At 46.1% G+C, this 242,121-nt stretch overlaps 7 protein-coding genes and 1 non-coding gene across 11 annotated transcripts; 3 read left to right on the top strand and 5 right to left on the bottom strand.

The window, feature by feature from the left end:
- Positions 1–12,054: 12,054 nt before the first annotated feature.
- Positions 12,055–136,977, bottom strand: LOC142557140 (prolyl 4-hydroxylase subunit alpha-2-like). The gene is made up of 14 exons (XM_075668788.1): positions 136,894–136,977; positions 55,358–55,578; positions 50,593–50,768; positions 47,020–47,184; positions 46,130–46,290; positions 42,466–42,505; positions 37,336–37,424; positions 34,121–34,291; positions 23,032–23,208; positions 22,198–22,272; positions 19,433–19,495; positions 18,019–18,087; positions 13,080–13,176; positions 12,055–12,289 (listed from the first exon to the last, which is right to left on the bottom strand). Exons 2-14 carry the CDS (start codon positions 55,552–55,554, stop codon positions 12,222–12,224), a joined length of 1,548 nt encoding a protein of 515 aa, XP_075524903.1. The 5' UTR covers positions 55,555–55,578; positions 136,894–136,977; the 3' UTR covers positions 12,055–12,221.
- On the top strand, positions 74,901–139,810 carry LOC142557141 (uncharacterized). Its single transcript, XM_075668789.1, has 6 exons — positions 74,901–75,221; positions 117,245–117,383; positions 120,163–120,305; positions 131,428–131,545; positions 133,047–133,172; positions 139,223–139,810. The coding sequence occupies exons 1-6, from the start codon at positions 75,173–75,175 to the stop codon at positions 139,536–139,538; spliced, it is 891 nt and encodes a 296-aa protein (XP_075524904.1). The 5' UTR covers positions 74,901–75,172; the 3' UTR covers positions 139,539–139,810.
- A 4,554-nt stretch (positions 139,811–144,364) lies between these two features.
- LOC142558096 (carbohydrate sulfotransferase 1-like) lies at positions 144,365–146,384 on the bottom strand. The gene has a single exon (XM_075670257.1). It carries the CDS (start codon positions 146,329–146,331, stop codon positions 144,757–144,759), a length of 1,575 nt encoding a protein of 524 aa, XP_075526372.1. The 5' UTR covers positions 146,332–146,384; the 3' UTR covers positions 144,365–144,756.
- A 9,701-nt stretch (positions 146,385–156,085) lies between these two features.
- Positions 156,086–171,541, bottom strand: LOC142558458 (galactosylceramide sulfotransferase-like). The gene is made up of 6 exons (XM_075670589.1): positions 171,530–171,541; positions 170,806–171,086; positions 169,525–169,735; positions 163,893–164,138; positions 161,344–161,517; positions 156,086–156,478 (listed from the first exon to the last, which is right to left on the bottom strand). The coding sequence occupies exons 1-6, from the start codon at positions 171,539–171,541 to the stop codon at positions 156,128–156,130; spliced, it is 1,275 nt and encodes a 424-aa protein (XP_075526704.1). The 3' UTR covers positions 156,086–156,127.
- A 2,298-nt stretch (positions 171,542–173,839) lies between these two features.
- On the bottom strand, positions 173,840–173,912 carry TRNAS-CGA (transfer RNA serine (anticodon CGA)). Its single transcript has one exon. It is a non-coding gene; the product is annotated as a tRNA-Ser (tRNA).
- Positions 173,913–176,747: 2,835 nt separating this feature from the next.
- Positions 176,748–222,914, top strand: BicD (Microtubule-associated protein Bicaudal D). Its single transcript, XM_075668781.1, has 11 exons — positions 176,748–177,330; positions 181,019–181,159; positions 185,465–185,689; positions 188,103–188,352; positions 199,582–199,689; positions 200,886–200,986; positions 206,031–206,207; positions 209,091–209,276; positions 212,050–212,148; positions 213,841–213,976; positions 219,165–222,914. Exons 1-11 carry the CDS (start codon positions 177,100–177,102, stop codon positions 219,974–219,976), a joined length of 2,466 nt encoding a protein of 821 aa, XP_075524896.1. The 5' UTR covers positions 176,748–177,099; the 3' UTR covers positions 219,977–222,914.
- A 485-nt stretch (positions 222,915–223,399) lies between these two features.
- Positions 223,400–224,033, bottom strand: LSm7 (U6 snRNA-associated Sm-like protein LSm7). The gene has a single exon (XM_075668787.1). The coding sequence runs from the start codon at positions 223,846–223,848 to the stop codon at positions 223,522–223,524; it is 327 nt and encodes a 108-aa protein (XP_075524902.1). The 5' UTR covers positions 223,849–224,033; the 3' UTR covers positions 223,400–223,521.
- Positions 224,034–224,464: 431 nt separating this feature from the next.
- LOC142557138 (uncharacterized) lies at positions 224,465–229,281 on the top strand. Of its 4 annotated transcripts, XM_075668785.1 has the most exons (3): positions 224,465–226,125; positions 226,223–226,309; positions 229,039–229,280. In XM_075668785.1, the coding sequence occupies exon 1, from the start codon at positions 224,593–224,595 to the stop codon at positions 225,646–225,648; it is 1,056 nt and encodes a 351-aa protein (XP_075524900.1). In that variant the 5' UTR covers positions 224,465–224,592; the 3' UTR covers positions 225,649–226,125; positions 226,223–226,309; positions 229,039–229,280. The 4 variants fall into 4 exon arrangements, with proteins under 4 accessions (XP_075524900.1, XP_075524897.1, XP_075524901.1 ...); XM_075668782.1 differs by having other exon boundaries at positions 224,465–226,309; positions 229,039–229,281; XM_075668786.1 differs by lacking the exon at positions 226,223–226,309.
- Positions 229,282–242,121: the final 12,840 nt, after the last annotated feature.

Below are 242,121 nucleotides of genomic sequence, written 5' to 3'. Positions count from 1 at the left end.
ACGTAGAGAAGGCTGGATGAATGGATAGATGATAAGCCCGTCTTCGTTTAAACCGGGCGGTGAGCTGTGCCACTAGGCTCTTGTTCCAGATGTCATTCGCATGTTTTTCTTTAACAGACGAAAAATTCCCGTCATCAAACATTCTGACAACATTGGGAGCTTTGTTTTCGTAGGGCGCAGTTGTTTGCGATGTCCCTACTTTTCTGCTGCCAAGGCTGGATATATGGATGGATGCCATGAGCGTCCCATTTGGGACGGTTTGGTGCGGTCTGCCACCAAGCTGTCTTATGTTTGGGGAAAACATAAAAACATTAAGAATTCCTGACATCATACTTTTACTGCCATTACTGGGAAATGTGTTTTTGCACAACTCCGTTCTTTTGGTGCCCCTGCTTTTAAGCCACCGAATATCCAATCCTCACTTACTAATCTCTATTGCGGACATGTTTACTTTTCCCCTGCTGTCTCTGAACCCGAGGAAGTCAAAGAGGCCAGAGCAGCCTGAACCGGCGGCTGGGTAGGTATCACCACATTGCAATAAACATGTTCCATCGTTTTCCTAACTCTACTGCAGCAGGCACGTGCTTCTTCCTCCTGGGTGTACCTCACTTTCTCACTGTCCCTCAACTACGCCTTCTAAGGCATCCTGATCCTGCTTCAAAAAGTAAGGAGGTTCCCTTTGAATCATCATAAATCGTTGTTTTCCTGATTTCATTTTTTTCCTTTGAGGTTGTTACTCAAAGCAGGTTTCTTTTCCATTGCTGCCACCGATGAAATTGTCTTAGCCTCTTCGTTTGACGTTCCTTGTTGCCAAGTTGTGATCATACTGGTCACATACCTCTGTGTAAGCTTCCTGGCTATTTTCCTCCACTGTGAATCAATGTTTTTCCTGCACAAATATCTGAACACTCTCGTAACACGGTTACTTTCTGTCATATCCCTCAGACTTTCTTTAAAATCAACTTACTCTGAGCTTCCCTCTCTTCTAAACTTTTGCATCCCATATGACATTGCACAGCTTCTTTAGGACCCTTCCTGTGAGCTCCGAGTGCAAAGCTTGCCAGTGACCTTTGGTTGCCACCCATTCCTGATTGCACCACTGAGCAAACAAACAACTGCATTTCCAATGGCAAGTCCCGCAACCTGCTTACCCGAGGTATTTCTTGACCCTGTATTAACACTGCCTGCTCTCCTTTTTCGTTGAATACCGTAATATCTTAATGTTTCACACTTAATTTTCATCCTAAATTCTCACGTTGTCCACAGATATGAGCCATGCATTGTGCTTGCGAGCAAGCAACACACTGTCGTCTGCTTAAAATAAACGTGGGAGCTTCTGCTCAACTATTGTGCCCTCTTGTTTGTAGGAGAGATTAAATGCGATGTGCATTCCTTGTAGCGCCCTTTCCATACTTACCGCGTACATCATAAACTGCTAGGTTGCGCCACGTTGCCGGCTGGATGGATGGATGTTATGAGCGTCCCCTTTGAAAGGGGTGGTGGGTTGCGCCACTAAGCTCTTGCTATTACACTGCCTAATGTCCTACCTTGGTTAAACAAGAAAAAAAGAAAAAGAAAGAAAAAAAACGCTATGAACTCCCACAACTAAATTTTCGGATCCCCTGTTGCAAATTGTGCTTTTGTATGTCTCCGTTGTTTGTTGTTTCCCTACTTTTCTTCCACCAATCCTCCAGTCGTCTCTTACCTTTTCTTATTGCGGACATGTTTACTTTTCCACTGCTCTCGCTGAGCCCAAGGGCTTCAAGGGGGCCAGTGGTGCCTAAATTGACCGCTGGGCACACGTCTTCACATTCTTATAAAACATGCTCCATAGATTGCGTAGCCTTACCGCAGCAAGCACATGCGTCTTCTTCCTTCTTATATCTCGCTTTAAGGGTGCGTATTCTAAGGCCTCCCGATCTCGCTTCGAAAAGTAATGAGCTTCCCTTTGAGTTATCAATTGTTTCTTTCCTGATTTCGTTTTAATCTCTTCAGTAGTTACTCATGACAGGTTTCTTTTCCACTGCCGCCACCCATGAGATTATTTCAGCCTCTTTGACTTTCCGCTTGACGTTCTTTGTTGCTGTGTTGCCCACCCTACAGGCCGCGTACTTGCTGGTAAGCTTCCTAGTTCTCTTCCTCCACTGTGAATCAATGTTTTTTTTCTGTACAGATACCTCAACACTCTCCTAGTCCATTTACTTTCTTCCATATTCCTCAGTCGTACTTCATATTCAATTTTACTGCGAGCTTCTCTCACTTCAAAACTAGTCCAGCCCATATCACCCTGCAAAGCTCAATTTGTAGTAGTCTTCCCGTGAGCGTCCAATGCGAAGCGTCCCACTGACCTTTGAGTCTCATCGAGTCCTGATTATACCACTGATTTAATGCAAACAACCGCAATTCCAAAAGTAAGTCCTGGAACCATTACACCTTTCCCCATACCTCGGAGCACCTCGTACCTATTGTATCCCCATAACGCTCTGTGCTTCATTATGGCTGCCATTTCTCTTCCCCTTCACTCTCATTGTTTTTTCCTGCGTTTCCATATACATATTGCATTCGTTTATCCATATACCTAGGTATTTATATTCTGTTACCCGAGGTATTTCCAGGCCCTGTATTGCCACTTTCTGTTCACTGTTTTCATTTCCATATATTTATTTATTTATTTATTTATTTATTTATTCATTTATTATTACCTCAAAGGCCCCAGTGTAGAGTATTACATGAGGGATGGGTGACCAATTCAGTGGAATATGGACTCAATGGCAGCCTTGAAATGATGTGGATTGGAGTGGTGCACGGCGTCGGCGGAAAGGTCATTCCAGTCCCGGGCAGTCGTCACAAATAAAGAATGTAGGTGCGCAGTGGTCCGGGCAGGCGGAGGATACACAGATTTTTCGTGGCGTAATCGGCAAGACTGACGCTGTGCTGGAATGATGGCTGAAGTACTAGGAGCAGAATGATAAAATTTGTGATAAAGACACAGTCTGAAAACATGACGCCTTATATCTAGATTGGAAATTCCTACTTTTAATTTTAGCTGGGAGACACTAGTGTGGTAAGAATAATCAGAATAAATATAACGGGCTGCACGATTCTGACATGCTTCTAGAGTGTTAGAAAGGGTGGTTTGGTGTGGGTCCCAAACAGAGCATGCGCATTCTTGCTTAGGTCTGACAAAAGTTAGATAAGTTAGTATCTTTAGGGATTCGTGGTACGAAGCGCAAGTTGCGGCGGAAGTAACCAAGCGTGCGATTGGCTTCGTTAGTGACGTTCGCAATATGAGAGGACCAAGAAAGGTTATTTGAGAGTGTAAGGCCAAGGTACTTGTTTATCCATATACTAAGGTATTTATATACTGTTACCCGAGGTATTACCAGGCCCTGTATTGCCACTGTCTGTTCACTGATTTCATTGAATACCATAATACCTGATTTTCAAACACTAAATTTCAAACCTAAATTGTTGCCTTCCTAGCCGCAGATATTAGCCACACGTTGCAAATCAGTTTGCTTGTTAGCTAGCAACACAATGTCGTCCGCATAAAATAAACGTAGAAGCTGCTGCTCTACTACGGTACCCGCCTGTTTGTATGAGAGATTCAACCCGATACTGATTCCGTCTAGCGCCCTCTTCATCTTCACCATGTAGATCACAAACAGCAATAGGGATAAAGGGCACCCCTGCCTCAGTCTGTTGTTGATATCAACTTTCTTCTCGCTCCTCATCCCTTCCCGTTCAACGCAAACGGTATTTTCTAGATAAATCTCTCTCAAAAGCTATAGGCAATCGTCACCTAAACTTTCCATTTCTAGAATATTCCACAGAATGTTTGCGGCCTACGTCGTCATAGGCTCCTGTAATGTCTAAAAACGCGACATATAGCGGTCTGCTTTCTACTTTTGATATTTCAATGCACTGAGTAAGAACAAATAAGTAATCATCTAAACATCTGCCTATTCTGAAGCCATTGTGAAGTTCTCCCAAAATGCCATTATTCTCTCCCATGCTTGCTGCTTTGATTGCCTGCATTGCTAGCCTGTATTATACCGATGTAATGGTCAACGGCCTATACGAATGAATTCTATCTTTCTCCCCCTTACCTTTATAAATTAAATTCATTCTACTTTGTCGCTAACTGTCTGGCATTCGTCTAGCCTTTAAAGTTTTTTCCACTGCTTTCACCAGAGCTTCCTTACTTTTTGGTCCTAGTTCATTAATCAGCCTAACGGGAACCTCATCAAGCCCTGTGGCTGTGCGCTTAGGCATTTTCTCTTCAGCTTTCTTCCAGTTGAAATTTGTCAGCACCAGCTCCTCTTCCACCTGGGTCTCTTTCGTGCTCTTTCTTTCTTCAAATACAACCTCGCCAGTGCCTTGGAAAGATTCGGCTGTTGTTTTTCGAAAGTAATTTATTGCTGCTTTTCCTTCCAGTCTGTTTCCATCTTCGTCTAGGACATGTTGTATTGTTGTAGACTTCCTGCCTGATAACCTTACGGGGTTCCAAAATATTCTGGGTGCGGCCTTCTTTTTCTCACGTATTTCTGACAACCAACGTTGACTTTTACCGTTTATCTTTGCTTGCATCAGTATTTGAACCATAGAATTTTTCTTCCGGTATATTCCCCATTTACTGGCTACTTCATCCCGCTGCAACTGCGCCTTCTTTACCTGCCTGTGCTCTCGGGATGCTTTCTGTCGTTCGGCGATCGCTTCTCGTATCTCCCTGTTCCACCAGCTTTTCGGTTTCTATTTTTCCTTTGCAACGAACGTGTTGTTTCTCTTTCCCTATTTCAGTCGTTATTACACCTAGAAGCTCACTATATTCCCACCTTTTATTTGGCCACTTGTCAAGTTCTTCCTTGACTCTAGTGACTATATTTGTTATTTGTTCAGCGTTCAAATTTGGACTGGCCGTTTTGCACTGCTTTCTCTATTTTCTAACTACATATTCCAGTTTCAAAATGTTGCGTTTATGGGCACCCCTATGCTGCTATACCCTTCCTCATCAATGACCATTTCTCTCAACATATTATGAATTCTTTATGTCATCAGACAGTGATCAATTGTTGATTGACGGTTTCCCACTTCCCACGTGATCTGCCCTTCACACTTAGGCCCTCTACTGACGATAATGAGGTTATGTTTCTCAAAAAAGGTCTAGCATTGACTTCCCGTTGTTGTCGGTATAGCCATCTAAATCCTGTATGTATGCATTCATGTCACCTAATAGGATGATTTCAGCACTGTTCCCGAAACCGTTAATATCAGCGCTTATGCATTCCACTAACTGTGTAATCTCCCCTGCGCGGTTATTTCGGGTCCACAAATACGTAACGCCCAGCCAAGTTTTCTTCCCACTCATTGTACCTGATAACCAAAGATGCTCTTGACATTTTGAATTTACTCTTTTTCCATTTGGCTCCCTGATGGATGGGCATTCCGACTCCCCCTCCCTTTCTTTCCGACTTCGTTCTGTTGCACCCTTCCCAAACATACTTATCAATCACTGGCGGCTCTTCCGATTCTGTAAGGTGCGTTTCCTTAACCGCATACACCCCTATTTGTTCTCTGTTTAACTGTTCCTCAATCTATGCCCACTTTTCCTTTCTTCGGCCGCCCTGCATGTTTATGTAGCCTATTGCATGGCGAGCTCACTTTCTTGCTTTCAACCTTTTTCTGTTACTGATCGCGATGCTATACTGAGGTTCCCTTAGGGGACCTTCTTCATTACTATCTACTCTGGCCTCCTGAGCACCCGTGGGCCCCCTAAGAAAGCAACAGCGCTACCAGCTAGTCACCAGCCCAATTCCCGTGCAAGCCTGTAATTGCAGTGGATCCCGTTTCGTTCAAAACAACCATACCTTCTCATTCCCCGGTTTACTCCGAAAACCTCGAAGCCTTTCTCTCGGCTCGTTTTCTATATCGCCTCGTTAGCAGCCACTACGGCTCTATGTATGTGACTGTCACGTACAGGCACCTCCGGCACCGTGCACACCACGATCTGCGCCTGAGGGGACAGCTCGCACAAGTTGTCCATCCGCGTCGCCAAGCGCTGGGCTAGTCCTGTCCCTTTCCTGTTTAGGACGTCATTTAGCCCACCTACTAGTATGACAATGTTGCGCATGTGGGCATTTTCCGCGAGTTTTGCTTTTGCTCGCTCCATGACAGAACCCAGCATCCGCCCCGGAAATGTCCCTACCGCCACTCTTTTATCGCCGTTCAGCCTCTCCGCAATTGCTTCATAATTACACATGCGTGCTTTACACATGCGTGCTTACACGTGCGACCTCTAAGCATGTGCGAGTGGCGGCAAATTTTAGTTAGGCATTCTGTGAACTTTGACGATTACAGTGAACATAACTGAAATGTAACTGCCACACTGATCTTCATTTCCACGCTTGTTAGAGAACGTAACAGTCGAACATCCTGGATAAATTATTACAAGCTTTGAATATATACCTGTGACCTGGGCAATATGTAGAACTACAATGATTTTACTGACCCTCATTCGCAACCATTTAACACTGAACACAGCAAAACTTTTCACGAACTAGGCTGAGAACTAACCTTTTAAAAAAAACTTATTCGAGTTCTTGATTATCTAGTCACTCAATCATTCCTACATGGATATTTTCGTGGCCATGGTGACCAGCTCGTGCACTGGAGTTCAAAAGTAACCCCAACCCTCTCACCTGATCCCTGTGTTGACAGACGCCAAGATGGTGAGCATGAGCACCGCGTTCCAGACGAGCACCAGAAAGGAGAAGGCCAATTCAAGGAAGTGCACCTCCTTGAAGACGTCGAGCAGGGCAGCGCCGAACTCCCTGGCTTCATGCGCGGTGACGGTTCCCACCCGTCGCGAGTTGATAGCCAGACTGCGCATGGCCCCCTTAATGTTTTCCACTAACCGCACGCAATTCAGCATGACCGCCAGCATGAGGAGCCCGGTGACGTAGAAGCAGGCGAGGTCTCCCAGCTGTCGACTCGGCAGGGACAACATTCTGCCCGAGTACATGGACCGCCTGGCCGCGAGCACGAACACGTCCACCAAACCGTTGTCGCCGCTGCCGCCTGGACTCGGGCTCCTGGAACGCGCGTCGCTCCCATACTTGAAAGCTTGAAGGATTGGGCGTAAACGTCGATGATGGTGAAGACAAGGAACGAAAAAAATCAGGAGTGCTCTGCTGAGACAGGGCGTTCGGAACTGATGCCTAGCGGCTGGTTCTAGATCGGCGTGATTTTTCAGCCGGCGTGGCCGGAGCTTGCCCAGCAATGAGATGAAGATGTGGCCGCGCTGCGCACCCACCAGTGGGCTGGTGTAACGCTGAACGGGAGTGTAGGAAAGATTTACGTAGGCGCTCTCGGAAAAAAATTTTGTCGATTGCCAGAAGGATCAACTGGTACGCTGCCATGACGTCAATGATTATACAGAATAAAGAGCGTGGCCATGTTACGTTTACTGAGCGCTCTTGAGGATCATCCATTGAACTCTGTAGTCGACTGTGTCTTGGTGATTTCAGGAAAAACTCACATGGTTTTATGAGAAACTTGTCCTAGTGACAGTTGCTGGAGTGATGCGTCTTTTGAGCTACTCAAGGACTTTTACTTGCCGTGTGATTTTAAATTGAAGCGCACGACCTTAGAATTCACACCTTAAGAATGTCAGTCAGTTGCGACCCTGTGTCCACCGTACAAAGGCTTTATTTGTGTCCTTTGAAAAGTGTTGTTAGGGGCAACTGGGAGATTTAAGAACGATGCTGAACCAAGGGGCACAATAATATCAACCAACCATACCCGAGAATCACTTAGAGCTGGCAGTCAGTGTCATGTAGAGGAGGTGTGGACAATATGCGATAAAATTGTGGAATCATCTATCACTCGTAATACATACTGCGGATATGCCTCAGTCTCGTTGTTATCTTTATTTTAGTTCGGCGTATCGGAGCCAGGTTTCACGCCATTGTCTAACCTCTATGTACTGAAGCTACTCCCGCTCATCGCTTTTATGCGCGCGTTGAGGGGATCGAAGCCACTCGGTCGACTTCGGTGCAAACCATTTGTTTATGACAGGTAGCTGGTAAAGTCTGACATGTGAGCTCTTTCGTCGACTTTTCCATTCGCTAACTAGATGCATTCTTTCCTTTTTTTTTCTTTTTGTTACCGTAATCCGCAAATGTGCCGCATTTTACTGACTCTGGTATATTTGCGCCATATGAATCTTGTTACAAGTCTAAGGTGCCACAAGGCCTTCACACAAGGAATCGAAGGCAACACAAACCGTAAGACTTCATCTACAACATGATATGGACTTTTTATAGCTTGTCACACAACTTGACACACTCATTACAGCTATGGCTTTTTTGTTAGACTTACTTCACCATTCGCGCAGAGTATGACGTCGATTTCATTTCTAGTCTCACCATTCGGGCTCCTCCATGTCCACTTTCTACTAACCCGCTTGCGGAAAAAGGTGTTCATTATCCGCATATTATTCTGTTCTGCAAACTCTACTAATAATGCTCCTCTGATATTCCTAGAGCCTATGCCATATTCCCCCACTGACTTGTCTCCAGCCTGCTTCTTGCCTACCCTGGCATTGAAGTCGCCCATCAGTATAGTGTATTTTGTTTTGACTTTACCCATCGTCGATTCCACGTCTTCATAAAAGCTTTCGACTTCCTGGTCATCATGACTGCATGTAGGGGCATAGACTTGTACCACCTTCAATTTGTACCTCTTATTAAGTTTCACAACAAGACCTGCCACCCTCTCGTTAATGCTATAGAATTCCTGTATGTTACCAGCTATTTCCTTATTAATCAGGAATCCGACTCCTAGTTCTCGGCTCTCCGCTAAGCCCCGGTAACACAGTACATGCGCGCTTTTTAGCTTTGTATATGCTTCTTTTGTCCTCCTAACCTCACTGAGCCCTATTATATCCCATTTAGTACCCTCTAATTCCTCCAATAACACTGCTAGACTCGCCTCACTAGATAGCGTTCTAACGTTAAACGTTGCCAGGTTCAGATTCCAATGGCGGCCTGTCCGGAGCCAGGTATTCTTAGCACCCTCTGCAGCGTCACAGATCTGACCGCCGCCGTGGTCAGTTGCTTCGCGGCTGCTGGGGACTGAGGGCGGGGGTTTGATTGTTGTATTCATATAGGAGGTTGTGGCCAAGTACTGCACCAGGGTGGCCAATCCTGCTCTGGTGAGAGAGTGCGTTGCCGGTTCTGGTCACCGGGATCAGGCCGCACTCCAGGCCTGTTTGTGCAATTTTCTCAACACACGGTTTTTTTTTTGTTGTATTTTCCGGTGGAGAATTGCGCGGCACCGGGATTTGAATCACGAACTGCGCGAACGAATTGCGCGAACCCTGGCATCATACAAGATGTAGACGTGCTCGGCAAGGTACGCTGCAGTGACCATAGGATGGTAAGAACTCGAATTAGCCTAGACTTGAGGAGGGAACGGAAGAAACTGGTACACAAGAAGCCAATCAATGAGTTAGCGGTAAGAGGGAAACTACAGGAATTCCGGATCAAGCTACAGAACAGGTATTCGGCTTTAACTCAGGAAGAGGACCTTAGTGTTGAAGCAATGAACGACTATCTCATGGGCATCATTAAGGAGTGCGCAATAGAAGTCGGTGGTAACGCCGTTAGACAGGAAACCAGTAAGCTATCGCAGGAGACGAAAGATCTGATCAAGAAACGCCAATGTATGAAAGCCTCTAACCCTACAGCTAGAATAGAACTGGCAGAACTTTCCAAGTTAATCAACAAGCGTAAGACAGCGGACATCAGGAACTATAATATGGATAGAATTGAACAGGCTCTCAGGAACGGAGGAAGCCTAAAAACAGTGAAGAAGAAACTAGGAATAGGCAAGAATCAGATGTGTGCGTTAAGAGACAAAGCCGGCAATATCGTTACTAATATGGATGAGATAGTTCAAGTGGCTGAGGAGTTCTATAGAGATTTATACAGTACCAGTGGCACCCACGACGATAGTGGAAGAGAGAATAGCCTAGAGGAATTCGAAATACCACAGGTAACGCCAGAAGAAGTAAAGAAAGCCTTAGGAGCTATGCAAAGGGGGAAGGCAGCTGGGGAGGATCAGGTAACAGCAGATTTGTTGAAGGATGGTGGTCAGATTGTTCTAGAGAAACTGGCCACCCTGTATACGCAATGCCTCATAACCTCGAGCGTACCGGAATCTTGGAAGAACGCTAACATAATCCTAATCCATAAGAAAGGGGACGCCAAAGACTTGAAAAATTATAGACCGATCAGCTTAGTGTCCGTTGCCTACAAAGTATTTACTAAGGTAATCCCAAATAGAATCAGGAACACCTTAGACTTCTGTCAACCAAAGGACCAGGCAGGATTCCGTAAAGGCTACTCAACAATAGACCATATTCACACTATCAATCAAGTGATAGAGAAATGTGCTGAATATAACCAACCATTATATATAGCTTTCATTGACTACGAGAAAGCGTTTGATTCAGTCGAAACCTCAGCAGTCATGGAGGCATTACGGAATCAGGGTGTAGATGAGCCATATGTAAAGATACTGGAAGATATCTATAGCGGCTCCACAGCCACCGTAGTCCTCCACAAAGAAAGCAACAAAATCCCTATAAAGAAAGGCGTCAGACAGGGACATACGATATCTCCAATGCTATTCACAGCATGTTTACAGGAGGTATTCAGAGGCCTGGAGTGGGAAGAATTGCGGATAAAAGTTGATGGAGAATACCTTAGCAACTTGCGATTCGCTGATGATATTGCCTTGCTTAGTAACTCAGGAGACCAATTGCAATGCATGCTCACTGACCTGGAGAGGCAAAGCAGAAGGGTGGGTCTGAAAATTAATCTGCAGAAAACTAAAATAATGTTTAACAGTCTCGGAAGAGAACAGCACTTTACGATAGGTAGCGAAGCATTGGAAGTGGTAAGGGAATACATCTACTTAGGGCAGGTAGTGACCACGGATCCGGATCATGAGACTGAAATAACCAGAAGAATAAGAATGGGCTGGGGTGCGTTTGGCAGGCATTCTCAAATAATGAACAGCAGGTTGCCACTATCCCTCAAAAGGAAAGTGTATAACAGCTGTGTGTTACCAGTACTCACATATGGGGCAGAAACTTGGAGGCTTACGAAAAGGGTTCTGCTGAAATTGAGGACGACGCAACGAGCTATGGAAAGAAGAATGATGGGTGTGACGTTAAGGGATAAGAAAAGAGCAGATTGGGTGAGGCAACAAACGCGGGTAAACGACATCTTAGTTGAAATCAAGAAAAAGAAATGGGCATGGGCCGGACATGTAATGAGGAGGGAAGATAACCGATGGTCACTAAGGGTTACGGACTGGATTCCAAGGGAAGGGATACGTAGCAGGGGGCGGCAGAAAGTTAGGTGGGCGGATGACATTAAGACGTTTGCAGGGACAACATGGCCACAATTAGTACATGACCGGGGTAGTTGGAGAAGTATGGGAGAGGTCTTTGCCCTGCAGTGGGCGTAACTAGGCTGATGATGATGACGATGACTTCACCATTATAGTTCTTAAAGCATGCCATTTATTTTTCTATCGCAGTTGCTCACCTTTCACTAAGCAATGAAGTGTTACGCTACATGTATCGAAGTATTTGTTTCACCTTTGCATCCATACTGCTATAGATTCGGCCATAGTAAACAAAGTCGTCTAGGGGCCAAGCTCCAATTTCCTTGCTTAGGAATAAAAAAAAGATGTGTGAAGAGACTTTTAAGCTGTGTGTACGTGGCGTAGCGTCTCCATTTGCCAAGAAGCTTCCATCGCATCGCAATAAAAGTCATGCTAATTACAGCGCTAGCCATATCAACTGTCAGATGCAGGGCCACCATCCTCGAGGTGGTGTGCTTAAGAATGCACGGACCATCCTTTCGCTCGGCAACATACTCAAAGTCGTGTTTTTTTTTTGGCATGTGCTATGCTTTGCCCTTTCTTTAACGCACTTATACAAACACACACACTTGTAACACACCGTTTTACAAACAATCCTTTGATATTCTTTTCATTTTATTTAAAAATAAAAACAACAGATTCTAACAGGGACGACCAGTCGTTCTCATTGAAGAAAAAGTAGCAATAAAGAAAGATACAAGAAGAAAAATATAAGCAGCAGGACCAAGAAATAAAGTACACAGGTTCGCAGCATCTGGCTTCCGTCATGCTTTTGTCGCCGGGCATGGTCGGTTGAACATCTGGGCATTGGCTCGAATCCACACGTTCGCGACTGCAATAGCAAAGACCGTGCAACAGAGTATGTGAGCTATCATTGACAAGCGGAACCAAATAGTTAAAGGTAGTAAACGGTGCATTTCATTCCGTCAGAAATGTATGCTGCAGGATGTGCTACCATTACCCATTTAGGAGTAATCGTAGTACAGCACGGTACCTAATTAACGAAACATATAAGGGTATCCGAGGGGCTCAGTATATTAAATGCCTTTAGAAGTGAAACACCCCCACTTGATTTGATAACAATGTGGCTGACAGGGCATATTGTGTTGACCTCTATAAATATAAAGTAGTGTACGTGCCTTCATGCTGTATTTAGCTGTAATCGGTAGCGAAATGATAAACGGGGGTCAGCCTTGTGGACTATGTGGTAAACTTGGCATACATGCGCAATCATTTATGGATTCCCCTAGCAAAAATGTTTTCACATTTTGCGTTTGCGATTGAATTTATCTCTTGGCATTTCACTTGTTCACGATAAAGTGCGCAGCTGGTTCTGAAGGCACATATTTGCCGTCGGCGTCAGAAGTTCGGGAACCGCGGGACGTGAGAAAAAGCAAAATTTCCGAGCTTGTTCGCGAGTGTAACTAGTAATACCGTGCAGCACTATGCTGGTTGCATGTACATAATATTACAAGTTGGAAACCCGAGTAACACGCTGGCGTACGTGCCCAGAATGCGGAAATGTAAAGTTTCTTTCTTGAGATACCGTGGACCGTAGGTTTTTGATGAATGGCCGCGGGCCGTACGGCTTCAGAGATGCATTGCGGCACGCGTAGACGTACCTTGCTTTGTGCCGTGTAGCACGGAGCATCCGCCGTGCAAGGTGCGGAAGTCGTAGCTGCCGTCCTCGCGCATGTTGTACCAGAAGGCAGCCGAGCCCTGCAGGAAGGGATGCGCACACATGAGGGGTGATTCGAATGTTCGGTTTGGCTTCATTTCATGCTCATTCAACAAGATTTACTTGGTGAGCAAAGCAAGGCGCAGTAAAACGTTAGTAAAGGTCTAATCTGCTGGTGCATTTTCACTCTGACAGCAAATAGCGACCTCTCAATACTACGAACCAGGCCTGTATCTCAGTGGCCAAGGCGTCGAGCTGCTGAGCGCGAGGTCGCGGGTTCGATCCCAACCACGTAGGCCACATTGCGAGGGGGTCGAGACAAAAGAACGCTCGCGTATAGCGCTGTTGGTTCCTGTTAATGAACCCCAGATTGTCAAATATTATCCGGACTCCCACACTACAACGTCCCTCTACACCCACTGAGCAATTTCGGGACCTTAAATTATACAATTCACCTTTATTTTGACGTGAAACTATTTTGATATTAGTAAGAGAAGGTCGCTTGCTGAATTGGACCGCACTTACTCCTACGAGCTGCAAGATCAGTTAGAAATGTGAGCTTGGTAATGCCTGAATAAATGGAACTTGTGCACTTGATTACGTTGTTTCTGCACCCTCATGCCCATTCGCCATTCTGCTGGACGAACAAGGTATCTCCTGTATTCCACGGCCACTGCGTCCGTGATACAGCCCACGATATTTTTCCCGAGTACTGTGAAATCAGGCAATAAAACGTTCGTGCATTAGGAGCAGTATCATCGAGTACATAGATGCTTCGAAAAACCCGCCACCTGTGTGCCTGATATAATTCACTACGGGTGGTAACACGATATGTAATAGACTTCGACACAGACGCCAGAAAAGAATAACTGTGCTAAATGTAACGGCAGCTCGCGGGAACTTCGGGAAGCCGTGGGTCACCGTGTGAAGTTCCTGACGCAGTGATCGTGATAAGGAAACTGAAAAGGGGAAACCCCAGGAAATGGAAGACCATGAAGGTCAAAGGCCTCGTCACGTTAGCGCCGTCTCACGCGGTGTGTGAAAACGCTTGTCAAGCGAACGACAGGACCCTGTCATTCCTGTTTCTTCCTGGTTCGTCAGCTTTCGGTCAAACGAGCCTTACCGTTCTAAAATCGGTTGTGACTTTGCATAGAGACCAGCTCCTTCAATTTCTGTCTAGTTGGTTCCTCGGTATTATCATCGTCAATCTCTTTTGTTTGTTTAATAGTTCTTATTGATTCAGGACGAGGCATCCACGAGTAGTGTTTCACAGTTTAGACTGCACGCCTTGCCGACTATTTTCGTGTCGCAGGCTCAGGGATATCCGTAGTCGTTTTCTTGACTTCGATCCGACCTCGATAAATTGCGGTCGCACCAATTTGCGTGCTAGCCGATAAAGACGCTGACCTTAGGAATGGGCAGGCTACTTCACACGATGCACAGAGCCATGTCGTCGTATTTGAGTAAAGTTTATTTTGGCCGCTCGGCTTTATACTTAGACATCACAACATAAAGGTAAACGGTTAACATCAGTATGATTATTATCAGTGAAGGGTAGCAATATTACAATCGCTACCACGAATACCAATGAGGACCGCCAGTGTAATACGAAATAAGCACCATGTTACGAGTACCACATGGATTGCAACAGAAACATCAAATATAGATGCCAATTATGAAAATAATGTTATAACCTATAAAACTCATTGTTCCGTAGGAAATGGGTGAATAATTTGTTTGGATATAATACTAATCGGCGTACTAGGCTTTTTCCCGACGTTTACGTAAGCTATATGTAATTGTGAACGGTTGAAGAGTGATAACGTGCTAAGAAATGAACGCATCACAGAAATATAGAACAACTTCGCAAACGTTTGTCGACAGTACTGTAGAACACGAAAAACAAAAATCGCAGCTTCACTTCAAATCGCAGCTGGTCTTGCACTATTTCAATCTGGTGTCGCTTTCGACAGCAGTCGACTGAAAAAAAAAAGCTTTCTTCAATGTCGACCAATCCTCCTGCTTTGTGGCACTTCCTGGGGTTATGTTTGCATATCCTGACATGGTCGATGACTGCATTTTATTCTAAGTGGAGTCAACACCAGCTTTTTCCTTACCTTTCCTGTCCAGCCTTTCGCTTCTAAGCCTTGCCTTCATTTAAATTCTTATCTTTCGCGTTGGTGCTTGTTAGTATATCACATGTACAGGGTGGCGTCTGGAAATCTTTGGCGTTCAGGTAAAATAATCTCTTAGGTTGTAGTATGGATGGAAGGACAATGTTATGCGTAGTAAGTCCTGCAATGTTTTGCGTGGTATCGGTTGGGTATAGGAGTTCGCCCATGCATGCGGAGCAATCTACTGTCAAGAACACTTTAATTGCTTGTGGATGTATATATATACCGGCTGTTTCAGCGAACGCTTTCAAAAAAGTTTGAAACGTTGCCAATGGTTCATAGCAGAATGCTAGTTCATGAGATGGTCTACTCGAAGAGTCGGACATTACTTCCACAATAAATTGAAATGCATCATCGACTGATTCACAAAACTTCACTCATTATGTTCCTAACTAATTACCTTGTGGTCCATATTGGTCTTTAAAAATTCTAGCCATGGAGTTTTAAAGGTGGATCCACTTAGAACGAATTATCTGGAAGACACGAGTTTCGATATATTAATCCCCAACGTGTGCGGAAAAATTCATTGGCGTTCCAGTTTCTTTTGTGCTTTAATGCATAAACCGATGTTTTCCTAATAAAGTAACAGGTATGCCAATATATTTCTCCGCAAAATTCCAGAATTGGGATCTCGTTACTGGTGCCATTCGTTCCTTGTGAACTCCACGGCAAGATTTTGTAAATTGCAATACGCGACATAACGCAACTACTTAAAAACCTGATAAGTGACTTTATGGTGATTAGTCGATTATGCATTTCAGGGTGTTTGATTGTGCAAGTAATGTCCACCAGCTCATGAACTAGACTTTTGCTATCCGCCGCAAGCAACCTTTAAAAAAAATTTGAAAGTTTTCGCTGAGATACCCTGCGTATATCGTTGTAGTGTAGAGACCCGGCTATTTGTTCTTACCCCTCTCACCTCGTGCTACGCATTTTATTCGGGCTTCATTTAAAATTTATTCGCGTCAATGCTGGATTGAAGGTGTAACCTGCAGAACGTGGTCTCGCCCAATCATGGCACCTAGCGGCGAGACCGCTTTACACGTGCGGAGTATTATTTTCTGCTGAAGCATGACGGCGTGGCGCTGACAGGCAAAATCATGCGACTGCCACTCCATCTATGCGATCGACGTTGTACTCAACGCGAGGAACTGCTCCTCTTAAAGCGAAGCTGTCTGAGCGTTGTGTCTGAGATTTTTGTGAGCATGGCTGCTGCTGGATGCTGCTTTCTAGCCTCATACGTCATTCGGAGAAGAGTACACTTCTTGCTTTCTTTTTTTGTTTAGGAAGGATTCGCCGCATGGAATATGGGAAGTGTACAGAACCAGCTTGTCCCAGCTAACCTCAGCCAAGCTGTTAAAAAAAGAAAAGAAAGGTAAAATAAACACGCACACACACGCACACACACGCACACACACACACACACACACACACACACACACACACAAGCACGCACAATTGACACAAAATACGACTTCAACACCTACTGAGCTCAGGTATCCGACCTCTGGCGACCGTATCCTGCAACGTGTTTTCTTAATCTCTCTCTTTTATGCGAAGCATACTAGCCGCACAACCACGCTCTTCCTTGCTGCGCCGCGCGCGGCCGCGTAGCTACCATATGACGTCATAACAGCTGCAAAAGCGGAGGCTCAACTCGTGCGCTCGCTTGCGGCCGCGCAGCTACATAGCCGGGTCTCAGCTCGTGCGCTCGCCTGCATGAGTTGTTTCTTCGTCTAGCCGAACCAAATATAGCCAAGCAACAGCAGTTCACCAGGCTAAACAGTGGTTCAACAACTAAAATAAAGGCTAGTATGCTTCGCATCTTGGGCTTAACCTTAGCTAAGCCACAGCCATTTTTTTTTTTTTTTTTTGCTGTCGTTGAACAGCTTGACTAACGTTACGTGGGACATGGTTTGTAGCCGATGGCCGGCTCTATGTTCTATGAAAAAGCGCAAAGACGGCGTGCCACCATGTCTTCGCTCTTGTGCACATGTGTGCTTTGTGTATCACTGCTCTGGTTAACATCCCTGCCGTCTCTCTTTGTTTACTCCTCCTTCTCCTCCTGTTTTGCAACGAGTGCGCGCGCTACGTACATGAACCGACTCTTTGAATTTTCAGCTTTGTCGTTCTTTACCTCACGGGTGCTTCTTATCTTGCCGTAGGAACCTAGAAAAGGCCACTCATAAACGTCACTTCCGTTTACATCACGATGCGACTTATCTCCTACCAGGTTTCAAGCGATCCTTCCAAGCGATCTTTCTGAGGATAGGTAGGTGGCACATTTATATTGAAGCAATGGTGTTACCTCAAAATTTTACGCTTTGCGGACAAAAGTAAGCGCTAGATGCTGCAATGACTCCATCATTAAAATTGTTTTGAGAGTATGATCGAAAAAATTCAGGTAGCGTTATGAGAGTAACTCGGTGCTGTCACACTACGCAAATGGAAAGGAAAAAAAAACACAAAAACAAAACGAACAATTTGTACAGCCGAGTACAATCTTTACTGATAGCACATGTAATATTACCTTACGCATTTCTTTGAAGAGCATTTTCCAGCTATTCTCTTTTCTATTCATTTAAGGAGGCCTTTGACAAGTTTCCAGGTCCACGAAAGTTCTGTTATATGAGTCCGGGTGTTTTGAAAACATTTTTGTACGAACTTTCTTTTTTGCCACGTAAAATAGACTGATCCATGGACACTTACCATTCGCGGAGGGACAGCCGCCTTGGCGTAGGGGAACGCAGTGGCACCTCCCAAACTCACGTCTGAAAGCTGTCACGGTGAAAGCAAAAGAAAAAGTAAATAGGCCATTTATTACGGCAGAACAGTTATAATCACCATAAGAATGCGACGACCACCTTCGTAAAGAAGTAAAAAGAGAAGAGACAGTGCCAAAATGAAATTAAATATCGTTTACTACTGCATGAAATGGGAGATTATAATTGTTATCACGGAAGGGATTAACAATGGCAGGGTAACGAATGTCGCTGCAGCCAGGAATGCGCAGAGTCATGTCGTTCAAAACACCGATTACCACTTTCATGAGTGGTACTTCGGTGCTTTTTATAAGTAATAGTTTATGCAGCAGAAGCTTGATGGGGGCGAGTTGGTTTCGCATACTTGAAGAAAAGAGCGCTACGAAGACGCGGACTAAAAGAGGAACACGTACGACGGAATTTGTCCGTCGTACATGTTCCTCTTTTAGTCCGCGTCTTCGTAGCGCTCTTTTCTTCAAGTAGTTCATGGCTCGTTCTCATCTATCTCTCCAAAGCTACGTTACAAAGGAAAGCGGGACGGCTTCATTACATACACTCGGCACTGTCGAGAAGCCGAGATTCTTGGGTGTAGCGTAAGACCAAAACATTCTTATGCACTACGAATGCTAAACTCGACGAAGGCGGATAGCAACACTGCCAAGTACGAAATAAATCTCCATGTTTCACATGCACCTGAAATGCATTTTATATTTTAGATCTTGAGCTTGTAAACTTCTTGCCCTAACTTCTTACCGTTAACGGATTAACGGGGTAAAGGAGCCGTGGTCGGCTAGAGAAAATCCGGTAGCGCCATCCCGCGACGCTTTGTCCAACTACAATGCATTTAAATCATGTTTGCGATAGGTGAGTCTACTCATAGAAGAAAAACCATGAAGAGACGGAACGTTGACGACTACGTAGCTATAACCAATGTCTTACACCAGTATTTAGTAGAATACGGCAGGGCAGTGCAGTAGATTAGACGTATGTGCGCCGTAGTGTAAAATTCTACGGCACAAGATGTCACCACCAGAGTTGTCTCCGTCATGCACCTCTCTACGGTAACCAGATATTTCGCGAATGCTAATATGTTTACGGAGAATAAAAAATCCTCCAGTAAATAATGTTGCTCAGAAACATGCCGTAATTAGGTCGTGTTTGAATGGCGCTGTCTAGGCGAGATATTTGAAGTGCCCCGAAGTCACAGAGGGAATGTTGTCTTTTCTCTTTCCAAGCTGTAAAAAAAGGCAAGGAAAAAGAAAACCTTTGAAAAAGACTGCGAGAAAGTGAACCGAACAGCACGCTCTCACGCCTCGAGTCTGGGACGTCGAGCAGTGCGAGGGTGGCTGCCGTAAACTCACGTAGAACATGAAGGTGGCGATGCGGTCTCCGTACTCCTTATCCTTCTCGTCGATTTGTTCTAGCTGTGTGAAGCGGGTGGAAAGAAAAGAAGAGTTAGTAAAAAGGCACACCAAAAGCCGCATTAGCTTCATGCAGACGCAGTATCGCGTGCCGTAATGAAAAAAATTCCCTGGCCTTTGCACGCTGAGACGAAGAACGACCAGCCAAGCTGTTATGCGTTCTTCTAAAATGACAAAGTTATATATATCTATGATCATATATATATATATATATATATATGCACTTAAAGCCCGCGTCTCGCGAGTGCTGTTTGCCGTCGCCGGCGCTGACATCCCCTGTTCTGGTCACGCCGCCGTTTTTGACGGCAACGCCGCCGGTCTTTTTCGGTCGTCGCACACGACGGGCCAGGCTCGTCGATGCTATAGCGGCTTCCCGCCGCCTTTGCACTCATTCTAGCTGTCGCTCCAGTCGTCGTTCTTGACGGACACGTTGCTCCTCTTCCGTGCGCACGATACACGTCCGCCCCATAGAACTGCTCAGTAGTAACAGCCGATAAGGCCGCTAGGCGACACTGACGTCACTCTGTAGACGAACAAACAATGGACAATACATGCGTGTACGTTTCTTACGGCCTTTACATGGACACAGAAAGATGGATGCTACGGGTGTCCCTGTTGGTGGGTTGCGCCACTGGTTGCTATAGCGACGAGCCCCCAAGAGGCGGTGAACGTGTGCCGCGCCGGGAACTATGGGTCATCAAACACTCGAGTTGTCACTTGCGACGAGCGCACTAGAATAAACAATTAGCCATCCATCGTAGGTATTGACACTTATGCTAACGAACCTACAAGGCTGGGCTCTCTTTTACGCTAAGTTTGGAGACGAGAATTTTTCTTAGTCGACGTGGGGCGTGCACACGCACGGACGCAGAAAATTTGCCGAGGTAGCCATATACAGTTTGGCTACAAAACGGAGACCCCAGTCTACTGAACATGCATTGACGTTCGGGACGAAAAATAATCTGCATCAAAAAATGTCAACCACGACGGAGCCATCACTTTCACTACGTGTGTACTCGTGTCTGGGTTGGTTTCTTCGACTTCCCAGTATTAAAACGAAGCTTTCTTTGCCTCTTTCTTCTTCTTTACCACTGCTTTTGCTGCTGCTGTCTGGCAAACCGCGTCTAGAGGTGATTCAAAGCGTGTGTACACATGACAGGAGCGCAGCAGAGAGGAAATCTACGCGAGAAACTCGTTTGGACCTTTGCACCACGTTGAATATGCACAATATCTTCGGGAGGTCCGTGGGCGTCGCCACATTAGCCTCTTGAGAGCGTTAATTATGAGTGACCCCTCCGCAGGTGCATTGCAGAAATTACGCGCCTTTCATTTCTTCTAGCGTGCAAGTCCAGAAGGAAGCTAGACAGAATGGTAGAGAGGAAGGGGAGAGGAGGGAAAAATAATGATTTGAACCGTTTTGCCGCTCTGCACTCGCAGTTCCCATAGAAGGCGCACGGGGGAAAGTCGGAGAGATAGGGAAAGGGTGAAGTGTGAAGGTGAAGGAACGCTACCCCTATTAATCCCGAGAACGAACTACAGAGGTGCTGCGAGCATCGCTCGTGTGACATCAGAGCACGGACTCGCGCCTGTCGTCTGCTGCTGTTGGGGCGGTGTCCGGCGCCTTCTGCAGTGTTTTCGTTTGTTTGCCTCGTGCCGTCTGCTTTTATACTTATGGAGATCGTCTCAAATACATTTTTCCCGACGTCTTCGTTTGCGATAATTTTTGTCTTTGTTGGCGAAAAAACAACTTGCCGCAGGTGGGCAACGATCCCGCAACCTTCCCATGCGAAGATCGTGGGATCGTTCCCCACCTGCGGCAAGTTGTTTTTTCTTCCACTTGCATTTCCATTATTATATCCTTTCTTTATTTTATTCATTAGGCACAAGCAATTTCCCCTATGTTGCCCTTGGCGTCAGTGTTTGTTGGCTTCTTATGATATGAATAATAAAGGTGGCGCCCCTCGGTTAACACCCGGTTCTTCTCCATTAAACGACGTTTCGTATTCGCGCTCAGGTGGGCCCTTTAGTCTTAAATGGTCAACATGTGCCTTCCTTAGTTAATGTATCATGTCTACAATGACGTGAGTGATTATTGTTGGTTACCCACCACTATGTGGCTATGATGTCGTACTGATGAGCTCGAGGTCACGGGTTTGACCCCTGCCGCGACGGCGGCGTTTAGATGGAATCGAGATGCAAAAACGCTCGTGGGATTAGATTTAGGTGCACCTCAGATGCTCAGAATCATTTGTGGTCCCACTACGGCTTGCGTCATGACGAGATCGTGGTTTTGGCGCGCTAGATCCTAAAAGATTAAAAAATTCTTTTTTTGTCACGTTCTCTATCAGAAACACACTAATTGTTTCCCCATTAGTATACTAATGTGGAAACAATTGGAACAATGGACTATCACTCTATAGAGTGATATTGCGTAACGTTGCCGTGCCACTGTTATCGTTACTACGCCCACTTGGTCTCAAATACACACGCAGGGTAAGCACCGTTCATGCTGACCAAACAATGCACATTAATATTTGGTGGCAACCGGTAATGGTAACAATACGCTACTATGATTTAATTTTAAAATTTTTGTTCTGCAGTACGGCAGTTGTGTTTTCTTGTCAATGCTGAGTCACACAACGTTCACTGTGTTCATCATTTCGAAGACTCACATGTGGAGCCAGCCTTTTTGATGCTCAACTTACCTCCTCCTCCGTGAGTCCCCCCATGAAGTAGTCGGCGTGCGCTTCGTAGTGGCCACCCGGTCCGTAGGAGCCGTACTGCTCGTCGCAACCACCATGCAGGAAAAACAAAGGAAAGGCGACATTGCGAACGCTAAGCGAGCGACGCAGAGCGTGGAGCTCGCGAAGTTCGAAGGGATTTAAAGGGTGTCCCAACTGCAATGCGCCAAGATTTAAAAATGAGCAAATGCCGTGTGAGCCCAACCAAGGTAATGTTATTTGCCGTCGCTCTGAGATGCTGAGATTATTTTTGCATTCTGCCTTGGCATATAATTATCTTTACTTCATTGATAAACTTCTGAAATATAATAGATGAAAAGTGTAATTGCAAAATTGTAGAGTAACATGAAAAGCTCCTGATACAGCTTTTTGTTGCCCAGTAAGCTCTACATAAACGTGTTTTTCCGAGCGGGAAAGAAGCGCAGGGAATACGCGCAAAGTATCTCGAGTGGGCAGTCACGCGCCAATATCGGGTGTATTTCCGGGCTTCTAGTTGGGACACCCTGTATACAGCCGCTACAGCACACAGCAACACGCGTCGGATATAAATGAGTGTATATATAGGTACTAAGCTCGGATATAGACATAAGATACCCGGAAAAAGTACCATATATGTTAAGCGTTTCTTTAGGTTTTGGGTATGCATAAACTGCGGCAAACCAGACCTAAATGACTTCCGAACGGTATGAGAACTTTCTTACGCAGTCTGGCTGCCTTTGATGTACGAGTTTGCTGGGATTCGGACATACATATGAAAGTGTTTTTCTTTTTTCATTTTTTATCAATGCATATACCCACCTGTATTATCTCAGAGTCTCCACGCTTGTAGTCTGTGGACAGTCCGGTGAGCATGGCCACCCGTTGGTTGACCCTTTCTAGCAGCGGGTCGGTGTCTGGCTCTAGCCACGCCACTTGACTGATGCGAGCGGGGTCCACCGTTTCTTCGATCGTCTCGACGACTGTGGCACGGGCCAGCTGCGCAGGAAATAATGCGATTTCACAGCGCAGTGAAAAATTGCAAGTCATCGTGCCGTGGTGAAGGCCCTGGGTGAAACGGCATGGCCAGTGTCGAATGCGAGTGCAACAAAAATGCAGGTTGGTGCCTCTGAATTTGCCTTTGCACGCAATAATACAGGATTATATTATAAAATCTACCTTCCGCATAAAAATATACATATAGACAACTTATACAGGCTTTTCAACCAATGAGGAGTCATTTTTTTCTCACATATCACACTGTATGCAGTCTACACATTGGAGGCCGGCTATGGCCTTGTACAGTGGCCGCGAATGTTGATGGTGTTGTCCAGGAAACCCCGCCTGAATGGAGTTCCCAAACTGTCCGTATGACCAGGGGCACTGTTGTGGACTTCATCAAATACAGCTATATTGTCGAATTTTCGGTTCGTTCAGTACTGATTGGGCCAGAGGCATGCCACAGCTTCTCCGATTGGTTCAAAATGCCGCTAGTACAGAATTTGACAATGTCCGCAATGGTTACGTCAGGGCGTCAGTCACGACTAACTGTAAGAACCGTCTACAAGCAGACACTAGTACTGCCGAAGAGTGAGAGAAATCGTAGAGCGGAGTGGTCTTTGATCTAATGTTGCTTCTATTGGCATATCGTACATCTGCGAAGGATTCCCTACTTTCTGGAACATTGCTTTCCTGTATTCAAGAGATTAAGCTAAGACTTGGTGCTTGCTATGTTAGCTACGAAATATATTCTAGCGGAGTCTTATGATACAGAAAGGTTCGTAGGTGAAATTTAGAGCTTGAGAAAAGGTGTAGATGATCCTTGTGCAACTGTCGTTGATGAAACGAATGAGTTCCTCATGCTCATTGGAACGCTTTTTTAACCGCGTCAGTAGGTAAATTCTTACCAACCGCATTTTTTTGCACACGAAGTGTAGTTTTCAGTGATTTAATCTACAAATACGACCGATATACGTGGCGCTGTCCTTCCCACTTTGGTATTCTTGGTCATGTGCGCCGATAAGCGCAAACTGAAGTGGTAGGGGGGTTGGGTTGGTTGCTCTATTTGTTTTTATAAAATATGAAGAATAGTTGCGCTCTGCTTTCTCAATCCGTGCCTTATCGGGGCCTTTCAGCGTGTTTGTCAGCTTGTACTTGCTTGTTGTTATGCGAAGGCAGCACTACCAGGGCTGATGCTGACATCTTACGAAGACATCTTTACTATAACGACATGCGTAGATTGTTTATGCTTTTTCCATTTACCGCTCTTCCACATACTACCAACTTCCACATACTTTCAACTTTACTGCTCGGCGCAAGGCACAGCCGTATTTATCAGAGCATTCTCGAATGTTCACGCCGATTCTATTCTCTGTGTTGCCGCCGAACATTGTGTAATCAGATTACAGGGTCGACGAGAATAGTTTTGTGTATTAGAACCTACGCTGAGTCATGTAAAAAATAGCCGACGTGCCTGGACCAGATTTCGACGATCCACGCGTGCGCTTGTTTCTGTCGTTCTGACCGAGCGCCACTTCTGTTTGGGGGCACAAATTTGGCCTTGTATATAGTTTCGTGGCTCTACTCCATGCCGCGGTCTCGTTCTTCACCTTTACGACAGCGTGACAATGCCATTAAGCAAAAGCTACAGCAAGGGCAGAAGAAGAGGAGGACGAAGCACGCTTGTCTTTGGAGCGGCTTGGTGACGCCGCCGGAAACCCTTCTCCTTTTATCCTCCATTCATCTTTAATTCTTTAACTAAACGCACACCGTCGTAATAGTTTTGGTGAAGGCGCTGGGTGAAAGACCGGCGCCACCAAAAGAACGACGAAGAGCCGGCCACAGAGGCGCAATCCGTTGAGATTCGCCGAAGTCGAAGAATTACCGTTGTTCCATCAGAGATGGCTCCCGACGGCAACAACCCTCAACCTTCTTTCAGCATCTCATGGCAGCCCTACATCGAGCCACGAACCTTCGCCGGAAAAGCTGGTGAAGGCTTGGACGGATCCCTCAGCTTCTACTACTCAGCAAGTCGGTTCAGTAGGTGGAATACCACCGAGCAGCTTAACAATGTTGCCTTCTTCGTCAAGAGAAACTCGTTTCCGTGGCTTGAACACCACGAGGAAAGCTTAACGACGTGGAAGAAGTTCGTAGAGGAAATCAAGAAGTGCTTCGGATATCTGTCTGCTAAAAAGAAGCGTGCAGAGCAAACGCCAATGCAACAAGCTCAAGTTCCAGGCGAAACCTGCACAACATACATCGAGGAAATGTTCAAGTTGCGCAAGGCCCTGAATCCTCACATGACAGAAGAGGTCAAAGTTGGTCATCATGTAAGACGCAACGCCGCGGACGTATACCAGTCCCTCATCGGAAAGGACAGTCTAGAGTTCAAGAGCGACGTCCTTAAGCACTTCCCCATCTTTGAAGCACTGAATGCTCGGCGTTTCACACCAAAGTTCGGCTGCCTGGCGAATGTAACTAACGTCGGCTGTGTTGACGTTTTCTCAACTCCATGCGACCTGGCGTCAGTGATTCGCCTAGTGGTGCGCGAAGAGCTTGGCCGAGGCGACGCGGGTTCCATCGCGACTGCTCGGGTTTGAGAGCAATGTTCTTCCGGCGCCTTTTGTGAGACATCCATCACAGCCACCTTCGTAGATGCCTACGACTTCGCGCCGCGTCCAACAGGGCCAAATCCTTCCATGAACGCGCATTCCAGTTACCAGTTCTACGGCAATTACTAACGGAGACCGCCTGCAGTTTCTTAAGAGTGGAACGGCCGTGCCAGTTATTCTTCTGACCATTTCAGTGCACCCAGTACGCGCCCCATCTCGCTCCAATGTGGCATTCGCGGACACGTTATCTGATTTTGTCCTCATCATCGTCGCACGTCACCACTGTCCTATGAGTGACCGCCTGCTCGTTATTGGCGTAGCAATGGGCGCAGTGACGGGACACGTTGGGCTTGTGATCGACTCTGAAAGTGGACAAACCACCAAGTGAATTACCGTGGCGAATCACCAGCTTTTGTGCGCAGCTTGACGCCGGTGCCTTCGGGCCAGCGCAGGTCTCTATCTCCGCGACTACGTCTCACGTCACCGCCGCTGGGAAACTAGGCTGCGTGACCAAGGGAGGAAAGCTCGTCAGTCATCTTCAGCTACAAGCGCCTATGCCTCCTCCAGTCGCCATGTGTCATCATAATATCCGTGTTTTAGTTTACAATGTTGCTACTTTGGCCTTATTGGACACAGTAGTGAGTGTCACCGTTATGAGGCCGAATTTAAAAATGCGACTAGGAAGTAAAGTGATGTTTCCATGGGCTAACGTTAATACATTTCGTGCTGTGAGTGGAGATTTAATTTACCCGTCATGTTGGTGTGTGCACCGTGAACGTTCATTTTTCCATTAACGTATATCAAAGTGAATTCGCAGTGCTTGCTAAATCTGCACCCAGCGTATTTCTTGGCCTCGATTTCCTACATGAGTGCTTTGCCACTGTTAACTGCCGTACCGTCGAGCTTTTCGTCGTGTCTCCTCCTGCCAGCCCAGCTGCTGCCTTTTCGCACGCTGTCGCTGTCATTGAAGATGCCGTCTTGCCTACACGTTCCTTATTCAGTGTTCGCGTTGCTGCTTATGGTGTTGTCGTCCCACACATATGATTGTAATGTTGACCCTGTGCCTTTGAGCGTTATGAAGAAAAGTGTACTCGTACCTCGATGTGTCCTGTCTCTGGCCTGCGGAACAACAGCACTATGGGGAACAAATTTATCCTGGGAGCCTGTTGTGCAATCCATCGGTATGCGGCTTGCCACTTTTGAAGGGGATGCTAGTCTCAACATAGACTCTTTAACTGATGACACGTCGCACGAAGCCAGAGCGCACGGGGCTGGCCCCGGTGTCCCTCAAGACTTATTGTCGTTTCTAAACATGATCAATAAGTCAGTGTCTTCAGAGAAGTGTTAAGCCCTGGTCAGCGTCCTAAGCAAGCATGCTTCATTGTTCGATTTGTTCACGTTTCAACTACACGGCCTCGCCACAGGATCGACTCGGGGTCCGTGCATTTCATGAGGCCATACCGCGTGTGCGCGTTGGAGTGCGAGATCATCGCTCTACAAGTCGACGACATTCTAGCCAAGGCCGCCATCCAAGATTCCTCTAGCACTATGGCTGCGCCGGTCATCAAGGTGAAAAATAACGGTGGGTCCTGGACGTTTTCTGTCGATTGCCGGCTTCTGTATTATATGACGAAAAAAAGATTGTACTTCCTTCAACGTATCGATGACGTTATCGACTGTCTTCATTCCGTATCCTACTTATTATCTGTGGACCTCCGATCGGACTACTTGTAGATAGCCATGCATTTAGCCGACAAAGAGAAAAGCGCTTTTGTGAAACAAGACGGCTTGTTCGAATACAGCATTATGCCTTTTGATTTGTGCAACGCGCCTGCGACATTTGAAGCGCTTATGGGCACGGTACTTCGCAGCCTTAAATGGGAGAAGAGTTGCCGCGCCGACACCGAGCCTCTCCGAAGACAAGCGCATTTCGTCCTCCTCTTCGTCCGTCCTTGCTTTCGCTTTAGCGTAACACTCCTCCCTTCACAGAAGAAGCCCGCTGGCCGAGTAACTGTTACGTGCACTCCGAGACACGGGGATATCAGCGCTTCTGGAGGGCGACATGAGCAAGCTGCGTCTTCTTAGCAATGAGATACGAGACGAGCAAATAAGTAGGCTACATCATTTAGGCGATCGGTGATGACGAAAGCCGCGGTGTAATGAGCCAGTAACTCCTGGCAGAACTCACCGGAAGCCATTCTTAAGCCGCGAATCATAGCTGATCTTGGAGCGGCCGCCTTGCTTGATGGGCGCTATGTTTGCAGGTACTTGACTGCAAGCCGTTACAAAAGTAGCCGCCATCATGCGGACACCGCTACCCTTCGGGGTTACCTCAACCAACAGCTACATGTGACGCCGACAATTTCCGTGAGCTTCTGGCTGCCACGGCATTTTTTCCCGAACTGGTCACCTACCGGGAAGAGCAGTGCAACGACCGATGCTTGGATGCCCTCGTCGCCTGAGCTGCTCAGCTGACAGGTAACACTGCCATTCGTATACAAGATGGCCTGCTCTACAGAAAGAATTACGCGTCTGATGGTGTCCGCCTCTTCCTAGTTGTTCCTAAGGATTTGAGAACAAAGGTGACCCATGCTATGCACGATGACGCGACCGCTGGGCACGTGGATTTCACCACACCATACCATCGCATACAGTGCCTATTCTACTGGCCTTGTATGCGACCGAATATAGAAAAATATGTGGCCAGTTGTGACAAGTGCCAGCAATTCAAGCACCCCACTACTGCTCCGGTCGGGCTCTTTTACCCTATGCACCACCATAATCTGCTTTCGAAATATTTGGAGTAGATCTGCTTGGCTGCTTCCTGGGCTCATCAAACGACAACCGTTGGATTGTACTCAGCGTCGACCATCTGACCATCTGAAACCGCAATGATGGCGACGGCCACAGCTATCGACGTTTAGAGCTTCCTCCTGTCCTCCGTTGTACTGCGTCATAGGCTCCTTCGCATTATTGTGAGCTATCTGGGTCGCCAGTTTGTTGCCGACGTATTCGAATAGCTGTTGCGTCTCTGTGCTTGCCAGCTTCGCCACGCGACCCCTTATAACCCGCATACAATGGTCTTGTCGAGGGCACCAACAGAACTTTGAACAACATGATTCCCAATTTTCTAAATTACAGGCAGAAAACTGGGTTGACATCTTGCCTTTTGTCACATACGCCTGAAACACTGCAAAGCATGAAAGCACCAGCTAAAGTCCCTTCTATCTTCTTTATGCTAGACCACCCCACAGCTTCGATGGCACCATTCTCCCTTTTACTGCTCACTCCTCCTCTTCTATCAGACACCTTCTATGAAGCGTATCTATGTCAACATAGATACGCTACGCCCTTCAACGACGACAGTTAGTAATTATTTGAATGTCATTTCCAAATGGGGGGGGGGGGGAGGGGCTTGCAAAACACTGTCTGTGAAACTACGCGCGAAGAATTCCGGCCCGCGTCACGGCGCTATTTAGTCATGGTGTCGTTCTGCAGGGGCGCATGGGGCGCCTGGGACATGGGACATGGGGCGCAACCGCAATGTTGCTGGTTGTGGTCAGAAAAGCACAAAATGCATCCGCAGGCCTGTTATGTAGCCACGGAGTATCTGTAATGTCTGTAAACTTGCCAATCTCTCTCTCTCTCTCTTGCTGGTCATCTCTTCACATCTTGCATAGATCATATAAATATACGTGCACATAACTTGAGTGTCAAATCTGCCGTTATTGCAGCGAAACTTTTTGATCATTACATGGTCTGCTGCTCTCTAAATGATGACACTACTCGCTTGGTCGCTCCAAACGAAGTCAAACAATTCTCAATTGTTTTCCCCTTGGCTTTCGACAAATTTGTAATGAATCACGACTGGTATAACTTCTTGATGAATTTTCCTCCAGGCGACGCCTATGGCAACTTTGTAACACTGTTCACCGATTTCCGGCTTGCAGCTACACGGGTCTGTAAAATTAAACAACGTAATTTGTATCAAAAATGGATGTCGACAGAAATACTCGCGACAATAAAAGCAAAAAAAATAAACTTGTTATGGGTTCAAACAAAAAGAAGTCCTAATTGTACTGCTTTGCGGCTTCGGTTCAAAGAGCTTCGAAATAAGGTCAATTCGATGATACGTCTAGCAAAACGTAATCAGATACGAGAAAAATTCACGGACGCTCGTTGGGACAGCAGGAAAACATGGTCCCTGTTTAACAATCTTAGAGGTGGTGATGTAAATGCTAATCGCCATGTTGATCTGATGTCTCGCTTTTGTTCAAATGATACTGCCACCGCTAATGATTTTAACTCATTGTTTTCCAAAGTGTCTGGTGTAGCGAGACCTCATCCAGACATTTGCACATTGCAAACTACTATTTCAGAATCCGTCTTTCTTTGCATGTTTTCGGAACATGATCTGAAATGAATCCTTTTCAGTCTAAAACCAGAGAAGTCTCCAGCAATTGATGGTATTTCAATATTAGAGCTGCGCAGAACTTTCGAAGCAATAAAAGGTGTGATACTACTCATTTTAAACAATATTATTTCCACTGGCATCATTCCCGATAATGTGAGAAATGCGCTGGTCATTCCTCTTTTTAAAAGCGGTGCACGCAACAATATCGAAAACTACCGGCCTATTTCAATCCTTTCATGCATTGGGCAGATATTGGAAAAACATCTGCTCAAGACAATGAGCAGCTTTTTAAACAATCATGGCGTGTTGTCTCCTAGCCAGTATGGCTTTGTGCCAAATCGAGGTACGCAGTTGCTGCTTGATGATTTTCTGATACACTAAAATCTGCGTTTGAACACAATCAGATTGCTTGTGCACTGTTTCTCGACGTCCGCAAAGCGTTTGACAGCGTCTGTCATAGCATACTACTAACTAAACTTTCTTTGCTAGGCTTTCGGGGTGCGTTTTTGCGGATACTGACGAACTTCTTATCTCACAGGCACCAACTTGCGTCTATTGGAAAATTTCGTAGCAACCTGACCGAAATTAAAGCTGGCGTCCCCCAAGGTTCAATCTTAAGTCAGTTATTATTTAATTTATGTTTTAACGATTTATCTAATGTTCTGAATGTCAAATTATATCAGCATGCTGATGACACTGTCCTTGTTTCACACGCTCGAAGTTACACTGACGCCATCTCTTCTTTACAAATGGCAACAACAAAAGTGATGGACTGGTTTCGGAATAATGTAGTCCATGTCAATGCGTCCAAAACTCATCTAATCTGTTTCCACAACCCTGTCAAGCAAGTTACCCTATCGCCCCCATTATATTTGCACACATCACATTGCAATCCCTGTTCGTGTGACCCTGTGCAATACGCTTCTTCAAATAAATACCTTGGTGTTTTTTTATGACAGTGATTTATGCTGGAACTCTCATTTCGCATATATTTGTCAAAAACTATCGCAGTGTGTTGTGTTTTGTATAATATTAAATTTTACATGCCATTGTCTGTCCGAAAGCTTGAAATACATGCCTTATGTTACAGTGTAATCCGGTATGGGATATCTACTTATGGTCATGGCGCTCTACATTTGGTAAACCGGGTCAACTCCGTCATTCGCGGCATTCTGAAGCATGTTGCTTATGATGTCCCCTCAAAATCTGATGTGTTCAAAACTTTGTGTTTACCTGATTTCAGTTCTTTGCTGCTAGAAACTGTTGTCTTAAAGCATATTGGGATAAGCCAGTATAAAATTCCTTATGTGCCTGTTCGTTGCCTGAGACCAAAGAATCTTTATGTTACACCCCGCTGTAAGACGAGATATGGTCGAAGACTGCGTAACTATTATGTCCCAGCAATGTTTAATTTACTTCCCCAAAGCATACAAGATATGAAGAAGAAATATGGTCTCAGAAAGGCTCTTAGACACATTAATGCGTGATCGGAAGCCTGTCATGTGTGTATGTGTTTATTTTTTCTCACTCTTGTCTACAAGCTAATGACGTGTTACCGATGGCCCTGTCGCTGTCTGCCAGGCACTGCCGTTCAAGCCCACTGCGGCTTTGACAGGCCCGATTCTTCCATTGTATGATTCTCAAGTCATCAATGAAGTATCATTATTATTATTATCATTATTATTATCGACCATACTCTCTGCCGCGCGGAGGAAGCACGTCGCAAAGGTCAGCTCCACACGTTGGCGTCCCAGGACCGCTCCAAGATCACCTAATCCGCTCCCCAGGATCAGCTCCAAGATCATAATCTTGAACTAAACAGTGGAAGAAAGAACACTGCCGAACAAAACTGCAAACGTCTGTGGACGACCTCGGAACCGGGAAGTCCCGTACCGCACGAATTTTGTCTGCATCAGGGTTTACTACTAAAGCGTCGAGAAGATAGCCTAGAGCCGCAATTTGGCGGTGCCCGTATCGGCATATTGATAAGTTGAAGCCTGGCTTTAAGAAAAGCGTGAAGTATGGTGCAAACACGTTCAATTTGTGTGTGAAATGTTGCTGAAAAGACATTAACGTCGTCAAGGTGGCACAGGCATGTGGACAATTTGAAACCTCTAAGCAAGGTGTCCATCATACGCCCAAAATTGGCCGGCGCGTTACATAATTTAAAGGGTGTAACTTTTACCTGGAAAACATCAGTATTTTCTCTGGCCATATCGTCGACGGCGATTTGCCAGTGTCCAGATAGAAGGTCAAGAGAGCATAAGTAGCTCGCACTGTAGAGGCAGCCAAGGATGTCATCGAATCGCGGCAGCGCATACACTTCTTTGTCACTTTATTAATACGGCGGTAATCCAAACACACACAAATTGCAGAAGTAAGGGAGAGGCTTCTGCCCTGCAGTGGCCAGGATGATGATGACGATGATGATTAATCCACACAGAGGCGCCATGGCCCGTCCTTTTTCTTGGCCAATACTACCGGTGACGCCCATGTGCACGGACTCGAACACGACTCAGTGATGATCTCATCGAGCATTGAGACACAGCCGATTTCACGAGCAGGCCAGTTACGATTGTGCATAAAATTTGGAGGACGCTTAAGCTTCGCCTTTAAGAGTGGAACGCAATAGCATTGAAATATCCCCGACCGCTTCTCATGCTTCCCGGCAACTGACGCTTATGTGAACGTAATGTTTACCATGTAACGCTGGCGGCGAACCCTATGCATGAAGGGGAGCTTCCTAATAAAAATGCAGAGTCTTGCGTTGGGCGATCTTTTCTTATTTTTTCGCACTTTTAATATTTCAGTCTGAGAAGATTTGACATAAAAGGCTTACGCTGTCGGTGGTCTGAGTCATGAGATTTGTTAAGGGCTGTCATTCTCAGAATTCCAAGGAATAACTTTGTAAAGAATGTAAGACAATGTATGAGGAACTATAGGCACAGAAGAACTTCAGTGGCATATAGAATATCTACAGCTTTCGCTCACAGGACGTCCGACGCCGGACCACGACACCGGATTTTCTGTGACACTGGCCCCTAACGCTATCGCGGTAAATTGCGACTGCGCTGCGATCCTATGTGTCTATCGGGATTGGTTGGATTATGGGAACAGCAAGATGGATCGATTTGGCACAGACGAGCAACAGGGAGCTGATTTTTTTCATTTGCAGAGGAGAGGAAATCCGGGAAATTGTTTCCTAAATATTCACTCACGAATAATGCCGGAGTGATGCTTGACTACACGTTCTGCTTGCTTCTGCTAGTTTGAGAATGACAGTATACAACCCGTCCCTTTGGTTTGCGAGTTTACTTGAATCATGCGCTTGAGTTGAACAGCTGGAAGCCGTCCCGACGAATATTAGTTTCCGAGAACTACAAAAGCAAGCAGAGAGTAGGACTAGCTATGCCGGCTCGCATCACTGATGTATCAGCAGGGTCGCCTGCTACGCTTTCTAGTCCTTTCTATCAAGGGTTGCAGAGACGAAGTATTAGCCTCGGCGAAGAACTTTGCAACGTATCCTTTCTTTAGGATTCAGGAACACTGCGCAATGCAATACATTGACTAGTTAGGTTTGCCAGGTTAGTCTTACACATTGGGCGATGCAAGCATGGGCAACTGGCGACTTTTGATAGAGACTGACAATGATGCGAGTGCACGAGTAGAAGTTTTCTCTTCTGCTTGTACCGATAAAACTATGTGCATGGCACTTCAATGATGAAGTTTCTTTCAGTAATGCGGCGAACAGAAGGTCGATGCCATGGCATGGTGAGGCCGCCTAGTGGCAAAAATGTTGCCTCCGCTGGTCTTTATTGAGAAAACTACCCACTTAGCCGCCAGAAAGTGCGACGCTATCTCCACGGAATATCACAAAGTGACTCACCATGGGGTCCCCAATCCTGCGGATTGCTTGTATCTCCTTGGGCGAGATGACGTCGTAGAATTGGACGATGTAGGGTTCTAGGCTCATGACCTCCATTTTGACCGGGCCTATTCGGTAGTACGGGTGCGGAACGCTCAGATAACAGCGCAGGTCCTTCTCTTCTGTAGCATTCTGCGCACAGGGCCGGGGTGACGTGTATACAATACACAATAAGTATAAGCTCTGTTGCATGCATTCATGGAACGCAAGCAGTTAGTGATCGATGGGCTCTGGCTGTAAGTAGGCTGTGGAATTTTGCTTATCATGTTTCGATAGCTTACGACAAGACACCTTTTTAAAAATTACACACGGTATTCATTTGCAGCGCAAACAGAAACTCTAGTGAAGGCTACGAAATGTAACCAGAATGGCAACGAAATTTCTCAAATGACTTTTGTAAGGGAAGGATTAGGTTCGTCTAATCCTATAATATGCATCTGCTACATAAGACACAGAAAAAACACTTGTCATGCGTGGTCCTATGCTCGTTGCGTCTTGCGCTTTCTTTTGTACCACAATGAACGGACTATGGCCCTCCTGGTGCAGCACATCAATATAGTGCTGGGCCAAGAGTCGTGACTCTACCAGGAGGCCCAGACTCGGGCCTTATAGTTTCTTTGGGAATAGTATATGGTATTCCTCCCTATCCCTCTTCAATGAACGGACACTAATTCGATCGCTCGACTCTCAATAAATATAGTAGGCTTTACCATAGTTGGCTGCAGAAAATTGGCAAGAACATTCTGTGTGGCTTTGTTCACTGTCGCGGTATCCCACTCAGGTAGGAGACTTCCTGGTAAACTTATTTACTACACGTCACGGCGTATCCACTAAAATAAAACATTAGTAAACGCCGAAACAAGACAAAAGGCTCCCATTAGTAATGGAGACGAAGTACGTATTGTTCCGCTCTGCAGAAATTTACTAACTGCGGCCTAACGATGAAAACCTCGGCGTAGAACCAGCGGTTGCAAAACGACAGTTGTATTCGTTTGAGCAGCAATTTATTGGAATGTTGGCTAAGTGGCTAAAGCTTCGTTTGTTCAGCCGCCGCTTAAATCAGTACAAGTTAGCCGCATTAATTGCTTGATCTTCATTACCGCTAGGAACCATAATTAGCGAAGCTAATGAAGGAAATATATGGTGAACGGAGAGAGCTAGACAGCCAAAATCTTGTTTTCCGTTTTAGCAACACACACTTTTAGTGGTTAAGCAGGAGCGCTCGGAGTTGCTCGAGAGCTGCCCTCAAGAGGGCATACGCACCGGTGTCTGTTACGTATACACTTGCGCAATAGGCTCACCTGCATGGTGTTAGCCGAGGCCAGCACAAGGTCCTGGCACTCTCAGTACACCGAGGCGGGCTACTGCTCACACTTGGGAGTGGCTATAATTTGTTCCCCACCATTAAATGTACCCTAGAAACCACGAGGCGTTCAAACAGACGGCCTCTAGTAGCCCAGATTTATATTCGCATACATTACTCTATTTAAACTGTGCATTTGAGTAGTTGTATAAGAGACTGTTGCCGACATTGTTGCTTTGAAAGTATATAATTTGCATCGAACCCTGTACCATTGCAGTGGTCATTAAGAACCTTTCAGAAAACCGGAGCAGCTTTTGAGAAACATTTACTACCTTTGTACAAGTGCCACCAAACATTTTAAAAGTGTTCTCCCACATTTTGAGCAATCGCCATACCTAGTTAATTTCTCTACGTTTCTAGTTTTCGTCATTTGCGTCCACAACGCACTGTCGCTTGTTAAAGCGCGCTTATTCCGAAGAAATTTTGTCCAGGCTTTCTTATTGGCTGGTGCGAATTCTTTAAGGTCGTTTTGCTTCGCGAAATAATGATACAGCTCCGGTCGGAGTGCGTTCAATGGGGATATGACACTGGGCTGATCACACTGAAAGAAAGATGCAGGAAAGATTAATGCTGTGGAAACCATGAAAACAATTATGCGGATCTCACGCACTTTGACAATTGATGTAAGTGAAGCTTTCTGTGCTATTTTCTTGGATTGTCGATAATTTGCGCTGATATTCACTGCGAATGTTTAATTTGTTCCACGTTTAACCAAACACGAGAGTTGTGAGTTGATGGTAAACGTTACTTTGAGTGCCCCACTGCTGTTTTACGCGTAGTATACAGAACACACAGATAGAGGTATTTGCTTGAGGCGTCGCTGTTGGCCACGCTTCATAACTTCTGAGAGGGCTGAGCATTGTTATTGCTTCACATAGCTCATCGCGTAGTGGCTGAAATATTAAACTTTTATTGAAGTATGGAGCTGTACTTTCCAAAAAAACAATGGCTTATGAGGCGCGCCTTAGTGGCGGGCTCTGGATAAATTCGCTACCGTGTTGTCCTTCAACGAGTCCCTAAATCTAAGTGCACGAGCATTTTCTTATTTCACCCCTGTCGAAATGGTGCTGCCGCGGTCGTGATCAAGTGCGCGACCTCGAGCAACACCTTGGCCGCAGAGGTACCGCGGTGGGCGCAGGAATGTTGATTTGAGGTGCGACCGCTTCCGTAGTGTCGCCTGGACCCAACGGTGTCGTTTAATTAACGCGGCTCTGCTTCTGCATGCCCTGCGCTAGTTGTCGGCTTGACATATTTGCATGCCGTTTATTTTTCAGAACTAGCAGAGACATTCCTTGCCGTACTTTGAACTTAAGTTTCTGGAGTTTGCCCTTAGCCGCTGTCCTGCATGTCTATAGCAGTCGGGTTTCCTTGCCTTCTGACGTTACATACACCCCTGCCCCTTCCCTCCCCCCCCCCCCGTCCCACTCCTTGCATGGGAACTGCCAGCGAAAAGTGGAAAGGCTGTTATTCACTCGTTTCGCGATTGCGTCGGTTCCACCCGTTCTCTGTCCCTTCTCTCATTCTGTCGAGCTTTCCTGTGGACTTGCACGTTGGAAGAAAGGTAAGCGCTGCTGTTTTAGGGGTGCCTGTGCGGGGAGTCATGTGTAACTATAGCGTTTCTTATTGGCTGGCACGATATCTTTAGTGATGTTTACTTCCCGAATTGATTATACAGCTCCGGCCGGAGTGCGTTCAATGGGGTAGTGACACATTGCTGATCACATTGAACGAAAGACACAGAAACCGCAATACCGAGGAAACCATGAAAAAAAGAAAAATACGCACGCAAGAAGAAGGCTTTCAAGTGACTCACCCGGAGTTTGACTCCCCGGCAGAGATCGTTGAACGCCTCGAGGTATCCTTCGGCGTAGAGCATTTCAACGCTGGGCTCCTCCGGCAGGTCTGCAGCGTGAGGTTGTTAAGTACGGAAATACAGGAGTGCACAACAGAAGCAACACGAACGGAATAAGTTCAAAGCACAACAAGACAATTCATTGGGAGCGCGTAGCACTCACTTTCCGCTTCCATTTTCACGATTTACCGCGGTTCTTATTTTTTACTTTCGCATAGTCACTCAGTAAATCGCTGTTTATTACTTTCCACTGCACTCTATGATAGTCAATCTGTTGGGAACCACAATTATTTTTCGCAGTTTTGTATTGCCTGTAGGGGACATATGTTAGTTTGGACCATTTCGTTACACAATTTCGATGGTTTTTCATTGTCGAACTAAATTTTTTGAAGGTTAGCCTGCTTGCCCATTGCTTTATAATTGGGCTGACGTCTCTAATGTGTTCTAAACCACGTGTTCTGGCTTGTGCATGCAACCTATATTGTTATTTGTGTAACTCTTCTATGTGATAACTTCTATCACTGTTCCTCCCTGCCCCTTCCGCTACGTCGCATCGTGAAGTGAGAGTCTAGGAAGTTATATCTTAGTACACGAAGAACAAGTAGTACGTTTGATGCAGCGCACTCACTGGTGTGAATAAATTAATGAGTGGATTTGTCAGTGAGTGACACTATGAATAGGGCTGATATTGTACGAACCTCCACTTTGAAGTAGGTACGAACCTCCACTTTGAAGCTCTTTCGATCCACTAGAGACGACGCATTGAACATTTTTGGAACTAAAGGTAAACCAGAATCGCAAGCACAGTTATCGAAAGCGAAACCAAAACGGAGTTAAACCGCGCGTCTAAATTCTCTGAAGACAAAATTATCGGTCTGACCAGCCGTGCGGTGAGCTGGCGGCAGCGCAGTAGCTCGGCCGCAAAGCCTTACGGAAGCGCCCGCTCTTTACCAATATGTTTCTCTGCGGCACTGCGTAATCAGTTATAGCTTGACGCGCCCACTCTCGCATTGTAGGCCTACCGTCCCTGCGTTCTTCTAGAAGTGCGCATGCTGACTTCAGCAGGGATGCCCATGGGGCTTGCTTCGCCGTAACCGGTGAATTCATCCGTGTAACAACGAGTGATGTCGCCGTTGAAGAAACGGTCGAAACCACAATCAGTGAAGCGGTGCACATTGAATATCTCAACTGATGTGCACCGCTCAGAGAATCAAGCGTGATACTCTCAGCGCATGGCTGATGGCGGCTGTCGCGCCATCTATGGGCGAAGAGGACATCGAACGGATGCATTATGGTATGCGATAAAAAAGAGAGCTTTGCGATGCGACGTGACTGTATTAGGCCGCACAGCGATTACCCAGAGTTCACCGGTGGCTCAGTAAGCGCCGGCAGCCGCGCGGTCCGGGTATCGCGCTTGCATATTTGAGCACTGCACGTATATATTATAGCACATATTCTAACAATGTGAAATTGAAACATTGTAAATATCGTCATCTCTAACAATGATATGATATATCAGTATTTGATCTTCCCAAACTGCGCCTTGTTTAGTTTCAGAATGTTTTAATTGCGTTTTTTTTTCTTTATTTACAGACACTGCAATCTCGAAAAGGCATTACCAGGGTTTAGTAAGTACGGTTTTCTACTACCAAACAACGATGCTTCGCATTATGGTACACCACGACTTCGATACCTAGACAGCGTTGGTCCGTCTTCAGTCAAAATAAAGATCTTCCATTCAAATAGCTGCGTAACCAGCGAAAGGCGTGTCCACCAATCCCTACAGCTTCTGAGGCGTGAATTTCATAATGATCTACATTGTCGGACGCACCTTTATCATCAAGGTATAAGGCCGCAGTGATTCGTTTGAAATGTTTCTGGTGCTGTACATATTACGTATGCTACATCGTCTGTGGCTTGGCATTGCATTTACGAACTCATATGCCTTGTAGTTGTTCCTTGTTGAAATGGCCAACAGCCCCGGCTTCGTGCGACACATGCAGCAGCCATGATACGCTCGCGCACATTATCTGTGTCGGCCTGTCATATAGTGCCCAGAGACAAGTGATGCGCAGAGACTGGACCATTTGGGCAATCGCCCACTATCAGAACTAAAAGCTTTAGTTTAGTGCTCCCAAAGAACATCCCCGGTAAAGACCTTACTCGTGTTATTAAAGTTCCTGCGGTCTACGGGGCATCACGACAGAATATAAGAGCGCCGCCCCCTACCGCTCTATAGTGTACGCGGTTTGTTCGTGCTCGTCTCTCTTCCTCTCTATCTCCCCCTTCTACTCTCTTTCTCATTTTATGCCCCTTAACCCTTCATGCCTTGCAGGGTAGCCAACTGGAACTACCTCTGGTTAACCTCCCTGCCTTTCTATGCATCCTTCTCTCTCTCTCATTACGTAACGCTCAACTAGACTTGCGGCAGTCAATCTTTTCACTGAGCACAATCTTAGTCTTTTTCATCCATTTTGTGTAAACAAGGCAATGGAGGTCGAACTTAAGGCATACACAGAGGGCATTAACAGGTTTTAAGAATGCAGAGTTGAGTTGTTCGCGAGTTTTCGTGTGCGCATTTCACTCCGCGTCACCTGCAGACGCCTTTTCGAAGATAGGAGCTACCGTATGCATAGATAAGTTTTGCCACTCTGTAACGCAAGTGGTGGACGAAGTGGTGGTGGAGGGGGTGGGGGAGGACTATGGAGGCGATAAGAACATCTTCGGAAGAGCGAGGACAAAAGCATTAAAATCTGAGGAGTTAGCGTGGTATGGTAGTTAGTTGGCGTTAGCTGGGAGCATTACTATGAAAAAGAAAACTTCTTTCGCTTCCCCGAACGACTACGCCAGTGCTCTTATTTACATTCTGTGCTAGTGGATTCATTAAAGGAGAGATTTGTTATAATATAAATGGGAATCTCTTCTGAATTCTTCAATTCTCTTGTTTTTTAATATCGAATTCGGGTTGAAAGATATGTCAGCTATTCTCTCCCTCTCTCTCTTCTACAGCAGCATAACTATATATATATATATATATATATATATATATATATATATATATATATATATATATATATATATATATATATCATCATCATCAGCCTGGTTACGCCCACTGCAGGGCAAAGGCCTCTCCCATACTTCTCCAACAACCCCGGTCATGTACTAATTGTGGCCATGCCGTCCCTGCAAACTTCTTAATCTCATCCGCCCACCTGACTTTCTGCCGCCCCCTGCTACGCTTCCCTTCCCTTGGGATCTAGTCCGTAACCCTTAATGACCATCGGTTATCTTCCCTCCTCATTACATGTCCTGCCCATGCCCATTTCTTTTTCTTGATTTCAACTAAGATGTCATTAACTCGCGTTTGTTCCCTCACCCAATCTGCTCTTTTCTTATCCCTTAACGTTACACCTATCATTCTTCTTTCCATAGCTCGTTGTGTCGTCCTCAATTTGAGTAGAACCCTTTTCGTAAGCCTCCATGTTTCTGCCCCGTAGGTGAGTACTGGTAAGACACAGCTATTATATACTTTTCTCTTGAGGGATAACGGCAACCTGCTATTCATGATTTGGGAATGCCTGCCAAACGCACTCCAGCCCATTCTTATTCTTCTGATTATTTCCGTCTCATGATCCGGATCCGCCGTCACTACCTGCCCTAAGTAGATGTATTCCCTTACGACTTCCAGTGCCTCGCTGCCTATTGTAAATTGCTGTTCTCTCCCGAGACTGTTAAGCATTACTTTAGTTTTCTGCATATTAATTTTTAGACCCACTCTTCTGCTTTGCCTCTCCAGGTCAGTGAGCATGCATTGCAATTGGTCCCCTGAGTTACTAAGCAAGGCAATATCATCAGCGAATCGCAAGTTACTAAGGTATTCTCCATTAACTTTTATCCCCAATTCTTCCCAATCCAGGTCTCTGAATACCTCCTGTAAACACGCTGTGAATAGCATTGGAGATATCGTATCTCCCTGCCTGACGCCTTTCTTTGTTGGGATTTTGTTGCTTGCTTTATGGAGGACTACGGTGGCTGTGGAGCCGCTATAGATATCTTGCAGTATTTTTACATATGGCTCATCTACACCCTGATTCCGTAATGCCTCCATGACTGCTGAGGTTTCGACTGAATCAAACGCTTTCTCGTAATCAATGAAAGCTATATACAACGGTTGCTTATATTCTGCACATTTCTCTATCACTTGATTGATAGTGTGAATATGGTCTATTGTTGAGTAGCCTTTACGGAATCCTGCCTGGTCCTTTGGTTGACAGAAGTCTAAGGTGTTCCTGATTCTATTTGCAATTACCTTAGTAAATACTTTGTAGGCAACGGACAGTAAGCTGATCGGTCTATAATTTTTCAAGTCTTTGGCGTCCCCTTTCTTATGGATTAGGATTATGTTAGCGTTCTTCCAAGATTCCGGTACGCTCGAGGTCATGAGGCATTGCGTATACAGGGTGGCCAGTTTCTCTAGAACAATCTGTCCACCATTCTTGAACAAATCTGCTGTTACCTGATCCTCCCCAGCTGCCTTCCCCCTTTGCATATCTCCTAAGGCTTTCTTTACTTCTTCCGGCGTTACCTTCGGGATTTCGAATTCCTCTAGACTATTTTCTCTTCCATTATCGTCGTGGGTGCCACTGGTACTGTATAAATCTCTATAGAACTCCTCAGCCACTTGAACTATCTCATCCATATTAGTAATGATATTGCCGGCTTTGTCTCTTAACGCATACATCTGATTCTTGCCAATTCCTAGTTTCTTCTTCACTGTTTTTAGGCTTCCTCCGCTCCTGAGAGCATGTTCAATTCTATCCATATATATATATATATATATATATATATATATATATATATATATATATATATATATATATATATATATATATTATGAAGAATATTATCATAAAGATAAATTTGCTAGGGTGGAGAGTTCAATAACTGTACGTCTGTGTTAGTTCCGGATCGAACGCCTTTAGCACGACTAAACTGGAATGCGAAAACAAATACAGATCTCCGTCAGCGAGAGGCGTTGCAATTACTCCTTTTCACGCGATAAAACGATCACGTAGTGGTGCCACTTACCCATGCTGGACAGCTCTTCGTCGTGCTGTTGTTCCTCCAGCTAGATAATAGTGAAGATATCAGACTCATGGCAGGGTTTAAATAATTACACCGCGAGCAGTTTTACGCGTCAACGAACGAGGCTTATCTACTGCAATGTTTCCGTGTTGCCTTCAAATAATTTCATACAGACATCGCGCAGATTTTTCATGTGATTCTCCACGACTTTCGTACAGCAATGCAGTATACATTTCGTGTGCATGTACGGAAAACGCAAGAAGTAATTCGAGCGCATACAGACCGCCTTAGTGGAGGTAATTTCATATGGGACTTCGTGACGAAAAAAAAAATATGTACCAAAGCCTGGGCTGAGTGATCTAAATAAAGTTTAGTCTTAATCGCACATGTGCTGGTGCTTTAAGTGACGACGACGTATTCTGTCTACTCAGTTGCAAACACGAAAACCACTGAGATCGAGATACGTTCACTACCTTCTTAATTCGTGAATAACCACGACCGTTTCTTTCTTATAACACGTGACCTGACCAGAAAAAAGTTGGTCGCGCTTTTGGTTAGTTCACTTAGGCTCGGAGGCGAAAGCGATAAAAAAAAAAAGAAAATGCTAGTCATGGCGGAGAAAATTGTGGCTAAGTGTTTACATGTTACAATAAGGAGTTTTAGATTTTGCTTACGCAAACGGCGTTTGGGTACCCAGAGAGATCTTTGCGTATGCAAAGCACAACGTCCGGCTTGCGTCCTTTTATAATCATTCGGGATTCTTTTGTATATCTTCCTGCTTTCCTTTTATGCCCAGTGGTTGGCTTCCTTTAACTCTGCTTGCTCAAAATCTAAAACGACCTGATAGAATAAGTGGCAAAAATATTTAGACCATAAACATTTAACTAAAGTGACAGCTCATCGGGAATTAACAGCCTTGCTTCTTTGGTTTTACATGAAATGTTTCCCTCTATTTCATATTACGCCCATGAAATGAGAAACTTCTAAAACGAGGCGTGTTGCTTTGTCATCCAACTAGAGGTCTGTTTCAACCGCAGTGGCGGCTTAGCAGCTTTAGTGTTGCGCTGTTAAGCAAGAGGTCGCTGGATCGAATCCTGGCCGCGGCGGCCGCAATTCGATGGCAGCAAAATGAAAAAGCGCCTGTATCCCGTACCTTGGGGGCACGTTAAGTATGACCAGGTGGTCCAAATTAATCCGAAGTCCCCCAATACTGCGTGCTTCATAATCAAAGCCTGGTTTTGGCACGTAAAACCCGAAATTTCAGGCTCTGTTTCAGCGTTGCGGAGGTGATGAAAGGTTAGTTGAATCAAGCGCGTTATAAATGAACGCAGCTAGGGCTGGCGAACAGGCTATCCCTGTGACAGAACTGTGAAACATGTTTGCTACAGCAGTTTAACAAGGTAATCAAAGTTGAAACACATTCCACGAAAGATTAGCAACAACTCGCATTATCTAGACAAGCGGCTACGGATAGTAGAAAAACATGTCAAACAAACTTCTTTATCAGACACACGCGTCACGCATCATCTAAGATAATAAACGTTTATTTATTTATTTATTTGCAAGATTCCTACGGCGTTGAAGGGGCCCTGAATGACTTTTTATCGACGTAGAGAAAGACATTTGAACTGAGAATGACCTTTTTCTGAAATCCTTTGCAGCAAAAATACTTTAAGACGTTCAGCAGATGCGCAATTGTTGGCAATCAAGCACGGCCTCCGCTGTGCTCCCGTTCCTTCTTCAATGCCTTGCACTGCGAAGGCTACGTCGCAGTGGGGCATGTCCCACAACGCTCCGCCTTCTAAATGTCACCGTGGCGCGCTGTTCAAAATTCATCTTGGATGCTAACGTAGACGCCACGACTTCCGCCCTTGGTGCCCACGACGCGCTAAACTTAAGCCAAACGCGGTTGTTCTGACCGAGCCGCAGTGAGCTTAGCCAGTCGACTGGTGGCGGCACCCCGCGGCGGCCGCGGTATCTACGCCATGTGGCCGTCCGCAGCTTGACATCAGCTATCGGTCGATAGCAGACGTCTAAGGGAATGACGAAATAGTGCGTCCGATGACGAAATAGTGCCTTTACAAGGGAGTGAGGGCAGGGCCCTCTGTTGAAAAGAGAGCGTTTGAGAGAAAGGTGACTTCGCGATCTGCTTGCGAGCTCCAGGCGCCGTGTACGACAGCAAAACTTGGCTGAGATTTTCAAAGCAGCGTACCGTACCCGCGGAGTACGGTATCTTATCAAGCCCAAGAGGTGGTACAGGGTCCCTTTAAACAAATGTTCTAGACATTTTCCAGTCTTAAACAAATGCATATGCGCAATAAGGTCTCAAGAGAGAACAATTCAATGTGAACAAACCAATCCAGTCATAAGGTTCGTACCACTCTCTAATGCGTGATAAGGATCAGTTATGACGTAGCAGAACCCGACGTAATAAGATAAATAAGAAAGTATGTCAGTTGTCCGTTAGCCGTTGCGTGGTGATTACATCCATACTCGAAAGTTAACAGAAGCGTCCACAACCCTGCCAGAAACGGTGTGGGTGGCTCAAAATGCACCTCAATATTACCCAAATGTTTGCACATTCTACACTTTCTCTTGCATTTAATCTTCTCGCACCACATAGGTTGCACTAAGGGAAACATATTTCAAGAAATCTCGAATCTGTGTGTTACGAATGCCCTCAAACATCGGCTCTTGACCCGCCGTGGTTGCTCAGTGGCTATGGTGTTGGGCTGCTGAGCACGAGGTCGCGGGATCGAATCCCGGCCACGGCGGCCGCATCTCGATGGGGGCGAAATGCGAAAACACCCGTGTGCTTAGATTTAGGTGCACGTTAAAGAACCCCAGGTGGTCAAAATTTCCGGAGTCCTCCACTACGGCGTGCCTCATAATCAGAAAGTGGTTTTGGCACGTAAAACCCCAAATATTATTATTATTATCGGCTCTTGGCCGAATTTTTTGCCACTGTTACTGCGTGTCACTTTTAACATCATACACAAAATTTTAAATAAGTGGAACATCTTAATCTCGTTCTACCAGCTTGCACCGACCAAGTGGAACGTATTTCTACAAAACAAAATTTCATAGAACGGAACGAACGATGAAAGTAAAACGATATCATGGGTGTCCTTCTGAGAGCACTGTCCTTCAGGAGCAAATAATAAATGCTTTATCTACGACAGCAGTCTTATGGGAAACGGCGTCATCTTTAAAAAAACAGAGCTTTTCTTGGCGAACTACGCTTTCTGTTCTGTTGAACGCGTTTCAAGTCTCTTTCCTGCACCGATCCCGGAGACTTCACGGGCAGAAATGACCCGAAAATAGACCTGCTAGCGGTGGTACCAGTGGTACCGATTGTAGAGGCACTCCTGATAAGCGGCACTTCTCGCATATTTTTGCTCTCTTGACAGCTATTGTTTTGAGACGCAGTCGTTGAAACGCTGCACCTCTGATGAAACGCGCCCAATTCTCAACCTCAACTCGCTCACGAACACTTCACATTTTGTCGACTTCAACAGCTGGTTGTAGCTCGTTCCAACATTGCTTTCTTTTTTGGTTTGTGTTTATTCCTAAATTTATGATTACTTCATTTTTGCCACGGGTTTCTTCACGAGATAAAGGCGTCTCTTGAGAATGCGAGCTCAGTCACGTGTTGAGTAGGGCCTACCTTCTCCACACTGCTGGCGAGGTAATCATGCACCGTCTTTGGCGAGATTGAGGGCTGCTTCTCGAGGCTCAGTCTTGCGAGTGCCTCTTCGAACCACTTGATGGCGTCCTCGAAGTCATACTTGCTGTACAGCAGCTGGCCGAAGTACACACAGTCTCGCGCTGCACATCGGGGGTAAAAAGGGGAAGGTAATACTTTGGCAAACAGAACCTGCGCGAACACAGTTGAAGCATGTTTATTGCGTCAACTTCCATTGATACTACCCACTCATCTTATTTGGTGTTTTGCATCGGCCTCACATCTCCACATCCTTCCCCTTTAAAACAACATTCTGTAAGAAAGCGCATTTCTTAAATATTCGCTGGAAAAGTATGTTCTGGTCAACAGAAAAATAATATCATAGAGATGCTGGTGAGCTTGAAGCTAGTCGACCCTGTAACCCTGTTTGGCTGCCTATGATGAAGCGTATAAAAATGCAGAGTTGCGTACTCTGGTTTTATTTCCCCTTCTAAGTTCTCTTACTTTCTTTATATCTTGCGTAGGATTATTCCATGAAGCATAGCTAATCAGGCTCAGTCCTAGATATTTTCTTTGCATTTGCTATGCATGTCCTCTCTCCAATGGGACACAAAAGGAATCTAAACTGTGCTGTCAAAACAATTCAAAATTCAATGTACACAAAAGTTGCCAAAAATATCCTGCATAATAGAACTCTGTTAGCTCGGGCACATCTACAATTAGGAGTTTTGTAACTCAACGACAACATTTCATATCTGAAAAGTGATTGACCTATATTGAAGAACAAAATGAGGGAAAACGATCTCATCCACCTCAATTGGAACGCAGAAACTAGTTAGCGATACCAAGAGGCTATATTATGGCACGCGTACCTGTCAACTGCGCCATCGCCTTGTGTCCCATGATGACTCCTTTCGTCATGTCGGTGTGGTTGAGATGGTACGTCTTCTGGAGGAGGATGAGCGCCTCTCCGGCGTCCAGCAGGTCGCTCGGCCGAGGGAAGGTGTCGTTCGACTCCATCATCAGTTTCTCGACCTCTGCCATTTGAGAGCGACGACACCCGACAAGTCAAGTGAACTCTGTGACTTCTTATAGTTCTGCGAAAAGGTGGACATACTTCGGGAAAATTTGGGGAAAAGGAAGAGTAACACAGGCACACCACCAACGTCCTTGAGTCATGAGTCATTATGCGGAACTGTCCAAAAATGCGTCAAAGTTGCATGATGTTATTTTGAGACACTGCCCATTATATTCAAAGAAATTTTAGGTGAAAGGAAGACGCTTGGCGCATAGCCTCTTGGTTCAATAATTAATGATTAATTAAAGATCAGCTTATTGTACAGCCAGACATGTTGCGTTTTTAAAATAGAAATAATTCTCCGCATGCACATGTTGCGCATGCATTGGCTACAGGCGTTACAAGAAAGGAGAAAAAATATTGTTTCGCCATTTCTGATGGAACGGGGTGTGTCAAATCCCTCGTCATCTGTAGTAGTGCCTTCAGCACAGTCGTCGTGTGTAGCAATAATTAAGACATTCAAGTAAAGCCGACTAAAATTCAGTACCGAGAGGGTTCAATTTGCCAGAATCTGAATGTCCGTTCTTTTGTTCTTGTTTCCTTGTCACGACTAGCAACAAATGACGCAGTTCACCCATGATTACGACACTTCCTAATTCGAAATATGGGCGCAGCTCTATACGTTTTTTTTCATTTCGCGATATATTGACTAGTGCGGACAATCTGTCTCGCGCGGAACATTGCAAACGGAGCGAAGTGTGGCACGATTGCCTCGCTAATCGGGAGATCGAGAGACACAGCGCGTGGGAGACGCGTGGGCGTGATACACAGCAGCTACCGCAGACACACCTCCGCTCATTGAGCGCTTTGTTTTATATATGCAATGAGTGCCGTCATCGCTGAGCAGACGACGAACGCTACTCTGGCGCCATCTTGCAGCCGTCGTGGCCGCGGAGCCCGCCTTGCGGGGCATACGCTTTTCTTCTCGTGATTTCATCATACCCTCCTCCTCCGCTTTCCACCTCATGGTACCGCTGCAGCCTAAAACCCCTTAAACTTCGTAAATTAGGGACGCTCTCCTCCTCCGCCTTCACTCCCCCTCGTTTCTCCTCTCCTTCATGCTCCCTCCTGGACCGTGGCGCCCCCTACACCGCTCGATGCTAGCAGACGGCCTTTCGCAGAGTGAACGCACGCATTGCAAGGCGGTACGATTTAAGCGTTTGCATTGGCTTTCTAACTCCGGGTAACTTCGTGTACAGCAAAGATTTTCTAAACGGAGGATTATTCAAATTCAGTGACGGCAGCTCTTTTTTAGTTTTTATAGTTATTTAAAAAAAGTATTTGAGCGCGCGCTAACGCTGTGCCATGAAGACTCCGAATGTATCGCGTGCGCTACAATTGGGTACGTAACATTTGTCAAGTGCATGCGTGTCCCAAGATCTTGTTGCGAACAGTTGTATATAGCATATGTACGATAGAATGCCAAGATACTGACCTCCAGCAAGTCCTCAGTAGCCTAAATAATCCGCGCCGTCCTTACCATGTCAATTCGTCGCGCGTATCAGCTATGACGCGCAAAGGACGACAAAGGGCACGAACGAGCGCTGCTCTGAAGGTTCGAAAGAGCATTACAAGCTGCAGTGCCGCCAACGTGCGTGCTTGCCAATCTTTTAAGCACGCGCAAAGACTCAGAAGTGGAGGCTTGTACTATTATGTTTCTCGTGCCTCAAAGTCGACAGATATACGTACGGCCGATCATCGAGTCGGGATTGTACGTATATAGAAAATGAAATCCGTTTTTGTAATATTCGTTCGCGAATCGGGGATGCTGAAACAGCGCTTCATTCAAGCTCACACAAGTGCATCGTTTTTTTTCAGGTTAGTGACTCATCAAGAATACCGTTTCATCGTGCGTTAGCTCGACCGTTCACGAAGTGACGTACTTTTCGCGAAGAGAGTTGCACTAAGCTGCATGCATTGAGGACGGTTGCGCTCGCTCCAAAATAACATTTGCCAGATATGACTTTTGTGAAGTGATGACTGCGCTATGACGTGGCCGAATTTGCGGTAAGTGAAATGATGCAGTCGTTCATATTGAGGCATCATTTGTTGACTCATTACGTGTATCTCAGAGACATAGTGGTCGAACGAGCCTATAGTTGAACGAACGAGTAAGCAGACGACTAAACGAACCAGCGAACAACGACTAAACCAGACAGTGGACGAGCGAGCAACCACATGTTTTCTTTGCGAGTGCTGCACTGCCGCATCTTAACCTACACACACACTTCAAGCTGATAAGAATCTACACGTATGTCTCAAACACTTATGATGCTATCGTTTGGCGACGACCGCATCTCGGGAAAGCACGCACACTTTTCCTTTGTATCGCAAATCCACCGGGCGAACGCCAATGATGAAGATGAACAAAAGAAGCGAATAAAGCTATTCGCTCTAAAGAAGGCTAGCGAGTAACCCACAAAATGCAGAGTTGCTTTCCTAAGATGTGTTGGCACGCTCGAGCCTCGAATTTTTTCAGAAGGAAAGCGCTGAATTCGAAAGGTTTCGTAATCACGTTTTCACAGGCAGCCCAGCGTGCCCGCGAATTCAAGCCTGCTGCCTACGTACGGTGAGGGCTTAACGCCTGCTTTACCTCCGCCGTCGATCGGGCCGGTATTGCGCAATCTTCGGGATCGACCCACGTATGGGGAGTACTTAACGCCTGCTTCACCTTCGCCGCGGGTCGGACCGGTATTTCACTACCTTCGGGATCGGCCTTCGTATAGGGTGTTTTTTGCTTACGATGTGAAAATTTCCTTGGACCGCAGAGGTCTATAGCTTCGTTGTAAAATTTGGAGGACGCTTAAGCTCCGCCTTTAAGAGTGGAACGCGATAGCATTCAAAGATCCCTGGCTGCTTCTCACGCTTCCCGGTGACTGGAGCGTATGCAACCGCAATGTTTACCGGGAAATGCTGACCGCGAACGCTATGCACGTGAGCGAGCTTTGTGCTAGAAACACGGCGTCTTGCGTGGGCCGCGACGCGGTGGAGGCGAGCGCCAGCTGGAGGTATTGCAAAGAACCGGGCGCGCTGCTCCGTGTCCCCCAAAGGCGCCCATCGCGTCGGCGCGCGCAAATGGCGGACGTCGCTGCCGGTGTGTGTCTGTGAAGGGGTTTCTTTGCGTTTTCGCGTAACGGAATTATGTTTCCTCGTATGGAAAAATTAGGATCCCAGAGCTATCGCATCTGTAGGTTTCGTGTAAGTCGTAATTGACGATTTTGTCTCGTATTTTACCTTGAGAAATTAAATTAGTTCAGTAAATTCCTTGCGTCATATTGAGGGCCTCATTATGGCTGGTTCAGAAAACGCCGGATTTTCTGCGACACCGGTTCTTTAACGTTCTCACGTTGATATATCGAATGCTCACCCATCCAGTCGGGCACCCTGAAGTGGTGCACGATCTCATTCCAGTCGACCGACAGGCGATTCATGGTGTACGGGTCGACGCGGCTGGCCGTTCGGGTGTCGTGCTCATGCTTTGTCGAAGAGGGTGTCAGCTTCCGGTCTTTGAACGCCTTCGTCTCATAGTATTCGTTCAGAAAGCTGCAGTGAATCGAGAATTGTGTAGTACACTCATATCTATAGATTTAACAAATCAGATTTTAAGAAACTTTTGGTTTAACAGTGCCGTTCGAAATACGCCGACAAATATTCGTAGAGAATAATGGCATTGAACGTCAACCTTGTTTAACAAAGTTTCTGGGTAAGAAAGAAGGGTTAAAGAAATCGATTGCGGTAAACGCGTTGTGTTCAAAATACCCTGAAATCGATCCATGTAGTTCTACATGAAAATCATTATCATGGCGGTTTCAGACGGTGCCGTTCTCTTACGACGTTGCCCGTTGCCCGAGGAGCAGGTTTCATAAAGAGAAAGGAGGAGAGGTCTAATGCGAGGGCGTGTCTCTCGCTACCAATCTTTATCGGGGTACGAGGGGCAGACAGGGATGGGAAGAGGTAGATGGCAGGTGACTTTGCTATAATGCAGTAATCTATATACGTGCGCCATGAACGCACGGCGCCCGCAGGAATGTCCACACAAAATGTCAACTTGGAGTACGTGCTTCAGTCCGGCCTTTGTCAACATTGCAAGCTCAGCGTCCGCTCTACCAGATGGCACCAGGTAGCGTGGTATTGTAATTTGAATATACGAGAAAACATAATTTTTCTATATGGAAACTGAAAACGCAAGCACGTTTTCCAGCGTTTCTGCCATCTATGGAGCAGCCATGCCCTATGAGATCTTCACGCGCCGGCGCGCACAAAGCTCAACGGTCATAATGTAGCGCGCCTGGTTCACCTCCAGATGGCGTTCGCCTCCGCAGATCATGGCCTACGCAGGAGGCCGCGTTTCTACCAGAAAGCTCGCCTTCTTGCAGAGCGTTTGCTGCCAGCGTTTGCCGGTAAACGCTACGGTGACATAAGCTGCAGCACCGGGAGGCGTGAGAAGCAGCCTGGCATCATTGAAAGCGACGAAGTGATCCTATTGCTGAGTGTTTGTTCTCCGTCGCCAGTATTTTCTGGTAATTCTCACTTTCTTCCGGGGAACACTGTTCCCTGCTCGACGGAAATGGAAGTGGAGCAACCCGCACTCCCACCTGACGTAGCGGCGCCCACGTCGGCAGCCTCAAGGAAGCGGAACAGCCTTTCGAGCGACAGTGAGGCTACCCTGATAGACTCGACCGAGAGCGACGACAGCTCCGACGACGACTACGTGACTGTCCTGAATGAGAAAGCAAAGCGGCGGATGCTTACGGCCTCTGTGGACACATCTACTATGAGGACTCGGCAGAGTTCGCCGAAGTACACCATTCTTTTCTTACCTGTGCTACCCTCCGACAACATAAGGTTCCTCAACAGGCAAGTTGCATCGGTTGAACTCGAGAGACTATTGCCAAATGGCATTGAGGACGTCCGAGTCAACCCTCGGAAGAATGTTGTCGCAGTAGACGTCGCTGAAGCCTCGGCGTTAGATTCTCTGCGAGCTGTCACTGTCCTCGGGGGTATGAACGTCCGTACCATGATCCCGATGGGAAAAGAGGCTACTACAGGCGTCATATATGACATTGATGCGGCCATCTGAGGCGAGGATTTGCCACTTTTGATAAAGCCTGCCAATCATGGGACCCACATACTGCAGGTGGCCCGTGTCGAAATCTGCAGATGCGTGAAAATTGTCTTTAAAGGTGACTGCCTTCCATCGCATGTGAAGGTAGGTCATTTCCGACATACTCTCCGGCCCTTTGTTCCCAAGCCGCTTCAGTGAAGAAACTGCCAGAACTCCAGTCACGTGAGCGCCGTCTGTGGAATGTCTGCTATATGTTCCCGCTGTGCAGCACAACACTCTGCAGGCAACTGCCAGGCAAAAAACTTATAAGTATCCGAACTGTCAAGGGCCCCACGATGCCTCATCAAAGGAATGTCCTAGAGTTAAGCGAGAACTCTCCATCTTGAAGAAAATAGTGAGGGACCAGTCGGCTCATCGTGAAGCAGCTGCTAACGTCAGGCGACATCGTTCTCGTCGCAGACGCTCATCAAGGAATTCTGCTCTCCGCACAAAAAATACGCGTGCCGCAAAGCCTCTTGCTGTTGAATCTGCTCTAAAGCCAGTGCGGAATGTGTCCAAACCGCGTATAGATAACGGAGCAGCAGGAACGAATGCCGTGGAGGAAGAATGGCCACCACTGCCAAGGATAAGCCCTGTGGAAAAACTCCAACAAGGAGAGGCACGACAATGTTCCACCCCTCACCCAGACTAGCTGACAGAGCACGACCGCACGACCACCGTCAGTGCACCAGACTACTACTGCGACTAATAATAGTGATGTATAGGAGGAAATTACGCTTAAGTCTGCAACCGCTTTAATCACATTGGCAAAGCCTTTAGCGCAATTCAAAAAGACAGGAACGTGACAGAGACACAGAACAGCGCTAGCGTCTCTGTCACGTCCCTGTCCTCTTTAACTGCGCTAAAGGCTTTGCCATTATGAGTAAACCGTACCAACTAGCCCAAGAATCAGCCTGATCGAACCCTTTTATGTCCGTACACAGGTCGACAACGACTCCATCGAAGGGGCGAGAAGGTTACGAAAGTAGCCGAAACCGGTTAGGACGCCAGGTGCTCCGAAGGCTTGCAAAAGCAAGGAGGAAATTTAACATGCCAAAACTACAATTTGATTCTGAGGAACGTCGTCGTGGTGGGGTAGTTCGGATTGATTTTACTGTGTATCTTTACCGCGCCCGCAATACACCGAGCACGGGCGCTTTGCAGCAAAGCAGTCTGTGGATAGGATCTAAAAACAAAAAAAAAGTGTCCCGAGATGTTGACAAAAGCAAATCACCATGTGGGCCGATCCTGGTGAGAGTGCAGGAAGGGACCGAGCTCAATGGCGCGTACTCCTGTGGGCTGGGGGAACTGTAACGTGCCCTTGAACTACCCTTTTCCCACGCGTGACCTAAACAGGTCCCAGGCACAAAGCTGAGAACAGATGTTTTTGAAAAGAATGTTTTGTCCAACGTTTTCGAAAAACACTGTTAAAAAATTCTGGGCGCCAACTGCGCAAACGCCTTTGTGCAACTACACGCGCGTTTGTGGTCGCTGTCTTCTTCCGTAGCTGGCTCCTTCGTGAAAAAAAAAATCATCACCAATGGCTGGAGCATTGTCTTTCGAGCTGGATTCGTTGCCGCTAATCATCCCAGCGTAGAATTTCATTCTCTACAGTCGTCGTAATCGGGAGGCCGCGTTTACGGGTGTATGAGCCATTGCTTATGGGTGTATGAGCTATTCATTGCCTTACGTGACGGACGCATTTAATAACGGGGATGATACACGAATGTGTGTGCGTACCTACATCTCCACGATGACCACAGATAATAGATATGTTCGTACCTTTCACTCTAAAATAATTTGCACCCTAAACAGTGAAAAGGGTGTAAATGTGTCTATAACTCACACCCTTCGGGTGTCCGCTATATAGATAACACCCTAGGGGTGTAAGTTATGGACACATTTACACCCTTTTTCACTTTTTAGGGTGTAAATTATTTTACAGTGTTGTTCAATATTCTAGATCACCTCTTGTGGATGGCCAGCTCTACTGGCTATCCACCTTTACACAGTGGAATAGCTCATGAATTTTTTTTGCATTTCGCCCCCATGGAAGCTTTATATTAGCGAAGGCTGCCAGCCAATCACAAGGACCACTTGCCATCGAAAAGCTTTGTGAATTCTTCGCCACTTGCGGAGAGAGAGAGAGAGAGAGAGAGAGAAACTTTATTTTGGTTCCTTCAAGGATTTAGCGTCTCGAGGTCTCGGTCGTCTTGGGCGCCGGCGACTTGGAGCCTCTTCCAGCAAGGGAGGGCCCCTATTCCAGGGCTCCACTGAGCCTAGCTACCTGACTAGCGTGCTGCACTAAGGCCCTTTGGGCCGTGAGCTCGCAGCTGGTAAGCCGACTCTCCCATTGCTCCGCACTCGGGTTATTGTGTTGGTGGAATGATTTATTGTGTTTACATTTTCATGTGACATGGTATAGTGTGGGTGTGGCCCCGCACCATGGGCAGGTGTCTCTGTATTGTGTTGGGTACATTTTGTTTAGGATGTATAAATTTGGGAAGGAGTTTGTCTGCAATCTGCGCCAACTCGTTGCTTCCTCCTGCGTTAGAGCTTTGTGGGGTGGGGGATATTTGGCTCTCGTCCCTCTGTATAAGTTTAAGATTTCTGTGTATCCTCCCTCACAAGCGTGTGGGTGATACTCCGGGGTGCGCGACTGCTCTGCTCGGAACGTGGTCTCCCGAGCTAGGCTGGCTGCCCTTTCGTTACCCTGTATGCCTGCGTGGGCCGGAATCCAAATTAACTTGTGCCGAGTCAGAGTAGCGATGATGAAGGCAAGCTTTTTTTTGATAAAACGTCAAAAATACGAGCGGAGGTCGACGAGGCGTCGGGTTTCGTTTACGAGTTTCAGCGGTTTCACGTCCTCAATAAACCACGAAATTCGTCACTCTTGTTTGTGGCACCAGCTAGTAGGAAGCGTATATATTCTTTAATTAATGTTCAGTTTCAAGAAAGTAAGTATGAAGCTCACGATTCTGCGTAACTATACAAGTCCACTGTGCGAGGTACACTGACAGTTACTCACCTGCGCAGGTGGTCCAGCTTGGTTTCCATGCGGTGTAGGAAGTCGTCGACCTTGGAAACGAGCCTTCGCTCTAGGGACATCAGGTCCTTCATGTGCGCCACCGACGAGAAGGCGTTGACTGCGCTGACCGCATCGGGGTTGAGCAGGGAAGCGAGCCAGAGCGTCGCAAAAGTCGCGAGCAGTAGCCGGCAGCGCATCGCCGTTGCCGAGGGAAGGTTCAACTAGGAAGCAGTGACAGGGAAGAAATTCCTAGGTGGAAAACAGGTGTCGCTATGTGACAAACAAACCGTATTTTTAGTCTCTCGATAGCCAAGTGCCTAGCGAGGAAGTTACTTTTTATTGTCCGTTGTTATTGCAATCCGTTCCCGTAGGAATCTCAAAAGAACAAAGCCCATTGTTCGAAAAACTGCGACGAGTGAATATGCAGAAGAGAATTTCTATAGAAGTGCATAAGATGACCATCTCTGAAGTTGATTCTTGTTCTACTTATTCGTATCCCATGCGCAATAGGTGACTCAGTTTCAGCGAAGCTTGTTTTCTTTCTGGTGAGAAACGCTGCTCTCATCGATGATGAAATAAAGGCGATGGAATGATGGCGCGACGTCGACGATATGTTTGTCTTGGGGCTCGCGTCCGCGATTACGCGTACTAAATTTGCAGCTTCGAGCTGCCAGGGCAGGGCTTGCAATATTTTCCGATGTCGGCCCATTGGGCAAGACAACATGCTTGCAGACGCAAAGCGAAGGAAGAGAGAAACAAAGCCTCGTCTAAAAACAGATTCCTGCAGAACCAACTTCATGATGACTGTTGACGTCAATGCGGTTAGCCTTCAAGCAATCTAGGAACTCACCGTAATGTTTAAGACAAGATACATTTCTGGAACCTTTATTTAGAGTCTGCTGTGGTCGTCTGGAGGTTGACATTGCTTCGGGTATATGCGACGTACACTTTCTCCGGTTTGAACTCACTTTGCTATGACACTCGCTCGCCAAGGCCGGTCATGATCACGATAGTAAAAACGATGATGGAATCAGGAAGAAATGAAATTCTTTCCCTCCATAAATCGTTCGCGCCGTCGTCGTTGTCTTTTTCAACAGCTGGTTCCGATACCGCTCATAATGGTAGTTTTCCCACACTGCCCCTCTCTTTGCTAAGGCGCTGAAAGCACCGACCCACTGTCAGCGGCTGCGGTGATTTCAGCCTCCAGTTCTTTGCATCAATGTACCTCAACATGAAAAGGCGGATGTATGTAACGGACCTATAAGGCAAATGAACGCGGATGTATAAAAATAAATGTGTGGCGTATCTTTCATCACTATGACCGCCGATCAAGACAATAAATGTGGTCGTAACTTTGTTCAAGATCTTGTGTCACCTCTTTATCGTGTGCTACTCAGCTTCGCTGGTCACCCAGCTGCACAAAGTGGAATGGCTCATGATTTTAAGGAGGTCCATGCAATAACGGTAAAGTAGGAGCACTCTAAATTTGGGTTAGTATGTCAGGAATACTAGTTATTCTAGTATCCAACGAGAGGGCTCGTCTTGCGGCGAATGCCGACGTTTATTCGACACACTACGCAGCAATGTAGCGACACCGCGCATTGTCACCGCATCAAGTGTGTACTGCAGTCGGGTTAATTTGTCACGCTCTACTCTGTACACGCTGCGCCATCTAGCGGTGCCGCCACGAAGCCCGTGCTTGCCTGGCCAGGTATGATATCCGGTGTGCTTTTTTTTCTTTGTCATTGTAGAGCTGCACATACCCAGTGCCTTTGTGGCGCGTAAGTTGATTTGTGTGTGCAACTCGCTAAAACCTCTCGCTGCTATGGTTGAGGAACAGGTGTTACGCAGGTGCGATTTCTGCAGCCGGAGAAATTCGAAGGCATTCTTTTTTATTCAGGAGGTCGGGGAAAATGGGTAGAAACAGGCATAGATCCTGGAAATTACTCGGAGCATCGTAAGAATGCTAAACATAATTGCTTGTTGTTCTGCTAGTGCATCTAGGAAAGCAGCGAAATGTTATAGCATTATTAATGCTTCACAGGCATTCTCCGTCATTGGTAATGACACAGTGCTCTTAAAGAAAGTAGTAAGTTTTCTTAATGATTTACGACTACATTAACATGAGTAAACCATTCATATATGATGGCGCAGGTAGCTGTATTTTTCAAGTATGATCTGTGTCCTTTTATGTCTCTTGTTTATTTTCAAAACAGCAAATTAGAACAGAACTCATCTCATCATGACTGTCGGTGTTAGTGCGATTGGAATTCGAACAATGCATCAACCCGACATGAGTATGCGCTTCGTAAGGGGCGCTTTTGTCTTGGTGTCTCAGTATATATACGCTTGTTTCTCAAAATAAAATCCAGTTGGAAGTCAGCGCTTGTCTTCGCTGTCATTTTTGTCCCTCGTCTATGTATGCGCTGTAAGTGATGATTGATACCATGGAGTGCCAACTAGCCCGTACCCAAACCTTGCATCATTTTAACAGTCACGCGATGGTTACTGAACATAAGAGAACTTACACGATCGATGCTTACATCTTCCCACGAGGTGAAGGGGCATCCTGATCTTGCATCGTCCTTGGGGTCTCCACGGCCCTCCCGAAGGTGCTGGACCCACTCAAAGACAGTACTTTTATTTAGGGCACATTTCTCTTGGGGTTTTAGAGCGCACTTCTCAGGCGCGCGTTCCTGTGTTGGGTGTCGGCGTCCTCGGCGTAACCGAGCGAATGAGCACAGTCGATGGCACAGTAAAGGACGAAAGAGCGAACGCGGAGCGCAGCGGGGGATGAAAGACGGCGAGAGGGAAGAGATTGCGAGAAGGAAAGCGGAGGAGAAGGGTAAAACGGAAGCATGAGGAGGAAAGCGGAGGTGGAAACTATGACAAAAAAAGGTGAGGAGGAAAGCGAAGTGCCGCACTAGACGTGCTTCACGGCGGCAGCTAGGCTTGCGGTGAGCGCGTCTACCGATAACACGTGGAAACAAAGCGCTCGCGTAGGCTTTGGGCCCACTGCGCATGTGCTACTAACCTGCGCCGCCGCCGCTAGAGAATGCGCTCCGCGCAAGCCACGCGTTCCCGTGTTTACATTTTGTTCCTGAACAATGAGCGACGCAACCGGTGGAAATGCTTCGTCTGCCGCTGCTACTAAACGAGCTGCCCTGGCAGAGGCTCAGCTCCGCCGTAGAGTGGACCCTGTCGTTTAGAATCAATTTTCCACAGTATATCGCGAATTGAGAACACTTAGACAACTGTGCTTAAAATTCGCATTAGGGAGTAGTGTAATCATCGGTGGATTTTTTCTGCAACATTTCATTAATTTCCGCCCCAATCTTGCCCAGCTCCCCAAGAAATTTGACATTGATCATTTGTTCCGTCTGTTCGTCGGTCTCCATTTTGACAATGACTAAAATTTTGTTGTACAAAAACAGCTGGCCTGCGCGAAACATGCAGCACAGGCACAGCGTAAGCTGCAGGAACTGCCTCCTCGTAGTTCGTCGTAAACTGTTCGAGGATCCCTACTGCACTGTCCGCCCGGCGCTGGCGGACGAGCTGCGTTTTGTGCTGCTCTCTTCACAGCGATCTATGGAGCCGGACGTTGCCTGGTTGCAGCCGCGCGCGCAGCTCAGCGCTTCGCTTCTTGAGCAGCAGTCCGCACTAGTGCGCACTTTGCGAGGTGAGCCATGTCAGTCTGCGCAGCGCTATCGAGGCTATGAAAGCGCGCAACTACGTAGCTGCACATGTGATACCTCGTGCGATAACACAGTTCTAAAGCGTCTCCTTTCGCAGCTGAGTGGTAAGATGCTCCGCGTGCGGTATACCCGGATGCAGTTCCGGCGGGAACTTCGGAATCTTTATCTTGCATATAGACGATAGCTGCTGCGGACACGGGCGTACATGGAACGGTTTGATAAGTTGACAGCTTCGCCGGTGCCATAGCGTGAGCCATTAGCAACGATTCCAGCTGCATAGTCGCGCGCTCACGTCACACGCGCACCCAATCAAAGCCGTTTCGCTTCCGCCGGGGAAGGAAAGGGCAGAAAAGGGTTTCGCGTGCGCTACGCCGGCTTCGTTAGCATTCGCTTCATACTCAGAAAACGGAAGGGACGGCACGCGTTGTGCTTACCCCGAGGAAAGGGCAGCCTTCGATGAGCGGCGGCGAGAACTCGCCCGTGAAAGGGCTCGCCGATCCAGCCGCTAAGGGCTAAATATATTCCGATAGAGCGTGAGCGCACGCGCACGTTACGTGACGTTGGCGAGAACAGTGTCTGTAGTTCTACTGATGGTTCAACACACTGGCGCAGACAACGTCACCGGACGCTACCAACGCGCCCGGCGTCGAGCGACGCTCGCCCGCACGCCGATAACGTCGGACTATAAACTGCGCCTTTAGAGCCACCCGAGCCCAGGTGCTGGCCCAGGCAATCCGACAGCAACAAGAAGATGCCGAGCTGAGGGAGCGGTGGGCCGAAGCCATCCGGCACCATTACCTGTGGACACGGACGAAGATGCTTGTGGTTTACTTAACCGTGATAAGGGTTACGGACTGGATTCCAAGGGAAGGGATGCGTAGCAGGGGGCGGCAGAAAGTTAGGTGGGCGGATGACATTAAGACGTTTGCAGGGACAACATGGCCACAATTAGTACATGACCGGGGTAGTTGGAGAAGTATGGGAGAGGCCTTTGCCCTGCAGTGGGCGTAACTAGGCTGATGATGATGATGATGATGATGACCAAGGTCACGTGCACACAGGACAAGCTTCGCTCACCCTCATTTTTCGGTACAGGAACAGTTCACGAGGTTGTAGGATTGCTATTTCAATTGGAAGCAAGGACTGGCATGCCTCGATGTTGTGCCCAGCGAACCCCATCCTTTGGCTGCTTTCCTGAATAATATTTTTCAATGTAACTTTCACTATACGGCGCACTCTTGCCAATTAAATAAATGTGTGAACTATTTTGGTAAAAAGAGTAGGTGTTATATCTTATTACACTGAACCCTTATCAATTTATTTCCAGAAAGCTTGGATTTGTAATCAAAATCACCAGTTTTTGCACTTATCACACGGAGGCTGCAAATTGCTTGCTTGCTTGTTCCTTCTTTGTTTCCTTGGTTCCTTACGCAGTTGCGTAGTGGCCACTCCGGAGTTAGAACGATTCCAATATCATTACATATCTTCAGACACCCGGAGTGTAATCGGTATGGAATGAGAACTCGAGATTTCTGAATGGTGTTGGATTGAAATGGACTTATGCTCCAGAATCGTTAAATGTTGATTTTAACTGAGACTGCAGAAGCGGTAAATTTGTGAATTAGACTTGGTCAATTTACTACATGTCTCAATTTTTACTCAATGAGGCTCTTTCAGTATCTACCTACAGGCGACTACTTATGCCGCGGTAATTATAAAACACGTGGTGTTCTACGCATTCTAAATTTCTTATCGGGAAAATTTTCTCTGTTGCACTGTTGAAGTGCATTTAAATACAGATACCTTTATTAGTTAAAGTTAACATTTAACTTTTGGTGAACTCCTTACTTTTAGTCATCTCGTCAACATGAGTCAACATGAGCTAAGTTGCCAAGAATTATTCGATTTAGCAATATAATGGTTGACCTACGACGACGGGATGCCGGTCAGAAGCGGTCACGTCGAGGGCGTTGGCACTCTGCGCAAGCCAATGGTGATCTGGAAAGCGTTCCAGGTATCTTTCGCCCGCTGTTCAGTACACAGAAGACTCGATAACAGACAATCGGAGGGGTGTGCTCGAAAAATTGTGCCCGTTAATATGCCAGTAAATGTGAAACAAACGGCAGCAGACCTCGTCGATTTCATCTGATTTGAGCTCGTTTACTGCGACGTACAGCAGCATTCTCCTTGATGACCACCTTCTGAATTTTGCATGCCTGCTGTTTCTTGGAATAATTGCGCCCACCCATGCGCGGGATACGGTGTAACATCATTTTGTACTTTTTTTCACTTGAACTAGAACTATAGACATTACAGGCAACGACGCCCTGGAGAGATAAGAGGTCCCAAAACATGATTGTGCTAGTGCAAATATATAAACTAACACTATTTCTTACATTGTTAAGAGTTAAATATATGTTGTTTTTTGACTAGAAACGCGAGAGCAAAAGTGAACAATTATAGAGAAAAACTGGCAGTGGCTTAGCTCGCCTATGCCAGGATATACGTAGCGAAAGCTAAGGCATAGCATGGTTAGCCTTGGTTTAATCTTGAATGCAGTTCAGATTAGTCTGGTTGTCTAGCTATGTTGCGGCGTTTAGCTAGTCGTTCGACACGCTGTTCGTCTGTTTCCTGGGCAATTCGTTTCGTCTTCATCGCGTTCCGATGTCGATTCCAGGCTTCCTCCTGCTTATCGTAATTTTCGCCGTCCATACTGCCGCCTCAACTGTGGTTGCGGCGCACGCGAGCTCTCCTTTTCAATCCCCCGACATTTTATCAGGCACGCGACGCAGCTGGCGAATCGTGCGGAGGCGAGCACAACGACGAGGAACGCGGTGTGACGTCATACCAAACGGCGGAGGCTGGCTTAATGAGGAACATTACAAATAATCATTCAACACTCATTTCTGGTTTCCTCTCTGAAATAATCAACGCTGTTTCTTTATGTTTCGTGACAGCAAGAACCAGATAGTGAGTAATGTGTATTCAAAGTGGAAAAGCTTTTTTAAATGCGAAGCATTTCTTGTGAACATTTGCCACTTTGAAAGTATCTATCTAGCCGCATACATCTTGGTGCTCTCATATTTGTTTCGTTAACTTGGTATCTACTAAAGTTGGCATAGTATGAGAACAGTGTATGTATGGCGAAAGTAAATGATTGGTCACGACATCAGTATCACGACATGTGTCTCATGTAGGTCAAAAAACAGCAGCCTACGTCTTGGTGCTCTCATCGTCGTTTCGTTAACTTGGAAGGCTCCTCGCACACTGCTTCGCATAACGCCGATTTGCACAGGGCATGGGACCTGCTGGCATTTTTTACAGCGCTGTTAAGGGCTAGTTCTCCCAGGATCGTGTCCATGTGTAGACACAAAACTCCCCATACTTGGGCCGATACCGAAGTTGCGCAATGCCGGGCTGATCGCGGCGGAGGTGAAACAGGCGATAAGCGTTCCCCATACTTGGCCGACCCCGAAGTTAGTGCAATGCCGGGCCGACCCGCGGCGGAGGTGAAGTAGATGTTAAGCACTCCTTATACGTGGGCCGATCCCGAAGATAGTGCAATGCCGGGCCGAACCGCCGCGGAGGTGAAGCAGGCGTTAAGCACTCCTCCATGCGTCGGTCGATACTGAAGATAGTGCAATGCCGGGCCGACCCGCAGCGGAAGTGCAGTAGGCGTTAAGCACTCCCCACAAGTGGGCCGATCCCTAAGACATTGCAATGCTTGACCGACCCGCGGTGGACGTGAAGCAGGCGTTAAGCACTCCTCATACGTGCGCTAACGAAGATAGTGCAATGCCGGGCCGACGCGCGGCAGAGGTGCAGTTCGCCATCAAGGGGCCCACATACACAGCTTCGCTGGTCATCCTTCTTCACCGAGTGGAAGGGCGCTGAGTTTTTTTTATTTACCTTCATTCCAAACCATTATGCAGCGATTCGAACCGGCTCGAACCATTGCATGTTTGCAATGGCTGCAACTTAACCGAACCATTGAAACTGCATTGCAACTTAACCGAACCATAAGATAGGCAAAAGCCTGAGCTCGAACCCGAAGCAAACCCGAAAGATTTGACATCGTGACGCGGATTAGTGTCTGGCTGCAAAAACGACAGAGAAAAGTGGATGCACTGTCAACGCTGCTCCGCTCGATCTGTTTGGTGGCGGAGCAACAGGACAGCGTTCTGCGTTTCACGTTGTGCGCACGAGCTTTTTGAGCTCGCACACACTGTAAGCGCACAAATGTTTCTATTTAGCAGCTGTATGTTATGCACTGGTCTGAGCTGAACGGACAGTAAATGTCAGGCTAACGTTAGGTAATAACATTTTAAATGTTTTGTCATCTTCGTTTTGTTTTTGCTTTTTTTTACAGCGAAACTGTATATGGCTAGCCGGTTCGCCCGTCTGTCGCCTGTGCGTCGAAACTCCGGTGCAACCGCATGCGCATGCGCGAAGAAAAAAATAAAACGAGACGCGCGATTGGATGCGTAAGTAGTAACGTCGTTGCACTCCGTCGCAGCCGAGCGCGCGCGCAGCTGTTTCTCTCTGGTTCCGAAATGGGTAGGTCACACGTCATACGTACTCCTGAGGAGCAGGCAGCTTTCGATCAACAACGCCGCGAGCGAAACCGGGAACGAGCGCATCTAGGCCCTGCCCATGCTGCAGCCAGAGCACAAAAACAGGCTCGTGCTGCCGAGCGCAAGCAGCAACTGCGTACCGAGGATCCGGCAGCCTACCGAGCCGTCGCTTAATAAACCGTCGGCATTAACCCAGTGATAAACACCGGGGCCGCACGTTTCATCTTCGCTGGTTAACCATCTGTGCGGAGTGTTTCGGCGGTGATTTTTGTTAGCTTCATTATAAGAAAAGGTCCAATTGCAATTTTTGCACGGAGGGATGTCTTTATGTATGCTGTACTCCATCTGTAATCCGACAAGTTTATCATCAATTAACTCCAACTGGGTGCACACTGACACCGACGACTTGCCTTGAGTCTCGTCGCATGCGCCATCGAAGTTCGACCACGGTGGGTGACAAGCGCTACTGGTGGCGCTCCTCATCAAGCCACTGTAAGGTTCCTTGATAAAAAAAATTAGTGCTTTATCTATAGGGGCCTTAAGCCAGCACGCCAGGCCACTGTTACTACTGTCCAGCAGTAGTCACTTCGCATGGTGCTTCGCGTCATGGCGCACCCGCGTATTAGAACACCGTTCCAGGAGTTCGTGTGCAATGCTACACCTTGCTTTAGCTTTATGAACCATTGTAGCACAAATAAAACAAAAAAGGTACGAACTTTGGGAACACAAGACATAGCACTCAAGGTGTCCGGTCTTGTTATTGGCGCGTTTCTTTTTATTTGCGCTACAATAACTTTATCGTGTATCAGCCAACTAGCCCGAGAACAAGTTATCCATGAGAAACCAGCGAGGAAGCGCGCTCTTCCAACGGACGCTGGTGTCGTGACGGTGACGGGACGGGGCGGGTGACTGCTGTGTGAATCGGGCACTATTAAAATAATAAGTTTTATCGTGATAACAATCATGCAATTATTTTGGGCGCGTTCACGCCACTGCCGCCGCCATGCATTCACGCTATCGACTGCGCATGCGCGGCCCGCAAGTGGAGGATAGAATGTTTCAGAAGACGCGAAGGACGCGCAGTGCGATTTGGCTTCAAAAACATCGCAGCTGAAGCGAACGCGCCGTCACGCTCCCCTCAGTCGGATTGGCAGCTGAGTCCCGGGCAGTGTTGTGCCTTCCGCTGCTGTTTAGACTGAAGGCAAGAAAATGCCGTCACCGTCTGGAAGACGTTGAAGTAACGAGCATTGGGTGTTTGGTTTACTAGAATTGATATGAATGAGATTAAAGTTAGGTACACCAATGGAAATACGAGCTTGTACGTCTATTTTCCCATATGATCGACACACTCACAAACATTTCGCTTGTCCATATTGCAACCAACTATCACACACATCACTGCTCAACATCTTCTTCACTGGCACCTTCATCAAATTCTTCACTTGATTGGTTAGACGAACTGTCTTGTTCCATAATACTTTCGTCGTCATCCATGGATTCATTCTTCTCGGCTGTTCTTAATTAGAACAAACACCGTCCTGTGATCAGTGCAGTAGTTAGGTATGGCACTTATTCGGTCCACGACGAATTCCGCCCCCCTTCCAACGAAGTCAGAGAAAACCAAGTCCAACGCAGATCCGCATTGGTCGGTTCGTTAACGTCTGATTCTAGTTTCAGGCCGAACAAGTCTTCCATGCTTGCGTGAAAGGCAGCATCCTTGCGATTGAATTCACCCACGAGTAACGCAGGCAGACTTCCATTCGTGGAAACACACTTGGATAAGACGCCGGTGGTATCCTGAATGGCCACATTGGGTTCTTTACGGCTCTTTACATACGCCTGCACGCACGCCGCCTAATCTTCATCATCATCATCATCATCAGCCTGGTTACGCCCACTGCAGGGCAAAGGCCTCTCCCATACTTCTCCAACAACCCCGGTCATGTACTAATTGTGGCCATGCCGTCCCTGCAAACTTCTTAATCTCATCCGCCCACCTAACTTTCTGCCGCCCCCTGCTACGCTTCCCTTCCCTTGGGATCCAGTCCGTAACCCTTAATGACCATCGGTTATCTTCCCTCCTCATTACATGTCCTGCCCATGCCCATTTCTTTTTCTTGATTTCAACTAAGATGTCATTAACTCGCGTTTGTTCCCTCACCCAATCTGCTCTTTTCTTATCCCTTAACGTTACACCTATCATTCTTCTTTCCATAGCTCGTTGTGTCGTCCGCAATTTGAGTAGAACCCCTTTTCGTAAGCCTCCAGGTTTCTGCCCCGTAGGTGAGTACTGGTAAGACACAGCTATTATATACTTTTCTCTTGAGGGATAACGGCAACCTGCTGTTCATGATTTGGGAATGCCTGCCAAACGCACTCCAGCCCATTCTTATTCTTCTGATTATTTCCGACTCATGATCCGGATCCGCCGTCACTACCTGCCCTAAGTAGATGTATTCCCTTACGACTTCCAGTGCCTCGCTGCCTATTGTAAATTGCTGTTCTCTCCAGAGACTGTTAAGCATTACTTTAGTTTTCTGCATATTAATTTTTAGACCCACTCTTCTGCTTTGCCTCTCCAGGTCAGTGAGCATGCATTGCAATTGGTCCCCTGAGTTACTAAGCAAGGCAATATCATCAGCGAATCGTAAGTTACTAAGGTATTCTCCATTAACTTTTATCCCCAATTCTTCCCAATCCAGGTCTCTGAATACCTCCTGTAAACACGCTGTGAATAGCATTGGAGATATCGTATCTCCCTGCCTGACGCCTTTCTTTATTGAGATTTTGTTGCTTGCTTTATGGAGGACTACGGTGGCTGTGGAGCCGCTATAGATATCTTCCAGTATTTTTACATATGGCTCATCTACACCCTGATTCCGTAATGCCTCCATGACTGCTGAGGTTTCGACTGAATCAAACGCTTTCTCGTAATCAATGAAAGCTATATATAAGGGTTGGTTATATTCTGCACATTTCTCTATCACTTGATTGATAGTGTGAATATGGTCTATTGTTGAGTAGCCTTTACGGAATCCTGCCTGGTCCTTTGGTTGACAGAAGTCTAAGGTGTTCCTGATTCTATTTGCAATTACCTTAGTAAATACTTTGTAGGCAACGGACAGTAAGCTGATCGGTCTATAATTTTTCAAGTCTTTGGCGTCCCCTTTCTTATGGATTAGGATTATGTTAGCGTTCTTCCAAGATTCCGGTACGCTCGAGGTCATGAGGCATTGCGTATACAGGGTGGCCAGTTTCTCTAGAACTATCTGTCCACCATCCTTCAACAAATCTGCTGTTACCTGATCCTCCCCAGCTGCCTTCCCCCTTTGCATATCTCCTAAGGCGTTCTTTACTTCTTCCGGCGTTACCTTCGGGATTTCGAATTCCTCTAGACTATTTTCTCTTCCATTATCGTCGTGGGTGCCACTGGTACTGTATAAATCTCTATAGAACTCCTCAGCCACTTGAACTATCTCATCCATATTAGTAATGATATTGCCGGCTTTGTCTCTTAACGCATACATCTGATTCTTGCCAATTCCTAGTTTCTTCTTCACTGTTTTTAGGCTTCCTCCGCTCCTGAGAGCATGTTCAATTCTATCCATATTATACTTCCTTATGTCAGCTGTCTTACGCTTGTTGATTAACTTCGAAAGTTCTGCCAGTTCTATTCTAGCTGTAGGGTCAGATGCTTTCATACATTGGCGTTTCTTGATCAGATCTTTCGTCTCCTGCGATAGTTTGCTGGTATCCTGCCTAACGGAGTTACCACCGACTTCCATTGCACACTCCTTAATGATGCCCACAAGATTGTCGTTCATTGCTTCAACACTAAGGTCCTCTTCCTGAGTTAAAGCTGAATACCTGTTCTGTAGCTTGATCTGGAATTCCTCTATTTTCCCTCTTACCGCTAACTCATTGATCGGCTTCTTATGTACCAGTTTCTTCCGTTCCCTCCTCAGGTCTAGGCTAATTCGAGTTCTTACCATCCTGTGGTCACTGCAGCGCACCTTGCCGAGCACGTCCACATCTTGTATGATGCCAGGGTTAGCGCAGAGTATGAGGTCTATTTCATTTCTAGTCTCGCCGTTCGGGCTCCTCCACGTCCACTTTCGGCTATCCCGCTTGCGGAAGAAGGTATTCATTATCCTCATATTATTCTGTTCCGCAAACTCTACTAATAACTCTCCCCTGCTATTCCTAGTGCCTATGCCATAATCCCCCACTGCCTTGTCTCCAGCCTGCTTCTTGCCTACCTTGGCATTAAAGTCGCCCATTAGTATAGTGTATTTAGTTTTCACTCTCCTCACCGCCGATTCCACGTCTTCATAGAAGCTTTCGACTTCCTGGTCATCATGACTGGATGTAGGGGCGTAGACCTGTACAATCTTCATTTTGTACCTCTTATTAAGTTTCACAACAAGACCTGCCACCCTCTCGTTAATGCTATAGAATTCCTGTATGTTACCAGCTATATTCTTATTAATCAGGAATCCGACTCCTAGTTCTCTTCTATCCGCTAAGCCCCGGTAGCACAGGACGTGCCCGCTATTTAGCACTGTATATGCTTCTTTCGGCCTCCTAACTTCACTGAGCCCTATTATATCCCATTTACTGCCCTCTAATTCCTCCAATAGCACTGCTAGACTCGCCTCACTAGATAACGTTCTAGCGTTAAACGTTGCCAGGTTCATATTCCAATGGCGGCCTGTCCGGAGCCAGTGATTCTTAGCACCCTCTGCTGCGTCGCAGGTCTTACCGCCGCCGTGGTCAGTTGCTTCGCAGCTGCTGGGGACTGAGGGCCGGGGTTTGATTGTTGTGTTCATAGGAGGTTGTGGCCAAGTACTGCACCAGGGTGGCCAATCCTGCTCTGGTGAGGGAGTGCGTTACCGGTTCTGGTCACCGGGATCAGGCCACACTCCAGGCCTGTTTGTGCAATTTTATCAACACGCGGATATTTTTTTTATTAAATCCGGTGGAAAATTGCCGGCACCGGGATTCGAACCACGGACCTCTTGCACGCGAGGCGGGTGTTCTACCTCTACGCGACCGCTGCACCGCCTAATCTTAGTGGCCGCCATCTCGGCTATGACGTCACACCGAGAGCCGCCATCTTGAACTTGGGAAACCGAAACTATGGCACCATTTCGTCCCATGACGTCATAATCACGTGGTTCCACCTGTATCAGCCATATTGGACCGTTACGTCATCATTGGCACCCAAACTTGGCCGCCATCGTCGATGTCACATTCCGAAACTATGCCGCCATGTTTATTATGACGTCATGATCACGTGGTTTCACTTCTAGCCGCCATGTTAGATTATCACGTCATTATTGACGCCAGAATTTGGCCGCCATCTTGGATTTGAAATGCCTAAACTATGCCCATCTTTGATTGTGACGTCATAATCACGTGCATTCACTTCTGCTCACCATACTGGATTAGGACGCCGTCATTGGCACCAGGATTTGGCCGTCATCTTAGATTATGACGTCACAGTCACGTGACATCACCAATCCCCAATTGGGCTGCTATTGATTTACTGTGAGGGCCGCCATCTTGGATTTATCGGTGACGTCATCAATTGGCGGCCATCTTGAATATATCAGTAAGGTCACCAATCAATCACAAATTCGATATACTAATGACGTCACCAATCACATTTGTGTTGCTATATCTATTTACTATGGCGGCCACCATCTTGAATTTCTCGGACTGAAAATTTCACGATGAGGGGAGGTGGTAGCAGACCCCAAGAAATCGAGAAACGTGATGAGTAAGAGCTAACGCTCTTCAAATATACTTTCGTTCGGCGTTGACAAACACATCTACTTCGTCTGTTTTCTGTTCTGTTTCTTCTTCAAGTGACTTCATTTTCTTCTGTGTCGTTGCACGTCATTGCTTGTTCCTTTCCCTTCTTCCATCTACCGCTTCGAGGGAGAAGTAGTCAACATCCTGAGCTCTACGAAGAGGCGGGTGTTTTTAGAGAGGATTGGCTTTCTCAGGCTGTGTTGGACATATAGTTGCTTGCTTGACAGCTTCCCAGAAAAGCTTCACAGTTGTGCTTTGTGTATGTTTCTCTTCCTACAAAGTCTTATGCATGCTACGGTCTTTCCCGCAAGTTGCTTTCTTTGCGGACTTCAGTTTCACTGACGTGTTGCTGAATTATTTCTTCCAACAACTCTACAATCCACTTTCAACGCGCAAGCTGTGGCATGTCTTTCTCTCGGTGCGTCGGCCAGACCATGTTCCTCCTCTGATATATGTCACTTGCAGAGATAAAGGGTGACTGTGAATGCGTCTTCTCCTCTGCCGAGCGCAAACAAGGGTAATTCCTGGCTTTGGTACTTTATTCGAGCTTCGCCGCTCCTTCGGTGGACGCTGTTATGAAGGGCCTCGCCACATTTTCATAGGTCTGTTCACCTTGCCATCGTTTCCCATAAACCTTGTCTTGAATTGCTTCAGTTTCGCCTTACGCCGTCGTCCAACTAGTGCTGCAGCCACTTTATTCTTTTCTTTATTTTGCACAATGCCCTTTCGTTTCTTTCTTTTGCAACAGGCATACACACCCTTCCAACGCTGCTTGAACTGCTTGCGTCGTTTGGGTCCTTTCGCGGACACATAGCCGATGCGAAGTTTCGAGGTGTACACATCGTACTGCGTTCTTAAATTAGCCCATTCGTTTCTGCCCCTAGCGTGGCGTACGAGTTGAAAGGGTGTATGAGCTAACGCACTACTTTTCTTTGGCGCTCGTTTGTAGCGCCTGAACTCCCCATGGTTGCTGTGGCCGTTTTTATGTACTTTCATGGTATATTAATGGCAGTTTCTTCGTTCAGCACACATCAGTCCCTTTAATTCTTGCGATAGCTTGACATTTTTTTTCATTTACATGCTGCGAATACTTACATGACACATCTGTTGGCGGCAACGTCGACTCTGAGAGGCCCTTGAAACAACCATCCAAACACTGAACCAAGAGCTACCAAGTTTGTGTTGTGGCTGTAACGTTAAATTTCTCCCATCATAAATGCCCCCAGACTGTCCACACCAATCGATAGGCTGAAGCCATGTTTTGTTGAAGAAGCTTGTCAACAATTCTATGTTTGTTTCTTTCGATGGTCATTACAAATTCGCTCTCTGCTGGAACCTGCGTCAGGTCTTGACATATGCATGACACTTCAATTTCTTCAACTCTATATACACAGTGTCGTCATAATAACTGTGAACGCTAACTTCTAAAATTCGACGTTCTTGTGGATTGTAAGTCCTTTGGCTGAACGTATTGAGATGCATAACAGTGCAGTCAAGTGCTTTGAGGCCTAATGCTTTAGACATGTACTCTCGGATGGAAGTTCTCTGGCTCTCTTCATTAACGGTGCCTCTAAAGCAGCCGCAGCTCCGTCCAGAGATTACCCACCGTCGGAAGCTCTGCAGCAAAACTTTTGGAGTCCACGCAAGGGAAGCTTGTGTACCAATTGTTGGCTTCTAACGTTGTAGTTTGATTACTACACGCTTAAGAAAAATTACATCCTTTGGGTCGTATCCTGCTATGCAACAATAATCGTCATCTTTTTAACACTGCGAGCCCGTTACTTCCAAGTCACGAGCGGTATGTGCGTTATCAGCATGACAAAGCGTTCTCTACAGGAAAGTAGCGAGCGTAGCGCTTTCAAGAAAGGAAACGCAAGCAAGACAGATTATTATTGTTGTGTGGCAAATATACACCTCAAAAGTAGTACATTTGTTTAAGAGTATGTCTTGTCACCATGTCGGATCACGCGTGGATGATACATGTCTTCCATTACACATATCGCAGTTTACTTTTCGCCAACAATTTCCAACCAAGTGGCCACGCATATAGTAGTAGTACAATAATTCAGTGAAAACAGCGATTGTCCTTGGTGAGCCTTTTCAACATTCCTTCCTTGCTGAGAGACGGGTCACAAACTTCGACCAGCGGTTGTGCAGAGCCTCAAAAGAAACACGTTTTCCGCTTTGTTGCAGAAGTGGACAATCCTGCAGTAGTGGGTTTGCTGAGACCTGCTCTTGCCTGTCGTACGCTTTTTTGGCAAACCCGCCTCGTTGTTTGCCCAGGACACTTCTTTCCCTGCTTTCCACCTCCACAAGCACATGTTCCGTGATGACTTTCAAGTTCATTCTCCGCAGGCGTAGTCCCTGAAGTTGTAGCCGTCTACGATGCAGAATCAGTAGCAACGCGCCTTTTTTTTTTTGGGCAGCTTCATATTTGCTACCCGTCAATAGTAACCCACGGCTGGATTTGCTGGCGAGTCTTCGAGGAGAATGTGTGTCATCATTGTTGAGTAACTAGCAGGGGTGACTTTAAGTTCCTTCAATCTCATAATGTAACACTCTACGTGGTCTATCAGCCGGCGCATTCTCTTGGAACGCCGTCTTGCGAGTAGATTGATGGTAAAGACCTCAGCTGCGACAGCTGTGTATTTTTGAACGATGCGACGGGTGTCGCCAAAGAGTCTGGTTAGGATGTCGGTAGCATCGTCATAGCAGCCTCCTGTCCCTTGCAAGCCGTTTATGGGTGCAGCTGCTACTGCACGTAAACAGGCACGCAAGTACTGAAAATGTTTGCCTTTAGTAAGACTTTCACATTCACGTACGGAAGTCTTAAGTGGTTCCCAGAAACTCGGCCATTTGCACATCTCTAAAAGCATTGAACGTTCATCTTGGGAAGTTTGACGGAGCAGCCGCTGCGGTACCTCAACTCTTTCCTGAGCACTGGCTGATGGTACTGCCGTGTTGTCGAGCACATGCACTTTCGTGTACAGAATAAATGAAGTTCTACTTATCATTTAGCATGACAGGTCATGTGGTCGGCTAAGCGCGCTATGTAAGGTACTAATACTAAGGAGACAAACGTTCTTCTTGCCGCTATGATCCCCAGCTGCGCTGCGTTACCTCGAGTTCGAGCTCCTTAAAGCGCAGGACTCTTGGCTTTTGCGAAGTCGGAGGTATAGTGACCCTTTACCTTCATTGCCACACAGTGTGCTCCGGTTAAGAGAGGCGCGCAGAGCCTTTCTTAAGCGGAGCACACTCTGTGGAGCACACTGACCCCTGCATGTCTGCAGCCACGCGCGAGACAGGGAAAAGCAAAAAATTAAGGCCGGTCGTCTCGACTATGCGCGTGTGTACTCACGTTTATCACATGCGTGGCGCGGTCACGATATATCGACGTCACAATCGGCCTCTCGCGTGAGTCTTCGATCGTCCAGGTGGCGGCCGCCGTAAGGAAGCCGCCATCGATCCTGCCTATAAACGCCAAGTCCCCATTTGTCGTTTCCTGCTAGGCCCGTGTTACCCGCTAATGTCTCCGTTTTTCCATTCTTCTCCCTGCTTTCCTTTCCCCCTTTTCCTCATTCCCATATTGTCGTGTGCGTACGGACTTTCCAAATCTTTCCTTTTGTGCTTTAGCGACGGGGCCGATTTGCTTATGTTCTGTTTCGCGTGCAACGTTTGCTGCTTCAATGTCTATCGCTCTTTTTGCCGTTGCCGGTCTTTTTTGGAGTGCGTGTTTTGACAGTCACTCGTCTGCAGGAAATCCTGCCGTGCTGCGATTTGTTGTGTTATTCCGCGTCGTTACTTCCTGGTTGAATCGAATTTTAGTTATGAGGACTATAGTTTCGATTTTAACGACGCAGTCCCCAGGCAGCGTTCTTGTTGTATTTCCTTCTTTGTCTTTTGGAATAGCGTTCCATGTCCTTCAGCACCACAAGGAAACAAAAATGACGACATTGTCGGTTAAAGGTGACAAGACATCACGTTTATTCGCATAAAGATGTTCACCATCTGCCACGATGCATTTTGTTACAAAGGTGATCCGCTCACGGCTGTGTGTAAGCAATGTATGTTAGAGCGGTGGCTGACGTTCTCTACATTTCTTCGAACGGGAGACTGAGGGTTGGGGATGCCGTCAGTGCTGGGTGGGAATGTGTCTTTGAGTGAGGGGAAACGGGAAATGTAAGTAGATAGCACTTTCCCAGCCGCTGCCACATTGTTGAGATTGAGAGTTTGGAATGAAGTTGGCCAGGCTGTGGGCTCATTTTACTCATACAGTCCACGTAATCATATTGAGTAGCTGAATGTGCTCTAGAAAAAAAATGTAGTTGAAAACGGCAAGAAACCACTCAGCGTGATGAACTGAGGAAATTTGCAAGCAAGATTCTATAGCAGACACAAGACAAGGGTAATTGAAGCTCTCTAACAGAAGCATTTGTACTGCAGCACACTCAGTATTTCAGGCTGCTCACGATGACGCCTCTTTCATGTCATAATATCAGCTTGAATATATTCAGTACCTCTGAATAGTGTAGTGAGATTGTTGGATGGAGCTGGGGGGACGGGGGGGGGGAGGAACAAACAATTCCCTACTGTGTCCCTGTTCTTGCGGTATTCCACTAGTGTTTCATTAAGCAGATGCATTTCTTACCGAGGTATCTGGACATTCTCAGTGTTAGTTGTAATTTTACATTCCACGCCCCCAGCGTGTGGCCTAATTTTAATCCAATTCATACGCATACGACAAACGTTGTCCAGTCCTAACAACCGCTCCGTTGCTTCGCGGTGAAAAAAATATTTAAAAAAAACGCCGCCCTCGCCGTTGTCTTTTATTATCAACAATATGGCGGATGCACGTGCTGCGCGGACGCCGGGCCACGCGGACGAGTGCATGGGAGGGGAAAATGGTCACGTGTTACCGAGCGCACTCGTCCTCTCAACCAATCCCCCTTCCCTCCCTGCTTCTCTCTGTCTCTCCCACCGCTCACCCCTCTCAGTACACCTTTCTTTCCTAGGATTAATCAACTCAGCGACCGCCGCCTCCCAGCACGCCTCTTGTTTTCTTTCTTTCGGCGCCGTTTTTCAGAACCGAGGCCGCCCGCTGCATGCGACAAGAGGCCACCCCCGCCCCCTGCTTTGTTCGCTGCATCTTTCGTATGTTCTGTTTAGTTTCCACCGGCGGGCGGCCAGCGAAATGGCCAGGGAAGGACGGAACGTGAACGACAACCGAATAACGGCTGATTCGGCTCTTCGTTCAATCTCTACCACTCTTGGCGTCCCCCTTTCCCAAACCCTCCTTTCCTGGTCCCTCCTCCACCTCCTTCCTCATTTCCCTGTGGCGGTGACGGCGCGACGGTCAGCTCGTTTTTATATGCGATTTTTTTTCGCGATTCGCCGGCTTTCCTCCTCGTGTGAGGCGTAGTGGAAAGAGCCTGTCGGTCGGTCCCCGCGGTGTGGTCTTTTTTTGAAAAGTAACGTCGGCGGGGACGCCACGCCAGAACTTGGCGAGAACTGACTGCCATCGCTGGCTGCAGAAACACAGCGAGTGAGACATGCGGTGGGCTCCGGGCTGATGACCGCGTCCTTTTTGTTTACGTGCTTCGAACTGGTCGGCTTCGCGGTTTGGATAATTACGCCTTTGTGTGAACTGAAGGCCTTTGGAAAGTGACACTGTCTTCGCGTTACCTGCGAGCGAAAAAAAGGAAGTGCAAGAGTGAAAGAGTCCCCCTTGGATGAACTTCGTCATGAATCTAGCTTGGTTGGCCTGCGTCGTTACAACTGGTGAGTTTCTGGCTCATGTATACCTTCCTTTTCCTTTCTTTTTTCACACGGGTAAGCAAGAATGCCATCTTAGTTAAAGGAGCGTTTGAAGCAATATGCAATGGTGGACGATACTTGAGAATTAGTTGTCATTCTATATAAACGCTTGCGCTCCGTAGATGTACCAGTGGTTTGATTGGAATTACTGAAGTGCGCTTCTCCACGTAAAGTGACCTTTAGCAAGGACCGCCTGCACCAATGTGTGCGCATTAATCTTCCAACGCGCCGTTATGTGTCGTTCCGAAACTTTACTTCTATGAAGGACGGTTTCGGAAATAAAGCTTCTCTTTCTCAGTGATAATTTTCAGCAGCTACTAGAGTTCAACTCAACACCTAACTTTACACTCTCATTGATTTAGTTGGCAGGTTTTAACCGCTCAAAACTACACTCCAGGGCTTCACGTCCAAGGTTGCCGTAGACAAGGGCTCCAGATTAATATTCACCAATAGGGATTCTTCGACGCACGCGTAAATGTAAGCCCATGTTTTCTTCTCGCTTGTTCTGCATTTCTTAACCGTCCTTAACGCATCGAACCAGCGGCTTCGTGCGTAGCGGCTGATCACCAAAAATAATCGTTACGGGGATATCGTGTCACATTAAGGAAATCGGGGTTCTCGTCGTTTGTACGATGACGCTCAAGTTTTTGTTATCTCTGTTTTTTTACTGGTGATAGCCAGTTAGCAGTGCACCAAGGTCTTTCGCCGAGTCAGTCCGTGGACAGGTGACCGTGTAGCGCTTCCAGAGGAGGCCGCTTCGGGGCACCACAAGCGTAGTGAGTAGTTAAGATGTGGTATCAATTCAACACTAGTAATACACTTAGTCAATCAATAAATATACCGGAGTGTATGCATAAACTAGGGAAAAACCTCAAACACCCACCAAGATATAATGAAGATGGAGCGGAATGCAGCAATAATAAGACCTAGAGCACTCTGAACCTACAATAAATATGATGTGGTGCGAAAAATTTGGAAAAGAGGAATGGCGTCAGTGCTAATGTTTGCAAATGCCATTTCCTGCTTAAAATAAAATGAAAATGTTGTCGCGAATGGGAGAGAGAGAGAGAGAGAGAGATGAATAAATGAAAGGCAGGGAGGTTAACCAGGACTGAGCCCTGTTGGCTATCCTGCACTGGGGGAAGGGAAAAAGGGGAAGAAAATATCGAGAGAACAAAAGAAAGTCCACCGTGTCTGTCATTGATGCAGTGACAATTATCGGTCTTATAACCTGCCGTGGTTCCTTAGTGGCTATGGTGTTGGAGTGCTAAGCACGAGGTCGCGGGATCAAATCCCGGCCGCGGCGGCCGCATTTCGATGAGGGCAAAATGCGAAGACACCCGTGTACTTCGATTTAGGTGCACGTTAAAGAACCCCAGGTGGTCGAAATTTCCGGAGTCCTCCACTACGGCGTGCCTCGTAATCAGAAAGTGGTTTTGGCACCTAAAACCTCATGATTTAATTTTAATCGGTTTTATGTCCCAGATGGTCCCTCAGTCCGGTAGCCTTAAGAAATCGCAGCAGCGCATTTGTGACGTACTGCAGCTGTGATATGCTTGGCCATGTTCCCAAGTTCTTGTCCACCGATAAAGGTATTCCGTCTAGGTGGTTTAGAGCTGTAGGCGGTCAAGTCTCTCACTTTCAAAGAACGGGCAGTAGCACAGGAGGTGTTCTATGGTCTCCCCGACGCTAACGCTGCGTTATCGGCCATTCCTGTCAACAATTACTATGCATTGATGAATGCAGCGCCCAGGCGTAAGCGACACGGCGCTGTTTCCTTGCTTCGGGGACGACCAAGAAAACAGGATGCCTCGATGCGCGTGCCAGAGGCGCGCACGTCGAGGCCCCATTTAGGCATCTTTTAGGCCCGCTACAGGCACCCTACAGATATCTTACAGGCAGGGCACCCTACAAGCAACATGCGCAGCCGAATAGAAGGGTTGAGAGAATGCAAACAATGGAGAGTAAAGTTAGGTGTGTATCAATTTGGTAATGGCATACCATGTGCTAGCTAGCTTGCTTAGGTGCCGGACTGCGTCGACCCTCGAAAAAGGCATCTATAGAAACACGGTTTGTTCCTTCATATGATTTTATAGCAGTTTCGTCAGCGAGGTTGTTGCTGGAGATACCACCATGACCAGACAGCCACTGAAACACGATGTTGTCGGGGTTTGAAGTTAACCAATGGACCGTGGGCCGTTTTGGAGTTTAGGGCGTCCGGCAAAATCACGAATTAGGCAGTGCACGGTGACATGGGTTGGGATTGTTTTGAAGTGAGAGGGGCGTTGAGCAGAATGAGCTTTGAAGAACGAATCACGAACATGGATGAAGCTAAATGGACGGCTGAAATGCACAAATGTATTTACCTCAAATGTTTCTACAGAGAAGGGAGCAAGAGGTAAAGAAAGTCGGCAGCCAAGTACAAGGCAATTGAAAGTACCGGTATAAGCAACCAGATGTCATCAAAAGGAATGTGAGATAAACAGAAACGGTAAGTTGGATGCGAAGGGTGGAAACAAAAAAGTTCATCGTTAGATTTACAATTACGGGAAAAATATACCCGGTGAGAAAATATGTACGATAACACAGAGATAACTTAAAGGACCTTGTAGTTCGAGGTCCGAGCTGGCGGATGCCTGAGAACAAAAGTATATCGGAGCAAATATTCACCACAGGATGAGGCATGCGTCTATGCAGCAAAGGTTCGGAGACGACTCGGCACCTCAATATATTTACTCAGCAACGAACGCACGCCTAGCAGACGTGCTAGATTCAAAGCGGATGGGAGCATTACCAAGTCAGGTCTCAAGATAGGCAAGAGACATTTAGAGTACTGGTGGAATAAAAGCAAGGAAATGATCGGTAAAGTCAGAGTCATGACAGGCATGTGTAATTTGGTTTTAATAACGTGAGTGAAGACCAAAGAGAGATAGGCAACATTCTATACTGCTATGCATGTTTATAATACCTGATTATGTTACCTGAATCAGGCTGTGTGTCTATTTGTCGCCGCCTTCCTTGGAAGGGGCACGGGCCAATAGAAATCATTATCATTCATTGTTAGGCAGCGCGGAAGCGGGCTCTCGGACAGAAGGCAGTTCCACGTTGCACCTCATCATCCTTCCGCAAGCTCAGCTTCGTGCTTACCACATGACGAACAAAAAAAAAAAAGAAAGAACAACGTATGCTACTGTGGGAATAAGAAGTTGGGAGCCAGATATATATATATATATATATATATATATATATATATATATATATATATATATATATATATATATATATATATAACCTTTCTTAGCTACTAGTAGCGTCTGGCGTATTTTTTGTGCGTGCACCCACAAAAAAGAAAGAAAGGAAGAAAGAAAGAAAGAAAGTGCATCGGCCTTTCACCTCTGCAGGAAAGCTGCCAGCTGGAGCCCGCTCACAGCTCGATGACTTCATTTTCGCTAATGTAAATGTTAGGGTTATTGGAAAACAAAAGCTAGTTCTTTCAAGCTAGAATGCTACATTTGGCTGAGTAAGCAAACTAATTATTTGTTAGCCCCAGATGGCATTTTTATTCGGCTGCGATATCAGAATCAACATCAAAATTTGTGCTCGAAGTTCGCGTTTCATCCTGAAACAAGGGACATAAAGACTGATCTGTAAAGAGAAAACAGTTTATTTAAGCACTCGAAACCGCTTTTCGGCGGGTAAATAATCGAACCTAACTATCACGTTTGAGCTGGACAGCGCACATATAACCTTTCATAAAAGGAAAAAAAAATTGACACCCACTCGTATGTAGCACGAAGGTACAAAGGTTACCTACACGGGTTTCTAAGTTTTGCCACATAACCTTTCAATTCTTACGTTGTCACCGACTGTAGGTACCTTTTGATCTGTAAAACAAGCTGCACTCTCCTGTAAAGGGGCCAGGGAGCGAGCTTAGCAAGTTTCGAGAACACTCACTGCATCGCTAAAGGCCAAATACAAGAAAATAAATTTAACTCCATGACGGCACACTGACGTACGAACGCTGGGGTGTCGGGGAAAAAAACCATTTGAATCATATCTTATCCTCTTATAAGGAACCTACTACAGTGAACTTAACAAAAATACAGTTTTTAAAAGAATATTTCATCACTCAAAAGTAACTTAGTGTTTCCTTCTAGCTTACCAATCTAGCGTTCGTTCAAGTTAGGCTACATAACAGTATGGGTTGAATTTCTGGAATGTCGAAAATATTGGCCTTGTATATACTTTTCCGAAAGCTTGGCGTTCGAAACGCAAAAATGAAGCACATGTGGCAATGCTACTACGTCCACAGACGTATGGCCGCTCTGGCAACATTTCTTTAAGGCTACTTGACAGTTTATCAGCAAACGAAAGATTAAATTGCGTTCTAAGGTAAGCACGGACTCAAATGACATTTTAAAGACTTGTACCGCCGGATAATGACGAAAATAAGCGAATACACTGCACACTTATTGAAATCATATTGAACGTCATTAACGCTGGCGTTCGGACATGGAGTATAAGAAAAGTTGTTCAATTTCTTCTTCAATCATCATCATCATCATCATCATCATTGATGTCCACTGCAGGACAAAGACCTCTCATTGCGATCTCCAATTACCCTGTTCTGCGCCAATCGATTTCAACTAGCGCCCGCGAATTTCCTAATTTCATCGCCCACCTAAAGTCTTCTGCCGTCCTCGACTGCGCTTCCCATCTCTTGGCACCCATTCTGTAACCCTAATGGTCCACCGGTTATCTAACCGGCGCATTACATGACCTGCCCAGCTCCATTTTTTTTTCTCTTAATGTCAATTAGAATATCGGCTATACCGGTTTACTCTATGATCCAAACCGGTCCTTTTCTCTTAACGTTATGCCTTGCATTCTTTATTCCATCGCTCTTCCCGCGTTCCTTAACTTGCTTTCAAGCTTCTTTGTCAGTCTCGAAGTTTCTGCCCCATGTGTCAGCACCGGTAAAATGCACTGGTGGTACACCTTCCTTTACACGCGGAGTTGCCACTAATATCGCGGACATCCGCGCCAAATTACCGTCATTGATTTTTCCAAAGAACTTTGAATTTCTTGGCGTCTTATCGTCACTATCACAGCTTTATCGCTGCTGTTGAACGCAGTGGCAAATGAATCCCTTACTCGTCGTCATCGGTACACTTCGACCTTAAATATGTGCCTCGCACTTCTACGGACATGCGTTACTTCCAAAGGTTAAGTATCAGTCTATACTAAGTTACTAAGCCTTTCTTTTTGTGTTCCATTAAAGAACTCGTCAAGGAAGGCCAGTAAACAGGGGAACAACCGTTGTGGAGTTAACCACACTGTGAAAGAATTTACACCCTTAAAAATGAGAAAGGGTGTAAATGTGTCTATAACTCAGACTTTTAGGGTGTCGGTTATACAAATGACACCCTAAGGGCGTGAGCTATATACACATTTATACCATTTTTGGCTTACAAGGGTGTAAATTATATTACAGTGCGTGGATTCCGCACGTGCCGCCCAATCTTGTGGGCCACGAGTTAAGCAAATAAGTTCTGTCGAAATCCGCAAGGCGGAGTCAGATTCGTAAAAATGAGAGATACGGAAGTAGAGATTGGAGGAAAGACTTAGAGGTCATAAACGAGAGGATATCTCCCCGACTGGCTACCCGGTACTGGGGAAGGGGAAAAGAGGTACGAGAGGTGAGTTAAAAATGAAAGGTGTCAGTCCATAAAGGGAATGCATTCGTTTTGTTTGCAGCAATAAAGTTAGAAACACGTAGATGGCAACTTCACAGTTTAAAGGGTATTATTATAAAAAAAAAAAAACAATCACACGCTTACACTTTCATTTGCGATCGACGGCAGGCTGCCCGTAAAGGGTACTTTGTAACATGCACATTCGCTGCAGCCAGCTGAATCACTCGTTACGCTTCCAATGGTTCGCCGTGATATCTTGGACATCATTTGTGATTGCCTAATTCGGAGTTAAGAATTCGATACTTGAGTGGAGAAGCGGCCAAATGATCTCGTTTTTATAACTGTCTTTCAAGCGGTGAATGTAAGATTATTGACTGTGGTGCTGGAAATGTTTACATTAATTTTTTTTTTCACACCTGAAGCCGTTCGATTAGTGCGCGCAGCGCCGGCGCTTCTGTCGGCTATATTCAAAGGTGAGACTGCTCGTTTGCCGGAGAGCTTTGCGCCCGGCTAGGCCATGTCAGCGCATACGCTTTTCTGAAAGATCAGCTTTGTTCGCATGACGCGCATGTTCTTCGGAGCTATCGGAAGCAACAGCTGTTTGGTTCTGTACACGTGTCTCTGCACAAGTTTGAACATCCGCATTACAAACGATGAAACTAAAAGTTATAGGCGCAGCGTGAAAAGACAGAGCAGCCGATATTCTAGCTGAGATTAAGCGTAAAAAACGGAGTTGGGTAGGTTATGCAATGCGTAGGGCACTAGAGTTACTGAGTGGGCGCCAAGGGAAGGCAACAGTATTGTTGTTGTGGCGCAACTGGAAAATTTGAAGGCATTTAGGGTGGTGTCAGCTGGCGCAAATACGCGATGTAATTGTAATTGTAATCGCTGAAAGAGGACTTCGTCCTGCAGTGAACATAAAAACTCGAGGTAGTTTCACAAGCAAACTGTATCCTCATTTTTCTCCGTTCAGACGTCAGTTGGTGTGAAAGCGAGCGGGATTACCTAACACCTTCCGTCCCGTTGGAATTCACTTATGCTGTCTACATTCTCGTTCCCCCTATTTCGCCGCAACTCGTCGCTGCCTCTTCCAAGCCATGGTGGCCGGCGGTTGCAGCTGCGTGGAGTGTTTCGGAACAACGGCTACTTCATTATCAGCGGAAACCATCGTGTCAAAAGACAAAGCCAGTTCTCTCCTTCCCCTGTCTCTCTCCCTTTTCCATAACCTTTTGTTTCGGCTGTTTTTCTCTCTGGCATTAACGTTACGCCGGCGCTTCGGGCCAGGAAATAAGCTGACCAGGTCGCGTGTGTCACCTGCGCCGTCCGTCTTCCGGTGTTTTATGCCCAAACCAGGGCGGAGCTGACCTCGCTGGATGCGGCGTCACGTGATCTGTCTGTGACCAACCGCGAGGCGCCGAATCCGGGGCTCTGTGGTTTGTTGTGCGTGTACGGCGACAGCTCACGTCGCCCGGTGTTTGGCGGCCATCTCACCTTGTTTGTGCAGAGTGCGTACTTTTTGCTCATGGCAAATTGTGTTTTAATGTTTTTTTTTTCACCTTGCCCTTGCGCGATTATAAATACGTCGTCGACGGGCAGTCATTAGAGCAGCGTAGTCTCGAAAGCGAATGGAGGTCGTAGTCTCGGTTTTGAAGTGGTCGTCGTGTTTTCGAAACCATAGAAAGACTCAGTCTCTATCGTGCTATACGTCTCTTACGGTTCTATTCGATAAAATGAAAACACATAATTGAATCAACGATGGAAATCAAAGAACGCTTCGTATCTATGGCTCTGTACAGCGTCTCTAGTAGCACCCTATACAGTACACTTCTGTGCCTCTCGATGAAAAAAAAACAGCAACAAATTATAGGTGCGATTATTGTCGCGGCACCAGCATGCGGTGCTGCTCTGTGCCTGTGTACAGCTGCGCTCGAAGCCCGTATCGCTCTCGCCACATCGTACCTGTGTTTCACCAGTGCGTGCGCAGAGACGCCCGAATCCCGCTTCGCTGCGCCAGCATTTTAAGCAGGCCGCACACCGCTATTCGGCGTCTACTACCGCGTGCTTGGCTTTTCAACCAATTCTCCATCCTCCCACACGCACTCAGTGCTTACTCTCTTCCTTTTTTCCTCTTTCTATTCGCCTTTCCCCCCACCTCCAATGTGGGGTAGCAAGCCGGGTGCTCGTCTGGTTGACCTCCCTGCCTTTCCTGTCCTTGCGCTCTCTCTTTCACTCTCTCTCTCTCTCTGCGGCCACGTGGAACCATCAGAACTCGCGATAGGGCCCACTTCAGTCCGACCAGTCAAGCCTTGAGGCGTGGGCAATGTTCGCACGGTGGAATGACAGCAAGGCATTGATGGTAGATTTGACTGACCCCTATACCGCGCCCCCAACTCAGTTTGCAGCGATGTGGACCGCCCTCTGCATTGGTGCCAGAGAAATCCCGCCGCAGCCAAACGTTCTGCTGCTCCAAGAGCAATCGAATATAGCCACACTCCCAGCTCGATTGTGGGATATCGCCTCAGAGCGCTCTGAGCTGGGGCACGGTGCTCTGAATGAACCGGGCGAATGTGTTCCGAGTTCTCGCTTTCAACAAACCGAATGTAAATCGTACCACCGGAGTGCCCTAGAACGCTCGAAAGCGACGAGTCAAATGTGCTATATACTCAGCGGCTACAGACGCAGCGGGATATGTCGCCTTTCCCGTTCTTTTAGTGAGTGCACTTTAAAGAAGTGGTTAAGGGGACTTCCACCTCTACTGTTTGTGTACGGTGGTGTGGTCTGTATCATATGGGCTGGAAGCTCCTGCTGTGACGTTTTTTTTTTTTTTTTTACCACGTATAGGCAACTGATTCATTAATAGGTTTTAATCGCGCAAGGGCCACTTCTGGCCAGAGAGCGTCAAGTATAAATAACTCCGCGATAACTTCTGAAATAAACCTGATTTGAAACGACAATCAAACTGCAACCAGCAACGAACTCTGCGTTGGAGCGCTGGAGTGGTAGTATCGCCAGGGCGTCGGTGATGAGCCATAATAGTAAAAGAGCCAGTAACGAAGCCGAACCGGGCTGTCGGAATGCGTGATCAGGCACCGGCGCCTGTAAGAACGGCAGAGTATACAGGATCACGTGTCGCGTGTAACGGAGGGTAGAGAAGTACTAAACTCAGACATTGTGAATCACTTGAAAGCACTCGGTGACAGCGAAGGCATCGCGCCGGATGTCATGAAGCGTTTGCAAAGTATTGGGGGAGGGGTGGAAGGGCACTACAGGGACGTGGCAAAAGAGACCCGTAATGCTTCTGAAAGGTGGGAGAAATACTTTATACAGCCTCGCTTTCATGAATGAGTTGCTTGGATTGGCATTGTTGCGATATAATGCAACTGAACACGCATTCACGCCGCCGTCGTGCTGTCACGGTATTGATAGCGCATGCCCGGCCCGCGCGTGGAGAGAGAGGGAAAGGGATATAAGAAAGCAAGGAATGCTAACCAGTCAAGGGTCTGGCTGGCTACTCTACACTGGGGGACGGAAGAAGGGGAAGACAGATAAGGTAGAAAGAGAGAGAGAGAGTATAGAGACGTGCACAGACAGTCATTGTGTCAAAGCCACTCGCGCAAACCAGACGTTCTCAGAAAGCACAAAAGTGCCTTCACTGCCTTCTGAGCCAATCATCAGTGAGGGCGGTGCTCTAGTACTGTCTGTTCACTCAGAGGACGATCATCTAGCGTCCTCAATGTCCCTGGAGAGGCGAGAGATGTCCAGTGCGTTTGATTGGAAAACCGAGCGTCCCAAGTGGACGCACCGTCAGGCTCGAGCTTCGCAATCGGCCCTGCGCCGGAGTTGCGGCAGCGTTCTGCCTTCCGCTGCTGCATGGCATGAATGTTGTGCGCGCAAGCACTAATGGCGAATTCGGCAAATCGCACGGAGGCGCACCGGGGCGCCACGATGCGCCGTGTCATCCAATCATCATCGCCCCAGAGTAACCCGATGCGCGCCGGTGTGATTTGCCGAATTCGCCGTTAGTGTTCCTGCTTTGCAGCTATGGGGCTTGCCCCGCCGTGGTGGTGGTCTGGGCGGACGCGCCAGCAGTGGTCTCAGCGGAGAGTAAAATTGAAGCTACGGTCACGCCCACGGCTTTGCGTCGAATGCATCTCGTGCACCATTGCATTCGAGTGGCAAAATCTGCCTTGCACTTTGTACACGACGCCGTCGGGCGACGCTTCTCGTTACGCGAGCGTCGTGAGACGCTGCGTAGCTTCCGGAGCGCTGTAACAGAAGCAGTTACAGCGCTTGGCACTTTTTCAGTATAGGTCACTCACTCACTCACTCACTCACTCACTCACTCACTCACTCACTCACTCACTCACTCACTCACTCACTCACTCACTCACTCAATCACTCACTCATTTACTAACTCACTAACTCAATCACTCCCTCGCTCACTGACTCGCTCGCTCACTCACTCACTCACTCACTCACTCACTCACTCACTCACTCACTCACTCACTCACTCACTCACTCACTCACTCACTCACTCACTCACTCACTCACGCACTCAATCACTGCCAGTGCTCACTTCGACGTTCACTTTAGCAACACAAGAAAGGCGCTTTTTTCTTTCACACCGGTCTACCGCTACCGTCCTGAGTACATATAACTCAATATGGAAGAGTTCGATCTCATATATATTACGAGAGTTAGCTTAAAAGGAGCACGTCTTGAATGAAATATTTTTGCAATACTCTTACATTTTGAGCTAATAAATGATTTGCAGAAATATTCAAATCACGGGTACAAACGTTATACCAGAAAGTCTCTGGATGCTTAGTAATATCATGCCTTCTAACTTTGTTTCTGTTTCTCCATGGGCATCGTAATTGTAATTGTCCGAGCGTCCTTCTGAAAGAGTCCGTTCTTATTCAATAAAATAAAACTTAACAAAAAGAAATCAAATATGACTGCACTTCGGGAACGTCCTGATCCGTAAAATTGACCTCATGGCAATAGCAACTAGCCATCTGGATGATACTTCTTATTTTTTTTTTCTATACCGTGCTGCAATGTTCCTTCGACAGTGGCGGTGTTATACATATTGTGCCCAAACACAGATATAGATTTATTTACGTACGGCTGCTGAACTTATTTTCAACAGAATACCATTACAATTTTTCTTGGAAAATTCATTGTCACTGTTCGGCAGTCCTTTAAGAGCAGTAGTTTGCTGCGACATGGTAAAAGAAATATAAAAAAATTTGGAGGTGATACCAAGTAACAAACTCACACTTAATAAATGAAAAAAAAAAAGCAATCGAAACTTGAGACATACGTAAGACTAACAGTGCAGCCAGATTACATCCAGTAGTGCGCACACGTCTTCGAAACTATACGTCATCCGCTGGACACAGAAATTGCCTGGAAATTAGGTAGTCATGTTGCGCAAGGGATAGGATGGAAATCAAAACTTAACAGAAAGAAAACGAACATGACCTCATTTTTGGAACGTCCTGACCCGTAAAACTGACCTTATGGCAACGGCAACTAGCCATCTGGGTGCCTTACATGACATATTTGCTGCGTAGTAGCTGGTGACAGTTTTGCAAAGTTGTCGTTGTCGTTTAACAAAATGCGCGCTAAATTTATTTAGGCGAATGGACAGGGGACACATGATGCGTTTCTCGTGCATCAATGCAAAAAAAGAAGGAAAGAAAAAGCTATGGAATTTTCCCGATTATCAAATAGAGCTATGACAAAACAAAACGAAATCGTCCGCAGTCAGAAATTTTCTTCCTGTGACGTGCATTCACCACTGACGCCGCGCGTACCGGAGGTGTCTCTATTTTTGCGATAATGTAGTTTGCCCTTGGTCAGAACAAAACCCTGGCCTAGCGTCGCATTATTACGCCTTGGGCGCGGATCGCTAAAGGGGCGGGGGAGCTGGGCCTGATGCATTAACCGCGCGTCGGATCTAAATGTGCAGTGTCACGTGTATCACCATTAAACGCTTGCGCATGGGCAATGCAACGTGGAAAAGACTGCTCTGCTGGCGAAAGCACGTTAAGTTTGGTCTGAACCGCCACGACGCCCCAGTGGCTGCACCGTTCGGCTTTTTGCCAGACACGTGACAGGTTCTCTACCACACCTCTATATCCCATCTTTCCCGTCCCCCAGAAGAGGGTAGCCAACCAGACGCATTTCTGGTTAACTACAATGCCTTCTCTCTTTCCTCCTCCTCCTCTTCCTGCTCATCGATTCGCGACCGCGATACACGCCTTTCTGTGACAAAAATCTGTGATATAAAACGCGCGACAATCTTTTATATTTAAACGTGTCATTTTTGTTGTTCCTTTATGTGCGCAAACTTTAAGACTATGTGTTCATTAAAGGAGTTATTGTTGACTGGAGTTCGCGCAAGGCTCACAATCGGGCGAAAAACAAGGAATGTGCAAGGGACGTGTACCCGTGTACATTGGTTGCGCTGCACCAACGTCAACACGAATGCCTGTCAACTCACTCAGTTTGCCATCTTATGAAGTTAGTGAACGTTTCGTCTGAGTAGGCAGAGCGGCCGGAAAATTGTTTGAAGTAAGCCTATATCCCCCCCTTCCACTTCCCCTCCGCAGTGGCGTATAACCAGAAATTTCTTGTTCCGGAAGGAGCGCAGAAGGGAGCGGGTATAGATATTTCAAGGGGGAGGGGCACGTTTACAGTGTACCACCCCCTGGCTACGCCACTGCCTATTTCCAGGAGGCTCGAGTGGCGATAACTAAAAAGAAAAAAAAAGAAAGCATGGCAGATAGCACCGCAAGAGCTGCTGCTCTGAACAGGGGCCCTATAACGTTAAAATATTCCAATACGTTTCTATTCCAATTTCCTGACGTCAAATTTGCGTAACCACCGACGCAAGCACCGGGCAGTCACCCGCAGGGTTGTCTGAACAGACCAATCAAATGCTCTCCTCGTTCATAGGAGGTCACTTTTGTTAGCTTGAAAAACGAATCATTGACTACACTGAGCGGCTTCTCGTATCTAATTGGCTGACAAGAGGCGAGGAGAACGCTCAAGTGGAGAGGGATTCACTGGGGCAGAGCCAGTGCACTGAAAATCAATAACCGGGTGAAGAGGGTGGTGCCGGCGTCTGCGATTGGTCGGCTTCCCCTTACTTTGCTTGTGGTGTCTGGCCGAAACTCGCGGCGGCGTGGTACGGAAGCTTAAGAATGACGCTAAAACTGACCCTCAGCAAAGAAGAGTTGGCAGAATGAGGTAGTAAACGTGCCGAAAGTGTTTGAAAACGTTACACGGCCACGCAAGAAGTTTTTTTACACGCAAATACCGCCAGCGTCTCAGTGATCGGCGGCAGCCATCTTTTTATTCCTTTCGGAACAGGGTCATCATCATCATCATCAGCCTGTTTACGCCCACTGCAGGGCAAAGGCCTCTCCCATACTTCTCCAACAACCCCGGTCGTGTACTAATTGTGGCCATGCCGTCCCTGCAAACTTCTTAATCTCATCCGCCCACCTAACTTTCTGCCGCCCCCTGCTACGCTTCCCTTCCCTTGGGATCCAGTCCGTAACCCTTAATGACCATCGGTTATCTTCCCTCCTCATTACATGTCCTGCCCATGCCCATTTCTTTTTCTTCATTTCAACTAAGATGTCATTAACTCGCGTTTGTTCCCTCACCCAATCTGCTCTTTTCTTATCCCTTAACGTTACACCTATCATTCTTCTTTCCATAGCTCGTTGTGTCGTCCCCAATTTGAGTAGAACCCTTTTCGTAAGCCTCCAGGTTTCTGCCCCGTAGGTGAGTACTGGTAAGACACAGCTATTATATACTTTTCTCTTGAGGGATAACGGCAACCTGCTGTTCATGATTTGGGACTGCCTGCCAAACGCACTCCAGCCCATTCTTATTCTTCTGATTATTTCGGAACGGGGTCATCATCATCATCATCATCAGCCTAGTTACGCCCACTGCAGAGCAAAGGCCTCTCCCATACTTCTCCAACTACCCCGGTCATGTACTAATTGTGGCCATGTTGTCCCTGCAAACGTCTTAATGTCATCCGCCCACCTAACTTTCTGCCGCCCCCTGCTACGCATCCCTTCCCTTGGAATCCAGTCCGTAACCCTTAGTGACCATCGGTTATCTTCCCTCCTCATTACATGTCCGGCCCATGCCCATTTCTTTTTCTTGATTTCAACTAAGATGTCGTTTACCCGCGTTTGTTGCCTCACCCAATCTGCTCTTTTCTTATCCCTTAACGTCACACCCATCATTCTTCTTTCCATAGCTCGTTGCGTCGTCCTCAATTTCAGCAGAACCCTTTTCGTAAGCCTCCAGGTTTCTGCCCCATATGTGAGTACTGGTAACACACAGCTGTTATACACTTTCCTTTTGAGGGATAGTGGCAACCTGCTGTTCATGATTTGAGAATGCCTGCCAAACGCACCCCAGCCCATTCTTATTCTTCTGGTTATTTCAGTCTCATGATACGGATCCGTGGTCACTACCTGCCCTAAGTAGATGTATTCCCTTACCCCTTCCAGTGCTTCGCTACCTATCGTAAACTGCTGTTCTCTTCCGAGCCTGTTAAACATTACTTTAGTTTTCTGCAGATTAATTTTCAGACCCACCCTTCTCCTTTGCCTCTCCAGGTCAGTGAGCATGCATTGCAATTGGTCTCCTGAGTTACTAAGCAAGGCAATATCATCAGCGAATCGCAAGTTGCTAAGGTATTCTCCATCAACTTTTATCCCCAATTCTTCCCACTCCAGGCCTCTGAATACCTCCTGTAAACATGCTGTGAATAGCATTGGAGATATCGTATCTCCCTGTCTGACGCCTTTCTTTATAGGGATTTTGTTGCTTTCTTTGTGGAGGACTACGGTGGCTGTGGAGCCGCTATAGATATCTTCCAGTGTTTTTAAATATGGCTCATCTACACCCTGATTCCGTAATGCCTCCATGACTGCTGAGGTTTCGACTGAATCAAACGCTTTCTCGTAATCAATGAAAGCTATATATAAGGGTTGGTTATATTCTGCACATTTCTCTATCACTTGATTGATAGTGTGAATATGGTCTATTGTTGAGTAGCCTTTACGGAATCCTGCCTGGTCCTTTGGTTGACAGAAGTCTAAGGTGTTCCTGATTCTATTTGCGATTACCTTAGTAAATACTTTGTAGGCAACGGACAGTAAGCTGATCGGTCTGTAATTTTTCAAGTCTTTGGCGTCCCCTTTCTTATGGATTAGGATTATGTTAGCGTTCTTCCAAGATTCCGGTACGCTCGAGGTTATGAGGCATTGCGTATACAGGGTGGCCAGTTTCTCTAGAACAATCTGACCACCATCCTTCAACAAATCTGCTGTTACCTGATCGTCCCCAGCTGCCTTCTCCCTTTGCATAGCTCCTAAGGCTTTCTTTACTTCTTCTGGCGTTACCTGTGGGATTTCGAATTCCTCTAGGCTATTCTCTCTTCCACTATCGTCGTGGGTGCCACTGGTACTGTATAAATCTCTATAGAACTCCTCAGCCACTTGAACTATCTCATCCATATTAGTAACGATATTGCCGGCTTTGTCTCTTAACGCACACATCTGATTCTTGCCTATTCCTAGTTTCTTCTTCACTGTTTTTAGGCTTCCTCCGTTCCTGAGAGCCTGTTCAATTCTATCCATATTATAGTTCCTGATGTCCGCTGTCTTACGCTTGTTGATTAACTTAGAAAGTTCTGCCAGTTCTATTCTAGCTGTAGGGTTAGAGGCTTTCATACATTGGCGTTTCTTGATCAGATCTTTCGTCTCCTGCGATAGCTTACTGGTTTCCTGTCTAACGGAGTTACCACCGACTTCTATTGCGCACTCCTTAATGGTTCCCATGAGATAGTCGTTCATTGCTTCAACACTAAGGTCCTCTTCCTGAGTTAAAGCCGAATACCTGTTCTGTAGCTTGATCCGGTATTCCTCTAGTTTCCCTCTTACCGCTAACTCATTGATTGGCTTCTTGTGTACCAGTTTCTTCCGTTCCCTCCTCAAGTCTAGGCTAATTCGAGTTCTTACCATCCTATGGTCACTGCAGCGTACCTTGCCGAGCACGTCTACATCTTGTATGATGCCAGGGTTCGCGCAGAGTATGAAGTCGATTTCATTTCTAGTCTCACCATTCGGGCTCCTCCATGTCCACTTTCGACTAACCCGCTTGCGGAAAAAGGTGTTCATTATCCGCATATTATTCTGTTCTGCAAACTCTACTAATAATTCTCCTCTGCTATTCCTAGAGCCTATGCCATATTCCCCCACTGACTTGTCTCCAGCCTGCTTCTTGCCTACCCTGGCATTGAAGTCGCCCATCAGTATAGTGTATTTTGTTTTGACTTTACCCAACGCTGATTCCACGTCTTCATAAAAGCTTTCGACTTCCTGGTCATCATGACTGCATGTAGGGGCATAGACTTGTACCACCTTCAATTTGTACCTCTTATTAAGTTTCACAACAAGACCTGCCACCCTCTCGTTAATGCTATAGAATTCCTGTATGTTACCAGCTATTTCCTTATTAATCAGGAATCCGACTCCTAGTTCTCGTCTCTCCGCTAAGCCCCGGTAACACAGTACATGCCCGCTTTTTAGCACTGTATATGCTTCTTTTGTCCTCCTAACCTCACTGAGCCCTATTATATCCCATTTACTACCCTCTAATTCCTCCAATAACACTGCTAGACTCGCCTCACTAGATAGCGTTCTAACGTTAAACGTTGCCAGGTTCAGATTCCAATGGCGGCCTGTCCGGAGCCAGGTATTCTTAGCACCCTCTGCAGCGTTACAGATCTGACCGCCGCCGTGGTCAGTTGCTTCGCGGCTGCTGGGGACTGAGGGCCGGGGTTTGATTGTTGTATTCATATAGGAGGTTGTGGCCAAGTACTGCACCAGGGTGGCCAATCCTGCTCTGGTGAGAGAGTGCGTTACCGGTTCTGGTCACCGGGATCAGGCCGCACTCCAGGCCTGTTTGTGCAATTTTTTCAACACACGATTTTTTTTTTTTCGGTGGAGAATTGCGCGGCACCGGGATGTGAATCACGGTCCTCTTGCACTGGAGGCGGATACTCTACCGTCCCCGTAGGAGTTAAATTAAAAATTGAATTATGGTGTTTTGCGTGACAAAAACCACTTTCTGATTATGCACGCCGTAGTAGCCTGCGGCCCGCCGTAGTAGCCTGCGGCCCGCCCGCCGTAGTAGCCTGCGGCTATTCCGAAAAAAAATCAATTTTTCTTTCGGCATATTAATGCATCTTTATCGCGTACACGTCACTTTGACGCGGTGAGTTTGTGCGGTTTTGTGACGTCGCGTGACAGGAAGGTGAAGTGGGTGCAGCCCGAAAACATTTTACCAATAGCCGAGGGCTAATGGCGAAAAGGGGTCGAATCAGAAATAACTGTTTTTCTTTTTTCTGTGAAATCATGCATAATCAGTGTGTACTCATCATATCAGATGGGGAGGGTTATCGCGGTTCTCGTGACGTCGCGTGTCAGGCAGGTGAAGTGGGGGGTGGTCGAAAAAAGTTTGTCACCAATCGTAGGAGGGCTGATAGCAGAATTGGAATAGAAAAGTTTGGAATAGTTTTACGTTATAGCGCCCCAGGCGATGAGTCACGTCATGCAAGCGGATATGAGGAGCTCTCCCCCCCCCCCTCCTCCCCAACCACCCTCTCCAAAAAACAGAAAAGAAAAACCGGCTATGCGGCATTCACGTGTAAAGGAAGGCGGCGGGAACTGATCCGTGGAATCGCGCATTGGCCGGCACCTCTCGGTGCTACGCAGCGCTTCCGCCTCGGCTTCCGTTCGACAGGGACCAGCGATCGCGCTCGCCGAGGTCACACAAGATGTATTCACCGCGCGACAAAACGCAAGCTGTTCGAAGAACACTCACCGACACATGACGCGCTGCTATACGGGCAGCGCGCGTTTCATCTACAACCGTGAAGCCAGCTCATACAATAGCAGGACGTGGTGATCCTGTGGTCGGGATGTTTGTAATAACGTTGTGTCGTCTTTCATTTCAGAGCTCTGCCTTTTGCAATGAAAGCAAAAGAGTGACAGAGAGAAAAAAAAGACAAATGAAAAGCAGGGTGGTTATAACCAGAAATGAGCCCGGTTGGCTACTCTGGTGGTCGGAAGGGGAAGTGAGAAGAAAGTATTCAGAAAAGGAGAGAAAGTCGAGGGTTAATGTGCAACGACGTCGTGAAAAATGCTCGGAGTTGGGTCACGGACAGTCGCTCTGTGTGCGGCTGCCCACAGCAATCGCCACAGCGCTTTTGTGACTTTCAGCAGTTGTGATATGCGAGGCCATGGTTCCAAGATCCTGTCCGAGAGAAAGGTTTTCGGTCTAGCTGGTTAGAGAGAATTATATAGTAGCCATGGGGTCGTACCTGCACGCCAACACCTCCTTCTGTCATGTCAACCATGTTTCAATAATAGCGAAATGAAAAAAAAATTGCGCGTGTGCTGTACATTGCGAGCACGCAAACGAATCCCCGGTGGTCTAAATTATTCCTGAGTCCGTGAGTGAACGGCGTGCCCCGTGATCAGTTGTGCCAAGTGACACGTGAAACACCAGACCTTAGCTTTCTTTTTTATGTCAATAACAAGACATGGCACATAGAAGTACTCGTGTGCGAGTTCAGCAACTCCAGTGGTAGTTTCGAGCCATTTTTACTACATGTTATTAAACAAGTGACACGACCATCTAGTTCGAAATATTGTCTCACTTTTACTGCCTTTGATAGAGAAGCAGCGCGACGTTTCGACGAAAACAAAATCGAAAAACAGTCAAGGGCTGCGCCAACTTTGAACAGGGAATCTTTGTCGTAAACTAAAGAATACATACATGTCGCGCGAATCCTAACAAGCAAACAAAGAACCAAGGAAGATTAGCAGCACAGGATACAATACCACTGAAAGCACTCCTCGCTATAGCCTAACCCGCGTTTCTGCGCTCCCCCAAAACTACAGTTGTCACTTCTATAAGTTGATAGACGGTTTGCTAACACATGGTATATGCCTTCCTACGCACTCTAATGTAGAACAAACTAGCCCAATATTTGACGTCACTATAAGCTTCGACGGTGTTAAGGATTCGCTATTCTAGGAAGCTATCGCGATAATGTTATCTGCCTTGCAGGAGGCAATGAAACCGTTAACGCATATATGACAGATTTCCGTCCACCATTGCACGTTGCTCCCTTTCCCCGTACACTCGACTCTGTTCGTGTCCCGTTGCTCTAGCGCTACTGATACGTTCCGCAATTCCTTGGCCTGCTTCAAGTACGAATGCCTCTTGCAGAGCGGTTCCACTCGCTGATGAATTTAGCTCATGATTGAGGAATTTCAGGTGCGTCAAAAAAACTGGCCACTCTTTGTACATCTAAATTGCAGACTGACTACAAAAGACTCGACTGGGGGAAGTGGACAAAGCGATCCATTACCGGAAAGCGGGGCATGTATATGTATAAGTATATGTATATATGTATATGTATATTGCTGTATATGAATTATTGTAGTCTTCCTATAAAAAAAATTGTTTGTACTTCGTAACTTACCATGTCGAAACTGTGCCTGCGTGAATTCAGGGTGTCTAGGGCCTAGTCAGGTGACCACGTGTGTCACCTTTAGCCCCCTTCACCCGGACAACTGTATATTGTCTAAATTTCAATAAAGTCAAAGTAAAAAAAAGCAATAAGCGATTATTTATACCATGTCTCGCAGTTCGTAGCACGAGGCACGAGGCACACACACCGGAGTGCGCCATATATTTATTACATTCATGACTTCGCAGCCAACCTAGCTGGAACGGTAATATTCAGCGAGATAGATTTAGTGAAGGCCTACCATAAAATTCCTGTCGACCCAACGGACATCTCAAAGACTGCAATTGCGACACCATTTAGTTCTTGTACTTGTCGTCCTGTCTCCGTCCGTCTTTTCAAATATTTACCAACACGCCCAATTCACCACATTAACCATGCGGGATTTTCGCGTACGTCCACATGCCGTTCGGGCTGAGAAACGTTACTCAGACATTCCACAGGTTTATCAACGGGATGATCCGGGCACTACCGTACGTCTTCATATACCTCGATGACCACCTGGTAACTAGTATTTCCGCTGAGAAGCATTGCAACCATTTGCGCCTGCTATTTTCTCGGCTCCAGGAACACGGCCTTCTCATCAACCCCGCAAAGTGCGTCTTTGGTGCCTGTGACATAGAGTTCCTCGGACACACACCGGGTGACTGCCGAAGGAATCAGACCGTTGGAAAAGAAAGTTCGAGTCTTGCGCGAGCTCCCTCTCCCAACGTCACTGCGAAAGCGCCGTGAGTTCCTTGGGCTGCTCAACTTCGCCGTTTTTTTTCCTAACATCGCCCGAATTATTATGCCATTGACCAAGCTTACCAAGACCACTGAAGCTCTGTATAGGCTCCACTGTCCTGGACGTCCGACGCCGAAGAGTCCTTCGTAGCTGACAAAACCGCATTCGCAGATGCCGCCCTGCTGGTACATGCCCTGCATGTTGCACCAATGCATCTTATCACCGATGCATCTAGTGCGACTTTCGGCGCGGTTTTACAACAGTTCCAGCGCCACTCCTGGTGCCCACTCGGGTTTTCTCCCAGAAGCTGAAGCCTGCATAAACGCGCTACAGCATGCTTGATCACGGGCGGCTTGCGGTATACTTGGTCGTTCGGCATTTCAGACACCTGCTGGAAGGAACAAGCTTTGACGTCCTCATGGATCACAACCCTTTGACGCTCACTTTCGCGGTAAACACTACACTTACACCGCCCAAAAGACACGGCACCTCAATTTCATCTCCGAGTTCACCGCGGACATACAATACATTGAAGGTCCAGTCAACGCAGCCGCAGATGCCTTCGCCCGTGTCGACACAATATCCACGGCCACACTTGACTTCCAAGAAATTGCCATGGCGCAACGTTCAGACGTCGAGCTTCGGGACATAGCAGAGGTCCCGGTCCTCTGCTAAGTCATTAGCGCTATCCGACGTGTCCCTTCAGTTTTCGTCAGGCACCATCACTAGTGACGTGTCCAGGGGTCGAACTCGCCCATTCGTTCCATTCCGACTCCGCCATCAAATATTTGACAAGCTACACGCCGAAAGTCATCCCGGGGTTCGTACCACCCAGCGTCTAATTACTTCCCGCGTTGTGTAGCCGAGGGTGAACTCTAACGTGCGCCACTGGCCTCGTGAATGCCTTCACTGTCAACGCTATACAAGACGACACGACACACGAAGTCGCTAATTCACTCCTTTCGTCCGCATGGCGCCCAGTTAGATCACATTCACATGGACTTCGTTGGCCTGTTGCCACCATCCCGAGGTGCTCGCATACATATTCACTTGTGTAGACCGTTGTACCCGCTGGCCTCAAGCATTTCCTCTCATTGACACAACGGCACTTACAGTGGCTTCCGCGTTTGTCAGTGGCTGGATCTCGCGCTTCGGATGGTCAAGCGTTGTTACGACCGGTCGAATGTGATCTCTTCTGTGAACTCGCATGCCGGCTTGGCGTCCGCAATGCCCACACTACCGCGTATCACCCATCAGCAAATGGAATGGTTGGACTCCTTCACCGTCAACTTAAAGCCGCCGTGATGGCCTGCCAGGCTTCCTCTTCTTGTGCTGAAGACCTTCCTGTCGTCCTGCTAGGCGTGCGATCCTCTTTCAAGCATGACCTCGGCGGCACGGCTGCCGAACTAGTGTATGGTGCTACGTTGCAGTTTCCCGGCTAATTTTTCGCACCCGCCACTGTTGACATGCCCGATCCAGAGAGCTATGTTCAGAAGCTCCGCTTCCTGTTTGCAAGCTTGCGTCCTTGCTCTCGTAAGGTTGCATCCTCAAGTAATGTTTTTGTCAGCAAAGACTCGCCTACAGCGAGTCACGTTTTTGTACGGCGTGAAGGAATTCGAACATCTCTTACGCCTCCCTACCACGGCCCTTTCAAGGTACTCAAGTGCACAGAAAAGACTGTTACCATCGACCTCAACGGACATGAAGAAATCGTGGCGATATACAGGGTCAAACCAGCCTACCTAACGACCTAGCTATCATTATCCGCTTTTAATAACTTTACAAACCGCTGAAACGACGGATCTACCCGATCGCCCGGCATCGAAGGCTGCTTTTGGGGCACCGCTGCACCATTGCTCTTCTCCTAAAAGGGGGGGGGGGGAGCCTTGTGGCATCCATTGTCATCTTCCTCGACCACCCTTTATACGTGGCGCGCTACGGCGCGCGTGTCTCCTGCTGCGAGCTGCGAAATTAAAATGGAAAAAGAATAATAAAAAAAGAAGCTTCTTTGGCTCCTAGCATCGGTCCGAACGCTTCTCCCGTCTTTCGCTGGCTGACTGACAGATCGTTGTAGTTCACCTTAGCTCACACGGCGTCGACTTTCGCGTGACGCTGAAAAGTTATATATGCGAGTTCGACGATCGACACAGGAAGCCCACGAACGCATAAACATTGGTGAATCGATTCTGTGGATGCCCTCGTGTGAATTTATCGTTTCTGTTTTGTTGCACGTGCGCACCGCCCGACTTAATCGACGTCGCCAGACGCCACATGCCCGGGGGTGATCGTTCGGTGTCACGCGTTCACGAACTTCCTTGGGCCCTTGTTGAAAGGCCTCCTCCCCGTTCCATGCCTTTAAGATGTTCCTCGGGGTACACGCTCACTTTGACCGACGCAATCCGCGTGTCTCTGCACCGCGTGTACCGTTCGTCATTGTGTGCCCGTATTTGTATTTGCGCCTCTCCTCATGTCTATATCATATCTATATCATATGGCAACAAAATGCTGTAAATAGACTGCGACGAAAGCTGCCAACGTTCTCAATAGCTTCAAATCAATCAATCAATCAATCAATCAATCAATCAACATGTATCTTTTATTTGGAGAGCCCTGATCGGACAGGTCTTCATGCTTAAACGATCAAACTAGTGACGAACTGGCGGCGCAGAGGCAGAGGTGTCGACTAGTCATATGGCGGACAAGTTAATCCCTTCTCTGCACTTTGCATTGCATCGATTTATTCGCTGATTTATTATGTAGATAATAGATGCATAGTTGTTTCTCAGCTGCATATGCGGCGTCACCTGGGGCTATCACCCACGACGACGTCTAGCCACAATAGAGCGAAGCCAGCGGCGAGCACAGAACGGTGGAGCGAGCGAAGACAGCGCAGAGTTGTTTTGCTCACTGCTGCGTATGCTTTGTTTTCTTTTAAACTAACACTGCGCAACACGATGCCAGTTTTATTGAGTTTAATGTGCTAGCTATCCCTGTCACTGACTAGCAGTTCGAGGGAAACGGCAATATTTTCCCCAGTTAGGTATGCCACAAATAAACTTTCCCGGCAAGTAAAACTACCGCACTCCATGTATACATGGCATTCTGCTAATTTTCATTTTCAAGACGCGCTCAAGGAAGGAAGGAAGGAAAAAGTGGAGAAGGAAGGCAGGGAGGTTAACCAGTTTTGCCTAACCGGTTTGCTACCCTACACATGGGAGCGGGATGGGGGGGGATGAAAGATGTGGAGAAGAGATAGAGCACACATAACACGGCACACACATCGTTGGTTACAGTCTGTCACTCTTGTGCGGTACGTGACATCACTGTCACAGCCGCTTGTCCAAGCCCGTATCCTTCATAAACCGAAGTAGTCCCTTCGTCGCCTTCAGCTGCGATGACTTCAGTCGGCGATATGTGAAAATGGTTGCAACTGACAATGGTCTATTGTCAAGGTGCGCTAGAACGGACGCCATGGACTGTCTCTGAACATTATATTCAGGACAGTCGCACAGAATGTGTTCCAGCGTCTCCTCGCAAAGACAGGCATTGCAGAGAGCGTTATCGGCCATTCCAATGCGAAACGAGTAAGATTTCGTGAAGGCCACCCCTAGCCATAAGCGATAAAGCAGGGTGGCCTCACTTCGGCGGAGTCCGGTTGGCATACATAGATGCATCAAGGAGGGCAGGTCGTGTTGATGATTGCTGCGGTTGGTCTGGCTGCTGGGTGTGCACCATTGAGAGAGCGTGATCTCCCGTGCAAGCACTTGAAGTCTGCTGGCTGCGTCGGACCGTGAAAGTGGTATGGCCTCTTCCTGTGTGTCTTCAAGAGCTGTCCGAGCGGCTTTATCGGCGTCTTCATTTCCGATGACGCCGCAGTGACTTGGCAGCCACTGAAACGTCACGTGATGTCCTTTCTCATGTGATGTATGGAGTAGGCATCTAATATCGAATACGAGCTGTTCGAATGGCCCGCGACGCAGAGCTGATAGTACAGATTGTAGGGCTGCCTTTGAGTCGCTGAAAATTGACCATTGTCTAGGTGGTTCCCGATTGACAAAACAAAGTGCAGCTCGAAGAGCAGCTAGTTCCGCAGATGTAGAAGTCGTTGGGTGGTCAGTCCTAAAGCTGATGGTAATACCTCTTTCTGGGACGACTACAGCACCGGACGAACACTGGATGTTTGTGGAACCGTCAGTATAAATATGTGCACGGTCTGCGTACCGCTCGTGCAGAAGAAGCAGAGACAGTTGTTTCAGCACAGGCGACGACAGCTCAGACTTTTTCCCGATTCCTGGCACGTTGAGATGGACTGTGGGGCTGACAAGGCACCAAGGGGGCGTCGATGGTTTAGATGCAGCGGTGAAGCCCGAGGGAAGTTTGTCGTTGTACTTGACAATAGTTTTTGAGAATGATGCTTGGTGCCTGTCTGAAGGAAGTGTTGCAAGGTGGTGATAGGGGGCCCGTGCCAAATGTCTGATATGCGTTCTCAGGGTTTCCACCGTGATGTGAGTCTGCATTGGATGGTCCCGAGCAATCGCAATAGTTGCCTCAGTTGACGTGCACCTCGGCAAACCAAGACAAACTCTGAGTGCTTGAGCTTGCGCTGCTTGCAGAACACGAATATTTGTCTTGCAGGTGTTGTTCAGTACAGGTAGACTGTATCTTAAAAAACCGAGAAAGAGAGCTCTGTAGAGTCTCAGCATTGCGTCTACTGACATCCCCCACGTCTTTCCTGTCAGGTATTTAAACAACTGGGAGGTTGCTGTTAGGCGTCGTTTCATGTAAGCTACGTGCGGGCTCCAACAGAGGTCTCGGTCGATAATTACGCCAAGAAATCTGTAGGTTCTGACATAGGAAATGGTCCGCCCATAGATTGAGATGACATAAGGCGTCATTGGTTTGCGAGTAAACGCCACTAGGGCGCATTTTTCTGGCGATATGCTGAGACCTTGTTCACACAAGTAGCTCGCTGTCAAAGTAGCCGCTCTCTGAAGCCGTGCACGTATCTGAGGACGTGTGACTGCCGAAGTCCAGAGACAGATGTCGTCTGCGTATACTGAAATTTTGGCGGTAGTTGGCAAGTGTTCAGCAAGCCCAATAAGAGCGAGGTTGAATAGCGTCGGGCTGAGAGCACCGCCTTGAGGAACGCCCTTGCTGGTATAGCGTCGCGTAGTTGGCCCATCGTCAGTTAATACATAGAATGATCTTGCAGATAGGTAACTTGCAATCCTTAAAAATACTCGACCACCTAAGCCAACCGTCACAAGAGTGTCGAGAATAGCCTCATGTAATACGTTATCGTATGCCCCTTTCACATCTAGGAATAAAGCTGCAGATAAACGTTTACGGGACCTTTCGTGCTGGACATATGAAACGAGATCAACTACATTGTCGATGGAAGAGCGGTCACGTCGGAAGCCAGCCATGGAACTCGGATAAATCTTGTAGTGTTCAAGGTACCATTCCAGGCGGCCAAGGATCATCCGTTCCATTATCTTTCCTACACAGCTGGCCGACGCTATCGGGCGGTAAGAGGTGAGCTCTAGCGGGGATTTTCCCTGCTTCAAGATTGGCACCAGGCGGCTCACTTTCCATTCGTCAGGAACATTTCCCTCCTGCCATGAGGTGTTGTAGAGACTCAATAGTGCTATCCGTGCGGATTCTCCGAGATAGCACAAGGCTCGGTATGATATACCATCTGGACCCGGAGATGATGAGCGCCTGCAGAGAGCTAGTGCCGCCTCGAGCTCCTCCATTGTAAAAGGAAGGTCCATGCGGCAATCTCGGGAATGGGGGACATCATCTCGGGCTGGAGGATCTGGACGTGTCGCTTGGTCTGCCATTCGCGCACAAAAGTCTTCTGCGACATCGATGTCTTGCCGCCCTTGGAAAGGCGCGAGTGCCTTGAATGGAAAACGCTGTTCCGGAAGGCAACGCAGACCTTGCACCGTTTTCCAAATGTGACACAGCGGCTTGCGGGGGTCGAGTGTTTGGCAAAACGTTGCCCAACGTTCCGACGCTAAACCATTCATTCGACGCTGAATCTTCTTTTATATCCTCCTGGCTGCCCGAAGGTCATGGATTGATCTTGTACGCCGATATCGACGTTCCGCCCGGCGACGAAGTGCGCGAAGTCGTTCTAATTCTATGTCGAAGTCGTTTCGCGTGTGAGAGATCGTCAGTATGCGAGTGGCGTTCCGCATCGTATTTTTAATTGTTTGTTCTAACCCAGAGGGTAGGCCCTCGCTGCAGGCATCTTCCATATCAGATTTGAAGTTGGCCCATTGAATCGTCCGAATGGTAGTTCGTGGGCCAGATCTAGACGACAAGCCTTTGATGGTCAGATAGGTGGGAATGTGATCACTCCCATGTGTCTCAATATCTGGTAACCACTTCACATATCTGGCGAGAGAGTTGGAGACAAAAGCAAGGTCGAGGCAGCTGCCGTATGTCACGCCTCGAAGAAAGGTGGGGCTACCATCGTTCAAGAGAGTAAGGCCATAGTTGTAGGCAATGCTTGATAATCTTCGTCCTCTTGCATTTGTCTTTGTACTTCCCCATGCTGGATGGTGTGCATTGAAATCTCCTATGATGACCCATGGGGCGGGGCAAACACTCAAAATATCCGCTAATCTTTTAGTGTCGAAATTGCTGGAAGGCGATATATACACGCCTATGAGAGTAAACAAGAGTTTGTTCTTTTTAACTGTGATGCAAATATACTGATTGTCGTCGTGGGGCGCAATTGGTTGCAAAACATAGGTGAGTTCACGTCGAACATAAACGATGATCTTGCTGCATGCACTATTTGTTGATGACATGAGAGATTCGTACCCTGACAGTCTGATTGGTTTCGACAAGTTGGGCTCACAAATGACGATGAGTGGAAACACATTGGTGTACACATACTGACGGAAATCTGAAATTCGTGATTTTAGCCCTCTGGCGTTCCACTGCATGACAGACGCTGCCTTGACTTCTTTTCGGAAGGATGGGGTATGGGTAGCCATCTTTCTAGTTGAGGGATTCAAGCACTGGGCTTAAGGCGTCCAGCACTTTAAGTGCGCTTCGAGCAGACGGTGTCCTCATCTCAACTAAAATCGTTCGGATGGCCTCCATGAGGGAACGTAGCACCGAGATGACTTGATCTGTTTTAGGTGAATCATCAATGGCCGGAGAAGGCTCCGGTGGCGCCGTGACCTTCTGAGGTTCCTTAGCAAGGGAGCGGCTCGGTAGCGTAGGCCATTCCTCTAAAGAAAGAGTCTTAGCTGATGCCCTCGTGGAAGTGGTGGGCCCTTTCGCGTCGCGACTAGATGGTTCCGTAGTGGAGCGGGTACTATCGCTTCGCTCATGCGCCTTCTTTGAAGACGTACGACGGTGCCGACGTAGACGCCGACGCCGGACTACTTCGGCTGCCTCCCTGTGGGCCGAATTGTCTCTGGCCATTTGCTTAAGAACCGCGCGCTCCCTCTTGATGCGGGGGCAGTCTTTCGACGAGGCTGCGTGAGGGCCGCTACAGTTGGCGCACTTCAGAACTGTGGCACCGCAGGTCACTTCTGCATGAGGTTCAGCGCAACGGGGACACAGAAGCGAGTTGGGACACACGCCCTTTACGTGTCCTAGCCTGAAGCACTGATGGCATTGAAGCGGCTTCTGGATGAATGGTCGAACTGGATGTCGAAAATGTCCGACTTTAACGTGGGAGGGTATGCAATCCCCCTTGAAGATTACTTTTACGCAGCGCGTGTTCCCAAGACGGCGCACTTGCGTAATGATCGTGCCCTCGTTTGCCGGCTTGATGAGGCTAGGTAAATCTTCATTGGGAATGGCAATGTCAATGTCGTAAATTACACCGGCTATCGATGTGTCGTCGATCGGGATGAAGGGGCGCATTTTGATTCCGCCAAGCTCCGTGATTTCTTGAAGTGTGCCAAGCGCACTCGCGTTGTACACGTCTATGGCGAGTATATTCTTGCGTGGGTTTATTCTGATGTCTTTAATTTGATCCGGCACCGCACGTTCCAGAAAAATGGATAGGGCTTGCCTGTTCAGCAACCGCAGGTTGCTTGACGGTTCTTCCGGCATAAAGATGATGACGTGTGGCCAGCGCGCAGGCCTTGACTTCATAGTCGTAGTGCTCGCAGGAGGTGACGGTGCTGTGTTGGCGATCTTTCTCTTCGCCCTCTTACTCCGGACGGGTATGAAGCCGTCGTCGGATGAGTCGTCTTCCGACATAGAGTACAGCTCGGTGTCCTCGGTGTCGCTGGGGGAGCCAACTCGCTTCCTTGCGGTTGACAGCCGTGATGACTTCTGGCCAGGCGGGCCTGTGGCATGCTCCGCGTCCATGGTCGCAAGACGGGGAGGTGAGGCACCCCGAAAGGCAAAGAGTTCACCAAAAATGCAGAGAGCACAGAAACAAGCGTTCTGTCAAGAAGACACTTCGTCGTCTTCCATCAAGACGCGCTCAAGGAGTGCAGACAGCTCCTGCGGCCACAGTGAAAAATATAAAACGTTGTGTTCGGGCGCCGATTGACTGTTCAGCTGAGAGATAAAAAGCTTGCGAATCATGTTTGCTTCTGCGCACCGACGTATACCGAGTCATATTACGCTAATATTTTCAGAAAAGTTCACATTTTCAAGTTATCTCTGGAGGTTCTGCGCCGCCTACGTGTGTTGTCAGAATATCTGAACACAGAATTTGTTGGGCTTGACGAGGATGCGTTACTCCGATGATGGCCCACCCGCTTCATTCGGATTCTGGGGAATCAGTTAACAGTTGTTGTTAGGTCGCACTGTAACCATGCCTGTTATATTTCGCTTATTTGGTGTAGCTGTAGATGGGGTTGCCGGACGTCCGGTCTTGCGAACGCGTGGCCGTGTGCGCGAGTGCGCAACTGTCTGCTTCGCCTTTTCATTTCTTTATTAATTTATAATGCCCGTCAAGTTCGGGACAAAGCAGTGTATTTCATTTTGCTTCTTGCTCGAGTACATGTCCACCGTTAGGCATTGCGATCATTTATGTACCAAATAGTGGAAGTGAAAGGGCCTTCGATGTGTGGTTGTAATATTTTTATATTGCGTTTATTTGGTTATGATGCTCCCTCTGCACAAAATTAAATAAACTTCCCCTTTATGACTTTTTTGTTGTGGGAGCTTCTGTCAAACGAGTTAGAGAAAGACGGGCAAGCATCCTTTCGAAGACGCTGACACACAAAATTTTTCAAAATAGGGGAAGGTAATTTTTGAAATTCCAGTCATATCGTATTTAGCAGAATAAAAACGCGCGCACACAAAGGAAAAGCATGACGCGAATAAAAAAATGCGATTTGCGAAGAGTGCGATACAAATGTTACGCAATTCTATGCTGTTGCATATGAATATGATAGAAATGTATTGGCGAAAAGAAGCAATCTGAAGGGTCTGCTGCATCATTCTGTGACTATATTATTTTGTATAACATTGATGAAGACTGGGAAAGAATTAAGAGTATGTGGGTTGTAAACGTGGCACAAGATTCAATAAACTTCCGTGTTGAAGACCACTCAATCTAGTAATAAACTGTTTCTGAACACCCAAAAAAATGTTGGTCAGAACCATTGCTGTTGCTGACTAGACTTTTCAGCAATGCTCAAGACTGACTGATTGATCGATTCGTGAGCTTTAACGACCTGAGGCAGCGCTGGGGCTATGGGAAACGCTGTAACGAAGGACTTTGGAATGATTTTGACCACTAGGAGTTGCATAACATGAGCCTAAATTCGAATACACAATGCTCCATTCTGGCATTTCGCACACATTGAGACTATACGGCCACCATGGTCGAGCATCGCTCTCGCGACCTAGTGCTAAACAGTGAGACGCCATAGCCACCACGGTGAGTAAACGTTATAGACCAGCGGATATCGCCGACAAGGACTCCTTGGCCTGCTGGCAGGACATTCAGGGATCTTGTCACAAATTGCTGAAAAGCGCTCCACACTTGTGTGCGTTCACTTCGTTTGTTCCGTCTTCTGCCACGTTCCCTTCGACTAGCTCAGATTCAGACTTTACCGTGGTCATCTGCCCAATCCCGCTCCCCCACTGCTGACGTCACCAACTTCTCTCGCGCGTGACTGCCCTGCTCCTGTGATTTTAGGCTTCGCTCATGAGGGTCGCCCTTTAAGCGGTCGCCAGCTGTCTCGTTGAACTCTGTCGCAACTGACGTCATCAATTACCGTGATGCACTCGGAAATTTCTCCACCCTGCTCTCGCGGCGGCGACGCGTCGGCGAACATTAGTTCAGCTGGTAGGCGGGACGCTGGCGGGTCGGCGTTGTCGACACCGATCGTGCCCGGCATGCCGGATCGTTCCGGCGCTACCGGCAATATACGTATAGTCGACCACGGCGAGACGCGGGGCTACGGACGTTGGAACCCACGATGTCGCAAGACCTGCGTCGCGCTTGCTTGTCGACATCGCGACCTTTTACATACAGAGCTCAGTTTTTTTTTTATCGTCGTGGATTTCGCACAACCGCCCGGCAATTAATGACAGTCTCCGTAACCTGTTCTTTGCATGGCGCATTTTTATGAAGGCAATTTCCCCGTACTACGCGTTTGGCTATCTGTGATTCAGATTTCAAGCTTTTGCTGGGGAAGCTTTTTTTTTTCTTTTCTGTCTCCTTCTCGCTCATCTGTGCTACTTTTTTCTCCTACTTTCCTAATTGAACGCAACCTACTGGTCAATGTCAACACCTAATTGACCTTTGAGCTTTTGTTCCATGCTCTACTAACGAACGCCAGTGAGAACGGACGCGTCAGAATGTCCATATCACCCTTTCGTTCTGTCTTCCTTGGCTGTGTTTCACCATTTGCAATGTGTAGTGGGAACATTGTCATTAGACAAGTTCTGATACAGCTGGTTGCATTAAGTATTCAGATTTTTTGACCCGCCGTGGTTGCTCAGTGGCTATGGTGTTGGGCTGCTGAGCACGAGGTCGCGGGATCGAATCCCGGCCACGGCGGCCGCATTTCGATGGGGGCGAAATGCGAAAACACCCGTGTACTTAGACTTAGGTGCACGTTAAAGAACCCCAGGTGGTCAAAATTTCCGGAGTCCTCCACTACGGCGTGCCTCATAATCAGAAAGTGGTTTTGGCACGTAAAACCCCAAATATTATTAAGTATTCAGATTCAGACTCGCTCGCACTGCGGCAGATATGACGCTGACGTCTTGTTGACACCATAACGTTTTGAAGCGTCTGTGCTGTCGTTACCTATTTACCGGTGCTTTACATACGGTGGGGATAAAACAAGTACAGGAGGTTCTAGCGTTAAGAGTCTGACGACATGGATTTCGCAATACTTTCTTCTTGCGCCCCTTTTAAACATGAGCGGTCGATTGTGCAGTCCCATTCAGTTCTTGTCCATTTCAAGATATAACATATACAGCGTGCCTAGGCAAACATGTTTAGGCATACGCAGTCGAAACAGTAATTACTGAAGTCAAGAGGCACTTTACTCCTAGTACCCGCAAGAGAGAGAGAGAGAGAGCAAATGATAAAGGAAAGGCAGGGAGGTTAACCAGGACTAAGTCCGGTTGGCTACTCTACACAGGGGAAAGGGAAAAGGGGACGGAAAGATTAAAAGAAGAAGAGAAAGTCTACTGGGTATATCGTGCGGTCACTCAGTCCGGATCACAGACGCTGACTCAATCCAGTGGCTTTCAAATATCGCAGCAGAGCTGTTGTGGCATTTTGTAACTGCGATATACGAGGCCATGGTTCCAAGATCTTCTTCAAAGTGAACGGTGTACTATACTGCATTCTGTTATTTATTTTATATCCCTTGTTAGTTCTCCGCTGTTTGTCGGTGATCATACACGTTGCGACTACTGACGCTGGAACAAAAAAAAATGGATGGAGTCGACCGAGTGAATAAATGAGCCCTCAAAAAAACTTAGTTCAAGGGAAATTGTTCTCGCGACCCTGATAACGACCCGGGAGAATATGAACAGGATAGGAACAGCGGCTCGCTTGCACCCAATTATAATGAGTGCCGATTACGCAGCGCCCTAACTACTACAGCGCTCTTGGGAGCTGTCCCATGGAACCACGCCCTATCCTTGACTGCGAAACCCAGCTCCCACGGCCTCTGAAACATACAGGTCCTCTTTATATTATTTTTTATCCCTTTGGGATGAAAAAAACAAAACGCATCTGGAAAAATCCCTCACTCTCGGGCAACACCCTGACCTCAATAAATAGTATGTGAAATGAAAACCGTGTAGAATTTCGTGAACTGGAGATAACGCCAATCAATCATGGGTCGTGTCCACTGATTTCTTTGCGCTTTCTGCCTACCCCCTCATTGAGAGAAAACATGCCTGTCGATCGCCAGCTGTCGTGGCAGGGGAGCCTGCAGACGCCGACCAATCACAGGTGCCCGCCTGAAGATAATTAGGACAGCCTGCTACACTTTCGCGTTTCGTAGCCCTCTTGGTCTCCCCGAGAATTTACCCCTTTCGCAAATGCGTGATCTCATCGTAATGTTTAACAGTCTCGGAAGAGAACAGCAGTTTACGATAGGTAGTGAGGCACTGGAAGTGGTAAGGGAATACATCTACTTAGGACAGGCAGTGACTGCGGATCCGGATCATGAGACAGAAATAATCAGAAGAATTAGAATGGGCTGGGGCGCGTTTGGCAGGCATTCTCAGATCATGAACAGCAGGTTGCCATTATCTCCTAAGAGAAAAGTTTATGACAGCTGTGTCTTACTAGTACTCACGTACGGGGCAGTAACCTGGAGGCTTACGAAAAGGGTTCTTCTTAAATTGAGGACGACGCAACGAGATATGGAAAGAAGAATGATAGGTGTAACGTTAAGGGATAAGAAAAGAGCAGATTGGGTGAGGGAACAAACCCGAGTTAATGATATCTTAGTTGAAATCAAGAAAAAGAAATGGGCATGGGCAGGACACGTAATGAGGAGGGAAGATAACCGATGGTCATTAAGGGTTACGGAATGGATTCCAAGGGAAGGGAAGCGTAGCAGAGGGAGGCAGAAAGTTAGGTGCGCGGATGAGATTAAGAAGTTTGCAGGGACAACATGGTCACAATTAGCACATGACCGGGGTAGTTGGAGAAGTATGGGAGAGGTTTTGGCCCTGCAGTGGGCGTAACCAGGCTGATGATGATGATGATCGTATAAATACTTCGCATTGACGTCACTGTGGCCGCCATCTTGGGGTACTATAGCACGTCGAGACACCACTGCATGTACGCAAGAAACGTGACAGCATGGCAGCACGACAGGTGCGCCTTGCGCTGAGGGACGAATTGATAAGAGAGATAACCTGGTGAAAAACGGTCATCATGAGAAGCAAAACTATGTACTCGGGATAATCCGGTGTACTGGTGTCATCGTGACCGCCATGTTTCGACACAATAGCACGGTCAGAATCTGCGTTCATGACGGCACGTGATAACTACCTAGAGACAGAAGTTTACTGAAAATCGTAAAACCCTATAAAATCCGTGGGATGTTTGTCTACAGTGTGCAGATCTTTGCACGACGGTGGAAGTTAACGGCCTTTTTTGGGCGATGATAGCCGCTGCGTGCCTTGGACAGACCACTCATGGCGGCGCCCAGTAAGGTTTCCGTGAAAATGTCATAGACTTCCTTATTTGAGAGGTGTACACGTAAACTGAATATACATTCGGACGTTTTATCATAGCATTGGCACTGGTGTTGCGCTGCTGAGCACGAGGTCGCAAGATCCAATCCCGACCATGGCGGCCGCATTTCGATGGAGGCGAAATGGGAAACCACCCGTGTACTTAGAATTAGGTGCATGTTAAGAATCCCCAGATGGCCGAAATTTCCGGAGTCTTGCACTACGGCTTGCCTCATAATGAGACAGTGGTTTTGGCACGTAAAACCCAATAATTTTTAATAGCATTGACACGTCACAGCAACGTAATCGAGGGTGCTCGGCTTGTCAGACTGCACAATAGTAGCAGGAAAGATTGTTTTCGTTGACCCAGTCAAGAGCTAATGGCAAATGATGCCCCACCTGAAGCTTACTCATGTACTTCCGTTATAGGACATGCTGAGTATTTTAACTGAGACAGCCCTGTGACCGACGCATGGTGAACGAGGGACATCTATAGTTTGCGAAACTTCATTAGTCAAGCCTGTAAATATAACGCGTTATCATGCATCCCGTTTTTAAAGAAGACCGGCGATTCTACTTGAAAATAACAATGTGCATATTACTCACAGTCGAGTAGAGCAGCCGGCAGTAATATTTTGTTGGTTGTGGTGCAATTAATTTTCATAATAAATTGCAATTAAGTAAGTTTTTAATCAATGCTCTGAGTGCCGTTCTGTCAATGAAGAACTTGTGGAAAATTGAAAGAAGCTTAAAACTGGCATGTTTTCAGCCAAATGGATTTTTCCCGTTCATTTTTTTCGGCTCGTAAAGAAAGCCAATAAAAAAAAAAGATAACGAGACTAACCGGTCCGCCTGCACCAAAAAGCATCTCCCTTAAACACGTTCGACAGGAGTTAGCGCACTCTTTCCACGGCGGATCAACCACCAGTTATCGGCACCTGTTCCCTTATTAACGCCGAGGCGCCGCACTGTCACCGGCGGAGCACACCAGATAACGCTCCAGCTCTGCCACCAACTGCCATGAAGTTTGTTGGAGGGCGCTGCTTTTTTGACGCGGGCGGATGGTCAGTCAGGTTATTTTTTTTCGCGGGCTTTGTTTACGATTCTGAAAAAATTATGACCGGGCAGAAACTACCCGACTGAAAACCTGCCAGTTTTAAGCTTCTTTAAGTTTTCTACAAGATAAGAAAGTAATTATAAGCTTATCTAATCACAATTTATTATTAAATCGATTGGCATTAACAAAATAATTACTCGCGGCTATTCCACTTGACTCTGAACAATATGCGCTTGGCTATGTTCGCTTAGAGTGGCCTGCACTATTGATAAAAAAACGCGTTAAATAATAGTTGGAACACCCTGTATCTAGTAACGCTTAAGTAATATATACCGGAACGCCGAAGACGCAGACGAAATTAGCAGTGGTGGCAGCGACACCTAGTAATGATTCGTTTAATCAGAACAGGTTACGAACGACCTGCCGTGATGGCGTAGTGCCTTTGGCGTTGAGCTGCTAAAGCCTGAGGGCTCGGCATGGAATCTTGTCCGAAGCGGCCACATTTCGACGGGGGGCGAAATGCAAAGATGCCTGTATGCCATGCATTGGCTGCGGTTTAAAGAAACCCTGCAGGTGGTCAAAGCTAACCCGGAGTGCCCCACTACGGCGTTCCTCATAACCATGTCATGGTTTTGGCACGTAAAACCCCCAGAATTTAACACGTTACTTACGTCTTTGCGTTGCCTAAGTTATCATCGACGAGGAAAAAAAAAGAAGACTCGCCATAACTTAATCATTATAGGCTGCTGGCAAACGCGTTTACGTGAGCTGCTAAATAGAATACGTATAGTCGGACATTGCAGTAATACCTATACTTGTTCAGTTTGAACTGAGCTTAACAAAATGTCGACGCCAGTGCAGCTTCGGACATCTATACATCTGGTACAGTGAACCTGGTATTCCCTAGTAATGAGTAATGCATATACGGATATATACCGCTAAAACACTCTTACACCTTTTGATTTATAGTCAATGAAGTCGGTTTTGATCTGTAGTCAATGATGTACGGTAACATTTCGCCTTCTTTTCGCCGTGTGACGTCGTCTCCATCAGACTGCAAGTTCGAACGCACCCTGGCGGCAAGCGTATCCGCAAAGCGCGTCGCACGGATCGGCCGCCCAGGTTTCGTCCAGGGATTTGGGTATGACCGTGAAAACTGGGTGTGTCGCCGCTTCATTTGAGTAATGCGTGCTGCCCCCCTTCCTCCCCACGGTCGGTGTGTGCGGTCTCACGGGAGCAGACGCGCACGTTTCGGCCCCACCTAGTCGCTCACACTGCGACATTGATTAGGTGCTTTTCCCGGAACCCGCCCCCGCGTGAGACGTTAAATACTCGTGTCGCGACCTTCAGAAAGACGTCGACGCCAGTCGTGAATTGGATCAAAATTATTTAGTCGAGGCCATTTCGTTGCCGAAAGAGCGACGGTGGGTAATCTGAAAAAATTGAAACTGCGTGGAAGCAATGGGTGTGGTAGTACAGCCTAGAGCATAGATCATCATCATCATCATCATCGTCGTCGTCGTCGTCGTCGTCGTCATCGTCGTCATAATATTATTATTATTATTTGCTATTATTATTATTATTATTATTATTATTATTATTATTATTATTATTATTATTATTATTATTATTATTATTATTATTAGATGTGGAGATTGCAGTACAATAATTACAGAGAGCTGTCCTGATTAAATCGCGTTATGAAGGTAATTTATAAGCGATTACCGGAAGCATAGTTAGGAGTACTATACTGTAGAACTGCTCCCATACAATCCAGTATCATCACATTCGCCTGGAGTATAGGTATTTATACAGTACCAGTGGCACCCACGACGATAATGGAAGAGAAAATAGTCTAGAGGAATTCGAAATCCCAAAGGTAACGCCGGAAGAAGTAAAGAAAGCCTTGGAAAATATGCAAAGGGGGAAGGCGGCTGGGGAGGATCAGGTAACAGCAGATTTGTTGAAGGATGGTGGGCAGATTGTTCTAGAGAAACTGGCCACCCTGTATACGCAATGCCTCATGACCTCGAGCGTACCGGAATCTTGGAAGAACGCTAACATAATCCTAATCCATAAGAAAGGGGACGCCAAAGACTTGAAAAATTATAGACCGATCAGCTTACTGCCCATTGCCTACAAATTATTTACTAAAGTAATCGCAAATAGAATCAGGAACACCTTAGACTTCTGTCAACCAAAGGACCAGGCAGGATTCCGTAAAGGCTACTCAACAATAGATCATATTCAAACTATCAATCAGGTGATAGAGAAATGTGCGGAATATAACCAACCCTTATATATAGCTTTCATTGATTACGAGAAAGCATTTGATTCTGTCGAAACCTCAGCAGTCATGGAGGCATTACGGAATCAGGGTGTAGACGAGCCGTATGTAAAAATACTGAAAGATATCTATAGCGGCTGCACAGCCACCGTAGTCCTCCATAAAGAAAGCAACAAAATCCCAATAAAGAAAGGCGTCAGGCAGGGAGATACGATCTCTCCAATACTATTCACAGCATGTTTACAGGAGGTATTCAGAGACCTGGATTGGGAAGAATTGGGGATAAAAGTTAATGGAGAATGCCTTAGTAACTTGCGATTCGCTGATGATATTGCCTTGCTTAGTAACTCAGGGGACCAATTGCAATGCATGCTCACTGACCTGGAGAGGCAAAGCAGAAGAGTAGGTCTAAAAATTAATCTGCAGAAAACTAAAGTAATGTTTAACAGTCTCGGAAGAGAACAGCAATTTACATAGGCAGCGAGGCACTGGAAGTCGTAAGGGAATACATCTACTTAGGGCAGGTAGTGACGCGGATCCGGATCATGAGACGGAAATAATGAGAAGAATAAGAATGGGGTGGGCTGCGTTTGGCAGGCATTCTCAGATCATGAACAGCAGGTTGCCATTATCCCTCAAGAGAAAAGTGTATAATAGCTGTGTCTCACCAGTACTCACCTACGGGGCAGAAACCTGGAGGCTTACGAAAAGGGTTCTACTCAAATTGAGGACGACGCAACGAGCTATTGAAAGAAGAATGATAGGTGTAACGTTAAGGGATAAGAAAAGAGCAGATTGGGTGAGGGAACAAACGCGAGTTAATGACATCTTAGTGGAAATCAAGAAAAAGAAATGGGTATGGGCAGGACATGTAATGAGGAGGGAAGGTAACCGATGGTCATTAAGGGTTACAGACTGGATCCCAAGGGAAGGGAAGCGTAGCAGGGGGCGGCAGAAAGTTAGGTGGGCGGATGAGATTAAGAAGTTTGCAGGGACGGCATGGCCACAATTAGTACATGACCGGGGTTGTTGGAGAAGTATGGGAGGGGCCTTTGCCCTGCAGTGGGCATAACCAGGCTAATGATGATTATGATGATTATGATGATCATGATGATGTTGGTGTTGTTGTTGTTGTTGATGATGATGATGATGATGATGATGATGATCTGTTAGGCGTGGCGCCAGGCAAACACCTACAGCTTTCATTAAAGAACCTCTGTCTTTGTCTCTGCCATGTAACCTCATTCAATTTGTACAACCTCCGAAATGTCTTAGACGCAACCGCTAAAGTAATCATGCCACACGACAGTGAGCTATCAGAGACGAATAATCTCAAGCTGCTGATTTCGCGTCATTGAATGCAGTGAAAACGTGCTCAGTGGTTCGCTCAACCATTCAATGTTTGGCTCCAACGCAACGGACATTCATGTTCAGGACCTTTATTGTACTGCCTTCGACAATTCCTGCAGGAGATATACAGGGAAGTGAGCTTGTTGGTACATAATTCTGTGACTACTTGTGAGCCTGTTGCCTGTTAGTACCTCTTAGTATGCACAGTCCAGAACGCCAGAAAATTAGGTAAGGTATTGAAATTAGGAAATTTGCAGGCGCAACTTGGAATCAACTATCGCAAGACACTGCAGGAGTAGCTGAGATCGCTCGGAGAGGCCTTCGTCCTGGCAGTGGTCCCAAAGATAGGTTGTTGATGATGATGATGATGCTGTCGCGAAATTGTTGCACGAGTACTGCAGAAAGAAACCTCTACCCCCCCCCCCCCCCCCTACAGAGCACTAGGTTCCGCTCTCATTGCCACAGTGCTACAAATCCATATGCTCCTCGTGTGTTCCTTCGAACGAATTTAGCTTTGTTTGGTGAAATACAATTCAGTTTCATCATTTCATCGTAAGGCTTTCTTCGAACACACACGAGTGCCTATTTCTCGTATGCGTTTCTACGCACAAATGCAGCAGACCTTCTCTGACTGACGTGCTCCGAATAGTAGTACTTATGCAGGTCTATTGTGTCATAGCTGGGTTGTCCCCACGCCTCTCCCACTTCTTTGCATCATTTCCTTCACGCCGACCACTTATGCTTGTGGACACCCGACTACAGTACTCAAGTATTTCAGGAGAGCACAACTGCCATGTCAGATAAGCCGAGTAGCCGGTGCCTACCACGGTGCTTACTACAGGCACCAACATCTAATCAAGTACAGCTACAAAAAAAGAAATTAAGCTCTGAACGTGCATAAATCCAAGGACACAATGCGGACCGAGCTAACCTAGTGCATATACGTGTGCTATATCCACCAGCAACGGACGAATCTCGTGAGCATCCGACCTTCCTGTAACATGACGGCACGTGGAAGCAAGCTTTCGCTCGCTTCCACTCAAAACACGATCGCGTGCAACGATGTCGTGACAAGCCTGCAGGAACGAAAACGTATACGTGCACAGAGACACACGGAAACGCAAGGCCGTCCACCATCCACATGTCGCTTCCATTACAAAATCTCATAAGACGTAAGCGCGTATCTCTCTCTGATCAGCTGGCCATGACGGTTCGCATGTCGGCGCCCAAGGGATTTCCCGCCCTTTGAGAGCATAACTGTCGAACGAAACTTATTGTCATGCAATCTCGGCGAGCTTTGAGAACTTTGCGACGGCGAACGATTTTCGATTCTCGCGGAGGTGACGCCTTGCAGGTCAGGGTTGAGAGCCTTCCACAACGATGGCTTGGACACGAGGGTGCACGCCTGCGTCACTTCGATACGCCAAGGGACGCCCCGCGATTTTCCTTGTTCGTGTGTAACACTGGCCCAGAAAGCGCGCGGCACGCTAGGTTGTTGTCAAGAGTCGCGAACGGCTTTGTTTTGGACGGTGCGGTGCGCTATTCGTATACAATACACTACAATACAATGCAATACAATCTTTACTGTGTATAAAGAAAACAAAATGCAAGTAGCAGGCCTGCCCAAGCACCGAGGGCTTGACTGGCATTATGGTGCACGGAAGCTCTTTGTACAGCAGAGGTTTTCCGCGACTCAATCTTTAACTGAAGTCAATTTCATGTACCTTGTGTTGCTTCTTTCTTTCTTTCTTTCTTTCTTTCTTTCTTTCTTTCTTTCTTTCTTTCTTTCTTTGACTGTTGCCAAACTTTCATGTGTCAGTATAGGGAATCTCAACGTCAAAGGGAAACTTGGGCCTGTTTGTGTTAATTCATGTTTCGAAAAGTAACAGCGCTTAACAGACAAGGACATAAGCAAAGAAGAACATGACACAGGCTCTGCCTCTTCATTGCCTATGTCGTTGCCTGTTTAGCGCTGTCACTTTCCGAAACATCAATGTTTAGCTTGTGTGGCGTACAAAGAAACGACATCTTTTTCGTGCGTATGCAGGAGTGATGTGAATTAGGGGACAGATCGTGCAGCATATCCATTCGCGAAATGGAGCACCGTCGAGTGCAATAAATTAGAAGGAATCTTTATATAAACTTCGAACTTTTTAACAGACGGTGATACCTATGAATGCCTGGATTTCGGAAGCATCACGCACGGAATGCAGATGTATCTTATCTTTTTTTCACGAACTAACATTTGAGACCCCAATTTTGGAGATCACTGACACCACAGAAAACATTTTTTTTTATTTCACAGTGTAGACACGCATGCAATGCACATGTGCTTGTTCAGTTCTCTTAGCGCTTGTTGCGGACACCACAGCGAAACGCTTGCGCGCGTACCTGCTGTTGGAATGCGCTGCTTTTAACAGTTTTCATCGCGTACCGCCGAGTAAGTTCCAAGAACTTAATTTTACCTCGAACTTGAACACTCGATATGCTTTCTTTTAAAAAAGTACCCTCTGGCGTTTTAGGTGCCAATACCGTGATCTGATTAGGAGGTACGCCATAGTGCGGGACTTTGAAATAATTTCGTCCACGTGCGGTTCTTTAACGTGAACTTGAATTACATGACCGTTGTTTGGCATCTAACTTGCGCATCAATGCGGCTGTGATCAAATCCGCGAGCCCGAGCTCAGCAGCACAACGCAATTCTCAGGACTACCGCCCCCCCCTTCCCGCCCCTGCCCCTCCCCTATGTTCCCTGATCACCCCCCCCCTTCCCCCGGAGGGTCTACTACAGAATTTCTTTGTCTGTAGCGTGCGTCTCACTGGAAATGTTCTTGACTTCTAGCGCGTGCTGTTTCCAAACACAGAGCCCAACGTAAGAAACTTGATGCGTTACGCAAGAAATGATCGCGTTTGAGCAAACTGCTTTGTTTCCAGAAACGTCACGACTAAGTCTCAAGAGAACATGGATACAGCGCACAACAATTTCAGGGATAAGGTCGTTGTAGTGGATAACTGTTATCACAACATGTTGAAAGGACAGCGCAAGACGACGAAGACAAAAGGCAGGATGTTCAACCAGCACCAACTCGCCCAAATGTCGATTCTTCTACTGTTGTCACAACATTCACTACCTTCGTTTAATTGCGCCTGCTAACGGTATAATTAGTAACATTCTTGACTAAACAAGGTAATTACTGCTACTAATTGACCTCAGATACCAATTACACACGCAGTTAGACCCACTGGATACGATGTTTCTGGCCTTTACCGCCTTTATGGAACCCACTCTAGAACATGACGGAACGGTTCTGATAACTATGTCATGAGCTGGAAAAATTTTACACGGTGAGGATAACTGCACTTGCAATTTGTAGCTGATACACACTAGTAACATTGTTTTGCTAAGAATTTTACGAACTCTACCGTTAGCAGGCGCAATTGAACGAAGACAGTGAATGTTGTGACAAGAGTAAGTAAATACAACGACCTTTTTTTTTTATAAAGTGTAGCCCTAATGCCTACCTTTAACTGAAAACAAAATATTATTTTTTTTTCGCTTTCTGAATTCGCAGCGGCCGCCTTAGCCAACGCCCGTGGCCCTTCGAGCTGCGAGTCCAAGCTGCAGAACTGCACCGACCTGGTCAAGCCTTTCCTGAACGACCTGCGGTACATGTTCCCCACCACAATCGAAGACGTCGACGACATGTGCAAGTCAGTATTCACTGCACGCGCGGACTTGCGATTTCACCTGTTAAATATTCAGAACGCGGACACGAGCACTGGTTGTACGTGAACGAAGCGTAATTCTTTTACTATGTCGTGATTTGCTTTCTTTCAAAGCATTATTGCGTTTGGGCTTCTCTTTTGTCCATGTGCACTCTTTAGATCTTTGACACTGCTTGCGCAGTTAAGCTGTGTATGTTGCAGTCGACTGATAGAGGAAACGCTAAGGACAATCTTCACAATGATAAGATTGAGAGAAGACACGACAAGGAAGAGCCAGCCCATTATGTGCAACAATGTATACGGGGGCAATGCGGTCACCAGCCGCCTAACATCGCACATGCAGCGGAATGCCGTTTGTCTGACTGATATGTTTCCCACCATATCGAAAATATTAGAAACAGGCGTCCTCGCAATGTTAGGTGATTTTTGAATAAGTGAAAGAAAAAAAAGACGTGTGGTGGAAGTTATACTCACAGGCTGTGATACGGCCGTTCGCCACAATACGCGCTGTACTCATTTGTGCAAAGAATACGCAATAAATGATGACACAGCACTTTCCAGGTAGTCTGCAATAGGGTACCACAAGGAACATCCCTCGAAATACCTGCAGCAGTCACTTCTCTACGGAGACTAAGAAGAGAGAGTGCAGGGTATACAAGTCGCCGTACTGAATATAAAGCACAGATGGATGTAGTTCTTAAACACTGCTGCAATATTCGGTGCGCAGTAGTCCCGAATCCGGACATCTCGACGATCGGAAAAGTGATTCTTGCAGCACATGTTTAATGAACGATAGTTCCATGGTAATAGGGTGCGCACTGTACCTATAAATTTACGCCCTTTATCATAATCCGGTAATTTCAGAATCGTGATGTTCCGGTGAAAGCGTCAGCATGATCTATTTCTTGTTTTAGATCCTCATATCGGGACACGGTGGCGGCTAGGAAATGAGGCAGTAAAGGTTTCTCAGCTACGCAAGAGATGCAGCAACCGTTAAAGTACAGTCAACCACAAAAGGTTATCGATCACAGGATTTCAGAAAACGTTCCATTCCCGAGCAGCCTGCAACAGTAGTCATTAAAACCGAACATCACAATGTTCCCTTACACCGGTAGAGGTATAAAAAAAAAGAATACTAGGCTGCGTTGTGAGGCTGCGCAGGTATTCACCTTTTGCTTTTATCAGATTTCGGGTTGCACAAAATTTTGTGGTTGACTGTACACTCCACTCATACAGTGTCTTCCTTTTTCTTTCCGCAAGTTAAAGTGATAAACCAGAATGTCTCGGTGTATACATTGCCTATCAAGCTATTCTTCTTATGACAAGCCTCTCTTTCATACAATGGACTATCTCAGTGTGCATCATGTTACTAATGCGATATTGGCGCCTTCGAGCAACATTGTTTCTCTTAGTATATGACACAATGATGAAGAATGCAAGAAAAAAAAACGCGGTAAACTACCACACATGACTCAGAAAGAATGGCGTCGTAGCATTCGCTGTACGAACAGCACGACGGCTTAAGGAATCTTCGCTAGAAGCAGGCATGCGTCAAAGTTTGAGTCTTCGCTTTCATGGCAAAGAAAATTCGGAAATTTCTGCATGGCCTAGACTAGGCTTCTAACCCACCGCAGATGTACATTGGAAGAAGTTAACTACGAAAGTGACGACAAATTTTGTCATGAAATTACTGCCAAAAGTAATTCCGTTCATCAAACTCATTGCTCGAAGAGTTGATGAGTTCTCTAAATAGCGTTGCTCGTGTAGCTACTTTCATGCAGTAGTTTTTTTATCATATGCAGGAAAGGCTTTCCCGGGTTCTATACTTTTCAACAGTAACGTTTCTTGGGCATAGCGAACTATTCACCGCAAGTATAAAATAAGAAGTTCAAAAGACACTTTCTGCATAGTACATGTAGTTACTGAGTTTCCCGGGTTTACTCAAAGATGCATTGAGAAACGCACCCCCACATGCCAGCTTTAAGCTTGGTCGGGTTGGTCACACTCCGGTTACAGTCCGAGGAAAAAGTGCGCGCGGACCTTCCTAAAGACCGGAGAACGTGCGCGTACGGTTTCGCGGTAGTTGTCGTTCGCTCGTGACCACATTGGTCAAGCCCTGATTCGCGCGTGCCGTTCAGGGGCAAGTCTGCAGCAGCCTTCCTGGAGACCAGCCAGCCGAAGACGGTCGTTCGAGATTAGGTCTTTTGATAACCGGCGTCCCCAAATTTCTTCCGTAAGTGAGTCAGCGGAGTTTTTCGACTGCTGCACGACATGGATGTCGCCATCGGTGAGGTTTCCTCGCGAGCGCCGCGAAGCTCGTAGGCGCGTTTCGAAACGCACTTGCGCCTTGTCAGGAAGTGACGGTCGGACTGATGCAAGCCCGAGCACACGTGACCTCCTCCGGTGATCCAGATTTCCGTGAAGCGGAAAAGGTCGACAAGTTTGGCATGTTCACGATGTCGAAATCGGCTGGTTCGAGATTAATGTATTCACGTTATGGGGCGTCAAGCCGTCTTTGAATATGTCCCACGTCCTGAAGGGCCGAGGGGCCCGATTTGTTTGTTAGTTTGCCATGTGTTCTGTCCATTACAGTCTGTTGTCTTTCTGCTGTGCTACAAGTTATCATTTTCATCGGTGAATTGTCTGTGAGTGAGTGTGTGTTGCGCCAGTCTGGCTGTCGCTTAAAGAAAAAAAAACGAGAGGTATTGTAACGTGGCAGCAGCCTTCCTATCCGTAACAGGACGTGCTTCCTTTCGTTCCTCAGGATGTGGAGCCGCTTCGTGGACTGCATTCGCCGATACGTGACCGACTGTGCCACCGAGGATCAGAGGTCAAAGTTCAACAACGCCGTCGGCGATTCTATCGACACCGTGCATGCAATATGCAGCTCAGAGCGCTACCAGAAAGGTCAGAAATGGGCATTCTTTCTTTCTTTTCGTCATTTGCACTGCTACAATTCTGGTGTGCGTGAGAACATGCGATCTCATTCTGTCAAACATCTTTCGCCAACTGCTTCTTGCGATGCGTATACTTCTGTGTACCTGAAAAAAAAAAGCTTAAGGCTGGAATAATGGGTCAATTATTATACAATGGCCAGCAGACAGGAACAAAATGCTTCCTTGTCTTTATTGTCCTTGTTCCTTCCTTGTCCAGCATTGTCCTCGTTCACTTTGTGTTTAGCTGTCTCGCTTTTTTCTAGTCTGCTGACCATACTTGTAGATCGTGGGTGCGCGTTCGTGCTTATATAAAATTGCGACCAAAGGTAGCGGGGTAAATAGGCCAAGAATGCTGTCGCATAAAAAAAGAAAGACAGATAGAACGTGAGGAAAAATACGCCGGTTTTCCGCGTAATGTACAGAGCACGAGGAATGGTCGTGCATACCGAGTATTATTGTTTATCGTATCATTGTTTAAAATGCACACCCAGATCCCCTGCAGTTTTGTAAATCATAATATTTAACAGATTCAAGAGTCGTGCATGCCGCGTGTAGCGGTGTTACGATCCGTAGCACAATCAGCACACGTTGCTGCAGACATTCGACAAAGCCGGCCTACATGCCATGGTAATGCCGGCTACATGCAGCTGGTAATATTATGATCTCATAGCATTCACAAGGCACGGCTATAGAAATGCAGAAACTTTCTTTTCATGCGGTCAAATTCGAAGTATTAAAGTTCTCTGGTGTGGTGTAATAATGTATGCACTAACGAACGTGCTATTCGCTACCATTTTGTTCTGCTACCATTTGTGTTTATACAGCATGCAAAAGATTTATAGGCGGCGATGCCTCTGACTTCATGGGCCATTCGTGCAGCTGCATATGCATACAATGGGGAAGAAAGGTGTGCATTTTAAGAGAATGTGGCTTGAAGTGGGGGGGGGGGGGGAATGAAAAACTACTGCTATATAGAGAGAAGCCTTTCCTAGGAAGCAGAGGTGCTGGGGTAACTTTAAAACTTATCCATGCATTATCATGCCTTTCAGTACGCAATTAAATAACGTAAGGTTAACTATAAGTCTATCAAATAGAGGGCGCTGCAAAGGTAGAATGCGTAGGAACGCTGCAGTCATGCCGTATCGACTAGTCTCCTTTAACTTTGTAGCTAGACTTGAAATATAGTGATATATGAACACATTAATTCAAATACAGAAACTAGATACCTTGCTGGTAAAAATATGCAAGGAATAACTGAAAATTCTCTCCGAGACATGGGCTGAAATCCTGGCTAGTGGTCGCGGTTCACGTCAAATCACGAAACGAAAATAAGAGGGATGGAGCGTTGCTGTGACAAAGGTACCACGTGATGTCGCGTGATACCTATGCCGCATGTTATGAAGCAAAGAAACAAACTAGAAAGCATGCCGCCCCGTGCGGCAGCTATCCTTCAGAAACCAGCTATCTGTAAAGTCGTTCCCTTCGCTTTTTGTTTCTTCCGTGCATGCAAAAGTCAGTCCAACCCGTGAACTTGCGCGCGGCGGACTCAGCCCAGTGTGTTCGGTTTCCGGTAGGCTTTAATGGATGCGTATTTGTCTGGCTGCTTTGTCAACCACTCTGTATACACTTTCTACCGATATACTTACGCAACTATGGTCGTTCATTGCAATGTATACACCTTTTGTGTTCGTTGCCTCGCTGCTACGCCTGAGTAGGACAGTTGCACGCAGCTGTCGCGTGCATTGTCTTTCCGGAAGAGCCTTCTCTTAGCGCGGGGGTGGAAGCCACTAAAATCTACCTTTACCTAATCACCTGCTGGGCCGCCTTTTTTTCTGGCTTCAATTTCAACACTCGACGTTCCCTCCTGGCCTTTTCTACTATTATTTCGTCGACGAAAGTGCCGGTTCACTGTGCCGTGTGAAACCACGCTTGAGGTGAAGCCGCGAAACGCCCAGATCGAGGCAATGCCTTTGCTGCGCGGAGAAATCCCCGCGTTCTACGGTAAGGCCCTCCGGCTTCCCGACGTGCGCGACCGAAGTGCTGCCAACGGCGCTCACTGCTGCGTGCCGCAGTGCCCGTGAAAAGAATCAGTCACCTGTGGACGGCGTCCGGTCCCGCTCGCAGCCGTACACAGCGGCGCGGAATGCAACGCGCATGCGCCGCGAACTTCCCGTCGATTACGCGTCATTGAAAGTGCTCGCGCTCCGTTGCGGCCTCGTCCGCTTCCTCCCGGAGCCCTACGGCCAGGAATAACGTATATGCGCAGCCCTGGAGGGGTATTCTGTAAGTGTGCACCTAGTACGCGGACGTGTCCGTGTTGTCTGCTGCTGAAATGCTGATGGGTTGGGGGCACGTGCCTGTCTCCTTCTGACGCGTACGCCGGCCCAGCCAATCAGGACTCCGCCAGCACACGAAATGCTCATGTGCTTCACGTGGACACTTGCAGAATACATCCCTTTCATTTGATGTTTCTTACCTTGCACATAACGTTCAACTGAAATTCTAGGCCCATACCTTAGTACAGCTGGATGTAGTGATTGCACGCTTTTAAATGCGTAAGCAATTCAGTGGCTGCCCAAGAAGGCAACCAGTCCGTCCATCCGTCGCGTAAGATGAACCGCTAAAAAGAAATAATTTATAAGACAAAATTAATTCGAAAGGAAGAAGGTCGGTGGTGGCGAGCTCAGAAACTACGACACCACGCGCTGAAGCGGAATATCCTAACCACTGAGCTACTCCCCCTTTTTTTTCTTTATTTTTTTACCCCAACGCTTCCAGAAGGTGAATAATATCTAAACAATATGAATGTGTTGTGCCGGTGGTACCAAATAAATTTCAAAGGGGAGCGGTTTCTATGAAGGCTTACTTAAAAGATTTGGGTGTCGTGGAATAAAAGCCCTCTCTCGACCACATGTGCACCCGACTTGGAGCATTGTAGACATTAAGGAAGTTCCGATTTTGTGAAAATTTAATGCCTAACACGATACACCCTCGATGTGTTTCGGTGGTCGCGGGATGCGCCTTCCGTTGGGGCGTTCCCTCACGGACCGAAAGGCCACCAATCTCTGAGGGCTCATGTGCTTCGCGTCGTGCCACACAGACAACCAGTCAGTGAGTCCATAAGGATGATAAGGAGTGATGGGGGGTTATATGGGTCTCATCACGGTTGGTAGGGGTCCGACGCGGATGGATAAGGTGCGAAAGAGCGATAAGAGCCTATAATGGTCGGAGCAATTCTGATAAGGTTGATAAGGACCGATAAGTTTATAAGGAGTGATTGTTGATAAGTACCGGATCATGTCCGTTAAGGTTGTTAAGGACAGATATGGGTTGATAAGGGACGGATCGAGTTCGATAAGGTTGATAACAGCCGATTATTGTTGATAAGGGATGGATGGAGTCCAATAATGTTGATAACTACCGATAAAAGTTTATAAGGCTCGGATCTAGTCCGATAAGATTCCTAATGACCGATAATGGTTAATAAGGATTTATATTGGCCGGATCTAGTTAGATAAGATTGATAATGACACCAGTCTGCGTGGAGGTGAGCAAGTGGCGCAACGTTTACGCATACTTCGGCAATTTCAGGGGAGTTTTTGCTGTAATTTTTCTTTTCAAGGATAAGCACAAATCGCTAGTCATGACGTGAATGTTCCCGCCATGTGCTCTCCAACCGTTTCTTTTGCCCGGGAGTTTCCTTCTTATGACTCGGGTCCCCTGCGTGACACTGCTCTGGCCAAGGTGAATGTGGACCCTTGCGGAGCTTCTAAAGGCTAACTCCAATCATGAACCATCTTTCTCTTGCCAGGTCGCTGAAATTATTTTAGCCTTCTGCATATTAATCTCGAAACTTTTGTCTGTTATGGTCCTTAGTCATTTGCTCCAAATTATCTCCAGCGTTGCTGCAGGACAACGTAATCTGAAAACTGCAGGTTTTCACATGTTGTAAGCTCTGTGATAGTCTTTCTGTGTTTTAGGACTGACATCTTTATGCTTGTAAAAATTATGTATCTTTATGCCGCTCGTGCGATAAGTCGTGTATTCGACTTATTCTTTTCTAGTACAAATTTGATCCATGTTAAATTACTGCGTCATGCTTTTTACGATGCTTGAGAACTTCATTGTGAATTTGTTGTGAATTGCTCGTGCACAATGCCAACTGTTCTACAGGTGATCGGGACCTTGCCAGGCTCTTGCCTTTTGTCTTGGCGCCCTCTTTTCTTTGAAAAGAAAATAAACTTTCACTTTCACTTTCTTGGCTGTTCCCCGTTTGTGCTTACATCATCCTTCCCAGTATATATTTAGCAGCTCGATTACTTTGGGATAGTAATGAGTGCTTGAGAATAAACTAAGGATCGTTGAACGAGCGATTGAACGAGGAATGAGAGACGTAATGTTAAGAGCCAAGGAGAAGGAGGTACGAATTAGAGAGCAAAGGTGTGTAGCCTAAAGGGCGAAGCTAAGCGGGGCTTATTTACGCTCAACATGACGAGCAGCGTAGAAGAAGACGACGACGACGACGACGACGATGCTGATGATGATGATGGTGGTGGTGGTGGTGATTATTATGACGATGATGATGATGATTGGCATCCCCTTTGAAACGGAGTGGAGTCAAACAGCTACCTAGCCCGCTTGATTATTTCAGGTTTTACGACATCTATCCCCATCTAGACTTTTGCCTATGTGATCCCGATCTTAACGCAACCTTTGTCACTATATTGTAACGCTACCGATACACTTGCAATGACTCCGGTTCTATCAATCTCTAGCGTGCTTTTTTTCCCACCAGTTCCCTAGACATCCGTCCATCTTCTTTGGATCCCAACGCTTTGGAGGGTAAACACTTCCTACGGGTCGCGCTGGGTTAATATCTTGGCTTGCCATTACGATGTGCCGAGTGGCTTCATTTTAGTTATTTTATTATTATTATTTTTTTTCAGCAGACGTATGCTTCGTACTATGGCGCATATTTGCTCCAATATATTTATTTGTCCTCAACAAGCCAGCAACAAGCCTTTGCGTCAAGACCGTGCAAATCTTCACGGTCTTTTTTTTTTTACGGTATTTGCGTCCAAAGCCCTGTCTCTGTTTCTCTTTCTTGTTTCTGACTCCTGGTCGTCTATTAACATTTTCAATTACTCTGTAGTTGATTGCCAACTTTCTTGACCTCTTCCTCCAGTCAGTGTCTGCGGTTTCGAAGTACAGATACTTGTGCACTTTAGCCGCCCGTTATTTTACATACATGTTTCTTAATCTTTCTTCAACCCGCCGTGGTTGCTCAGTGGCTATGGTGTTAGGCTGCTGAGCGCGAGGTTGCGGGATCGAATCCCGGCCACGGCGGCCGCATTTCGATGGGGGGCGAAATGCGAAAACACCCGTGTACTTAGATTTAGGTGCACGTTAAAGAACCCCAGGCGGTCGAAATTTCCGGAGACCTCCTCTGCGGCGTGCCTCATAATCAGAAAGTGGTTTTGTCACGTAAAAACATATTTATTTTAAATCTTTCTTCAAGACTATATCTTGCTCTGCGCTTCTCCGACTTCAAATCAAGCTCGAACAACGTGACCCTGCACTGCCTCACTTCTGGTTTTACCGTGGGCTCCCAAAGCCAACCGGCCTACCGATCTTTGGCCCACTCCCAACCACCACTTGATATTCGATTTTAAGCACAGGATTGCATTTTCGAACGTTAGCGCTGGAATCACTACACCTTTTCAGATTCCACGCACCAGGTCATTATTAACGTGGCCCCAAAAGGATCTGCGTTTCATTATTGCTGCATTCCGCTTCCACTTCATTTACAGATTACCTTGTTGGGTGTTTGAGTAAGTCTTTCCTTCGTTTATACATGAACTTTCATTGTGACTTGCTGTTGAATTGGCACCCCGTAAGTCTCTTCTTTACCTCCCGATTCCTCTGGGCTAAACTTAAGGTCCGTCGCTGTATTGTCATTTATATTCGCAAGTCTCTGTAAATCCCTTATATTGTTCGCTAGTAGCACTATGTCGTCCGAATACATAAGTCCGGGGACCTTCCTTGGACCTTCTGTTGCACCTTTTGTCCCTCATGCATGTAAAGTAGATCAAAATCGAATTTACTGCTTTCCAGTCGTCATTCTATGTCTTTAACAAAAAGCGTGGGCAACAATGGAGACAGAGGAAATATTTGTTTCAGTCCTCGATGAAGACGACGGGACAAGTGAAGGGACGCCTTGTGTTGTTTTGTCAAACTACAACGCGTTTGAAATGTGTTTGCGTTGCGTGAGTATTGTCGCCCAAGGAAAATAATAAAAGTACTGCACGTCAAAGACCATGTCATGTGATTCCTTATGTAATACTTTCTTTTTTACGGAGTATACGCAATAACATAAAAAATGGATTGAAATACCTCTATCGACGCTTTACACGAGCAGTTAAGTACGCGTGCCTGCAACGCCTTGCGCTCCCGAAAAAATCAGTTATAGCCCGCAGAGCTTCACGTTTTCTTGCAGTCCCGTGAGAGACCGGTTTGACGGGCATGTGGTGACGTACTGCAAGAGAACGCGGGCGGAGCACTTGCTGGTCTAGATCGTCCGGCTCAACGCACCTGTTGTCACGACCCACAAAATTCACCAAACAATAGGCCTTTGGGTGCCCCTGGTTAAACTGTGTGCCACAAGATGTCGCTACCAGCGTTGTTGCTCCCGTACACCTCTTCGGCAAACCGATATTCAGCAAACGGTAGTGGGCTGCGTAAAACTATCTCTGAAGAGCAAGAAATGGAGCTGGCAGGTTATGTAATGTGTAGGGCAGATAACCGGTTGTCTATTACAGTTACCGAATGGGTGTCAAGGGAAGGGAAGCGCAGTACGCCAGAAAGCAGGAGACGGTGTGATGAAATTAGGGAATTTGCCGGAATATGATACTGGTCCGCTGGCAAAAGACAGGCTTGGTAACTGGAGACCGCTGAGGCCTTCGTAGTGCAGTACACGTCAAATGGTCTGTTATCGTTATTGATGATGTTGTTGGTGGTGATGATGTTATGTTTAGAATCGAAGGTTAATTCTAGGTTTGGTGACGCTTGATTTTTGTTCTATTCCTGCATTCATTATTTTACTGTTGGTCTAAAGCGGTCTGCGGTGACAACACGAATAATAATAATAAAGAACTATCAGACAAAGCACTCCGTACAGATGGTTAACCAGCGAAGCTGAAACCGGTGTTTATCACTGGGTAAAACCCGACGGTTCATTAAAGTATATTTTTCAATTATTGGTTACGTCTTTGGGTTCCTTAATGAGGTTACACACATGTTCGGCTGCAACGGAGAGAAGGACGCCAGTGACGGTATCCCCGCAGTCCGCCGTTGTCACTCGCGTTCGATGTCTCGAGTTTGCTCGGTGGCGTGGTTTTAACAACATACGACCGGCATTGCCGCTTGCGTCTTTTCAAAATTAAATTGCTTCAAAATTACATATGTCCGTCACGTAAGACAATGAATGGCTCATGCCCCCTTAAGCAATGGCTCATACCCCCGTCAACACGGCCTCCACATTACGACGACAGAAGAGAAGTGAAATTCTACGCTGGAATGACGAGTGGCATCGAAGCCAGCTGTGGAAGAAGACGATGACGCTCGAGCCATTGCTGATGATGATACATTTTTCCTACACACGGACATGACAGTGGGGAAAGTAGCCCTTAACAGCTTCGCTGGGCTTATCAAAACCATTGGTTTGCCTTGAGAGGTCGTGTCCCTCAGTGGAGGCAGTCCAAAGCACGCAATGACATGTAATTTGCACATAATTATAATTCTAATAACTGAAAACGATAATTTACGACTAAATTAACACAAACTGAAAAATCTACTGTAAATGATAACTCGTCAGACGTATTTATCTAAAATAGCTGACCTACTTTCTTAAGTGTTTCAACAAGCACGTAACCAGGCAAGTCGTTCAACACCACAGGTACATAGAAACACCTTAAGTATTCCCCATATGACGCTCCAGAACATGAACCATTGCCACTGGCCCGCCGCGGTGGCATAGCGACTATGGTGTTGCGCTGCTAAGCTCGAGGTCACGGGATCAAATCCCGGCTACGGCAGCCGCATTTCTATGGGGGTGAAATGCGGAAACGCACTTGTCCCGTGCATTAGGGGCACGCTAAAGAACCCCAGGTAATCAAAAGTAATCCAGAGGCTGCCACTATGGCTTGCCTCATAATCAGATCGTGATTTTGGCGCGTAAGATTCCAGTGTTAAAAAAAAAAAAGAAGAAAAACGATGCCACTGAGGAGTTCCCGCAGAACTGTCGCTGTATAATAAACTGACACTCAATAATAAACCGAATGCTAAACAAAACGATGCAAGGCCAAGAGAAGAAAAGTAAATCATTTATCCAGTGTTTGTGTTGTCGATTCCTTTAGGCGTCACTCGATTTAGCGTTAAGGTCGCGATTTGTTTCGCAGCTCATTGGTACCGTAAGCGCGAAGGACGGGACAAAAAGAAATAAAAGGAACAAACTGTGTCCGTTTGTTGCCGCTCACTGTGTTCCGGTTGTCCACTCCCTCCATTGTTTCGCAAGTCTTGTTTGCCAGTCACTGAAACCCGGCTGCAATAGTAAAGCTTACTTAAGCGCTACTAGTCGCTTTTCTTTAATTTGTTAAAATTGCAGTTCCACTTTACTGCTCACACAAATGCAGGCATGTGCACTCACGCTCACACACAAAGAGAGAGTGAAGGCGGGAAGGTAAAGAGGCCATCTACCGTTAACTTACGCCACGTACCTATATAGAAACACCGCCAGCCCCACGCGGAGCTAACATGTGACGATCAGTTCGCTTGTGTGGGTGATAAAAGAAAGAAAGAAAGAAAGAAAGAAAGAAAGAAAGAAACCAAACCTGCTGACGATACTGCCACACTGTGTATGCGGATTGCACTGGGCCAAGGAAAGAGGAAAGGACTATAGCTTTGCGGCCAATAATACGGCGGAGGAAATTAGTACAGCAGAGGAAGTACAGGATGGTAAGTTTATGGAAGCGAAGATGTGTGTGCGTGTGTGTGTGTGTGTGTGTGTGTGTGTGTGTGTGTGTGTGTGTGTGTGTGTGTGTGTGTGTGTGTGTGTGTGTGTGTGTGTGTGTGTGTGTGTGTGTGTGTGTGTGTGTGTGTGTGTGTGTGTGTGTGTGTGCGTGTCTATGTGTAAGAGGCGGTACCGTCGTTTCCTCAAAGTCTCATTCAACGCGATGCAGCATAACGGTTCGTGCCGCCACATATGCAGACTCGCTGATGCGATCAGCGCACCTGTCTCTGCCGACGCGTTGCATTGTCGCGTTACGCGGATCGGATAAAAACAGAAAGAAAAGAAACTTTGTCCGTGGCCCATGTAAGCTTCCGCATTCAATGCTTCGGCCGGCGGTATTCCCGGCCGGATCGGGCTTCCGTTTTCGATAGGTTTGTTATTCTCGTCGCAGTTATTTACGGGACGCCAAAATCGACAATGAGTGTTTTATAATAGACGTGTTCGACGACGGGGGGCCCATGCAGCGTGGTGGAAGTCGGAAACGCATTCTTGCGTGGCGCTCTATGGAATGTGACCTCGAACAATGGCGGAGGCTTCTGTGTTGCCTGTTGTTGGTTTGGAGCCGACTCTAGCGATCGGCGCCTAGATACGCTGTGGAACGGGCTGTTGGTTTTGTGCAGGTTGTACGCAGGCGATCTGATTTCGTTTCTTTTTATGATGTACGGCATATACTGCCTTCAATGACTGGTGAATTCATTCTTTGAAAGCCTTAACATGTTATTGTTCACTGGTAGACATTGTCACGGTGTATTTTCCCACTAGGCTTTGTGCTTTTGAGAAATTTGCAACAGTCTGGCATTGTCATGCGGCACTCTCGCTGCAATTTTAATTCCTTTTTTTTTATTTCGTGGTTCGTGTCGTTTTCGTAGCCATCGTACCACTCAACGTTCGCGCGACAGTGCACTTCGTGCTGTGGCAAATGACGTAGCCCGCTGTGTAAAGTGTGTGATGCATTTGAACGACACGTTTAGGTCCCGTAATAAAAGTAGGTGTGACTGAAAACAGGCATTTCTAGCAGGTAATTACATCTAATTGCTCGCCGCATTAGTGAGAAAGATTGTCAAATCTTTCAGTGCACACATCCGTAGCCACTGACGGGCTAAATAGCATACTAATGGAGATATGCACATCTAAGCATAAATCAAGATCACAATGTCACAACACACCAGCAGCTGAAGGTCCAGGGTCCATGTAAGGGACCCCGGGTCTTTGTCAAGCTGCTGCGACAGTTTCTCGTCCAGGTGTTCCTACAGTTCTTTGTTATTGTAATTCATTCATTCATTCATTCATTCATTCATTCATTCATTCATTCATTCATTCATTCATTCATTCATTTTCCCTATACTAAACAGGCCGAGAAAGGAGTGGAAAGAAAAAAATGATGGGACGTGATCATTATTTTGCAGAGTAATGCGTACTTTTCAACACATTTTGACATAGCGCAAGAGTACTATACTTTATTGCAACAGACATTGCTTCTCCCGGCATCTCGTCTTTCACCTGCTCTATCCACCCACTTGACTTGTACTTGCTCCGTGACCTGTGGTGAATGAAGAAGAATAAAGACTAGGTGCCGGGAGATAGCAACGGCTGCTGCATTAAACTAGAGTTCTCTTGACTTGTGTGAAGTAGCTGGTCATAACATTATCACCGAGAACTGCATCACAACTGGCGGTACATCACATTTTCTCTTTCCTTAGTTTGCGCGGCTATAGCTATGTCATTGGCATCATCGTTCATTGCATCGTCTTTAAACGGCCACTAGGGCTACAAGGAAGTATAAATTAACAAGCTAACAAATGAAACACCACAGGTATAGGTATCTTTATTTTAAGGGAGGAGTGCGCGGAACGTGTTTAGCCCCGGAATTCAGTTTCATTATTATTTAATTCATTTGTTCCGAACCAGGCAGATCTCTGCCGAACGCTTATTTGTGATCACAAAATATGTTATAGTCGCTGACTAAGTTCAAAAAAAAAATTTAAGACACAACAACGAATGATCTTTGACAATTGCTCCATCGCAGAGTATCTTCAGAACGCGTCCTGCTTTCGCAAGGTCTCCGTTGACAACTGCGGCGTCTTCTACACAGCCATGGTGGACCAGGTCACCAACCCGGCATCCAGGCACGACCACATTTGTTGGTGCGTAAGATAACCTGCATGGTGCATTAGTTTAATCGCCTTACTTTGAGATTGCCGCAGTGCGAGGTTCGATTTATTGACGCCTCGGCTAAAATAATCGTGAAATGGGAAAGTGACGCTCACGTAAGTCTAACACGACGGTTTTCGAGGGAAATCCATGCTCGTTCTCTATACTGAAAGTCCCGCGCTTGAAAAAAAAATGTTATTTTAGCCCATGGTTTAATTGCGGCGTTGCTGACTTTCCGAGTATTATTTCTAACCACTGAGGCTGACCAGGGCGTCTAAGCAGATGGAAACGCGAATGACATCATTTAAATCCGAAGCCACAGGGCCATTCATTAATTGAACATTGACCATCGATGGCGGCTCTCTTCGTCATGAAATTTCATTGACATTAGAAGTACCCGAAAAAACCTTCTTTGGTAAAGAACCTAACAACAACGCTTTTTGTCAACTTATTTAACAGTTCAGGTAGCATATGTAAGTTCTGTGCTGTCTGCTAGATAGATCTCTATTTCTCGATTCATGTTCCAGCAGAGTACTGAAAGAAGGTTAGGGCAGTTTACGTATTACTCTTCTTTCATTGCGTTAAAGTGCCAAGGAAAGCCACGAAAATTTGTAGAGAATTCCGTTAACTAGAACGTGTCTGGTGCAAGAAGGCACATTGTCGACGTGCTAAATCGGACTTGTATGTTTGTATATTTGAAATTTCGAATTTGAATGGAATATTTCTTGATGTCCTATTCGTATTCGATTCGAGAAGTCAAGGTTCGAAATGTATTATTCGGTCCGTTTCAAATATTAGAGATAACAATACTTGTTGGAGACTACAGCGAGAAAGGTTGCTGTAACAACTGTTCCGAATTATTCTGCCAATTGAGAGGCTATAGGGTTGGGGCGCAGAGGCACCAGTTCTTGAGCAAACGCATAGAGCAGTCAACTTAATTTTAATACTTTCCAGTCGTCTAACAAGGCTTGCTTGCCTTTAGATAGATTACAAGTTTGTTTTCTCTACATAGGCAAAATAGTTTATTATTTAACCCTTTTCTTCATGTTTCTATCCCTTGAAAACGATGTGTGGGTTGCGCTATATCATTTAGCGTCTTCAGTGAACACAAAGCTCTATGTGCCGCATTTGGTGACGTGGTATTCCTTTGTTTTTTTACAGTCAGTGTAATAGTGAACCAGATAGGATTCCCTTTCATTTTCTTTTCTTATCAGAAGCTCTACAGCTGATAATGCAAATAACGTAAATAAGCCTCCCTTTGGCCAAACGGACTCAACTTTTATAGTTCACTTTGTCTGGGAACAAGAACAGATTCGACATTAGATTCGACACGCGAACGTCTTGGCTCTCGAATATTCGTATTCGACTCGATTCTTAGTGTTGCGATTCGAACACCTCTACACCTACGAGCGACATTTTTGAAACGCCTGATTGTGCACCGGAGATTACCGCTCAATTTGCCCACTCTCCCGTTGCCGTACACTTCGAACGCAGCTCGTACAGCCAGTTCAAGAGCTGCGTCAGCGAGCCCCTGCTGAGGTTGTGCGGAAACCGGGCGAGGACCATCATGGACCACTCCATGGCTTTCCTCATCGACCGCTGCGGGAAGTCTTACTACTCGTAAGCGAAATTTGGTTTTTGTATACCGCCAGCAAAACGTTTCTTTGTGTGCTCGATACGACGCGCACGATGCTATTTATTGACGGTGTAAGATCACAGCTGCTGCCTTTGCTGGCCGCACTTCACTGAAAGTTCACACCTGGATGCGGCTGTCGTTGAACGCGAATGGCTTTTGACAAGTTCAGGGACCATAGTGGCTCAATGAATAATTCAAAACGCATATGTGACGCGGGTACTGAACACCGAAAATTATAAAATTTAGGCAATTTGAGATGCAACCGAGCGTCATAAATAATTATTTTTGTTCCCAGTAAAAAAAAAAAGATATTTAAGAATTAACGCCGGCTCACAGATACACCCACCTTGTTTGGCTACAAAATAGCGCGAACGCCTTTTCCACACACAAATCCTGCCGCACTCCTCGGGAGCACTGTGGCTATGGCGTGACGCTGCCTAGCACGAGGTCGCGGGTTCGACACCGACCGCATTTCGATGGGGGCAAAATGCAAGAACACTCGCGTACCAAGCCTAGGTGTTGGACATTAATCTACAGTCAATCATTGCATGGCGTGCCTCTTGTCAAGCAGCGTGGTTGCAGCACGAAAATCACCAGTTATATATATATATATATATATATATATATATATATATATATATATATATATATATATATATATATATATATATATATATGCTGGGTGCACGATAAAGAACCCCAGTGAGCCTGAAATTAATCCGCAGTCCCCCCCATGCACTATGTCGAGCCTCATAATTAGATCGCGGTTCTTGCAGGTGAAACCGCATAATTTAATTAATAAAAAATCCTGCTACCGTGGCTTTTTAACTAGTGTGGCGATTCAGTGTTAATCGAGCGTAGTTGTAACGCCTGGTGGTGAATCCCTTATATTTTTGTTCATATTTTACACCTAACTTACCTTAATCTAACCTATTCGTTTTGTTCAACGTATCTGCTATTCTCTTTTCTTTCCTTTTTCTTTCTCTTCAACGCTTGCCTTGAAAATTAATCTACGAACGCATCAGCATCAAGGTCGCGTCCTGATTGCGCTTCGTAGTCGATTACGGAAGCTTAAATGATGCTTGAAATTTCTTGAATTTTCAGAATAACATATTCGGGACGAGGACTCGAGAACGCAGACTACTAATAGAAAATGTGAGTGTAAAAAAGTGTGAGCACATCAGAATAAAGCTCCTCGATTTGTAATAAACTATGTATGCACTAGTTGAATCCTACTTGGTCCTATGCCAACGCCTATACACTCAGAATTGAAGTAACTAGGTCATCAATTCTTAACGCAATAAGGAACATTGCAAATGAACCTTTTGTATTGTGCACGGCCATTATTGCATGTACGCAATAAATGCGTAAGGAAAACAAAATTTGCATAAGTTCGGTGGCAGACCTGGAACGTGGGAGTTGATCCAAGTTCCTTTGTGCTTGGAAAATGAAGTAGTTCGTCCACTGAGTCGACAAAGATTTGTTCCACAAATGAACCTTATTTCTACGCCACGTATCAAACTTTCGTAATGAAAGATGACAACTAGGGATCGCATGCTTGCTAACAAAAAAGGCAGTATCGTAAGATCAAAAGCACATGCGGGGGTAAAGCAAAGTTATAAGCTCACTGGCGAAATGAGTATACGACGAAAACGGCATACAATCAATTCTGGGACCGACTTCTCCGCCATCCAACCAAAAAAGTCAAATGCATAAACAAGAGGAGACAATGTGAGAAGAAAATCTGGCTGTTCAGGATTTTTCCGATTTGGTGCCGTCACAACTCGAGCTCTCCGTACAGATTTAGTGGTTATGTAAGGCGCTGTGCGCGAAACTGTGCTCTCTCTTTCTTTCTCTCTCTCTCTTTCTCTCTCTTCATCCCCGTACCCCCTTCCCCCAGTGCAGGGTAGCAAACCGGACGTGCGTCTGGTTAACCTCCCTACCTTTCCTGTCTTCTCTCTCTCTCTCTCTCTCTCTCTCTCTCTCTCTCTCTCTCTGGTGGGATCGTTTGAAGCTGCGTCGCTCTAATTTAGCGCGACGACCCGGCGCGTCGGCTCTGTGGCTATGGTTCTTCATGCTTCTGAGCACCAAGTCGCAGGTTCGACTCCCAGCCTCATGCGGCCACGTTTCGATGGAGTGAAATACAAAAACACGTTCGCGTACTTACGGTGGTGGAAATTCAATGCGGAAACCTCCACCACGGCGTCCCTCTTACAACTCATTCTCCAGTTTCGGAACGTCAAGCCCTACAATTTAATGGTTTCATCTTACGCAGCTACGGCAGAAAGCTTGCGATTCGTGCTCGTTAAAATTGCTTCTATTGCACGTATTATGGAAGAGAAAGTTTCACATGATCGACTTAGGCGCCTGCGAGAGGGTAAGAAATGACGGAAGCACTTGAATTGCATCAGCGAAAATGCGGTATTAGACGATGTCACTTCTTTAAAGTGCATAATTGAGCACTCTGAGAGAGCACATTTATATTTTTGTAGGGAGAAAGGAAGTGCAAATCTGAATTTCCAAATTCCCTTCAATGGAGACATTTCATTAGAATGAAGCAGTTTCCCATTCCGTTTTTTTTTTTTTTTTTTTTCTGAAAGAGTGGCTATAGTATAGCATGCAACGCAGCGTTACGGGCCTCGTATGTGATAGCCGTTGTGATCCCCTCGTAAGGAAACTTGACAAGATGAAAGATTTAGACGTGTCATTTGCAGGTTTCGCATCAGAAAGTAAGAAGTAGAGAGAATATCAAACATTGAGCTGTTGAGTTCTTTAGTGAGTATAGACCTTGTCAGTGAATGCTTTTGCCCTTGTACTAAAGAGTACAAAATGAGTATTTAGCTGTTATGAAAACCTCAGGTCGTATGTTTTGAAGCTAAATACTTAGCTCTTTCCAGCGTGCAACTGGCTTAAACGCCTTTGAACCAAACAGAAGTTTCTTGCAAAGCGCCCCAGATATTTTAGTTCGCACCTGCACATATTCTGAAGACAATATTAGTTATTCCTGAAAACGCCGGTATATGCGGTAAAAGGGTAAAGCTTTGCAATGCAAATGAAGTGCCGGCTTAAATATAGTTAGATAGATGAAACCAGGCTACGAACATCAGCGTGACTTTTCTACTCAGTCGGCTTTACCCATTGCCTACGGCGTCTACTTTCTGACCTAGACAATTAATTAATTAATTAATTAATCAGTCAATCTGTCAATTTTTTTAACACATTGGAGGTTCATTGTTGCATGTAAAATATACAGACGACGGTCCCAAAGTACAAAGCTGCAATGGGACGCAGTACAGAGGGTGTTGTCGTCCACAGCTGTAGACAGTGGAAGTCGGATCTTTGCGTTATTAAAGCAGAGATGTCCAGCCTTATGTTAATGGGCAAGTGCGGCCACCGTCGAACTTGCCGGAGCAATCAAGTCAGATAAATAAAACGGCTTAGATTTACCACGCACTGGCTATGAGAAGAAAACACCGAATGCTTTAGAAGGAAGACGCACTATGCCAGTTAGGGCACCCCAAGCAGAGAAACTCCCCCATTGGGCACAGAAAAAGTCGGGTGCTTAAAGCGTGCTCAGGTCAAATGTGGTAGTTATACTATACGTGGGGCAGAGCTTGTGCTCTCCCAATCGACCTGTCGAACACAACCGGAATCCCCCCCCCCCCCCGTATCTCTCAAAAAGCGCCTTTGTCTGCAGACACTCACAGTGGCTGTTGAGCTCACAAACGAGATGAGTCCGATGCATATGTCCGAGATAGTACGTCGCGGATACGGCGCCGTAGATATGGCGGTATGACCGCCAACAAAAGCGCGTGTTTTTGCACAAATTTGGCGCGGTTTACTGTACACATTCGCTTTAACGGCGCGAAAAGCAGGCGCCACGCAGAGAACACGACGCACACAAGCGCCATCTACAGTTGGTATAGCGGTTTTGTCTGTGCCGTGCTCCCTGTGTCGTACCTGTCTTCGCACCGCTTGAGAGAATGTGCAGGAGCGCTGTCCATTGTTCTCCTAGCAGTCAGCACTCATAGACTTCGGCCTTTGCTCTATGTTCGCCACACGAGTTGCACTAGGCTTGTTCTGAAGTCACATTTTTGCAGTTTTTTTTTTTCGTTAACGAAAATTTTAAACGTAGTCTGTGGCATATAGCAGAAATCTATTTATCGATGTAAACTGCTCGAAGAGGTGGACTATTACCTGCAACAAGAAACGAAACTACACAATCGAACATTAACAGCATTTTCACTAATTACCTTTCTAATTAACTAATTTTGAGCACACATTACGAAAAAGTAAAGCGAAGATTAAAATTTTGGTATCGCGAGGGGGTCTGACATCCGTATTAGTGGGAGATCATTAGTGGCAAAAAAATGTGATTAAGTCAAACGAACGAACTGCCAACGATTTCGCAAGGCAGATTTACTGAAACGAATTTTGAAACTATAGCACCAGTTTTGAGAGAAGTGCAGCCAAACAAGCGGTGAAAATGCATTGTTGTTACACTTACTTTTTGAACACAATGCCCTTTTATGCATTGAAGTTCAGAAATTACTGGAGCACCAGCGCATTTTGTCGGACACTTTGCGAGCGCATATCTAGAAAATAGCGTCATCCTGAGAATTTATTACATGTGCACGTATAATCTCAATGACTACAGTTCGTACTTATAACCCTAAAATGTTTCAGAAGAATTACACTGTTTCTCACAGTGTTATGGTCTGCAGCGCCGGTTATAGACTGGATATGGCTGCATCTTTTTGTCGGTGAATAAGTAGTCTGATAAGGTACGAATTGTGCCGGCTAGCCTAAAAACATTTTTTTCACGCGTGCTTCTCAGGGCCCACTAAATTAACTGAGAAGTCATCGGGAAATAAAATGAAAGGGCATCAGTACTTCGAGCTTATTTACCTATCTAACGTATTGAGTGATCTTTATTCACGCATAAAACTCCTTTCTATCCGCACCTGCTGACACGGCCATGGCTGCTTAATTCTCACAGCTCATTCTTTTACTGACACGTTCGTGCGCCTGACGCTAATCAGCTTGCCAACGACTCGCGCCTGTGTCCTTGTCGCGGCAACCCTTTTAAGATTGAAAGCGCTAACATATCAAGTCACGCAACAGCGTAGCAACGTCTTATGTTTCAATTTATTTTTCTTATGAATGTAGTGTCGGCAGAAATAAAGCTTACGGGATAAATTTAGACGTAATTCCGATAAATCATGATTCAATCAATCTTACCTTCACACCGGAAAAAGTAACAGCATCGATAAAACCGCATTCAGTGTGCCATGTTATTAGTACAATATGTGCCTGGATCCCCCTGGCCAACGTATTGCTTTTTATCTATTTATCTATCTATCTATCTATCTATCTATCTATCTGTCTGTCTGTCTGTCTGTCTGTCTGTCTGTCTGTCTGTCTGTCTGTCTGTCTGTCTGTCCGTCCGTCCGTCCGTCCGTCTGTCTGTCTGTCTGTCTGTCTGTCTGTCTGTCTGTCTGTCTGTCTGTCTGTCTGTCTGTCTGTCTGTCTGTCTGTCTGTCTGTCTGTCCGTCCGTCCGTCTGTCCGTCCGTCTGTCTGTCTGTCTGTCTGTCTGTCTGTCTGTCTGTCTGTCTGTCTGTCTGTCTGTCTGTCTGTCTGTCTGTCTGTCTGTCTGTCTGTCTGTCTGTCTGTCACCCGCCGTGGTTGCTCAGTGGCTATGGTGTTGGGCTGCGGAGCACGAGGTCGCGGGATCGAATCCCGGCCTCGGCGGCCGCATTTCGATGGGGGCGAAATGCGAAAACGCCCGTGTACTTAGATTTAGGTGCACGTTAAAGAACCCCAGGTGGTCGAAATTTTCGGAGTCCTCCACTACGGCGTGCCTCATAATCAGAAAGTCGTTTTGGCACGTAAAACGCCGTAATCTCTGTCTGTGTAATCTAATCTAGCACATCTGTCTATTTCAGTGCGCATTTATGTGTGTGAGCCTTTTTGAACTAAGTCATCGTGGTAGCGACGTAAAGGGGCACTCGTTCTTTTACACGTCGTGCGCAGGTTATCGTACAAGTGCCCCCGGGCTCGAGCCCTGCCGCTGTCGAGCAACGAGGGCTCACCGAGTCCCATCGTCTCCTCCTCCGCGCCCACGGCAGGTTCGGGCCCCGCCGGCACGAGCACGCGGCGCCCCAAGAAATCCGTGGTCTCCATCACCACCTGGTACCCGCGCACGGCTGTCTACACGCTCAAGCCGACGCCCAGCAGCCAGGTGTCCCGCTACAGTGCCGCCGCCTCCGTGACACCAAGCGCGGCACTGGCGTCGACGCTTCTCTGCGCACCGCTGCTGATTCCAGCCTTACTGGCCAGGTCCAGATGAGAGTGCGGACCCGCCCAAGTCCTCGGCTGCTCGGGTGCAAGAGAGATAAAGCGGCCAGCGAGAGACCTGTTGACGCAGAAACAATGCTTCGGGGCTGCCAGTGATTATGATAAGGCTCTATTACAACGGGGGTTGCCCATTGGTCTACTAGGCGTCAAAGGGTCGGGAAATCATAGATGTCGACGGAGGCCAGCTACGGAAAATTGCCTCCCTCCGTGCGGTTACAACATACGGAGGACGCCCGATTTCGCAGCAAAAGGCTGCAGCGCCCGCACGACTATCAGTGTACCCGTTTGCCCACATATCTTGCCCCCAGAGATTTTTCCTATAAAACCACGTAGTCTAGGGCTCGGGCCACTCCCAAGAGTGAACCACTGGTCTCCTGCAGCTATTCCAAGAAAGGCGTTGAAAAAAAAAGAAGCACGGAAGAAGAACAGGAACGCGAATGTGATCTCTCTGCAGGCGCTTACACAGTGACTGCAGCCTCTTGTATGACATGACGACGAGGCAAAGCGTTCGCTGTCGTACCGCCTCTACTGTGCAGTTTGTGGGCTACGTGTTGCATGGCCTGTAGCGCCTACTGAGGACATTGCGCGGTGCGTTTGCCCTGGCAGTGCATAGCTGGCAAGTGACGCGCTGCTGGCATGATGAAGCTGTAAAAAGTTATTGGAGGTTATAGTGAAATATGCGTAATCCAAAGCAATGCGAGGAGTATAACCTGGAGATAGCGTTTTCGCAACGCTTTCGGTCTTCATGAGACTCATCCAAAAGAATAATTTCCGCGCTCTGTTATGAGACAGGCTTAGAGAGTAACCGAAATAAATATTATGGATATCACGCGTAGATGTCTAGATTTCGCCCTTGCTTTGCTTGCGTCGTATGGTACTCATGTGTCAGTTTTATTTCTTAACTTACCGCGCCAAATGAGGACAAAGTTTATAATGCAAAGAAGGTAGAAAAATATGGAAGCCTCCTTTGACATTGGGTGTTGCCATAGGCGCAACAAGAAAAAAAGGAAGGAAACTGAAATAACAGGAAGGGAATTGGGACAATTGGATGGTTATAAGATAATGGAAGGATCGCAGATAAAAAGTTGCGTTTCTGTATTCGTATTTAGGCCTTTACATATAAAGCATCTTGTTGGAGCTAGTACATTAGTTGCCTTGTAAGTGAGTATACAAACACCAAATGTAGCCAATTTTTGCCATTCCTATATTAGTGGCATATCAGTAGTGCCGAAGCTGCGGAAAATGAAGCGTAGTTTTCGCCCTCTGCTTCTCCTACTCATGTCCCAGACGGTTCGTTAAACACTCCGTTACGCTTTCTCTCTTTTACTGCGAGCTCGTTTTACAACACGGTCAAGGCCATGATAATGTCATCGCAGGTGTGGCCAATGCACGCTTGCCACAGTGATGGCCACGTCTCTGTATGACATGATCGCGTAACAGACGTAGTGTGCAGTGTGCAAACCTTGCCTACGTTCATTACTCTGGCGAATGTTGCCTTGTTTGTCGTGGTCGCAATTGCGGCGAATTCTCAAGTGAAAAAAAAAAGCGAGGAGGAGGGTATGGCAGGGAATATGCTATGCGGGAAATCAATGAAAGAAAGAAGGAAACATACGTATGGTGGAGTAACGCAAGACGTGACAGAACTCGTTGCTTTCGAATAGTGGCGTACAGTTTAAGATGTATTTGTAAACAGATGAACGCATGTGCAGCTGTCACCTTCGCACTATGGCAGGCCGCTAGATGTCTCCATTTGTTGTGTGTGCGAATCTCAATGAGATGGTTTGCGTGAGCAAGGTGAAATGTGCGAAAACGGGAATTACTAGTCGAGAGGCTATCACTGGTTCATTAACACAGGTGAAGGTGATCGAATGCAAGGACCACCGCAAGTACCGCTAATATCGCTTAAAACAATATGTGTCAGCAAAATTTCGCAATGTTATTGCAGCAACACATTCTATGCTAAAATCTCGGAGATCACTGCATGTGTATTCACTCATGTTCTGTGTTTCGCACTTGTAACATACACGCACAACACTCTTTGTTTTCTGGTTGATGTCATCGCATTGGTAATAGACATGCTTGGAGAACGTCTTGCTCGCTAGTTGGAGCTTTGAGGTTAACATGCCCGCAGATGCGAATAGATAAGCAAGATCAAAAGAACGCACACTAGCCGGTAATGGAGCTCGTCTTGTACGTTTCTTAACTTATTTGTTCCTGTTCGCAGCTGCGGCGTCTGCTTTAAACGCTTGAATGCTTGGAGAAGAAAAAAAAAATACGCACAGTACCAGAACGTTGCCTTCTGTTGTAAGATCATGATACTGCTTTTTATTTCATCTTTTGGTCCGACCCTCGTGCAAGGGGGATGTTAAACGACTGTTTCATCCTGTAACGTTGTTTCAATAAAGTTTATTTTTCATTTGAAATATGCGCCAGCGTCTGCTCTGTAAACGCTCTTGTGAATTGGAAGACGAAAACGATGAGTGTACAATGCAAGCGTTCGTTACCGTGACGCTAGCAGTGTCACGCTTCAGATGTGGCAGACAATATAACTTTCATAAACCGGCCTTCCCACGTATCTACCTGCCCTATGCAAGACGGCCGAACTCCGGCTAAAAGCACTGTGTAAAACCAAGAGACCCGTTTTAATAGCTCGGAGAGTGTGAGGAACGAAGGGCAGCAGCCCTGGTGACACGATACTGTACGCTGACACCTTATTTACTGTTGCAGCCTGATTTCCGTCATCTTCGTTGCGTCAGGCGAAACGTGTGGAAAGACGCACTTGTGCATCTTGTGCGATCGTCTTTAACAGAACGGTAATCGAACAAACAGCAAAAATACCTGAGGTGTGAATAAATGAGCACTATCAGGTGTTCGGTCTATAGCCACGTCACAGATATAGACTCTTGGTACCTCACGACAAGGCTTGCTTTGTAAGAATGAAAGCTTGTTATGGAAATGTCAGAACAAGGAGACGAAGTAATTAGGCATTATGTGGTGGCAGGCTTGCAGCGCGTGGTTTTTCAGTGTTATTGCTCCAGCTACTACTAGGTAAGTAAACATCAGAGTTCTGTGGTTGTCTTGTGTTAAGTCGCCAATATTCGTATGTTGTCCATGTGGGAATAAATTAAGGAAACCAGGCTTTTCACATACGCCACAGAACATGCAAGTTCTAAATGTTAAAATATTTCGGTACTAAATTTGGTTGACTACCGCGTTATGATTCATGAGAACACAATTCACTCCACGAGATATTTAACAAAGATAAACCGTACGTGTAGCACTGCTTTCTCGAGTGGCGGAAGTTAATGTTTCTCCATAGTCCAGAACTTCTTCCTAGTGAAATCCTGCGAGTCCTGTTAAACTAATGAGGTTTTGCAAGGCGTCAGCAGGTTAGGAAGCATGGCGTAACACTGCACTGTGATAGAAGTCTGATAACTCGGCTTGAAAAATGGGACCTGCAGGACAAGCGAGAAGCGCAGACTCGTACGCTCCCAAAATTCCCACCACCTAACAGTTAATGTATACGATGATATGTTCCTAACTATGTGAGCAGCACACTTGGGCGCAAATATTCACAGCTGATAGTTTATAGCTTACCTGCGTTCAGACTGTTACTTTCACAAGGCATTGGCGGAGTGATTTCGCTTTAAAACAACCCCTTTTCTGGGAATTGCGTCGATCAATTATTTACAATTTTATTTTTAATACCGCCGCTCTCAGTTGAGAGTATAGCAGGTAGGCACGACAAAGGGACGCTCGTGTTTTAAAGAAAAAAGGAAAAGAATCGACGTTTTTCTCGATTGAGCCTGTGCGCATTGTCGTCGTGTATTTGTTCCGTAGGACTTGAGTCAGAGAAATGTGTGAGAAGTTAAGAAGCGCACCGCATCAGGCGAGTAATTGTCATTCAGTGTGACGTAACTGCAGATAAAGCTTAACGTATGTCACCCATCTGGTGGCTTGAACACCGTCATTGTTGTCCCACAGCAGACGAGCTAGACGTCTCGCCCGCATTGTGATTGTTGTGCAGGCATTGAACATGTGCTGTGCGCATTTCTGAGCGCGTTGTTTAGCTAGACCTCACATGGATGCGCCATGTTATAACGGTGCTCGGAAAGCCGTTTTATTGGGCCTTTCAAGCAAACCCTGTGGGGGGGGGGGGGGGTTCGTGCAACTAGAGCTTCGCTGGTTTTCGCTATACTGGAGCAGCAGGCATACTTGCTTGACTGTGTGCAAGTCAGTAAGTTTTCGTTGCCCTTATGCGGTTTCTCATACTTTTTGTTTCCTTTCATGTACTCTTTATCTTTCTTATTCTTCTGAAGACACAAGCTTGCAGGTAGCAGGGTTCAAACATTGAGTTGACGCTTCGTTAGTCGCTTTTGTAGGACTTTCTCTTTACCTACGATAAATGACAAGAAATTTTGCATACAGTTTCATACACTCCATGAGACTGTGCCTTCAGTTTTGATACAACACCGTGTCTTTTTTCTATGAAGGATGTCATCTAATCATTTCGTGGTCGCTCGTGTACCATTCTTTTTTCTATTTGTGAAACATGCTCAGAGACACAATCTTCGTTCGTGACACGCCTGGCACACTGCTACCGATCCGGCTTTCTGGCCAACACGAAACGCACAAGTGCATGGTGCACAAAAGAAATGTACTAATGTTAAGTTGAATGTAATTTACAGGCAAAATAAACTCGTGCACATGATTAAGGACACACCAGTAGTGACAAAGACCAGGTTTTCTGGCTTCCAGGTAAAAGAAGCCTGCTTAACAGACGTTAAGATTAAAAAAAGAAACAATCTTGACCGCACAGAAACTACCTTCCTTTATAGCGTAGGTACAAAATTGTAACACTACACCATGGGCGTTTAAGGTTGGGCGTGCTGTTTATGTTGCGCTAAGTGCAGAAGAGTAAGCGACACGGACCACGTGGTCTGGTCCTGTAAGCGGAGCCGACTGCTTGACAACGTGAGAGTTTAGTTCATTCATGAGCGCGTGCCGCACATGCTCCGCGAGTGACCACGCATGGCGCACAAGCGGTTCACGCACCTTCTGCTTATATTTATGTCAGAGAATTACCGTATGGGCACGTGGTTCTAACGCGCGATAAAAACGCTAAAGTGCAACCACAGCTGGCCCCAATGAGAGGCTATTTTCGTGACCTAGTCGCAGTCGCCTTACACTCATGTGTTGAACCAGAGCCGTTAACTAAGAGACACGTTCTTGAGCTCTTCCTGGTTCCGGAACACTTTGTAGCCGAGTCGCGTCAAGATTGGAGCGCACGCGGTCTGAATCTCATTCACGCGATCCCAGTTGAGCTTCTTGGTCCACATGAACGCGGTGGCACTGGATCGTCTCACCGTTGAGTAAGGGTTCCGAAGAACTTTGGTGTCGTTCACCACCGTGTGAGTTCTGAGAAACTCAGTCACGCCAGCCGAGAACTCCAAGCCGAGAGCGCGAAAGAGAGCCATCGACTCGTTGATCGGCCGCTTCGCGATGTCCTCGTAACGCACGCGCACCGTCGCTTCCGGGAGAAGTTCTCTGAGCTCTTCGAAAGCGTCCAGATCTTCCTCCATTTCCCTGCAGAGGTTCTTGGCCTTACTGCAAACGGCGGACTTTCTGCACCAGGACATGAAGTTCCTGGAAGAGATCATTCCACGCGGATCGCGAACGAGGTACACGACTTTCAGGCTTCCCCTTAGAGGAGCATTCAACCGCAACCAGTGCAGCACTTGGACAACGCTGAGCCGGGTCACCTTGGCGACCTGCACAGGCGAGCGTCGGCACACGTCCGCCATGAACTCTGGGTTGAGACACACCTTGACCTTGCGACCGCACAGCCTCATGAGAAACGAGTTCGGAGCGTAGTGGTTCCAGCGCTTGGGGGCCACTGCCAGATAGTCGGACATGCGCGGGAACTGGCACGTCAGGTGGTTTGCGAGGATTTCCAGACCGCGCGGAGCATTCTGAGGGTCCAGGCGCTCGGCAGTGCTCAAAAGGCTGAGCGGTTCGTAACTGAAGAAGGTCATGTTGCTCGCCGATGACAAAAGCCCTCCGAGGAAGGACGAACCCGACCGGAAATAGGCGAGCAAGAGGATTAGCTTTTTCTTAGCTGGATCGACAATGACGTAATTGTCTGGAATCTTGGGCAGCACCGTTTCGTTGGCACCCGGTTTGTTGCCTCTTGCTTCCGCAACTCTGTCTGGCACGACCTTCGCCTTGACTGAAGTGTGGTTTCTCTGGACGATGCTCGAGTTTCGTCTAATGTCAACTTTGGCCAAAGGCTTTGAAACGCGTCGTAAGCTGGTTATCGGAGGAAGCTTACTGATACCTGGAGGTCTAAGCATCACGTCTGCATAGTCGAGGTGGGGAGTTCTCACTGCAGGTGCCTTCGTGAGGGAGTCGAGTATATGCGGTACCGTCGAGTTTTCCGAAACACCGGTTTGTGCGCTTGCTACTCTCGATCGTTTTTCTGTCTTCGCGGCGACGTTATTCAATTCACGTCGTAGGATGTCGCCTTCCGTATCTTCTTGAGGAAACAAAGCAAGGGGCAACTCCACGGGCTCGGCACCTCGGTAGGCACGCTTGGTGGCAATCCGACGGCGGCTTTCAATGCCGGCTGATTGAGAACCTCGATTCACGTAGATGGCGAGGTTCTGCGTGTGGTACGATATGATCGGGCTCAATTGACCAATCAGAGCGATGCAGGAAAGAGCGACCAATGAGCCCAGAGCTGCTCTGGGAAGGAGCCTCACCCACAGTCGAGGTAAAATCAGCATTGTGGCTTTCCTTCTCGCATGGTTCAGGAACCGTCAGCGTGCCGCATATCAAGTTCCACTGTTCGGTAAGTGGGATGTCACGGCGTTGTGGTGATCGAAATCTACACGTCGCCGCACACGTACAGCTAGACGACAAAAAAAAGAGAAAGAAAGGAAAGAAGACGGAAAGGGCGGCCCAGCCCATGTCCTTTGTCGAGGGCTTTCGCAGCCGGTAAACGTATGATGCCGCATTCAACTTCTTCCAGCGCGCGCTCGTGTCGTTTGAGGTGCGGTACGGACACAAGAGAGGTAAACTTGAAGGTCCTCGTCTATTTTTTTTAGCCTTCTTCTTGACATTTTTTTTTCTTTCCTTCCCGGTGGTCGTGAGCCAGCTTTCGGTTTGTAATGGCTGCCGAGGTAGAACGCAAGGAGAACGAAAAAAAAATACAAGAAAGACATGCAAGTTACGCGTGTTCGCCACACAATATGGTCTAAATACCTGTCTCCGACACGTCCTATTCGTCAGCGAAGAGCGGGCCTGCAAACGCGCCTTGTGCGAGAGCGCCTCCGCGAAGTCGTAAAACTTGTTTTATATTCCGCGAGCTTTCGATGCATTTTCTATGCCAGGCTGCAGCTGTCAGTGCTGCTTGCATCAACGCTAAGAAACCGATAAAAAAAGGGGCACCTTGTGTACGTGGCTGTGTCCATATGTTGCTGTATGTTTCTGTGCGCACTTTCGTGCTAATCCTGTTCCGAGCCACTCTGCAGATAGAATGCGAGACCTAATCATGCACAGAAACAAACCGCCCGTAGCACACGAGGGCTCCATGCTCTACACATGCCTATCATAGTAACAGACAGATCATATATAACTGAGGTGTTGGCAGTAGGCAAGAAAACGCGGTGTGTTCGTTCGCACAATGAACCTGTGATCGTCTCGGACTTCTTTGCAAGCTCTCTGTTTATGCTGAGAAACTTCGGAGGTTTTAGTATGCATGCTAACTTCCGAAAAATGAAGTGCGCTCGTGATTTTCACTTTGTTCACACGTCTATACACGGCAGTGCGACAATGCCAACGAGGTCCGGCAATAGAACACAGGCGAAGCGTGCTTCTTGACGAGGCCTATATCATTAAACGCTGCCTTTAAGTAATAGGTTGGAGAGCTGTCTTTATAAACTTTACGCTCCAGTCTCAACCTGCACTACTCAACCCCCAAGGCTGAGTTTGGTGAGCTTGGTCTCCTAATGCTCCGGTGCGGTGTGGGGGGATGCGGGGGGATATCACTGTTTCGGTCACATTCCTACATCATATAGCACTGGATGTTTGAGGTGTGGCAGAATTTGCCGGGACATACATCTTATCTACAGCAGATAAAAAAGAAAAAAGTAGAATCGACCAGGGAGTGTTAAGTCTGACTTAATTTCTGCTTTTTCTTTTCTTTTGCGCGTTTTTACACAAGGAAAATAATCACACAAGGAAACCAAGCCGATTCTTTATCTGTTCCGACAGACCAAAAGCTCTGTCAAACGCTGCCGGACTACTTGGTCCAGCGAGACACTAGCAGAAGCTCCGCCCGCGTAGCTTTCCCTTCACTGCCACAGAAAGTTGCCCGCAAATGTAGCTCGACACGGACATGGTACACGTGGCAGTACTCAGTACTGTGACTTGGCAATTACCCGTTTCAATTCTTTAGTGGAAAAATTGCTAAAGAAATTATGAGAATCGTCGTTTAATGCGTAACATTCTTTGAATTGAATTCTGGAGTATTACGTGCCAGAACCACAATTTCATTATGAGGCACACCGTAGTCGGGGAGTACGGGTTAATTTTGACCGCCAAGGGATCTCTGACGTGTCTCCAATGCGCGGGACACGGGCGTTCCTGCATTTCGCGCCCATCGAAATGCGGCCGCCGTGGCTGGGATTTGATCCCGCGACCTCGTGGTTAGCAGCGCAACACCGTAGCCGCTAAGCTAAGGGTAAGCGTTCTTTGGCTGGGCTGCTACTTTACTTTTGTTTACTTGTTTAGCTAACTTATTAATATCTGCCCATCGCTACCATTCGTTACTCTATTATATTACTTATATTATATTACTTAATTATAATAATTACATGCGTTGGCATGACCAATTATGCATTTATTTTGCAAATATATTGTATAAAATGAGGCGTAACGCCGTCACAACCGCTTTTTTGCCACACCGCAGCTTTTCTTCATTATCTTCCTTTTTTATTTTCCTTTTATTGCGATAGCAACTCTATGGAAACTCCAGGCGCATTTCTGCCATCGTCGCCGTCGTGTGGGCCCTATCTCGAAAATGATATGCGGTAGGGACAGAGTCTAGGCGCATCGAGGGCCGATAGCTTCGTGTGCACTGTGTTCCTACCGCTTAGTTCACGTTGAAGCGAGACGCAGCACGAAGGTCAATTCGCTCGCTGCTGCTGCCGCATTTCCTCGCTGCAGCATTTTGACAGCGAGTTTCCGCGGTGATTGAGTGAGACGAGTTCATGTTTGCTTGTGCGCGTGTGAAACCGCGCTTTCTTTTAATTTCGTTAGAGAGCCAATGTTTAGAATTTGAATGGCTGATAAAACTAGCTACTATCAGTACTTCGTATAGCAGTCTACTAATTTGATGTCGCAGTGGATGCTTCGTCTTTCGGGCCAAACTGCGACTGTTTTTTTTTCTAACGCTACCAATAATCTGCAATTACCCTGTTATAACGAATACATATGTTGACCAATCACGCATTTATTTTGCAGATATAAGGCGTCAGGGGAAAAACAGATTTTGCTGAGCTATGTGCTCGCCAAAGAATGCTTACGCATTAAAATTGCACATTTATCAAGCACCGTGAGGAACAACATGCGACGCATTTTACAGGTAGTTTGCTATCCAGCATTGTTCAGGATTCCCGAAAGCATTCGATCAAAGCGTTTGTGCAAAGATAATAGCTGTGTGCGTGATGACAGCAGCAAAACGACGACGACTATGATGACTATCATATGACGGAAACGGCGTAATTTCTACAGCGTCCGTTCGAGGCGAGCTTATGCGACGTCCCGTTTGTTGGTTTCTACATAGGTACTTAAAGGGCGTAATCGAGAGATAAACGAGTTGTGACGTTATCTGCGACTAAATGCTATTAAATCGTGCGTACCTATGTTACGTCAAGTGGTCTATGCTAAAACGACGAGGCATTTGAACTGCGACAAAAAATGTTAAAACGTGATCAGCCTGGGTCGTTCATGCAGGCGGCACAATGCCGCACAGTTTTCAAGTAGCGTGAGCTACTGCGAGGGATTACAGGGGACTCTGGGCCGATTCAAAAGACGGAAGGTGGGGGGGGGGGGGGAACAGTTTAACACTTTGCCTCAAAGAGAGGAAAGAACGCAGAAAACTGTCATGTGACACATACGTGAAACTTCTCAAAGAGCTCGTCGCCTTTAGCACGAGAGGATTATGTGTGCGATCGTGGCCTCATGCAAAAAAAAAGAAAGAAAAAAAAAACATCGCAGTTTCGTACGAAAGGCGAGGCATCAATTGCGATAGTAAATTAGTAGACAGCTATACGATGCAAGGGTAGCAGTTTTATGGGCCGTATAAATTTGCAAACATTCGCTTACTATCCGAATTAACAAGCTTGGTGTGAAAGCGCACAGGCAAGCATGAACACATCACACTCGATGACCGCGGACACTCGCTGTCAAAACGCTGGCGTGAGCAAGCGCGGCAGCAGCAGCGAGCGAAGTGGCCTTCGTGCTGTCTATCGCTTCAGCGCAAACAGCGGCGCGAACAAACCACGCACAAATGTATAAGCCGTCCGCAGATCGCTTTAAAGATACGGCGCGCGCGACCGCGCGGCGCCGCGCAAAGTACGCTGCTGCTGGTGGAGAAGAAGCCGCTCCTCCCTGCCTCCCGAGCTGCCTCCCCACTTTCCTCCTTGTCGGCGCGAGATTGAGCCATGATCGTCAGATCCCCTTGCGCCCGGTCGGCCCCCGAAAGGCGAGTGCTGGTTTCTGTATCAAGGAATATGCCCGCTCTTAGACGTTGCCGGACATCCTAAGATTTGGTGGAACCGCGTCAACTTTTTTTAAGCCTCCTTGGGTGGAACCAAGTAAAATGGATGTGGACGTTCGCATTTCTTGTCATTCACAAGCTTTTAGCAATAATAAGAAAAATGAGTGATCAGCGAACAGCTCTGCTTTGGCTTAGTTATTTTTTCTCTCTTTTGTGAATTTTAAATCGTGCGATGCGGAAGTAGTCGACTTCGTGCATGCGTTGAGCTTGCTTTTTACACTTGCCAGTCCCTCGACGGTTTCACAAGTTGCATTGTTATTTCGACCGTTCGGTGCGCGGCCCTTATCTTGTTCTAAGGCATCTAAGTTCTAAGTTTCTGCCCGATATGTTAGCACCGGCAGAATGCAGTGATTGTACACCTTTCGTTTCAACGACAGTAGTAAGCTCCAAGTCAAGATATTGTGATGCCTACCGTATATACGGAATAATAAAAATGGGTTAGAGTGAATTTCCTTCTCATGGTCGACTTCGATAAACGTACTGCTGTACAGACTCTAGAGGCTGACTGGCTATCATGAATTATTATTCTCTTGCCAGGTTATTGAACGTTATCTTTGTCTTCTGTATATTAATCTTCAACCCAACTCCTACACTTTCTTGGTTAAAGTCCTCATTCATTGGCTGCAATTTATCCCCAGTACTGATGAATAGAACAATTGTCATCTGCACACAAAAGGTTGCTGATATATTCTCCTTTGATCTTCACTGCTAATCCCTCCCAGTCTTGAATACTTATAAGCATGCAATGAGTACCACTGTAATAATTGTCTCCTTGCCTCACCCTTTCTTGATAGGTAATTTTCTACTTTTCTTTTGTATATACTTGTAGATATACCCCAATATATTCACGCGTGCCTCCTGTACTATTGATTACACGATGCATTCATGATTACCCGTATCTCTACTGAATCAAATGTATTTTCATCACCTATGAAAGCCATGTGGAAAGGTTTAATGTACTCCGCAGATTTCTCTGTTGCCTGATTGATGACATGGATGTGAATCGCTGTAGAATATACCTTTCTGAAGCCAGCCTGTTCTCTTTGTTGGGGGTCGCCCTATACTCCTTAAACTTGGTACTAGTGCCATCCTGCTCTTTGATGGTATAGTTAACGACTCCGCTCCGCTCTATATACGGCTTCATCAAATTGCAGTGATATATGCTCACCTCATTCCAGCGACCGGGCATTTTCAGAGCATAGTTAGTATCTGAAAGTTTGTGCAACACTTTAACGGGCCCGTCCCCGTGAACTTCAAGCCTGTTCTTTCTTGAAGGTTTCAGGATCATTACCTGGTCTCTGGCGTTAAACGTACGAAGCCTCGCATTTTTGTCGTAATAGAATTTGGCGTTCTTTTGAACTACTCCCATGTTCTTTTCGACTAGTTTTTGGGTTGCGCTTAGCCGTTCCAGCAAATCTAGCACGTATTCAACCACCGTTGGACTCTCTCCTCTTTCTTCCCACATCTCTTAAATCTCAGTGGAGAACGGAGTGTCCTCCCATACACAAGTTCTGCTGGCGAGAACCCTGTAGCCTCATGTGGAACCGTTCGCAAAGCAAACAAAGTTGCCGGCAGACAGTTCTCCCAGTCCTCCTTGTGCTCGTAACAGAGCGCACGCAAAACTCGCTTAAGCACTGAATGTCATCTCTCTACACTGTTTGACTGAGGGTGATAGACGGAACTGTGTATTAACTTTACCCCGCACTTTTGCAAGAATGTGGAAGTCCATGCGCTGGTGAATACTGACCCTTGATCCGCCTAATTTCGGCTGGTAACCCAACTCGTGCAAACACTCAAAAGCGCGTCTACTATTTCGGTGGAGCTGAGCTCTTTCAGAGGGATTGCTTCTGGAAACGTTGTAGCCGGCCACAGCATGGTAAATAAGTACCTGTAACCCGATTTTGTTTTTGGTAGAGGCCCTACCGTGTCTATCACAAGTCGTCTGAAAGGTTCTGTTATTAAGGGCACAACCTTTAGTGGAGCTTTCCATGTCTCTCCTGGTTTACCCGAGCGCTGGCAGGCGTCGCATGATCTTACAAAGTTTTCTACATCTTTGAAACAGCCAGGCCAGTAGTATTCCATAAGCAATCTTTCCTTTGATTTGTTTATGCCTAGGTGGCCGGACCACCCATTTCCATGACAGAGACTCAAAAGGTCCTTTTTGTACTTAGTAGGTACGACTAACTGATCTAAAATCCTACCCTTTCGATCTCTGTAGTGCCGATACAACAATCCTCCTCTCTCATGTATAGTCACGTTACGCCTAGCAATGCTCTCTTTTGCTGCGTGGTGTAATTTAGCGAAGCTGTCATCATTCTTTTGCTCGGCTGCCAGTGACTCTCTATCCACACGTAAGAGCTGATCAAAGTTCTTTGAGGCCGGTGATAACAATGACCCTGTCTCGCTTGCGAGTGCATCAGCGGGCTCTTCCTGCAGGGGTGAACTTTGACACCCTGGCGATACGCTCTCATTGAGCTGGTCACCTGGCAGACTTTCCTAAACTGTATTTTTGTCCCTCGGGCTTAGTTCGGATTCGGGTAATGAAGTTGTCTCTTGTGCTGCTTCCGCTGGAGCAGCTTGTGCATTTTCAGCCGAAAGCGACGCGATTTTACGAGCTTGGCCTCGCGTCAGTGCCTGTACTACGCCCTCTCCCAGTTTAAGCCCTTTTTCACGCAGTAACTGATTCGAACGATTCGAAAAAATGTAAGGGTAGTGCAGTGAGAAAAATTTGGAAACTGCAGCCTCGGTCACTAGCTCCCCGAATGGTCCACTGATTTTGACTTTGGCCATGGGCAGACACACGCTGTGTTCTTCTGCAACCTGTCTGATCCATGCTACTTCTCCAGTAAAGTCATCTACCATCACGTAAGACGGATGGACAATGTCCATCGTGGCGGCACTGTCTCTTAGCACCCGGCATGGTTTGCCATTAACTTGCAGGTCGTGAAGATATGGGCTTAAAAGTTCCATATTCTCGTCTTTTTTATCTACGTAGGAAAAAAAACTACGCTAGGCTTTCCACAGTTCACAGCGATATGTCCCAGTTTGTGGCACTTATAGCAGCGGATCGGTCTAAATGATTCGAATTTTCTTTTCTGCTCTTCTTGTACGGTTCCCCCGTTAGGTTTTTCCTCGCTCTTTTCTGCTGGCTTTTCCTCCACTTCTACAGGCTCCGGCCGTCTATTCTGGGAACCCTTTTTGAACGGAAATGGTTCCCGCGGTCCATTTCGACCGTCCCAATTTTCGTCCTCTGCGTTCAACTTTCTACGCGTTGAGTACTCTTCGGCTAATTCAGCCGCCCTATCCACAGTGTTTACATTCCCTCTGTCTTGCACCCACAGTTTCACAGCTTGGAGGATGCTTTTGTAAAGCTGCTCTAGACACGTGCATTCAATGATCATGTCTCTGCTGTGGTACGCTTCCGCGCTTTTCAGCCACTCGACTAGGTTGGCCTTTAAGCCGTATGCAAACTCCGGATACCCCTCGCTATCTTTCTTGCCTGTGCTTCTAAACCTTTGCCGAAAAGCTTCGGCTGAAAGGCGGTATTTCTTCAGAAGACTAGCCTTAACTTTCGCATAATCATATGCATCCTGTGCAATGAGTCTGGCGATTACTTCCGCCGCCTCACACGGCAACATAGACAACAACCGCTGTGGCCATGTACTCAGGCCGAAGTTCATCTTCTCGCAAGTCCTTTCGAAATTGCTTAGGAACAAGCCTATGTGGGTCCCGACCTCAAATGGCTTTAATAGCCTGTCCATGCGGTACGATTCTGCCTCACTTGATCGTCCCAGAGCCCTTTCACTTCCTTGAGACAACTCCAAACGTTTGCTTTCAAGTTCAAGTTGCTTTTTTCTTAACTCGCGATCTTTATCGCGTTCCTCTCTCTCTCTCTCTCTGTCCCGTTCTTCTCTCTCTCTTTCCCGTTTCTCTCATTTTTTTAAGAAGTTCCAATCCCATTTCAATTTCTTCCTCACTGGCCTGTATGGAAATTAGCTCCAATAATTCCGCTTTTAGCATTTCGTTGCGTACATCTAGGCCCAGTTCCTCACCAACAATCAACAATTCGTCTCTCAGCAGTCTCCTTAACTCCATGATTGCTGCGTTACTGCCTTGATCTGGTCGCTAAATCTAGCTAAAACACAACCTAGCTAACACTCAACAATCTAGCTTCCCTACTGTTCTAAACAGAACCACAAAATGAAGCCTAGAGAGTCAAACCAAGAACCAAGCACTCACCGCAGACACAGCACCACGTCGCAAAGTCCATCTCGCCGCTGTCAGCCAGTTGTTAGGATTGGGGACTCAATCCCATCGTTCGTAACCCTTTGTCAAGATTGGGGACTCAATCCCATCGTTCGTAACCCTTTGTCAAGATTGGAGTCCGGCATGAATTCGAAGGTAGCTGGCCCATGCCGTCGTGCAACTTATCCACGCTGAGGACGTTGATGAAGGGAATATGGGTTTACTTACAGTATTTACATGCAGTTCATCAGTCTAGCATGACTGCGAGAGAAAGTACATCAGTCTAACATGACTGCTTGAGAAAGCGTATCAGTCTGACATGACTGCTTGAGAAAGTGTATCAGTCTAACATGACTGCTTGAGAAAGTGTATTGAGCACCCGCACAACAGCGGTTTATAAACACTCGGTCCTCTCCCGATACCCAGGTGACGGAAACGGCCGTCCAGTCATGGTAAACAAGTCGCCTCTCTGCGGGACAGTTTACACACACACACTGACACACACACTTCCTTGCGCGAGGTTCACGGTCCCCAACCGAGGTCAGCCGGACTTCGTAGAACTCGGAGCTGACCCCCACAGCGCGGCCGGTAGCCCGTTATCTTGCGTCTCGCACGGCGCGTGGGAAGAGGCATTAGTAGACGTTCCCGCGGGCACTCCCCCGCACGCGGCCGACCCGGTTGGCGGTGGCGGCTCAGTAACAATAGTTGGTCCGCCGAGCGCGTTTAGTCACAATGGCGACGAGGCTAGAGCGTAACGGTGGCGTTCCGCGAAAAGGTTGCCGCTGCTGTCGCAACTGGCTGGCAAAACTTGCATCTCAGCGGGCCGTTCTTAATAATACAAGCGCTGTCTTCTTTATGACGTATGCCTCGAACAGCTCCCGTGTACGACGATCGCTATGACGGAATAAAATTTGCTTTTTTTTTAGAGCGCAGCTCTTTGGCGTCCGTTCCTGGGTTTCGCGTCGTCGTCGGCGTTGTCGTCGGCCTCGTAACCAGCTCCGCCTTTTCTAGAAGCGGAAGGCACAGCTTCTTTGTCTCTTTTTCACAATCCCTGCAATGTTTAGCTACGTGGGAATGCTCGTCAGATGACCTATTCTTAATATGTTCTTTTAGACGGATATTATATAGCGGCCGGCCTGACCGACATAAACGCAGCCGTAGGAGAAAAGGAATTATTAAACAGGCATGATTTAACATGTCTCACACGGTATAGAGCTACTGTTTTGCTGTTGCATAACCATGCTTTAGAATAAAGCCTAATGCATCTCTCCGACGTCCCTTTAAATGAAAAGGAAAGAAAGAAAACAGCGGACAGCCGTTGGATTATGCGCCAACTAAGCCAACAAATAGTTCTCTTTTTATAAACTGTAAATTGACGACTTGAGCTGAACACAGCCAGAATAAAACCAAACGCTCTCATCATCAAACGTTTTATATACACTTCTCTTTCTTGCTTAGGAGAGAGAGGAAGGACGCGCAAGGCGTCACGTCTGCTAGCCGCATACCGCTCTCCAGGCTAGCTGGAGTGATAACAAAAGGAGCGCGACAGAAGCGGTCGCAGCAGACGTCACCGGTGCTGCCCCCTGGCCGGCGCCCCAGCGGGCGAAGTAGAAGGCCGAGATGTCCATGAGCTGGCGGCGGCGCACCATGTTGGTGAAGAGGAGCTCGTTGGCTGCCAGCTGGCGGCAAGTGGAGGCCGGCACGATGCGCGAGGCGTTCTTGAGCCGGTATCCCACCACGTCGGCGCGGTACACGAACTGCGGCGGAAACACCTTGTCCGCCGAATCTTCCGAGTCCACGCAGTCGCCGTACATAGCCATGCGCGTCTTGCGCAGCGCGAACACCTGCAAGAGTTAACAATAATTTGAGCGCACCCTTCGTTAAGAGAAGGCCCAATGTAGTAGAGTGTTTGCCTGTCCTGAGAAGCAATTGCGGGCACCGTGGAGGTAGGAAACGAACGAAGAGGAAGGATTACGCTACGCAGCCTGTCTTCGCAAGCTAACTCTGCATGTTGAACTGCTGCGCTACGGTCACATTCAGAAATTCGGACAAATTTCAGAAACTGAGGCAGAATATCACTCACGCTGGACCTGACTTAGGCACGTAGGCTGAATGCCTCAATAGAAACTAAAACAGTAGTTACAGACATGCATATAACTTCAGTGCCGGCAGATCGGACGTGACCCGCATTTCACACGCGTCTGGAAAAAGCGCAGGAAGCTTATGCGAGCCTTATCCAAGCAACCGCATAACAATCGGCGTCGTAAAGGTGTAGACTATATGAAAATTCAAGCGATCAATCATGCCCGGGTGCTCGAACAAACAGAATGGAACCATATTTGCGACAGCATCCAGAATACGTTACGCAAAAAACACACGTTGCATCATTCGCGTGCCCTGCTCGGCACAAGGAAGCGCTTGATCCCTACAATAGAGAAGCACGCAAGCACAAGGTGGAAACAAAACATTCCAGGAACGTCGGACCGTTTGCATACCTGCGGCACATCAGTCACTGTACACAGACTGTGCACGCCCCCTCCCCCCCCCCCCCGACGACAACATGGACGGCGACTTCACCATGACAGAACTAAACACAGCATTATATTACACAGCAATGAGAAGACGGCGCCGGGCCCTGAAGGCATCGCGTAAACTCTTCTGCGCAGTCTGCCCAACGGAGACAAAGAAACGCTGCCCTCACACATAAACAAGTTTTGGAACACGGGCGCCCTCCCATTCGAATGGATAACATCACACGTTACACTGATCCAAAAACCAGGGGAGAAAGCCACGCTTTGAAACACCAGACCAATATCCTTAACGTCATGTGTGGGCAAAACAATGGAACGGCTTGCATTGAACATACTAGAGGAATACCTGGAGGATTCGAAGCATTTTCCACTCCAGCTCATTGGGTACCCCAAGAACATTTACACGCAGGGATTTATCTCGTACTGCAGAACACGTTTTTGCAGCCAAAGACAGCACAGCCCCAAGCACTTCTCGAAATATATATAAAGAAGGCGTTGGATAACGTTTACGAACGATCGCACACTCAAATTGGTTCACGACATTGGATGCGGCACCAATATGTACAATTACATACGCAGTTTCCTCAATGGTAGGGCAGCACGCTTCAAGGCCGCGCAGTCTCTTTCCTTCCCCATCACTATTGCCCGTGGAGCACTTGAAGGATCGGTTATATCTTCCACCCTCTTTATTATCTGCGTGACAGCACTATCAAGGCAGCTATTCACAATCCCCAATCTTCATCGCTCTTTCTACGCCGACGACATTGCCATATGGTGCGAAACTGGAAGTCCAGAGGACGTCGAAACAACCCTCTGAGAAGGCGTAGACACCATAGTTGACCCCTTGCACAAAGCCGGACTCCAACTTTCAGCAGAAAAGTCTGAAATTCTCCTCGTGAATCGAACACGATAGCAAAAGAAAACAAACGCCCTGACACAACTCAGATGATTAGGCAAACAGATATCAAAGGTGACATCGTGCTGAATACTCGGATTCATCATAAATCACAACAATGCAAACTCTAGCGTTATACAATATCAAAAAGATTGCCGAAATCTAACGCACCTAATGCGGCGGATCCTTAGCAAAGAAACACGGACTTAGAGAAGAACAAGCAACACAGCTCGCGACTGCGCTCGTGTATAGCAGGCTTCTGTACACCGCCCCGTTCCTAACGCTAATACAAACACAAACTCGAAAACTCGGATCTTCACTCAACACGTTTCACTAGGTCGCCCTGGGTTTACCGATATGCACCTCAAACCAGCGCCTCCAACACACGGGCCTCTTTCACACTCTCGCACATTTCGACGTTGCGAATAAAAACTTGTTGAAACTGGGTCGACCTTCTGACATATCATTTTTGAAAGTGCTGCCCGTTGAGCTACGTTAGTGTGTCGTGATGAAGGTCGACAAACTGCGCAATGTCCAAAATTCCTGAGTATGAACGTGACGTATAACCGTGATCATGCGCTTGACGTACTTGGTCCCGTGCCTTTGTTCCCAGTTTTAATCGATGTGCCATTGTTTCGGTGCTTTGCTAACCATTTTGTGCACAGCTACTCTTGATAAGCTTTTGTAACTCCCGTCACTCCTTGTAATACTTCATTGTAACTTGCGAGCGCTGCCGTCAGACATGTGGCCTTTTCGTAAACTTGCGCTAGGAGATGGCTGAAAACGGCAATGGAAGACATTAAAAATGTACCGCTACGTGATCACGTGTTGGGCCGACTTTTTCTGGCTTATTCTGCATCACTTCAAGTTCGCTTCTACTTTTCCTTCCTCTATGCTGGACACAATGAAGCAAGGGCTGGACATTGACACATTTCGCTATATTGTAGGGATGTGGCGAATATTCGGAACTTTCGAATAACGAATGAAATATTGTGTTATTCCATTTGGTTCTCCAATCGAATAGTAATTATTCAGTTTAGATTCTCGAATCGATAAAAAATCCGAATAGTTTTCTAATAGTTTTCAGATACTTTGTATCATCTACTGTAGATGATGGAACATGGAATTTAAGCCCAAAATGCGATAACTTTCATTAAAAACTAAAATATTGGGTTTTACGTGCCGAAACCACATGATTATGAGGCACTGCGTAGTGTGGAACTCCGGATTAGTTTTGACCACCTGGAGTTATTTAACGAGCATCCAATAGACGGTACACAGGCGTTTTTGCATTTCGCCTCCATCTAAATGCGGCCTCCACGGCCATGATACGATCCCGCGGTCTCGAGAACTTTCATCGCATTCACAGTGTACATAACTGTGGACAGCACACTGTGTTACTCAGGCAGCAAGTCTTTTCCGGCTAAACATGATCACTCGCAATAAAATGTTGCTTAGACACGCTATTCGGCATTGGTTACCGTTTGGTACTATCTATAGATGCAGAACATGTGTCCTCTCATCAAATGAAATTTGAAAATATGAGAAGAGCAAGAAGAACCGAGAGACCAATCATGTGCGGCCAGCAGACCATGGGACGAAAACTCGACACTAAACTAGTTGTTTGAAACACGGAAGATCGTACGAAAAAACAAAGAAAGTACAGGGCTGGAGCAAATACACGAACACAGGACGCCGAGCGCCAACTGTTACCTGCTTATTTTTCAGAAACATTAGAAACATTCAGAAAGCTGTTATACCAGCAGTCATTTTTTTTAACATTCTACCGCACTACTAAACATCGTTACTGGCGCTCTTTGGCCGTTATAGCCCTTGCGCCATAAAACGGTATTAACAGCAGAAGCATTAGAATAGATGTGTGGCCACGCCGCACGCGCGAAGATGAACCCCCGAGCCTCATTTTTCTAAAACAAGAAAATTAACATTGCACAGTTAGCACTCGGTGTTTTGTGTTCATGCAATTGTCCAGTCTTGTTTTTTTGCTCACAAAACTTTAGTGAGACAATGAACCGAAGCAAAACGTAGCAGAAATTTACTTTCCTTCTTTTTCGTTTGTAATGTACGATTACATACAGATTAAGGTTAACTTTATCATGAAAATTATATTCCAAAGAAGGGAAAAACAAAAGAAGAGTTGAAGAAAATACATCTCTGATGCCACCGGGAGTCACTCTCACAAGCATGCTCCGCTGCGCTAATGGTTGATATTTAGCGGTGGTGAGAAAAGTTGGGAGAAGAGGGGGAGGAGTTGGGGCAACGGTCACTTGCCGCTTCCTTCTTGCCTCCGTTCGCTCCGTGAGACTGTGAGGTAAACGCCAACCACCGTGCCTACCAGGCAATGCGGCCACTCAACAGCCCCTATCGCCGCGGTATATCCATGCAGAGAAAGTGCGCAATGCGCGCGCAAATGAAGCTACACTTACAGCACGCCGAGTGAAGGCAAGGCGAGTAGAAGTCGAACACAAGCACTAACGCACACAAGTTCCGCTGAATAATGTATTCCAAGAATAACGGCAACAATATAAATTATATAAGGATATGAAAAAAAAAAGAAATGTATGGATTACCATATATATGATAAATCAATTCTGCAATATAAGGAAAAGAAAGATTTTATTTAGATGCATAGTTATTTACTTTATGTTGTTCTTGATATACACGAATTATATACATCCAAAGCAAACTACACTTCAATCCCGCAAAGCACTTATTTCGTATCAGATTTGATACGCTGACTAAGATGTCGGAAATGACCTATAAGTGAAAAAAAAAAAGCCAGAATAGAGCTCTGGACATGCTGGATCGAGCGTGCTTTCAGTTGTAGAAAGCTCAAGAGACCAGTCATGAATAATTACTGTGTCAATTAATTGATGATTTCCTTAAAGCTTCAATAATTTTTTTACGAATGCAATTTATTGTTCACGAAAGTTATCGTTCCATTTTTTCTTGGTGTAAAATCGTGTTCGTGCTTTTGTGGGCCCAAACACAGAAGCAGCAATTCACCGTAACTCGTCTAAAGGAAGCAATCGCCGACCAAGTCTTCCCAGTTACGGCAACGAGTGTTTAACCAGTCGTTTTGCATGCGTTGTTTCGCGGGTGCATGCAGCGTGCACGAGAGCTGACAAAGCAACGAGCACGAGTCCGCCATCACTCGTGTGCTCTTGCTTGATGTTGTCCAGTTACGGAGATGGTCAACGAGTAAGAGAACACGAATTGGCAAAACGGTTCTCGCGTATCGTAACACTGCGTTTGTCTCGCTCACCTCCTCCTTCATTCGCTCGGTGCCAAACGCTGCGATCTCCTCGAGCAGCCTGCTCTTGAAGAAGCCGTACAGCGCCACGTCCACGTAGTTGGCCGTCAGGATGGCGCGACGGGCCTTGTCCGGGATGCGGCTCGGTAGGAACTGCGAACTCCGGGCGTTCTGCTGGAAGCTCACCTGCACGAAGTTTCAAAGTGACGTCACCACAGGTGGCCGACCTTGCGGCCTGAGGAATTCGACCACTATATAAGGGAATAAGGACGGTCGCGAAAAATTTCTTAAAGAAGGGACCACGTGTCACTCTAGTACTAAAGAAAAAAAAAAGATTAAAGAAACCTGCTGGAAGATCACCTGCGCGAAGTTTCACAGTAACCTCACCACAGGTGACCGACTTTGCGGCCAGAGGAATCACACCACTATATAAAGGAATAAGGATGGTCGGGAGAAACGTCTTATAGAAGTGACCAACCACGTGTCACTCTAGGACTAAATAAAATATATTAAAGAAACAGCATGCTGGCGTTACCATGAGTCAATCCGCGAGGTTTCGCCGCCACGAAAAATTGTCAACGTTTCATGTCGACAGCATTCGTTTGGGTCGGAAAGTTTAAGCTCAATTTATGGGCATGTACCAGCTATAGCCCGCTTCACCAGAAATTTTGAATTCATGACCGCCTATTAGGATGTTGAGATAAATTTGTCTTCCCACCGGTAAATTCGGAACTGCGGGAATTTAACCTCCATATGGCGGTATCAGAAAATGTTCATGCTTAAAAACCGCTGGTCAGTTAGGATGAGCGTAACAACACTTTGATTACCACAAATTTCTGCGGGGGCCTTTGCATGGGGCCCGTGTGGGTGGCAAGAAATGTTTTGTACTTGTTTCATCACGGGCCTACAGAAGTTTAACCCCAACAGAGATGGTCTGAAAAGCTCCCCACTGGCATCGCAGCAAGAAATTTTGGAATTGCAAATGAAACCGTACCGACTCATGTTTACTTCAGCTCTGGAAATATGCTGATTCACTTTTTTATGGTATTCTTGTCTTGAAGATAAATCTAGTGGCCGCTTATCACCGTGTAGCAGATAAACTGACACAAAAAAGGCAAATGGTTAACATGCGCTTTTAATCTAATCGCAAGGCCAACTAACCGGTATGTAACTGAGTAACCGTATATTCCAGAAGCCTCGCCTCGCGCAACGTATGCAGCTGAGATGCTTTTCTTTTCAATCGATTTCTTTCTTGCTACAAGCATGGCGAAGTTAGTACAGCAACCTATGGCGCTGTGCAGCAACCTGGACCCACGGTAACGTGGATGGACCTAGACAACAAAGACCCGCTCGTATCATACCACGAAATCACTTCAAATCATAGGTTATCGCGAGGAATTTTCCTCCTCCTCACCTAAAGCTCAAAAAAGCACAGGCCGTCACTTACAGACAGTTGCAGACTAGGACATAGATCACACCAACAACACTAAGCAGGATCAATCCTGACCTTCCTACTGAATGCCCACACTGCGGCCACGAATACAACAACTTCGAACACACGTTCTGGCTGTGCCCTGCCAACGCGAGCACGGAATTTCCCGACCAGTCTTCCTGGGACTCAGCGCTCAGAAGCACAAAGCTCATCGCTCAGCTCAAGGCTATCCAGAGGGCCCGGGCCGTCGCCGAAGGACTCTGTCTACCGGCCCCGACCTGGGTGGAGCCGCCGGATTGATTTCACCTCAGGACCTAAATAAAGTTCTAACTCACTCACTCACTACATATGAAGGGTTAATTTATTTCTGGGGTTTTACGTGACATAGCCACGATGTGATTATGAGACGCGATGTAGTCAAGGACTTCGGATTAATGTTTGACCGCCTGGGGATCTTTAACTTGCCCCCAATGCAGGGTACACGGTCGTTTTTGCATTCTACCTCCATCAAAATGCGGCCGCCGTCACCGGGATTCGATTCCGCGCCCTCGGGCAATTAGCAACGCAACGCCAAAGCCCTTGCGCCAACCCGGCGGGTCTTGACGGGCTAGCGTGCATTTTCTTGAAACGAAGTCTCATAAAAGTGAAGTTTCTTTAGTGGTGTTTTTCACTGTATTAGCACAGAATCTAGATGGAGTGCATTTATAAACTTAAGCCGGGTAAAAGATGCAACGATGTCTTGCGCTCGCGGATGTATTATCACGCTCAGTATGAGCTACAACGCGTGACGCGTTGTAGCTCATACTGAGCGCGACAGTACTGTTGCAAAAAGGTGAAAATGTGTTCGCGTCATCCATTCGGACACCACGGACTCGCCGAAGCGATCAAAAGTAATATTACATATAGATATACAAATTTATGCCGCGTTGCACTAGCTGGTTAGAATACTATCGCATATCATGGGACACAGCCAAGATCGTGTCTTGGCAAGGTTGTCAGTTTTTTTACCTTATCTTTTTTTGTGTGCGTCTGGCGTATAACGTGAGCTTCGTTTCTAAGAACAAAGCTGTAAAGAATGGCTCACTGGCTTGCAACGAATCGCCGTTACGTGTGCTGCTTGAGTGCTCACCACGTCCTTGGTGGTCCAGCACATCGCGTGCTTGAGGAGCACCAGCGACTCGTCCATGAGCTCGGCAATCAGCACCAGGTCAAGCTCAGAGTTGAGGCGCCGGATGAAGTTGACGACGACACGGGATTCGTTCATTACCCCGGTGGGCAGGCCCAGGTCGAAGGACATCTGGTTCGTGCCGATGCGACCGTAATCGGTGCGCTTCCCCGACAGGTACGACATGAAATGTCCCTTGCCGCGCGCGTCCTGCGTGAAAACCGTACACCGTTAGGCAGAGACGCCATGAAGGGGAACAAGGTTGTCATCCACTCGAATGTAGCACGAAGCAAGCTGCATGAACCATCAAATAAACTCGCCTTGTGAGAGTGCCCTGCCATCATCACCTTCAGAAAGACCACACTTTCTAAGCTACCACAGAACTAGCGGAGTGGACCACTCCCCACGAAAGTTTGAAAAACTATGGTGACCGTTTCTGGTGCAGCACGTCAAGAACATGCTGGGTTAGGAGGCAGGAGCCTACCAGGAGGCTCGGACTATAGGGCTAGCTAGTTCCTTTGGTACTAATAAATGTTATTACTCTGTCTCTTTCTCTTTTCCTCCATCTGGCCAAGCTCCACAGAACTGTTACGCCAAATTCAGAGACGTGATTTTGGGTGTCCACGCGGTACAGCAGACATTCGAAACGTTTGAATTACCAAACAGAACAATGACATATTCGATTCGATCTTTGAAACGAATAGTCACTATTCGTAAATGGTAATGTCTTTTCTAACGGTTTTCGATTATTTGAAGTCGGCAGCTGAGCGCAATCAAGCATAAAATTAAAGCACAAGTGCGGCAAATTTAATCCTGGAGGCTACAAAAGACAAAAAAGAACACGAGAGGTTACGTAGGGGAGAACGCTATAGGCCGCTCAGAGAGTCAGACTTTTCGGGCTAAACCGCAATCCATCGCGCTCACCTCTGACTCCTAGGTATGCAGATAAACTACTCATTCGCTCATAATGCTCCCTTAACGATCTTAATAAAAAGCGCTCAATAACCTACTTTGTAATGACAGAAACTTGCTAATCTCGTGAATACACTAGAATTTGAATGCAGTTTTGGATGAATGATGAACACAGCTGCTCACTCTTCAAGAACCATGCGATATTCGATTCAGTTCGCTTCTGGCGCTATTCCATCCGTATTCAACTCGGTCTCGAAAATAGCAATTCGCACAACCCCACGCGAAACGTGGCCTCCGAGATCCAGCCGAACAGCGATATCAGGCTGAAGCTCGCGGAGACCGTCGTGAGGGCCGGGCCCTTTGTACGGTGATAGCCATTCTGCCATGCTTATGTGTCCTTTGGGAACTATTGATTAGGTAGGTCTCGTGCGCAGCTTATGGTGTCAATGCGAACTGCGTTCCGGAGACGTTAGATAGGGACATCGCCTCTGTCTTTCGGTACGCTCGGGCTGGAATAGTTGAACTTCAATTCGTTTGCTCCCATTCTAAAGAAAAAAGATAGCCAGGAAATGTTTCCTCTAACTGTGTGTGTGTCCGCTTACCATGACGCTCTCCAACTGCTGTGTTCTCCTTCTTTTTCGAGTAAAAAAAATTATCCATGCCATTATTTTGGGAGAAACAAACTCTACATGTTTTATGCCTTCCATAGAAACACAGCTGTCTTCGTTCGGGACTGTATATCTCGTGATTCAGTCTCAAATCACGCCAAGTAAACAAGCTAGGTTCAACGCAGCTTCATTACCGAAGCACAATATCAAGGCTCAATAGAAAAATGGCACGTCTACCAAGCAGCAGTCTACCCGCCGTGGTTGCTCAGTGGCTATGATGTTAGGCTGCTGAGCACGAGGTCGCGGGATCGAATCCCGGCCACGGCGGCCGCATTTCGATGGGGGCGAAATGCGAAAACACCCGTGTACTTGGATTTAGGTGCACGTTAAAGAACCCCAGGTGGTCAAAATTTCCGGAGTCTTTCACTACGGCGTGCCTCATAATCAGAAAGTGGTCTTGGCACGTAAAACCCCATAATTTTTTAAAGCAGCAGTCTGGTTTAACGTAAGTTTTATATTTAGCCCATAATTCAATTCATTTGGTTCTACATAAATGTAGCAATTATTGACTATAAAAAAATCTGACGTTTCTCACTGTCAAGCGGGTTTGCCCTCAAGCACTAACTTAGTCACGCTTTATCATGTTTCGGAATGTCAAGCACGTGTTGCTCGGTCTTCCTGCAAAAAAATCTGAGGATCACTTTTCAATGCAGAAGTTCAATATTAATTATCGTTAACACGATGGAACTATTTCTTCAGAATGCCCATCTACAAAAACATGAAGCAAAATGCAAAACACCACTTTGCCAAAGAAAAAATATTCTGATGATAAAAAATATCCGCAGAACATGTTAAGGCAGCCGTGGTACATATAACTTTTTATGGTATGATTTTATTGTATTGTTATTTTCTCCATGCTTGTTGTTGTCTATATATAGGGCTTCTGTTACTTATTTAGCAAACATACCAAAATTGTTTTCTCACTCTCATTTATTTAATTTTCAAAATAAATATGATGTTATGATATGATGACTTTCAACAGTTAGGGACAATCTTAACTGGAACGCCGAGACATTGCGCAGATATCGCGACAGGGCTGCTAGTCCAAAGATTTATGCTAAGGATACACTTCATTACGTCTCGGCTTCAACTTTGCAATCAGATGGGCCCCGACGCTAATAATTTAAATGTTAATTCGCCTAATTTTGTATATTAGGAAAATTATCGTTGAAGTTTTCTTTGCGGCTTATGTCCTCCTGCTTACGTAAATATCAGCAAAAATGACTCGATCAGGATAAAAAGAAGCACCCCGAATGCAGGAAACTGCATTACACAACCTCCGTTGTTGCTTGAATAGTTTGTCAATAAAACGTTTTCATCATCATCTGCGTGACCACTCTCTGAAAGTTTCTGTCAGGCTTGTAACAGACGTGAAAACTAAGCTTGAAAACCTATTTGGAATAGAGTAACCGAAAATTTTGAGGACATAACTCTTATAAGTTATGGATGCGAAAGCATTAATGTTCAGTTCACCACCTCTGGGCGGTTCTTTTCGAGTTTCACTTTGCGAATAATATTTTCGAGTTTTGGTGCGCGGTATGTTATCAAGTTTTGCGATTATATTGGTGCGACCGGGCAGTTTTTTTTTTTTGTAGTTTCTACGTTGGCATCTTGGCTTTAGACAGGAACCATTTCGACGATATTGCTGAGAAATCGAAGACGTCGAATGCCACCGACATCCTGCGCGACGAGAGACCGAGGAGCAGCCAAGCTAAGCAGCAGCTAAGGCCAGTGGGGGTGAGAGAGAGCTATTCTTATCGAGCGCCGGCTTCCGAGAGCGAGAGAGCGGCACCCGCAAGCGCACGCGACTGCCTCGCCAACGACAACCCGTCTTGGCCCGCGGCGTCATGGCGCTTTTTTAGTTCGTTGAGGCGCGCTGTTGACGTGGCGTCGCGGCAATGCCCTCTCCCCTCACTCAACTCCTGGCACGCTATAGTGCGGCAACAGATGTTCCCGGCTCTGCTCCGTCGAGGTGCACTGCTGACGTGGCGTCGCGGCCAATGGGAATTAAGGTGCCGTTTCGCTGCTACAGACGCCGGCTTTTGCGCTCAATGGGCTGTATTATGCTTTCGCATCAAAATGCGAGAAGCGTTTCAGCAGCCTGTCAAAAATCTGTGAACATAAGTGAAATGTAAACATGGGAGATAAGTATATATCAGTAATCATTTGGCTGGAATCATACTGTGCTCATACTGTGCCCAGTAATCATTTGGCTGGAATCGCACTGTATATTCAGCTTGGTGCTTCTCTAGAAATCCAGTCTTACGTATCTTCAAAACAGACTTGTTTGCAATTTAGGCGGCTAGTTTAAACAAAAGTTAATGAGTAACCTTGTGCCACTGCTGTTGCTGAAACGAAAAGAGGCGTACATTGGAACGCATTTGTTGATCGGCTCGTAACATAACATTTTAACACTGGCGAAATTTTCGAAGATTTAGGGATATTAAGAAATTTGTTAAAATCGTGGGAAATCTCACGCTAGGACGTTGAAACGGCTAAACTGCTGACGTGACAGTACCTTTTTATGCCAGTGACCTCAGAGTACCTTCACATTAGCATGTGAAATATGACTTGATCGTAGAACAGCTTCGTGAATATCGCCAAGCATACGACATGGCGTGAACGCCCTTCATCCTTTAAAGAAGTGCTACTAAACAATTTGGCCATTTGTGCCTCTAGCTGTGCTGACAAAGTTTATGCACTCTGAATTAAATGTTCGTCTGCAAACAGGGAAACAAACGTATAAGGGAACGTTAAACAAAGCAGCACGGACACACATACATAACACCGAGCCAGACAATGTGGTCCGTCCGTCCATCCGTCCATCCATCCATCCAACCTCGATGCTACACGAGATGAGACCGAGGGGAATACATCGGCATCAGTCAGCGCCAAGTGAAAAAAATTGGCAGTGGCTTAGCTCGGCTATGCCAGGATATATGTAGCGAAAGCTAAGGCATAGCATGGTTAGCCTTGGTTAATCTTGATTGCAAGTCCAGGTTAGTCTGGTTGTGTAGCTATGTTACGGCGTTTAGTCAGTAGTTCGGCGCGCTGTTCGTCTGTTTCATCTCGTTCCGATGTCGATTCCAGGCCTCCTCCTGCTCATCAGAATTGTCGCTGTCCATACTGCCGCCTCAACTGTGGTTGCGGCGTACGCGAGCTCTCCTTTTCAATCCTCCGACATGTTATCAGGCATGCGACGCAGCTGGCGAAGCCAGCGGAGGCGAGCGCTAAGAAGAGGAACGCGGTGTAGGAACGCGGTGTGACGAGGAATGCGGTGTGACGTCATGTGCCTCCTCGGAGCATGGCCACGGCGAAATCGCAAGTTCGCGGCCAAAAAAGCCTTCGCTTTAAAATTAGATAACTGTAGCTTGACATTTTCTGCCTGTTCCGCTCAGAGTAGCGCACATACACACGGCAGATCAGCAGGAACGCGCTAGTGTGATTATGGCGGCGAGCGCACATTGCTCACGCCAGCAGGAATTAAGGCAGAAACACTGTCCTGGCTCCGCCACGGAGGTGATTGAGCATAGCGTTCGCGGTGCATCGACTTCGCTTCATCTCAACTTTTTTTTCGTTGAGTTCGCTTTGTTTCTGGAGGCCCTCTAACACTCCGCGTGCGAGCCGCGCATACGCCGTCGAGTGGGACAGCACGACAACGGCGACGGCGGCGCCGACGGCATTTGTGCGTCTATCGCGACGAATTTCGGACTCCGACGCAGGTCGCGCTTCTGCTGGTTGTTCCCTTTGATTGACACCTGATGCAGAGTGCGCCACCGCACGCTGTAGTCGCACGAAATGCTTAGGAGGAGGAGGGAGCCCCTTAAGAAATTCGCTGTGAAAGGAACACAATGGAGTGAATTCCATTCTACAGACATTAGCTGCGATATCGCGCTTGTTCTGTCCTCTTCGCTGCAGTGTGTCGTGCTCGTTTGCGCGATAGAAAGTGCAAAGCCTGCGCAGCAGTTCTCAGGTTCTCTACGGAAACGCAGTGTGCGACACCGTTTGACGCCCACCTCGAAGTCGTCGATGTGTATGCCCCTGAGCTTGAGGGTGGCCGCGAGCGACTCGAACATGGCCATGGGCTCCCGGAGTATGGTAATGATGAAGACGTCATTGCCGAGGAGGCGCTCGTACTCCTGTCGCGTCGAGAAGCGGTTGTGGTGCGCCAGGATGTGGTACTGACGACCGTAGCGAGCTAGGTCGGGAACCATGTCGTGGCGGAACCTTGGTGAAAAAAAAAGGAAAGGACATTGCCAGCGCTCGGTGCCATGAGGGGCCTCAAAACCCCGTACAAGTTCCGCCTACAAAACCGTACTGCGTCTTCCATCTGTGCCTCCGCCGCTCGAAAACGAAGTTCCCTATACAGAGGCACAAATTCGTCACCACCTTGACGTCGTGAAAATGGAGCGAGCGCATTGACTGGTTCATCTACGCAGATTGCGAGCTGAACAGCGTTGTACTTACCGCTGCATTCTTAAGTATTGTCACAGACTATCTAATGAAGGCCATGGTCTCGCGATTGAAGACGAGTACACCGTAGGCTTGATCATACAAGGATTGTGGATATAGCCAGGGTGAGTTTCACTGAAGTGGTACATCTTCACGCTAAAGAAGTAAAAGGGGCTGCCTTCACCTCGAACAAAAGCAATAGCCGCACAGGTTTTGATGTTATCGTCGTTTCTTGATAGGTTTAAAGCTAGCACTGACATTAATAAAATGTGTTGTTACGTACCATCTAGTTGATTTTAACTCCATAGTAGCAGCATGAAAACATCAACGCCAATGACATCTGCCTACGACAGATTTTTTTAGGCTCACTGAGACGCTTGCCTGTGACCTGAAGAATCCCACCTCTAAATATATCTCGTGCACTTGTAGCATCCGTTAAATCTTACCTTCAATTTTATTGAGGAATAATTTATGTTCCATTGAACCGCCATCGCGCACAACATGACACATAATTAAGAAAACTTTAGTTTCATAACCTTTGATTCGAAGCAACATTCAAGTTTAATCTCACTTAGGGCTTTATAAAACCATTGGTTCCTGTTATGTTTGACAGTCCACACGTAAAATTTATAGAGACAATATAGGCACTCAAATTCAGTGCCACAGCTCATGCTGTAGTCATGCTAAAGCATTGGTCATTTGTGCGTGACCATCCCTCCTTTTCTATGTTATATGTACCTGTGCTTTCGATATGACTAGTCCTTAAGCCACATTATCTTTTTTTCATTTTCACCCTTGAAACGCCAAGAAAACTGGCTGGTCTCGTCACTTAGCGCGCCACATACCTGGTCGGGTGTCCCAGGTAGACGTCGCGGGGCCCGATGGCAAAGGTCAGGTTGCGCGAGTAACCGAAGCGCATGATGATGTTCTGCACCGACGTACCCGCGCACTTGTGCGTCTTGATGAAGGCCACGCGGTTGCGCTCCGAGCAGCTGGCTCCAACTCTGCGAGTATACACGATGAACGCGAACGCGCCGTCACTTCGGGATAAGCTCCCTGTGGATTGTGTGGGGACTGCTGTACTTCGGAAAGGACGCCTGTGCCATTCGTCGACCCCTGCACTCCGCTTATGGGGCAAAACTCCAACAGTAGGCAGTGGGAGGTGTGGCTAGCCAGCACGGTGCGGGAGGACCAACTGGCCCTTCTTGACCAAGCCCGGCGTGCCGCGATCGCCAGTGGGGCCCTGGACTGAGGGACCCACCCACTGGACCTGAGTGTGATTTTTTTCTTTTTTTTAAAATAAAAGTTTATACTACTACTACTGCACTCCGCTTCACTAGCATAGCGTCACCAGCGGGAGGGAAGGGGAGGGGAGGGGGTTACGCCCTCCAGTTTCGCCTCGTTGGCATTCTTGAGCCAATCGGAGTGACTGCATAGCGGCTCTGTGAGCCAATCATAGCGGACAAGACGACAAGTCGGACAGTGCGGCGGAATTTGACAACGTTCGGAACGGGGGCCCAGTGTTGCTGACAACGCTGGATTTCGTTGGATTGAACGTTGGATGCAAACCCAAATGTACATTGTATAATACAATGTATAATAATACATTGTATAATACATTGTATAATAATACATTGTATAATACATACATTGTAAAATAATTTACACCCTTAAAAGTGAAAAAGTGTGTAAGTGGGTCTATAACTCACACACTTAGGGTGTCAACTGTAACATAATTTACACCTTTAAATATGAAAAGGGAGTGTGTAGGTCACTAACTCACACCGTTATGTAACTGACACCCTAATGGTGGGATTTATAGACAAATTTACGCCCTTCCTCACGTTTAAGGGGGTAAATTATTTTACAGTGTATTCGCATTTGCATTCACTCTTTCTTCTACGGCCGATTGCAGTCACAGAACAATAAACTGACACCCGGAATCCTATTGTGTTGTAACTTCCCTGTTACATTTACTAATGACTCAGAAAGCGACGCTTAAAAAATTCCATAATATACACAAGTTGGTACCAGAGTAGAGAGCAGTCGAGGGGCTCAATAAGTTGAGCCCCTCGACTGCTCGACAGCCCCTCGACACCGCCCCAAACACCGCCTTGGGGCGGTGTTTTGTCCTGCTTTGGCCTCTCCGGACCCCGAGTTTTGTCCCGAGATACCTGCCCCGTGGTGCCAAATGGGCTGTTCGCCTTTTTGTGTCTGATGGCGCCACATTCCAAAAAAAAAAAAAAAAGTCTCCAGAGGCAGTCGGCAAAGAGCAACAATTTCGGAAGACAGGCAACAGCGCCTGCGATATTATAGCGGTTGGGCAAGCGAACCGTTCCTTTGCTTTCGGGTGATTAGTCACAACGGCGCTTTTGCTGCATGACAAAAGCACGATTCTCATTAATCGCGCTAGGGCATGCGAAATGTTCGCTTTCCGAACCGCTAAAGGATTGCACCCTTCCTAAGACGCACGATCACTTACGGCTCGCACGCTCTTCTGATGCCGCTGCAATAAACGAGGTCGATGCCCTCGCTAACGAACCGTACAAGCCAAAGCGCGTTTCATGCCGTGCGCATGTGGTGTTGAAAACACGTGTAATAATGCCGAAACGCGGCATGTAAATTTCCTGAATAGCTTGGTAAATAGTTTTCGTTCACATAAGCAACACTTGGCATAAATCTTATATCTACCTCTGACGCCCCCCCCCCCCCCCCCCCCCACCGCTTTCCCTTTGCTTTGGCGCCAGGGGAAACTTTGCCCTTCACAATGGTGGCGGAAAGCCACTGTGTGTACAGGGTTGTCGGTATTTTGCAAGAGGTCGGTTCACGTGCTGTAGGCGCCGTGCGAGTGACGCGGAAGCGCCATTGATTGAGACGTCACTAACACGGCGTCCCCATGGTTCTTTCAAGAAGAGCTCATCGGTTTTTTTTTTTGTCATTTCTTAAAGGTTTGAACTGTTTTCGCAAGACACATTTTGGTGCAATGCTTCGCAGACGCGGTCATCGCCGCGAGATTTATGCTCTGCTTGAAATGCTCGTAACTGGTGACATTTTAGTTGAGCCAGATGGTCACTGCATGGAGTCTGTAGTTTTGTGAATTCCCGAAAACACCGCTACGTCAGGCAGCACGTTTGCAAGATTATGTAATAGAAACGTGGTCAGTTACCCAGCACAGCTGAGGAACAACGCGATGACCGCAGCGCCAATGAAGAAAGCCGCGATGGCATGAACGGGCCAACGTCGGAGCAGCAAGACAGCCTGGTGGTGCCGCAGGCGGAGGAACATAGCCTTTTGCGAACGTGAAACGCAAACAAAAAAGGGAACTCGATCAAGCAGCCTGTACACTGCGCCGAAAGAGCAACGCTGTAGTGAAAGCGGAATAAAACGCACCGTATTTACCAGGGCCATGCTTGGGATTCACGCAAGCGCGAGAAAGTGGGATCGGAAGCACCTGAACGTCAGCCAGCTGGGCCCTCACTCCTCAATCTTCGTCTTTATCGCCTGCGATATGGCTGGCTGCTTGATTGTTTTAGCGCAGTTTACTCTGGAAGACCGGCTATGGATAGGATGGTAGGAGCATTTAGCAAAATAAAATTATATATATATATACGTCAATATTTCAGTTATTAATTTCTTTTCAACTTATCTTGCTATATATATATATATATATATATATATATATATATATATATATATATATATGTATAATCAATGAGAAGAAAGGGGGTTTAACTGAGGGGCCCGATTTTTATTGGTCATATCATAAGAAGCCAACAAACACTGACACCAAGGACAACATAGGGGAAATTACTTGTGCTTGATAAACGAAAATAAAGAAACGATAAATTAATGAAAATTAAAGTGGATGAAAAGGCAACTTGCCGCAGGTGGGAACCGAACCCACAACCTTCGCATTTCGCGTGCGATGCTCTACCAATTGAGCTACCGCGGCGCTGTTTTCTCATCCAGTTTCTTGGGTATTTATGTGTCCTAGTAGAACCCTGGGAGTGTTAGCCAGCGCCACCACTCACAGACCTTGGCGGCGGACGTGGAACGTCCTCTAGAGGACGTTCCATCTCTTCAACTTTACTGGAGACGCATCTAAACACCACGACACTTTGAGGGAATTTGATCTTCATGACAACCTGATGAGTTAACATCACCTTGAGCCACCGCTTCATAGCCTCAATTGCACATCTGCATTTCATGTCCTATCGCTTTAACGGTGCTCACAGTGCATCAAACAGCTGTCTTGATTGCACAATTTGACTGCCCGTGGCGATCGAATCATCATGAGGCAGGTAACTATTTTATAATATTTTGGTGGCCTCCTCATGTTCATTGTAGTTTATCTTGATATGACGCGTCTATCAGAAACAAAAGATGAAAATTATATGTAAAGGAGTATATATTGACAAATAATATTTCTATCTAAATTATACAAACTGTCAAATTTGCCCCGAATACCAGGTATATATGGCATGTGCGTGCGTTTGTGTGTTAGAAAAATTAGGGTTACAGAGTAATGCCAGTGGTTCAAGACAAATAGGTAACATATTATGATAGATGGTTAATTAAATAATAAGCTTAAATGCTATTCATAACTGATCACGCCAAACCAGAAACATCTATTGTTTGAGGACTAAAATTATAACTATCCCATCATTATTATTAACTGTTTTGTTGTTTCTGAGGCTTTATTCAACCAGTATTGGGACCGACTGACATATTGAGTCCCATTAAAACTAACTGGCATTTAGTTTCAATCGCAATATAAAATTCGAATACAAATATGCATAATTTTAATTTGTTTGCTACGGCAACTAACAATTAAGGCAAGAAAGCTTCACCTGAAACATTCGTGATCAGCAGTGGGCCTAATACATATTTATATTACTCTATCAGCAAATACCATAAAACCTTATAGGCTTCAATACGAATTACCTTTACAGACAAATAAGCATTCAATGTAAGTTCCTACTTCATTGAGGCGTCGCGCGCTCCCACCACCGGCCAAGCAACTCGACAAAACGCAAGCGGTCGCGTTTCGGCGGCTTCAGAAAAACACATACCCACACCCAAAATACATTAACAAAATCACAGGGGGCAAGGAAAGCGACCAATGTAGGCTTTGTTCAGTAACAGGAACACTCACACACATATTGTGGGAATGCACCTCGCTCCCGTTCTCTCATCCCCCCCTCAGCAGCGAGACTGACTGGACAGCCTGGCTCAGTTCCGGGGACGTCGACCGACAGCTTCAACTGGTGGACTGGGCGGAAAAGGACAAGCAGGCCCGGGGCCTTACTTGAGCCCAAACCCCCAGCCACATCCCCCTTTACCCTTCCCCCTTTCAATAAAGTTTATCACCACGACCACCTATTTGATTAGCTGACAGGAAACTAATGAATAAGTGTACTCGATTAACATAAAGTCGTATCAGACTAATGAATATCTTATACATCAAATACAACAATTATTAGACTAGTACAAGATTATCGGAACTGTAGCTGGGGACCCCACCACGAAAAAAAAAAAAAAAAGAATGAGACGCGATGTGATTTTCCATCAAGTACTCTCTGTTAAGCTACCGGTGCGGTATGCCCTCCCTCCCGGCAGTGGTTCAGAAAGAGAGAGCCACGACTACTCGAAAAAAAAAAGAATATATATATATATATATATATATATATATATATATATATATATATTTATGGCTTCACTTATCTTATATCGCAATGAACACGTACTGAAATAATATAAACGTTCCGTGAGTTGAAGGAGTATCTTGCTTGCGGAAACCTTCCTCTGGTACATCTGCTGGTAAGAATAACACGTGCTTGTCTCGTCGATTTAGACTTTATTGTAATGATTTTGTATTTCGTCGGTAAAATCTAGGTTCTGTTTCTCTGTCATATTGCTGAATTTCTCCGATTGAGCGAATCAGAGAGGATGTGACCCCTAAGTAGACGAGATATGCGTAATTTGTATAGCGACGAACGCTGGTGACGATACTGTTTTTGGAGATACATTGATGTATTTAAGTCGAACAAAAATTAAAACCAACCGAATCGACCAGTGCAATTAGGCATATGTAACTGTTTGTACTTACTACGGTTGTCCAAAAGTCAGCGACTCAGTGGCGTAGCAACCGGGGGTGCCGGGGGGCCGTGGGCCCCGGGTGCACGGGGCCAATAGGGGGGGGGGGGGGGTGTCATATACGTCTGAAGACACCCGAAAATTGTCGATATCCGCGCCTTCCTCGACTACACCCGCGGGGAGGGGGGTGACAGAAGAGCTAAGGGCCCCGGGTGCCAGACAACCTAGCTACGCCACTGCAGCGACTGCTCCACATTTAAAAAGAAAAAAGAAAGAGTAAGTGCGTAAAGAAAGCTCGGCTCATAACGGGCATCCGCTTATGAATGTCTGTACCTGAATCGATTACTTACTGAGTACGCATCAATAACGTTCGATAACTTGCACCTTGCTTATGACATTGTTGTGTTTAAAATTCGCGGTCAAAACTCGTCAACGATAGCTCCAGTTCCGTTCGTTCTGTGCACCTGTACTTATGTAACGACCCTTTCATGCAAAATAACCAGTGCAGAATCTTTATTATAGCTCTCACTTGAGTGAATTTGTAACATGCTATCAAGCTGCTAGCACATGCCAGGCGTACTGCGCGCTCCCTCATTTGAAGTAATACATGTGAGCAAGATGCTAATTTCAAGGAAAGAGAAGTTTAGCCCTTCACCACCAGGCGTTTCTCCATCGGACCAAAACACACCACATGATGATACGCGACAAAACACGTAGTTCGTAAAGACATCACAATCGTATCTGATTTCGTAGCTTACCTGCTTAAGCTATGATTGTTAAGCATTTTATAAACACTTAAATGCGTTGAAGTGTGCTATTGTACAAGTTTTATGTTCGCTACTTGTTGATTATTGCCGGCGTGTGTGAGAAGCTGGCGGAAGGATACAGTGCCAGTTGCAAGTTGGCGGGGCACATCTTTTTTTCTGTGGCAAGATGGAGCCGTGCCAGTTTATTGCAGCGTTGATGTGAGTTCCCCATGGGTGTGATTTCGCCCGTAAGGGGTTTCGATCAACGTTTCACGCGCTCTCGGAACCTTTGACATCATGGAAACTAGTGCTGGAGTCAAGGACAGCGAAATCCGAGCCGAAAATGAAGCTCTCAAGCTCGAACTGGAGCGGCTCCATCGCGAGCTCGCTCAGACCAGCCACGAAAAGATCCAGTCAGCCCAGTACGGTCTCGTGCTGTTGGACGAGAAGCAAGCACTGCAGCAAAGATGCGACGAGTTCGAAGCCATGTACGACACCACGAAGCACGAGATGGAAATACTTAAAGAGGTAAGTGCTCGAAGTCGTGACGCATGGGTTTCCTTTGACGTGAGTAGTAGGCGTGGTAACCGGTTTTGCACGAATTCGCGACGCGATCGCAAAATTTTCCTTCGTTCCGCTTAACATTCCGCATATCTTCGCAGCGGGCGTTCATTCATGCAAAGTTACACGTGGATGCGTCCCATGTGCACTCATGGGTGATGCTTGTAAAAGTCGCGGTATTAGGGTTAGGCGGTGCTACCGGCTCCTTAATTTCTTTCCTCTTGTAATATTTAGCGCATGTGCGTTGGCGATTCCGCGTGAAGGTCACGCCGTCGATTCGATATTCGCGTAAGAATGCTTGGTGTTCTTTCTGCATGCGGGGGTGGTGTTGTGTCGATTACGGCGCCAGCCTTTGCACCCTATTTCCGCCACGAAGAGCAGACACGGAAAAAAAGTAGTGGAAACAGAAACTGACGTTCGGCACTTCAGGGACGCATCTCGCTGTTTGCAGCGAGCGGAGCTTCCTGGTGTTCTGTTCATTTGGTGTTTCTGTATAAGAGGCCGTAATTAAGAACGCGCCCGACCTGCAGAGAGACCGTTTAACGCATCTAGGTCGCGTGGAAGCGTAGCGAGAAGCTCATGACGTTGTGACACCGAAACCGTAATGTTCCGGGCACTCGCGCGCGTTTCTTGCAGTGCACGATCTGTGCTGGCCAATAAAAAATAGAAAAAGAATGTGAAAAATGTGGCTGCATGTTCGGAGATTGCCTCTAGTTCTTGCGCGTTTTATGGATATTAATGGTTTCTTGCCCCGTCATCGCCTTATAAGAATATTTTGTTTAATTCCTCATTTAATGGTCTCGGAGGATTTAAGAGGAGGCTGAATAGTTGAAACAAGAATGGTTAGCAAACAGGGTAGACCAAACACATGCATTCGTATATGCTTCTGCATGCAGTATTCACGACAAACAAAGTTGATGCAATTTGATGATGCCCCTTTCAGTAATTTAATTCGAAGTGTTCACTTGACTACACCTACTGTGTCATGGCAGTCACCCTGATGCAGTGCACTGCAAGATCACATTTGAAAAATTTCTGTGCATGAAATGCAGGCACGATGGAGAAACACACACGCACCATGCTTATTCTCAACTACACTACAACACTTCTGAACTGTCATGGCTAGGAGTGTAGCGAGACATCTCAGGTTTGTTTTGTCTTGCGCCTAGGTGACGTGGTAACTGTATTATTATTTATTTACTCATTCATTTTTTTGACAATACAAGGCATTGCCTACGCGTCAGGACAAAAGGATGTGATTAACCTCCTGACTGTGTCCCGCTACCCAGATCTGGTCAGTTGGGACATTTGGACTGGGGAAGTGAATGCGTGTGTGAATGTATGATTGCAAGAATTAGTGGAGCACAACATGACACTACTTTCATTGCCATGAATGGACACAAAGAAGTATATTAGGCCAGAGGCTCTGATCCCCATATTTAGAAATGCATTGTAACATGAAGCCCATGCTTGACTTGATCTAAATGACGTCTGACCTGAACGTGCGCAGGGTACTCATTACACTTCCGTTTGTGTGTTCATCACAGGCATCATTTAAATTACGTTAAGCGTAGGCTTCAAGTTAAAATGCATTTCTGAATATGAGAATTAGTCTACTCATGTGCACACAACCATGTGGTATATTTGGTTGAGTACTTAAAGCTGGACCACTCTGTGGTGAGGTGCAAAGTGACAGCAAATGCTTAAAGCTGGGCTAGTTAGTTGCTGGCATTAACAAACATTATTACAGTCAAATGTAGTCTAGAGCCTGTCCTGTGCAGTTAATGTTTGTTAATGTTAATGCTTGCAATGTTATCTGAAACAAATTTGACACATGTAACTACATAGTTATTGCAAATGAGGCCACATTTGGAGCTGCATATTCGAGTTTAGTCCGAAAAAGATTATGCAGCTTCAACAAACTTGTACCAACCGTTATTGCTTATGCATCTTTCTGCATTGGGATATTGTGTGTTTATGAGCATCGAGGCACTAAACTTATCTTTTAAAAAGTTGATAATAAGGTTGGAGACTGTTTTTCTTTTTTGTCTCCGCCTGGAGCGAGAACCCAATTGCTGTTTAACTCTCTGGAATTTCGTACTAGATTGGGTGGTTTTAACAGTACCAAAGTGGCACTGCCATTCTGGGATACTTATATAAAGCAGCGTAAAACAGTGAGATATAAAAGCGCAGATGGGACGAATACTCATCATTGTACTTCCTTCTGTGCCTGTGTGTTTCATTTGGCGCTGTTCCATATATATGTGCTAGTGTACCAACTAGCCCAGTTAACTGGTATATTGTCCATCTTGGAACGCTTCAAATGGTGCAGCTGTATTGTCCGAGCGCAGGGTTCAGTGGCCACCTTAAGTAATCGTTGGAGGGTTTGCTGTAAGTGAATTACTGTGTTAACCTGTTATCACAACGTATAAAAGAAGGCACCTCTCGTAAGAGCAACCTATTGCTTCTGTTATGGTAGTAACCACTGACTTAAATAAGATGCTCTATTTGTTAAATGAAGGACTGAAAAAATTAGCAGCGAAACATGATATTTTAGCACTCATACGAACCCAGTGGGCAGTGTAGCCACGGAAGCCACAAGAGAAGTGTACTATTTTCTTTATACATAACCGAAATGTTAAAGTAAGTGAAGATTGTAGGCTGTATTTGTATCTTTTGTATTTATTTGCAAAAATACTGCAGGCAGAGTGTAGGCTTTAGCAGGAGGAGCAAAATGTGTGCATTTGAAAACTAGCAAGAAGACGTGCAGTACATGAAAACAAGTTCATTACAGTGCATCGAAGCACAAGAACACGTTTCCTTAGTACAACATCACTAATACAGATGCAAGCAAAACAGCCAAATACAAGATAAAAAAAATCAATGCTCAAGGCTTTTGTGTTGAGTATAGATGACAGAAGCAGGCATTGCCACTCATTAAATGTGCATGGAAAAAGTGAGAATTTGAGAAAGTTTGTTGTGGCATTATAGCTTTGTGCAAGGCATAATTGTACTGATAGAAGAAAGAAGTAAAACAAAGGAGAAGAAAAGACCACTTGTTGCTAGTAAAAACCGAACCCTCAACCTTCACACAGTGGGCAATTCTCTGACAATTGAGCTATGGGGCCATCTACCCCCTCCCCCCCCCCCTCTCTTCCCAAACACACACAAATACTTTTTGGGGTATTTGTGGAACCTGAAGGTGTTAACCAGTGCCTCTCTTGCTCAAGTTGTTTGAAGTGGAGCTTCTTGTAAACCGCACATTTTGTATTACCAGGTGAACTTGGGATCAGGCAACTGGCCTATAAACCTGCACATTCTACCGCAAGGCATGGCCAGAGTTGAGAGCTTCACTACTCAGGGGGCGAGAAGAGTCAGGAGGATAGATCTGATTGGTTAGATGCCTCTGTAAATAGCAACTAGATGAAATCAAGTTCAAGTTTGTGGGTTTTACGTGCCAAAACCACAATCTGATTATGAAGCACGGCATAGTGGGGGACTCCAGATTAATTTGTACCACCTGGGGTACTTCAAAGTGCCCAGCTGAAATCAGACAAACAATGAAAGCATCATAATAAATCATAGTATTGTGTTTTCAAGCTACTGTGCAGAGGGTATGTGCAGCATGGATGTGACGGGATGAAAATTTCGACAGGCCCTCGCCAAGGTGCAGACGAGCCAGAAAGTGTCCACAACTACTGGCATCGAGCAGGAAGAGAGCCTTCTCCAGGAAACTGCAACCAAGGAAGCTTCACTGACATCCTCCCTCCAGGAATTGGAAAAGGAGCTGAAACAGGTGAGGACATGTATTTTGTTTAAGTATTACTGAAATATATCTTCAAAGCTTGCGCAACTCTGCCATGTTTCTTGCATGTAAAAGGATGAAACTTGGCAAGCATGAAGGTTGGGGAACACTTAGGATATCTTGACTTACTTAAACAGGGCCCCCATACCACTTATGATAATTTGAAAAACAAAACAGTCACGTTTTTCTCCAGGCTTTTCCCGTCTTCTCGTATCCTGAGGCCAGTGGGGTCATTCACGTGACATCACTGTGGTAAAAGCTGTCGATTAGTCCATATATGAGAGGCGTCAGTCTCGATACACCTGCTAGCACACCTTTTCCATGCAGTCGCACGCTCGCTCTGCGTCGTCTTGCTTGCCTGTTGTGCTCAATCAGTTCCTTTCACCTTGTGTAGCGTGTTTTTCACTGCAATTGTGGCGGCAACAGCATGTAGTTGAAAAGCGCAGAGTCCTGATAAGCAGAAGTTTACAGCATGTTTAAACAAGAAAAGCAAGAAACAACAGTACTACAACAACAGCAGCAGATGGTACTGACATAGTATTGAAGCATCTTTTAAAAAAGTAAGTGGCAAGGAGGAGATGGTGCTTATGACTGAAGGTAGCAAAAGCGAGACTGAAACTGGCTCACCCGCCTTCGAACTTTAAATCTGACATCCTATATGCAGTTAAGTATAATGATGTTGCTCATGAAGAAAAGAAAAACAAGTGCTGTACACATTTCTTTTAGGCTGAACTTGCGTGTGGCAGCCACAGCCCTTGCAGGGACAAAGCAAGCCAATGTATTGTGACATCATGACGTGTCTTCCTCCTTGGTACCGAAACCAAATTTGGCTCCTAAAAACAAAGATTACAACAAACTATTTAGGCTGGTCTTAAGCCTGGCAGCATTTCTTTTATTATGTTTAGACTGACTGACTGAATAAACTTTATTGAAACCAGCAAGAGATGGTGGCTGGGCCTAGGCCTCCCACATGGGGACGTCGAGGTGTTGCCTCTTCGCCGCCTCGCAGGCCTGCTGGGTTGCCCAGAGTTGGTCGTCAAGGTTGGGGCTACGCAGGGCAGCGTGCCATCTCGATGAGAGGGAATGACTGGATTAAGCGGAGCAGATTCTCCTCTTTCATACCCCCACGGCGGTTGGAGACCCGCTTCAAAAGTCTCATGGTGTTGGCTGTATTCATCTTGATTTTGGCAAGGGCCATGCCATTCGCTCCGTTTGCCTCTATGAGCAAGCCGAGCACACGGATATTGGTGACGAGGGGTATAGAGAGATTATTATTTTTATTTAATCTAGGAAAATGACAAGTAAGAGATGTTATGTCAATGCTCGTTTCTTCTATGTCTTTCTTTGTCGTGTCTCATCTTGACCAGACGTGCTTTCGTCGAATTATTGATTAATGCTCGTTCAATACTATACAGGATTTTAAAAAAATCACCTGCGTTAGTTAGCATAGTTGCAGCCCTTGAGCTGGATTACTCAAAGTGGGGCACATTACTTAGGTGCATAATTGACTAATTAGCAAGAAATTAGTGGCGAAGTTTTCAGCAGAACACTCCACGGCACATATTGCAATATATAAATGGTATCTGGTAAGTTCGGAAGGTGTTTTCACGTGAAACAAATTTTCAGGAGGAAATTAGTTTCGAGGTATTCATTCCCAAAGTGTGCTTGAGCATTCTGGTTAATTTTGTGCTTCACTGTACAAAGCACCGTTTTGCTGAAATAGTAAGTGGAAAAACAGTGCATTTTTACTACAAGTTTGATGCTGCATATATGAAAACCCGTGCCATCCTCAGAATTCATGCCAAGTGCTTATGCCTTGCAGACTCGCCGGGTACAATCTGTAAATTGCAATATGTACCCTAAAGTAATTGGTTAACAGCTTGAAGAATGAATGTTTAATTGTTAGATTATGCATTTCATTTCCCAGTGCAAGTAATGCCCGCCTCTTTGAGTAATCCAACTCAAGGAGTATAATTATGCTGTCGGCATCAGGTGATGTTTAAGAATTCTGTACATTCTAAAGAAAAAAAGAAAAGAAGCATCTGGTAATGTAGCAATTAGCAGGAGGGACAAGTAAGCAGCATGTTTCAAATTTTGTACTCTGTATTTCTGGCTTTGTCACTGACGTGCTTTAACCCCTAAATAATATTTGAGTACTGGAGCAATTACTATGATTCGGCCTGTTATTGTGCCTCTGCTTGCGGGGTATACTTCATTTTCAACGCTAAAGACACGTATTGACTACCACTGATTTGTGTCTCAGCATTGAGTATTCGAAATTTAATTCATGGCCGTTCAAGGCAACCTTTAGGAGCATGCTCTCTTGTGATTATTTACACTTTGTGATTGTATGTTGAAGTATTTTCTTTTCCTGCTAAACAAAGAAATTATTTAATAAAAAGAGGATGCCTACGTAAATGCTATGAAGAGATTCTCTCCCATTTTCCTACATCAAAATACAGATATTTTATTGTCTCTAACTTTGGAGTGCACTTATTTCAGACGGGTAGCTTGAAAAGGTCTGCAAGATTGAAAGAGAAGGCATATCTTGCCATGAAAAAGCTTCTTTTTAACATGATGACCAAATCATAGCTAGCTTGTTAATAAAGTTAAAATTGCAAGTTGTGGCATGCAGATGATTTATAACGACCTCTGTGAGGATGCATTTATTGGTTGGTAGAATTTAGCTTCAGATATAGCACCATGCCTTGTGCAAAGCTTTAGAAAACAGCAATAATAATGATAACTGTCTGGTGAAAGGATAATAAGAAAATATAGTTAATGGGAAAAGGATAGAGTAATGAAATTAATATGATTGCAAGTATGACAGGCACTGACCTACATCAACAAAGTAGCGCTGGTTTGTAGCAGATTGGGAAAGGAGGTTGACATGCCCAATGTCCACCTTGCAAGGTGTAGGACCTTGTACCTTATGGCATTGCTACTATGCAGAACACGAAGAAGACTGTTCTTAGGGTTGACAGACGACAGGACAGAAGAGCCAGCTACGTGTATACGCTGTGAGCTGATGGTCTTATTTGAGTTGGTCGACTATACACTACTGGTTTTATCTGAAGTGTTACTACTGCACAGAACAGATCTGTTATAGCCTAGCAGAATAGTGGACCTGACACCGAAAAAAGGAAAATGGCACTTGAGAGTGGGAGAGCTATAGTAGATGGAATAATGATAAATAGTTTGCATATGTACATGCATGCAGTTGACTGAACCACAACAGGCAGTGGTGTAGCCATGGGGCGAAGGGGCACACCGAGCATGTGCCTCCTCCCCCTTTCCCCCTCACCCACCCCATTTCCAGACAAGTGAGTGCCCCTCAGCCCCGCTTCTCTAGATATCTAGCTCTGCTACTGACAACAGGGTTATAACTTGCGATTTTTGGCAGGTGCATCCTTTGAACTGAAGTTGAGCTGAAAGAATAGACGGATGCAGGTCATGCTGATGACTGAAATATCCAAAAGCATGTAGCATGGTTGCAAGAAAGGCATATAAAAAAGTGGTCTAGCGTGGACAGTGCAGTATTGTCTGAAATTGATCGTTTGACGTGTCCATCTTAATCGTCTAGGTCTAACATTACTCCAATCCTGACGCCACAAAGAACACTTGAAATTCCTGCACACTTTGTTACACTCACCACATTGCTTTTCCCTAGGCGTATTTCAGAAAACCTTCAATAACGAGGCACCACCATTACCTGAGCGTTTCAGCATTTCATCCTCATACAGATTGCTTTAACTACAGTCCTCTTCTGTACAGTGTAGACCACCGGAATTTGTTACCCGACTGTGTTTGTGAATGGCCACTTGATGAGTTTATAAAATCTATTGAATGTTAGTGCTTCAAACCTTGTTTTATTATGTTTGACTGTCCTATCATGCTGTCTTGTGCCTTTGCATCATTCCGTGCTTGCTATAGTCCATATTTGGGCCGCAGCTTGTACAAATAAGTAAAATAAAGAATCTAATCTGGTTAAGTAGTAGATACATGTCATACTAAAATGTACTTTAATTAAGTTCACTGTTTAAAGCAATTGGTGTTTGTGAACAAGGCTTTCGTATGAAACCTCAACTGCTCAATACTTATTATGTAGCTACATCTTTTTGGTTAGCATCCTTCTTTCCACAACGTTGTCGGTGGTGTTTGCTTTGTTGTCTGGTAAAGAATTGCAATTACTGCTGATGCTTGCTGGATGAACAAGCCACTTTTCCTGATGGGGTCGGCACATAATTTGTCTCTCGAGTGCCCTTCACTGACCTTCTGATGCTTTTCCCTGCACAGGTTCGCCAGGAGCTCAGTCGGGTCCTGGCCGAAAAGGAGCGGCTTCAGAATGAGAACTACGAGATCACGAAGCACGGCGATGTGTCTGACTGGGAGCGCAAGAACCTGCGCTCGGAGCTGAAAGACATGAAGCTCAGGGAACAGAGGCTGCTCACGGACAACAACGAACTCGAGGAAGAGAACATCTCTTTGCAAAAACAGGTCTCGTCGTTGCGCTCGTCTCAGGTCAGTACCTTTTCAGCTTTCCATGTCGCAGTGTGTTCTTGGTAGAGGTGTGTGCTGCTTCCTGTGATAAACTGCTACTATAGTGCAATGTGCTTCAACCTCAATCTTTGAATTTACGCTTGTTGATTCTTTTTGCACATTAGTCCGGCAGCTGGCACCGGCAATTTTTGGGTGGCAAATCAGGATGGTCCCAGTGTCACCTCGGCAGTGCTGGTTTTCTGTATGAACAGTGTATGTTCTTGTTTACGAGCAATCTTGTCTTAAGAGAACAAGGGAAAATGCGTTGCTTTGATGCACAAAGTGCATTCATTTAATGTTAGTAATCACTTCAAGCCTCAATAAGGATGTCATTCTTGCACCACAAGCGATTTTGATATACGTTTCCTTGTTTATGTACCCAAAGGCCCGGTGAAGCATTACACAGAGTCAAGTACCATTGGAGCCAACAGAAATCTGGCATGCAGATTTTTTTTTTTTTAAAGAAAGAAAGAGAATGTGATGCAGAATTTTGTGCACGGTCACTTAGCTTAAAATTGAAACATGAGCTAAGAAAGATGTGTAAAATTCAGTGCAGTTAAATGTCGTTATAATTAGCTTCAATAAAACAAAATTCTCGATATAACAAAATGTGTAACTAGCTGTTCATAACTTTTTGACCAAAGAACAATATGTATTTCGAACTTGAACACAGCCGATCCTGGATACATCGAACTTGAAAGAGATTGAAAATAGTTTGATACATCAATAATTTGTAACATAAACTACGCCTACCTGAAGCTCCTCTGAGACCTCCGCACGTCTTGGAACAGTTTCTTAACAATTTGCTTCTCCAAGGCTGTTTTGAATGAAGAAAATTTTACTTATTTTTTGCTCATGAACGTTGCAAGTCGTTAGTGCTGCGGCATGGTCTTTGATCTACTGATCGCATCGCTAACCCTAAAAATCCACGTCACCCAGACACGACACCGTGGTGCACCTTGGGTGAGTTGAAGTGCACGATGTACATTTTGATTGAAGATAAGGTAGAAATGGATGCATTGTGCAAGCAAACTTGCCTGTATGGATACGCACCAGGCCACCATCAGCGCAATTGTACCGCGAATCGCGCATGAATTGGCCCGACTGCATGACTGTTACAGTAACAACAATACGCCGTTTAAATGACTGATCGTCATAACGTGAGCAACGAGACAGGCGGACGTTGTGTCTGGTTTCGGAACAGACTTCCTGTTGGAACCAGTAGCCCTCACTTCTCGACCGCCCTGAAAGGTCTGCGCACGTCCTTTTGTTTGCCATCGGTGCTCTGACACCTCGCGGCCGGTACGTCCCTCCGTTCTCGGCCCTTCTCCTCTGGCCCCTGTGTCGATGACTGCCGACACTACATACATGCTGTTAGTTTCGAAAGTAGCTTTCAGCTTGAATGTCCAAAATTCATTCCTACTCGCATGTAATTACACGAGTGCGAATGAAACGCCTGCAGTGCGGCCCCTTGAATTGCACAGCAGTAATTCTTGTGCGCCAGTGCCGCAAAGGAGGGACTTTTGATGTGACATTTACAAGTTGTTGAATAGAATTAAATCCCTTCGTCCCTCTAAAGCTAAAGAATTAGTGATATTCTGTTGTACTAAATACAAGCGAGGTTCTCAGTTTAATAGTGAGTCTGTGTTTTGTGGCAATCTTTTATTGCAATAAGTTCAGCTCCTTCCTGCTTTCCCCTAAGATACAGAAGGGCTTCCCAATGATTATGGCAGGTTGGTTATCGTAAGGCCAATGTGCACGACAGACGAAAGCGGGGACAGTGCAGCATGTGACTCGACAACCGCTGCGTGTGTAGCCATCATTGACGCTGTGTGTGCTGACCGTGGTTGGTTCCAATGGCAAAGGGCAGACGCTGTTTCAGCATCAGGTTCAGCTTGGTTTGCCACTCGTCAAAGATTCTTAAATCGGGAGGGTCGTGGCAAGATCGCACACTTGCATGGCATCAAGAGCGCAACGATTACGAGATTCTACGTGGCGCTGCGCAGTTCTCTACATCGAGTATACTGAATATTCGAAAAACTGAATAGTAAATATCGGTAACATTTGAGTGTTCGCACACCCCTAGGTACACCCGCCGTGTTTGCTCAGTGGCTATGGTGTTGGGCTGCTGAGCACGAGGTCGCGGGATCGAATCCCGGCCACGGCGGCCGCATTTCGATGGGGGCGAAATGCGAAAACACCCGTGTACTTAGATTTAGGTGCACGTTAAAGAACCCCAGGTGGTCAAAATTTCCGGAGTCCTCCACTACGGCGTGCCTCATAATCAGAAAGTGGTTTTGGCACGTAAAACCCCAAATATTATTATTATTACCCCTAGGTACGTACTGAGCAGACAATGGCAACTTGAACACTCCTGCTCTCATGCTTGTTTCAGGTGGAGTTTGAAGGCGCCAAGCATGAGGTGCGCCGCCTGAAGGAAGAGGTGGAATCACTGAACGCCCAGCTTGAGGAGGTGGGCTCACTTCGGCGCATCGCCGAGCAGCAGCTGCAGGAAGCATTAGAAGCACTCCAGTCGGAGCGAGAGCAGAAGTACGCTCTTCGGCGGGAGCTGGACCAGCGGCTGACGGCCGAGTCGCCCGTGTTCCACCTCGATGGTCTCTCCTTCGCGGGCTTTCGGCTCGGAAGTAAGCGTTCCCTTCACCATCCTCTCGTGCACCGGCTGAACGTCCCTGAACAACGGGCCTCGTTGCATGCTGGCTCGCATTTTAATCCGTTGGGGAGCGGTAACAAGGTGTACTGCACGAAAACTAAAAATGGGTCCCGTGGAGCTGTGTCTAATTCGGGGTCTTCTTCTCTCCGGCTTGGTTCGCGGTCTTTAAAGCTTGGGAAGCATAATGTTGTGCCGTGTGTTGGGTCATCCAATGTTGTGAGGTGTGGTGTGCGGTCTTCTGGTTCGCTGGTGCGTGCTGTCTCACCGTGTGTCTGTCGTGACGTTGAGACTGATCTGGCCACCTCTGCATGCTGCCAGTTACGTGGTGTGCTTGATGCCTCGAATAGCACTGTTTGCGGCGCCAACTCTTCCGTGGACTCTGGATTCGGTCCCGACCCGTCGCCTCATTGCAGTCATCCTGCCTCGTTGCATGACTGCCACTGTGCATCCGACATTCTAAGCGATGGCGTTCCATTCCACGTACCTCGCATTGTCAGGGGCCACAGTTGCAGCTCAGCAGTGTGTGAGGAAGCTGACATGTCATTTTGTTGTCAGCCATGTCTGTGTTCGTCGAACCTGTATTGCCAGCGTCTCTGTCACACTGCCGACCATGTGTGTGAAGTCGGCGGATTTAGCAATGTGCGGGGTTGCTGCACACCACAGGGTCAGCTCGACTTGAATTTACATTCTAGGCACATGGTGCATGGCTCTAGCAAGAATACTGCTAGAAATCCCAGAGGCAGTCGCTGCAGTACTGACATTGGCACAGATGACGCTTACAAAAAAGCACAAGCTTCTACAAGCGTAAATGGTGAGATGCAAGCATTGCACTCGAAGCCGGTTTCCAGGAAGAAAGCGCATTCTTTGTCTCATGTAGAAGGCGAACACTCTGATCCTGGACAGAATGCAGTCTGTCACAAAGTGACTCTCAAAGCCACTCCATGCCTGTTGAGTAGCTCACAGAACAGCTTTGCGAGGCAGATGACAGTCCTGTGTGAGGAGCACAGCTGCGAGTATGCGCATGGTTCGGAAAAAACAGGGAAGGGCTTGCAAGTCGATAATTGTAGCCTGAGTGATCCGCCTAGTTTTCAGCCACCAGTTTGGTTAAACCAAACCATTAACGACTCTGCATGCAGCGACGAAGCTTTTATGGCAGAGAGGGATAGAAACGAGGTCTTGCAGAAGCGCGTCTTGGACGGCAGCTGGAGCTCCATGTCTTCCATTTCACCCACTCATCAGGATAGCTCTCCTGAAAGTGAATGGCTGTGCAATGCTTCTGTCGAGGGTAGTGTCATAGGCGATTACTTGCCACAGCGGGAGGCGGCCCGAAATGGTTCGATAGCTTCCTCAAAAAGTACAAAGCGGCATTCGTGGCATTGCAAAGGTCGCAAGGCAGTGTACAAGCTGTCTTTTGCAATGGTGGACTATGTATTTGCGCCATGAAGCATGCAGCACCTGGCTGTGATAAACTAAAGCGAATCCGTGGCAGCTTGCTTGTGTAGCTGCTGCTTCAGGGACGCTGTGTAGTTTTGTGCAGAACATACTATAAGCACAGAACAAGCTGAAGGCAGCTCTGCTGAACTTTTTATACACAGACTTCATAACTGCCAGTGGCAATATGGTCACGCGTTACGTATTAAATTTCTTGCTAGGGGAGTGGCAATGTCATGTGTGATGGCGCATCGTACCAGCAACTACTATCCTTTCCATGGATGGTCGCTGTTGGTTCAACACCTGGAGCTTAAAGAGCATTGTCAAGTTGCTAGTGAGTTAACATTTAGCTTGAGTTGTGTTCTTGTTTTCAGCTTGATGTTTTGTTTTAGCTTTTTGCTGTGATATATAGTACTTGTGTTTGTGCAAAGCACGTAAGGCAGGTTGTGTGATACCTTGGTTGTGGCATTATATTTTGTTGAAAACCTTGTCAGTTGCGTTTTTATTTTAAGTACTATTTGTATCCTTTTCCTTGTGTTATCATGTAGTTTTTGTCTATTGTGCATGGTGCCCAGTGCATGCTTTTTATTAGAGGTGGGCGAATATCAAATTTTTCAAATACGAATTGAGTACGAATAGTAAGTATCGGATATCAAATAGTCAAATGCAGACGCACATGTTTATAGCATTAGTACTTATTTCGGGATAATTAAGTACCACGCTTGTACTGATGAGAAAAAAATGCAGCCTACTATCACAGACAATGGGCATAAGTGCTTAAACACAAGATCACTGATTGTCTATAAAAAAGCTGTGCAAATAGCCTCACAACACCTTTAGAGGGTGGTTGGCTACTATATTTCTAGCTTTCCAAAAGCACTAAGCAAGTGTGGTTGTTAAAGGAAGATAAAAAGTTGTGAAAGAAAAAAGAACTGCTGAAGGACTTATGTGCCGTAGACAAACGTAAAAGGGCCTGTTCCAAGTGATGCACCACTGTTTGTAGTTCAAAAGGTAAAACTACTACATCACTAGATCGCAAGAAACACTAAATTACAGACTACACGCAAAAATATCATGTTTTCATGTAGGCTACCACCGTGAACTGTAAATGCAGCTTGCATTATCATTTTGTTTCGGCATTTCTTCGATAGCTTTTGTGCTTATTTCACTTTTGAATAACTTGCAATACCTTATTCGACAGAGAACAGCTACCCGACTTTAACATTCTGAGTTGTTGCGAAATATTTTATTTGTGTCGATATTCGAAAGTGCCCAATAGTTCATTTTTGAATACAAATAGCTTGTGTGTAATATTTGTATTTGAAACGTTGAATGTTAACCCACCCCTAATTTTTATATATGTTTTCGTACTTTTGAAGTATGAGGTTGTGATACATTGTACATAGTTTTCACGGACGTCACAGCTGCATTTTCTGGAATATGTGGCTCCAATCCATGACCAAGCACTATGCTGACTACAACTGGCACCATTATTTATGTTGTACGTTTAGTCTCCTCATGCAGCATAGCAGTGTTTATGAGTACAGCACTTGGCTGCAGAAGCATGTCCCCAGTACCAAACACAAATATAGAACTGGGTGGAAGCTTGTATCGCTTGCTGGAAATTATAGCTTTACAGTGGAAGCTAGTGACAAATATTATGAGATAAATGCCATAGCATCTGGCTTGCTTGCATAAACGGAAATGTCTTGAAGAAGCTGCACAACTTGCTTGTGTGTGGCACAGAACTGAACGTGCTGAACATTAATGAGTACTTTAAGTATCTTTTGCCACAACACTCGTTATGGCATCTTGATAGAGCTGTAATGTTACTGGAAATTTTAAGGCATCAGAAACACATCAAAAAGTTTTCTTTCTTGAAATTTTGAACACACATAACTTTTTATAACTTGTCAATAGAACAGCATGTATTTTGAACCTCAATTTAATGAAGTGTTTTTATACATGATCTCGATATAATTAAAATTCACTGCTGCCGCGGATGAATACTGAGGCAATAAATAGAAACTGCTGCAAATGCAGATGGTCAAATAGCGCGCTCAGCGACAGAGTGATGGCTGAAGCGGAGCTGCGTTGCAGCAAAAAAGACCCTCTCACCGTCATGTTCCTCATAAAGTTGAAATGCGATAAGATCCTGTCTCACTTCGCACGCAGTATGCCATGGGTGTAAAGGAAAGCGTGCGAGGGTGAGCAGAGAAGGATGGTGGCTTAATGCGCGCAGTCTTCCTGCACAAGCAAGTGGGGAGGGGGGGAAGCCGAGTGCGCGTCTTCTCCTCTAGTCCGGCCATGGCTGCGCATGGCTGTTCGCGTGCCATATCTTGGATGAAATCTGCGGCAGCTGCAAAGTTTGGGTGAGCCGAGTCGACATGGCATGAAACCGTATCTTACGTGCAGACTCCCAAATTCAACAAAATAATTTTTTTCTCATTGAAATTAGTTTTTTTTTTCGCTGCCTGATATGTTGGACAATTTTATGGCCCTTTACATGTCAGAAAAATTTGTGAGGGACTGTACCTACCGTATTTACTCGATTCCAACGCGCACTTGATTGTAACATGCACCCGTCTTTCGTGACCAAAAAAAGAAAGGAAACAAACCGCCCTCGATTGTAGCGCACACCCGTTTGCCGGGACCTAAAGAAAGAAAAGTCCTTTACAGTGCTGCACACCTCATTCTTTCATACAGAAATACAACTTTCTCTCATTTGGAAAAAACAAATATTGCACCCAATGCCCTAAAGTTGCAATAAATAAAAAAAAGTTGCTGTTTCGTGCACAAGGTGAAGCATCGATTCCGATAGCAAATTAGTAGACAGCTATACGAAAGGATAGTAGTTTTATCGGCCTAAAGAACTTTTAAACATTCGCTTACTAACTAAATTAACAAGCATAGTGTCACACGCACACAAACATGGAACACGTCTCACTCAATCACTGCAGAAACTCTTTCAACTCTGGAGTGAGGAAGTACGGTAGCAGGAGTGAGGGAATTGACCTTTGTGCGGCCTCTCGCTTCGACGCGAACTAAGCGACTAGAACACAGCGCGGTGTGCCTAGGTGCGTAGACTCTTGTCTCCGCCGCAGCTCGTTTTCAAGGTAGGGGCCGCGCAGCTGCTCCGTACGTAGCAGCCACTGGGGTAGAATGCCTCTCCTGTTTGCACCAGTTCCGCACGCAAGTTTCGGGAACTCCGAACGCCCGTGATGCAGCCCGATCTCCATCCGCCTTCGCACACGTAATCGCGTTCCTTTTATTTGTGGCATCATGATGAACTCTGCATGTTTTTGCAATCGGCACTTCTATGCTGATAGAGCAAACGCAGAAAACGGGAAGACGGACGGTACACTAACCTAAGCCAAAGGAAGCATTGAAGCATTGCCTAGGCACACATACTACAGCACATGGAGAAAGCTACGGCAGCTAGGCTTGAAGTGCGTACGAGGCAGCCATTTTGAAATGCCATTGGCAAATGCAATTTTTAGACCCGTTTCATCAGAAAAAAAGTGCGCATTAGATTTGAGTAAATATGGTAATTGCATAAGTAGTCTACTTTCAATATAACAAAATAAAGTGCTGATTTTACCGACTTCGTTATATCATGGTTTAACTGTATTAGAAAAATATCTGGCAGAACCAATGTTGGGCTGATATGTTTGTAAGTGATAGATCTGTAATCCTCCCTCAGTATATCATGTTATGTTGTAATGCACGTATATACATACATATTGCATATTTACATATGTGCATATTTATTGTTTTTCACAATAGTTTTCATTAAATCTCGATGCCTTCTTCTGTTCTCTCTTCTGTCCGATTTTCTTCTGGTACCTCTTCAATCTGGCCCGATATTGCATGCAGATCCAATGCACTTGTTGAAATCAATGTCAAGCAAATATTCTTTTTTTATATTAGATGACGCCTATAAAAAGCTGGTTTGATTTGCTTTACTTTGATCGGAGTTTTATGTTGAAATCTTAGTGGAACATGCCGATTATGGAGTATTGGCCAGAAATGGGCTCGTACCCTCAGGCACATATGGACTGGCTAAATCAAAGAAAGTAAACTAAATCAAGGACGCCGTTAAATATAATTCACCATTCCATTGACAGATTTGTGCACCTTGAAATGTTTGTTAGCTGACATTGCATGTTCAGGTTTTATATAGGAAGGCAATTTTCGTTACGCATAAGAGGAGGTGGGCATACTTGTTCAGCATACAAGGGTTATATAAATAAGCCTCTACACCGGTACTTTCATTTGGCACCTAGTAGCACTAGTGATACCCTATGTCCCAGGTTAGCATTGAACAGCCAGAAACTGACAAGCCACAATATCACATTAAAAAATATCCTAAACTGTTTTATCATAGCAAAGTAATACAGAACTGCACGTGAAGCCAATGCAAAGACATGTTCTTGCTGCTTTTGAGAATATGTTTAAATTTTGTAAGAATTCAGTTTTCTTTCCATATAGATTCTTGGCACCCTATGGGTTTCTCGTCTGTCAACAATGAAAGCTGCTCTTTTGCTATAGATAGGTGGGGGCCCGGCTGGTGCATTGTCTGCATGCTTGAAGCGCTTCAGTTATGGAGTAGTTTGAATAGATGTAGCTTAGTGTTGCTGCGTGGTCAATTATTAGTCGATATTGGCGTGTGTCATGTTGGGCGGCAGGACCATGTATGCCAGCCTCGGCTATCGTCTTGTAGTGAGCAATACCACGAGACACTTTTGCTTTGTAGCAAGCGTGCATGACACTTGCGAGTATCAAGGGCAGCACTTGTGCGAGATCTGGCCATCACCACGGTGTTGCACGCTAGATATGGCAGATGTACAGTAGGGAATGTAGGAGCCAGCATGACACATAGGCAGCCATAGTTGGGGATGCAGGTGTGACGTCACATGAAAACTATGCAAGGCCTAGGCATTATGTTACTTGGACAGCGCCACGCAATATGAGTATGTGCTATACCTGTACTGTGTGTCCTTTAATGTAGAACTTTTTCAAATGCACAATTCGTTTTCATGGTTCCACTTCACTACAAAAGTTGTAAATATATAGGCATTGTTTTTAGTCCATTTAAGCTAGGTGTCAATTACATTGTGTGCACTGTTATCCGTGGTCGCCTCTCAGCACTCTTACTGCAAGAACTGCGATAGCTTTTCACACCTTTGTCAAAGCACAAATATAAAACTAGTGTTTTGAAGACATAGCACACAGCCTTATTGGCTTAGCCTGGCTTGTACAGAGAAATGTGATGCAATTTTGCCAAGCAGGGTACTAGTTTACCATATTTGTACTTGTTTTTAACCTGACCAGCTGGGCATTTTACCATCGACGTGCCATTTTCCAATCTTTACATTTCCTTTTTATTATGTGCAAAGCTTTGCTCACAGCTTAGCAGCATTTTTAGTCATTGTAGTGATCGTTGTTATTTCTTTGCCTGATGAAATAAACAAATTTTCCTTTCATCACATGTTTCATGTGATTGTTCCTTAGCTGCTGCGGGTATGTTACGCAGGCAGATTGCCTGCTAGCCAAGCCCACGGCAGCTTTAGGATGTGTTCTTGTTTCTTCTTTTATATACCGTAAGGTTCATGTCATGCTGTTTGTTATATGATGATCGTTTTTTAGGCGTTTTAGTGAAACACTTTTGCGGTACCACGGATTTGAAGAAGACAGTCAAAAGATGGTCAGTTTATTGCGTCCATGTCAATCACAACTTTAACTGTAGAAGAATGGTACTTGGCTTGCAGAAGAAGCACACGGAAGGCATAAAACACAGTGCTGTTGCCCACTGTCGATAATTACTCAAGATTTTGCTTATGTGTATTCTCACTTCTGCTTTTGCAGTTGTAAGTAAAGTCTAGTTGCAAAGCAAACACTTTATGTTGCGTTATTTGTGCTCTTTTCTAGCCATCCCCCAATAGCGTGCTGAGTATACACAGTAGAACCTTGTTTTTCAAGGGATCGCTGGAAAAAAGTATTGGTAACAGCGAGGAAAACATAATGGTGAGCAAGGCCCCGATTCATCAGAGCAACGTCAGGAACAGCTGTGTGCGACCGACGATTGTATGCTTTCAGCATTTCAAATTTCTGAATTTGCCTCTGCACCATTGCGTTTACGTGACTGCCGCATTAAAATACAATGTAAGATGCAGGAACGTCCTGGAATGGCAACATATCAAATGGGAAATTAAGAGTCAATGGGCTTTAGGTTGAGACCGCGAAAGTATGAAGCACCAGCCAGGAAAACGCAACAGCAAGGAACATATCAAGGGGGTTTCACAGTACTGTGGTGAACAACTTCTAGCTTATTGGAACCACTGTAAGAGAGAACACGCACAGAAGGTGTGATGTAGTTTGCTGATTATCTAATTATTTAGTATTAAACCCTTCCCACTTCTCAAGATGTGAAGCGTGTGTGCTCCTTAGCCGCAAGAAGTTGCAATATAACATGGATATGTTAGTTTATTTCCCTTCGTTGAGAAAAGTGATAGCCATTGTCATGAAGCCTTCTGATGAGGTTAATTGTACAAAACCTGTTGTAGGCAACACTGTATGTTGTTTACACCTTGGAGCATTTATCTTATGCACTTAAAACACTGCTTTTTGCCTTAAGAGTTTAGTCCCAGATAGCATGACAGCTTCAGTTGTAAATGTGGTTGCTGCCATCATTCACACTTCTTGTGCTTCAATATTGGTCGGCACATCGGTGGTACCTTTTGAACTGACAGGGACATCCTGGTAAATCAGCAGCTGAAATGGATGCTCTTTGCTGTCCTTGTCATGATGCCTTGCACTTGGTGCCATTATATGATGTTGCATGGTACCAAAATGCATAATAGCATACATGCCAATTTCTAAGGTTTCTTCGTAAAATTCCCGTACTTTTTTAACTCGTTCGCGTCCGGTTTAGGGCAAAAGGGATTTCTAAAGAATGCTAAACATGGAGCAGTCTATTTCTCAGAGCCCCATTTTTCAGACGAGCTCGATTATTGGGATCCACCCACTGCAGCACTAACCACTCGTTGAACCAGTGTATAAAGGCAACCCAACTTTTGGGCCAGTGTTTTAAATGTCTCATTCATAGGCCTCATAAACATTTTGTCTGTTCGAGGTGCGGATCATTCTAGTTTCGGCTCTAGAGCAGAGCATTGTTCACAGCAGCCTTAGCGAACAAAGTTAACAGTGTTTTAATAAACAGCCACTATTTTCACTGACAGAACATTACGTGTGCGTTTCACCAAATGTTATTTTTTTCTTTGATTTCACTGTATGTAGTACTTTTAAAATTTCATGGCTGGCAATTGTGTAATCGTAAGATTTGGTAGCAGTTGTTAAAAAGCTTTTTCTGGACTAATTGAGCAACGCAAGTCTGTCTTGTATTGCTGCGCTCCTTAGGGGTAACCAATAGGGGTAACCTTAGGGTTAACTTAGTAGGGGTAACAATAGGGGTAACCTTAGGGTATCCTTAGGGGTAACCAATAGACGTAGGTGGCACAGATGTCTTCATTTTTGCTGTGAGTCACTTCATCTGTAAAGAGAATGCATGTCAGCTTAGAACTTTGACAGATGCTAGTTTGCAACTGCTTTTTCTTTGGAGCACTGAACTGCCTGTTGCTAAGGTAAAGCAGGTCCTACGATGCACTATCTGTGCAAGCTGCAATAATCTTTTACTCGTTTCGAGTGGTGTCCATTTAGAATCACTATTGTGCTGTCACGTTTGACGCAGTTTTGCACTCTTGTGACTCAACAATACACAGTTCACACTAGAACTTGCACGGACGCTGAATTGCATGCTTTTTTCCAATTCACATTCTAACCCTGACGTCTGCCGGAAGTGCCTGACATACCGTGGGGGAACGTTGTCACATGGAATCGATTCTGGTTGTCTGAAAAAAGCATTCGAATGAGCATACTGTTATTTGCACGTGCCCTAGCAATTCACTGGGAGCATATCTCATGTAATCACTGTTACAACTGTGACTCTAGCGGTGGAAATACGAAGCCAAGATGTCGTAAACATAATCTCCGAGCTCATCTACATAGACAGCAGTTTTGAAGAGCGCTTACCTCAGATCCAGTGTCGAGAGCATTTGACTGCTCTGCGGTCGAGTTGTGTGATTTATCTCTGCTGGCTTATCTTTGAGCAGCGAGTGCATGAAGAATTATCAGGCTTCATTGTGTGCTCTCAAGTGCTGCACAGTCGTTGCATGTTGCATATCTGCCTGCTTAGCCATCTGTTATCAGTGCTTTCGACCTCGACTTTCCCTCTTGTTGAAGGTTGCAGTGGTTTTCTTGCATAACATTCTGATAATATTCCATGAAAGCACTAGAATTTTGGCTTGTTAATACATTATGGATATGCAAACAGCACAAAGATGGTGAACACAGGGAGAACACCTCCTTAGTTTTTCTTTGGCATTGTTATATATATATCTATTATTATTCATCTGCATACTTCTGTAAAATAAAGTGAAACAACAGTGGAGAGATGAAAGCGCGTTTACTTTTACCTAAATAGATTTACTTTTTATTTTGCATGCGCAACATACGCTAACCCATCATATGTAGACACATGATGGGTGAATGATGACATATGATCAATATATGATGAGATATTTATGATATTTGGGATATGTAGCCTTCAGTTATGTTAGCATACAAAGTATTCTGAGAATTAAGCATTGTTTTCCAAGTGGTGAATGGAAAGGGTTCAGATACATTTTTTTATCATGTTTTCGATGATTTGTTGTTCTTCTGCATTGTAATAAACTTACAAAATGTCAATGTGAGGACTCAAAATGGCTTTTCTATTTCTGTTATCATTCTTGCTTGGTATTGTAAAACTGCGGCAGTCCAGCATTATGCGATTTGGTTGGAAATTTGCTTTGTGCAGACTGTTCTACTTTGAGCCAATAGGCGGTGCATTCTTTGAAATGTCAGGCGACTAATGCTAATATATTCTCACTGCGTGCACGTAATCATTGTTGTGTACTTGCGCGACATGTTTTGTTCTGTGTAATGGTTGTTCAAAGTGTAATGGCTGTTAAAAGCTCAGGCATGACATTATAAATCTGGCTCTACAACACAAAAGCTTCTTTTATATGCAACCCAAGGCATGTAAACAAGTTGTACAAAGAAGTTGTACGAACAAAAGTGTGGCAGTTAAGCTAGAACTCTATGCGGCTTTGTCATTATGTGCATTCGTAAGAGAAAAAATATGCTTGGGTTTTATCTGCCAAAACCACAGTATGATAATAAAGCATGCTTATGCATCAGATGACTCCGCATTAGTTTTCACCACCTGAGGTTTTTTAACAGGCACTTAAATCTATGTACATCAGTAATTTTGTTGCATATCGCCCTCATCGAAGCGTGGACGTCATGGCCAGGATTGAAGTTGCAAGCTCAACCTCGGCAGTGCAAAACCATAGGCATTGGGCTCCCCCCAGCATGTGGATTTGTAAGAAATCAGCTGTATGAACAGGCCGGCATTTCCGAAATGATGGGACATACTGACCAAGATTATAGTTGCCTTGAGATTAACTGGTCTTTGGAACATGCAAGCGTTTGCTATGGTCCACAGTTGTGGAGGTGTTGTGAGAATGTTTAACGTGACAAGCAACTTTTCAGTATGTGGTGTGAATTGGTGTGGCTATTCAAGCAGTTGGCGTCGGGATGAAATGCTTGACCATGCGTCGATGAAGCGAGCATGTTTTTTTTTTTTTTTGTCCCTGTGCACGTGATGCAGATGCCAATCCAGACGAGAGCAACCGGGTCGAAGATGAGGATGGCGATTCTGGCGCGCCTGTGCTCAAGCAAATTGAGGCGGACTTCATCAACCAACCTATGGAACAGAGTACGTCATCTACATTGTGATAGCTTCAACATCCAAGTCAGATCCCTTAGCATGTTTATTTTTGCGTACATTGTTGCTTGACGCAAGCAGAAAGAATGCCGTCTTCCTGTCCCTTCGAGAGAGGCTGTTGCTGCTGTTTTCTTTAGCGCTTGAAACATGGCAGGTGCTATGTTTATCATGAAAGCTATTGACATTTTCATTTTCACATGTGCCTAAAAATAATAGAGCTAATGAACAACCTGGCCTGTAAAGACATATATTGACACGAAATTTTTTATCTTGCAACAAAACAAATCTTGCTTTTGTCCACGAACCAACAATTGCTTGCAGTTTCATAACAGAACAGCAGTTAATGCTTGCTTCAGAACCGTTAATAGTGGCTTTCGAATTCAAAATGTCACAGTTGGCTGATTTATAAAGCAAGCAAATGCCCTTCTATTTTTCGGCGCTGGTTTGAGGTGAAAGAATTTTGAATATAATCTGTTTGCTTAGTGAATTTTTTGCACATGTGTGTCATGCTGCCAGCGTGCATATCTTCAAAAAAAAAAAGTCATATTTTCAGTTACAGCCGCTGTATATATCGTTTAGACACAACATAGATTCTGGATAAATATGTAAGGTTCTTGTTTTTTTTTTTTCATTTTGATCCTTAAGGCAGTTGTACTATGTGTATCATATGTGGGACACCTTGAGGTAAGGAGTTAATTTGGCCTACATGATCAGGGCAGAGTGCACTGTACATTGTGCCTATTGTCTCTAAATATCTAGGCCCATTTAAGGGTCCTTTATGTCTTTTAGCGTTAGCGCTATTTGCGCTATGGTGAAGTTTTAGAAACAGGGGACCCAAAGTTTGGCGATGCTACCTCTGGGGTCTCCTCCTATTCCGGATCCCCAAAGTTAAGGGATGCTGCTTGCCAGGCACACACAAGGAAGGCCAATCGAGCCCAAGTGAACGAAGAAGGCGTAACAAAGGAGTTCGGGCTTTTGGGTGCTTTAAAGCCACTTAGGTATGCTATTCCTGAACCTCCCCAATGTTGTGGTGGGGCGCACACTTTTTTAAAGATAATGTTTAACTTGGCACTTGTAGATGCTGGTGTGCTAGTACAGTTCGGGTCACACTTAGATTGACGTAGTGTGAGCAGTTAACTTTCTTTTTTAATGTTACGCCTTTCTTTCTTTAAATTTTATGCGAGCAGAAGGAGAAGGGTCCACAACCTGTCGGCCATCTACGGTGGGCGACCTCTTCAGCGAACTGCACCTTACCGAGATCAGGAAGCTCGAGAAGCAGCTTGAACAGGTTAGTGAAACTCCAGCGCATATGCCTTCGCCTGCTGGTTAGGTACCTCTTGGGACATGGTAACACTGAAGAGACTTTAGAGGGGACAATAAAGAGAAAAATATTGTTTGGGTTACATTAAGGAACTACTCTTTCTACAACACCACAAAAGCCACTCTTATGGCAAGAAAAAAGCTTTGAAAGCCAGAAAATAAAAGTGGTGATACCGCCTTGAATATCCCAGGCAGCTATCATTTCACAAATTTTGACAGTGCCTCTTCGGGCCTAGTTAACTTTTTATGAATAAAGGTAGCCTACATAGTGCTCTAAAAACCAAGCACTGAGCTTAACAAGTTCAAAAACCTTTCAGTGGTCGAAATATGAAGAAATACTTTGAAATCTGTGATGTCACACTGATGTACCGGCGCTGTGGTTTTCGCATGAAATTCAACATGTGGAACTTTGACCTTAATCTCTTCTAAAAAGCAACCTATTATCCCCGGATTAATGAGAAAACAGTTTCGAAAGAATACTACATCACTCTAAAAGCTCATTCGCACTGGCAACTGACAGCGGTCACAACCATGACCAGTCGCAAATGTTTGCTTTTCTTGAATGCTGACCATTTTGGGTCAGGTGCTGGCTGCTCGATTTTTCAGTCGCAAAACTGCTGAAGCCACTCAGATGTGCAGGAACAGGACGTCTGTGTACACTGATACTTATTTTATGCGGTGATGCACTTGTGAGCAGATGGCGACTGGCTAGTCACACTTGCCAATGTGAGCATCGTTCGCCTTCAGTCGCTTTTTGGTCGCCAGTCGCAAGTGGTCGTGCGACCTCCTCAAGTCGTCGGTGCGAATGAGCCTTAAAACTGGTCCTGCGTTCTCTTTATTGTCGCTTTATAGGACTGACATAAGAAGACTGCGATTGCTCTGTGTTCGTTCTTTGACAGTGGGCATGTGCGTGTGTGTGTATTCACTTGTCATACATAAGCAAATTATTCTCTCTCGTTGGCAGTCTCCTAGTGTGGGTGTGTGCATGAGCACTTGTGCTGTTGTTGCAGCAGTTGTCACTGCAACGAATTCTTGCAGGCGCCCTGCAGTAGGAGCCGACATGCACCTACTTGCACGGTGCTGCTGCAGGAAGGCCGTGCCATTTGCACTACTTTCACACTATGGAGCCCACTGCCTCGCGCTATTTACATGTGGGCATATCTACAGCCTCCTGCATTTTTTCCATGCCTGCCCAACGATGGAGACTGAAACTGGCAGTCATATAGAGGGTGCCACTTTTCCAGTAGTTGGTCCCAGTTTCAGGCACGGTTAGGGTCATGTCAACTCCCATTCGTCACATGTCAAGGGGAAGCAAAAGAGTGGCAGCAGCACATGGTGGAAGTTGTCCATGCTCTAGTGATAACAGGTACAAAATGTCTGGGAATATGGCGGCACACCAGTTGGCTGCTGGCTTCTATGCTTTGCAGAACAACTGGACAGGCATTGTAAAAATGCAGGAGGCTATGGCTCTTCTTTGTGTCGCATCGCCAATTGCACATGTCACTTGGTAGGATGTCCCAGCATGCACCTCTCTTCGTTGGGTCTACTCCATAATTGCACTTGGAATTGGAAAGAGTGAGCAGGGCATAACACTATTTAATGTCTGCCAGAGCCTCCTAAATGTATGAGGGTCGGTGTTGTTTTACAGCATCTATGGGCAACTTGTTCCGATCGTTTTGCTGTTTGGTCAAAAAATGAAGTCATGTGCACAGAAGTGGGGGCATGTGAGGGATGAACAGCTTTTTGGTGACTGATGCGAAGTGATAGTCAATGAGCGGGAGTGACGATGGTGGGGCCAATCGATGAGTGATAAAATTGATGAAAAGTGGAAAGTCTCGAAATTTTGCTGCAGTTTTCAAGACTGAATAGGTTGGCCTGGATTTTTAGTGCTGTGACGCTAGTTAGATAAGAGAATTCTGAATAAATTAACCTTGCAGCATGATTTTGGACTGATTCCAATTTGTTTAAAAGCTAAATGTGATGGGAGTCCCAAATGGCACCGGCGAACCTGAGTTTCAGTCATACCAGTGTTTGGTAAGCAGGTATTTTTACAGGAGATGGCGTGTGATGCGAGTTACGATGTAAATAAGCGAGGGTGCGGTTAGCATCGTTTATGATGTTAATACTATGGAAGTTCACGACATAGGCAGACCCCAAGATATGAGTTGTAAGGAAGATATCTGGGAGCCGTAAATTCTGTAATATGTTGTGGAATACGAGGACCAACGGTGAAAGGGATTGAGTGCAGTTTTCTTTGTGTTGAGGGACGTCAACCACATGTCACACCATTTTTTTGACATTATGCAGATGTTTTGGAGTTTGATATAGTCAAAGTTGTTATTGATGCTCTGGTGAATAACAGAGTTGTTGGCAAATAGACAAATGTTAGAAGGTATATTATTGGGAAGATTATTTATATAAATTAGGAAAAGTAAGGGACCCAGAACCGTGACCTGGGGCATCCCTGAGGCAACCAATGTGTTACGAGGTGCACAGTTGTTAGCGCACACAAACTGTTGACAATTAGTTAGGAAGTCGCACACCCAGTTTAGGACAAGGGTGTTAAGGTTTAAACGGGAGAGTTCAAGTAGAAGGCCTTGGTGAGCGACTTTGTCAAAAGCTTTCTCAAAATCTCAAAAGAGTGTGTCAACGCGTACGTTACGGTAATGTCTAGGCCCGAGCTGATATCGTTAATGAACAAGGCTAATTGGGTAGGGCACGAGCGATCTTTCAGGAATTCATGTTAGCAGGGGAGAAAAAGATTTACAGATAATAGAAATTGCATGATGTGTGAATAAATTATGTGCTCCATTATTTTTGAAGGGACACTTATAATTGATATATGGCAGTAGTTTTTTCTCTCTGATTTGGTGCAGCTTTTGTGCATAGGAATTATTTTGCCTACCTTCCAGTCATTTGGTATAATGCCGGTCATGCGGTATTGTTTGAAAACTTGCACTGTAAATGTATTTGTATTTTTAGGGTCATTGCATAGATGCCATCGATTCCAGCTGAAAATGTTAGTTTCAGACATTTGATTATGTTTATTCTGGCATTAGCTTCATGGTGGTCAGTGTGGGGATAATGTGGGAGACTGGGGCATCTCGGTAAACACTGAAGAGAAGATAGAGTTCAGTATTACAGCGACGTCCTTGTTTCGTACGGGAAAATTGAGGTCATCGCAGAGTGATATAGGTGGACAGAGTTTAGGATTGATAACTTGCCAGAATTGCTTAGTATTGTTTTGTAGTATTGCTGGTAATGTGGCTCATGGGAAGAAATGTTTAGTTTTGATGGCAAGAGAATCAAATTCTTTTTCAATGATGCAATACCTACTCCATGCGGAAAGTGTGTTAGATTGATTTGCCGAACAAAATAGTCTTCTTGTTTTTTAGTTGTTTTAATGTGTTGTTAAACCACGGTGAAGCTGGACATTCTGTTGTGGTGATGGTGGGGACGTATAAATCAACTACCGTATTTACTCGAATCTAACACCGACTTTTTTCTTGATAAGACGGGTCCCAAAATTTCTTGCGCATTAGAATCAAGTACGACCCTAAATCTGCGTTACCATATCACCATCAGCATTTCAAGATGGCTGCCTCATACGCACCTCGAGCCTAGCTGCCGTAGCTTTCTCCATGTGCTGTAGTATGTGTGCTTAGGCAATGCTTCAATGCTTCCTTTGGCTTAGGTTAGTGTACCGTCCATCTTCTCGTTTTCTGCATTTGCTCTATCAGCATGGAAGTGCCGATTGCAAAAACATGCAGAGTTCATCATGATGCCACAATTAAAAGGGACGCGATTACGTATGCGAAGGCGGACGGAGATCAGGCTGCCATCACGGTCGTTCGGAGTTCCTGAAACTTGCGTGCGGAACTGGTGCAAACAGGAGAGGCGTTCTACATCGGCGGCTGCTACGTACGGCGCGACTGCGCGGCCCCTATCTTGAAAACGATTTGCGGCAGAGAGACTAGTCTAGACTAGACTAGTCTAGGCGCACGACGCTGTGTTCTGGGCGCTTAGTTCGCGTCAAAGCGAGAGGCCGCACAAAGGTCAATTCCCTCGCTCCTGCTACCGTGCTTCCTCACTCAAGAGTTTAAAAGAGTTTGCGCGGTCATTGAGTGAGACGAGTTCATGCTTATGTGCGCAGGACACCATGCTTGTTAATTTATTTAGTAAGTGAATGTTTCAAAGTTTATACGGCTGATAAAACTACTATCCCTACTTTTCGTATAGCTGTCTACTAATTTGCTATCGTAATCGATGCTTCGCCTTTCTGGCGAAACTGTGACTTTAGTGCATAGGGAGTAAATGTTTTGTTTTTTTCCAAATGAGAGAAAGTTGTATTTTTGTATGAAAGAATGAGGTGCGTGATACTGTAAAGGGCTTTTTTTTTGAGGTCACAGCAAACGGATGCGTTGTACAATCGAGGGATTTTTTTTTTGCTCCTTTTTTTTGGTCAAGGAAAACGGCTGCGCATTACAATCGAGGGCACGTTAGAATGGAGTAAATACGATAATTTCTTTATTTTTGTATAGTTTTATTTCTGTGTGTATTTATATAATGCTATTTATACTTGTTGCAGCAAGTTCATGATAACCTGCATGTAGTTCAATGAATGTTTACGAAGCAGTTGAAAGTGTTTTGAAGATGCACTCAGATGGCGACAGCACAGGCTCAGAAACAGTAGGCTTATCAATGTGAGCATGTAAAGCTACAACTTGTATTTTGCTACATGAAAGAATAATACGGTGCATTCCATGGAGATAAGAAAACAAGGTAGAACAGGCACATGTTTCACTGATCCTTTTGCCAATTGATAGCATGCGCTAGTGGTGCATCTCGGTAGACCTCCCCATGGACTCCCCATAAATCTTTGCGAGGAGCTCGAAAGTTCTTTTGACTGTGGTTTTGGGAACATCTTAAACTTGTGGCAAAGGTTTGTGTCAGAAAACTGCTTGATTTTGAGTGCGAAGATACGAGCTGTGCATGTTGTTTGCTCGATGCAGCTCGAGACGGAGAAAGGCCACCTGTCGGGATGCCTGGAGGACGCCCAACAACAGCTGGAGAAGCTGCGCTCAATACCTGGTGGAGACCAGAGGCTTGTTCTGGCGAGGCTGGTTGAACCGATTCGGGCCCTCATTGCTTTGCATGGCGAGGAAGTGGGCACCGACGGCACTGAGAATGTGAGTTCAGATCCCATCTACGACGGACGCATATTGCAGAATAGAAGTTGATGTTGAGAACCAGAGGGCAAGCATTGAAGAAGGAGGAATCACGTGATGAAGTTATTGTTCAGTATTGCAGCAGGTCGTCAAGCCTTTGAGTCCTAAAAGCCAACTGCAACGAAATTTTCAGAGGAGAAAAAAGCCTGATTTCAGATTGGACAGATGTAAAGCAGCGTCTGTGCAAAATTTTTCATTTGAAATACAAGTGAATGCGCATGAAAGACTCGCAGAAGTAGGTGTTCGTTATGGCAGAACTGAAGAAAAAAATCTCCACTGTTCCTTACCGGAACAGACGCATGACGCAGCTTCTTGAAACAACCTTCAAGATTAAGTGCCATCAGTGACTGCTCACGGTGCTCTGAAAAATCTCGGAAGACACGGTGCTGGGACTCGTGTCATATATATATATATATATTCGTTAACCACTAGGTGCACGTGTCTGCTTGGTTGCTAGTCAAAGGCTGTTAATAAAAAATTCAGCGACGATTATGATACCCCCTAATGCAAAATTTGAGTACAGCTCTATATGTGTTTTCATTTCGCGATGGCACGGACAATCTGCCTCGTGCGGCACATTGCAAACGGAGCGAAATGTGGCGCGACTGCCCGGCTAATTGGGAGATCTCTTGAGGCAATGCGTGGGTGATGCGTGGGCGCGATTCACAGCAGCTGCCGCAGACAGACTTTCGCTCATGCAGCGCTTTGTTTCCATTACATGATATCGGTGGCGTCATCGGTGAATGGCCGACGTGTGCTACTCTGGCGCCATCTCGCGGCCATCATCTCTGCAGAGCCCGTATAGTGCAGCACTACGCTTTCTTTCCCGCGCTTTCCCCCATGCCCTCCTCCTCCGCTTTCCTCCTCGCGCTCTTTTCGCTATCGCCATCTTTTATTCACCGCTGCAGTCTGCGTTCACTCTTTAATTGTAACTGAGCTAGTTTGCTCAGTTACGCTGAAGGACGCTAACCACAGGAAGGGGCGCCCAAGAGCTGCGCTATAAAGACTTAGACAGTTACTAGCCCTGCAGCTTTGTCACAATTGCTTCCTTAGCATATACCGATTATTTATCATATTTGTTAGAATATAAGGCATGGTTTCATTCTCAGAATCTTTAGCATCAAACTCACCCCCTGCCTTATATGTGAATTTTGCCTTTAGGTGTGGCTTCACCGCAGCGCATGCTGCTATGCCGTGAAGCCATGTTTTAAGGCGAAACGCGCACTGCCATGAAGCCGCACCGAAACAAAATTCACATATAACCAGCACTCCGTGAGTTAAGCTCCCTTCCCTCCTATTTCATAGTTTCCATTTTGAATTTTTGGCACTGTTAGTAATTCAGTATTTTGAGCGAAAACTTCTTAGTATGAATAATGCGTCAGCTACCCTATTGCCATATACTAGTGTGCATACATGTTTTTTCTTGGAACCCCCTGTTGCACCCTTGCCTTTAATGCAATAAATATGGTGCTATAATGAATTTATACAAAACGGAAATTTTGTTGCAGTTGACATTAAAGGGACTGAAAGTGGAACACAAAATCTTTTCAGTGCGAAATTATCCTTTGAAAACTCTAGTTTTAATGCTTTTGTGGAAATGAGTTGAATACCATATTTATTCGATTATAATGTGCACATTATTATTCCTGAAAATGTGCTAAAAATAATTCACCGACGAGTACGATAATCCCCAATGCAAAATTTTCAGTGTAGCTCTATGCTTGTTTCCATTTCGCGATATAATGACTGGTGTGGACAATCTGTCTCGTGCGGCACGTTGCAAACAGAGCAAAGTGTGGCCACAACTGCTTCAGTAATCGGGAGATCGCGAGAGGCAGTGCGTGGGTGAATACGTGGGCGCGATTCACAGCAGCTGCTGCAGACAGATCTCTGCTTATGCAGCACTTTGTTTCCATATATGGTATTGGTTGGCGTGCTTGCCGCACGTCATTGGTGAACAGACGACGGTGCGCTGCTCTGCCGCCATCTCATAGTGGTCATTGCCTCAGAGCTCGTCTTGTGTGGCACTACACTCTTCTTCTCATGCTTTCGCCGTACCCTCCTCCTCCTCCTCATTGCTCCTTGCACTTTCTTTGCTATCACAGTTATCCATCCTCCGCTACACTCCGCGTTTGCTCTTTCATCCTTCGCTGCGCTCGTTTGCTCGGTTACGCCGAAAGACGCTTACGCTAAAAATGCAAGAACAGGCAGATAGGAGCCGCACTTTAAAAATTTGATAAGGGTCATGTTCAAGCATTTAGCCGAAACTGCAGTAGTTACAAGCTATTTTCATTGGCTTTAAAATTTTTATAATGCAATCCACATGCTACTGTAGTAGCCGTGTGCCCACTCTAAGTTCGCTAGGCTGCCATGGTCTGTGAGGCATTTAGGATATGTCGTTATCCCAAGTGCCATGGATGACATTGAAGGTGATATGTTCTGACCCAATGATAGTGAGTGATAATTGAATCCGCTGATAGCGGCGATGACTGATGCCTGGTCCAGTGCAGTTTGAATAGAGTAAATTAACTTTTTTCCAAGTCAGAACAAATTGTCATTGCTTTCTATGTCTTTTTTACCATGCAAAACTGCTCAGATAGCAAGCAGTAAAGGGCATTCTGAAGTGTAAAATTCAGTGTGCATTACAACCCTGTGCTGTTTACAAATTTCAAGTATAGATCTCATTCCTGGCACGTTGGCGTGAAATCACAGGTTTCAGCATGTTGTGAGTGTTGCTAGGCTTGACTTCTGTCTGCTTGAGGAGAAAGGAAAGTACCCAGAAATTTATCCCTGGCACATCATGTTTTTTGCAAGCATTGTTTTCCACCTTCGTTGCCTTTCTAGGACATGGACGACGTGACCAAGTTGCAGAAACTCCTCGACAAGCACGAGCAGCGCTACCGCAAGGCCCTCCAGCAGATTGCCCAGCTTCAGGCCGAGCTGGATGGCATGGCTGAAACTGCCGATGGCGAAGCAGATACGGTCATGAGTGGCAAGCTCAGAGATGAGATTGCCAACCTGAAGAACAAGGTTAGTCATCACCTCGTGTCATTTTGATGCCATTGATTTGTGCCACTGATTAGGGCAGTGGCCAGGCTGGTACAGATTAATGAAGTTAAAAATTAGCTTTAACAAAAGTTGCCTAATTGGGATAGTTAGGTGTGCTAAACCGAGTTAGGTGTGCTTGCACTTGACCGAACTAAACCACTGTCTTTTTTTTTTCTTTACCAAATTTAGCGCGGAAGTGTAATTTCGTGGTGGGTGCAATGCCAGGTCTGGGTGCATTATTTGCCTGCGTCGTCAAGAATAAATCAACAGGCGCGTGTTGTCTGCCATAATTCCAGACAAAGTTTCGCAGATGTATCCGAATTCATGGTAGGCGCAATGCCAGGTCTGGGTGCATTATTTGCCTGCGTCGTCAAGAATAAATCAACAGGCGTGTGTTGTCTGCCGTAATACCAGACAAAGTTTTGCAGATGTATCCGAATTCGAGCAACTCATAAATCCGAGACAATGAAGCTGTATCAGGGAGTTTGCACACTCTTTGGAAATCCCAGAATACTGTTTGCCACTGCCTGAAACCTACCGAAGATATTGCAGACACCACACTTTATCTGGTGCAATTACTTTGCTATTCTCAAATCATTTCGAAGTTTATCGAAGCTTAGTACAGCAGAACCTCGTTGATACATTTTTCATTTAACTGTGGAAAAAGATGTAACAGCCAAGAAAACGAAACAGTCAGGAAGGCTCCAAATTACCACAGCAGTGTCAGAAACACCTCTGAAGGGTTGCTATACAATATAAGATGTGTCAGCACTCGTACTTTGATTGGGGATGGCGCGTGTATAATTAAGAAGCACGTACGATGCCCCGTGACAGTGGCTCCTTTCCACTCTTAATGTGCCTCATGCATATGCTTTGCCGTATTAGGTAACTGCGCTGTGCACATTTTCTTCTGATATGCTAATACAAGCTTCATCACTTGCTAGAGGAAACTGTACCAGTCGTCTACTAGCATGTTCTTCCAAAGATATTCTCTCTTTTGCCAGAAGCCTCGCCAGTTTCCCTTTAAAGGGGCTCTGAACCAACCCTTGGGCTTGGTGGAATAACATAGTCCACGGGTAGCATACGCTGCTGTGAACGTCTCAGCAAAGATTTGCTGTCGTACGTGGTGCGTGGAGCTCACAACGGGAGCGCGAAGTCGCCTTTCACTCAGATGCTCTCTTTTCATGAGAAGCCTACTCTTCATTCTATTCTGGACGCTTTATTTCGTAATAAAGCGGATGCCCATACACGGCTGCTATAGGTTGCTGTGGTCTGCTATGTGGCGTAGATACTGCGGCCGCTGTGAGGTGCCGGTACGAGTCAGCTGGCTAAGCGCACTGTGGCTTGTTGAGGACAATGATGTTTGGCTTACGTTTAGCATGCCGTAGGCACCAAAATCGGAAATCATGGCGTCTACATCAACATCCAAAATGAAATTTGAATTGAACTGCATGCCCAGGTGACATCTAGAAGGCGGAGCGATGAGGGCACGACTGACTCTGCCGTAGCCTTCGCATTGTAAGGCATTGAAGAAGGAGTAGAAGCACCACGGAGGCTGTGTTTGATTGCCAGTAACTTCGCCTCTGCTGAATACATTGAAGTACTATTTGCAGCAAAGTATCTCTGAAAGAGCCGATTATCACTTGAAATGCCTTTCTCCACTTTGATAAAAAGTGGTTCAGGGTCCCTTTAAAGGGGCAATACTGAGCAGGGGTTGGCTGGCCGGTACTCGTACAAACTGTTCTGGCGTGCTAACAGCTCTTGCAAATCAATTCTGTGGAAATCTGCAAGGTGGACGAAGTTTCATGAAATAGAAAATTCGTCTGTAGTACCAACCTACAAAGAAGGCTCATATTGGTTTGCCTTGTAGCTAAGCAAATGGCCTCGTGAGCCTGGCCTCACCGCTCATCAGCCCAAAAAGTCGCGCAAGCTCTTCTACACTATTTGTAGGTGACAGACTTGATTGCCTGACCATAGATGCACTCCGGTTTGTTTTAATGCATGTGTTCAATCCTAAACTTTTGGCCTCTCTCTCTCTGCTCCCCATTTGAAAGGCAGAAAACTGGACAAAGTCTAGTTAACCACCCAGATTTTCTTTCTTCCCTCTCTCTCGGACATGGGTTTCTCAGAAAGAAGGCTTTGCTATTGAATAACGATTCATCCTGATCCAGGGATCAAACCCAGGACCAATGCACCCGGCTACTGTCAGATGGACGATTTTTCCTTTCCCGAAATTTCCCACACTTTGCAGATTTACGCAGAACTGATTAGCCATATTCGGAGGTCTTGGGCCTCAAGTCGTCAATTAGCTCAGCTTTGCTCTGTAATCTTGTAGCCTCCTGGGGCAGTATTCTTGGCGCTCACTTTTGGAGATATAATCACTTTCACACTTGGTGCCGGACGCTTCAAAGTAGTGCACAGCTGATAGTGCGCTTGGCACAGTGCGATGAACGCTGTTGGTTGTATATTGCACCAACACGTCCATAGCCTGAGTCATGCCAAATGTCGTGAAAGGGATCATGTCCCTGAAAGTGATCGTTCGCTGATGCTGCCCCTGGTTAACTCAAATGAGAGGGAATGTTCCGCAATGGCATTGGTCCCAGGTTCGATCCTGCACCACTGCAAATTTTTCTTCAGCTGCTAAGCTTTCTTTCTGAGAAAGCTTAGGGCCCTGCTTGCCCTAATGTGATGGGGAACTCTTTTATTGGACTACCTGACTGAATGAGGCATGCTTTGTGGTCTGTGTCTTGCGCAGGTTCACGACTATGAGCAAATCATGGCAGAAATCAAGGAGGACTTGGGTGTCGTCAGCGAGTTCACTGATGAGACACGCAACAGGCTTGGTGCTGCACAGGTAAGTTTTTGTCATTACGAGAAAGGCTCGATTTAAGCGAAGTGCACTGTCTATATTGAAGAAGTTACAGACCGACACACAAGCATGAACTGAATAATATTAGAAGCATTAGCTTTTAAGTTTCTTTTAGTTTGTGATGTCACGGCTTGAGCATGTTGCAGCGAAGCTGAAATCATTCCACTTAACTCTTTCCCTACCATGGGGAAAAGAGTTGGTTTTTGTAGGTTACGCCAGATTTGTTTTTCTGAAGGAACTATTGCACTCAATATTTTATGTAATGCATAAACAAAAAGCAGAATGAAGGCACTTCTCATTCATAAATGTTTTATTAACGAGATCTATCTCATAAAAAAGATATAAATTGCCAAAATCAATATTGTGGGATAAAATTGAACAAAGTTTGCTGAGACACACTTGTACCTACTAAACAAAAAGCGAAAAAAATTTGATATACAAAATGTATTGCAATCTAATAGGCACCAACTCTGAGAAAATCAACATTTTTTATTGAGCAGGCATCTCACTACAAAAATGTAAGTGCAAGTACTGCAATTTGGCGTGCCGGGCTGTGGCCGCCAATGTTCCGGCTGGCTTGTGTCGTCGTCACTCTCAGTCAAAGTCTGACGAAAAAGCAGCATCCTCAGACTCGCTGCTGCTCGATCCATCAATAAAATCAGCTGCAAACGCAGTGGAATCGCGAGATCTGCGATCTTTCGAAGTGCATGCACTGCTCCCGGAGGTGGGCATTTCTGCTTTCTATTTTGACGATTCTGAAACTTCAGAGCATGTTCAAAAATCACCGCCTGTAGGGGGAAAGTGAACTGCTTAGAAAACAATGCTATAGTTCTCCTCCTTCACCTCCGATAGTACAGTACATCCATGAGTGGTGCGGAAGGTCTCAAAAGTGCCATTTCATGCCATCGTTAGCGGGCTAACGATGCCCAATGGGTGCTGTATGGAGAGAGGTAATGTGCTTGGAATTGCTTGTCATGAGCTGTTCATTGCTGGTACAGTCCCGCTGCCCCTCTTTTCAGTTTTGTGTCCACAGTACAAATTTTGAGCACATTCACTGCGGCTTGGGTGACGGCTGGGTCACGGCAGTTATGCCTCCTGTGTGACTGTGGAGGGTGTTTATGCAGTGCGCAAGGACAGTTTTTGCTAGAAATGAAAGGCGAGGAAAGATTCTTGTTTCTGATTTGACGTGTCGTGGCACGTCAAGTCAAGGCTGCTTGAGGACGTTCCAAAGAGCAAAGCTCCCTGGTGACTCACTCGCAATTGGTTCACGACACGCCAGAGAAATGTGAGAAGTGAACCACCTGGTGAATCGTCACGCACAGGAACCGAGATGTAAAAAAAATTTTTATGGCAGTGGACGTGTTAATGTTCACAGGTTGTCAGGTATGATAGTGCAAAACAAAGCAGTGGTGTGCTAGAATGTGTTTTTTTCAGCATACTTTAGTTCAACTCACTGGATAGTTTGATCAGTTCTGTTGGTCCGATCAAGGTTGAATTAATGAAGATCAACCGTACTTCATTACCGGTCATGGAGTGCACCCTAGGAGTAGAACGAAGCACCATGCAGCTCAGCTGAAATTTTGCCGCAGTGTTGTAAAGTTGTAGTGCTGCTCTTGGAGTTATATTTGGCGAGAAGGTATTGTACTCTATGTGTCTTCTGCTCTCTTTGCCCCCCAGGAGGAGCTTCTGGCAGTTTCTGAAGACCTAGCGCAACTGTATCACCACGTCTGCACTGTGAACGGCGAGACTCCGAGTCGTGTTGTACTAGATCATGCAAAGGGGTCTCGGCCTGCTGAGGAAGGAGAAACTCCAGGTGTGTTGACTGCTAAACAATGTACCACATTTGCTCGTACAGCGGAATCCCGGTGATACGATCATGCCTGAATTTTTCAACTGATGCAGCCCGAGTCCATTAGCTTACAACTTGCTCAATTTTGAATGTTGCGAACTGGTTGCGTCATGACGGATGGCATGAATAATCGAGCTGCTCCGCGATCCCCGGCCAACCCCAGCACGCCGGTAGTGCGTTGGGCTGACCTGATCGGCCATGGTGGCCGCATTTTGATGGGGGCGAGATGCAAAAACACCTGCGTACTTAGATTTAGGTGCATGTTAAGGAACCCCAAGAGTTCCAAATGTTCGAGAGTCCCCCACTACAGCACACCTCATAATCATATGGTGGTTTTGGCACTTAAAACCCAACAATTTAAATTTAAGTAGTGCCACATACTGGCTGTTGTCAGGGCGGCAGAGTGGCTGCAATAACGAGCCGGTCGCATTCCCATTGCCAGGGTGACCTTAAGTCCCTCCAAATTGACCCCTACCCCTGCCCCTCGAAAAAAAAAAAAAAATAGAAAGAGAAGCTTTTGCATTGTGCAGTATCATGCAACTTGGTGGCAATATTCAAACACTTCACAAGTTTTTCAGGAGCCAGCAACCACAAGCGACACAGTCTTGCCGTGTCGGCAAAATCACCGGCATTTTGATTCGATGGCTAACTTTATCTTTGTATTGCGAGCCCATGCCATGCGTTCTGTCGTCTTCGGTGCCCGATGACGATTCGAAACTTTGCTGCTTTGCTGCTCATCAGATTGCAAGATACAAGCTTTGCCGCTGCAAGGAAAAGTAAATAGATTCCCTTATCTTGCATAAATCATGTCCTTATCACCATCGGGCAGCATCTAGGACGCAGCAATGAAACTTGGGACAACCATGCAGACCTAGAAATATTGGCCTCAGAACAAGTGCACTGCGCGCAACTGATTGAAACTTACGTCAACCAGTTGGAGCGCTCCTTGCATACCACATGACTGCAGTAAGGAATTGCGGCAGTACTTTTCCATTTTCACACTTGCTTTTGCTGCTTTCATTTCTGCATGGAGAAACACAGTGCCGAGGCTATTTGAATCTCCAATCTTTTGTGTTGACAGCGATACCAAGATGACGGCGCTGTGTCAACGGAAAGCCGCCCTTGTATGATCGGTGGTGTGGTAACACCTCCGGAAGCCTGATTTTCTTCCCATTTTTGAAGACAACACACTAAAGAAGTGCAATTTTCTCAAAATTATGCTGTGTATCTCTTCCAAATATTTCACCATGAGATAAAGGAAGGTGTCAGGATTGTGTAAAAAAATTTATTAGAATGAGAAATTTTGAGGAAGTCAGTCATTTCATTGCTGCTCCATAACTTTCCTATTTCCTTAAACGTCTTTGCGTTGTACGAATGTCTGGTAATATGAAATTTTTTGCCGTCCCGAGATTCGTATCATTGAGATTCAACTGTATAAGGCCTCTAGTTGCCTGGTAAAGGGTGTACTGAATTTGGCCCACAAGGCCCACAATTTAAAAAAAATTTTTACTGGGTGCAGGCTATACACGAGGCAAGCTTTATGTTTTTTTACTGAAGCCTCGAACTGTGCTCTGACTGCTATGCAAGTGAATGCAACCACTGGCAGCTGTCTGTGAACACATTTACAGTTGCCAACCTATATTTCGGAACCGGGCTCGTGCCATCTTGTAGCACCTTATGGGAATTAACCAGCAAGCAGATATGTGCGTGATGCTTCACGAAACATTTCTTTCAAAATTTTCACATTCCAAAGTGGGGGTGCGGGCCTTATACGAGGGCGGGCATTACATGAGTACTAACTACCATAGAACTTTCAGGTAAGCAGCATAGAGTGTAAAGTTGGTCCACGCCGCCGCCTTGGCTTTTCCTTACACTGCCCCATGATTGCTTTGTGTCTAAATAAGCAGTGCAAAGAGTGAAGTTGCCTGGGACATTTAAAGCAGCCAAGTCAGTGAATAAAACATGGCTCCCTTAATTCACTTCAATTCCGTGTCATTCGCTATTCCGTGTGGCTAATTGCTGGATAATAATGACATAGCCCTCGTTCAGTTTTGGAGGTAAGGGGCCAAGTCAGCAGACGTGCATTTGCTAGTTGAGCAGACGTGCAGAAGGCGCATGATCAAACGAATCTGCTGCTTCTTCCTGCGCATTTTTGTGACTCGAAGCGCCTCGAAAGGACCAGCTCCTGTGACCTTCGATGACGTAGGTTACTCACATTATGTTTGCCACACTATGACGTGGTTTTCACCAGTGGAGGGTCCTCTCAAAATTGGAGCCACAGAAGTCATGCCCAAAACTTAACATTCAGATGCTCCCATAGCAATCGGAGGGGCCACGTGATCAGAATTCAGTCAGGTCTCAGTCGCGATCTCAGCAGGTGAGAATACCTCGCAGTGCTCCGAGCTGGAGCACAGTATTTGGGAGAACCAGGTGAATATGGTTCAAAGCATTCAATTTCAACCAGCTGAATGTAAACCACCTCCTGAGAGCGCCCTAGGCACTTCAAAATGACCAGTCAAATCTGCCATTAAATGAAATGGGGAGCATATATGGGGTGTTTCACGTAACTTGAACCAAGGATATTAAAAAAGTGGTTAACGGCAACTGAATGAAACCAATGACATGGTTTGCTGTCATGTGGCGCTCCTCAGTATATTTCTTATATTGTGCTTAATTAGTTAAGATAAATTATGGAAGATTTTTAATATTCACTTTAGGACCAAGTGCGTTTCGTTAAATTGTAGAGGGGATTCAGAAACGACCGATACAATTTCTTGTGGCAATGTGCATGCTGCATGGTGATATTTTTCGGTGTTGAAAGAAAGCCTGCCAAATATGAACTAAAACCACATGACTACACTCATGCGCAGACTTATTGCAGCGCTCTCAACCGTGCTTCAAATGAAAGAACCGTGCGCGCGGACTGTGGCGAAGTGAGCGGCAGCGGCTCTAGGCATCAAGTTTACAGTGCCTCAGCACCTGCCACTGCAGCACGCAGAAAAGATGGCTCGCCATCTCTTATAAGCGAATGGTCTGCGCACTCGGTTCTTTCGCTCGAAGCACGGTTGAGAGCGCGGCAATATGATAGCGCATGAGCACAGTCGTGTGATTTTATTTCATGTTTCGCAGGCTTTCTCTAAATGCTGAAAAAACTTGCCACACAGCATGTATGCTGCCACAAGAAATTGGCTCGGTCATTTCTGAATACCCTCTACAACGTAAAGAAATGCACTTCGTCCTAAGGTGAATATTAAAAATTTTTGCATGATTGATATTAGTTACCTAACTAGTTATGCAGAATATTAAATATAGTATAGGGAGCCCCACGTGACAGCAAACCATACGTTGTTGTTGTTATTCAGCTGTGGTTAAGGGGAGACGCTCCTCGGAAACCTTTCTTTATAATTATTATTGCTAGGCAAATGAAAATTGTACCACTTATGTAGCTTGATATCCTCATTACAAATCTGTTTTTAGTTTTAGGATAGCTCAATGCTTTCATGTCCAAAGTGCCATGCATGAGTGAGAAACAGTGCAAACAGAATCCTTGGTTCAAGTTATATGAAACACCGTGCATAATGCCTAAGTGCTGTTATGTGCCATTCAGCAAGTCTAGTTTGGAAGATTCGGAATTTTTCTTTTATGAGCTGCTGTGAGCTTCTTTCTGAAGAAACCCTTAGAGAATGTGTGGCTGCTGAACGTCTTGCTTTCAAAAGGCGATACTAAGGGCAGCCAGTGGCAGCCAAGATCCAGGGCAGTCATCTGTTTACTTCATTTTACAGTATTTGTCTACAGAGTTCAAGCTAAACGGAAAATCCTGTTGACAAATCCAGTGCCATCCTGAATTCCATTGTGACCAGGGTACAAGGAACTGGGTGTTTGCAAACATCGATTTCCAAATGGCAAACAGGCACAATCAAATACGCCAAGAGTGTGGCAGTCAGTGAAGATCTGTCAACATCGAAATACGCATTGTTTCTTTGCTTTTGGCAGCTGGACATGCTAACATCTACACATTCCAGAGGCGTTCTTCACGAGGCCTGCTTGCTTCTTTTGTTTGGGGCCTAAATTTATATTTGAAGCATTTAGTTGCCCATATGTGATGGTCGGCTGCACAGACACTGGTAGCACAATAGGTGCTTAGTCAAGAGTTCCAATGAAAGCTTGCCTGGTCAGTAGCATGTGACAAAAGTTGAGGTCACTGACCAACTCAAAATTATCAATTTGATAACTCATAAGGGAGTGGTGGGGGGGGAGGTTGCTTCTGTGTTCACAGTGTCATATAGTGCATCAACTCTTTAGTACTATGTGTACCGCAGAAGTACGTACAGAGGTGTTACCATGATAGAGCATGCATATAAACTGACTACGACGCTTTGTCCGCTACGTTGTGAACAAGGAACCTGCATGGATTGCAAAAAATTAAGTGGTAACTTGGTCAGTGACCCCAGTTTCTCTTTTTGTCACTGGAGCTACAGGTTCTGGGTTCTCATAAAGAATGCCTGCAGAAGGTGACTGCCCTGTGGACGGGACTGTGGTCAACTTGCAATTGGCACATGGGCAATAAAAACTGTCTGAAGCGGATAGTCAGTCATTGCTGCTTTTTTAAGCGTTGCCTTACAATGCTGCCCGTCCTCACGTTGCTGCTATTAGGAAAGATGCATTTTTCTTCAGATATTTGTTATTAACAATCCTATGCACCATGCAAAAATGTAGTGTCGGTCATTGGTAGACAGATTTATTCGAATGCCTAAATTTACAAAATTAGCGGCCCATAGTCAACCACTGAGTGTCTACATGGCTCTTTCCCACCTGCGCCATAAACGATTCTGTGAAGATTAATGTAACTGCCTTTGGCTCTATTAAAGAGCACTTTCGGCAAGTCACCGCAAGGTGCATTAAGTGGCTGTAGTAGAAGTCTGCTTTTTTGTGTAATTTAGACTTTCTTTGCTTGTGCTATGTGCTTTCTTCATAATTTTGACTAGGTGCATTATCGAATTGTGCACTGCCTCTTGCATATTTATTTGCCTAAGAAAGGGAAGAGACGCTGAACAAAGCTGTTTCTGTATTCACACTGTCTGTTAAGTTTAGCTGTCAAAAGTATGAAAATGACAAGCTTGTCACCTGTTGTGCCATTTCATTTTTCGTGCAGTGGCCACTGAGGACACACCCTCTTCAGAGAAGGCGCCATCCGATAGCTCTCCAATTGAGAAGCTCAAAACCGAACTCTTCCGCCAGGCTCTGCTCCGTGAGAATGCTGTTGACCCATCGCAGTGTGCAACCCTCAGCGAAACACTTCGCGATCAAGTCCGGCATCTACGCGTTGCTGTGGAAACAACCATGGAGATGGGACGCAGTCGCGCGCCCCCGATTGGTGACGGTATGGCCGGCACCGCCGAGGAGGAAGAACTCCAGGAGCAGGTCATCAAGCTCAAGTCGCTCCTGTCGACGAAGCGGGAACAAATTGCGACCCTCCGTGCCGTGCTCAAGGCCAACAAGCGGACCGCCGAGGTGGCCCTCACCAACCTCAAGTCCAAGTACGAAACGGAGAAAGCGGTTGTCAGTGAGACCATGACGAAGCTCCGGCACGAGCTCAAATCGCTCAAAGAGGACGCCGCGACGTTCGCCTCGTTGCGTGCAATGTTTGCGGCACGGTGCGAAGAATATGTGGCTCAGCTTGACGACCTCCAGCGGCAGCTCGCAGCTGCCGAGGACGAGCGCAAGACCCTCAACTCGCTCCTTCGCATGGCAATCCACCAGAAGCTGGCGCTGACGCAGAGGCTCGAGGACATGGAGATGGACCGGGAGCGATCGCACCTGCGAAGGCACACGGGCACGCCACGCCGAGGCCCCTCGCAGCAGAGCGGTTCGGCGCAGCAGCAGCAACAGCAGAGAGGCAGTCCCCACCACTCTTCGCTGCCATTCTTCGGCTATGGCGGCAGTCACCAGCGTAGGGACTACTGAATGCAAGAAGCTGCAGCACGGCCGACAGGCGAGTCAAGCTGCAGGGTCGACGCAGTGATTGGCCAGGCATGTGGCTGCGCCGTGATTACTGCCTTGACTGATCACAGCAGCTGGCGCCACACATTTTTGACAACAGCTGGCGCCATGGCAGTTGACCAGCTTCTGTGAATGCAGTTCTGTTTCTTCCAGACACATCTAGCAGACGACTGGCCAGGGCTGTTGACCGGCTGTTATGAAGGCCACATCTGTGGTTTTCTTTACCATGGCAGCTGGTGATAAAGCAGGACTTAGAGGCACTGCTCCTTCCAGAAGTGTCTGGCTGTAATGAGCAGCCACTATCAAGACAATGGGCAACTGACATGAATTTTATACCGCAACAGAAGCAGCAGGCCACTATGGGGTGCTCAAAAGAGATGCAGTCATGGCTGCCGACTACATTTCCCATCTGGACAGTGGTGACATCTTCTGTCCCAAGTGTGGTCGTTAACTGTGACTACTCAAGAGCGCTTGTGACAAGGAAGATGAAGTTGACAACTTCCTCTTTGTACCAGCGTTGTCTGGTGAAGCTTGGTGCTCCTCCCCTGTCGTCCTGAAGGCACGTGTCAGTTTGGTGAAAAATGAACTATGCTAGAATTGCCGTTCACATTAGCATTAGGGTGTGAGAGCATACTGGGCAGGACAGACCTGTTGGCACCTCTTTTGTGCCCTGCTGTCGGCCTCGTTGAAAGAGTGCAAGAAAAAAAGATTTTTTTCTTCTAACCCTTGTCCAGCCAGTGGTCATGGTAAGTCCCTTGAAGATGTGTGACCAGTTTCACTCTGAAACAGGAAGCACCTTGCCCCGGTACTCTTAATCTTGTCATCGAGCGAGTCCTCGACAGTTTATACTGTGCAGAAATCATTGCGTGCTGGCCACTTTGAAGCAAGCGGTTTTCGTTTTAATCCGTGAAGCCGAATTTCACGCAACGTTTTAAGCAGCTATTTTTCACTCGTGCAGCAGCTGAGCACAGCGTTTTTGCTGTTGCATCCGAATATTGCCACAAGCAGCGAGACGTCCACACGGCCAACATTTCTCTCAAAAAGGAGTTTGGGATTCTTCAACGTTGTGTCAACCAGCTGGCCAGCCGGCTAAGCAATTCAGGCACATGTTTTTTTTTTTCGCATGTTACACCGCCCACTGCTGTTGCTGTTAATAGGCTGTATCATATGTGTCTGCTTTGTGTCAAAAGACTTGTGAAATGCATGGTGGGTTGGTACTTAAATGGTGTCATGTGTTGACACTTGCAAGAAATCTAGGGAAATGGCTATGGCTTATTGTATGGTGATGTTTTTATTTCAGGCATTCGAGGAGTTCGTGGTGAGACAAACATGTCATGCCAGTAATGCAGTTCTAGCTGTGCAGTATTTTCGAGCATGGATGTCGGAGTGCACCCTCCTCTCCGCCTCCATTTTATTCCAACAGAGAACACATGACCTGAAGAAAAAAAAAGTGTGCATGTCAGCAGCAGAGAACACGTTGATAGAAAAGCATCGTTTTGTTTAGTCGTTCCACAATGTGGAATTGAGTGCATTCCAATCGAGGGAAGAAGTGGGGGGCCCAAGGCCAATGCCAAAGTGGTATTTAAGAGTGTGCGTGCTAATTGTGCTAATATAGTTGAAATATTCTGTTTTATATATTTACATAGGTAGCATGTTTTAATGTCTTCGTCCAGTTTTATATGCAAGGTCATGTGTTTGAAAATGAGTGTCTGTGTTTGCACTTTTGCTTAGGTACTTCCTGTTTTTTTTTTTTTCTTGTGGGAACTATCCTGTGCTGCCTGCATATCTGAAATGGGCGGTAGATTGTACACCGCCCCCTAGTAATAATTTCTCTAGTGACTTACCGGCATTACATGGTGGCAGCTTTCGTGCTACATAATATTGTACAGTAGTTTTTGCCCGTTTATTTCTTTGTATGCATTTGCACTAGCAATAGCTTAGCTGTGCTAGTTGAGAGGTTATGGAAAACATGCATTTTGTGTGCAGTGTGAACTTGTTTTGTATTTGTTTTTAGCTCTGTTCACAAGCACATTTTGTTAATTTTAGTGCTGTAAGAAAAAGTGATGCCCTATTGGTTAATGTCGTAACCATTTTATCATAGGTTACCCTACTCATTTGCCTCTAATGAACTGTTTGAAAGCAATGTGTGCAACATGTATTATATGTTTAACACATAGGGCAATGCAATTCTTTCTGTTCAGTTGAAGCAATCTCTCGTTAAGTGCTTGGCACTCCCTGTACTTGGCAATGCACTTACGTTTGGTCATGCGAGCCAGAAATGAGAGAACCTATTTTCCACTGGTGTCATCTTGTTTTCGACGATCTGTGCTACTGTGTTCCCATGGTTCCTTCCTTGACCGGTTACAGCTATGGCTGCTCTGATCAGTTCAGCTCTGCTGGCCTAGTACCAAAATGAATTTGACCGATGCCAACCAGAATGACAGCGTGAATGGCTGCTGTGCGTGTAGTGGAATTATTAAAGTGCCTAACTACTGACTGTGCCTTCCCGTGTCTAACCCCCACATCTTTTTAAGTTTGTACAACTCATTTCTCCCCAAGGCTTGAATGATGTGCAAGTTGCATGTTTGTAGAACGGCAATGCTACTTGTAAAAGAATACTGCTTCCCAAGGATTTTGTGGTTTTGTTTTTGGGCACACGGCAGTGCTTTGTCTTGTGTTGGGCCCTTCTTGTTGAGAATGTGAAGAAAGGAAACCGTCTGGAGTTGCCGTCCTGCCGTGTTTTTTTTTTTTCCCCCGCAGGGCCCACTACAAGTTTTGTCCAAATGTGTTGTTTTTGTGTCACCGTCTCATGGACTCTCTTGAGAAGCTGCTTGCTATGGAGTGGTGTGTTTATTTATATTTTATGCAAAATAAAAACTACAAGGTGCTTGTTGTGAGGTGACATTCGGATGCATGATGTGCGATCGCAATGTAACATATGGCTGGTGACGCGAGGCGACTCGCGTGACTTAAACAGTGCCAGCATAAAAAGTTAGTCCATTTCAATGTAGCCGCACTCTTCTTCTATGAATGACAGTGTGCTAAAAATAACCTGCATGTTCAATCGGCATAAATTCAAACGTGAACGATTCTAGAACAAGTACAGACGTTGCTGCAAGAAGTTCACTTGGACTACTCCATGCTTAAGAAAATGAGGCGTCACACTGCCACGTAATTTCGCGTAGCAGACTTTCCGATCGGGTTCGCGTTTCAATTTATGCTGATGGTACTTGACAGTTAACTTGGCGCTCTGTTGGCATATTAAATGGATATTAAACGTTCAAGCATTACGACACTTTATAACCCGTTTGAATATAAGCTCGAGATCGCCGTGATCTCGCAGTAAACAGCACCGACGTGACAAGGCCGCGATTTTGACCAAGAAAGTAAGTGTGCGATCATTTATTCACACACGTGCGCACGCAGAAACAAACATAATAAGGCATTCACATCACTCACATCCGATGAAAAAACAATTTGTTAAGCATGACGAACTCGTACTGCACGCCTCAGCCTTCGTGTTGCACAAACGGGTTGGGAATGGATTCCATCCCGTCCACCGGACAGATCACAACCACCGCAGTTCCGCGACACACAACGAGTCCAAGCGTCCGCGTGTCGTCGGTGAGCTTGTACGGGTCGTCAGGGTCTCGCAGAAACTCCGTGGCATTGTCGATGACCAAGTTCAACAGCGGGTCGTAGCCCTTGAGGATGCCGGTGGCTTCGCGACCGCCCTGGAACTTGACGCGAATGGCTTTGTCCAGGTACTTGGAGAGGTCGACGATGCTCTCTTTCCGCTTCTTCTCCTTCTCCCCGGTGTTGGCTGCCGCCGACATGATTAGCAGAGCACACAAATTCCACTCGACTTCGACCCTTCACGGTAAACGTGACCGAGAAGACAGATTTCTCAAGGCGCACGCTGCGTAAAGAACGGAACGCGTGCGAAACGCAACGGACGCAACCACAACGTTGGCGCCGCGGAAAAGCTAGTAAACTGACAGTACAACGGTACAACCAGTCCAACAGAATAGAGAAAGCCAAGAGACATCGCAAAAGATGCAAGCGCCATGTATGAAGTAGTAGTGGAGATATAATTAGTTTTCAATGTCAAAAATTGACATAATTTGTTTGTAAGCAGGACAAACAGGGGAGAAAAGCGTACTTAAGCTATAACTTCTTATTTAATATTTGCGTCCTAAATTACGTTAAATGTACAGTCCCATTCGAAAAGCGCAAACGAAACCAAATACTTTATGAACATTGTAACTTTAAAGTTTGACACTGAGAAAACTAAATGTCATTATGTAATGTATTTATGTTTATCATTTACCAGTGTTTACTTTAGCTTCTTTACTTCAGCTGCAGTTTTTGGTGTGGTTTAGGACCGGCTAGTGGCTGGATTCCGAGATCTCATCGTAGCCAACAGAGGGTGTAGTCGTAGTCGTAGCGCAGTGTAGACATTTTTGTGGTCCGGCGCGCTTGTGCATGGTTTTTATTTATTTGTGCGTGCATCTTCGTGACGCCCAGTTCGACCGGCGACGTTAGGGGAGCGTACTTCACCATACAAGAGGCGTTCGACAATGTCAAAGCCAAGACCAAGACGCCTTTACAAGCAAAGATCATGTTTCGTGCCGTTGTGTACGAGCGGATACCGACCTAACACAAAGCGTGTCTCAATGTTCTGCGCCCCACGCGACCCCGCGCGGCTTTCGGAGTGGGAGACGAGAATTAGGAGAGCGGACAAGAGGCTGACACCGGCAGCTGTGGTATGTGAAAGACACTTCGAAGACAGTTGTATCGAGCGCACCTTCAAGATAGTCGTCGACGGCGTGGTAAACGAGATCGCCAGGGACATACCCCGCCTGAAGCCGGATGCCGTCCCCACCGTTTTCGAAGATTACTCTGCTCACCCCGTTCCCAAAAAGCGATTCCAGAGGAAGGTGATAAGCTTTTGTGAGCAAGAGGTAGCGCATGGTCCGGGCGCGCGGAACGGAGAAACGAAGGCAGCCGAATCGTGCTTTACCGTCGACGAAGAGTCGGACAGCCGCGACAACGTCTCCTTTTCGGATGAATCAGCGAGATCCGCGGAAAGTGAGCAAGAGGAGCACCTCGGTTCCAGAGAAGGGGAGGCGGACACCATTTGTGAAAAACCGAACGGAAACGGGCGCACGCGCACGTCTCCGGACTGTCGGAAAGGGCACGCGTTCGACGGCATTCAGATTCCAGAAACATGGACGAGGGTGCCTTGTCTGTCAGAAGGCAGCCTAGCGTACGGCTGTTGCCAAATGCAAGAAAATATTTTTTCGCATCTGTTTATAGAGAGGATGGTTGTATTTGGAGCAGCCTCGCCTGATCAAGCTGCTGTCACGGCTACTGTTTACTTGAGGGGCAGGGAAAGTTTTAAGGAAGTTCTCACAACGCGGTGCGAAGCAGAAGAATTTATCAGAGATATCGATGCGGTGTCCTTATGCAAAGGCTGTGGTGTGAAGCCAACCTCGGCCAAGTACACGTCGTACAGAGAGATGTATTTTGCAGAGAAATGCCTTATAATTGCTGGTTCGAAAGGTGAATCCTGCGTGCGCTGCAAACATGCACAAAAGCTTGCACAACGCAAAATATGCAAGGTAAAAAAATAAAGGTTCTGCTCGACGACCGGAAATATAAAAATGCTCATCACAGCTTCGGCCCAACAGTAAGGTAGGTGGCTCACAGATGCACAGGCACAAGTGCCTTAAAAGATTGACATAAAATGTCACAGTGACTGGACATGCTTGACGAAAGAATGTAGCCTTTCTCATGAGAAGCAGCTTGTAAAGAACTGCTTGCTTGCTGCTAGAAGAAAATCACTAAAGGTGTGAAGTGTGACAAGGAAACAGATCGCACAGTGCTTGATGTTGAGAAGCCGTAGGTATTATGAGCACATCGGACAATAAAGTATAACGTTTCTGCCAAACATGCATGCCTCGAAAAGTACCTTCATATAGGTGGATTTGACCTAAATCTCATCCTCACTGTTCCATGAAATGGCAAGAAGCACAAGCATGCTCACCTGCCATTGAGATCTCATCACCGTTAAGATAACACTGTTGAAGCAGCTTATGTGAAGCCATCAGGTGGGTTTCTAAGGTTCATGCACAGATTACATTATAAACAGCTGGCTAGGTTTACCTTGAGTCTCAAAGTACCCATCATTTGTACTTTGTGATTTAGGTGACATCAAAGGTCTTTCAGTTCTGGGGATGAGACAAAATCGCATTCTGGCAGACCATGGAACAATAGTATCGCAATATTGCGTGGGTAAGCTGTGCTCCTAATTGACAAATGTGCTATCAAAGCTCTGTTTGGTGTTGGATGTTTTGAAGAGCAACATGATGTTGATTTGTTTGCCTTAAGATGGAGCCAGTGTAGACACATCTGTGTAGTCAAAATAGTTGTGGAAACTGATGTGCTTATTCAACATGCTAGCTTTTATGCTGACTGGGTTACTTGCGACAGTGTCACTTGGAACAGGACCATCTGGCACCTCTTTAGAATTGGGAATACAACTTTTGCTCCATCAACTTGTAAAAGAGCACAAAAATGACAATTGTATCACTATTCCTTGTTGTACACATTGCAGCTTTTTTGTCTAATTACTAAATGTTATAGAACAATAACAGAGCTTAATGCTATGATTTTTCTGTCTCCTGAGTGTTGTGCATGACTAATAGGGCTGTGCGAACAGTAATTTATTAGATAGTATTGAATATGAATCAAAACAGTGCCGTAAGGAAATAGAACCAAACATAAAATATGTCTCAAGTTGTTTTGAATAATCTTTCTCGGCTTTTATAACTGTGTTCACACTCCAGTATTCACAACGTTTGCAAGTTTCTGTCGTTACACCACCCATAATGAAGCATGCTTTATTAAAAGCACAAGTCATACATTAGTAACAAACAATCAAATTGTTCGTATACTCAGGACACCTCTGAATTCCCTTTACCCTTTGCTTTTGGGTAAAATTATAATTCCTGATTTTTGCACCCTGAACAAAATTTATAGGAATTGGATCATACCAATTTACTCCCTCAATTTTGTCCTTTCATAATGGATAATAAATGCAGGTATTACAAAACTAATGAATGCTGCCCACCTTTTGTGAGCAAAAGGTCAAGATATATTGTATAAATATATGAATATGATATGGTATATACCTCATTCTTGCTTAACACTCGAGCAAAAATTGGCACATGTAAAAATATAATTGAGCAGCTACCAATGTCGGGTGAGCAAAAGCTTGTTTTTTTTAATATGAGCTGTGTTTACGTTAATGGGACAAAAGCGCATTGCATCACATTTCCTGAATGTCGCATACAGCTAAACAGCAGTAATGTGTTAGGAAGTGAATTAACTCAGTGCTCACATTACTCTGCATTGCAAACTAGCCATGACATTGAGAGGATGCTTACCGAGTTATATTACATTCAACAAAAGGTGGCTGCTTAATCTAATTGGTATTGTATTTTGTTGCAAGAGCCTATATTTGGAACCAGTAAAGCAGGATGAAGACAGACTTGGATAAAAGGCCCCACAGGTCTAGGAGGGACATAGAAATGCTCCCAATGTATATGATAATGCATGTCAATAGGGTTTATAAGACAAGGAAAAGCATCCCACCACGTCCTGTGGATCATGCTCATGTCTACTACTTCTTGTACTTTTTTCCTTTGTAAAAAAGTGCTGAAAACAAAGTAAAAAAAGGGTCACGAAGCACATCTCTGTTTGTTGTTTCCGTCAATGTGGTTAATTAAAGATAATAATATGGCCTGACAAGGAGGAATTATAGAGATGAGTTCGTCATCTCTATATATGTATTAACCCCCCCCCCCCTAAATTTGAAAAATATGAGAACCTGAAAATGTGGACATGCATTGCCAGATATAGTTAGAAAATGAAGTCTTCAGAGACTGTTAGCACCTACGTATATTATTGAGACTAAATCAGGAAGGCACTTGGTTTACAGTGATGGAAAATGAAAAAAAAGTAAGTAACCACTTCTGTAGTTGCAATAAACAATATGCAAAAGTGCATAAGCAGACTTTACCACATAGCTAACATTCCCTAACAAAGATGGCCGTGTTTCTGCTAGTAGCATTGTAAGGCTGAAACACATTTTGAAACCTTGAACAGTGCAGAAAACGAATGGTGTTGGGAATGATGTCCCTGACTGGCATGTTGATACTACAATTACCATTCTAGTCTGTCTACCATCTTGGTTGCATCAGAGAAGGTGTGTGGAGAAGCACACGTGCAGGTTTTGCGTAGCATCTATTGTCACATCACATGGTTACATAGTTAAAGTGATGTAAAAAGGTGTGAAATTTGCCCCTGTTCTCAGAAATGCACCTTAGCTTGAACCCCATGCTTGATCTAAGTGGTGCCTGGCGTGACTGTCTATGACGCTCATTGTGTTTCTTTTGCTGTGTTGACAACAGATATTTCGATTAAGTCAAGCATGAGCCTGAAGTCAAGATACATCTCTGCATACGAGGGTTAACCTAAAGATAATGTACTTCCATAAGTAGCATGAATCAGTGTCCACTGCTGAATGCCATAGGGGAACAAAATGTTAATCACTACTCAGCCAGGGAAGTCTGGTTCCCCAAGTGACGCAGAATGCTCTAATACGTAATTTCTTCTTCTTTACGCCCGCTATGACTGAATATTTGTTTCAGCTTTATGTTTGTTCATGCTCAGTTTATGATTTAATGTATTCAAGGCGTTTGAAAGATATTCAGATTTGCAAATATTTACTAGTCTTCGATTGGGACAACGAATGAGTAGCTCAATATTTAATTCATTATTCAAAAGTTATGTTTTCATTGTTTTTATGATTAATATTATGTTAAAATATCTCCACTGTGATATGCATCATTTTCCCAAACAAAAGTGACGACTCTGTGCATTCTTAGCTCTTGCTGACCGTGTCAAAAGGCACTACAAAACAACCAGCAGGCACAAAAAAAAACCTTCATTTTTTTCAGTGTTCCCACATCTCATCAAGAATGCAACCATTTTGGGAGGATGCCTCATGTCATTATTTCATGAGACCGTGCAGCCATCGGATTGTGGACACCTGCATACTATGTCACTGCCACAAGGAATTGCCTTAAGTTTGATGTTAGAATACGGTTTTCCTGCCCCACAGTGCTTCCATTATGTTAAATCTGGACCAGTGAATAAAAAAAGATATTCTCCCTAAAGTTTGTGTTCATGTCAATCAATTTATTCATCTCAACAAGAGAGGGGGTAACGGGAAAAAGCTGCATAAACTGCAGCTTGACTAAGCTGGCTACCTAAGGTACAATTTGGCAGCGAGCTGCACTGGCACACATACATGGTGGCTTGTAGTAAATGTAAGCACTGCAAAAGAACGCAAAAAGTGGGAAACAAATTACAATAAATTCAACATGAAAACATACAGTTGGGAAAAATGTTTAGCTAAAAAAAATGTCGCAGTTTCGCCCGAAAGGCGAAGCATCGTTTTCGATAGCAAATTAGTGGACAGCTATACAAAGTAAGGATAGTAGTTTTATCGGCCGTGTAAACTTGTAAATATGGGCATACTAACTAGATTAGCAAGCACGACGTCACAGGCATAAGCAAACGTGAATACATCTCACTCGATGACCGCAAGCACGACGCCACACGCATAAGCAAACGTTAATACATCTCACTCGATGACCGCAAGCACGACGTCACGCGCATAAGCAAACGTGAATACATCTCACTCGATGACCGCGGAAACTCGCTGTCAAAACGCTGGAGTGAGGAAGCGCGGCGGCAGCAGACGAATTCACATTCGTGCTGGCTCGCATCAACGCGAACTAAGCCTCGAAAACAGCGCACGGTGGGCCCCATCGCAGATGGCTTTCAGATATGCAGCGGCGCGGGCGCGCGAGCACTGCCGCCCGGAGCCATGCGCGCGGCAGAAGACGGCGCACTTCCTCCCTAGCGTGCGCAAGATTGAGCGGCGATTGCTGGCTCACTCTCGCACGCTTTCACTGGCACATGCAGCATACTACTCGCGGCGACGATGTTATCGGCCTTGGACTTCATACGGAACCTCACGGCGACGCTGACGGCAGAAATGTGCCTGGAGTGTCTATATAATTGCTATCCCAAGTACAGAGTTCCAAAAAGAACAAAATACAACGGTAAGAAAGTGAAATGCAGACAAAAAGAGAAGGGTGGGGGCATATAGCAGACATCGCAAACTGGCACTGAAACAAAAGTGAGTCGACTCGATATGCATTGTTGACTTTTGATGGCAGTGTCAGAAAAAAAGCACAAAGCATATTCAAGATTCGATCTGGTAATTCGCGTTAGAATTTGCAGAATGGCTCCACAAATTCCAGCGAAGCATATTTAGAAAGCGAGATGCCGTGACGCCTGGCGGGTGCGCTTTCCAGTCAAAGACGCCCATCCGTTTCCCATTAACTTTTTTTTTCCAGCCCTCGATGCAATCGCGCGCTGGGCTAATGTAAGGCTGCTGCCATGGAGGATACGCATAGAGCGCGATCACGTACGCGCCGCTGGTGGCGGCTTTGCGGGAAGGAGGCAGCCATTTAGCGTAAATATCTGCGTTGTTGCTCGTGCGTCTCTGTTTGATTCATGTCTTCGGAGTCGAGCAACACCAGTCACGTGTGTGGTGGCCGAGGCTTCAGGGGATGTCGTAAAACAATTGTGTCATGGGGTGCTCAAATGTACAGAAAATTTACGCAGAAACTCTTCTGGTAGTTCTCTAAGTATACGCGTAAACATTGTGTCACTTGTTCATCTCCATGTGTCATGGAACTTGATCTGACCAGTATAAAGCCTTATCAGACCTCATCGGTCGTTCGCTTGTCATGCGCGATAGCGAACATGATCACGTTTAGGACAGTTTATTGCGGCGCTCGAACCCACGACCATTGATGTTAATTAATGTGAAGTTTATTAGCCACAGTTAAGATAGAAGTAATTAAAGCACTCGACCCATGGTGGGAGTGGAACCCACTAACTGTGCTGTTGAGGTGAATGAAGGTTAATTTAGCGAATCTGTTCCAAAGCCACCGCTACATTTGCTGAAGGCGATATGCAATGCTTTATTGATGGTTCGGATGCTTGTTTCGAGATTGTTCTTTATTGAAATGTGTGCTGTTCACTATGTTGTATGAGTGATTTGAATGAATGTATGCACTGTTCGCTTCACTTTACTGAGCGATTGTAGCCTCTCTCTTACGTGGGTATGAGCCATTGAATTTTTTGCTTTCTTATGGGGGTGTGAGCCATTGCTTAAAGGGACACTAAATCCAAATACTAAGCCGACATGAACTGTTTAAATACCATTCCAGAAACTTCGCAGCTCTTGTTTCGTGCCAAGAAAAGACTGTTCAATAGAAAATTGCATCTGAAGGGTCCGTATACCTTTATCGCAATTCAAATCTCCCTCCACCAAATCAGGAAGTGGTGACGTTGCATACGCCATCACAACCCCTTGCTGTCACTGGCGAGAAAAACGGCTCCCGACAGACAGCGGTACGGTTTTGTGCACAATTTAGCGCACAAAATGCAAACGCGCGGCCGCGGAAACCGAGCCAAGACAGATCCACCGCTGCAGTTGCATTTGGTCAAGTGGCGTGGACAGTTCCGGCATCCCGCGACATCACATGGACGTAGAATTATCTGCTACTTGCAGTTTGTGCGAGTTTCGCAAACCAGGAAAACCAGCGCAGAACTACACAATAACGAAACTACTGAAACTCGAAGCCCTGGCGGCGCAGAATCAAGCGAAAACGAAACCTTTCGACCACCTACGTCGTTGTCAAGGTAATGGCAGTGATTTCTCTTGTAAATAGAATAGAACGGGACAAGTAGCATTTGCTTTCGTCTTATAATGCTATACGAAGATGTGTTTATAACGAGTGGTTGAATATAGTGACAGAATTTAAATGAGGAATGCCTTCGTCATCGGGCCAGCACTTGAATGTCCCTGGGCAGTCGCTAATCGTGTCCTGCATTTACCTCAATTTCTGTGTTACTAAGGCTCCATTCACGATTATATTGACGCCTTAGAAATTCTCGAGCACTAATCTATCAGCTTAGCTTGACTTAATACTTGCCTTTATTACTGTCCCTTTAACGGGGTACGAGCCTGCACTACGGTTCACATATACATGTGGCTTTCTGCTTGGGTACTGTCTTGAGAAGCGTCACCTATTCTGCAGAATCGAAGCTGTCGTCTCCTGCTGTTGTAACTTTGATAACGCAAGGCTTGTGTATCGAGATCCGTAGTCATCTCCAGCTCAATGGTCCAAGAACATTTGATGACCTGAATTTCCAACAGACCTCAGTGCCAAGAATTACATTGAGAAGACAGCCAGGTGGTAGAACAGAGCAACTTGATTCTCGTAAATTGAGTGAAGATCTTGAGTCGTTGCCGTTATCTGAATGTGAAGATAGCTTCATAAACAAACCCCTGGGAAGCGTCAATCATGACAGTGAGGATGGTGAAGAACCAATTACCGCAGTTCGCGACAAACTACTTCCACATAATCTTACTACCGTGGATCACAAGCCCCAGAAAAAGAGCTTCAGTGAGACAGTGTATTTGGTGTCGTCAAGCTTACTGTATGCCTCCATTAAGGTGGATGGCATCGAAGTGAAGGCCCTCGTTGACAATGGGGCTTCGGTATCAATTATCAACAAGACTCGAGTGGACGCCGTTCGTCTGCACGCTGGTAAAACATTGCATGTCCAAGCCTGCGATGGGTCAGTAACCATGCATAGCAAATGGGTAACCCTGGCTATTGAATTCCAAGGACATTCTATTACCAGTGACGTATTGGCAATTCCCAATGTCGCGTATAATTTTCTTTTGTCCCGCCCAGACATGAAAAAACTTAAGATAAACATCTATTTGGACGACAATGTAATGGCCGAAGAGACCATAAGAACAGAAGATCCTGGTGAAGACGTCAAGACAAAGTGCCCAGAGCTTACATGCATGGGGAGCTATCTTCCAGCAATGAAATCACATGTTCCTTTCGAGCTCGCAAATAAAGCAGTGGTTCATAGAGCCCCCTATAATATGTCCAGAGATAAGCTGTGGCTTAATAAGAGGTACAAAATGAAGATTGTACAGGTCTACGCCCCTACATCCAGTCATGATGACCAGGAAGTCGAAAGCTTCTATGAAGACGTGGAATCGGCGATGGGCAGAGTGAAAACTAAATACACTATACTAATGGGCGACTTTAATGCCAAGGTAGGCAAGAAGCAGGCTGGAGACACGGCAGTGGGTGAATATGGCATAGGCACTAGGAATAGCAGGGGAGAGTTATTAGTAGAGTTTGCGGAACAGAATAATATGAGGATAATGAATACCTTCTTCCGCAAGCGGGATAGCCGAAAGTGGACGTGGAGGAGCCCGAACGGCGAGACTAGAAATGAAATAGACTTCATACTCTGCGCTAACCCTGGCATCATACAAGATGTGGACGTGCTCGGCAAGGTGCGCTGCAGTGACCACAGGATGGTAAGAACTCGAATTAGCCTAGACCTGAGGAGGGAACGGAAGAAACTGGTACATAAGAAGCCGATCAATGAGTTAGCGGTAAGAGGGAAAATAGAGGAATTCCAGATCAAGCTACAGAACAGGTATTCAGCTTTAACTCAGGAAGAGGACCTTAGTGTTGAAGCAATAAACGATAATCTTGTGGGCATCATTAAGGAGTGTGCAATGGAAGTCGGTGGTAACTCCGTTAGGCAGGATACCAGCAAACTATCGCAGGAGACGAAAGATCTGATCAAGAAACGCCAATGTATGAAAGCATCTAACCCTACAGCTAGAATAGAACTTGCAGAACTTTCGAAGTTAATCAACAAGCGTAAGACAGCTGACATAAGGAAGTATAATATGGATAGAATTGAACATGCTCTCAGGAACGGAGGAAGCCTAAAAACAGTGAAGAAGAAACTAGGAATTGGCAAGAATCAGATGTATGCGTTAAGAGACAAAGCCGGCAATATCATTACTAATATGGATGAGATAGTTCAAGTGGCTGAGGAGTTCTATAGAGATTTATACAGTACCAGTGGCATCCACGACGATAATGGAAGAGAAAATAGTCTAGAGGAATTCGAAATCCCGAACGTAACGCCGGAAGAAGTAAAGAAAGCCTTAGGAGATATGCAAAGGGGGAAGGCAGCTGGGGAGGATCAGGTAACAGCAGATTTGTTGAAGGATGGTGGACAGATTGTTCTAGAGAAACTGGCCACCCTGTATACGCAATGCCTCATGACCTCGAGCGTACCGGAATCTTGGAAGAACGCTAACATAATCCTAATCCATAAGAAAGGGGACGCCAAAGACTTGAAAAATTATAGACCGATCAGCTTACTGTCCGTTGCCTACAAAGTATTTACTAAGGTAATTGCAAATAGAATCAGGAACACCTTAGACTTCTGTCAACCAAAGGACCAGGCAGGATTCCGCAAAGGCTACTCAACAATAGACCATATTCACACTATCAATCAAGTGATAGAGAAATGTGCAGAATATAACCAACCCTTATATATAGCTTTCATTGATTACGAGAAAGCGTTTGATTCAGTCGAAACCTCAGCAGTCATGGAGGCATTACGGAATCAGGGTGTAGATGAGCCATATGTAAAAATACTGGAAGATATCTATAGCGGCTCCACAGCCACCGTAGTCCTCCATAAAGCAAGCAACGAAATCCCAATTAAGAAAGGCGTCAGGCAGGGAGATACGATATCTCCAATGCTATTCACAGCGTGTTTACAGGAGGTATTCAGAGACCTGGATTGGGAAGAATTGGGGATAAAAGTTAATGGAGAATACCTTAGTAACTTGCGATTCGCTGATGATATTGCCTTGCTTAGTAACTCAGGGGACCAATTGCAATGCATGCTCACTGACCTGGAGAGGCAAAGCAGAAGAGTGGGTCTAAAAATTAATCTGCAGAAAACTAAAGTAATGCTTAACAGTCTCGGGAGAGAACAGCAATTTACAATAGGCAGCGAGGCACTGGAAGTCGTAAGGGAATACATCTACTTAGGGCAGGTAGTGACGGCGGATCCGGATCATGAGACGGAAATAATCAGAAGAATAAGAATGGGCTGGGGTGCGTTTGGCAGGCATTCCCAAATCATGAACAGCAGGTTGCCATTATCCCTCAAGAGAAAAGTATATAATAGCTGTGTCTTACCAGTACTCACCTACGGGGCAGAAACCTGGAGGCTTACTAAAAGGGTTCTACTCAAATTGAGGACGACACAACGAGCTATGGAAAGAAGAATGATAGGTGTAACGTTAAGGGATAAGAAAAGAGCAGATTGGGTGAGGGAACAAACGCGAGTTAATGACATCTTAGTTGAAATCAAGAAAAAGAAATGGGCATGGGCAGGACATGTAATGAGGAGGGAAGATAACCGATGGTCATTAAGGGTTACGGACTGGATCCCAAGGGAAGGGAAGCGTAGCAGGGGGCGGCAGAAAGTTAGGTGGGCGGATGAGATTAAGAAGTTTGCAGGGACGGCATGGCCACAATTAGTACATGACCGGGGTTGTTGGAGAAGTATGGGAGAGGCCTTTGCCCTGCAGTGGGCGTAACCAGGCTGATGATGATGATGATGATGAAGCTGTGGCTGAAAGAGGAGTTGCAAGAAATGTTGGACGCTGGTATTATCTGGCTTTATGTATCCCCACTTGCTTCTCCTAAAACTATTGGACCAAAAGAAGACGGGACATTCCGCCTCTTCTCAGACTACTGGGTTCTCAATCGCCAAACTGAATTGATACCTTATCCAATTCCGAGAATCGACGGCATAATTGACGAACTGGTGGTTGCCGTTGTTTTTCACGAATAGATCTCTGCAAGGGATGTCGGCAGGTTCCACTAAGTGAAGAAACGAAAAAGTACACCGCGTTCATAACCCCATTTGACTTGTTTGAGTACAACCGCCTACCATTTGGTTGGAAATACTCCCCTGCGTGTTTCAGAAGATTATAACCGACATTCTGAAACCTTATTTGGGCACATTTTGCAATTTGTACATCGACCACATCATTATCTACTCAAAGGCAAAGGAAGAGCACCATAGTCATCTTTCAAAAGTTCTTCACGCTCTCAGTCTTGCCCAACTCAAGGTCAACTTCAAGAAAAGTGCGTTCTTTCAGGATGCAGTAGTATTTCTTGGCAGGGTGTTTGATGGACACACTAAAAACACTAACCAAGAATCGGTAGAGAGAATCTTCAAGCTGGTAAAGCCGTATGACGTGCACTCCCTGCGCGTTTTTCTTATCCTAGCAAGATACTTCAGTGCATTTATCAAAGACTATGCACTGAGAACAAGGTGAGAACACGTTTAACTCAGAAAGACGTGTCTTTTCAATGGGACGAGGAATGCGAAGCTGTTTATTGTGAGCTTGTAGAACTAATATCGTCGGACCCCATCTTGCGAATACCGGATTTTTCTCTGTCTTTCGTGCTGAACACGAACGCATCACACTATTCTAGCGGTGCACTTCTATACGAGAAACCCTCAAAACAAGCTGACCAGGCCGAACACCACGTTTTGGGGTATTATAGCTATACTCTGAAACCCGCTCAAATCAATTACTCTACCACAGAAAAGGAAGCTCTGGCCGTCTTAAAAGCTGTGCAGTACTTTCTTACTTACTTGGAAGGAGCCAAATTTGTTCTGTTCAGTGACCATCAAGCACTGACTCAACTTCTGAGCATGAACCAGCCAAGAGGCCGCATTGCTAGGTATAGGTGAACTACCTGCAACAATTTGATTTCGTAATTTCGCACCGTCCTGGCCCGCTCCTCACTGACGCTGACGCATTATCAAGATTACTTGTACACAAATCAATCAAGAATCCAGAGGCAATCAATTAATCAAGCCCGATTGTTGTTTGGCACAGCGTTTTTTTATCCACATATAAATTCAACTTCAAATGTGCGATTATTTTTGTTGTAGTTACTGTGTTAAGGCAAGCATTTTGATTTTTGTAACGTGGCTATGGGCTGCATCCTTTTTATGCACTGTATATATATATATATATATATATATATATATATATATATATATATATATATATATATATATATATATATATATATATATATCTATACTATCTTTTTTGCATTGTCATTACCTTGTCAACTGTATTGCCCCTCCTGCATGGGCCAGTATGTTGGCCTGTAGTAAGAATAAACAAATAAATAAATAAAGATTATATTAAGCTGTGGGAAGGTACAGAAGAACTCCTGCTGTGGTATTCTCTAAGAGTCCACCTAGTGGACTGTCCATTTCGGCCGCTGCTGATTGGATGCAGCTGTACGGGCGAGGAGGAGTCAAGCAGCCCCAGCCAATCAGCAGCGGCCGAAATGGACAGTCCACTATGTGGACTTCTACAGAATACCACCCCTGTTTATCAATAGAGAGTATCGCGTACCACCAACTATGTTTCCAAGGATTCTTCATCTTTACCACGGCACTCCTGGATCGGGCAGACATGATGGCTGCTGGCGCACTTGAAATTGCTCATGAGATTCACATGGCCGGGCATTAAAAACGACATCAGCCATTACATCCGCACATGCCACCTCTGCCAGGTGAACAAAGTTAAATTCCAGCAATCGACAGACGTTATGACAAACCCTGAATTTTCAAGCGTCCCATTCGAAGTATTTCATTGACTTCGCGAACGCAAGTTTTCTTGCTTTCCATAGATGAGTGCACAAGGACAATTGCGGCTAAAGCTGGCAAAGAAGAGGCAAACAGCGTACTAAATCTCCTCAAGGCTGAATGTTTTAAACACACAAAGACGCTAGCCTGCGACAACGGGCCGGCTTTCCGGAGTGCCAAGTTATCGAAGTGAGCGCAGGAGCACGGTATGATGATCAAGCATTCTTCTCCATACCACCCGGCAGCAAACGGCCTAGCGGAACGTGCCATATGAGACGTCAAACAGTTTCTGAAGATGTATGCAGATTTGGCCGCTGGCTGGAAGTGCTTTCTCGAGGCCGCTGTGAAACATCACAACAGATCATACACCACTGGTTTAGGCTGCAGTCCTCATTTTGCCACTTCAGGTACGGCGCCCACACTTACTGCAGATCGTGAGCTAGGCCTCCTAGAGAACATCGAACTCGCTGAAGCGAGGAAAACTGTCAAAGAACAGGAGGTCTACAAGTGCCGCTTGAAGAGAAACTTTGATACACACAGTAGCGAGATACCGGACATACAACCTGGAGACTATGTCCTTGTAAGGAAGGAGCTGTACCTTCAAATTCTAAATTTTACGGGCCGTTTCAAGGGATTAAGACTGCATCCCATCATGGAATATTGAAGAACGTCTGGCACACCATAGCCTCGGGTCAAACGGAGTGCGCCTCTATTGAAAACATAGTGAAGTATTACCCCAGAAAGCGTAATCGAAAGATGTCCGGAAGAGTGGTCTGCACTGGATGCATGAAAGAAGACGAAGAAGTGGGCTATAGGGAAGAAGTGAAGACGAAGAAGTTAGAACAAAATAGTGGATGACACCCGTCTCACTGAGAATATGTACTTTCTACTGCCGTTCTAATTAGGAATGCTACAAATATATTTAATTAAGCTCTTATCCATACACAGTGCGCAGTTGCCAATTGGTTAAACTGCTACAGCTGTTCTTCCACGCTGCTGCCCTACCAGCTGTAGAAATGCGCGAGTAGAATTCCCGGAAAACACCTATGATATATGCTATGTTTAATTGCTGCCGAAACATGCCACCGCACCTTGAGCGTTTCAAAGAAGCCCGCATTGTGCACTTAACCACGACCATGTTTCTCTTCACCATGGTCCAGCAGCGCGTTTCGTCGTGAAAGGGACCAGCATTGAGTGCTCACGCTCGTACGTACAGAGCTTAGTGATCTTTATCGCTGTGTACCTAAGGCCCATTGGATGCACCACACGACACGAATCTAAAGGCACGCGAACAGAAAAACGCGCGATTTCATTCGGCGCTTGCCTAATCTGCCAAGTTTTGGGAATCTCAGTGTTTCGTGTTTTTGAGGCTGTAGTGGCACTGAACGACGCAAAAATAACGTGTAGCAAGCTTGCGGGTTGGCGAAGCCACGCTTGATATCGTTGAAGCGCAACCACCGGTATCACGCACTTCAAGCTCACGGAAGCTCCAACCAGACAGGAGGTGGAAGAGTGCGACCACGGCCTTCGAGAATGCGCGCGCTGACAGGTTCTCCGGCAGTCCCGGCGCGCTACTCAGCTAAAAAGTGTAATTCGGCGCGCGCGCCAGGCCACTCGGGTTATGCTGGTTTCATATGAACCTCTTAAATGGCAGTTTGAGTCACCGTGTATGTGCCAATAGATGTGTGCCGCTCTTCATTGAACGTCGTTGACGCCAACTTGGGTAACTACACTCTAAAAAAAGTTTACACCCCTTGGGTCGTATCTTGTCCCACAGCAATAATGGTCATCTGTCTTGCCCACATTTCCTTTCTATAACGCTGCGAGCCCGGTACTTCAAGTCACGAACGGCTTGCGCGGTATCAGCGTGACACGCCATTCTCGACGGGAAAGTAGTGAGCGCTGAGTTTTCAAGAAAGAGCACGAAAGCAAGGCAGATGACGATTATTGTGGTGGGAGAAGCCCCAGAAGGGTGTAAACGTTTTAAGAGCGCACAATATAAACATTTTTACGCCTTTATGTGTGTAAAGGGTGTTTGTGTCACGGCTACACTCTAAGACAAGATTACACCCTATTGCCAAACTACAATAAACGTCACCTGTCTTGTCCGCATTTCATTTCTTTAACGTTGCGAGCCCGGTACTTCCCAGTAACGATCAGCATGCGCGTTATTAGCATGGAATATATCATTCCCGACAGGAAAGTAATGGGCGCGGCGTTTTCAAGAAAGCAAACGCAAGCAATCCAGATGACGATTATTGTTGTGTGGCAGATATACACACCAAAGGGTGTACTATTTGTGTAAGAGTGTACAATCTTAAAAAAATTGCATTTTTTCGGGCGTATCTTGTCCCACAACAATAATCGTCACCTGTCTTGCCCGTATTTCCTTCCTTTAACGCTGCGCGCCCGGTACTTCGCGTTAGCGCGCGTTATCGTGACGTAGCATTCTCGACGGGAAAGTAGCGAGTGTAGCGGTTTCAAGAAAGGAAACAGAAGCAAGGCAGATGGCGATTATTGTTGGAGACAAATAAAAACCCCAAAGGGTGCAACAGCTTTAAGAGTGTAACGCCCTTATGTTTACGTGATAAGATCGAATTGCTTTGGTGATGACCAATGATGGTATCTTGTTTGACGACTAATTCTGGCAAGTGAAAATGATGAAATCTGTCACAGACGACACGAAAAGCGTATTAAAGCGACTCTGAAACGATTTTGACGATATTAGAAAGGTTTAGAATAAGGGTCCCAAACGTTTTGGGGCCCCAAAGAAATAGCGTCAAAGCCACTGCGCGTCCGCGAGACACAAACTGCGTTTTGGGTTTTGCGTTGGGAACGCTATTTCACCGATTTAGCGGGAGCCCAAATAGCGGTCCCAAAAGCTTTGCGTCGACAAACGTGGTGGCACCCATCGAAGCGACGGCTCTAACCTAGTACCAAACTGGGTTTCATTCGCGGTAACGCGTGAAGTAATCTAGGAGAAGTGACTGCGGCTATCGCTTTCTCTCAACTAGCGTGTGTTATGAAGATTGATACATTAGATGCCACTGATTCCGAATTAGATTGTGGGTTTTATGGCTCGTAGGCCTAACACAGCTAAGCTTGGCTGGTGAAGGCACGTAAAGTTGGTTTTGGCGCTCAAGACTAAGCCCAACTAATTGTTTGCTGCTTGAAGAATAACATCTACATTGTAATTAAACGCTAATACTCGCAAGTCAAAATTACTATTCCTATCATAAAATGGCATATTTTATTTAATTATTTCTAATAATTCTTCTTTGACGCCGTAGTGGCGCTGTCAGCGCAAGACGCTATCCGCAAACGCAAAGCCCTATCTAAAACTCTTCACTCCTGCGTGCCCCAACGCTAACACCCGCAAAGCTCTTTGGGGCCCCAAAATATTGGGGCCCCTATTCTAAAACTCTAAGTACCCACTGATCCGTTGTCAATACAAACGTATTGAATAGTTTAGGTAGGTCCTTCTGAACAAGTGACGCGTTTAAGCGCTCCTCGTAAATCGTGTAATTTATTATGAGGTATTGAAAAATATGCATCACTACCGATCGAAGCGGAGCCGCTCTCCCGAATTTTCAGCTGCCCCCTCACAATCGAAGTTGTTAGCCCAATTAACGTCGTTTGGATCCGATTGGCTACCTAGGTCGCGTCATCGATGACTGTTACAATTTTATGGTGAACAAATGTTTGTAATAGTTGGAATGTTGGTGAATTTCTTTCTATAAATAAGTAACAGAAAGAGAATACACAATGGCAGTCTGTCACTACACTCAAGCTCTTCCGGTACGTAGTAAGTGTCGTCTGCTTGTGTTACGGCGTCCTCCGTGTTGACGCTAGCTGCGCGGTCAGTGTTGGTCACGAGCTTTCTTTTCGCGAGCTCGATGGATCGCCCTTGTGTTGTGGGCTGCAAATCTAGCGATCGGCGTTATGTCAAACCGCGACAGTGTGTCCCTCTGGAAGGCAACCTGCGAGCGGGGTAGCTGCAGCGCATCGGGCTGTCGGTATCCGATCGGCGCCAGCAGCCACGCGTTTGCGGCAGTCAATTCACGCCGGATGATTACTACCACAATATAGTTTTGGCATGTACGTTATTGGGGTAAACGCAAGTGCAAGCGGACTGGGCGTTTTGCTGGATGAGCGGAGACGCAATCTGGAACGGCTGCACGTTGCAGCCACTTGGTGGCAGATAGCTCTACCAGACAAACACAGAGTTAATGTAGCAGTAACCAAGTCTACTCTGCTTTGCTGCTGGTATAAATTTTTGGCAGGAACGTAATAGCGAACACGCTGTCTTTTTAAATGTATAAAATGTTTTACACTTGATTGCAGCAATAGTAACTCCGTGTTTA

The sequence above is a fragment of the Dermacentor variabilis genome, chromosome 9, assembly GCF_050947875.1.
Source record: "Dermacentor variabilis isolate Ectoservices chromosome 9, ASM5094787v1, whole genome shotgun sequence".
In the NCBI taxonomy this organism is placed as follows: Eukaryota; Metazoa; Arthropoda; class Arachnida; order Ixodida; family Ixodidae; genus Dermacentor; species Dermacentor variabilis.
This window is presented reverse-complemented; position numbering and strand designations above follow the sequence as displayed.

What these genes read in the sequence shown, in the direction of transcription:
- LOC142558096 (XM_075670257.1), bottom strand. Translation starts at nt 146,331, where the DNA reads ATGCTGATTTTACCTCGACTGTGGGTGAGGCTCCTTCCCAGAGCAGCT.
- LOC142558458 (XM_075670589.1), bottom strand. An exon ending in TACCTGGGACACCCGACCAG is followed by an intron (nt 169,736 to 170,805) that starts GTATGTGGCGCG and finishes TTTTTCACCAAG; the next exon opens with GTTCCGCCACGACATGGTTC. An exon ending in CCGAGCGAATGAAGGAGGAG is followed by an intron (nt 156,479 to 161,343) that starts GTGAGCGAGACA and finishes TAACTCTTGCAG; the next exon opens with GTGTTCGCGCTGCGCAAGAC.
- LOC142557140 (XM_075668788.1), bottom strand. Translation starts at nt 55,554, where the DNA reads ATGCGCTGCCGGCTACTGCTCGCGACTTTTGCGACGCTCTGGCTCGCT. An exon ending in AAGCTGGACCACCTGCGCAG is followed by an intron (nt 50,769 to 55,357) that starts GTGAGTAACTGT and finishes GATTCACTGCAG; the next exon opens with CTTTCTGAACGAATACTATG. An exon ending in GGCGATGGCGCAGTTGACAG is followed by an intron (nt 46,291 to 47,019) that starts GTACGCGTGCCA and finishes CCCGATGTGCAG; the next exon opens with CGCGAGACTGTGTGTACTTC.
- BicD (XM_075668781.1), top strand. Translation starts at nt 177,100, where the DNA reads ATGGAAACTAGTGCTGGAGTCAAGGACAGCGAAATCCGAGCCGAAAAT. An exon ending in CAACCAACCTATGGAACAGA is followed by an intron (nt 199,690 to 200,885) that starts GTACGTCATCTA and finishes TTATGCGAGCAG; the next exon opens with AAGGAGAAGGGTCCACAACC. An exon ending in TCGAGAAGCAGCTTGAACAG is followed by an intron (nt 200,987 to 206,030) that starts GTTAGTGAAACT and finishes TGCTCGATGCAG; the next exon opens with CTCGAGACGGAGAAAGGCCA.
- LSm7 (XM_075668787.1), bottom strand. Translation starts at nt 223,848, where the DNA reads ATGTCGGCGGCAGCCAACACCGGGGAGAAGGAGAAGAAGCGGAAAGAG.
- LOC142557138 (XM_075668782.1), top strand. Translation starts at nt 224,593, where the DNA reads ATGTCAAAGCCAAGACCAAGACGCCTTTACAAGCAAAGATCATGTTTC.
- LOC142557141 (XM_075668789.1), top strand. Translation starts at nt 75,173, where the DNA reads ATGAACTTCGTCATGAATCTAGCTTGGTTGGCCTGCGTCGTTACAACT. An exon ending in GACGTCGACGACATGTGCAA is followed by an intron (nt 117,384 to 120,162) that starts GTCAGTATTCAC and finishes TTCGTTCCTCAG; the next exon opens with GATGTGGAGCCGCTTCGTGG. An exon ending in TGCGGGAAGTCTTACTACTC is followed by an intron (nt 133,173 to 139,222) that starts GTAAGCGAAATT and finishes CGTCGTGCGCAG; the next exon opens with GTTATCGTACAAGTGCCCCC.